The sequence below is a fragment of the Oncorhynchus masou genome, chromosome 31 (assembly GCF_036934945.1).
Source record: "Oncorhynchus masou masou isolate Uvic2021 chromosome 31, UVic_Omas_1.1, whole genome shotgun sequence".
In the NCBI taxonomy this organism is placed as follows: domain Eukaryota; kingdom Metazoa; phylum Chordata; class Actinopteri; order Salmoniformes; family Salmonidae; genus Oncorhynchus; species Oncorhynchus masou.
Window position 1 is genome coordinate 20,478,813 of NC_088242.1, and position 288,358 is coordinate 20,767,170.

At 42.5% G+C, this 288,358-nt stretch overlaps 11 protein-coding genes and 1 long non-coding RNA gene across 16 annotated transcripts; 6 read left to right on the plus strand and 6 right to left on the minus strand.

Annotated features, from left to right (window-relative positions):
- The first annotated feature begins 24,087 nt into the window (after positions 1-24,087).
- On the plus strand, positions 24,088-70,883 carry desi2 (desumoylating isopeptidase 2). Of its 2 annotated transcripts, none has more exons than XM_064950299.1 (5): positions 24,088-24,616; positions 52,936-53,008; positions 54,988-55,081; positions 66,713-66,854; positions 69,861-70,883. In XM_064950299.1, exons 1-5 carry the CDS (start codon positions 24,569-24,571, stop codon positions 70,128-70,130), a joined length of 627 nt encoding a protein of 208 aa, XP_064806371.1. In that variant the 5' UTR covers positions 24,088-24,568; the 3' UTR covers positions 70,131-70,883. The 2 variants fall into 2 exon arrangements, with proteins under 2 accessions (XP_064806371.1, XP_064806372.1); XM_064950300.1 differs by lacking the exon at positions 24,088-24,616 and adding an exon at positions 26,728-26,818.
- On the minus strand, positions 55,978-73,592 carry LOC135523547 (uncharacterized). The gene is made up of 3 exons (XR_010452837.1): positions 73,300-73,592; positions 71,458-72,941; positions 55,978-61,295 (listed from the first exon to the last, which is right to left on the minus strand). It is a non-coding gene; the product is annotated as an uncharacterized LOC135523547 (long non-coding RNA).
- A 401-nt stretch (positions 73,593-73,993) lies between these two features.
- Positions 73,994-79,414, plus strand: si:ch211-132e22.4 (G-protein coupled receptor 4). Its single transcript, XM_064950297.1, is given in 2 exon segments — positions 73,994-78,468; positions 78,470-79,414. Coding segments are annotated over 2 exon segments (900 nt in total). The 5' UTR covers positions 73,994-77,749; the 3' UTR covers positions 78,651-79,414.
- A 73-nt stretch (positions 79,415-79,487) lies between these two features.
- On the minus strand, positions 79,488-80,524 carry lhb (luteinizing hormone subunit beta). Of its 2 annotated transcripts, none has more exons than XM_064950302.1 (3): positions 80,432-80,524; positions 80,105-80,300; positions 79,488-79,910 (listed from the first exon to the last, which is right to left on the minus strand). In XM_064950302.1, exons 2-3 carry the CDS (start codon positions 80,285-80,287, stop codon positions 79,665-79,667), a joined length of 429 nt encoding a protein of 142 aa, XP_064806374.1. In that variant the 5' UTR covers positions 80,288-80,300; positions 80,432-80,524; the 3' UTR covers positions 79,488-79,664. The 2 variants fall into 2 exon arrangements, with proteins under 2 accessions (XP_064806374.1, XP_064806375.1); XM_064950303.1 differs by having other exon boundaries at positions 80,105-80,288; positions 80,432-80,476.
- A 636-nt stretch (positions 80,525-81,160) lies between these two features.
- On the plus strand, positions 81,161-84,828 carry LOC135523546 (cytochrome c oxidase assembly protein COX20, mitochondrial). Its single transcript, XM_064950304.1, has 4 exons — positions 81,161-81,283; positions 81,654-81,768; positions 83,715-83,778; positions 84,326-84,828. The coding sequence occupies exons 1-4, from the start codon at positions 81,254-81,256 to the stop codon at positions 84,471-84,473; spliced, it is 357 nt and encodes a 118-aa protein (XP_064806376.1). The 5' UTR covers positions 81,161-81,253; the 3' UTR covers positions 84,474-84,828.
- A 642-nt stretch (positions 84,829-85,470) lies between these two features.
- LOC135523543 (uncharacterized) lies at positions 85,471-87,237 on the minus strand. The gene is made up of 2 exons (XM_064950298.1): positions 87,060-87,237; positions 85,471-86,956 (listed from the first exon to the last, which is right to left on the minus strand). The coding sequence occupies exons 1-2, from the start codon at positions 87,174-87,176 to the stop codon at positions 86,249-86,251; spliced, it is 825 nt and encodes a 274-aa protein (XP_064806370.1). The 5' UTR covers positions 87,177-87,237; the 3' UTR covers positions 85,471-86,248.
- Positions 87,238-87,627: 390 nt separating this feature from the next.
- arfgef3 (ARFGEF family member 3) lies at positions 87,628-132,230 on the minus strand. The gene is given in 34 exon segments (XM_064950296.1): positions 87,628-92,171; positions 94,728-95,970; positions 97,688-97,818; positions 98,154-98,285; positions 101,514-101,616; positions 101,712-101,826; positions 102,151-102,327; positions 102,484-102,757; positions 102,953-103,056; positions 103,232-103,354; positions 103,630-103,771; positions 103,845-104,024; positions 104,408-104,553; positions 104,679-104,812; positions 106,358-106,438; positions 106,440-106,643; positions 106,855-107,005; positions 107,253-107,363; positions 107,797-108,012; positions 114,093-114,200; positions 114,364-114,529; positions 114,739-114,905; positions 115,137-116,086; positions 116,276-116,388; positions 116,576-116,906; positions 117,152-117,256; positions 117,572-117,656; positions 118,382-118,427; positions 118,787-118,900; positions 126,024-126,092; positions 127,169-127,300; positions 127,649-127,730; positions 130,593-130,644; positions 131,841-132,230. Coding segments are annotated over 34 exon segments (6,564 nt in total). The 5' UTR covers positions 131,926-132,230; the 3' UTR covers positions 87,628-91,979.
- A 2,867-nt stretch (positions 132,231-135,097) lies between these two features.
- perp (p53 apoptosis effector related to pmp22) lies at positions 135,098-141,754 on the plus strand. Its single transcript, XM_064950305.1, has 3 exons — positions 135,098-135,501; positions 138,826-138,966; positions 140,193-141,754. Exons 1-3 carry the CDS (start codon positions 135,297-135,299, stop codon positions 140,402-140,404), a joined length of 558 nt encoding a protein of 185 aa, XP_064806377.1. The 5' UTR covers positions 135,098-135,296; the 3' UTR covers positions 140,405-141,754.
- A 25,973-nt stretch (positions 141,755-167,727) lies between these two features.
- Positions 167,728-183,131, minus strand: tnfaip3 (tumor necrosis factor, alpha-induced protein 3). Of its 2 annotated transcripts, none has more exons than XM_064950307.1 (9): positions 182,711-183,131; positions 181,197-181,538; positions 173,721-173,911; positions 172,535-172,676; positions 172,095-172,265; positions 171,707-171,887; positions 170,577-171,466; positions 170,062-170,279; positions 167,728-169,896 (listed from the first exon to the last, which is right to left on the minus strand). In XM_064950307.1, the coding sequence occupies exons 2-9, from the start codon at positions 181,501-181,503 to the stop codon at positions 169,606-169,608; spliced, it is 2,391 nt and encodes a 796-aa protein (XP_064806379.1). In that variant the 5' UTR covers positions 181,504-181,538; positions 182,711-183,131; the 3' UTR covers positions 167,728-169,605. The 2 variants fall into 2 exon arrangements, with proteins under 2 accessions (XP_064806379.1, XP_064806378.1); XM_064950306.1 differs by lacking the exon at positions 182,711-183,131 and adding an exon at positions 182,226-182,385.
- A 20,772-nt stretch (positions 183,132-203,903) lies between these two features.
- Positions 203,904-205,457, plus strand: LOC135525122 (oligodendrocyte transcription factor 3-like). Its single transcript, XM_064952866.1, has one exon. It carries the CDS (start codon positions 203,964-203,966, stop codon positions 204,708-204,710), a length of 747 nt encoding a protein of 248 aa, XP_064808938.1. The 5' UTR covers positions 203,904-203,963; the 3' UTR covers positions 204,711-205,457.
- A 72,766-nt stretch (positions 205,458-278,223) lies between these two features.
- Positions 278,224-279,348, plus strand: si:ch73-52p7.1 (uncharacterized protein LOC100321084 homolog). Its single transcript, XM_064952756.1, is given in 3 exon segments — positions 278,224-278,233; positions 278,318-278,428; positions 278,469-279,348. Coding segments are annotated over 3 exon segments (537 nt in total). The 3' UTR covers positions 278,885-279,348.
- A 129-nt stretch (positions 279,349-279,477) lies between these two features.
- On the minus strand, positions 279,478-287,120 carry ifngr1l (interferon gamma receptor 1-like). Of its 2 annotated transcripts, none has more exons than XM_064950309.1 (7): positions 286,858-287,120; positions 283,901-284,021; positions 283,451-283,623; positions 281,775-281,935; positions 281,372-281,540; positions 281,034-281,155; positions 279,478-280,792 (listed from the first exon to the last, which is right to left on the minus strand). In XM_064950309.1, the coding sequence occupies exons 2-7, from the start codon at positions 283,918-283,920 to the stop codon at positions 280,406-280,408; spliced, it is 1,032 nt and encodes a 343-aa protein (XP_064806381.1). In that variant the 5' UTR covers positions 283,921-284,021; positions 286,858-287,120; the 3' UTR covers positions 279,478-280,405. The 2 variants fall into 2 exon arrangements, with proteins under 2 accessions (XP_064806381.1, XP_064806380.1); XM_064950308.1 differs by lacking the exon at positions 286,858-287,120 and adding an exon at positions 286,508-286,816.
- Positions 287,121-288,358: the final 1,238 nt, after the last annotated feature.

A 288,358-nucleotide genomic window follows, 5' to 3' on the forward strand; every position in this document is an offset into this window, starting at 1 on the left:
AGCTTCTGTAGATATAATAAGATTTGACTTCATTTTATCTGTGGCCAATGACCTTGAGCCTTCTTGGATGGGCACTTCTAATGTAAATTTATGGCAGCACCCAAGGGGCTTCAACTTTCTAGCTCTCCCTGTAGATTTTTGCAGTGACGTAGTGTCCCCATGAGTTACAGAACACTGAGCCTATCATGGCGCAACTAGAGAACATTACCAACCCCTTCGCTCTGTATTTCCCGCGAGCTGCCCCACCACCACAGAAAGCACTGAGCTAGGCTGACACACCTGCATTTTGGAGCTGCCTTACTCAAGAAAGCAAAACAGGGACCATGTTAGTATGCAGCTTTATTAACTCAATTATTTTTTAAACATTGTTTGCAAAATTATATTTGACAGGAATTACTGCCAAAATAACACACAAAACAGGTGTTCGATACCCCCACCTAGTGGTGTCTCTAGCTCCCTACTCTTACAATGTTGTGTTATTTATTCTGAGAACATTTTCACATGGTATATGTATAAGCAATAATTGATGATGTTTCTCTTGTCCGCTTTTGTATATTTTGCATATTTCATTTATAATCTAGATCATGCATTCTATTGTACTAGGTACTGATTTATAGACTTTCTAATGTATTTTCTTGTCGGATCATGTGACATATGCCATTATCATTGAAATAGAAACCAGGTGTGTGCTAACAATTTACACTAATGATGGCCTGAGGCCGATTTTTTGGGGGGGTTTCACCTTTTATTTATACACTTTCTTGCACTATGATCTATTATTTGGGCACCATGATGTTTTAATAAACATCTTTATTTTGCATTCAAGGTCTCTTTCTTCCATTATTCTTATTTTGACTCCTACGCACCTGGACAGACACTTTACAGTCGTAAGGACCTTATAAGAGCGCAGACGGCCTCTGATCGTTTACAAATATAGCACTGTACAGGAAAAAACATTATTTTTGCCGATGTTCCACTCACAAGTTCTTTCAGTAATTGCAGTGATTTAATTTCATCAGAATACAAAACGTTTTTTGTGCAATTCTCAGATTTAGTTTTTCTCAACAATTAATTTAACAACAATTAACAGTGATTTAACAACAGTGATTTAACAACAATTAATTTACTTTTGATACTTAGGTATATTTTAGCAAGTACATTTACTTTTGATACTTAAGTATATTAAAACCAAATACTTTTACATTTTTACATCAGCAGCACTTTACTGGGTTACATTCACTTTTACTTGAGTAATTTTCTACTAAGGTATCTTTACTTTTACTCAAGTATGACAATTGGGTACTTAGTTCTTAAACATTACACTTCTATATTGCATAATTGAACAATAGCACAAGTAAATAAGCAAGAATCATACAATCAAAATAATATTTTCATTTTTATTCTAGATTTTATACCAGTAGGTTATTATGTTCCTGACATTAATTTACTTAAACTCCAACCATTCCTGAATGTGCTCTACTTTATAATAATCTGCATTTTATATAAAGTAGTAATTCTTTATTGAACCCCCCCCCCCCCCCCCCACACACACACACACACACAGACACAGACACACTCCAATACATCGTTTTTTTACATTATGTTTTTATTACACACTATGCTAAACTGCAAAACATGTTGATTTCCTATCATACACATACAGTAGTGTTTTACCGCGGATTTTTATTTTGAAGGCAAAATCCGAAAACGATAGAACTACTACGCTATACGAGTCCAGGGTTGCTGCCGTGACGCTTATCTGAAAGACAGCGTATGACACATACATGCCCACGAGCACCACAACAACAGTCAGAGAGTGAGGGGATTCGATGAATGCCTGGGCGAACCGGGTTAGCGTTGCATTCGTTTTGGAACGGGTGTGGTGAAACTGATGGTTTGTTGACAACTGTAGCATTTTAGCCATGCCTAACCAAGCTACGGACAGAAGTGACTTTACGTAGCAGGTTAGAATAATTAACATAGCAGGTTAGTAGAATGAGGTAAAGCCGATTAGGAAAAATGTTGTCCCCGACGCGACAACAAGATGGAACTGTGCTCCATATATTCTACAAGGTACAAACAACCGAGGTAAAGACCGATTCAGGTTGGATATTCGCCAGTAGTTTTCCATACGTCCACCAACCTCAGTTAGGGACCATCAACATAGTGACAAATCGAAATCTTCAAATTATATCTTTAACCATTAATCCTAAACTTTCAAAATTGGTTCTAGCTAACCCCTTGGCATAAACACACATTGCACACACTTTTTTTTTGTTGATTTACATTTACAACAATTTAAAATAATTTTTTTACATTTTTGAATTTCAATAGCCCTTTGGTCATGTGATCTACTGACTTCAAACAAGGTTCAGAATGTACACTCAGTGGGCCTACACATTGCACACCCTTTAGTTTGTCCATTTTCATCTCATGCAATTTTACAAAAAAATTCTATATTTTTCAGTGTTTCTCATTTCAATGGCTCCTTGGTCATGTGACCACCTGACCTCAAACAAGGTTCAGAATGTCCACCGACTACCCTTCTATATTGCACACTCTTTAGTTTGTCCATTTTCATCTCGCATGTTTTTACATGAACTTTTCAAACTTTCTAATTTCAGCATGTCCACGGACTGGTGGAGACGGTCGCCGTGAGGCATCCTGTGAGGTAACGCGACAGATCCCGGGGGAAGCTGGGGGGAGGCCCGGGGAGAGTTCTCTTTTCTTGTAAAGGGAAGGGTGCTCTGGAACGAGTTGGCCCAAGGGAGGGGCCCAAGCCCTGAAAGCGTTGCGGTTTCGGCAGCGTCCGGTGAGCTCTCCCTGGCCTTTGAAAATCCGGGGGAGAGGGTGTAAATCTCATGCCGGGCCGTACCCGTATACGCATCAGGTCTCAAAGGGGAACAGCCTTGTTATAACAATGTAGGTAAGGAGAGTTGGCATTCTGAACCCTGTTTGAGGTCAGTAGGTCACATGACCAAGGAGCTATTGAAATTAGAAACATTGAAAATTCATGTAAAATCATTTGAGATGAAAAGGGACAAACTAAAGGATGTACAATGTAGAAGGGTAGTCACTGGACATTCTGAACCTTGTTTGAGTCCAGTAGGTCACATGACGAAGGAGCTATTGAAATTTGAACGTTTGAAAAATTAATGTAAAATCGTGTGAGATGAAAAGGGACAAACTAAAGGGTGTGCAATGTGTAGGCCCACTGTGTGTACATTCTGAACCTTGTTTGAGGTCAGTAGGTCACATGACCAAGGAGCTATTGAAATTCGATTGTAAAAAGAAATTGTACGTTTTTACGCTCCCTAACTAACTCAACTAGGAATACAAAATGCTCCTCACATTTCCACATGTTTATTGGCTTTGCATAGCGAATTAACGTCCAAATCATGAAAATAAGACCTGTGCAATAAGACCTGTGCAATTTTTCCAACATCATGACACTTATTTCAGGGCAGCAGCGTAGCCTAGTGGTTAGAGCGTTGGACTATTATCCGAAAGGTTGCAAGATCAAATCCCCGAGCTGACAAGGTACAAAATCTGTCGTTCTGCCCCTGTACAAGGCAGTTAACCCACTGTTCCTAGGCTGTCATTGAAAATAAGAATTTGTTCTTGACTGACTTGCCTAGTTAAATAAAGTCTGTGTCTCAAGTGGTTTGAAAGCTATTGAGGAAGCTTGAATATCCAACCTGAAACTGTCTTTACCTAGGTGTACAAACAATCAGTCCCACCAAATCATCAGTATCATAACACCGGACAACAGCCTTGAGCTTTTGGTTGGTCGTATGGGATGTGTGGGTGCTGTACTACAGATTGAGATACACTACATGACTAAAAGTATGTGGACACCTGCTGGACACCTGCTTGTTGAAAACAGCTCATTCCAAGATATGGAGTTGGGAAGGCTTTCCACTAGATGTTGGAACATTGATGCAGGAACTTTCAACCACAAGAGTATTAGTGAGGTCAGGCACTGATGTTTGGCGATTAGGCCTGGCTCTCAGTTGGTGTTCCAAAAAGTGTTTGTTGGGTCTGAGGTCAGGGCTCTGTGCAGGCCAGTAAGGTTCTTCCACACTGATCTCAACAAATAATTTATGTATGGATCTCGCTTTGTGCACTGGGCATCATCATGCTTAAACAGGAAAGGGCCTTCCCCAAACTGTTGCCACAAAGTGGGAATCACATAATTATCTAGAATGTCATTGTATGCTGTTGCGTTAAGATTTCCCTTCACTGGAACTAAGGGGCCTAGCCCAAACCATGAAAAACATCCCCAGACCATTATTCCGCCTTCACCAAACTTTACAATTGGCACTATGTAGTGTTCTCCTGGCATCTGCCAAACCCAAATTTGTCCGTCGAACTGCCAGATGGTGAAGCTTGAATCCTCACTCCAGAGAACGTGTTTCCACTGCTCCACAGAGTCCAATGGCAGTGAGCTTTTATTTTTAATTCATTCAGTTTTTATTTCACCTTTATTTAACCAGGTAGGCTAGTTGAGAACAAGTTCTCATTTGCAACTGCGACCTGGCCAAGATAAAGCAAAGAAATTCGACACATACAACAACACAGAGTTACACATGGATTAAACAAACATACAATCAATAATACAGTAGAAAAATCTAAACAGCTTGTGCAAATGAGGTAGGATAAGAGAGGTAAAGGCAATAAATAGGCCAAGGTGGTAAAGTAATTAAAATATAGCAATTAAACACTGGAACGGTAGGATGTGCAGAAGATGAATGTGCAAGTTGAGATACTGGTGTGCAAAGGAGCAAGATAAATAAATAAATACAGTATGGGGATGAGGTAGATGGGATGGGCTATTTACAGATGAGCTATGTGCAGTGACAGCTGGTGCTTAAAGCTAGTGAGGGAGATATGGTTCTCCAGCTTCAGTGATTTTTGCAGTTTGTTCCAGTCATTGGCAGCAGAGAACTGGAAGGATAGGCGGCCAAAGGAAGAATTGGCTTTGTGGGTGAACAGTGAGATATACCTGCTGGAGCATGCGCTACGGGTGGGTGCTGCTATGGTGACCAGGGAGCTGAGATAAGGCGGGGCTTTACCTAGCAGAGACTTGTAGATGACCTGGAGCCAGTGGGTTTGGCGACGAGTATGAAGCGAGGGCCAGCCAACGAGATCATACAGGTCGCAGTGGTGGGTAGTATATGGGGCTTTGGTGACGAAATGGATGGCACTGTGATAGACTGCATCCAATTTGTTGAGTAGAGTGTTGGAGGCTATTTTGTAAATTACATCACCGAAGTGGAGGATCGGTAGGATGGTCAGTATTACGAGGGTATGTTTGGCAGCATGAGTGAAGGATGCTGTGTTGTGAAATAGGAAGCAGAGTTTACAGTCTAACCAGACACCTAGGTATTTGTAGTTGTCCACATATTCTAAGTCAGAACCGTCCAGAGTAGTGCTGCTGGACGGGCGGGCTGGTGCGGGCAGCGATCGGTTGAAGAGCATGCATTTAGTTTTAATAATCATGGCCTCTAAACCTTCAAGTTGCATACTGGACCCTATTCCAACTAAACTACTCAAAGAGCCGCTTCCTGTGCTTGGCCCTCCTATGTTGAACATAATAAACGGCTCTCTATCCACCGGATGTGTACCAAACCCAATAAAAGTGGCAGTAATAAAGCCTCTCTTGAAAAAGCCAAACCTTGACCCATAAAATATAAAACACAATCGGCCTATATTGAATCTTCCATTCCTCTCAAAAATGTTAGAAAAGCTGTTGTACAGCAACTCACTGCCTCCCTGAAGACAAACAATGTATACGAAATGCTTCAGTCTGGTTTTAGACCCCATCATAGCACTGAGACTGCACTTGTGAAGGTGGTAAATGACCTTTTAATTGCGTCAGACCGAGGCTCTGCATCTGTCCTCGTGGACATTGGTGCTGCTTTTGATACCATCGATCACCACATTCTTTTGGAGAGATTGGAAACCCAAATTGGTCTACACGGACAAGTTCTGGCCTGGATTAGATCTTGTCTGTCGGAAAGATAACAGTTTGTCTCTGTGAATGGTTTGTCCTCTGACAAATCAACTGTACATTTCGGTGTTCCTCAAGGTTCTGTTTTTAGGACCACTGTTGTTTTTACAAAATATTTTACCTCTTGGGGATGTCATTTATAAACATAATGTTAACTTTCACTGCTATGCTGATGACACACAGCTGTACATTTACATGAAACATGGTGAAGTCCCAAAATTGCCCTCGCTCGAAGCCTGTGTTTCAGACATAAGAAAGTGGATGGCTGCAAACTTTCTACTTTTAAACTCGGACAAAACAGAGATGCTTGTTCTAGGTCCCAAGAAACAAAGAGATATTCTGTTGAATCTGACAATTAATCTTGATGGTTGTACAGTCGTCTCAAATAAAACTGTGAAGGACCTCGGCGTTACACTGGACCCTGATCTCTTTTTATATATATATATATATATCTTTTTTTACCCCCTTTACTCTCCAATTTCGTGGTATCCAATTGTTAGTAGTTACTATCTTAGTAGTTACAACTCCCGTACGAGCTCGGGAGAGACGAAGGTTGAAAGCCATGCGTCCTCTGAAACACAACCCAACCAAGCTGCACTGCTTCTTAACACAGCGCGCATCCAACCCGGAAGCCAGCCGCACCAATGTGTCGGAGGAAACACCATGCACCTTGCGACCTGGTTAGCGTGCACTGCGCCCGGCCCGCAACAGGAGTCGCTAGTGCGAGATGAGACACGGATATCCCTACCAGCCAAACCCTCCCTAACCCAGACGACACTAGGCCAATTGCGTGGCACCCCATGTACCTCACGGTCGCGGCCGGCTCGACAGAGCCTGGGCTGAACCCAGAGTCTCTGGTGGCACCACTGCACCACCCGGGAGGCCTGCCTGATCTCTCTTTTGACGAACATACCAAAAATGATGCTGAAAAATTAATCCATGCTTTTGTTACTTCTAGGTTGACTACGGCAATGCTCTACTTTCCGGCTACCCGGATAAAGCACTAAATAAACTTCAGTTAGTGCTAAATACGGCTGCTAGAATCCTGACTAGAACCAATTTTTTAAATAATATTACTCAAGTGCTACTCTCCCTACACTGGCAAGGGCTGATTTCAAGGTTTTACTGCTAAACTACTAAGCATTACATGGGCTTGCCCCTACCTATCTTTCTGATTTGGTCCTGCCGTACATACCTACATACATACATCCTTTAAGTCTTTACTGAAGACTCATCTCTTCAGTAGGTCATAGGATTGAGTGTAGTCTGGCCCAGGAGTGTGAAGGTGAACAGAAACGCTCTGGAGCAACGAACCGCCCTTGCTGTCTCTGCCTGGCCGGTTCCCCTCTCTCCACTGGGATTCTCTGCCTCTAACCCTATTACAGGGGCTGAGTCACTGGCTTACTGGTGGTCTTCCATGCCGTCCCTAGGAGGCGTGCGTCACTTGAGTGGGTTGAGTCACTGACGTGATCTTCCTGTCTGGGTTGGCGCCCTCCCTTGGGTTGTGCCGTGGCGGAGATCTTTGTGGGCTATACTCGGCCTTGTCTCAGGATGTTAAGTTGGTGGTTGAAGATATCCCTCTAGTGGTGTGGGGGCTGTGCTTTGGAAAATTGGGTGGGGTTATTTCCTTCCTGTTTGGCCCTGTCCGGAGGTATCATCGGACGGGGCCACAGTGTCTCCTGACCCCTCCAGTATTTATGCTGCAGTAGTTTATGTGTCAGGGGGGCTAGGGTCAGTCTGTTATATCTGGAGTACTTCTTCTGTCTTATCCAATTTGTAAGTCGCTCTGGATAAGAGCGTCTGCTAAATGACTTAAATGTAAATGTAAATGTTATCCGGTGTCCTGTGTGAATTTAAGTATGCTCTCTCTAATTCTCTCTTTCTTTCTCTCGGAGGACCTTAGCCCTAGGACCATGCCTCAGGACTACCTTGCATGATAACTCCTTGCTGTCCCCAGTCCACCTGGCCGTGCTGCTGTTCCAGTTTCAACTGTTCTGCCTGCGGCTATGGAACCCTGACCTGTTCACCGGACGTGCTACCTGTCCCAGACCTGCTGTTTTCAACTCTCTAGAGACAGCAGGAGTGGTAGAGATACTCTTAATGATCGGCTATGAAAAGCCAACTGACATTTACTCCTGAGGTGCTGACTTGTTGCACCCTTGCCAACTACTGTGGTTATTATTATTTGACCATGCTGGTCATTTATGAACATGTGAACATCTTGGCCATGTTCTGTTATAATCTCCACCCGGCACAGCTAGAAGAGGACTGGCCACCCCTCATAGCCTGGTTCCTCTCTAGGTTTCTTCCTAGGTTTTGGCCTTTCTAGGGAGTTTTTCCTAGCCACCGTGCTTCTACATCTGCATTGCTTGCTATTTGGGGTTTTAGGCTGGGTTTCTGTACAGCACTTTGAGATATCAGCTGATGTACGAAGGGCTATGTAAATAAATTTGATTTGATTTAGTTTTAGTTTTACTTGCATTTAAGAGCAGTTGGAGGCCATGGAAGGAGAGTTGTATGGCATTGAAGCTCATCTGGAGGTTAGTTAACACAGTGTCCAAAGAAGGGCCAGAGGTATACAGAATGGTGTCGTCTGGGTAGAGGTGGATCAAAGAATCACCTGCAGCGAGAGGGACATCATTGATGTACACAGAGAAGAGAGTCGGCCCGAGAATTGAACCCTGTGGCACCCCCATAGAGACTGCAAGAGGTCCGGACAACAGGCCCTCCGATTTGACATTATGAGCTCTATCTGAGAAGTAGTTGGTGAACCAAGCGAGGCAATCATTTGAGAAACCAAGGCTGTTGAGTCTGCCAATAAGAATGTTGTGATTGACAGAGTCGAAAGCCTTAGCCAGGTCGATGAATACGGCTGCACAGTAAAGTCTCTTATCGATGGCGGTTATGATATCGTTTAGGACCTTGAACGTGGCTGAGGTGCACCCATGACCAGCTCTGAAACCGGATTGAGTAGCGGAGAAGGTATGGTGAGATTCAAAATGGTCGGTAATCTGTTTGTTAACTTGGCGTTCGAAGACCTTAGAAAGGCATGGTAGAATAGATATAGGTCTGTATCAGTCTGGGTCTAGAGTGTATCCCCCTTTGAAGAAGGGGATGACCGCAGCAGCTTTCCAATCTATGGGAATCTCTGACGATACGAAAGAGAGGTTGAACAGGCTAGTAATAGGGGTTGCAACAATTTCGGCAGATAATTTTAGAAAGAGAGGGTCCAGATTGTCTAGCCTGGCTGATTTGGAGGGGTCCAGATTTTTCAGCTCTTTCAGAACATCAGCTATCTGGATTTGGGTGAAGGAGAAGTGGGGAGCGCAGGTCTGTTGACCGGGGTAGGGTTAGCCAGGTGGAAAGCATGGCCAGCTGTTTAAAAATGCTTATGAAATTCTCAATTATTGTAGATTTATCAGTAGTGACAGTGTTTCCTAGCCTCAGTGCAATGGGCAGCTGGAAGGAGGTGCTCTTATTCTCCATGGACTTTAGTGTCCCAGAACCTTTTTGAGTTTGTACTACAGGATGCACATTTCTGTTTGAAACGCTAGCCTTAGCTTTCCTAACTGCCTGTGTATATTTGTTCCTAACTTCCCTAAAAAGTTGCATATCACGGGGGCTTTACACCACCCTAGCCGATGCGTGGCATTGCATATGGTGAGTTTAGGCTTGTGTATGGCTGTTCGGCCATGGAAACCCATTTCATGAATCTCCCAACGAACAGTTATTGTACTGACGTTGCTTCCTGAGTTAGTTTGGAACTCGGTAGTGAGTGTTGCAACAGAGTATGCGCTTCAGCACTTGGCGGTCCAGTTCTGTGAGCTTGTGTAGCCTACCACTTTGCGGCTGAGCCATGGTTGCTCCTAGACTTTTCCACTTCACAATAACAGCACTTACAGTTAACCGGGACAGCTCTAGCAGGGCAGAAATTTGATCAACTGTCTTGTTGAAATGGTGGGATCCTATGAAGGTGCCACGTTGTAAGTCACTGAGCTCTTCAGTAAGGACGTTCTACTGTCAATGTTTATCTATGGAGATTGCATGGCTGTGTGCTCGGTTTTATACACCTGTCAGGAACTGGTGTGGCTGAAATAGTCAAATCCACAAATTTGAAGGGGTGTCCACATACTTTTGAATATATAGTGTATGTGGGCCGTGTCATATCCCAGTAATCTGAGGGTGTGGAAGCCAAATGAACTCGGAATGTACATCACTATATATTTTTTGTATATGGTAGGTATCCGATACACATGTGATTGGTCTCAGATCTGCACAAATATAGAATAGTTTCTGGAAATTTAAAAAGTTAACATTCCAGTAACTTTTAACCGTCTCTGTGAGCGAGCCACAGCAGAGCTAGTTATCAAGTGGCTAAATATCAAGCTAGACACGATTAGGGGGGTAAAAAAAAGACTCTTATAGTACTTCTGAAAACCTCATTAATTGTCCGGGTATGGAGGTAATTTAACTAACTAGCTACCCATTCCACCCAAAATAAATCCGATATCTAGTTAGCTAACATGGGCTAACATTCTTAGCAAGCTTACTTATCTACAGTAGGTAGCTAAGAGCGGAAGAGGCTAACGTTAGCTAGCTAAGCTTACAAAAAGGAGCAAGCTTTTAGGTAAGTAGCCAAACATTTTTTTATTTATATTTATTGAATTTGTTTTACAGATACAATAATATTTTTTAGGATGAAATTTATTTACACTAAAAATGTAGTATGTATGCCAACTTAGCTAGCTAACTATTAGCAAATACCCTAGCCAGGTAGCTAACAAAATATCTTTATAACTAACCCAAGATAGACCACAGCTGGTCGTTTCCAATGGGAACAAATTAGTCATAGTGGGCAGAACAAACAAGGAGTGGGGCAGAGCCAGGTACTAGCTAGCGAGATCCCATTGGCGTGTTCTAGTATGTACAGTATTTGCATATTTCCGTTGGGGAATGCCTACTCTGTTAAGTGCGCAGGTGCAATAGCTAAATCCACCCTTGCACTTCTAAACAACGCAATTTTTTTCTTTGACAAAGGGTAAAATCAACAAAACATTTTTAGTCCACTCTGTTCAAAACAAATTCAAGTTTTGGGAACAGAAAACTATTGAGAAAAATGTGCATAATGTCGGCCAAAATCCATCTCGCTCCATCTTCTTCCACTGCCGGCCACTGGGCTTCTTCTCATCATCATATTTGGTAGTGACTGGAAACGCCAAACGAGCTCTTCACACTTTACAGCCAGGGAAATATCTGGCTCATTGTCCTGTCTGTGAGCAAACATCAGCTATATTAGCCAAAAAGATGATACACTGAACAAAAATATAAAACACAACATGTAAAGTGATGGTCCCATGTGTCATGAGCTGAAATAAATAAAATATCCCAGAAATGTTCCATACGCACAAAAAGCTTATTTCTCTCAAATGTTGGAACAAATTTGTTTACATCCCTGTTAGTGAGCATTTCTCCTTTGCCATGATAATAGGTGATAGGTGTGGCATATCAAAAAGCTGATTGAACAGCATGGTCATTACACAGGTGCACCTTGTGCTATATATATATCCCATTTAGCAGACGCTTTTGTCCAAAGCGACTTACAAGTTGGCTGGGGCCACTGCTTTTACATATGGGTGGTCCCAGCGGGAATCGAACCCACGACGCTTGGCGTTGCAAGCGCCATGCTCTACCGACTGAGCCACACAGGACCCCTGGGGGCAATAAAAGGCCACTCTAAAATGTGCAGTTTTGTCACACAACACAATGCCACCCGTATCTCTCATTCTGAGGGAGTGTGCAATTGGCATGCTGACTGCAGGAATGTCCACCAGAGCTGTTGCCAAATAATTGAATGTTCATTATAAGCTGCCTCCAATGTCAATTTAGAGAATTTGGCAGTATGTCCAACCGGCCTCACAACCGCAGACCATGTGTAACCACGCCAGACCACAACCTCCTCATCCGGCTTCTTCACCTGCAGGATCGTCTGGTAGTTTGGGTCTGGAGGTACAGAGCTCCACTTTACTCTTTATTATAGTTATCTTGATCTGTTTACATTTCTAACTGCCAGAAGTATATCCTGTCATTGTTCTAGACATTTGTATTTTATTTGTATTTTCCAGTATAGCTAAGCTGTCTGAACAGTGACATGATTCGCCTGAAAGCCTGAGGGAATTTATTTGGAATTTGTGGAATTGTTGGGGATAACATTGAATTGGGAATTTTAATTATTGGAATTTACCTAACATTGGAATTGAGAGGTATTTAATTATCTCTGAATTCAAAGACTTACCTGGAATTTGAATTGAATTCATTGGAATTTACAGAGCGAGGGAATTTATTTAAAATTTAATTTGTGGAATTAATTTCAACCCTGCCACTGTCCTGTGGTTTTATCTGGATTCCCCCAGTGGTTGCAAAACAAATAACTTACTCCATCACATTTGAACCTGAAACACTATTGACCAGAGGGCAGTGGTGTAATGTAAAAATACTTTAAAGTACTACTTAAGTAGTTTTGGGGTATCTGTACTTTACTTTACTATTTATATTTTTGACAACTGTTACTTCACCACATTCCAAAATAATTTTTACTCCATACATTTGACCTTACACCCATTTTGAACACCCACCTTACACCCATTTTGAATGCTTAGCAGCTATACTTTTACTCAAGTATGACAATTCAGTACTTTTTCCACCACTGCCAGAGGGGTATACTACAAAGCAAAAGCAATGAGTTAGTTCGCTAACTTTGAAAAACAGCCAGAACTAACTATTGATTTTCTGATTCATTCAGAAAGATAAACGAAGAGATGTGTTTTTGGTTGTTGAGTCAATTAGATCAAGCTTATTTAAAAAAAAAAAACTATGTTATTTCAGATGTTATTTCAGAATATTTTGACAAGTCATTGAACCTGCTTTGTAGTATACACCTCAGAAATGTTATTTAGGTGACATTGTTGAATGGACTTGTTTGTGAGCCTTTCTTAGGTCCATGCCTAACTGCCTAAAGTACAGTCATTGGTCCATGCTCATCCTTTCTTGTAGTAACAGGTGGAGGCCACAAGTCGGCAGCTGTCAACCACATTTTGAACTCATCAGTCATGTCCATCAACCATGTCCAGAGACTGTAATTGCTTTTTAGCAGGTCTTGGGAAAATACATTTCTCTATACCAGGGTTTCTTTAACTGGGCCCTAGGCTTGTGAGAGGTGGGGCGCGAGTAATGAGAATACATCCATAATCACATTATTTCTTCTTAATTTGGCTGTTGGAGAACGATTTGGGTCCAGGGAGAACAAACCATTTCTCTTTTGGATCTCGAGGTGAAAAGTTATGATCCCCTGCTCTCTACCAAAGATTCAAATGTAATGGAATTCTGTCTCAACCAGCTTTATCTCTTTTCTCTTCTCCACTTCTGTGACCTTCATGTTGTGTGTGCAGTCCAGACCTACAGTTGAAGTCAGAAGTTTACATACACCTTAGCCAACTAAATTTAAACTCAGTTATTCACAATTCCTGACATTTAATCCTAGTGAAAAATTCCCTGTCTTAGGTCAGTTAGGATCACCACTTATTTTAAGAATGTGAAATGTCAGAATAATAGTAGAGTATGACTTATTTCAGCTTTTATTTATTTCATCAAATCAAATGTATTTATATAGCCCTTCGTACATCAGCTGATATCTCAAAGTGCTGTACAGAAACCCAGCCTAAAACCCCAAACAGCAAGTAATGCAGGTGTAGAAGCACGGTGGCTAGGAAAAACTCCCTAGAAAGGCCAAAACCTAGGAAGAAACCTAGAGAGGAACCAGGCTATGAGGGGTGGCCAGTCCTCTTCTGGCTGTGCCGGGTGGAGATTATAACAGAACATGGCCAAGATGTTCAAATGTTCATTAATGACCAGCATGGTCAAATAATAATAATCACAGGCAGAACAGTTGAAACTGGAGCAGCAGCACGGCCAGGTGTACTGGGGACAGCAAGGAGTCATCATGCCAGGTAGTCCTGAGGCATGGTCCTAGGGCTCAGGTCCTCCGAGAGAGAGAGAGAAAGAAAGAGAGAATTAGAGAGAGCATACTTAAATTCACACAGGACACTGGATAAGACAGGATAAGTACTCCAGATATAACATATATGCATATATATATGCGAGAGCTTCTGGTCAGCGGGGTGGTGGCACCGGGATCCTCATCTCTCCCAAGTGGTCATTCTCTCTTTCTCCCCTTACCCATCTGTCTATCGCCTCCTTTGAATTCCATGCTGTCACAGTTACCAGCCCTTTCAAGCTTAACATCCTTATCATTTATCGCCCTCCAGGTTCCCTCGGAGAGTTCATCAATGAGCTTGATGCCTTGATAAGCTCCTTTCCTGAGGACGGCTCACCTCTCACAGTCCTGGGCGACTTTAACCTCCCCACGTCTACCTTTGACTCATTCCTCTCTGCCTCCTTCTTTCCACTCCTCTCCTCTTTTGACCTCACCCTCTCACCTTCCCCCCCTACTCACAAGGCAGGCAATACGCTCGACCTCATCTTTACTAGATGCTGTTCTTCCACTAACCTCATTGCAACTCCCCTCCAAGTCTCCGACCACTACCTTGTATCCTTTTCCCTCTCGCTCTCATCCAACACTTCCCACACTGCCCCTACTCGGATGGTATCGCGCCGTCCCAACCTTCGCTCTCTCTCCCCCGCTACTCTCTCCTCTTCCATCCTATAATCTCTTCCCTCTGCTCAAACCTTCTCCAACCTATCTCCTGATTCTGCCTCCTCAACCCTCCTCTCTTCCCTTTCTGCATCCTTTGACTCTCTATGTCCCCTATCCTCCAGGCCGGCTCGGTCCTCCCCTCCCGCTCCGTGGCTCGATGACTCATTGCGAGCTCACAGAACAGGGCTCCGGGTAGCCGAGCGGAAATGGAGGAAAACTCGCCTCCCTGCGGACCTGGCATCCTTTCACTCCCTCCTCTCTACATTTTCCTCCTCTGTCTCTGCTGCTAAAGCCACTTTCTACCACTCTAAATACCAAGCATCTGCCTCTAACCCTAGGAAGCTCTTTGCCACCTTCTCCTCCCTCCTGAATCCTCCTCCCCCCCTCCTCCCTCTCTGCAGATGACTTCGTCAACCATTTTGAAAAGAAGGTCGACGACATCCGATCCTCGTTTGCTAAGTCAAACGACACCGCTGGTTCTGCTCACACTGCCCTACCCTGTGCTCTGACCTCTTTCTCCCCTCTCTCTCCAGATGAAATCTCGCTTCTTGTGACGGCCGGCCGCCCAACAACCTGCCCGCTTGACCCTATCCCCTCCTCTCTTCTCCAGACCATTTCCGGAGACCTTCTCCCTTACCTCACCTCGCTCATCAACTCATCCCTGACCGCTGGCTACGTCCCTTCCGTCTTCAAGAGAGCGAGAATTGCACCCCTTCTGAAAAAACCTACACTCGATCCCTCCGATGTCAACAACTACAGACCAGTATCCCTTCTTTCTTTTCTCTCCAAAACTCTTGAACGTGCCGTCCTTGGCCAGCTCTCCCGCTATCTCTCTCAGAATGACCTTCTTGATCCAAATCAGTCAGGTTTCAAGACTAGTCATTCAACTGAGACTGCTCTTCTCTGTATCACGGAGGCGCTCCGCACTGCTAAAGCTAACTCTCTCTCCTCTGCTCTCATCCTTCTAGACCTATCGGCTGCCTTCGATACTGTGAACCATCAGATCCTCCTCTCCACCCTCTCTGAGTTGGGCATCTCCGGCGCGGCCCACGCTTGGATTGCGTCCTACCTGACAGGTCGCTCCTACCAGGTGGCGTGGCGAGAATCTGTCTCCTCGCCACGCGCTCTCACCACTGGTGTCCCCAGGGCTCTGTTCTAGGCCCTCTCCTATTCTCGCTATACACCAAGTCACTTGGCTCTGTCATAACCTCACATGGTCTCTCCTATCATTGCTATGCAGACGACACACAATTAATCTTCTCCTTTCCCCCTTCTGATGACCAGGTGGCGAATCGCATCTCTGCATGTCTGGCAGACATATCAGTGTGGATGACGGATCACCACCTCAAGCTGAACCTCGGCAAGACGGAGCTGCTCTTCCTCCCGGGGAAGGACTGCCCGTTCCATGATCTCGCCATCACGGTTGACAACTCCATTGTGTCCTCATCCCAGAGCGCTGAGAACCTTGGCGTGATCCTGGACAACACCCTGTCGTTCTCAACTAACATCAAGGCGGTGGCCCGTTCCTGTAGGTTCATGCTCTACAACATCCGCTGAGTACGACCCTGCCTCACACAGGAAGCGGCGCAGGTCCTAATCCAGGCACTTGTCATCTCCCGTCTGGATTACTGCAACTCGCTGTTGGCTGGGCTCCCTGCCTGTGCCATTAAACCCCTACAACTGATCCAGAACGCCGCAGCCCGTCTGGTGTTCAACCTTCCCAAGTTCTCTCACGTCACCCCGCTCCTCCGCTCTCTCCACTGGCTTCCAGTTGAAGCTCGCATCCGCTACAAGACCATGGTGCTTGCCTACGGAGCTGTGAGGGGAACGGCACCGCAGTACCTCCAGGCTCTGATCAGGCCCTACACCCGAACAAGGGCACTGCGTTCATCCACCTCTGGCCTGCTCGCCTCCCTACCACTGAGGAAGTACAGTTCCCGCTCAGCCCAGTCAAAACTGTTCGCTGCTCTGGCCCCCAATGGTGGAACAAACTCCCTCACGACGCCAGGACAGCGGAGTCAATCACCACCTTCCGGAGACACCTGAAACCCCACCTCTTTAAGGAATACCTAGGATAGGATAAAGTAATCCTTCTCACCCCCCCCTAAATGATTTAGATGCACTATTGTAAAGTGGCTGTTCCACTGGATGTCATAAGGTGAATTCACCAATTTGTAAGTCGCTCTGGATAAGAGCATCTGCCAAATGACTTAAATGTAAATGTAAATATATAACATATATAGCCACCCGACACACAAACTACTGCAGCATAAATACTGGAGGCTGAGACAGGAGGTGTCAGGAGACACTGGCCCCGTCCGATGATACCCCCGGACAGGGCCAAACAGGAAGGATATAACCCCACCCACTTTGCCAAAGCACAGCCCCCACACCACTAGAGGGATATCTTCAACCACCAACTTACCATCCTGAGACAAGGCCGAGTATAGCCCACAAAGATCTCCGCCACGGCTCAACACAAGGGGGGTCGCCAACCCAGACAGGAAGATCACATCAGTGACTCAACCCACTCAAGTGACGCACCCCTCCTAGGGACGGCATGAAAGAGCACCAGTAATCCAGTGACTCAGCCCCTGTAATAGGGTTAGAGGCAGAGAATCCCAGTGGAAAGAGGGGAACCGGCCAGGCAGAGACAGCAAGGGCGGTTCGTTGCTCCAGAGCCTTTCCATTCGCCTTCACACTCCTGGGCCAGACTACACTCAATCATATAACTCACTGAAGAGATGAGTCTTCAGCTCTATAGGAGAAAGCCCTGCCTCCAGCTGTTTGCTTAGAAATTCTAGGGACAATTAGGAGGCCTGCGTCTTGTGACCGTAGCGTACATGTAGGTATGTACGGCAGGACCAAATCAGAGATATAGGTAGGAGCAAGCCCATGTAATGCTTTGTAGGTTAGCAGTAAAACCTTGAAATCAGCCCTTGCCTTGACAGGAAGCCAGTGTAGGGAGGCTAGCACTGGAGTAGTATGATCAAATGTTCAGGATTCTAGCAGCCGTATTTAGCACTAAATGAAGTTTATTTAGTGCTTTATCCGGGTAGCCGGAAAGTAGAGCATTGCAGTAGTCTAACCTAGAAGTACCAAAAGCATGGATTAATTTTTCTGCATCATTTTTGGACAGAAAGTTTCTGATTTTTGCAATGTTACGTAGATGGAAAAAAGCTGTCCTTGAAACAGTCTTGATATGTCCGTCAAAAGAGAGATCAGGGTCCAGAGTAACGCTGAGGTCCTTCACAGTTTTATTTGAGACGACTGTACATCCATTAAGATTAATTGTCAGATTCAACAGAAGATCTCTTTGTTTCTCAGGACCTAGAACAAGCATCTCTGTTTTGTCCGAGTTTAAAAGTAGAAAGTTTGCAGCCATCCACTTCCTTATGTCTGAAACACAAGCTTCTCGCGAGGGCAATTTTGGGGCTTCACCATGTTTCATTGAAATGTACAGCTGTGTGTCATCCGCATAGCAGTGAAAGTTAACATTATGTTTTCGAATGACATCCCCAAGAGGTAAAATATATAGTGAAAGCAATAGTGGTCCTAAAACGGAACCTTGAGGAACACCGAAATGTACAGTTGATTTGTCAGAGGACAAACCATTCACAGATTAAACTGATATCTTTCCGACAGATAAGCTCTTAACCAGGCCAGAACTAGTCCGTGTAGACCAATTTGGGTTTCCAATCTCTTCAAAAGAATGTGGTGATTGATGGTATCAAAATCAGCACTAAGGTCTAGGAGCACGAGGACAGATGCAAAGCCTCGGTCTGATGCCATTTAAAGGTAATTTCCCACCTTCACAAGTGCAGTCTCAGTGCTATGATGGGGTCTAAAACCAGACTGAAGCATTTCGTATACATTGTTTGTCTTCAGGAAGACAGTGAGTTGCTGCGCAACAGCCTATTCTAAAACTTTTGAGAGGAATGGAAGATTCGATATAGGCCGATTAGTTTTTTATATTTTATGGACCAAGGTTTGGCTTTTTCAAGAGAGGCTTTATTACTGCCCCTTTTAGTGAGTTTGGTACACATCCGGTGGATAGAGAGCCGTTTATTATGTTCAACATAGGAGGGCCAAGCACAGGAAGCAGCTCTTTCAGTAGTTTAGTTGGAATAGGGTCCAGAATGCAGCTTGAAGGTTTAGAGGCCATGATTATTAAAACTAAATGCATGCTCTTCATGCTTAATGTGAGTCTGGAAGGAGAGTTTACAGTCTAACCAGACACCTAGGTATTTGTAGTTGTCCATATATTCTGAGTCAGAAGCGTCCAGAGTAGTGCTGCTGGACGGGAGGGCAGGTGCGGGCAGCGATCGGTTGAAGAGCATGCATTTAGTTTTACTTGCATTTAAGAGCAGTTGGAGGCCACGGAAGGAGAGTTGTATGGCATTGAAGCTCATCTGGAAGTTAGTTAACACAGTGTCCAAAGAAGTGCCATAGATATACAGAATGGTGTCGTCTGGGTAGAGGTGGATCAAAGAATCACCAACAGCAAGAGCGACATCATTGATGTATACAGAGAAGAGAGTCGGCCCAAGAAATGAACCCTTTGGCACCCCCATAGAGACCATCAGAGGTCCGGACACCAGGCCCTCCGATTTGACACACTGAACTATATCAGAGAAGTAGTTGGTGAACCAGGTGAGGGAGTCATTTGAGAAACCAAGTGTGTGGAGTCTGCCAATAAGAATGTTGTGATTGACAGAGTCGAAAGCCTTTGCCAGGTTGATGAATACGGCTGCACAGTAATGTCTCTTATCGATGGCGGTTATGATATCGTTTAGGAACTTGAGCGTGGCTGAGGTGCACCCATGACCAGCTCTGAAACCAGATTGCATAGCGGAGAAGGTACAGTGAGATTCGAAATGGTCGGTAATCTGTTTGTTAACTTGGCTTTCATAGACCTTAGAAAGGTAGGGTAGAATAGATACAGGTCTGTAGAAGTTTGGGTCGAGAGGTCGATTAGAAAGGCCTGCTCGCTGAAGTTTTTTAGGGAGCATTTGACAGTGATGAGGGGTGGTCGTTTGACCGCAGACCCATTACGAATGCAGGCAATGAGGCAGTGATCACTGAGATCTTGGTAGAAAACAGCAGAGGTGTATTTGGAGGGCAAGTTGGTTAGGATGATATCTATGAGCGTGCCCAAGTTTATGGATTTGGGGTTGTACCTGGTGGGTTCATTGATAATTTGTATGAGATTGAGGGCATCAAGCTTAGATAGTAGGATGGCCGGGGTGTTAAGCATGTCACAGTTTAGGTCACCTAGCAGCACGAGCTCTGAAGATGGATGGGGGGGGGGGGCAGTCAATTCACATATGGTGTCCAGGGCACAGCTGGGGGCAGAGGGTGGTCAATAGCAAGCGGCAACAGTAAGAGACTTGTTTCTGGAGAGATGGATTTTTAAGAGTAGAAGTTCAAATTGTTTGGGTACAGACCTGGATGATAGACAGAACTCTGCAGGCTATCTCTGCAGTAGATTTCAACACTGCCCCTTTGGCAGTTGTATCTTGTCGGAAAATGTTATAGTTAGGGATGAAAATGTCAGGGTTTTTGGTGGACTTTCTAAGCCAGGATTCAGGCACGGCAAGGACATCTGGGTTGGCAGAGTGTGCTAAAGCAATGAATAAAACAAATTTAGGGAGGAGGCTTCTAATGTTAACATGCATGTAACCAAGGCTTTTACGGTTACAAAAGTTAACAAATGAGAGCACCTGGGGAGTAGGAGTGGAGCTCGGCACCGCAGGGCCTGGTTTAACTTCAACATCACCAGAGGAACAGAGGAGGAGTAGGATGAGGGTACGGCTGAAGGCTATCAGGACTGGTCGTTTAGTGCGTTCAGAGCAGAGAGTAAAAGGAGCAGGTTTCTCGGCTTGAGAGAATAGATCCAAGCCATAATGTACAGACAGAGGTATGGTAGGATGTTGGAGGTAAACCTAGGCATTGAGTAATGATTAGAAAGATATTGTCTCTAGAGACGTTTAAACCAGGTGATGTCACTGCATATGTGGGAGGTGGAACTAAATGGTAGGTTAAGGCATATTGAGCAGGGCTAGAGGCTCTACAGTGAAATAAGACAATAATCACTAACCAGGACAGTAATGGACAAGGCATATTGATATTAGGGAGAGGCATGCGTAGCCGGGTGATCAATAGGGGTGTAAAATTAATGTAGGAGAATATAACACATTAGATCTGGTCAAACATAATACAAACAAAAAACATGCTTTTTCAATTTTTGGATGTTGTTCCATCATGTTTGAAATGCAAGATAAAGGCTATAATATTATATTGGAGGTTAGGGGCCATTTAGATTTTGGCCCCTAGATGGCAGCAGTGTGTGTGCAAAGCTTCAGTTTGATCCAGTGATGCGTTGCAAATGTGCTGAATTGGTCAATTGATACCTTTTCAAGTACATAGCTATAGAGAACATACAAAAATTATATGGTAATACAAAATTTAAGTTTACACACTCCCAGGAATGTGTCACAATGTATCACTAGCTTATACACTATCTTATACACATAGGCCGTCATTGAAAATAAGAATTTGTTCTTTAACTGACTTGCCTCGTTAAATAAAGGTAAAATAAAAACTAAATAAATAGATGGTGGGGTGGGTGTGGAGCCATAGACAGAAGGGGCTCAAACTGTAGAACCAAATTCCTACATTTGAATATAAAAATAGATTTGATCAAACAAAACTATGCTACATTTTATCTCTGTGACCCCCAGGATGACAATTACTACATGTAAGTATATTATTTACCATCAGAGGTGAATGTGTCAAACCAGTTGCCACGATAAAAGTTTTTTGTTGTTTTGCACTCTTCAAACAATAGCATGGTATTTTTTTAATTGTAAAAGCTACTGTAAATTGGACAGTGCAGGTAGATAAACAAGATTTTAAGCTTTCTGCCCATATAAGACATGTCTATGTCCTGGGAAATGTTCTTGTTACTTTCAACGTCATACTAATCACATTAGCGCATGTTAGCACAACCGTCCCGGTATAGGGACACCGATTCCGTAGAGGTTAAACAGCATGATCATTACACATGAGCACCTTGTGCTGGGGACAATAAAAATACACTTTCAAATGTGCAGTTTTGTCACACAACACAATGCCACAGATGTCTCAAGTTTTGAGGAAGCGTGCAATTGCCATGCTGACTGCAGGAATGTCCACCAGAGCTTTTGTCAGATAATTGAATGTTAATTTCTCTACCATAAGCCGTCTCCAACGTTGTATTAGATAATTTGGCAGTATGTTCAACCGGCCTCACAGCCACAGACCATGTGTAACCACGCCAGCCCATAACCTACAGATCCGGCTTCTTCACCTACGGGATCGTCTGAGACCAACCACCCGGACAGCTGATGAAACTGAGGAATATTGGGCATCCCTAGTGGCGAAGCGGCCTAAGGCATTGCATCGCAGTGCTAGAGGCTTCACTGCAGACACCTGGGTTCGATCCCAGGCTGTATCACAACCGACTGTGGTGGCGAGTCCCATAGGGCGGCGCACAATTGGCCCAGCTTCGTCTGGGTTACTGGAGGGTTTGGCCGGGGGGGCTTGGCTTGGCTCATGGAGCTCTAGTGACTCCTTGTGGCGGGCCGGCGCCTGTAGGCTGACCTTGGTAGTCAGTTGAACAGTGTTTCCTCCGACACATTGGTGTGGTTGGCTTCTTGGTTAAGCAGGCATGTGTTAAAAAGTGAGGTTTGGTGGGTCTTGTTTCGGAGGACGCATTACTCGACCTTCGCCTCCTGACCCCGTTGGGCAGCGATGAGACAAGATCGTAATAGGGGATGGGAAAAAAGGGAACTGAGGAATATTTCTGTCTGTAATAAAGCCCTTTTGTGGTGAAAAACTTATTCTGATTGGCTGGGCCTGGCTCCCAAATGGGTGGGACTATGCCTTCCCAGGCCCAAACATGGCAGCGCCCCTGCCCAGTCATGTGAAATCCATAGATTAGGGCCTAAGGAATTTATTTAAATTGACTGATTTCCTTATATGAACTGTAACTCAGTGAAATCGTTAATTGTTGGATGTTGCATTTATATTTTTGTTCAATATACATGCATGTATGGCATTTACCTTATTCTCACTATGCTATTCTATAGTTACTGTCTATGTGACTATTTTCAGGAATCAGCTGGCAACTAGAATGCATTACTGTTTCTAATGATATAGTGCCTTTGGAAAGTATTCAAACCCCCTTTTCCACATTTTGTTACGTTACAGCCTTTTTCTAAAATGGATTAAATAAATAAAAATCCTCAGAAATCTTCACATTACCCCATAACAACAAAGAGAAAACAAGGTTTAGAAATTTTAGCACATTTATAAAAAAACAAATAACAGAAATACCTTATTGACATAAGTATTCAGACCCCATGCTATAAAGACTCGAAATTGAGCTCAGGTGCATCCTGTTTCCATTGATCATCCTGAGATGTTTCTACAACTTGATTGGAGTCCAGTAGTGGTAAATTAAATTTATTGGACATGATTTGGAAAGGCACACACTTATCTTACAAGGTCCCACAGTTGACAGTGCATGTCAGAGTAAAAACCAGGTGGTTGAAGGAATTGTCCGTAGAGCTCAGAGACAGGATTGTGTCGAGGCACAGATCTGGGGAAGGGTCCCAAAACATTTTGGCAGCAAGAAGACCTTTTGGTAGGCCGTCATTGTAAATAAGAATTTGTTCTTAACTGACTTGCAAAGTAAAATAAAGGTTAACAAAAATAAACTAACTCAGTGGCCTCCATCATTCTGAAATGAATGGAAGAAGTTTTGAAACACCAAGACTTTTCCTTGAGCTGGTCACCAGGCCAAATTGAGCAATCGGGGGAGAAGGGCCTTGGTCAGGAAGGTGACCAAGAACCTGATTGTTACTCTGACTGAGCTCTAGAGTTCCTCTGTAGAGATGGGAGAACCTTCCAGAAGGCTTAACCATCCCTACAGCACTCCACCAATCAGGCCTTTATGGTAGAGTGGCCAGAAGGAAGCCACTCCCCAGTAAAAGGCACATGACAGCTCGCTTGGAGTTTGCCTAAAGACTGATGTTTAAGAACCAATCCTAAAAGTAATGTTGAACCTTTTGTATCTTTATTTCTTGGTATATGAGTACTCTTTAAAATAATTGATAATAAACCAAGGAGAATATAAACCAAGGCTGGGTAGTTATGTCTAACCTTCAATTTTCATGACGATTTTGCTAGATTAGCTGGATCATTTAAAGCAATAGCAATTTGATAAAATGTATCTGAGGCTTCATAAAATGTTGTATTTATAAATGTTAGGTTGAGTAATGGATAGCCGATCCTGTCAATCTCATCAGCGATTTCCAGGTTGACTAAACGACTGTCGATGTATCGTTCAAAACAGCACAGCAGTGGCCACTCGTTACCTGAGAATACAGTCGATTTTCAGTTGGATATTTTTCTGGGGGGAAAAAAATTCAAATTGGAAAGTAGGTCACATGATTTGGGTTTATTAGAAGAAATGTCATTTTGGTGTCTGAATGGCAATTTCACGCAGAAAATATTCACTTTCGCTAACGACTCCCTTTTATCGCGAACTGTCTCCAGTAGCTAGCCTGCCAGCTAGTCGACTGCCGTGCACAGCTGTTTGCTTATGGAGAAAATTGGACAAAGCTTTCGGATGCGGGGCTCTTGTGGTGAACTGAATGTTTAATTTGCCTGTTAGTACGATTAACCAAGTCAAGTAGTTAGCAAGCTAACTACAGAAAAAAGATTACTAGTTAACTAGAAGAGGGTGTGTGGATCGAAGCAAACTGGCGAAAGTGCACCAGGATCCGAAGAAATTCCTGATGCCAGTGATGGCAAACGAGCCGATAATTTTGAACGTCTATGATATGGTAAGTTGTGTGTAGGTAAATGTATCATTTTCATTAATCGCATACGGTACATTTTAAGAAAACACTTACCAGAATACACTAACTCGCATCTATTACTAACTCGGTAACGTAATTTAATTAGCGAGCTAACGCGTTAGTTAGCTATAAAGTGAGCTAGCTCTCCAGCTAGCTAACAAGATTCGTGTCTGAAACCTATGATGTATACAGCATTGGAAGAGCACCGAACTATGACTGCTATATGGCTATGGAAATGTTAACCCCCAAACTAACGGTTTAGTGAGGCTGCCAGCCAGGATCAGGATGTTTGTCCCCGGGGCATCTGTTTTGTAAATTTGTCTAAATCAAAATCTGCCGTCTGTGGGAAACCAGATTTTGGACTCGCATCTTCCAAATGAGTTTACTAACGTTACTAAGAGTGACCAAAATGTTTAAAAAATACATTTGTGTACTTTACTACTTTATATAAGTAATTACCCGTCTGATTGAAAACACATGTATATAAATGACATACATTGAATAATGTATCATGAAGTTGGCTTGTTATCCTGTGAATGAACAATTTTAAATTGAATTTCCATATTAGGAGCTGTGCGAGATGAGTGTGTTTCTCTCCAAATCTGCTGCTGACCGACCCTGATTAGCCTAGGCCCTGTTAAGCAGCCTATGGGTAAAACATTACCCACAGTGTAGCAACAAAAAAGTATTTGACTTTTAGGTCTAATCCAATGTGGTCCGGTGTTTAAATGTATTAAGCCACAACATTCTAATTGCTGTAGTTGTCTGTTTGATTTAATGACAGGAATATGTTAATACAGTTCAACACTGTGTCTAAAGGATACCAAATTATTATTAGTAAAGTATTTGCCCAGTATTTCTCTTGAAAACGGTCTGTCAGATGGTTGATGTGAATGATCTTTACACCTCACAATGTTCATCCTAAAGCAATTGAATCGGGACTTGGTTATGATAGTATCTCTTGTTTTAAGGAGCAGACTACTATTGGAAGAGTGCAAAGGTCCTCAGAACAATAAAGTAATTTAAAAAAGCTCCTTGTCACAATCGGTCAATGACCATTGCTTTTGGAGTGTCACCTCCTCTTTCCTCCCAGTCTAACTCAATAGCTCCTGTGTTCTAGGTTCCATAGCTATGGTTTGCTGGAAAGGTTGTATTTCAGACTTCTCCCGTCCTGTTTAACCTTTCAGCTGACCCAAAGTACTGGACACTCAGTTTGTCTGTCAAGCTTATCCAAACATGGTGCTTGTTAGATTGGTAAATTGCATTCTGACTTGAGTATCATAGCTGTGGATGACAACCAAGTGGAAAAAATGTAGGCGTTGGGTGTTTTGGAACTTTAATAATTTATGGTTGCTGGTGTTTGTGTCTTGTTTCAATGGTGGATTTATGTTGCTGTGTGACACTTCCTGTTAACCTTGTCTCCCAGTCTTGATGTCTGCACATTGACTGGAGTGAATGGATTTACCATGCTTTTAAAATAGGCTGACTGAATGCGGTGTTTTAGATGGCTGCTGCTTGACACCACCTGTCCTGTTGTTGATGAGATGTAAACTGACATTGAATGAGTTTGGTACAGGACTGTCTAAGTGGCCAAGTTAGTCTTGTATGCATAGGCTGGTTCAGCTTATCCTACAGTTTTATAGTTGTACAGTATTTGCATTAAATGTCCTCTGATCTATTTAGAGGATCTTTTAGTGTCGATTCCCTTTTGTATGATAGTGCAAGTGAGTGATATAGGCTAACAGCTATGGGCTTCATGGCTATAGTTTAAAGATTAGGTTCACCACATTGAAACATAGCCGAAAGGGCTCTATTCAATTTTTATCACTGAATTTTAATGTAATTTCCGATTTAGGTGACATCTGCAGAATTTACTGTGAATAGTCTCCCCTAACGTGGGAACTTCTAAATTGCAATCCTGCTATAAAGCTGAATTTCTGTGTTATGGATTGAATAGAACCCCAAATATTTTCTCTTCAAATTGGACATGTAAAAAAAGACTGAGCCTTTTCATATTTGGCTTTGCTTGTGTTTGCCACAAGGTACAAGCTCCATAAGTTATTCGCTCTATTTTATTGGATCTTGCTCATAGAGGCTGCTGATGGAATGCCTGTCTTTGTGAGTACACATTGTCAGCACTGCCAGGGGTGAGGCCTACAATCTGTCATGCAAGCCACAGAAGACACGGTAAGAGGTCCTCTCGCTCCCGCATGGTTGGCCATTAGCCATCTCTGGACAGTGACAGCATCTCTTCTTTCACATGATTGGCCAATGTCCATGAATGGACACTGTCATACCTCCTCCGTGTGTGTGTATCCTGCTGTCCAGCCATGTATGACACACACACACACAAACTCAGTCGCCTATCCAACTGAGGGGATGATCATTATGTTGGACCACAATTCTACTGTCCATACTTCTGATTGGTTTTCAGTTTATTAATCCTCCTTTTTCATTAACTATTTGCCAATTAAATATCTGTAGCCTACTTGAGCATCTTGTATACCCATCCTGCTGTATCCACATTCCACACCCTTTATTAGCTCATTGACATTGGCCTGACTGAACCTTGGACACAGCAAATGTGGTAACCTTAGTGGGGGTAGGTAGCCTGCAGACATCTAATGGTATTGATTTCACTTGCTCAGTAAAAGCATGTGTCCAGCTGAGCCAGCCTTGTTAGTACTCAGTAGTAGCCTACCTCATTATGAGATTCTTGGAACTCACCGGATTCAAAATGCTCCACCATCGTGAGGCTCCTTTCGCTATGAGGCAGAATTACAATAGGATCAAGTCAAGAAAATCACAAAGGTAATTTGGATGGATTTTTGTTTTTTTGTTGGTGAGGTAAGTTGTGATTATCATGAGCTCATTTAGGCCTGATTTTATATAGGCTGTGACCTGGAAGGAGAAGAGAAAGGGCAATGTTATTTAGGAGCTGTGACAGAAATGTTTAAGCTAACGAGCCAAAATAAAGTTCAGGAGAATCCCTAACGTGATTCAGTGTTGAAACTAAGAGTTCTCTTAAAGTAGGCTGTAATAAAGCCATCTCCAGCAGATGATAGCCACCTTAATCTCAGAAGTAAAATCTTGCTTAATTTGTTCAGCTGCAGGATTTACTTCTGTGTCTATGCGTGTTACAAATTGAAGGTTCTGGCGTTTGGGAAGTCTCCACCGTCGCAAAAGGAAACTCTGCTTCTCCCAATCCTGATACGTCCATATAAACAGTGACCCATTCCAGCAGATTCTTCGGTCTACATGCAGAATCTTCCCAGGGGAGATTTATAGCCACCATAACCCAACATCCTATGGGAAAAAAGTGCACTCTCAAAGCAACAAACCCCTCTGTCCTTCAATCAAATAACAATGGGGGGTACATGTACATTTAGGAAACGAACAGGAGAAACCTCAACGTACATTCTCACATCAAGCCAGTGTCTGGATGCCTGATGCCTCTCCTCCCTTGTGATTCATCTCACCCCACTCTATCCATATTGCCTTTCCCTTTCACAGAGAAACCAAGCCAGGGAGGTATATCTCAATCAGATCTGGGGAAAGCCCAGGGCTTGTTTGACTAGGAGCAGCATCCCAGCATGTCAGCTGTTGCTATTTGCAGATTTGGGTTGTTGCGCTCTCCTTTCTCTGCTTTAGATCTATCTGACAGGAGTTTCATTGCTCCTGCAGGCTGCCATCAGGAGGAAAGCAGCAGCACAGGGGAAAAAAGGGCTTTTCATGTGTCCTGAGGGGGATGAGCTCCTACATCCTAGTCCTAATGGAATCAGACTCTGTTATTCCTTCAATGGCTGCTGCAGAAATGAGCCTTCATTGAGGGGAATCAGTCTTTCCTTTGTCTCATTGATGCTTTTTAATTTATGCATGCACTGTAAGCATACTTTACATTATCCGTAGACTATGGATGACACATTTTCATAATCAAGAGAAATTGCATTGCTACTGAGCATTAAGAAGCTCTCTCGCAGTTTTAGTCTGGTGTTTTTCTTCCTTCCCCTCCTACAGTTTTCACACGGATCATTTCATGAACACAATACTGAGAGTTTGTTGTGTGACTCAGACTGATGGTTAAGACACTGCTGTTTTAAGATAGGCTCGCTCGATGATTCATTCATTGACTCCCCCAATTAGTGTACAGTGGTTGATCAAATAAAGAGTGATGAAACTCCAGTGCATATCATATCTCCTGCATAACTGGATTTCCCTTGGAGAGCTGAGTGTTTTTGCAACATTGGTTAATTAGGAAATTATACTGTGCACCACCTGTTCGTGGTGATACCATTTGCCTTGTCAAGATGAGCTGGTATTAGGATTAGAACTAGCCGAGGAGAGAGAATTCACACTGCCCATTTTTTTTTGCATTGCAGTGTCTCAAAGATTTCTGGAAACGTGTTCATATCACATGTACTGCCAGATAATCACAGGGGTTGTCTGTCTGGTATCCTGAGGCGGATATGGGTTGACTTGGGTTTTTTTTTTTTTTCATTATCCAGCCATCATGTATTGAATACAAAAAGTCAAATAGGCTGGCGATTTGTTTTTGCTAGGAAATCTCCCTGCCTCCTTAATGATAGCGGCTTCAGCCAGACTAGTTTATTCAGCGTTGGGAGTCTGAGGACCTTTCCCCTGGATAGACAGAGCTCTCCAGCTCCACTTAGAATCACATTAGAACAGTGCCAGACAGGCCTGCTCATAATCACAGAGCTGGGAGGCCAACCTCTCTCTGCACTTTGAAGGATGCCTTTAATAAGCTTTAAAGTAATTGGGGTCAGAGGGATTCAAAGCTGAGGAGGAGAAGGTGTTAGTGTAGTGTGTACGCCCTCAGCTGTACACATAGCATAGCACTGTTTTGCGTTGTTCCCTTCTAGGTGTTGCTGCATATGAAAGCGTCTGTGCTATTTTAGTCTATTTGCAATGCTATGGTCTGAACTTGGAAGTGTGAGTGATACATTTATAGCCATCTGTTTTTCCCCCCAAAGTATTCCTGTAAAGAGATGACTGTGCCCTCGTACATTGACTCTGTACCGGTACCCCCTGTATATAGTACCGGTACCCCCTGTATATATTTTTTGCTCTTAACTGCATTGTTGGGAAAGGGCTTGACATACATTTTTTTTTAATTTCACCTTTATTTAACCATGTAGGCCAGTTGAGAACAAGTTCTCATTTACAACTGCGACCTAGCCACGATAAATCAAAGCAATGCGACAAAAACAACAGTTACACATGGGATAAACGTACAGTCAATAACACAATAGAACAATTTATATACAGTGTGTGCAAATGTAGAAAGGCAATAAATAGGCCATAGTGGCGAAATAATTACAATTTAGCATTACAACTGGGGTGATAGATGTGGAGATGATGATGATGTGCAAGTAGAGATACTAGGGTGCAAAACAGCAAAAAAATAACTATGGGGAGGAGGTAGTTGGGTGGGCTGTGTACAAGTGCAGTGATCGGTAAGCTGCTCTGACAGCTGATGCTTATAGTTAGTGAGGGAGATGTAAGTCTCCAGCTTCAGTGACTTTTGCAATTCGTTCCAGTCATTGGCAGCAGAGAACTGGAAGGAAAGGTGGCCAAAGCAGGTGTTGGCTTTGGGGATGTCCAGAGAAATATACCTGCTGGAGCACGTGCTACAGGTGGGTGTTGCTATGGTGACCAGTGAGCTGAGATAAGGCATATACCTAGCTATACCTATACCTAGCAAAGACTTATCGATGACCTGGAGTCAGTGGGTTTGGTGACAAATATGTAGCGAGGGCCAGCCAAAGAGAGCATACAGGTTGCAGTGGTGGTTAGTATATGGGGCTTTAGTGACAAAATGGATGGCACTGTGATAGACTACATCCAATTAGCTGAGTAGAGTGTTGGAGGCTATTTTATAAATGACATCGCCGAAGTCAAGGATCGGTAAGATACCCTCGTAAAACTGACGACTGAAGGAGGTTTAGCAGTGCGACTGAAGGAGGTTTAGTTGCGAAATCGGGACCTTTGCATTGGATCATCGCTGCTAGCTAGCTGCTACCTCGTGGCTATAGCGGCTAACACCCCTGTCACGAAGGTAGCACCAGTTAGCCATTCTCCAATACCTCGTTCTCCAACTGGCCTAGACCCTTTGTCAACACGGCGCCCCGCCGTACCATCACGACTGGTCTGCCGACGTAACTCCATCCGCTGTGCCCTCAACCGGCCTATGTCGGAGCAGACACTTTTACTTGCCCTGGCCTGATAACTTTAAATGCTCTGTCTCACGCTTGCTAGCGTAGTAACGACTTCCCTGTTTCATCTATTGCTGTTCACTGGACCCTATGATCACTTGGCTACATAGCTGATGCCTGCTGGACTGTTAATTAATCACGGTTCTCCATTTTGTTTTATTTTTTGTTTATCTGTCGGCCCCAGCCTCAAACTCAGGCCCTGTGTGTAGTTAACCGACCTTCTGCCCATCATCGCAATTTTACCTGTTGTTGTCTTTGCTGATTAGTTGTCTTACCCGTTGTTGACTTAGCTAGCTCTCCCAATCAACACCTGTGATTGCTTTGTCTCTCTCAAATGTCAATATGCCTTGTCTACGGTTGTTTAGGAAGTTATCATTGTTTTAGTTTACTTGCGGCGCCCCTAGTCCCACTCAACATGCCTCAGAAGATACCTCCTTTGTCCACCTCCCACACATGCGGTGACCTCACCTAGCATAACTAACGTGCCCTGAGATGCAACCTCTATCACTCAATGCCTGGGTTTACCTCCACTGTACCCGCACCCCACCATACCCCTGTCAGTACATTATGCCCTGAATCTATTCTACCACGCCTAGAAATCTTCTCCTTTTATTCTCTGTCCCCAACGCACTAGATGACCAGTTTTGATAGCCTTTAGCCGTACCCTCATCCTACTCCTCCTTTGTTCCTTGGGTGATGTGGAGGTTAATCCAGGCCCTGCGTGTCCCCAGGCACTCTCATTTGTTGACTTCTGTAACTAAAAAAGCCTTGGTTCCATGCATGTTAACATCAGAAGCCTCCTCCCTAAGTTTGTTTTACTTACTGCTTTAGCACAATCCGCCAACCCTGATGTCCTTGCCATGTCTGAATCCTGGCTTAGGAATCCCACCAAAAATTCAGAGATTTCCATCCCCAACCACAACATTTTCCGTCAAGATAGAACTGCCAAAGGGGGATGCATTTCTCTACGGCTGGCCATGCTTTCCTCCTGGCTACCTCAACCCCGGCCAACAACTCCGCACCACCAGCAGCTACTTGCCCAAGCCTCCCCAGCTTCTCCTTTACCCAAATCCAGATAGCAGATGTTCTGAAAGAGCTGCAGAACCTGGAACCGTACAAATCAGCTGGGCTAGACAACCTGAACCCTGTCTCTTTCTAAAATTATCCGCCGACATTGTTGCAACCCCCTATTACCAGTCTGTTCAACCTCTTTTGCATTGTCCGAGATCCCTAAAGATTGGAAAGCTGCCGTGGTCATCAGCCTTTCCCCCTGAAATACAGGGAAGGAGAGACTAGTGTTGCCCTTTGCATTTCTCAGAAATCTCATAGCAAAAATGAGATGACTGAAAGATCAATTTAGTTCTCCACCTCTACCCACAACCCAAATAGACTCTAACAGCTATTGGCCTTTCCTGAAAGAACACAAATTGAGTCAAAATCAGGTTACCCAGACCCAATTGAGTTACTGTACCTCTTTTTGTTTATTGATTTACTGTACCTCTTTGTTTATCTGTCAGCCACAGCCTCGAACTCAGGCCCTGTGTCTATCTAATTGACCCCCTCTGCCCATTTTATTGCCATTTACCCATTGTTGTTTTAGCTCTCCCGACCAATACCTGTGATTGCTTTATGCCTCTTTCTAATGTCAATATGCCTTGTCTACTGCTGTTTCGGTAAGTTATTGTTTTATTTCACTGTAGAGCCACCAGTCCCGCGCAACATGCCGTAGACATCTCTTCTTGGGTATGACGCTACAAGCTTGGCACACCTGTATTTGGGGAGTTTCTCCCATTTTTCTCTGCAGATCCTCTCAAGCCCTGTCAGGTTGGCTGGGGAGCGTCGCTGCACAGCTATTTTCAGGTCTCTCGAGAGATGTTCGATTGGGTTCAAGTCCGGACACTGGCTAGCCCACTCAAGGACATTCAGAGACTTCCGAAGACACTCCTGCATTGACTTGGCTGTGTGCTAGGGTCGTTGTCCTGTTGGAAGGTGAACCTTTGTCCCAGTATGAGGTCCTGAGCGCTTTGGAGCAGGTTTTCATCAAGGAGCTCTCTGTACTTTGCTCTGTTCATCTTTCTCTCGATCCTAAATAGTCTCCCAGTCTCTGCCGCTGAAAAATATCCCAACAGCATGATACTTCCGCCAAACATGCTTCACCATAAGGACGGTGCCAGGTTTCCTTCAGGCGTGACTCTTGGCATTCGGGACAAATATTTAAATCTTGGTTTCATCAGACTAGAGAATCTTGTTTCTCATAGACTGAGAGTCCCTTAGGTGCCTTTTGGCAAACTCCAAGCGGGCTGTCATGTGCTATTTACTGAGGAGTGTCTTCCGTCTGCCCCCTCTACCATAAAGGCCTGGTTCGTGGAGTGCTGCAGACATGGTTGTCCTTCTGGAAGATTCTCCCATCTCCACAGAGGAGCTCTGTTAATGACCATCGGGTTCTTGGGCACCTCCCTGACCAAGGCCCTTCTCCCCCGATTGCTCAGTTTGGCCAGGCGGCCAGCTCTAGGAAGAGTCTTGGTGGTTCCAAATTTCTTCCATTTAAGAATGATGGAGGCCACTTCTTGGGAACCTTCAATGCTACAGAAATGTTTTGGTACCCTTCCCTAGATCTGTGCCTCGGCACAATCCTGTCTAGGAGCTCTACGGACAATTCCTTCAACCTTACGGCTTGGTTTTTGCTCTGACATGCACTGTCAACTGTGAGACCTTATGTAGACAGGTGTGTGTGCCTTTCCAAGTCATGTCCAATCAATTGAATTTACTATAGGTCACAAAATAAAGCCAGCCGATGATTGTTAATTAACAACGGTTAATTACAGGTTATTTAATTGACAAACACATTTAGCATCTCCTAGCTTCCACACACAGCCTACAAACCACTGATGAAGACCTTTGGAAAAAGTCTAAATCCATGTAATATAGCCTACACCTTCAAAATAAAGGTGCCCCGTTCAAAAAAATGTAGAACTAAGAACAGATCAAGCCCTTGGTTCACTCCATACTTTACTGCCCTTGCTTTATTAGCACAAGATCATCCTGCGGCGTACTGCATTAGCATTGAAAAGTCCCCGCAATATGCAACTTTTCAGGGAAGTCGGGAACCAATATACGCAGTTAGTTCGGAAAGCAAAAACTAGCTTTTTCAAACAGATTTGTATCCTGCAGCACAAATTCCAAAAAGTTTTGGAACACTGTAAAATCCCTGAAGAATAAGAGCACCTTCTCCCAGCTGCCCACGGCACTGAGACTAGGAAACACTGTCACCACTGATAAATCTACGATAATCGAGAATCTCAATAAGCATTTCTCTACGGCTGGCCATGCTTTCCACCTGGCTACCCCAACCCCGGCCAACAGCTCTGCACCCTCCCTCAGCAACTTCCTCAAGCCCCCCCCACTCCCCTGCTTCTTTGTCACCCAAATCCAGATAGCTGATGGATCCCTACAAATCAGCTGGGCTAGACAATCTGGACCCTCTCTTCTTGCAACCCCTATTACTAGTCTGTTCAAACTCTCTTTCGTATCGTCTGAGATTCCTAAAGATTGGAACTCGGCCGTGGTCATCCCCCTCTTCAAAGAAGGAGACACTCTAGACCCAAACTGTTACAGACCTACGGTTGAAGTTTACATACACCTTAGCCATATACATTTAAACTCAGTTTTTCACAATTCCTGACATTTAATCCTTGTAAAAATTAGGAATGTGAAATTCAGAATAATAGTAGAGTGATTTTATTTCAGCTTTTATTTCTTTCATCACATTCCCAGTGGGTCAGACGTTTACATGCACTCAATTAGTATTTGGTAGCATTGCCTTCTAAATGGTTTAACTTGGGTCAAATGTTCTGGGTAGCCTTCTACAAGCTTCCCACAATAAATTGAAAGTATTTTGGCCCATTCCTCCTGACAGAGCTGGTGTAACTGAGTCAGGTTTGTAGGCCTCCTTGCTCACACACTCTCTTTCTGTTCTGCCCACACATTTTCTATGGGATTGAGGTCAGGGCTTTGATGGCCACTCTAATACCTTGACTTTGTTGTCCTTAAGCCATTTTGCCACAACCTTGGAAGTATGCTTGTGGTCATTGTCCATTTGGAAGATCCATTTGCAACCAAGCTTTAACTTCCTGACTGATGTCTTGAGATGTTGCTTCAATATATCCACATAATTTTCCTCCCTCATGATGCCATCTATTTTGTGAAGTGCACCAGTCCCTGCTGCAGCAAAGCACCCCCACAACATGATGCTGCCACTCTTGTGCTTCACAGTTCGGATGGTGTTCTTCGGCTTACAAGCATCCCCTTTTTCCTCCAAACATAACGATGGTCATTATGGCCAAACAGTTCTATCTTTGTCCCCATGTGCAGTTGCAAACCGTAGTCTGGCTTTTTTATGGCGGTTTTTGGAACAGTGGCTTCTTCCTTGCTGAGCGGCCTTTCATGTTATGTCGATATAGGACTCATTTTACTATGGATTTAGATATGTTTGCACCTGTTTCCTATAGCATCTTCACAAGGTTCTTTGCTGTTGTTCTTGGATACCACTTAAATACCACATCCTAGTTCTGAATGAATTAAATATTCTTATTGAATACTTTTTTCTTTACATAGTTGAATGTGCTGACAACAAAATCACACAAATTATCAATGCAAATCAAATTGATCAACCCATGGAGGTCTGGATTTGGAGTCACACTCAAAATTAAAGTGGAAAACCACACTACAGGCTGATCCAACTTTGATGTAATGTCCTTAAAACAAGTCAAAATGAGGCTCAGTAGTGTGTATTTGGCCTCCACGTGCCTGTATGACCTTCCTACAATGCCTGGGCATGCTCCTGATGAGGTGGCGGATGGTCTCCTGAGGGATCTCCTCCCAGACCTGGACTAAAGCACCCGCCAACTCCTGGACAGTCTGTGGTGCAATGTGGCATTGGTGGATGGCGTGAGACATGATGTCCCAGATGTGCTCAATTGGATTCAGGTCTGGGGAACGGGTGGGCCAGTCCATAGCATCAATGCCTTCCTCTTGCAGGAACTGCTGACACACTCCAGCCACATGAGGTCTAGCATTGTCTTGCATTAGGAGGAACCCAGGGCCAACCGCACCAGCATATGGTCTCACAAGGGGTCTGAGGATCTCATCTCGGTACCTAATTGCAGTCAGGCTACCTCTGGCGAGCACATGGAGGGCTGTGAGGCCCCCCCCCCCAAAGAAATGCTGACCCACCGCCAAACCGGTCATGCTGGAGGATGTTGCAGGCAGCAGAACGTTCCCCACGCCGTCTCCAGACTCTGTCACGTCTGTCACGTGCTCAGTGTGAACCTGCATTCATCTGTGAAGAACACAGGGTGCCAGTGGCGATTTTGTCAATCTTGGTGTTCTCTGGCAAATGCCAAATGTCCTGCACGGTGTTTGGCTGTAAGCACAACCCCCACCTATGGACATCGGGCCCTCATACCACCCTCATGGAGTCTGTTTCTGACCGTTTGAGCAGACACATGCACATTTGTGGCCTGCTGGAGGTAATTTTGCAGGGTTCTGGCAGTGCTCCTCCTGCTCCTCCTTGCACAAAGGCGGAGGTAGCGGTCCTGCTGCTGGGTTGTTGCCCTCCTACGGCCTCCTCCACGTCTCCTGATGTCCTGGCCTGTCTCCTGGTAGCGCCTCCACGCTCTGGACACTACGCTGACAGACACAGCAAACCTTCTTGCCACAGCTCGCATTTATGTGCCATCCTGGATGAGCTGCACTACCTGAGCCACTTGTGTGGGTTGTAGACTCTGTCTCATGCTACCACTAGAGTGAAAGCACCGCCAGCATTCAAAAGTGACCAAAACATCAGCCAGGAAGCATAGGAACTGAGAAGTGGTCTGTGGTCACCACCTGCAGAACCACTCCTTTATTGGGGGTGTCTTGCTAATTGCCTGTAATTTCCACCTGTTATCTATTCCATTTGCACAACAGCATGTGAAATGTATTGTCAATCAGTGTTGCTTCCTAAGTGGACAGTTTCATTCACAGAAGTGTGATTGACTTGGAGTTACATTGTGTTCCCTTTATTTTTTTGAGCAGTGTACATCCACAGGTACACCTCCAATTGACTCAAATGATGTAAATTCGCCTATCAGAAGCTTCTAAAGCCATGAAATCTGTTTCTGGAATTTTCCAAGTTATTTAAAGGCACAGTCAACTTAGTGTATTTAAACTTCTGATCTACTGGAATTGTGATACAATGAATTATAAGTTAATTAATCTGTCTGTAAACAATTGTTGGGAAAGTTACTTGTGTCATGCACAAAGTAGATTTCCTGACCCACTTGCCAAAACTAGGGTTTGTTAATGCAACCGCTGTGTCAGATTTCAAAAAGCTTTACGGAAAAAGCAAACCATGCAATAGTCTGAGTACGGCGCTCAGACAAACGCATACACATATCCGCCATGTTGGAGTCAACAGAAGTCAGAAATAACATTAGAAATATTCACTTTGATGATCTTCATCAGAATGCACTCCCAGGAATCCCAGTTCCACAATAAATATTTGATTTGCTTGATAATGTCCATAATTTATGTCCAAATAGCTACTTTTGTTAGCTTGTTTGGTAAACAAATGAAAACTCACAAAGTACGTTCACTAGTTGCAGACAATTTCAAATAGTTCCGTGACAGTCCGTAGAAACTTGTGAAACGATGTATGGAATCGTTCTTTAGGATGTTTTTAACATAAATCTTCAATAATATTCCAACCGGAGAATTTCTTTGTCTTTAGAAAAGCAAAGGAACGGGAGATACCTCTCATGTGAAATGCACGTGACCAGCTGCTGCCAGACCTCTGACTCATTCCCCTCTCATTCAGTCCCCCTTCATAGTAGAAGCCTCAAACAAGATTCTAAAGACTGTTGACATCTAGTGGAAGCCTTAGGAAGTGCAACATGACCAATATCCCACTGTAACTTTAATAAGGCCTGAGTTGAAAATCGACTAACCTCAGATTTCCCACTTCCTGGTTGGATTTTTTCTCACTTCCTGGTTGGATTTTTTTCTGAGTTTTTTTTGCCTGCCATATGAGTTCTGTTATACTCACAGACATCATTCAAACAGTTTTAGAAACTTCAGTGTGTTTTCTATCCAAATATACTAATAATATAATATGCATATATTAGCAACTAGGACTGAGGAGCAGGCAGTTTACTATAGGCACCTTATTCATCCAAGCTACTCAATACTGCCCCCAGCCATATTAACAAGAAATTTGTGGAGTGGTTGAAAAAAAAAGTTTTTATGACTCCACCCTAACTTCATGTCAACTTCCAACTTAAACTGTATATCCATTCTGCCATGCCTTTCTAAAGTCTTTGAAAGCCAAGTGATCAAACATATCACCGACCATTTCGAATCCAACCGTATATTCTCCGCTATTCAATCTGGTTTCTGAGCTGGTTACGGGTGCTCCTCAGCCACGCTCAAGCTGCTAAATGATATCATAACCGCCATTGATAAATGAAAGTACTGTGCAGCTGTCTTCATCGACCTGGCCAAGGCTTTCGACTCTGTCAATCACCGTATTCTTATCGGCAGACTCAACAGCCTTGGTTTCTCTAGTGACTGCCTCGCCTGGTTCACCAACTACTTCTCTGATAGAGTTCAGTGTGTCAAATCGGAGGGCCTGTTGTCCAGACCTCTGGTGGTCTCTATGGGGGTCCCACAGGGTTCAATTCTTGGGACGACTCTCTTCTCTGTATATATCAATGATGTCGCTCTTACTGCGGGTGTTTCTTTGCTCCACCTATACGCAGATGACTTCTGTATACATCTGACCCTTCTTTGGACACTGTGTTATCAAACCTCCAAACTAGCTTCAATGCCATATAACACTCCTTCCATGGCCTCCAACTGCTATTATATGCTAGTAAAACATGTTCTTCAACCGATCGCTGCCCTCACCCGCCTGCCCGACTTGCATCACTACTCTGGATGGTTCTGACTTAGAATACATGGACAACTACAAATACCTAGTTGTCTGATTAGACTGTAAACTCTCCTTCCAGACTCACATTAAGCATCTCCAATCCAAAGTTAAATCTAGAATCGGCTTCCTATTTCGCAACAAAGCCTCCTTCACTCATGCTGCCAGGTTTACCCTCGTAAAACTGACTATCCTACCGATCCTTGACTTTGACTTCCAACACTCTACTCCGAAAATTGGATGTAGTCTATCACAGTGCCATCTGTTTTGTCACCAAAGCCCCATATACTACCCACCACTGCGACCTGCATGCTCTTGTTGGCTGGTCCTCGCTACATATTCATAGCCAAACCCACTGGCTCCAGGTCATCTAAGTCTTTGCTAGGTATACCTCTGCCTTTTCTCAGCTCACTGGTCACCATTGCAACACCCACCCATAGCATGCGCTCCAGCAGGTATATTTCATTGGTCATCCCCAAAGCCAACTCCACCTTTGGCCGTCTTTCCTTCCAGTTCTCTGCTGCCAATGACTGGAACAAATTGCAAAAATCACTGAAGTTGGAGACTTACATCTCCCTCACTAACTTTAAGCGTCAGCTGTCAGAGCAGTTTACTGATCGCTGCAGCTGTACACAGCCCATCTGTAAATAGCCCATCCAACCAACAACCTACCTCATCCCCATATTTGTTTTTCTGATCTTTTGCACACCAGTATTCCTACTTACACATCCTCATCTGCACATGTATCATTCCAGTGTAAATTGCTAAATTATGATTACTTCGACACTATTGTTCTATTTATTGCCTTATCTCCTTACTTCATTTGCACACACTGTATACAGATTTTTCTATTGTGTTATTGACTATGTTTGTTTATCCCATGTGTAACCCTGTTGTTTGTCGCACTGCTTTGCTTTATCTTGGCCAGGTCGCAGTTGTCAATGAGAACTTGTTCTCAACTGGCCTACCTGGTTAAATAATGGTGAAAAGAAAAATAATACTGAACAGTAGTCTAGGTGTGACAAAACTAGGCCCTGTAGGACCTGCCTTGTTGATGGTGTTAAGAAGGCAGAGCACCTCTTTATTATGGACAGACTTCTCCCCATCTTTGCTACTGTTGTATCAATATGTTTTGACCGTAACAGTTTAGAATCCAGGCTTACTCCAAGCAGTTTAGTCACCTCAACTTGCTCAATTTCCACATTATTCATTACAAGATGTAGTTGAGGTTTAGGATTTAGTAAATGTTTTGACCCAAATACAATGCTATTAGTTATGGAAATATGTATGACTAACTTATTCCTTGCTTCCCATTCTGAAACTCACTGCAGCTCTTTGTTAAGTGTTGCAGTCATTTCAGTGTTCTTAGGTAGCAGTATGACTTTAGCTTCCCTCCAGGCCTGAGGGCACACACTTTCTAGTAGGCTTAAATTGAAGATGTGGCAATATCGTCGATTTTGCCTCATCGATCTCAACCATACAATTGTTCAATTCCTCATCAATCCAAGGGGATTTAACAGTTTTTACAGTCATTTTCTTAATGGGTGCGTGCTTATTAGTAACTGGAATAAGCAATTTCAGAAATGTGTCAAGTGCATCGTCTGGTTGCTCCTCATTACATATCACAGACCAGCAAATATTCTTAACATCATATGAATCAATACAAAACTTCTTGTATGTGACATCTTATACACTATATTAGGCCCAGCCTTTGGTACTTTGGTTTTCTTAATTATGGCTACTATATTGTGGTCACTACAGCCTATGGATTTGGAATCTGCTTTAAATCAAAATTTTGCAGCATTATTAAAGATGTGATCAATACATGTTGATGATTTCATTCCTGTGCTGTTTAACTACGCTGGTAGGTTGACCGATAACCTGAACCAGGTTGCAGGCACTGGTTAGTTAAAAAAAAATACATTGAGTGGGCAGCTTGATGAGAGCCAGTCAATATTTAAATCACCCAGAAAATATACTTCTCTGTTGATATCACATACATTATCAAGTATTTCACACGCATTATCCAGAAACTGACTGTTAGCACTTGGTCTATAGCAGCTTCCCACAAGAATGGGCTTAAGTTGGTGAGGCAGATGAACCTGTGGCCATATTACATCAACAGTATTTAACATGAGATCGTCTCTAAGATTTACAGGAAGGTGGTTCTGAATATAGACCGCAACACTGCCCCGTTGGCATTTGTCTTTTCGGTAGATGTTATAAACATGTATTGCGAACACTGTATCAAAGGTATTATCTAAGTGAGTTTTAGATGGTCAGAATATGAATGTCATCTGTTAGAAGCAAGTTATTGACTTCATGGACCTTGTTTCTCAGGCTGCAAATGTTAATATTGGCTATTTTTAGCACTTCTGGGTTGCTTGATTGTTTTTAATGCTTTACTTGGAAACTTATCAGAAGTGGACTTGCTCATGTTATTTATATTGGAGCTGATAGTGCAGGGTGAGCTGCACACAGTGGTCTTCCTACTAGGGCACACCACCTCAATGCTAACAGCATAACTCATAGTTCATAGGCACATGATTACTGCATACAATAGATGTAGGATCAACAAAGGTATTCGGGGCAGTTCGAGGGACAAATTAAGTTACTTACTTTGTCGGCCAACGCCCTTATGATAATGTACATTTAATGAAGCATTTTGATGACTCATTGTCACAATTGTAGGGATTAACTGAGCTGGTCTTGGGTCATTGATAAGTCATTGTTTCAACGCAGCCTTGAAATGAGTGTACAGAGTCCAGGAGCCTTGATGATTTGGATGGACTCCGTCATTCCTGTAGAGTATTTTCGAGAGTTGTCAAAGTTACCTATAAAAGTGATTCCAGCAAAGCTACAGTAATCTTTTAGGCAGATGTGTAATCCCAGTAGCCTGTTGAATCTTTCACACCCAACGATGGTACTGGACCTGAAATGATTGGCAGTTTTTTGGAATCTGTCTGTCCCCCTATGAGCAATCTGTCAGGATCCCGGGGCAGACGGCAGAGCTCTCAGCAACTAAGCCAAACAAAGCTGCAGGATCTAAAATAAAAGTATATAAAAACAATATGTATACAGGGCTCCCAAGTGGCGCAGTGGTCTAAGACACTGCATCTCATTGCAAGAGGCGTCACTGCAGTACCTTGTTCGAGTCCAGGTTGCATCACATTCGGCCATGATTGCGAGTCCCATAGGGGGGCACACAATTGTCCTAGCTTCGTCCTGGTTTGGCCGGGGTAGGCCGTCATTGTAACTAAGAATTTGTTCTTAACTGACTTGCCTAGTTAAATAAAGATTTTCAAGGGAACACTGTCAGCTTTACAAAAACAATAAACCTGAGGTCTCGCTTTCAGCTTTCAGCATTCAACAAACATACGTTGCTCTTGGGGCTACATTAGTTCATTTAGCATAGATTTGTTTCGAATTCTGTGGCAATATTTTATATTTTTTTTAGTATGAAGAATACAATTGAACAAAGCTGAATAAAATTAAGGATATTTCTTTCCAAACCATTTGAGTGCACATGCAGCTGTTCTGTGTTGGGCTGGTTAACAAAAAATATATTAATTAATGTAGAGTAATGTAACTTTTGTTCTACAAACAGGCTTTGTTTTGATTTTTAATACATTGCAAGGCTGCATGATTCGACTCTAATGATGTTCTGAAAAAAGTTGCATGAGCTCTTCTTTTTTTTTTGCGCATGCTGTACACACTAAATCAGTCTCTCATTCACAATTTGACAAGCACTTGATAATGCCTCGAATTTCCCGGTGGCATCCCCTTTGTGTGACCGTAATGCACCGTAAAAAAATCCATGCCTTATTCGGCCAGTGGCCGTTGTGCCTTTGGGCGGAATATAATAATTATCATTACCTTCTTCCTGAATGATGTGTGCTCCGAAGCGCCTCGCTCACATGGCTCTCCATCATGTGATTGGGTCTTTCTCACAGGCTATAAGTGAAGACAGACTCATACGGGACACAACAGCGTGCGTCCTTATCTAATTCCTCTGTGTATATTGAAGATATTGGAATAACTGTCCACATTTACTTTGTCTGCCTACAAGATGAGTAAGCCTAACGAACAGCAAAAGCACTAGCCTATGGTAATTTACTATCACTCATAATAAAAAAAAGTCAACCTATTCTATGCGAGAAATAAATATTCCAAACCTAGTCTGGGACAGTTGTGGGATGCGATGATAGATCCCAAATTAATACAACCACTAGTTTCAAAAAAAATGTTTTACGCAATGAGGCTGATGCAACATATTAGAATGATTAGCTTAATATGCTGATAAACTATTAGGCTATTTCTTAACATTATAAACCCAGCAAATCGCACACGGCAGTAGGCTATAAGCGTGAATGTTCCATTAGCGGATAAACACTTGTCAAAAGATACCGCAAATGCAATTATGTATGTAATGCTTTTATTATAGTGATGCATTTTTATGGTAAATTCTTTCCCAAACTTAAAACTCACCCACTGCTTATGTATTCCAGTTACGCTCTACTCTCCTTGTAAAGCGGAATAATGTGCTTAATTTTAAGACGTTATTTGGCCACTTTAGTTGTGATCCAAACCTTATCAAAACATATGGGCTAGGCTACATGAGGAGGCGACTATGATACATTTGTTTTTTTTGATAAAACATGCCATTTTTTCTTGCCTTACATCAGGCATCATTCACAAGTTCTTAAAATAAAAATTACCTTGCAGGAGCAGCACTATCTAGTGGTCAGAACCTGGTAATATCAGGATATAGGATAGAACATCAATGACACATTTTTCTATTGGGGCAGGACACAATTCACTGAGAATACATTCCATACATAGGATGAAGAAACAATGCTCCATACTACTTGGATTCCTCATGCCTTACTGATTGTTAGAAAAAAGTTAGGTCCAAATTGGATGTTGGGTACTATATTTATTGGATATTATATGAATCCTATAAATAAAAATAGCCAATTTGGGTGCAGTCAATAAGCTTAATTTCTCAGGTCAAATTATATTTCAAGATATGATGCAGGAATGCTAATCTAATCTGTTTCTAACTACAGAAATTGTTTCAGAACAATCTGAGCTGGTGGGTGTCATGGCTTGCAGGAATGACTACTCTAAATTGATCACTAACGTTTTGAAGCTGAGCAATTTGTTTGTGCTCTACGTAGTACAGTCATATCTGACTAAGATCATAACCGAGTCAGAAGTGCGTTAATCCTGTTAAATATAAAACGGGAGAGATGATTTCACAAAAAAAAAAATCTTCCTTGAGTTTTGTCGGAGATTACAGTGACGAAAAGAAGTGAACTTCTAACTTCCAAGCTGAGCCGTTGCTACGGATACTCGCAGACCCAGACCCATGAGCAGAGTGCATGCAAAGCCTGCCGTGCACAGGGAGCGAGTGACAGAGGAGCAGCAAATGGATTTACTGAGGAAATTATGTATGATTTTGGACAGGCCCAGACCTTAAATTTTGAAGTCTCAATCGACCTGGGTACTAGGGTAGGGTCTGAACACCGCAGTCATGGTTAGGGCTCGGGCTTAAAGTTCATGCCTGTCCAGGGCTCTTGTATGACTCACTGAGATGTCTCTAGTCATTCACTTCAAACCAAATGCCTATTGGCACATTTTCTGTAAGAGCATATTCAAGTTCTCCTTTTGATTCTCAAGAGAGCTTATCCCTAGCATTTCAAGCATACATTAGACGAGTGACTGAGTCAACCTGCATCTGCATCACTACTCATTTCTGTCTACTTTAGCAACTGTGGACATTGGGAGACGCCATAATAGTATGTTAACCTCAGTGCTAATGTCACAGGGAAAATACAGATATTTTTTTCAATGCAGATGGAAGTTCTGCAATAATACTAGCACTCCGAATGAGCCTGTACTCAATTTGCATGACTAAAGATGTCAAACGGGATGGAAAAGATTATCTAACTGTTCTCAATTTGAAACAAATCTTGATTGGATTTGCAATGCAAATGCACACTTATGCATGGAAAAACCGCTCTGCCAGTTAGTTTCAAGAGTGCTTCTGTTTATGCATCATTGCTTTTCATGTGCTTATGAGGGAATGGAGAGAATATGTGTAAGTAGGAAAGAACACCTTCTAAAATGGTAGCTTTTCTTTCAAGTAGCCTACTTTCCCCTCTTCAGAGCAGAAGCATCAGTCTGCAGTCGTCACTGTCGTGAAAATGGTATATTAACAACAGGAGACCGTGGGTAGTCAAATAGATTTTAATATCCTGTGCTACAAACAGGAATGTATCATTGGGAAACATAAATGTATGGGCCCTGGTGACAATATTGTCGGCCTGTTTTCCCAAATGGATGTTTTGGAGGATTGGGGATGTAAATTGAGGATTCCCCATCTTCAATGACACAGATCAGGCAGCTGCATCAATAATTCAAGAGACACTGGTCCAATCTCAGAGATGGGCTACTCCAGTCCTCAGGGGCCTGATTGGTGTCAAACTTTTTCCCGAGCACCAGTTAACACACCTGACTCCAATAATCAGCTAATCATGATCTTCAGTTTGAATGCAATTATACTGAACAGAAATATAAACGCAACATGGAAAGTGTCCCATTTTTCATGTGCTGAAATAGATCCCAGAAATGTTCCATATGCACAAAAAGCTTATTTCTCTAAAATGTTGTGCCCAAATGAGTTTACATTCCTGTTAGTGAGCATTTCTCCATCGCCAAGATAATCCATCCACGTGACCGGTGTGGAATATCAAGAAGCTGATTAACCATAACCAGCATGATCTTAAACAGGTGCACCTTGTGCTAGGGACAAAAGGCTTCTCTAAAATGTGCAGTTTTGTAAGTCAACACAATGCCATGGATGTCTCAAATTCTGAGGGAGTGTGCAATTGGCATATTGACTGCAAGAATGTCCACCAGAGCTGTTGCCAGATAATTGAATGTTCATTTCTCGACCATAATCTGCCTCCAACGTCGTTTTAGAGAATTTGGAAGTATATCCAATTTGGCCCTACAACCGCAAACCATGTGTAACCACTCCAGCCCAGGACCTCCACATCTTCTCTTCTTCACCTGCGGGATTGTTTGAAACCAGCCACCCGGACAGCTGATGAAACTGAGGATCAGCTTCCTTGATATGCCACATCTGTCCGGTGGATGGATGAACAAATTTGTGCAAAGAATTTGAGAGAAATAAGATTACTTTGGGTATCAAATTTTTGGGATCTTTTATTTCAGCTCATAAAAATTGCAACCAACACTTCACGTGTTGCATTTTATATTTTAAGTATACACCACCGTTCAAAGTTTGGGATCACGTAGAAATTTCCTTGAAATAAAATTACTTTTTTGTCCATTTAAAATAACATCAAATTGATCAGAAATACAGTGTAGACATTGTTAATGTTGTGAATGACTATTGTAGCTGGAAACGGCTGATTTTTTAATGGAATATCTACATAGGCTCATTATCAACAACCATCACTCCTGTGTTCCAATGGCACGTTGTGTTAGCTAATCCAAGTATATAATTTTAAAAGGCTATTTGATCATTAGAAAACCCTTTTGCATTTATGTTAGCACAACTGAAAACTTGTGCTGATTAAAGAAGCAATCAAACTGGCCTCCTTTAGACTAGTTGAGTATCTGGAGCATCAACATTTGTGGGTTCGATTACAGGCTCAAAATGGCCAGAAACAAATACCTTTCTTCTGAAACTCTGAAACTATTCTTGTTTTGACAAATTAAGGCTATTCCATGCAAGAAATTGCCAAGACACTGAAGGTCTCGTACAACTCTGTGTACTACTCCCTTCATAGAACAGTGCAACCTGGCTCAAACCAGAATAGAAAGATTGAGAGGCCCCAGTGCACAACTGAGCAGGAGGACAACTGCATTTCTTTAACTTCCTAAATATTTTTTCACACTGTTGGGGAGTGCCAAGATTGAGACACTGGCTATAACACAGCACCGCTTATCGGTCATTGTGTGTGTGTAAATCATTAGCCCCATCTGGTGCTTTTGGAAATTGTATTTTTTGGTACTATTTAGCTTCGTTAGGCCTGATAAGTTAACAGTGAGCTGGCTTCAGAAAAACAATTTTATGTAATTTTCCAGACATATCTCCTGTTTATTGGGATCTCTCTCTCTTTCTACACACCATGTGCTTGCTGCTCATAGCAGACAGAGGGAAATTAGGTCTATGGAGGCCTCCAGCCGATCCAGGGGCCTTTGGCGGGCTACACGAGCAGCAGAGCATGTGTCTGGATGTGGTGGGAGAAAAGTAGAATGCCAGAGGCCTTGAGTCACTCCGCACTGACACAGCAGAGGAGCCAGCCGCACAGAGACCAGGGTTGTGTTCCTTAGGGAGAGAACTTTTTGAAATGGGGAGCTACTATGTGTAGCTCAGTTGGTAGGGTTTGATTCCCATGGGGGACCAGTATGAAAATGTATGCACTCACTCCAGATGAGCGCGTCTGCTAAATGACATTAATGAACTACCTTGTCCAACAAAATGTTTGCTGTGGTGTGCCCTACTGAACACAACCCAAGGGTGGTTGGGAAGAGAGCTAACCTTTAATAGACCACTGTTCACTGCTAGCCTCTGCATGCACTGTTAAGTACTTGATGTTAAGTATGTTTTAACAGTCCCTTTTCACATGTATGTTACAATGTGTCCAGTCTTAAAGCTACATGCAAGAAATAGGCTTGCCACTACAGTCTGTTAGCTAGTCGATTTATAACTCTTATCTCTGGTTCCTTGCTATTTCACAATCAAATAGTGATGCATTTTCTCTTTTGCTTCACTACCAGATGTAGGCCTACAGTATGAGCTGTGTCTTTATCAGTAGCAGGGAATCTCTTGGGTGTCGTTGATCTGTGCTGGATCAGCTCACTCAGCCTAGCTGTGTTTAAGACATCTCCCTGAGTTAATCGGGCTCTTTGCTGCTGCCAAGGTTGTAATGGTGCTGATGGGTGATCGTTTTAATCACCTGGCTAGCCTAGCTTAACACTGCCTTTCGGACAGACCTGGTCGAGCAGATTTTTTTAGTGGTTATGGCTGAAATGATGTTTTTGCACCTACACTTGAAGTCAGAAGTTTACATACACTTAGGTTCGAGTCATTAAAACTAGATTTTCAACCACTTCACACATTTCTTGTTTACAAACAAAAGTTTTGGCAAGTCTGATAGGACATTACTGTGTGCATGACACAAGTAATTTTTCCAACAATTGTAAACAGACAGATTATTTCACTTATAATTAACTGTATCACAATTTCAATGGGTCCGAGGTTTACATAGTTGACTGTGCCTTTAAACAGAAAAGTATGTCATGGCTTTAGAAGCTTCTGATACGTTAATTGGCATCATTTGAGTGTACCTGTGGATGTATTTCAAAGCCTACCTTCAGACTCAGTGCCTCTTTGCTTGACATCATGGGAAAATCAAAAGAAATCAGCCAAGACCTCAGAAAAAATTTGGCGAACTCCAAGTCTGGTTCATCCTTCATCTGGTCTGATGAAACAAAAAAAAAACTATTTGGCCATAATGACCATCGTTATGTTTGGAGGAAAAAGGGGGAGGCTTGCAAGCCGAAGGACACCATCCCAACCGTGAAGCATGGGGGTGGCAGCATGATGTTGTGGGGGTGCTTTGCTGCAGGGGTTACTGGTGCACTTCACAAAATAGATGGCATCATGAGGGAGGAAAATTATGTGGATATATTGAAGCAACATCTCAAGACATCAGTCAGGAAGTTAGAACTTGGTTGCAAATGGGTCTTCCAAATGCACAATGACCCCAAGCATACTTCCAAAGTTGTGGCAAAATGGCTTAAGGACAACAAAGTCAAGGTATTGGAGTGGCCATCACAAAGCCCTGACCTCAATCCCATAGAACATTTGTGGGCAGAACTGAAAAAGTGTGTGTGAGCAAGGAGGCCTACAAACCTGACTCAGTTACACCAGCTCTGTCAGGAGGAATGGGCCAAAATACACCCAATTTATTGTGGGAAACTTGTGGAAGGCTACCTGAAATGTTTGACCCAAGTTAAACAATTTGAAAGCAATGCTACCAAATACTAATTGAGTGCATGTAAACTTCTGACCCTCTGGGAATGTGATGAAAGAAATAAAAGCTGAAATAAGTAATTCTCTATACTATTGTTCTGACATTTCACATTCTTAAAATAATGTGGTGGTCCGAACTGACCTAAGACGGAATTTTTACAAATGTCAAGAATTGTGAAACTGAGTTTAAATGTATTTGGCTAAGGTGTATGTAATCTTCCGACTTCAACTCTACCTGTACATTTTCAGATTTGTTGGTATTTTGGTCCATTTTTGAATTGAGTATTTTCAAAAAGTAAACCATGTCAAACTTGATGGAAATGTATGTTTTCTTTAGTTTATCATACTACTGTTATCAAAATTTTGTATGGATTTTAGCCACTATAAAATGGACATGCATCAATAATTTCAAAGCTCACTACATTGTACATCATTTCAAAGCCCATTTCATAGAGAATGTTACAAACTTGACCACTTAACTTAGACCCAATGACCATCTCTTCAAACTAATTAGACGTTTGGTAGTCTTAATTCCGTGTACTTGTCTTTAACCGCTATTTGCCGAAAGTCACACTTCCAAAGCGTAAACAATTTTTTTCTCAGATTCAGAATAATATTCTGAATAATTATATTCATATTCACCAAATTTTGTGTGGTTATCATTACATATATTTTCCAGACTTGCCCAGAGGAATTGTTGGTATGTTTTACATTTGTTTTATTCTAGATAACATTTTATTTGTAAAAATGAGGCAAAAAATGCATTTTACATACAGAAAGATTAAAAAAGTATTTATCCATAATCTGCTCTGGAAAATTCCGGTTCCGCAGTGTCTTAACAAGGTTTAGGCTGACTGCATCCAGTGTCCAGATTTTTTTTTACATTTGTGTGGTAAACCTTTATTTTCAGAATGTAAAAGGCTGCTACTACAATTTCAATAAAGGAAAATGTCTGTACATTTCAGCTGTTTCCAAAACTTTGCTTTGCTATAAAAATAAAAAAACATACTAAAAAAGTGTTGGCTCAAGGAGAAAATTTTGTTTACACTGCCCTGTTTAGTTTGGCAACTGTCGGGCGAGTGTTGTGTGCTTCCTCTGGAGGGAGTGGTCTAGCATGACAAGTTTGCAAGTTTACATTGCAATAATTTGTGTAGCCGAGCGTATTTTTACGAGAATTCTTAGTCGTCTGAAGACCCTCTTTGTTAGGAAAGAGGCTCCTGTTATTCTGTGTGATTATGCTATAAAAAACTTTTCCTATCGGTATGAATCTTTTTTTCTGGGAGACTGCAGTGGGAGGCAGGAGGCTGCCATTTAATTAGCAGCTGTCAAGCTCTCTCTTCTCTCTGAGTTGTGACGCATGCTGTTAAGGACATGACAATGTGTGTTAGCAGGGGTGTGTGCAAGAGTAAGAATGGGGAAAATACAGGCTTATTACAGTAGTCTACGGGTTTTCTGTCAAATAGACAAACGAACATCACCTTGAATAACTTGAAGGTGAGTAATGGCTTGGACCTGAAAGTGACAGACTGAATCCACTGCAATGACACAGACGGGCCTGCCAACAATATAATGATGTGGCAGTTCTAACGATCCGTCCGTATTTAATCTACAGAGGTGGGCATGACCAGATTGTACAAGTAGATCAAATTACTGTCCACATCGCTCACAGGAGGTTTTAATCAGGGATCTTTTGTCACTTAATTTATGTCCTTCCGCATATGCAGACATGAGCACTGAGGAGGCTTTTGGACTTCTGGGAAGGGGGTGTTATGCATTTATGCACGTCTGTGCGTGAGTCCAATTGGTTTCCATGGCTACCTGGGGATAAAGGCGTCTGCATGCTTCCGAGCCGAAACAGTTCATGCATACACTGAGTATACAGAACATTAGGAACACCTTCCTAATATTGAGTTGCATCCCTTTGCCCTCAGAACAGCCTCAATTCGTCTGGACATGTATTTTACAAGGTGTCAAGTGTTCCGCAGGGATGCTGGCCCATGTTGACTCCAATGCCTCCCACAGTTGTTTAAGTTGGCTGGGTGTCCTTTGGGTGGTGGACCATTCTTGAAACACACAGGAGACTGTTGACCTGGCACATACTACCATACCCTGTTCAAAGGCACTTAAATATTTTGTCTTGCCCATGGCACACAATCCATGTCTCAATTGTCTAAAGGCTTAGAAATCCTTCTTTAACCTGTATCCTCCCCTTCATCTTCACTGATTTGAAGTGGATGTAACAAGTGACATCAATAAGGGATCATAGCTTTCATCCGGTTCAGTCCTTCATTGAAAGAGCAGGTTCTTCATGTTTTGTATACTCAAAATATAATGTATATTATGATAACATTTTGTGACGTGTTGGTCTTCGGCAAGGTTTGCTTTCTCCTGTTCATGCGCACATTTTTCCCTGAGGCAAGCTGATGTTCGGTAGCTGAAGTCAACTCCCCTTCGTCGGTAATTGGTCAACAGTAGGGATTCTTCATTGAAGTGTTGTCATTCAACGAGAGACCTGGTTTCATACAAATGTTTTCACTTGAGAAATACTATACCAAACATCTTAGTTAGATGTAAAATTGTGCGACTAAGACCTCGGCATAGTCCTATAACTCAATTTTTTTATTATTTTATCTTGGATTAATTCAGACTTTTGATCCTGGTTACAACGTCTTAAGCGGGACAAATGGCACTATTGCAACTTTTTTCTCGTTTTTCAAGTGAAGGTCTTTTTAAGGGAGTACCCGTGGCACAGATGTTCACTTCGCCCAGTAGAGGTCTGCTAGGAGCAAATCAAACCTAGTATGCACATGCTTTGTTAGGTCACTGGCACTTTGGTTTTCCAATTTTGGCTCGGAGTCAGTCTATGAAGCGCTCCTGTCTGTATGTCAGATCTGACATACTGCTTTGTTCAGTGGAAGGACTGATGGTCCAGATGTAACCTTTCATATTTGTAATTTCCCAGGCACATCTCAGTTTGAGCTCTGAACAATGTCAGCAATGTAGACTGACTGCTTGGGACTCTGGGGCATCGACCAGAGATGGAGGATTTTAGTTCATAGAAAACTATGCTCTCCGATTTTGTGCTGTTGGGCAGTGATTTATTGTTGTCTTGTCTTTCATTTAGAATAAGTGGATTGAGAACATGAAGTTAGGGCTATAGCCTAACGCGTACTGGATAACCTTACATTACACAAAAATATCCCAGAAATGTCCTATTCAAAACAAATTATGAGGGAGGTAACATCTATCTTCTGCTTCTCCTCCAGTTGTCTCTCAGCACACTGAGGGCATGTGGAACTCCGTTAGAGTTAACGATCATTAACATGCTCCATCTTAGACTCCCCTGTTTGCTGGCACATCAGAGCCCCGTGAGGCCTAATAAAATGGTTTTTCTTTCAGTAGAACAGAGCCTTCAACCTCCTTAGATAATGACACAAGCTCTCTTACTGATGGCTCTCTCCATCAACTCGGAGCAGTAGTAGGACCGGGGACCTGGCTGATGAGAACACGGTGGCACCAGATGCCAATTAAAAAATCTAAATAAAATCTATTTATTGGTCACGTACACCATATGCAGACGTTATCGCAGGTGCGGTGAAATGCTTGTTTCTAGCTCCAACTGTGCAGTAATACCTAGCAATAAAATAAAGAACCACATAATCCAGAAAAATAAAGAAATTAAGAAGTATCTGAACAAGCAATGTTAGAATGTAATATAGAATTGGTATGATGAATATGTCATCATACACTGTCTATCAACCTATCATTATCAAATGCATACATGTATCATTACTGAATAGAGGGAGAATGCACATCATCTTGCAACATGATTAGTCTTTTGCTCACTGTTCAGACTGTCAAGCTTGTGTTTTCCAAACACTGTCCTTTCATAGAAAAGTGACTTTTACATGTTTTATTCACACCATCTGTTAACCTGTTGTAAACATTTTAAAGAGTCCCCTGTGTATTACGCATACTTTTCGTCTGTAGGCAGTCGTAATGATCACGGGTGTTTTCGGTTTTCTTTCAGTACTGGATCAACGAGTTCACCACCAATCTGGGAATTGGCGTCTTTCACTCAGGGATCGAGATCTACGGCAGAGGTAAGGAAACCTCCCCGCTGCTATTTAACAGCCCTGGGTGGGGCTGACTGACCAAAGCTCAATCACACAACCAGGCACTCCAGTGAACTGCTGGGCTGTCAGGTGCTGCTGGGTAGAACTCCTCTGTCTGCAAGGCCTCGTCAAGTAGAGAGGGCATTTAGTCCGATACTATGGTACTATTAGTACCTGACATCAGGACTGTAACAGATGGTGGTAGAAATAAAATAAGGATAGAAGTATGAACTTGTAAGAAGAGTTTCAAATTGTTGTAGGTGCTAACTCGTCTTTCCTCATTGCCTACACGTCTCAGATCCCCCCCTCCCAAATACAAGCCACATCAACCCAACCAGAGGAATCTTTGTTAGCTAATTACCAGCTTCACTACAAACCAGACACACACTTTTGCCATTTTATTGTTTCTGGCTGTTTGTTATTCAGGATCAAATGGGTTCTTCCTCTAATTAAAAAAATAGACCCAGCTAAATTACATTGCTATGAGCTGCACTGCAGATATTGCGATTAGCAAGATTCAAGACTGCTGTCACACACAGAATCTGCGCATTTGCCCACGTTCGTTTCACGGTGTTACAGCGTGGTAGCCAGGGCACCAAAATCGCATAGAAGTTGAGCCTCACCGTTCACGTTTCACTCTTAATTCTTGCGGAAATTGACCACCTGGTTTACTGTCTGCGTCTGTCATATCTCTGAGTCTATCTTTTTAAAACCGCTTTATTCTAGAATCAGCCTCCCAGTTGCTCTGTCTAGCCTGTGTGTCTTGGAGAATTGGCCTTCAGCCAGGATGTGTTCAGCAGCCACTGCTTTATTGATCAAGAAGGAGAACTGGAAGTGTTATTTTAGTTGAAAACACTGGTGGTTCAATCTGTTAAATCAGCGTCTCGCCTGTGGTTTCAACCTCACAGCTCAGCCTATTAAAAGCTGCTTTCATCTATACATTTTAAAAGAAAGCTCTGAGTTGAAATATATCCTCATGGCAACCCCTTCAGTTGCATGGTAGGATGGACCTGGGTATTTCTAATGCCTGGCTTGTTTACCCTTAATTGAGCTGATTCAGGGAGACTGACAATCCCAGCAACAGATGGTGTGGATTAGGCACATAATTATTGCCTTTTACATTACTTTATGAGCAGCGCAAGCTGGCAATTATTTACTGTGTGTCTGTCTTTATGAGAGTGTGAGTTTGCCAAAACTGACACTGTTTATACATTCTGTGAAATGGATGTGCTGTGTGTATCTATGTCATTCATGGAGAAAGTGCATGAGTTATTGTAATTTAGCACAAGCGTTCAGATCAGGAGTTGGTAGCAGGCTGGATGAGTACATCAGAGGGGTGGGAACAGGGTCTTTGGAGATCCCCATCCGCTACATTCATCATGGAGCTGGGAGCTAGACGGACTGATAGCGCTCGACACGGACTGATAGAGCTATAAATACCTACCGCGTCTGCGACTTGGCTTCCTCAGACTGCCTACAACAGACTACAATACTACCCCACCCGCCCTACACTCACCTCAAACACAGCAATTCCATTATTTTACTTTTAGATCTGTGTATGTTGTTGTGAATTGTTAGACATTACTGCACTGATGGAGCTAGGAACACAAGCATTTCGCTACACCGCAATGACATCTGCTAAATATTTGTATAGGCCCAATAGTTAGATTTGATTTGATCACTGGTCCACACTCACCTCAAACACAGCAACACCACCGCCACCCACCCCACAATCACCGCCACCCGCCCCAAAGTCACCTCAAACAGAGCAACTCCACCCGCTCCAACTCATCTCAAACAGAGCAACACAGCCCCACACTTACCTCAACACAGTAACACCACCCCACAGCCCTGTTAATTTCCCACCAACCTCTACTAGTACTACTGTTATGTGCTATGAATCTTTGTATAGTGTGTTTGACTTCCTCTGTGTGATCTGATCAATGGCCTGACCTTTGACCTTTCAGAGTTTGCCTATGGAGGACACCCATATCCATTTTCAGGGATATTCGAGATAACGCCAGGGGATGCCACAGAACTCGGGGAGACATTCAAATTCAAGTGAGTATCATGGCTTAAATCGAGGGCACTTAGGGTTTTCTCACTGTATTTCGAAAAACAAGGTATGGTTAGTTGCCAAATACTTGAGCTAAAACATGAGAACATTCTTAAACCTGTTTGAAGTGGAACTAGTACTGTTGCTGACGTATATGTTCGTTCTTCACTGCTTGTGATGGATTCTGAACTGGTCATTTCTATTCATATTGGTAAAGTTTATTTTTTCTGTTTAAAGCGGAACATAGGATCACGAGAATACTGTGAAGTCACATAGGATTTCTGCTTTAAGCGTCACTGAGAGTCACATCAATAGCTAATGGTTACTGACAGATTTTTTTTCTTCAATTGTTTTGGAGACAACCTGCAAGGCCAATTTCTTGTCTTTATCTTGCAATAATTTTGTGACAATAATGCTCCCTAAAATGGTCATCATTATATACTGCCTTCTTGTAAAAGACACTCTGCCGTGTTGAAGTGTCGAGCCTTTACAGCTATGTTCAATGAAGCACACTGTTACAATGACAGTGATGGAGGTGGAAGAAGAGGAAAATCCCAGCTGGACTGACATAGAATGTTATGAATACACTTGACCTGTATAAGAGTACAGAAGAACGTGTGTGTGTTGGGGTGTTTCTACAGCGTGTCATTGCAGATGTGCATGCATTCATGCAAGGCCCAAGTTGGTGTCTGGCTACTTTTGATTGTGTGTGCGTGCCTGGTTAAGTCTGTGTGTACTGTATGTGTGAGAGCCTGGTTAAGTCTGTGTGTGGGGCTATATAGCTTGTTTGCATAAGTTATGCTCTAGATCAAATCAAACTTTATTTGTCACATGAGCCGAAAACAAGTGTAGACCTTACCATGAAATGCTTACTTACAAGCCCTTAACCAACAGTGCAGTTCAAGAAGTGTTTAGTTTATTTGGTAAATATTTTCTTAAGTAAAAAATAATTAAAAAGTAACACAATAAAATAACAATAACGAGGCTATATACAGGGTGTACCAGTACTGAGCCAATGTGCGGGGGTACAGAACCTATGAACCTCAGCTATCATAGTTGTTGTATCAACTTCAAGTCTGAAATGCATTAATGAAGCCTATGGATAGAGTAGAATATAATAACTCTATTGTGCCAAGGATACATATACTGTAGTTATTACCACACATGAGACCCCCATATTGTAGCCTGAACATTGAATACTACACTGATCATGTACTTTTCCTTGGCAAATAAAGGTGCAGTTCAGTTATGAATCTCTGTGACATTCTTTTTCAGTCATATCCAATACCAGGTGTATCAAACTCCATTCTTTGAATGATGCTGTGTCTGCATGTATGTATTACAATTATACACTTCAACAGTGTTTACCGCTCCTGGGACATCAATGATTACACATTGTAACTATGCAATAGACTAGAAACATGATTTTAGTAAAGGCTGATTAATAATTCATATATACATTCTGGGAAAAAACTGCATCTAACTCCCTTCATCTGCATTAATCTGAGGACACAGGATAGTATTTTAATGAGATACATAATTTCAACCAGTGGAGAATGTGAAACGCTTGATTGAAAGTTCATTATCCAGGTGTTATACATACATAATACATGCATTATAATTGTAATATTATAAATACGAGTTCAATCTGTACATCAATGCACTTATTGTGTGCATTATAAAATGAGAAAGAAAGACTAGGTGGGGAGAGGTGTAGAAGACAGAAAGGGAAAGGGAAAGAGATAAGAACAGAGGCAGACCGCATATGATTAATGAATTACAGTGCTACCCTAATTCTCTCAGTTCATCACAATTAATTAAATGTTCACATACACATGGTTAGCAGATGTTAATGCGAGTGTAGCGAAATGCTTGTGCTTCTAGTTCCGACCATGCTGTAGTATCTAACAATTTCACAACAACTAACTGATACACACAAGTGTAAAGGAATGAATAAGAATCTGTACATATAAATATATGGATGAGCAATGGCCAAACGGCATAGGCAAGATGCAGTAGATGGTATAGAGTACAGTATATACAAATAAGATTAGTGTAGGGTATGTAAACATTATATAAAGTGGCATAGTTTAAAGTGACTGGTGATGCATTTATTGCATCCAATTTCTAATTATTAAAGTGGCTAGAGATTTGAGTCAGTATGTTGGCAGCAGCCACTCAATGTTAGTGATGGCTATTTAACAGTCTGATGGCCCTGAGAAGCTGTTTTTCAGTCTCTCGGTCCCAGCTTTGATGCACCTGTACTGACCTCGCCTCCTGGATGACAGCGGGGTGAACAGGCAGTGGTTGTTGTCCTTTATCTTTTTGGCCTTCCTGTGACATCAGGTGGTGTAAGTGTCTTGGAGGGCAGGTAGTTTGCCCCCGGTGATGCGTTGTGCAGACCTCACTACCCTCTGGAGAGCCTTGCAGTTGTGGGCGGAGCAGTTGCCGTACCAGGCGGTGATACAGCCCGACAGGATGCCCTCGATTTGTGCATCTGTAAAAGTTTGTGTTTTTGGTGCCAAGCCAAATTTCTTCAGCCTCCTATGGTTGGAGAGGCGCTGTTGCGCCTTCTTCACCACAATGTCTGTGTGGGTGGACCATTTCAGTTTGTCCGTGATTTGTACACTGAGGAACTTTTCCACACATTCTCCACTACTGTCCCATCGATGTGGATAGGGGGGTGCTCTTCTGACACCACACTCCAAAGGGCCCTCACCGTCCTCTCTGTAGGCCGTCTTGTCATTGTTGGTAATCAAGCCTACCACTGTAGTGTTGTCTGTGGACCTATTGGGGCGGTAAGCAAATTGGAGTGGGTCTAGGGTGTCAGGTAGAGTGGAGGTGATATGATCCTTGACTAGTCTCTCAAAGCACTTCTTGATGACGGAGTGAGTGCTACGGGGCGATAGACATTTAGCTCAGTTACCTTAGCTTTCTTGGGAACAGTAACAATGATGGCCTTCTTGAAGCATGTGCGAACAGCAGACTGGGATAGGGATTGATTGAATATGTCCGTAAACACACCAGCCAGCTGGTCTGCGAATGCTCTGAGGGCGCGGCTAGGGATGCCGCCTGGGCCGGCGGGCCTTGCGAGGGTTAACAGGTTTAAATGTTTTACCCACGTTGGCTGCGGTGAAGGAGAGCTCTCAGGTTTTGGTAGCGGGCTGTGCCGGTGGCACTGTATTGTCCTCGAAGCGAGCAAAGAAGTTGTTTAGTTTGTCTGGGAGCAAGACATCGGGGTCTGCGACGGGGCTGGATTTCTTTTTGTAATCCATGATTGACTGTAGACCCTACCACTTTCTCTTGTGTCTGAGCCGTTGAATTGCGACTCTACTTCGTCTATACTGATGCTTAGCTTGTTTGATTACCTTAGAGGGAATAACTACACTGTTTGTATTCGGTGATGTTTCCGGTCGCCTTGCCCTGATTTAAAAGCAGTGGTTCGCGCTTTCAGTTTTGCGCGACTGCTGACATCAATCCACGGTTTCTATCCACGATTTCGGTTGGGGAAGGTTTTAATAGTTGCTGTTGGTACAACATCACCGATGCACTTGCTAATAAACTCACTCACCAAATCAGCGTATACTTCAATGTTGTTGTTCGACTATCCGGAACATATCCCAGTCCACGTGATCGAAGCAATCTTGAAGCGTGGAATCAGATTGGTTGGACCAGCGTTGAACAGACCTGAGCAGGAGCGTTTCCTGTTTTAGTTTCTGTCTATAGGCTGGGAGCAACAAAATGGTGCCGTGGTCATATTTGCCTTTATGGAGGGCGAGGGTTGGCTTTGTATGCGTCGCCGAAGTTAGAGTAGCAATGATGCAGAATTTTCCCAACCCAGGTCGCGCATTCGAGGTGCTGATAAAAATTTAGGGAGCCTTGTTTTCAGATTAGTGTCTCTAGTGGTGTCTCCTAACCTTCGGGCCAACTGGGGGCCCAAGGCCGGTTATCTTAACTTCTTTTGGCTGCAGGGGCAGTATTGAGTAGCTTGGATGAAAAGGTCCTCCGTCTCAGTTGCTAATATATGCATATTATTATTAGTATTGGATAGAAAACACTCAAGTTTCAAAACTGTCAAAATATTGTCTGAGTATAACTGAACTGATATTGCAGGCGAAACCCTGAGAAAAATGAAAACAGGAAGTGGCTTCTATTTTGAAAACTCCATGTTCCATAGCCTCCCTTTGCTGGATTTAATTGGATATGAACCAGAATCTTTTTCCTATCGCTTCCTCAAGGTGTCAACAGTCTATAGACAGTTTCAGGCTCTTATTTTGAAAAATGAGCCAGAACGATAACATTGCGTCAAGTGGTCACATGAGTTTTTTGCTCGCGCAACAATTTGGATAGGTATTGCATTTCCCTCTCCTACTGTGAAAGACGTTTGCGGTTGATATATTATCGATTTATATATTTTTAAAACAACCCGAGGATTGATTATAAAAAACATTTGACATGTTTCTGTGGACATTATGGAAACTATTTGGAATTTCTGTCTGCATTGTTGTGACCGCTCTTTCCTGTGGATTTCTGAACATAGCGCGACAAACAAACTGAGGTATTTTGGATATAAAAATCATCTTTATGGAACAAACGGAACATTTGTTGTGTAACTGGGAGTCTCGTGAGTGAAAACATCCGAAGATCATCAAAGGTAAGCGATTATTTTTGATTGCTTTTCTGATTTTCGTGACCAAGCTTCCTGATGCTAAGTGTACATAATGTTATGTTATCGATAAAATTACACACGCTTGGATTGCTTTTGCTGAAAAGAGTAATTTCAATCTGGCACGACAGGTGGATTAACAAAAGGCTAAGCTGTGTTTTTCTATATTGCACTTGTGATTTCATGAATATAAATATTTATTGTATGTAGCGCTATGCTATTCAGCGGTTGTTGATGACACTTATCCCGATAGGGGGATTGCAGCCATAACAAGTTAAGAGTGGGTGAGGTGGCAATGACACGAATCGCTTCCTCTCTCATATTAAAACATACCTGCAGACGAGAGACAAATGGGTAGAGAGAGAGAGCATGATTAAGACTTGTTTTTTTTTTATTCTAACACGGTCAGTCATCATAATCATCAGGAGGTGAAATGCAAAACTGACCTTGGATCATTAACTCCGGGACTACTACATCTCTGTATTTCAATGTAAAGCATCTCTTTAATAATACTTCCTTGTTGACCCGACCAAGTGACCTCCCACCTATGATTGTGTTGTGCCCTCTGTGTCAGCCATTTCAGATGCAGGAGGGGTTTACCAACACAGCTGATATAACCTAGAGTATTTCGGGAGAAGGGGATGAAGTGAAGGGGAGAGAGAGACTGTTATTGTGTGTGGTCTAACCTGGTGTCCACACTAAGTGGTTACAGAGTACTTTATGCTGAAAAACAGACACATGAGGACAAACAGGAGATGTCATTATTAGACATAAATACCACTTAAAGTTTGATGATAACTTGATCATTTGAATCAGCTGTGTAGTGCTAAGGCAAAAACAAATGTGCACATGTGTTTGGAGCATTCCGAAATGCCACAGCTGTTGAGGTGTCAGGTTCACCTTAAAGGGTGATTATTCCAACTCTCTGAAAAGGTAGGAACACATATCCCACACAGAACAGGTGGATAGAATTCGACAGGTCAAGGTATCCTTCCTCCAAACTGCAGTAAGTTGTAGTACTGACATGTCACAGCACTCCAAACATCTCTCCATTAGTGTTCCACTCAAATCTCCGTGGCCCTGTGGTCTTCCTCCATGAATAATGAACGCTGAGGTGGGTCTGAGGTTATAGAAATGCAAGTTGTGTGTGGCTCTGAGGTGTCTGCATCACATGCATTCCAAAACCTCTATCGGAGTAAACCTGAAACGTTTAAATATAGAGGGCTATGTCTCACCACTTGGTTATTGCAAGGCTAACCCCCAGGGAAATCATGACTTGGCAGCAACAGATAGACATTTTTCATTGGACTGAGTGTTTGTGGTGTAAATCTGTAATTTAGCAGCTGACATCTTTAAAAAAAAATTATGAATGCATGTGAGACAGGTTCCATGTACAACAAGACAGGCAGAGAGGAAGAGAAAAATAACACAAAACAGTTTAACTACCTCTGGTTACGGACACTTTTGGCAGCAATAAAGCTTCCACGGCCTGTTCCTCGGACAGTGAACATCTGGCAATATCTACATATTCGACCCCTTGATCAGCTCGCTCTCTGAAAGTAAAGAAAATAGGTTATTTTTTTGTAGATATGAATACAATAACTGAGATATGACCGTTCAATCTGAAGCAGCAGATGTCATTTTCAGAATACATCAATACAGCACAGAAAGCTTAACACCAGACTGGTATTGTGGTTGTTTACTAGGTGATGGGAAATATGCAATATGTATAACAAAATTATATACTTCTTTGAAAATCCATCTATACCGCCAAAGATGACAATGTATCTTGAAAAAGATCATTGGAATTAAAAGTGATGTGTTTAACCTATTAACCTGCTTCATTATTTACAGTTGAAGTCGGAAGTTTACATACACTTAGGTTGGAGTCGTTAAAACTCGTTTTTCAAACACTCCACAAATTTCCAGTTAACCTCTTGGATATGTGGGACACTCGCGTCCCACCTGGCCAAAAGCCAGGGAAAATGCAGAGCGCCAACCACTAGCCTAACCACTAGGCTACCCTGCCGCCCCTTTGATGAGCTTCTTTTGTTGGCACTCCAATATGTCCCATAAACATCACAAATGGTCCTTTTTGTTTGATTAATTCCGTTGATAAATATACCAAATGTCCATTTATTTGGTGCGTTTGATCCAGAAAAACACCGGTTCCAACTTGCGCAACGTGACTACAAAATCTCAGTTACCTGTAAACTTTGCCAAAACATTTCAAACTACTTTTCGAACAGTACACTACAAGTGACCCTCTTTCTGAACAGTGCTACTTCTTCATTACACAAAGGAATAACCTCAGCCAATTTCAAGACTGGTGACATCCAGTGGAAGCGGTAGGAACTGCAAGAAGGTCCCTTAGAAATCTGGATTCCCAATGAAAACCCATCGCCTGCTAAATAAGTCTTGCTATACTCACAGACATGATTCACACAGTTTTAGAAACTTGAGTGTTTTCTATCCAAATCTACTAATAATATGCATATCCTATCTTCTGGGGATGAGTAGCAGGTAGTTGAATTTGGGCATGCATTTCATCCGGACTTGGAAGTACTGCCTGCACCCTGTCACCAAGAAGTTAACAAACTATAGTTTTGGCAAGTTGGTTAGGACATCTACTTTGTGCATGACACAAGTAATTTTTCCAACCATTCATTACAGATAATTTCACTTATAATTCACTGTGTCACAATTTCAGTGGGTCAGAAGTTTACATACACTAGGTTGACTATGCCTTTAAATTCCAGAAAATGAGGCAATGTCTTCAGAAGCTTCTGATAGGCTAATTGACATCATTTGAGTCAATTGGAGGTGTACCTTTGGACTTATTACAAGGCCTACCTTCAAACTCAGTGCCTCTTTGCATGACACCATGGGAAAATCAAAAGAAATCAGCCAAGTTGTAGACCTCCAAGTCTGGTTCATCCTTGGGTGCAATTTCCAAACGCCTGAAGGTACCATGTTCATCTGTACAACCAATAGTACGCAAATATAAACACCATGGGACCATGCAGCCGTCATACCACTCAGGAAGGAGATGTGTTCTGTCTCCTAGAGATGAACGTATTTTAGTGTGAATAGTGCAAATCAATCCCAGAACAACAGCAAAGGACCTTGTGAAGATGCTGGAGGAAACGGGTACAAAAGTATCTATATCCTATATCAACATAACCTGAAAGGCAGTCAGCAAGGCAGAAGCCACTGCTCCAAAACCACCATAAAAAGCCAGTCTACGGTTTTTAACTGCACATGGGGACAAATATTGTACTTTTTGGAGAAATGTTCTCTGATCTGATGAAACAAAAATATAACTTTTTGGCCATAATGACAATTGTTATGTTTGGAGGGAAAAGGGGGAAGCTTGCAAGCCGAAGAACACCATCCCAACCGTGAAACATGGGGGTGGCAGCATGATGTTGTGGGGGTGCTTTGCTGCAGCAGGTACTGGTGCACTTCACAAAATAGATGGCATCATGAGGGTGGAAAATTATGTGGATGTATTGAAGCAACATCTCAAGACATCAGTCAGGAAGTTAAAGCTTGGTCTCAAATGGGTCTTCCAAATGGACAATGACCCTAAGCATACTTCCAAATGTGTGGCAAAATGGCTTTAGGACAACAAAGTCAAGGTATTGGAGTGGCCATCACAAAGCCCTGACCTCAATCCCATAGCAAATTTGGGGGCAGAACTGAAAAAGCGTGTGTGAGCAACTTATTGTGGGAAGCTTGTGGAAGGCTATCTAAAACATTTGACCCAAATTAGACAATTTGAAGTAAATTCTACCAAATTCTAATTGAGTGAATGTAAACTTCTGACCCTCTGGGAATGTGATGAAAGAAATAAAAACTGAAAGAAATAATTATCTCTACTATTATTCTGACATTTCACATTCTTAAAATAAAGTGGTGATCTTAACTGACCTAAAACAGGGCATTTCTACTAGGATTAAATGTCAGGAATTGTGAAAAACTGAGTTTAAATGTATTTGGTTAAGGTGTATGTAAACTTCTGACTTCAACTGTATGTATTACCAACTCCAAGTTCATACATCATTGAAAATGTGTCTATGAATAAGTAAGAATAAAAAAGTAAAATTAACTTCTTAAATTTGGTGACATTATACATCTTAGTACCTTATCAATTTATGATTTGTATCAATGTGGATGAGAGACTGGGGAGCAGGAACAGAGTATTTTTGCAATGAAGTGGGATCATTCTGGCAATGATACCTGCACCATCTACACGCTGCAAAGACTCCCTAACTCTTCTCCATTGTACACGATGGCCCATTGCTCTGAGACTTCCTTTGACCATTCTAAAGCCCCCATGGAGCCTCCTCGCCTTCATAGCCCTGACTTTCTGGTCGAACTCTTCGTCTGACATGTCAGAATAGCATTCCCTGACAGACATATTTTGTTCTTTCATCCTTCTGTAAAAAAATCTACCCGTTACACTGTCATGAAATATGATTATATATCGACTATGAAACAAATAGGACATGGCCTGCTTATGAGTTGCCATGAAAGAAAGTTAGATTAATTTATCTGATAACGGCGAGAACAGGCGTTCATGGCTAAATGCTTTTGGTTAGCTTGAGAATAGTAATTGCATGATTTATCATTCTACGGTATGTACGTTACGTACCGACACTGAATCGTAGGAGATATGTAAAAGTTGGATAGAGGACTGCCCAGTGTTGGTTACCTGAGATGCCATCATCTCACAGTCCTTTGTAGAGGTCCGCTATGACTTCCTTTGAATTGGAAAAAAGTTGCTTTCAGAACAGTTATTGTCAAAGGTTTTGCTCTTGACAAAAAGACACAAATGTAGCTCCATAGTACATAACAATTTGCCTGTGAATAACCAGACCGTCATACAAACTTGCTCTGCAGATTCTTGACGCACAACCGAAGGTGCTGCCATATCCTGCCAGCACGCCCACAAGCGCCCACAGAATGACATGTGGAAGAGGGCAAGGAACGAGATGGGAGTAACAACAGTTTGTTGCAAGTTGGGGAGGGGAGCTAATAGCTGAACAATGGACTATTCAACCTTTTACTAAAGAATAGTCTAATAGCCGAGCTAGGTGTGAAACCCACCTATCACAGACCAGATTTGCCCTAACTACCAAGGGATAGCTTGCTACTCAATGTAATAAAGTAATGACTTTTCAAATAAGTTACCTTACACGTTATGTTGGCTGAAAATTTGTTAGCTACGCTGTCGTTACGAACCACATAGCATATCATTTAAAGCAGTATGTACCGGTATGTTAGGTAGCTAGCTAACGTTAGTAATTAACTTAACATCAAACTTGCCAGTAAATGGGAGCCTCCCGGGTGGCGCAATGGTCTCTGTGCCACCAGAGACTCTGGGTTCAAGCCCAGGCTCTGTCGCAGCCGGGTGCGACCGGGAGGTCCATGGGGCGACGCACAATTGGCCTAGCGTCGTCCGGGTTTGGCCGGTAGGTTATCCTTGTCTCATCGCAAACTAGCGACTCCTGTGGCGGGCCAGGTGCAGTGCACGCTGTCCAGGTCGTTAGGTGCACGGTGTTTCCTCCGACACATTGGTGCGGCTGGCTTCCGTGTTGGATGCTCGCTATGTTATGCTTGGTTGGGTTGTGTTTCGGAGGACGCATGGCTCTCAACCTTTGTCCTTCGTCTCTCCCGAGCACATACGGGAGTTGTAGCGCTACAACTCCCGTACGGGCTTGGGAGAGACGAAGGTCGAGAGCCAAGCCTACTCCCGACCGTCACATTGTACAGCGCCATATCTGGACACACCTACTCATTCCAGAATTTTTCTTAATTTTTTACTCTTTTCTACATTGTGGAATAATAGTGAAGACGTCAAACTATGAAATAACACATATGGAATCAGTTAACACACTCTTATTGACAAGGACAGCCTACTCCTTCCTCTCTGTCAGGGAATTGAAACCCGGGGAATTGAAATCCGGCGGGCTGGAGAGCTTTGTATGCATCACTGTGTGTGGAGTGAAGGTCTAGAGTTTTATTTATTATTATTTTTTAATTTTCTGGTTGCACATGTGACAGTTATGCAGCCCCATTGCACCCCATGGCACTCTGCTACTGATGCCAATGAGTAGAACATGTTCTAAGTAAACTTTGTGTGTTTGTGTATCTGCAATAGGAGGATACTACTGGGAGAGACTATAAACACCACAGTCATGTTGGTTGAATGACTCAATTGTTTTGGCGTTCTACTTTTAAAAAATTGCAGTATCTAATATAGAATCATTTCCAGGGGTTGCCTTACTATTGTCACGCCCTCTCACATAATGCCTCCAGCATGGATTTCAAGGTCTCTTTTCCTTAACTTACCTTTATCTATATAGCTCTATGTGCACTACTTATTTGTATATAATGTATGTGAACTCCTGTCTGTATTCTGTCTCTAAATGTTGTCCTTCAAGAGCAGCACCATATTACCAAGTACAATTCAGACTGTGTAAATGTCCTTGGTGAATGAAGTTGATTCTGATCTTCAGATGATGGTGGTTGTTGAGTGATGAGGCTGCTCCTGTCTTAGTACAGAATGCTCCAAAGATACTATAGTGGCTAACACTGTGGTCCACTTCTCCCCCACGGCTCATTTTGGTTAGGCTGAGTCACTCCTGTGACGATGAAGAGCTTCATCTATAATTGAAGTGAACTCTGCCTGTGTAGTCATTGTGCAGATGGTTGTGTAGATTCCATGCATACAGTAGCATTTTTAATCTAAAAGATGACAAAGGGTAGATTATGAAGTCTTAGGCAACATTTTACATCCGCAAAACTGCCCTTGAGCTCGGCAAAAAATCTTGAATACTCACAATAAGTAGGAAGTAGGAATTATAATTTCTCATGGTAAAATGTAAAACATTTTCTTCTATGATGAAAAAATGTTCTTAGAAGTGACCTTCTCTCTCTGTGTTGATCCTGTTCCTGGAATCAGAGAGGCCATTGTTCTGGGCAGCACAGACTTCACAGAGGAGGATGTGGAGCGCATCATGGAGGAGCTGGGGAAAGAGTACAAGGGAAACGCCTACCACCTCATGCACAAGAACTGTAACCACTTCTCCTCAGCCCTGTCGGAGGTAAGGGACGCTCTGAACATACCCACTCTCTCTCGCTCCCTCTCTCTCACCCACTCACGTACATCTATTATTTAAGCCCGAGCTCTCCTTAAGGAAAGACAAAGGCCTATATCCCTGCGTTGTCCAGGGTGCGTCACAGGGCTGGGCTAGAACATTCTAGGTCAGGGTGCCTGGATGTAGTGCCACATTGCCCTGATGTTGAACCTGCCAGGTCCCAGGTCCAGCCGAGCACAGTCTCACAAAGAGAAGAGAAGGAGAATCCCCCACCTCCAACAGGACAGACAACAAATATCTCAACCTGTGTTCAGTGCATTGAGTAGAAGCCAAACAATTTGAGTTTAAAAGTACAGTGTTAGAGCAGATTGGTGGAGCGGGTGAATAATGAGTATGATTACACCCAGCATCTGTGTTGCAGACAGGGATTAGAGAGCTCTGCTACAAGCCCAGACACACTGCCCCAGCTGCCAGGCCTGTCATACACCATTGACAGAAACTCCTCCTGACTCATACACCTACATATGCAAATACAACACACACCTACTAGCAAACACCTACAGACACACTCATTCTCACACACATGCATGCTCACACAATGCATAGGTTCAGGTTACCCCTGGAGACGAGGGCTCTTCCCTTCTCTGGGCTTTGGTCTCATGCTTACTAAATTAACATCCTCCTTGGAAGAGAAATTAAGATTACCATAACATTTGCTCTGCGGTATTTTACAATGTGACTGTTTTGAATAGAATTCCTTGCATAGTTAAATGTTGTTGTTTTTTTTCTCTACTGTATTGACTTATTGACTATGTTTTGTTTATTCCATGTGTAACTCTGTTGTTGTATATGTCGAATTGCTTTGCTTTATCTTGGCCAGGTCGCAGTTGCAAATGAGAACTTGTTCTCAACTAGCCTACCTGGTTAAATAAAGGTGGGGGGGAAAAAGAAAAAGATTTCCTCTGAGAACCCAGTGTAATCGACCCAAATTGTTCTGAGAGAGGAAGTTAGGCTAATTGTCCATTCTTACCGAGCATTCTGCCTTCTCCCATCATTTACACCCCTTGGTCTTGTTGATTCCCATCTTTATAATGAAACACTGCACTAATACAGTGGATATTCACTTCTGTGGTGGTTCCTGTCTATTAGGGGCCATCTTGAGTTGTGAAGTATGTGTGATTGTGTTTCCTGGGGACGTTGAAGAGGGAGGTGACTAATACTCCAGATAGTCTTTGATGTCTATGACACTGATAATGTCTCTGCATTTGAAAGGCAAATGAAGTGGGCCTGATGACACTCTGGATAAGAACATATTTACAGTGAAACCAGCTCCTCTCCCCCTCCTCCTGAAGTGTTGAAACACTCATTTACCTCATTGTCTTGTTAACACTTCTACAACCACACACGTCTAGTATGACAATGTATGGCTATATTGTGTAGACTGAGTCAGAGCGTTGTTTCTAGTCATTTACGACCCCCCCCCCCCCTCCCAAACAATTCTGTGTTTAATGGAAGCAAATCATTATTCAAGATGATATACATACTATGCATAGCCTAGCTATGTACTCTTGTTGTAGAGTCTTCTCCCTATTGGATGATATAATTGTTCAGGAATAGAATGGGAATGTCCTCCTCGGTCTGCCTCAGGCATACAGCGCTTATCTGTTTGACAGTTTCATTTTCTGCCAGCCTGATTTGCTACTGGGATTGTGCACGTTTGCTCCGTAGTGAAGGAATCTTTGAGAGAGAACTTGGAATGGGATTAGCTCTGCAAAGTCCACCACAGATCCCCATCTCTAGGTGTGACAGTTATTTATTTCAGACCTGAATGGTTTCTGTACTGAAATCCTACATCCAGAACGGCAGCCTGTAATTGTCTTTTTCTCTATGTGGTCTATTTTAGGTGATATTTTGCAAAAATTAAGATACTGTATGGGAGAACACAGCATTCCTACTGAAACGGATTACTCAACCGTGGAGAATCAGTCCACTGATTGGTGGCCTCGTTCTCATGGGAAGCATATATAGACATATGTATGTCTGTCATTGGTAGGCTACATCAAGCCTCATGAGCAATGTCTTGCCTTTTCATGTGAAATGTAGGCAAAGACTAACAACCTCTCAATCACATTGTGCAGTTGAGAACATGAATGTCACTGCTCGCAAGGATGTTAACCCATGCACAATTGAAGCCCATCATAGCAGGCTTGTTTGTGGCATTAAGGCTATTTTATAGCTCCATCCCATCAGGCCTCCAGAATGAGGCAGTGGAAATGATTCTCCTCCTTCTCTTCTCTGCCTCAGTGCTGCTGCTGTTATCACACGTGGCTAGTTTTTCACAGCCAGAGGCTTTTCCCATCCAAGACTGGGTTTTTCCAAAATTGAATAATTCAATTTGACGTCAGGAGGACTAAAGATAAAATCTACAGCTAATACCACTTTGAAAGAAAGGGCCATTTGTGTTTCTCTGCATTTACTGGGTCAGTTGTTTGGTGTTCGCTTTAGACCACATGGTTTGAAAATATTGGTTTTATGGTTGCACTATTTTCACAGGAAATATATTTTTATTCTGATGTGAGATTCTAAGTATGTCATAGGTGTTAGAGAAGTGATAGGGGACAGATAACAATTCAACACAGATGTCTTTGTCAGAGTCTCGAACAGAAGTAAACTCTTCCATTCACTCGGGTGATAAAAGGAATGGTCCTTGCTAGTGTCCATTAATGAAGGCATTACATTGTAATGATGTCCGTACTTAGCAAGACGATACAGACACACTATTTTCACATTGAAATGGCACCCAGTCCATCAGATGAATAAGGGTCCAATTGAATATAGTCTAGTGCAGTTCATTCTAATACCTCAAGGACCATTAGCTCTATCCTGCTTAGCAGGGCCAAATGCCTTACCGCTACAGTGTCATCAGATCCATTTCCAGTAAGGCCTAGCACTCTAGTATCAGTGCTGCATGTCTCACTGTTCCACTCTGCACTCTTCCTGTCTGTCCATCAGATCCTGTGTGGCAGGGAGATTCCGCGCTGGGTGAACCGGCTGGCCTACTTCAGCTCCTGTGTGCCCTTCCTGCAGAGCTGCCTTCCCAAGGAATGGCTGACCCCGGCCGCCCTGCAGTCCAGTGTCAGCCAGGAGCTCCAGGGGGAGCTGGAGGAAGCAGAGGACGCCTCCGCCTCTCTGGCCTCCATGAGCTCCATGCCTTCCCCCTCCCTCTCCTCTCCTTCTCCCTCCAGGCTGCCCAGAGTTCCCCGACATCAGCCACGCCGATAGGACTAGTCTCAGGGTTCACCATCGCCTTCAGTGACAGGATCCGGCAGGGCCCCCCCACATGGACAGGCTTACTGTACTGTGCACCACTCTGCCAATAGACACTACCCCAAACCCAACCCACCCCTACCCACCACCCCTGCCTACTGTGCTCCTGATGAGACTTGCCATCCACCAGCTGCATTGAAGCCCTGCCTACACTGCCTTGACTGGCAGACTTGAGGTAATGGCTACAGGCTCAGAGTACTGTTGTTTTACACATAGAAAAACAACATTCAGATCATGTTTTGTCATTTCTTCATTTTCTTGGCCTTTATTTTATATACTCAGGACTCTGAAAAATATTTTATATGTTTTGCTTCATTTGCTTTTCTGACACGTTCGTCATCACTCTATATAGCATTTTTAATCCTCTTTTGTTTACAACCTGTTTGTGTGTGTATGTTTTGAGTGTGTTTTACGATTACCGAGAAGCTACCACCTGGGCCAAACTCCTCCACACTTTTCTTACAACACACACAGCTGATGTCTACCCCCGTGGCAGCTGTGCCTGAAGATTTTTACTGTACCTGCTCGTTGAGCTCTGCACTGTTTCTCTATAGTTGACCTGTTTCTCTCTTTGTAAAGCAGCGGACTCCTTCTTAACCTAGAATATCTAACTTACTTTAGATGTTTTCCACTGTTTTTAGAGTCTTCTGTGTAACTGAAAAGATTTGTATCCCATTTTAAAGTTATTAAAGAAAAATATATGACGTAGATTGTTTTAATGAGTTATAAACTAAAGCTGTTCTCCCTACTGAGTGTGGTGCTGATGTCAGTATAGCTTAATTCCATTTCTAATAGCCAGGAGGGAGTCAGCCTATTTGTATGCTGTCTCCCTCCTCCTCCATCTGGGCTGCTGCTGTTGCACTTGACTGCAATAACATCTCTGTGACGGAAATGTGATTGGCCTCCATTGTTTGGGATTGTACTTGGCACGTACCTTTGGCTATTGAACAACACTTAACTTGTATTAACATGAGTTTTCCTGTTGAAGTAGCAGTTGTTTTCCCACAGTATATGAAGGCTCCAGACTGATTAATGTTAGCAAAGAGAATCTGTAGATTTCCCACCATTCATGACTAGAAAAAAACTAGATTCAAGCTTACTGTATTTTCTCTCAAGATGTTAAATGTTCTGTGAAATGGACCTACCTGCTCAGGATGTGCTACCTCAATGGGGATTTTCATGGAACTTTGTGAGATGTAGAAGTTCTTGAAAAGTGAGCTGTCCTTCATAACTCAAAAGCCATAGAGCTAACTACTGAATGTAATCCTTAATATTTACTCACTGTGCCTTTTTGTCGCTAGATACGCAATCCTGTTAGCCAGAATTTCCATTTGGAATGAGAACTTAGATTGTCAGACCACCAGGTCCTTGAGCGGTTGCTGGCAGTGTCAACTGTTCTCATCCAGATCTCTGTGTTGACATGTTTTCACCAGCCAAGGCACCAAAGGACCAAGTCCCCGAGATCTACTCTGTGGTGGTGACGTGAGTGTCACACTGCAGATATAGCTGTCGTGATGGCCTTTTCCTCTGGAAGTCCTGTTTCTGTTACACCTCTGAGGTGTGATGACCCCTAGTGGCGTAGTGAACACATTGCTCTGTGGAGTTTTAATGAAAAATATGTCCATGAACAGTGCTCTCTGTAGCATCAGTTTATTGAATGATGAGGATGAATTTATTGAAATTGATCTATCAAAGTCAAACAACCATTTTAAAATTATTCCTAAGCACCATTGTAACAGGAGAGGACGATTATTGACAGAATTGAGGAATTCTGAATTTGAATTGATTTATAGTCCGTGCTAAAGGCGTGTCTCAGTGACCGTCTCTGACAGAGTAACCACAGTCTGTGCCTCCTCTGGCTGCCGGCTCAGCTTTTTACAGCAAAGTAAGGACTCCACTACCTCTCTGGGGCCCTTAGTCATGAAGATGTAGAGGAACGGGTCCACTAGAGGATTCAGATACAGCAACAGATTGGCAATCAGCCCTAAGTAGCATACTTCCTCCTTCAACGACTCGAGCAGAATGTTCAGAATGAAGGGAAGAAACAGCACAGTATAATTGGTTAGGATTGCCGCCAATACACCCACAGACCTTTTCTTCTCCGCTGTAGAAGTTGACCTGAAACATAGCAACGCTCTCCATGAGTCGAGGAAGAAAAACAACAGAAAAGGGAAGGGAGTGAGAAGGGCCACTGCAAACCAGAACAAGTATTTAAACACTGCGAGGGCCAGAACAGCAGAGGGCGCTCCCCACATAGCCAGGGAGATGATGAAGGACTGTTTAAGCTTGCTGCAGCAGCTGTAGCACTGGGGGTACATCACCAGCAGGTGTCGCTCTTGTGCAATGCAAACCATAAAAGTAATGTTGGATATGATGCCAAAATAAAAGATCAGTGTAGCAGTGTCAGCCGATAGGATACTCCCAGTAGCAGCCTGTGGTCTTCCAATGAAACTGAAAATGTCTGAAACAAGAAGACTGATGACATGGACAGGAACAGGGTTGGGACCCTTGACCAGGTTCTTCATTGTGTAAAGGGCCAATCCAATGGCAGGTAGCCCAACGGCAAAGGTTATCCAGCCAATGACCTCAGCAACACGGTCAAAAGTATTGTCAGTGTTGTTTGTGTTGTTGTTAACATACCCTATATTCATATCTTTATCCATGGCGTTCTGGTCATTTGAGCTGGTTTATGATATATTTTTGTGGTGTTTAGTTGCATTTACTGGTATAGTCATTTTGTGACAGTGTCCTCTCATCTTTCACACACTAGAATGACAGCAACAGGAAGAATGTATTAAATACCTTTAGAAGGAGTATGTGTACAACATTTTAAATATCACATTTGTTTAGTCTGTCAGTGACAGCCTATAGTACATTCTAGGCTACAAACAGCACATAGGCATTCTCCCAAAATCACTTCTATGTCACTCTACTTGTCCTCTTTAATAAGACCATGCTCTAACTAGCTACTGTTACTTAAAGGCTACTCACATACTTCCGTCCCGTGTTCATGGAAATTTTACATTTAAAATGTTTCCTCAATTCCATTCATCCCCATAGCATTTAGATCATGTGGTACTGCCTCCCCTTGCCAAAAATAGACAGAGATAATCCATGGCCTTACCTGAAGTAGCTTTGGAGAGAACCGTATGGAAAGAGCGTTGTGAGTTCCTCCTCAGTGTGTGTTACCTTGCTGTTGATGGGTGAACGTCAATTACTGTACCTGGATGATCCCCACAGTAGATGATGCGTCTGGTACCAGGTCCGTGCTATGAATTGGATTGATTTGCTTTTGGCTTTTTTATATAAATGTTTTATTGGTGCTGAATAGCATGGTCACTTGTCTTCCTAGAACTGCTAGATAAGCGGTTTCACAGAAGCTATACAGTCTCACATTTCCCTAAGTTCCAGTTGAGCTATGCTGATGGTATTGAAATGAGTCAATTTGCATTTTGTACTTTCCTCAGTCAATAAGCCAGGGCCTAGTTCCTCCTAACAGACACTGATGTCATTTAAACACATTCCTGGAACATATCAATGAATCTTAAAGAAACTCAGTCATCCTAACCAACAACACTCAAGAGTGGTTGAACTCATGAACTTCCCTGTCAAAGAACTACAGTACCAGTCAGAAGTTTGGACACACCTACTCGTTCAAGGGGTTTTCTTTCTTTTTTTCTACATTGTAGAATAATAGTGATAACATCAGAACTATGAAATAGCACACATGGAATCATGTAGTAACCAAAACATCAAACTAAAAAAGTTTTAAACATCAAAATATATTTTAGATTGTAGATTCTTCAAAGTAGCCACCCGTTGCCTTGACAGCTTTGCACACTTGGCATTCTCTCAACCAGCTTCACCTGGAATGCTTTTCCAACAGTCTTGAAGGAGTTCCCACATATGCTGAGCACTTGTTGGCTGTTTATCCTTCACTCTGCGGTCCAAGTCATTCCAAACTAGGTTGAGGTCGGGTGATTGTGGAGGCCAGGTCATCTGATGCAGCACTCCATCACTCTCTTTGGTTAAATAGCCTTTACACAGCCTGGAGATGTGTTGGGTCATTGTCCTGTTGAAAAACAAATGATTGTCCCACTAAGCACAAACCAGATGGTATGGCGTATCTCTGTAGAATATGGTAGCCATGAATTTAAAATAAATCAGTGTGTAACCAGCAAAGCACCATCACACCACCTCCATGATTCGTGGTGGCAACCACACATGCAGAGATCATCCGTTCACCTACTGCGTCTCACAAAGACACGGTGTTTGGAACCAAATATCATTGCCCTGTTGAAAAATAAATTATAGTGGGACTAAGCACAAACCAGGTGGGATGGTGTATTGCTGCAGAATGCTGTGGTAGCCATGCTGGTTAAGTGTGCCTTGAATTCTAAATTAATTTCAGGCACTGTCACCAGTAAAGCACCCCCACATGCTTCATCATGGGATGTACACACGCAGAGATCATCCGTTCACCTACTCAGCGTCTCACAAAGACATGGGGGGGTTGGAACCAAAAATCTCATATTTGGACTCATCAGACCAAAGGACAGATTTCCACTGGTCTAATGTCCATTGCTCGTGTTTCTTGGCCCAAGCAGGACTCTTCTTATTATTGGTGTCATTCATTGGTGGTTTCTTTGCAGAAATTTGACCATGAAGGCCTGACACTAAAGCATTTATTTGGGCTGGTAACTAATGAACTTACCCTCTGCAGCACAGGTAACTCTGGGTCTTCCTTTCCTGTGGCGGTCCTCATGAGAGCCAGTTTCATCATAGCTTTAAAAGTTCTTGAAATTTTCCAGATTGACTGGCCTTCACGTCTTAAAGAAATGGTGACTGTTGTTTTTCTTTGTTTATTTGAGCTGTTCTGGACATCTTGGTATTTAACCAAATTGGGCTGTCTTCTGTATAACACCCCTACCTTGTGACACACAACTGATTGGTTCAAACGCATTAAGAAGGATAGAAATTCCACAAATTAACTTTTAACAAGGCACACTTGAATTGAAATGCATTCCAGGTAACTACCTCATGAAGCTGGTTGAGAGAATGCCAAGAGTGTGCAAAGCTGTCATCAAGGCAAAGGGTGGCTACTTTGAAGAATCTCAAATATAAAATATTTATTTCTGTTGTTGGTTACTACATGATTCTATATGTGTTCTTTCATAGTTTTGATGTCATCCATATAGTAAAAATGAAGAAAAACCCTTGAATGAGTAGGTGTGTCCAAACTTTTGACAGGTTCTGTATGTGACCTCACAATTTCAACATTAGTGACAAGGAAGTCATTTTTCTGAAGTACTTGCACAATATTTTGTTTGTTGCATTTGTGTGTGGTGGAGGATTGTTATCACGTTTCATCAGTGGCGTGCCTGGGGGCTGGGCCTTAATCCACCTCTTATTACCATCATTATGATGCCATGGCTCTAGACACTATACATTTAGACAGAAACGTAGTATAAAACCAGGTGTTGCGTCACCTTGAAATTGACATTTTTATTCATAGAATTGCAGGGGAAGAGTACAATACCTTTTCATTGTGCAGCTCCCATTGCCCTGCGCGCTTGTTCGTTGAGCTGTAGATCCACTCGGGTGTCCCCAAAAGTTTTCAAAAGCACCATTGCTTGTAAGTGCCCAGCCGTGTCTCATTGCTGCCTTGGTTAGACAACTCAAGTTTGCAAAGCCAGTGTGGCTCCAAACACCAAATCTATCACTTGCAAATAATAGGCATTCCCAGCAGTACAGTTTGCAGTGCTTCTCGGAGCCTGTGAGCCATTGATAGCGCTCGTAGTTGGAACCTTGAAAGTGGCGAACGAACCCCTTTCCCGCCTGTGACAGGCTTTGTAGCGTCAGCGTCAGGCGACCTCTCCTGACAATGTCTAACAGTTTCTCTTGAGAATGGTGTTATAATTATATCCTCGACCAAATATCTTCTTCTCCTTCTGCCATTGTGGGTTAAAAAAACAGCTTAGTAGTACGCAAATTAATTAGTTTATCAAATTCAGTTTCCTAGTTCTGAGGTTTGCATATACCTGCCCATATAGGACCTGCCTCTCAATATTGGTAATCCAATCAAAAGACGTGCACGCACTACGCCTGCTAGCTGGCTACTGTGTAACACTGGAGCCAGCCAGCAGGCGTACAATAGCCAACTCTAAAGCTGATTGGTTGACACTAAATTTTCATTTCCATTCACTTTAAGCAACAAGCGCCCGCACTGTTGATTCTGAAGGCCTGAGGGCAGATTTTAGACCCCTGGCAATACATGATGGCTGAATATGATTGGATAAAAGATCTAACATAAAGACCAGCCCTCCAAATCTCAACCTGGGGCTGGAAGCAGTGCAACCAAGAGGAAAGCTATGAAATGAAGAGTATAACTCTCTTACTCTGGGGAATAATTTAATAAATATTTGTGGGAAAATATATTTAAAAAATATATATATTCTGATGATGTTTAGGCTAGCAGAGAAGGCCTTGCTGGCCCTGACGGCCCACCACTGCGTTTCATCATTGTCTCAACATATTGGTTTTAAGTCTGATGGACCTCGACATTGTGACTGATCGATAGAAGTATGGTGGAATATCACTAGTAAGTTTGTTTTATTCTCCAGTAGCTGCCTGTACCACAGCACATCAAGTCTGTGAATATAAAACTAACAGCTTCTTCACCCAAAATGGTGTATGCATATTATAAGATGTGTGCATGAAGTGTATGATGTTACACGTCAGATGTAATATTCCTGTTGTCATTCTGAAATACATTGAAGTAGAAACTTAGTGTGGAATGGATTAGGTCTGGGATCTTTTAACCACTGTTAGTAATGTCATATGATCTCTCTAGCCAATCAGAAATCGAAGACTGACAAATGCTATAGTAACACAAATTGTGCAATGACTTTTGACATCCTGGAGTGGTGGACTTCCTGTCTCACAGTATTTAAGGCTCAGACGTACATGCTGTATTGTCACTGGGTGGCAAAAAAAAAAAAAATGACTAGACTATTTTTTTGCATGTTTCTAACTGTAGATTCCTCATGGTTGCTAAAGGGTTATTTGAACTTTTCTTGTGCTACACATGTTAAACACTGAAATGTGCAGTGATGACTTAGTTATTCTTATTTTTTTCTATTATATGATATTCATAAATGTAGTAATGGCTCAATTGATTAGTTAATTGCATAAAAAGAGACGTTTAAGGTATCCTAACATTTACACAATGTAAGAATGTTAATGTCTATAGACATTGCACTTTGATAGGTCTATTTGTATTACATGTTCAATTTTACTAAATATACGCAGAACGTAGAACTATATTGAGCATACTTCCTGTTTCTTTAGAAGGGAAATGCTTTTAGATTTAGAGTAAAGATGCATAATGCAGCTCAAAACTAGACCTATTTTAAAGAATCAGGACCGGGATCTTAAATGTTATAGAGTAAAACACCAGCTATTTCACTTTTTTTCTTAGTGTAGGCACAGCAGGAAAATATTAAGGACCTTGAACTTGGAATCTGAAGAACCCTGCCATTCACTAGTTCCTGCAACAACAAGCAGCATCAAGGATGGAAGCAAGCCTCTGCAATATTTCGGACAACATCACATCAAATAGGAGCCTCATTGAAACCGTTGTACAGTGGACAACATTCTCCATTGGTTTTCCTCTGATCTGTCTGTCAATTTATGCCATGTACTTCCTGATCAGAGCTGATCACATCGCTCCAGTCTATGTTATCAACCTTCTTATTGCAGATCTCATTCAGATTTGCATGAGGCCATTCATACTGTCTGGTACCTGGCAATTTATAGTCATGTTGATTGAATTCTTTGGTGTTAGTGCAAGCATTGGTTTCATGGTATGTGTTGCTCTCGAGAGATATCTTGTGATTGCATTTCCTCTCTGGTACCGATTTCGCCGTAACATCAAATACTCGCTCATAATGTCCTCCATTATCTGTCTTTTTCCTTTCATCCAAATCCCCATGTTTTACCTCACACCGACTATTGAGATTTCACTTATTTTGTTTGCAGTGAACCTCCTCATACCCTTTCCACTGCTTGTATTCTTCCTAGTGGGCACGTTGAAAGCTCTGTCCGTCTCAATCTCTGTGCCAGCTGTCGAACAGAGACGGATAATTGGTAACCTGGCCCTTGCGCTGGGCAATTACACAGTCCTGTTCCTACCCCTCATCATGCAATATCTGATATCAGGGGTAACATGCCAACACAATGTGGAGATTGTCCCAATCTTTGAGAGATTCAGCCCCCTTGGGGATCCTCTACTCTGTGTTCATGAGAAAGGGAGCTAAGGACACTCTGGCCTTCCCCTGCTTCGACAAGCTCATGGGTGACGAGGAACAGAGACCGGTCACAAACACTATGACCATGACTGATAGTGGAGTAGAAGGCTCCAGGTCGGACAGATCCAGGATAATGGACTGTATCTGTATGATCCACTATGTATAACTCCTATCAACTATTTGTTAAAATTATCGGATCGAAACGTTGTCAAAAAAGCGGTGAATTGGGAGCTTTAACAGTGTGCGGCCTTGTTCTTTTCTTTGTTAAAATTATACCATAAGGGCCTCCCGAGTGGCGCAGTGGTCTAAGGCACTACATTGCAGTGCTTTAGGTGTCACTACAGACCCGGGTTTGATTCCAGGCTGTGCCACAACCGGCCATGACCGGGGGTCACAAGGGGCGGCACACAATTGTCCCAGCATTGTCCGGGTTAGGAGACGGTTTGGCCAGGGGGGATTTACTTGGCTCATCACGCTCTAGTGACTCCTTGTGGTGGCCCGGGCGCCTGCACGCTGACTTCAGTTGCCAGTGGACGGTGTTTTCTCCGACACATTGGTGCAACTGGCTTCCGGGTTAAACGGGCGGGTGTTAAGGAGTGTGGTTTGTGGAGTGCGATTTCGGAGGATGCATGACTCGACCTTTGCTGCCGAGCCCCAACGGGCTCGGGAGAGGCAATGAGACACGATCGCATTTGGATATCACGAAATTGGGGAGGAAAAAGGGGGTTAAAATTTTTAAATAAACCTACATTACTTTTATTGTTGTTAAAATGTGAAGAGTACATGCCTTGCTTTTTAATATACAATGCGTAACATACTGTATTGTACACAGCCCTATTCTGCATTGCACTATCTTTGTTGGGTTTGTATTGCAGCTTTTCAGAAAAATATGGACTCCTTTCCTTCAATAAATTGATAATGTGGATATTTGAGATCGCTCTTTCTCCTCTATTGTTCCCATTCTCTCCCAGAGTCTCTCTTAAAAGAGGACACCTGAAAGTGGTCAGAGTTGGAGCCAGTTTATTCAGATCCCAATATGAGTACAAGAACATACAACCTACAAGCCCATGTCTGTAGTACCTATGAAATTTGAGTTCACCATACATTGGGCCTACATGTCATTACATGGGCGGGTGTAATATAACATGTCATTACATAGGCAGGCATGTTGGCTGACATGTCACCACATGTCACCATCCGTTAGTACTCTTTGGGTAATGCAGAAGTCTGGCTGCAGGCTCTCGATGGTACAGTCAGAAGTGTCCATGTTACAGAGGCTGCAGTCACAGCTCAGAGCCACAGGGTAGGTGACATGAGGGTCCACCCAAGGGGGACAGTCAGGTAGGCGGATCATTTCATAGCGGACGTCCCGATAGGTGCACACATGCTGGTACACGGTGGAAAATGGGCTCTTGAAAACCGGCTCCTGGTAAATAAATACACAGGAGGAAAAGGAAATGTAGATCAATGTTTTCTTTTGTTTTCACGCATTAGGGGTGTTTCTAGTATTTGATACGCAATTATGAAGAACACATTGACAATTTAAGGAAGTTATGGCCTTCTAACACTAACCACTGTATAGTACATTCAGATGATACTAAACCACTGTATACATTGTACCTTGGTGATGCAGTGGCCACTGCAGATAGGGGTTTGAATGACTAAGCACGTTGGGCAGCCTTCCTTCTCCAGAGACACAGTCTGGTTGATGGGCTGACAGGGCTGCATGAGAGACCCCTCAACGGGTTCCAGGAGAATGCACAGAAACAGGGAGATCAAGGTGCCTACATGAAGACCTAACATCCTGAAAGAGAGCCTAAATGAAAACAAATGATTTTCTCTGGCATTAGAAATAGTACAGTGTAAGTTGCTTATTATTTGCAAATTGTTGTAATAACTATATATAACAGTAAGAGAAGTCTGATCAATATAGATAGATAGGTTTACCTGAAGGACTCAAAGGGTTCAGCAGGCAGCAGAAAGTTGTGTCTTGATGGGAAGTGTGTTTGGGCATTTATACAGTGGAGGAGGCTAGTATTCAGGGTTGGATGCTCTGCTCATGATTTCTCCCCCTTCACAACAACCTTGAATAGAATCCCATGTTGGTAACAGAATGGATTACTTTGACACTGACTTCCTCCTGACCCCTACTTTGCACAGTTTAGACTTCTGCATGTGGATGAGAACATTGCATCAAAATATTAATTAATTCGACACCCTAATCCCTCAAGAGTTGATGGCTTTATAGGGTCAGATTGACATAATTGTCATAGATTTAGATCCCTGCTGTACACAGGAAGGACATGTTTTGATGTTAATGCTGCACATGTTATCAAGGTCCAAGCAAGTACATTTTGTTGAGATAGAATTTCATTGACAGGATTAACCCTATTAATCACACACTTGTTCATTGGGACAACGGGTAGTCATTTGAGTTATTCTGTGAATAGCCCACTGTTGGATACTGCTCAAGGTTTTGGTAAATCATGCTGTATCAGTTTGAAAGAATTATGAGATATAAAAAAGTCAATATATCAAATACATTTTTGAAAGCATACCTTATTTTTCAATAAATAATCTGTCAGCAATACTTAGAGAAAGACTTCCCGGAACACAAAAGCTTTTGACCACTGTTTCCTTTTATGAACTCGTGGGTTAATTTCTAACGAACCTGCTAGTGCGCATGCTCAGTGTACAGTGTGATTACGAAAGTAAATACAGGCGATGCTGAAGGTAAATTCCTCATAACAGGGTCAATCTAATGCCATAATGGCCGGTGAAGAGGAGAGTGACAAAAAGGTGAGTGTCCTAGACAATGTCACTCAGAAAACATTGTCTGTGACAATGCTAACTTAGCTAGCAGCAACTCATTTGTTGAAGGTCAATAATATTATTGGTGGTGATGTCGCTACAGTAGCTGTCTAGTTTGTTTAAGTAGGTAGCTAGCTAACGGTAGTGTGCTATAGCTGAGTATGAGTTTCTTCATTAAATTTTGAACTAACGTTAGCTACCCCTCTTTCGTGTCTGCTAGCTAACAGTATGAATGTAATATCATGTGATGCTTGATACAAGATATAAACCGTGATTAATTGCATCTCAGTAATTATCTGCTTATTCTCTGTGTAGTTTCATTTCCCTTAATGTGTTTCATATACCTTATGCCATTTAGGGTTTCAAGGTGCTGGGTATTCTGGACGTTCAAAACACACCTTGTGCCAGAGAGGCTCTTCTACATGGATCTGGGGGATCCCTGGCTGCTGGCCTTTTGCACTTTTTGGCCACAAGTAAGTTTGATTTCCCTGCAGATTCACTGGCATACATCAATGATTTGTTTGTTTGAGTGTAATCTCAGAACCCATAACCTAATCTCGTGCCAGATACATGTAACTCTGTCTTGAGCGATTTGTTTGGGTGAAATCTAATCTAATGCCCATTAATAAGAGCATAGTAAGAATATATTACTTCTGTCATAGGTTTCTCCATAGATTATATTGACAAGATAGCCAAGTGACTGCTCTAACAATCGAAGTTGCCTTGTGCATCCACATACAGTACCAGTCAAAAGTTTGGACACACCTACTCATTCAAGGTTTTTATTTTTTTATTACTATTTTCTACATTTTAGAATAATAGTAAAGCCATCAACTATGAAATAACAAATATGGAATCATGTAGTAACCAGAAAAGTGTTAAACAATTTAAACATGTCTTCAAAGTAGCCACCCTTTGCCTTGATGACAGCTTTGCACACTCTTGGCATTCTCTCAACCAGCTTCAGGAGGTAGTCACCTGGAATGCATTTCAATTAACAGGTGTGCCTTGTCAGAAGTTAATTGGTGGAATTTCTTTCCTTTTTAATGTGTTTGAGCCAATCAGTTGTGTTGTGACAAAGTAGGGTTGGTATACAGAAGATAGCCCTATTTGGTAAAATACCAAGTCCATATTATGGCAAGAACAACTCAAATAATCAAAGAGAAATTACAGTCCATCATTACTTTAAGACATGAATGTCAGTCAAGAACTGCACTCTTCAAGTGCAGTCGCAAAAACCATCAAGCTCTATGATGAAACTGGCTCTCATGAGGACCACCACAGGAATGGAAGACCCAGAGTTACTTCTGCTGCACAGGATAAGTTCATTAGAGTTAACTGCACCTCAGATTGCAGCCCAAATAAATGCTTCACAGAGTTCAAGTGGCAGACGCATCTAAACATCAACTGTTCAGAGGAGACTGTGTGAATCAGGCCTTCGTGGTCAAATTGCTGCAAAGAAACCACTACTAAAGGACACCAATAAGAAGACTTACTTGTGCCAAAGAAACACGAGCAATGAACCTTAGACTGGTGGAAATCTGTCCTTTGGTCTGATGAGTCCAAATATGAGATTTTTGGTTCCAACCCCCCATGTCTTTGTGAGACACTGAGTAGGTGAACGAATGATCTCTGCGTGTGTAGATCCCACGATGAAACATGTAGGTGTGGGGGTGCTTTGCTGGTGACAGTGTCTGAAATTTATTTAGAATTCAAGGCACACTTAACCAGCATGGCTACCACAGCATTCTACAGCAATACACCATCCCACATGGTTTGCGCTTAGTCCCACTATCATTTGCTTTTCAACAGGACAATGACCCAACACACCTCCAGGCTGTGTAAGGGCTATTTGACCAAGAAGGAGAGTGATCGAGTGCTGCATCGGATGACCTGGCCTCCACAATCACCCAACCTCAACCTAATTGAGATGGGATGAGTTGAACCGCAGATGAAGGAAAAGCAGCCAACCAAGTGCTCAGCATATGTGGAAACTCCTTCAAGACTGTTGGAAAAGCATTCCAGGTGAAGCTGGTTGAGTAAAATGCCAAGAGTGTGCAAAGCTGTTATCAAGCTATTTGAAGAATCTAAAATATATATTTTTTGGTTATTACGTGATTCTATATGTGTTATTTCATAGTTTTGATGTCTTCACTATTATGCTACAATGTAGAAAATAGTAAAATAAAGAAAAAACCTTGTGTAGGTGTGTCCAACCTTTTGACTGTTATTATGAAACTTATTTTCAATCAAATAAGCCTCATGTAATTCAACACTCTCTTAGACCTCCAAACAAAAAAGGGCTTATCTCACAAGGACAGATTTTGGGCAGAGTAAATCCTCTCCTTCAGCTCTTCCTCTATTGCTTCTCACAGTATTTCTCCATTTCTTACACATGCCTTTAATTTGTCATTCACAGGTCGAGTGAAGCGGTCCTTTGACATAGGTTTTGCAGGATTCATGCTTACCACACTGGGATCATGGTAGGTTTTGAAGTCAGTGTTGATTTATAAGCTTAGCCTACTTGTTGGCTAGTTGATGTCCATTAAAAGCGAGAATCCTTATTTGCTACATCCATTTTTGGACTTACAAATTAATGAAATAGACCCACTGATTCTTGAAATATAAGATTGTTTTAGTCCAATGTTTGTAAACAATGTATAGCCTCAACATGGTTAAAACTATACTTTTGCTGTCCTTTCATCCATTGCTCTGCCTGTGAATTTGAGTGGTTACTTTTCTCCAGGCCCATCTCTCAGCTTTTTACCAAAACACAGGTGGGGTGACCACTTTATTATTGTCTCATTTTAGAATATTTATTCAGCATATTCATGAGATGTTCTCATCTATTTGTGTAGTACTACAACCCCTATGCAGCCAATTTAGCCTATGAAGCCTATACCCCAAGGCAGCCAATACAGTCTACACCCCTATGAAGCATATACCCCTATACAGCCTAAACCCCTATGTAGGTCCCTATGTATTAACCAGCCCTTTACACTGACGGTCTATTTCTGCTGGCGCTCTCAGGTTCTACTGTAGAATTACCAATGCCAAGCTCCGTATGCAGCAAAGGTTGATCCAAGATGGCATCAAGAACAAGGTCATGTATGAAGGCACGAGTTTGGACACCGTCAGTAAACCAAAAGAGCAGGAGCCTTGCCCTTCATGTCCTTGAGATTATTACATGATCCTGTCGTCAAATCAGTTATTCTTTCACACACCTTTGACTGCAGTTCACAATGGCTACAGCCTTTAAATGTTCTTCTATTTATCTGTCTTATTGGATCATGTCAGGCATGGTTTGTCTGACAGATGTTATTTCTATGTCAAATATTCTGTAACAAGTGTTGTTTTTGTGCACAATGGTGGATCTATTCATAATTATTTAAGAGATTGGTTGTGCGCTGAATGAATATTGATTGACTTTCTGTACAGTGTTATGCCTTTTGGTAGGCCATCATTGTAAACTAGAATGTCTTCTTAACTGACTTACCTAGTTAAATAAAAATGAGTATGTTTGGACTAAATAAGAGTACTGCAATAGTCTTACCGGATCACCATGGCCACTAGATGGCACTCTGCATCATATCATACCACAGGACTGTAGTAAATCTTCCACACATCACTATCATCCAGCCCTACTCACACATTTGTACTGGAGTGAATGAGAATGTGTGCGTTCTGGGTCTTTTGGTCTGACACAAAGCTACAGCGGAGAACTAGTCCTCTGTCTCCTGTCACTCCTGTTGCCTCTTAAGAGGCATGCATTTCCTGACTGCAAACTGTGCATATCTTTGTCACACCGAGGCTAGGGGCTAAGGCCACAGTGGAGAAGCGGACCTCTCCAAACACCCAACACACAGGTGCTGCATCTGTGATGACATGGAGGGGCCAGTGAGCTATCCCATCTAGGTTCCAACTCATAGCAAAAGTAAAACAATGTAAGCTCATATTATCTGCCTCTACCATGCATTGGCCCTGTGCTGCCACAAAATGGGCCTCTCAGATGGCCAGATGGTTCTTCTCAGTGTGCAGCATTGTCGAGGGCCTACATCCAGCTTACTAAGCAACTTGTGAATAGTTTGTCCCAACGGTCGGTAAATGTCAGTCTGCAGCAGCCAGCCCGTGAACTGTTTACAGAAAAATAAATGAAGACAAAAACAATATTAGATGTCAAAAGACTTTAATGTGTTTACAATGAATTGATACATATTTGGACTATCAAATATCACTTCAGTTAATGAAAAATATTTCTTAATATCTAAAATAGACCACTCATTTACATTTGGTATTTCATCTTCCTTGATCATGATTATTATATTTTCTTTTATAGCTGTGCAGTCCAGGAAGGGTGTAATTACATTAGAAATAAGTCTTAATGCTATGAATAATATAACTATAAATAAAAATAGCAAGATATGTTCTTTCCTTTTTTAAACATGACCAGATGACAGAAGAAATAGCTTTATAGACATTTCTGCAACTATCAAAAGCTCCTCAGACAGGTGTTAAACAGTATGAAATGCACAGTAACAGTACCATCTTGATCGGCTTATTCTGAATAATTCTGACCATTGCCCTCCATGCATTGCTTAACACTATCGTGAAAAACTGCACAATATGCTGTACGACACAGCCTAGGAGAAACCCGAGTCTCATACTGTATGTGCTGTTGCCAACTCTTCGGTCATGCTATACATGTTTAGTATGACAATGAAGGAATACAGAGAGGAGTTAGCAAGAGCACAGACTGTTCCAGCAGGCTACAAAGGTACATTTTACAAACACAAAGAGAAGCTGCTCTATGGTTTCAGCTCCTGGCAGCAAGAAATTAAGGAATGACGATCCAGAGATGTTATTTTGATATTGGCCAGGATTCAATCCAGACCGCAGAAGATTTGCGTTGATTGCGTTAACATTTGCTTAAAATGGTGCATTGCCAGAAAGGAGCTATTCGATTGAATCCTGCCCTTCGTCCGTGGACTGTTTCTTCACTGAGTCTGCATCTGTCCGGGTTTCATCTGTTCTCCCTTGACCAGCAGGTGGATTGGCGCTATTGATGCTGGCAGCTCGATCCGCACCTCTGGAGCTTCTGACAGAGGCAGATCGGTCTATCTTAGGGGGATCCACATCTCTTGAGTTTCTAACAGTGGCAGCTCGATTCAAACCTCTGGAGGTTCTAGTGCCTTCAGATTGATCCACACCTCTGGAGCTTCGGACACTAGCAGATCGATCCACACCTCTGGAGCTTCGGACACTAGCAGATCGATCCACACCTCTGGAGCTTCGGATGCTAGCAGCCCGGGCTAACTTAGTAAGGGTCTCCTCATAGGGTGTTGGCAGGTAGACCATGAGGAAGACTCCGTCAGACATGTCTGTCTCAGAGCTGCAGCTGGGGATATGGTCTCTGTGCAAGGCCAGTGAGGACAGGAAGTCAGTGCTGCTCTCTGGGTCCTGGAGGTCCTGCAGATCTTGGAGCTCCTCCAGGTCCAGGGTGATGACGTTGGTCAGAGCCAATTTGCTGGTAGAGCATCTCCTGTAGACCAGGAAGCCAACGAGGCTGATGAAAAGGAGAGAGGTTGTTGCTACGACAACATAAAGGATGAACTCTTTGCTCATGATGTCCTCACTGGGGGTCAACTCATTCCAGTGGTCACCCTGGTGATAGAGTAAAAGGTGTGAATAACACTAGTTACTTCTATTTTACACTTTTAAAAATCTCATCCATTTTGTTTAATGTGCATCCTGTTGATCAACTCACCTGAGCATGTTTGTCAAGAGAGGGGAGCGGCGACGGCCCAGACCCAGGGACCCAGTCAAGGCTATCTCTGCCCGCTGGCCCAAACTTCACCCAACCGCTATCCAGTAACATCCGCATGATGCTGGGCTTGGAGCGCAGAGTGGAGCGACAATCAGAGCGATTATCACTCGTGTCAGGGTGTACAATACTTACAAATGAGGGCATGACAAGCATGGGTCCAGCTAAGAGATCACTGAGGACGTAACAGTGTCCAATCACAGCCAGGCTTCTCCAATCTCTTTGGATTTACTCACAGCAGCACCACATTTGGCCTACATTGCAAATAATGGTTACGTGGGTGATTGGTCAACTGATGTGGCGAGTGAGGCGTATTTAATTTGTAGTGGGAAAATGCACTCTTAGAGAACCCCCCAGTTATTCTGGCTTGTCCTGTCGGAGAACCAGGTAAAACCCTTTCACCCACAAACACTGTTTTGAGAAAAGTTCTTGATCCCCTCTTAGATGAAGAGAGAGTTACATAATTGAGACCAATATAAATTGTATAAAATAAAATCATCAGATCCGGTAATCGATTTGTTTGTTTATTCTACAACACAACATAAAAGCGCTTTGAAATATACTGAGTATGAATACAAACATGAATACATACAATCTGAAGACAAATTACATCAGCAAGGGAGTCCAGCCAGAGAAAGAACACAAACATTATAAGTTACTTTTTATCAAAGGCAGAAAAAAAGCTTTTAAAAATCACTGACAATATTGGCCCTCTTAGGGCTCTATTGAATCTGTGTCGTTGAAGAATTACAGATTGTGTGATAGATATTTAAAGGTACTGTAATTCCTGATTGAGCCGACATTTGCAGCGTTTACCATGAATGCAGTCTCCACGAACGCTGAAACGTTGCCTTTAAATTTCATGCTGTAACACAGAACTTCCACGATAGGGATTGAATAGAGCCCTAAGCAAGACATTCTTTCTGCCAGGCTTGTGCCATTCAGTTCATCCATAATACCGACCATAGTCATTCAGAGGAAAAACTTACAAACTGGCAGAAGTTTGACGGTATATGTACACTTAGTTGCCGAACATTAAAATAATCATAAAACATATTCATATAAATAACAATATATGAACCAAATGTTTGTAATAATCAGTTGAGTGTTTAGCCAAACAAAATTCAATTAAGATGGCAGAATTAATCTGTTAACAAAACAGTCGTCTTCGTGCATGAAAACGTTACAGAAACCGTCAGGCATGCTCCACACATTCCTTTCTACATTTTAGAACACTTTCTCACTCAAATTGCCTTAAATTAAGCATTACACAATACACCTCCAGCTACAGGGCCCAGCTGTAAAAGAGACCTTGGTCTCAGTCTGTGTTCCTTGTTGAAATAAAAGGTATAATACTACCATTGATGTCAAGTGATTTTAATTCAATCATGTGAATTTTGGTTATAAAACAAAAAACACATTGAACTGTGTTGAAAACAATTGCCATCTCATGGGACCATACTTATGGGTTCCAAAATATTCTAATTTTTCTCAAATATTGTTTAAATTGCTCCAAAAGGAATTGCCTTGAATCTTTTTTGAATCATGATCATACAGTATTCATTCGCCATAAAGTAATGTGCTCCCGCACTGCAGAACATATGGAATTGGACTATTGATGGTTTCAAATAAATGCATCAACACGGTTTGGGGCAGAGGAGTAAAAAGGTGTTATAGGAAGCAATGATATTGCCACAGTCTAGGATGGTTAGATACACAAACACTCCATTGTTTTTAAAATACACGTCCATCATCCCATAAACTGATCATTTTGAACAAACTGTGTCAAACAATTGGGTCACAATCTACCCACAAATTATCAACTCAGACAATAAGGAATAGTCGACGGTTTCTCTCTCAAAGCCGCTTATATGCCTACGCACTCTCTCCGGGTCCTGCTCCCTTTTCATCCTCAATCAGCAGATAGGAAGCTATGGCAGATGATACGTTTCTTGGAAAGGATCAACAGTTAGAAGATAGTGCCTCTATATAAACACATTCACAAGCTGCATGCTCAGCATAATTTCCAGAGAGATGATGCTTTAAAAGTATATGAACGAATGGAACTTAATAATCATCAGCAGTTTACATCAAGGGCTCCATTCAATCTTTATTGCTGAAGTTCAGCTTTACAGCATGATGAGCCTGGTCTCAGACTATAGTTAACATAAAAAATGTACATTTTGGGAAAACTCAAAATAGTTTATGTTTCGTTTGGTATGGTTACATGAAACAGAAGGTTACTGAAGGCAAAAACAAAAGGATGATGTTTGGTTGTAATATAACGCAAACGTATAGTAACCCAAAGGTTGCGTGTTCAAATCTTATCATGGACAACTTTTGCATTTAGCAACTATTTTTTCAGCTACTTAGCATGTTAGCTAACCCTACCTACCTTAACGTTAGCCAGCTAGCTAAATTTAACCGCAACAAATTGGAATTCGTAACATATCATACGTATTGCAAATTTGTAATATATATGGAATGGATGATGGTCATCCACAAATTAATACATACCACACAAATTTACATTTACTATGATACCCCTGAGTTCAGGTTGGCTTGACTTGACATTTTAACAGCAATATTCCTATGGAGACTGTATTCAAGGTAAACGCTGTATGCGTCAACTCAATCGGAATGACCCTTACATTTCTAAAATCGCCCCAATCTGTAATGCTTCAGCCATCCAGATTGAATAGAGCCCCTAGACACATACAGTGGGCAGGTCTTTGGTCATTGTAGTCATTTTCACCTCCCAAAGTTGATCATTTCATTAAGACAGTAAACAAAAAGGTACATTCTATAATAAACAGTATGTATGCAAAAGACTGTCCCAGGTTGTCAGAAGAAAATACACTATAAAGCACTGTAATAAATCAATTTGACACTGAAAATTCTACCCCCAGTACTGCAATGGAGACCAGATGAGAATAAGCTCAACAAATTATGCAATGAAAGCAATTACTAAACTTTTCAATAGTAGAATATTACATTAACTCATGACAGAATTCTAACATAATAACATGTTACTTTCTAGATATCTACATTTAAATGTACTTGTTTTTCAGTTTTCTTCTCTATGAAATCATCTTGATTCATTGTAAAAGTGTGTTACTATAATGAGCTTGAGAGTGCTTCCATATAAAAATGTACTATATTCACAAATGCATTTGGCCAACTTAAATTTTTTTCTGATGTTTTTTTTTCAATTCTTGCCTATTTTAGAGTACAGTAGAGCTGAAAACCTAATAAGATATATTTATTTTTAATACCTTTTAAGCGCAGACATTTACTACCAGAGATTCAACTAATCTTTGGAGGCCAGCATGAAAATGTCAACTGTATCAAAACATTAGGGAACAAATGTACATTCAAGGGAACATGTTTTGAGAGCAGGTGCATATTATATCTACTAATAAATAATGCACTAAAGTTACTAAAATCCTAGACAAAATTGTGTGGGTGAGGTACATAAAAGGCTGTTCTTTGACTGCTCAAATTTACAAACAGCAATGGCGAACATATATTATAGTGATACATGTAGAGTGTTCAATCATCTGTCCCTTTTCATTAATACCCAAGCAGATGTCAGCTATTAGAGCAGGGTCAGAGAGGTCAGAGAGGGACAACACGATAGCAATTCCGACATTTCCTATAGAGGGGCTAGCGAGGAGTCCGGGTATGGTCAGGGAAAGGCGTAGTGATTGGAGAATCATCATGTTTGGGTCTGACATTATCTAAGGATGACCGTTTCTAGACAGACCAGGTCTGAGCATGGCTCCAACCCAAACTGTTGTTGAGGTTTGAGGGTATATGAACGAAACATAATCCTGCCTTACAGTATTTGTTGGGTTGTTTATCAACAGCGCTCTCAATGAGGATCAACATGTAGGGATTTGCTCTCTGATTTCATTGGACATTGAGGAGTATGACTCATTGACCTATATGGTGAGATCTCAGGCGTGCTTAGATAATAGAAAGGCTGTATTTCTATCATGTTAAAGAATGGATGGATTTGGGCAGTGGTGTAGTGGAGGGTAAATGCGAGTAAAATCATTTTGGGCCCAACAGTTGACCTACCTTTTGCAGATGTTTTTTCTCCGAAAGTATAGGGAGCCGTACTCTTTTCACTGCACAGCCAATTAGAGTTTATCCACCTATTTTTTTTTACCACTGGATTAGGGTCATGTGGTCTATTTCCCTAGAGGGGACTGGGTCACTTTCACCAAGGCCTTGTGACTGTCTGGTGTCATCAAGGCATCTCATCTCCTCTCTTTAACAACATTTGTTAATGTTAATTCATACTAAAGAGAATATCATCCATTTCACTGAGAGGGGCCTGGGCTTGGTAAATTATTTTGCCTGATTTATAGATTGGAATCTTGTCAGAGTGCAGTACACCAATTTACTACTGAAATGTGTAAAGCTAACTGGAACTAATATCTTCATATAGCACAATATCTGATTTATATACAGTTATTCCAATGTCAAATCACAAATATAAATACAAAATATATATATTCTTAATGTAATAGCATATTTGCAGTTTTAAAGAATTTATATAAATAATATGTAGTAAACATAAATTGGGGTCTACAATAAATAGCTATGTCAGCTAATTTAAAGACACAACAATTCTATTTTTGGTAAAAAGCTCACTTCCATTTCATTCAGGAGTAACAGCGTTAAAGCAAAACCTAGCAAAGAAACTGCATGACTTCCTGTAAATTACAATCAAACTGAATGACTTCTTGTAAATTACAATCAAACTGAATGCGGCTAAAAGTGGCAATGCAGATTCTCATTGGCTGAGCCTTTGAGTCTCCCCTTTACAAACACTGTAAGGAACGCAGCTGCTCCTCACATAGTGATGTCATACATTCTTCCTACGCGACTCAGCCACTCTCGCACTGCCTGGCGCACACGGAGGTCAGTCACGTGACAGGTCAGCTGACTAATGCAGGGGAACACGGCGGGCTGCAGGGCCACAAAGGTAGGGTCTGGAAGGAGCTGGATCTGAGTCAGGATGGTCAGAACCATGTTAGTCCATGCCTAGAGAGAGAGTGAGACAGAGAGAGAACGAGGGAACAAGAACAAAATAAAGAGAACGAGAGAGGATTGAGTGTTTATCCAATCATGAAAAGAGAACTGGACCTGTATCTGGCAATGTTTCCCCTGCATGTGGTCCCACCTGTATCTGGCCATGTTTCCCCTGCATGCGATCCCACCTGTATCTGGTCATGTTTCCCCTGCATGCAGTCCCACCTGTATCTGGTCATGTTTCCCCTGCAGTCCCACCTGGATGTCTTGCTCCCAGGCAGACTAAATAACTTTTTTGCCCGCTTTGAGGACAATACAGTGCCACTGACACGGCCTGCAATGGAAACATGCGGTCTCTCCTTCACTGCAGCCGAGGTGAGTAAAACATTTAAACATGCTAACCCTCGCAAGGCTGCAGGCCCAGACGGCATCCCCAGCCGCGCCCTCAGAGCATGCGCAGACCAGCTGGCTGGTGTGTTTACGGACATATTCAATCAATCCCTATACCAGTCTGCTGTTCCCATATGCTTCAAGAGGGCCACCATCGTTCCTGTTCCCAAGAAAGCTAAGGTAACTGAGCTAAACGACTACCGCCCCGTAGCACTCACTTCCGTCATCATGAAGTGCTTTGAGAGACTAGTCAAGGACCATATCACCTCCACCCTACCTGACACCCTAGACCCACTCCAATTTGCTTACCGCCCAAATAGGTCCACAGACGACGCAATCTCAACCACACTGCACACTGCCCTAACCCATCTGGACAAGAGGAATACCTATGTGAGAATGCTGTTCGTCGACTACAGCTCGGCATTTAACACCATAGTACCCTCCAAGCTCGTCATCAAGCTCGAGACCCTGGGTCTCGACCCCGCCCTGTGCAACTGGGTACTGGACTTCCTGACGGGCCGCCCCCAGGTGGTGAGGGTAGGAAACAACATCTCCACCTCGCTGATCCTTAACACTGGGGCCCCACAAGGGTGCGTTCTGAGCCCTCTCCTGTACTCCCTGTTCACCCACAACTGCGCGGCAACGCACGCCTCCAACTCAATCATCAAGTTTGCGGACGACACAACAGTGGTAGGCTTGATTACCAACAACGACGAGACGGCCTACAGGGAGGAGGTGAGGGCCCTCGGAGTGTGGTGTCAGGACAATAACCTCACACTCAAGTCAACAAAACTAAGGAGATGATTGTGGACTTCAGGAAACAGCAGAGGGAACACCCCCCTATCCACATCGATGGAACAGTAGTGGAGAGGGTAGTAAGTTTTAAGTTCCTCAGCATACACATCACAGACAAACTGAATTGGTCCACTCACACAGACAGCATCGTGAAGAGGGCGCAGCAGCGCCTCTTCAACCTCAGGAGGCTGAAAAAATTTGGCTTGTCACCAAAAGCACTCACAAACTTCTACAGATGCACAATCGAGAGCATCCTGGCGGGCTGTATCACCGCCTGGTACGGCAACTGCTCCGCCCACAACCGTAAGGCTCTCCAGATGGTAGTGAGGTCTGCACAACGTATCACCGGGGGCAAACTACCTGCCCTCCAGGACACCTACACCACCCGATGTTACAGGAAGGCCACAAAGATCATCAAGGACAACACCCACCCGAGCCACTGCCTGTTCACCCCGCTATCATCCAGAAGGCGAGGTCAGTACAGGTGCATCAAAGCTGGGACCGAGAGACTGAAAAACAGCTTCTATCTCAAGGCCATCAGACTGTTAAACAGCAACCACTAACATTGAGTGGCTGCTGCCAACACACTGACTCAACTCCAGCCACTTCAATAATGGGAATTGATGGGAAAGGATGTAAAATATATCACTAGCCACTTTAAACAATGCTACCTAATATAATGTTTACATACCCTACATTATTCATCTCATATGTATACGTATATACTGTACTCTATCATCTACTGCATCCTTATGTAATACATGTATCACTAGCCACTTTAACTATGCCACTTAGTTTACATACTCATCTCATATGTATATACTGTACTCGATACCATCTACTGTATCTTGCCTATGCTGCTCTGCACCATCACTCATTCATATCTTTATGTACATATTCTTTATCCCCTTACACTGTGTATAAGAAATTAGTTTTGGAATTGTTAGTTAGATTACTTGTTGGTTATTACTGCATTGTCGGAACTGGAAGCACAAGCATTTCGCTACACTCGCATTAACATCTGCTAACCATGTGTATGTGACAAATAAAATTTGATTTGATTTGTATCTGGCCATGTTTCCCCTGCATGCAGTCCTACCTGTATCTGGCCATGTTTCCCCTGCATGCGGTACCACCTGTATCTGGCCATGTTTCCCCTGCATGCAGTCCCACCTGTATCTGGCCATGTTTCCCCTGCATGCAGTCCCACCTGTATCTGGCCATGTTTCCCCTGCATGCGGTCCCACCTGTATCTGGTCATGTTTCCCCTGCATGCAGTCCCTCCTGTATCTGGTCATGTTTCCCTTGCAGTCCTACCTGTATCTGGTCATGTTTCCCCTGCAGTCCTACCTGTATCTGGTCATGTTTCCCCTGCAGTCCTACCTGTATCTGAGCCTCTGAGTCTCTAATGGAGACGCTGTGGGAGCTTGTTGTAGAACCGGAGCGGGGTCTGATCTTCTCCTGCCTCAGCACCTCTGGCCCGGCACTGAACGAGTGTCTCATGGGCCCCGGGTCCACCAGCTGCTGGGGCCTCTGTGGGTTGGAGGACTCTGGGCCCCTCATCGTCCCTGCCTCGCCCCTGTTCTCTCCCCCCTTGGTCTCCTTCACGAAGGTGGAATGGTTGTGCTGCTGCTTTCTCTTCTTGTACTCCATCATCAGCTTGGTGATGGTCTTGTCGGTGGCGATGGTATATAGCTTGTTCCCAGCACTCTCCCACCACTCCTTCTTGCGACCCGCTGGGTCTCTCCTCTCCCCTCTTAGGTGTGGCAGGCTGTCCATGCAGTAGCCAGCAGTAGGGCTGTGTGTGTCCTCCGACGGCGTCTCTGCCAGGTGGGAGCGCACGCTGTCATCTGAGGGTGTTCCCCGGCCGGACAGGCCTCCCGTGGAGGGAGTGGGAGTCTCAGGAGTGGAGGGGAAGAAGGGCAGGAAGAAGAGGGGGTCCCCCCGGAAGACGGGCACTGCCTCGTCCACCAGGTTCTCCTGGTCCAGGTGCATCTGGATGTAGTTGTTGCAGAGGTCCATGCAGAGCTTGTGCAGCCGCTTGACCAGCCAGGCCCAGTCTGCGCTGCTGACCGGCTGGATGCTGAGTGAAGGGATGGTGGCCCTCCACTGGCGCTTCTCCTTCCCCCGCGGGGGACTCACCTGAGCCGTCTCCTCGAAGATGTCCTCGTCCTCGGAGGAGCACTGCTGGGAGGAGTCGGAGCTGCCTTCGCCCTCCTCGTAAAGGATCTTCTTCACCAGCTCAGCAGTGATACTCTCTTGGTTGGTGAGCGTGGCACACAGCAGGGCCTGGAAGTAGATGTTGAAGCTCATGGCAGACTGGCGGTACAGGTTGGCAGCGCCACACACCCCAGACACCTTCATCAGCAGGTACTTGAGGCCCGGGCGCGTGTCGAAGTCTCGGGCTGTGCGGTAGGAGTCCAGCAGCAGGTCGAAGATGATGGCCAGGTTCTGCATGGAGATGTAGCGCAGGAAACCAGATGGTCTAGGATCAGATACTGGGGTGGTCTTCTCCTGGGTCTCAGCATCACCAGGGTGCTTAAACTCCTCCAGCAGAATGTCATACAGGTTCTGGAGCAACACTTGATGAGAGAGTAAGCTAACCACTATAGTTCTGAAAGGAATCCTATAGATCAGATGGAGAAAAAGGTTAATGAAACCATTTATGTAAATAGATTCCTATTTTACTTATATTTGGTTTGTCTGATTGTCAGAAACATGCAACTGGGATTTAAGCTTTAAAGTTTTATGACACAGCTTTTAAAAGCCACAATCCTTAGTTGCTATATCCATTTTTGGACATATAAATTAATGATATGTACCCATTGATTCTTGAGGAGACTTAGACATACCTCATGAGCTTAGTTCAACTGTCGTACCCTATCATCAGAACCCAAAATGTAAGCTTGGTTGTTTGTAAACAATACAAATGTTTTGAGGCTACTGTTTGTTTACATGGTTAAAACTATAATTTTGATATCCTTGATGGTCAGTCCTTGCATCCATAGCTCTGTTTATGAATTTGAGAGTGGTTACATTTCTCCAGCCCCAACCCTCAGCTGTTTACCAAATCAAAGGCGGATTGACCGATTTGCTATTGTTTCAATTAAGGACTCTAGCTTTAAATCTCAGACATCAATTTCTCCATCCTTTTGGGCATCATATGAGGTTTCTGATAAACAGCATTAAAGAAAAGGTCCTTAACTGAAAGTCAAAAGCAGATTTACTAAAACCACATTGTAATCCCAAAGAGCTTGATCAAAATAATAATACTGTATCAGAGGTCAGAGGACTCTGGGAATATTCTTATTTTATAAAAAGGGAAAGAATTTCATATCTACGTATGGTGGATAAGACAAAGTCTTCATCATCTGCACAGTAGCTTATGTCATCTGATAACAGATGTTGACATGACATAATATGGTCCATGACATTGAATGGATGCTTAAAGGAAAAATGTAAATATTGAATATACAGGTGGGCATAAATGCTGCTCACAGTAAACCAGAATCATGGTATGGGTGTCATCGAAGTGCTCTTACCCAATTTTTCTGTTGTAAGTCCAGCACATGAGAGAGAAATCAGCACATAAGGAGATAGAATATACTGCACATCGAAAGCTACATTCTGAAAACGGGCTGTGAACCTAGAATATACTGCACATCGAAAGCTACATTCTGAAAACGGGCTGTGAACCTAGAATATACTGCACATCGAAAGCTACATTCTGAAAACGGGCTGTGAACCTAGAATATACTGCACATCGAAAGCTACATTCTGAAAACGGGCTGTGAACCTAGAATATACTGCACATCGAAAGCTACATTCTGAGAACGGGCTGTGAACCTAGAATATACTGCACATCGAAAGCTACATTCTGAGAACGGGCTGTGAACCTAGAATATACTGCACATCGAAAGCTACATTCTGAAAACGGGCTGTGAACCTAGAATATACTGCACATCGAAAGCTACATTCTGAAAACGGGCTGTGAACCTAGAATATACTGCACATCGAAAGCTACATTCTGAAAACGGGCTGTGAACCTAGAATATACTGCACATCGAAAGCTACATTCTGAAAACGGGCTGTGAACCTAGAATATACTGCACATCGAAAGCTACATTCTGAAAACGGGCTGTGAACCTAGAATATACTGCACATCGAAAGCTACATTCTGAAAACATTCTGTGAACCTAGACAAACTGTAACACACTATATATAGATAGTGAATAGATTAGAATAGAGCAATGATTCAAAGTTGATGGTGTACTGTACACGACAGGTTGAACACACAGTATACAAAAACCACCACACCAGCTAAGTGATTAAACGCTGCAAACCTTTTCTGAGTGTGACCATTGGATTGCTGGTCTGAAGGGAGCTCTATGATGAGCACACAGGACTGGGCATGTTCAAAGCCTTCTTTGTTATTGGGGGTTTTAGGGGAGCACTGGGTGTCCAGCATAAACACCTAAAGAGAGGAGGAAGATAGGAGACATGTTCAACAACTATAAAGTCATACTGAACAATATACATGAATAATGAAATGTACTGTCTACATAGAAGATTTGAGACTGAATACAGAAGTTTGAAATGTTGTTTAATAACAGCTAGATTGATGAATAGTATAATTTGACACAGGTCTGACTGTGGACAGCCACACATGTATACGTCATTTCACATCAACATGCATGTAAGCCTAGGCCTAGATTCAATCCGGACTGCAGAAGATCTGTGCAATAGGGCGACTGAAATGTAAAGGTGATTTCCGATTGAGTAAACTAGTGTGTGGTGGTGGAGGGTCACCTGCTGGGCCATGGCTCTGATTCTCCAGTACTCTGCCTCAGCAGAGGGGGAGTGGGACGGAGCGGCCACCTTAACCTCACAGGCGTCCCCAGAGAAGCTGTCTGAACCACTACGGAAACACGCCAGCAGGTTCTACACAAGAGGTAGAGACACAAACACACACAGGTTCTGTATGGCACTCTGGCATGCATGCTGAAGCTATACAGTCTGGAGCACAAGGTTACATACAATGTGATCCAATCAACAGGATCTAGAACACACTGATCAACTGCAACTCTCTCAATCAGACACACATGGAACGTCATACAAACAGTTGAGACAGTGAAAGTATACATACACCTAGGATAATTTTTTATGTCCAAAGAAATTAATGAATGACAGTAATCCCAACATTCATTACTGGAACTAAACATCTAAATTATTGTGGACATTTACTTTTACTAGGGAATGAATGACCTGTCCTGAATGTAGATGACCCTTTTACAACAACTACGACTATTTTATAAAGCCCTTTTTACAGTTGTCACAAAGTGCTTTAAAGCACCAAAGAGCAAGCAATGCAGAAGAGGAAGCACAAAAAAAGCACAGGCCTGAGAAAGTTGGTCTTGTCCATACAGTATGCCTGCGTGCATATAGAGTCTACCACTATATGTTTTAAGACAGTCTGAATAAACAATGCTGTTAGTGAAGACACAATGCATTCTTAAGTAGAGTAATCTCTTGCAAGGTCACTATATTTAAGGTCTGTTATTGGTAGTAATGCATCATGCATTTAAGCCCTCTTTCTACTACAATACAAGTAGAGACAAGCTTTTTATTTTCTCTCTAAAAAGGCTGCAGCTTTAAGCTTTAAAGAAGATTATATTTGGTCCTCTCATATTGTGCAGGGCTGAGACTGAGGAAAATACTTGTAGTGAGACGTATCCTTCTAAATGTAGCCTACCTAGTGTAGGAATGTTATGGGGCTAGATGGAAACATGCATTCACCTGCTGCCACACACCACAGCCATAATCAGAATGGGTTAAAGGCCCAATGCAGCCATGTTTTATCTCAATATCAAATCATTTCTGGGAAACAAGTACAGTCATTCAGAAAGTATTCAGACCCCTTGACTTCAACATTTTGTTATATTACAGCCGTATTCTAAAATGTAAAAAATATATATTTCCTCATCAATTTACATACAAAACCACATAATAACAAAGTAAAAACTGGTTTTTAGAAATTTTAGCTTTTTTTTATATCACATTTACACAAGTATTTAGACTCTTTACTCAGCACTTTGTTGAAGCACATTTGGCAGCGATTACAGCCTTGAGTCATTTTTGGTATGACGCTACAAGCTTGGCACAACCGGTTTTTGGGGAGCTTCTCCCATTCTTCTCTGCGGACACTCTCAAGCTTTGTCAGGTTGGATGGGGAGCGTTGCTGCACAGCCATTTTTGGGTCTCCAGAGACGTTCGATCTGGTACAAGTCCAGGCTCTGGCTGGGCAACTCAAGGACATTCAGAGACTTGTCCCAAAGCCAGTCCTGTGTTGTCTTGGCTGTGTGCTAGTGTCGTTGTGCTGTTGGAAGGTGAACCTTTTCCCCAGTATGAGGTCCTGAGTGCTATGGAGCAGGTTTTCATCATTAATCTCTCTGTACTTTGCTCAGTTCATCTTTCCCTCAATCCTGACTAGTGTCCCTGTCCCTGCAACTGAAAAACATCCACACAGCATGATGCTGCCACCACTATGCTTCACAGTAGGGTTGATGTCAGGTTTCCTCCAGACGTGACGCTTGGCATTCAGGCCAAAGAGTTCAATCTTGGTTTCATCAGACCAGAGAATCTTGTTTCTCATGCGGAGTCTCTTTAAGTGCCTTTTGGCAAACTCTAAAGTGGGCTGTCATGTGCCTTTTACTGAGGAGTGGGCCACTCTACCATAAAGGCCTAATTGGTGGAGTGCTGCAGAGATGGTTGTCCTTCTGGAATCTTCTCCCATCTTCACTGAGGAACTTAGGAGCTCTGTCAGAGTGACCATTAGGTTCTTGGTCACCTCCCTGACCAAGGCCAGTCTTGGTGGTTCTAAACTTCTATGTGAGAATTATGGAGGCCACTGTGTTCTTGGGAACCTTCAACACTGCAGAAATGTTTTGGTACCCTTCCCCAGACCTGTGCCTCGACACAATCCTGTCTCGGCGCTCTACGACAATTCCTTTGACCTCATGGCTTGGTTTTTGTTCTGACATCCACTGTCAATTGTGGGACGTTATATAAACAGGTGTGTGCTTTTCTAAATCATGTCCAATCAATTGAATTTACCACAGGTGGACTCCAATCAAGTTGTAGAAACATCAAGGATGATCAATGGAAACAGGATTCACCGGAGCTCAATTTCGAGTCTCATAGCAAACGGTCTGAACTTATGTAAATAACGTATTTTGTTTTTGTATTTTTATAAAATGTGCTAACATTTCTAAAAACCATAAGGACAAAGCAAAAACGGGTTAACAAATGTGTAGATTGATGTAGAACATTTTTTATTTATTCAATATTAGAATAATGCTGTAACAAAAATGTGGAAAGAGTCAAGGGGTCTGAATACTTTCTGAATGCACTGCAAATACCTTACTGTAATAGCTTTTAATTAATATATTAAAAATAGCTTTCTTGAAAAAAACTATTTCTCAAGCAAGAATTTTGCAAGGACTGTCTGGGAGTGGTCTGAGTGGGGAGGGGAAAACTGAAAACTAGCTGTTATTGGCAGAGGTTTGGAACTCTTATTGTTCTATTAAATAATTCACCATCTGGTGTTGTAATTTTGACTGCACTGGGCCTTTAAACAAGGTGATTTTGTGTCCTATTAGTGTAATTTGTTCATGGCATTAATATCACCTCATGAGATCATTACCAGGGAAAGCTTTTTACATAATTTCCTAAACGGGTGTTGATTATTCCACTGGCCTCAACCCTAAAGAAGGCACAGCGTTGACAAAACGTTGATTAGGTTTACCCATTCAATTATTGGGAGCATACAGAGTGTGTGGCTTGATCTTTATACAGTTTATTCCACTGGTCTAAAATAACAACAATGGAAAAATTTGAGAGGAAGTTTGCGCCTTTAATTATTTTTAGATTAAACACCATTGACACAGGGGATGGCAGGGGGTTCTGCCTACAGGGAGTACAGCTACGACTGGAAGTTACTTTTCGTAGCAGGTTAGTAGCATTTTAAGGTAGCCTTTTCAGTAACCCTAACCCTTTTCCTAACCTTAAATCTCCTAACCTCCCACGTGAATTATCCTAACCTGCTACGAAAAAGTCAATTCGTAGCTACACTACCTCTAGTCAGAACCATGGCACGGCTCAGGTATTTACCTTGACAGGCTCCAGCGTGGCAGAGAAGGCATCCTGCAGGGCACAGCATGCCAGACGCCACATCTCCTCAGTGAAGACTGGGCCTACCGTCACCAACACGTACCTGCCACAGGAAGAGACAAACACCTGTCATCTACAGCTCAGTCATACACATTCTGTGTGTGTGTGTGAGCGTGCACAGCGCAAGTGCATGGTCACCTGATGCAGGAGCAGCCCACTCTAGAGATCGTCTCAGCAGGTTCAGCCACACAGGCCACCAGCAGCTTGAAGAGGTCCTTTAGCATCAGGTTGATCAGATGCTCATAGCCAATATCTACAGGAGGACAGAGATATGAAGGATACGGACAGAGGGACAACCAGGATCTGGGGGCGTATGTATCAGGGATCGCAGAATAGGAGTCAGGGTCAAGTTTTTCTCGCCCAAGTAGAAATGTTCAATGTGATCTAAAAGGCAAAACTGATCCTAAATCAGCACTCCTACTCTGAGACCCTGGATACATACGGCCCCTGGACTACATAAGTTTCACAAAGACCTATTTTGTCTGTTTAACTGCCTAAGTGCACTTCCATCTCTGCTGACAGCTTTGTGGACACTATGTTTGACCACCACTCAGTAGTCATTCCATGGCCACTGTACCTGAGTGGATGAAGCTTTGAACGTGCTCCACTACCAGCTCACAGCACAACCCAATGGCGTGCTTGAAGTTGGCTGCGGCTATGTCCCAGTACGCATGGTCGCCATGGCTACGCTGGAGCCAGAGTGACATCACAGGAAGAAGAAGCTGGATCACAGAGAATATGGCAAAGCCCGGTCCTATGGAGGTGGAAAAAAATAACCGGTTTTCATGTAGGCTACATTCATAATGACTATGTTAATCTTGTAAAATGATCACCCAGACCATGTAAACCAAACTATAGTGGAGAGTGTTGAATCTGATCTGTCCTTTGGTGTTATGGTATCACTTCTAACCTGGCAAGTTGGTGAGCGCTCTGAGAAGCTCAAACAACAGTTCCAGGGTGGGGGGCTGGTGCTGCCGGGGGCAGTTCGATACCGCTGCAGTCAGCTGCTCCAGCAGCAGGATCCAAACCTGGATCAAGCCTGTGTCATCGTCAAACTCAGCCAGGACGCAGTCCATGCCATCCTCACTGCTGACAGACTTCTCCTGGGCCCTCATGGGCAGGCTGGCCAGCCGGGCTCCCAGGAACACGGGCTTGGAAGGCATCTTGTAGATTTTGGCAAGCAGCTGCAGAAGAAAAACTCATCATACAGTGTGGATACACTAAACGTAGATGGAAAGTTCTTCCTTTAGCAGGTTGTGTGACCATTTATTTATCTATTTTAATAGACTTTCTGGAAGCCTGTCTGATAAAAGAACTCATTTTCATGTGACGCCCCATTGAAAATAGCTAAGGTGGCCCATTGGCCAGTGTTTTCCTACCTGAGAGCACTTCCTCAGGTAGTCCAGAGCAGGGAGGCACAGGTCTGTAGAACTGTAGCCAGTGGCATTGACACAGTCCCCAATCTCCTTATAGTCCACTTCTCCTAGGAACAAGGCCAACACACTCACTGATGGCAATCAGAGTAATCAATTCCATTATTTCTTACCAAATAACATGAACATTCAATGTCTCTACCTAAAAATGTGACGATCATGACAATAGTATTACACATCCACAGAAAAATAAAATAGTGTAATCATCTCATTTACCTGACTTACCTAAGCCTTTGACAAACTTCATAAGGCACATGATGTAGTCAGTTGCTGCGTTGGCGAAGACCTGAATGTTGTCGGTGTTGATAAATGCTTCAAAGACATCAAACACAGGCGCCTGAGACTTCCCTGCATTCCAGACGGAGCAGAAAACAACCTCAACAACAAAAACTGCGATATACAGGAATCTCCTTCGAGAGAGGAGACGAGGCTCTGTGCCAACATACAGTTTCTCCTGCTGAGACTCCCTCTCATAAGACATCATTACAGACAACCCAAAGAAACAGAATGTATGTGAATACAATAGAAATACTGTAGCCGGGCAGTACCTGAGGGAATACAATAACACATAGAAACATTGAGATGTAACAAACTCAAAAGACTAGGCTGTCTGTCATACATACCCATGGAATATTCTCCTATCAGGTAGTCTTTCATGTCTGGCTTGTTCCCATGCACAGTCCTCAGGGCACTGAATAGAGGTCTCCAGCCAGACTGGATCTGAGGGGAACACATCTCTACCAGCTCCCCTATGGACGTGACCACCTGAGGGACAAACAATAGGACGTTTCAACTACCGGGTCAACTAATTATAAGAGGTGTGTGTGGGACAACTCACCTGGTCCTGCACGTCCTCGTCACACAGCTCCAGCTGCATGATGTGCTCGAAGGGTCTAAAGAGCGCCTCGTTAAAGTGGAAGTGGGGAAGCTCTGCCCAGCTGGTCAGCACCTCCATCAGAACATCATGGATGAAGGACACAGCCTTTTGGGATACATGGCGCTCTTTGTGGCAGGCAGCCTAGGAAGAGACAGAGAGAAACAGTAACGAGAACAATGCCCAATGGGCAAAAACTGGTAGAATCAACGCTGTTCCCATGTCATTTCAACAACAAATATGTAAATATGTAAATGACATTGAATCAACTTGGAAAACTAAGGGAATTTCGTATTTTCTCACCAAACTAAATCCAACGGCCGCATGAAATGTTTGTTGATTTCACGTTAGTTCACAAACGTAAATCAAAACTAGATGTTGAACTGATGTCTGTGCCCAGTGGGTATAGGCCTAATATAACCTGCAGAAAGGGTGAACCTATTAGGCTATACCATATTAGTGATCATAGAGGAGAGGACATCAGCAAAGGAGGCTACACAGTTGAGACGCATTCTCTGTGCTCCTACCTCCACCAGGTGCGGTGCTACTATGCTCCAGGCCCTCATCATGTGCAGCAGGGGTCTGGTCTTATTCCTCACGATCCGCAGCATGGCCTCCCCCAGCCGGAACAAATGCAGGGTGCTACGCCTGTCCATGGTGGACTTGGCCTCTCCTAAAAACACACAGGCAACATTGATGACCTTTGGGACTGTTCTGTTGGTTCTATTTTACTGGGCAAATTTGACCCAGGGTTTTTATCTAAGTCTGTTGGGGATAAGCATGTGCTGTGTTTGGTACCTGGCATGGCTAAGGAGTAGTCTCCTGTCTCAGTGACTGAGTCAAAGAGCTGGGACTGAGATGCTCTCCTCAGCTGGTGCAGGAAACCCACCAGGCTAACCATGTTCAGTTTACTGACAGAGTCCTCAAATAACCTGCAAAAAAGGTCATACAGTGGAATCCAAATTATTGCCACTATATTCTTCAAACAGCAGAAAGGAATCACCACAAGCCAATTAGAAAGCTGTGGGACTAGTAGGAGAGTGAAACATCTGCCAGATAAGTGTTTTGATTATTTTCTCTAAAAGCGGCCTGGTGCTTATGTAGTTATATAAGCACTGCAGGCAGGGCCGGATTAATGCAGGGACTCAAGCCCGTAGGGGGCCCAAGAGTCCCCCAAAAAAGAGATAAATAAAATGGTTTATTTATTTTTATCCAACCACAGAAGCCCACTCTGAAGGTTCAAAATACACCAGAGAGCATAATTTTGCCACAGAGGACCAATAGTTTTAAAAAAATAACCGGGGACAAAGTTTTATCACAGGCACCTACGGGTAACTTCCAAAACACTTAAAATGTCTTAAAAGGGTGATGGGCCACCACGAGCTGCCAGAACAGCTTCAAAGTGCCTTGGCATAGATTCTACAAGAGGACCTAAACCATGGCAGGAAATGCACCCCACACATAACATAACGTATACTTTGTATTCCTCATTTACTCAAGTGTTTCCTTTATTTTGGAAGTTACCAGTATGCCGACAGTGGGGAAGGTCGCAATGTGTGCTGCATGCAGCACCAAATATAGGACAGTCTGTTGCGTTGTGGCCATAGACATATAATCCATAGAAGATTTTTGGAACATCTAACCTTAGCAATTTGACTGTTAAACTCATGGATACACTAGCAATGGCTGCCAGACCTGACTTGAATGGGAACTGCCATCTATGGATTATATTTATATGGTTGGTTGCGGCTGTCAGTTTGCCTTTTGCAAATTTCAAAATACAATTGCGGGAAACACATACAGTTTGAAAAGTAAATGCCTACCGCTGAAAAGAGAAGACTAATCTTTCTGTAGAACCAATATAAAAAAAAAATCTTTCAACTCCCAATTTTCAGCAGCACTGTTTTTCAAAGTAGTTTATCATGAGATATGCTATGGCCTTGACGAGACCATCACCGGTGAGTAGCCTACAGCTTCATCTTCTTCATTAGGTGAGACAGTGTGACACTGGAAAGTGTATTTAGGTACCCTATAATACACAATTTATATTTCCTCAGAATATTGTACAAATCTGTGTGTCGCTTCATGATGATTTTTTAATCTGGCCCTGACTGCAGACTATAACTTATCCATGTGTAATTGGCCTATGTTCAGAAGAGAAAGTGCTGCATGACCATGTGACTCTTAATTTGTACAATCAAGAGTACCAAATCACATACTGGTCTGGGTCGAATACTTTCATGTACTTGAGCTGTGCTTGATCCACACTGCCACCAGGTGGCCATTTAACATGTGCTGTTGTTTCTTTCAATGACTTTAAATGACAACTTTTGTATTTCAGCCTAGTCAGTCAACAATAACTATATTGTTTGTTTCATATTGCTATTCAGGCATGAAAGTCAATGAAAAAGAAAGCGAGAGGAGAATATGAAACTTAGTATGCTATTCAGACAGTTCTGTAGCCTATACTGCAGTACCTGTCTGTCTGTGTAGATAGGGTGCAGACGGCCTTGGATGCGCTGGTCCCAGTCATCAGGCTACGGTCCAGGCCTTTCCCCCCTACCCTCCCTTAACAGCTCCTGGATGGACTGGGGCTGGATGACCGGCTGGCTGCTGAGGGCCAGATCTCTGTCCGGACTAGGCTCGCCACACAAATCCAGCCCCAGGTCTACAGCCTGCTGGGCCTGGGTGATGGTCATGGTGGCCTGGGAGTTGCCGTCGCTGAAGTGGCTGTGCTCCAGAGAGCTGACATATTCGCTCACCCTGGATAGACAGAGACCAGTACTCTACTGTATTGTTCAGTGTGTCATTACAGATGAGAGTTCACATTATAGATGAGTGTTAGGAACCTGTGGCTGCAACTGTACCGAGAATCCAATGTAATATGCTATCATGCATTTTTCTCAGTGGTTATGGAGAGGGTTGTGACTTTGATCTTTGCATCGCCTGCCCTGCCACAGCTTGGCTGTATTACCTGAAGACATGGGGCCAGCAGTCCTGGTTGTGGCTGCCCATCTCCAGGCCCACGTTGAGGATGGCCTCCATGCAGAGCACATGGGCCGTGTGCAGCCGCACCCCCTGAGGACGTCCCATCTGCTCAAGCTTCTGCTCCACACGCTGCTTGACTGGGAACACACACACCCAACAGACACAGGATCAGATCCCAGCACTCTAGCTAGCACCATATCAAAAACTAAAATGTGACCATGTAAATATGGGATCTTTTCCGAAAGGGATTCTTTATGTCTTGCACAGTAATGACAAATTAAATGTCATCTTTGGTGTATACACTAGTTTTATAGTACGGTATGTGTTTGAAAAAAGGCAATTGAATCCCTGTGTACAGTATGTTATGTGGGGTGCTGTAAGTACCTTGTGTGATGGCATCTCCAGACTCGCCCACCTCCCTCTCCTCCTTCTCCTCCTGCACACACGAGGCTGCCGCCATCTGGGCCAGAGCCGAGGCACAATTGGCAGCCACACCTAGAGAACGCAAGAATATTCATATTCATTAGAGCTGATGGTAATCAAAGACAAGCTGGGCTGAGAGGGCCTACGGCACCGGTCACAGGGCGCCAGGCCAATACTTTATCATCATATGGTCCTGATTCATATATGTTTTCAGGGAGATTTCAATAGCTAAACAAAAAGACCTATGAAGTATTCAGATATTGTTCAAAATCTAAGCAAAACCTTTGCTTGAGTTTGATTCTCTTTTGTACTTATGTCTTTGTGGACACACATCTAAACCAGACCTGGAATCAAATAGTTTTCTTTCAAATAGTTTGAGCCTTTGACCCAGCCAGCCTCTGATCTAAACACACTAGCTAGTGGGTTAACTAAACACTTCCTGTTGAAGATTATATTCAGTCAGGCAGGCCTTATCCACGGTCACCACGATGTTGGGTCCTGTTACCTAGAGCACAGCTGAGTCCGGCTGCCTTGCGTAGTCCATCCAGGCTGAGACAGATGGTGTCTCTCTCCTTCTGGCTCTGCTCCTTCAGCCCCTCAGAACCCAGCATGAAGGCCAGGCCCTTGGAGCTGCCCGCCATGCGCCCTGTCAGTGGGGTGGATAGGGTGTCCATCAGGTTCTTCCAGCAGCCCATCAGGATGTAGCGAGCAAACACTATGCCTGAAATAATATGAATGAATGTTGAGTGAGTGAGTGAGCCAGACATTTATCTGTGCATTGACCAAGACAATATGTATGAAACAGGGTCAAATGGGGGTTGGGTCAGACCCTTAAAGCTAGAATCTGCAGCTGAAAGGGTCATCCTGCATCTGTTTTGGTAAAAAAAAAGAGATGGGCTTGTAGAAATGTAACCATTCTCAAATTCATAGACAGAGCGAGGATCCAAGGACTGACCATCCACAATATAAAATAATTATAGTTTAAAACGTATTAGGGATAGGGGGCAGTATTTTCACGTCCGGATGAAAAGCGTGCGCAAAGTAAACTGCTTGTTACTCAGGCCCAGAAGATAGGATATGCATATAAATGGGTAGTTGTGGATAGTAAACTCTAAAAGTTTCTAAAATAATGTCTGTGAGTATAACATAACTGATTTGGAAGGCGAAACCCCGAGGACAAACCATCCAGGGTGGAAAAAATTGTCATAGTATTTCCCAATGGTTTTCTATGGGAAGCCTTATTTAATAGGAACCCGGTTGCAGTTCCTATGGCTTCCACTAGATGTCAACAGTCTTTAGAAATTGTTCGATGTTTTTCTTTTGAGAAATGAAGAAGTATGGCTGTTCATTGTAAGTGTCACTCCAGGTGGACTCTACTGTTTGGTGCGTGTGAACTGGAATGCGCTTCAAGTTGTTTTTATCCGGTATTGGAAACAGCTTATCCCACCTTAATTGATCAAGTTTATTTACATTTTAGGATACCTGAGGTTGGATTAGGAACGTTGTTTGAAATGTATGGACCAAGTTTACTGGTAACTTATTAGATACTTTGTAGTCATGTTGGGCGAGTTGGAAGCGGTGTATTTCTGAATCAAACGCGCCAAATAAATTGACATTTTGGGGATATAAAGGAATTTATCGACCAAAACGGCCATTCATTGTGTCACTGAGACATTTGGGATTGCAAAAAGAAGAAGATATTCAAAAGTTAAGGCATTTATTATATAGTTAGGTGGTGACTTTTGTGTCACCACCTGCCTGGTTGAAAATGATTTTCATGTGTTTGTCTGCGGGGCGCTGTCCTCAGATAATCGCATGGTCTGCTTTCACCGTAAAGCCTTTTTGAAATCTGACACTGCGGCTGGATTAACAAGAGGTTAAGCTTTATTTTGATGTATTACACATATATTTGTGAATCTTGATATTTCTGTAGTTTGAATTTGGCGCTCTGCAATTTCACTGAATGTTGTCAAATCTATCCCGCTAACGGAATTGGCGCGCGAAGGCATCACTAACAGGCATTCTTTGAGGCTATACAGTGTTTGTTTACATCAACTTTATTAACAAACATTGGAGTAAAAAAATATATATTTTGGGTTCTGATAAGGTGACAGTTGAAGTAAGCTCATTTATGAGTTACATTCTTCAAGAATCAAATGGGTGTACAGTACATTCTGAAAGTATTCAGATCCCTTCACTTCTTCCACATTTCATTACAGCCGTATACTAAAATTGATTAAATACATTTTTTTTAGATTTGCAAAAAATAAATAAAAAACAAACCGTTTTTGCTTCGTCATTATGGGGTATTGTGTGTAGATTGAAAAACAACAATTCAATCAATTTTAGATTAAGGCTGTAACGTAACAGTGTGGAAAAAGTCTAGGGGTCTGAATACTTTCCGAATGCAATGTACAGTACCAGTCAAAAGTACAAAAGTACACCTACTCATTCAAGGGTTTTTATTTATTTGTACTATTGTCTACATTGTAGAATAATAGTGAAGACAAACTATGAAATAACACATATGGAATCATGTAGTAACCCAGAAAAGTGTTAAACAAATCTAAATATATTTGAGATTCTTCAAAGTAGCAACCCTTTGCCTTGATGACAGCTTTGCACACTCTTTGTATTATCTCAACCAGCTTCATGAGGTAGTCACCTGGAATCAAATCAAATTGTATTTGTCACATACACATGGTTAGCAGATGTTAATGCGAGTGTAGCGAAATAAGTAATCTAACCTAACAATTTCACTACATTATACACACAAGTGTAAATGAATGAATAAGAATATGTACATAAAAATATATAAATGAGCGATGGCCGAACGGCATAGGCAAGATGCAGAATGCATTTCAATTAACAGGTGTGCCTTGTTAAAAGTTAATTTGTGGAATTTCTTTCCTCAATGCGTTTGAGCCAATCAGTTGTGTTGTGACAAGGTAGGGGTGGTATACAGAAGATATCCCTATTTGGTAAAAGACCAAGTCCATATTATGTCAAGAACATTTCAAATAAGCAAAGAGAAACGACAGTCCATCATTACTTTAAGACATGAAGGTCGGAACATTAAGAACTTTGAAAGTTTCTTCAAGCACAGTCGCAAAAACGATCAAGCTCTACGATAAAACTGGCTCATGAGGACCGCCACAAGAAAGGAAGCCCCAGAGTTACCTCTGCTGCAGAGTTCATTAGTTAACTGCACCTCAGATTGCAGCCCAAATAAATGCTTCAGAGTTCAAGTAACAGACATCAACTGTTCAAAGGAGACTGCATAAATATCAGGCCTTCATGGTCGAATTGCTGAAAAGAAACCACTACTAAAAGGACACTAATAAGAAGAAGAGACTTGCTTGGCCCAAGAAACACAAGCAATGGACATTAGACCGGTTGAAATCTGCCCTTTGGTCTGGTGTCCAAATTTGAAATTTTTGGTTCCAACTTCCGCAGAGTAGGTGAACGGATGATCTCTGCATGTGTGGTTCCCACCGTGAAGCATGGAGCAGATGGTGTGTTGGTGCTTTGCTGGTGACACTGTCAGTGATTTATTTAGAATTCAAGACACACTGAACCAGCATGGATCCACAGCATTCTGCAACGATACGCCAACCAATCTGGTTTGGGCTTAGTGGGAAGGTAATTTGTTTTTCAACAGGACAATGACCTAAAACACACCTCCAGGCTGTGTAAGGGCTATTTGACCAATTTACATTTTACATTTAAGTCATTTGGCAGACGCTCTTATCCAGAGCGACTTACAAATTGGTGAATTCACCTTATGACCAATGAGAGTGATGGAGTGCTGCATCATCTGACCTCAACCCAATTGAGATGGTTAGGGATGAGTTGGACCGCAGAGTGAAGGAAAAGCAGCCAGCAAGTTCTCAGCATGTGAGAACTCCTTCAAGACTGTTGGGAAAGCCTTCCTCATGAAGCTGGTTGAGAGAATGCCAAGAGTGTTCAAAGCTGTCATCAAGGCAATGGGTGGCTACTTTGAAGAATCTAAAATATATTTTGATTTGTTGAACACTTTTTTGGTTACAACATGAATCCATGTGTTATTTTATAGTTTTGATGTCGTCAGTATTATTCTGCAATGTAGAAAATAGTAAAAATAAAGAAAAACCCTTGAATGAGTAGGTGTGTCCAAACTATAGACTGGTACTGTACAGTTGTGGACAAAAGTTTTGAGAATGACACAAATATACATTTTCAAAGTCTGCTCCCTCAGATTGTATGATGGCAATTGGCATATACTCCAGAATGTTATGAAGAGTGATCAGATTAATTGATTGCAAAGTCCCTCTTTGCCATGCAAATTAACTGAATAACAAACAAAAAAACATTTCAGCCCTGCCACAAAAGGACCAGCTGACATCATGTCAGTGATTCTCTCGTTAACACAGGTGTGAGTGTTGATGAGGACAAGGCGGGAGATCACTCTGTCATGCTGATTGAGTTCGAATAACAGACTGGAAGCTTTAAAAGGAGGGTGGTGCTTGGAATCATTGTTCTTCCTCTGTCAATCATGGTTACCTGCAAGGAAACACATGCAGTCATCATTGCTTTGCACAAAAAGGGCTTCACAAGAAAGGATATTGCTGCCAGTAAGATTGCACCAAAATCAACCATTTATCGGATCATCAAGAACTTCAAGGAGAGCGGTTCAATTGTTGTGAAGAAGGCTTCAAGGTGCCCAAGAAAGTCCAACAAGCACCAGGACTGTCTCCTAAAGTTGATTCAGCTGCGGGATCGGGGCACCACCAGTACAGAGCTTGCTCAGGAATGGCAGCAGGCAGGTGTATGGCGAAGACTTTTGGAGGATGGCATGGTGTCAAGAAGGGCAGCAAAGAAGCCACTTTTCTCCAGGAAAAACATCAGGGACAGACTGATATTCTGCAAAAGGTACAGGAATTGGACTGCTGAGGACTGGGGTAAAGTCATTTTCTCTGATGAATCCCCTTTCCGATTGTTTGGGGCATCCGGACAAAAAAAAAAAGCTTGTCCGGAGGAGACAAGGTGAGGGCTACCATCAGTCCTGTGTCATGCCAACAGTAAAGCATCCTGAGACCATTCATGTGTGGGGTTGCTTCTCAGCCAAGGGAGTGGGCTCACTCACAATGTTGCCTAAGAACACAGCCATGAATAAAGAATGCTACCAACACATCCTCCCAGAGCAACTTCTCCCAACCACCCAGGAACAGTTTGGTGACGAACAATGCCTTTTCCAGCATGATGGAGCACCTTGCCATAAGGCAAAAGTGATAACTAAGGGGCTCGGGGAACAAAATATCAATATTTTGGGTCCATGGCCAGGAAACTCCCCAGACTTTAATCCTATTGAGAACTTGTGGTCAATCCTCAAGAGGCGGGTGGACAAACAAAAACCCACAAATTCTGGCAACTCCTAGCATTGATTATGCAAGAATGGGCTGGCATCAGTCAGGATGTGGCCCAGAAGTTAATTGACAGTATGCCAGGGCGGATTGCAGAGGTCTTGAAAAAAGAAGAGTCAACACTGCAAATATTGACTCTTTGCATCAACTTCGTGTAATTGTCAATAAAAGCCTTTGACACTTATGAAATGCTTGTAAATATACTTCAGTATTCCATAGTAACATTGACAAAAATATCTAAAAGACACTGAAGCAGAAAACTTTGAAAAGTAATATGTCATTCTCAACTTTTGGCCACGTCTGCATATCATTAATATAAAGTAAAAGAATGTGTGTAGCAACTAAGGATAGAGTGCATAAGTAGTACAGCTGTGTAGACTATTGATCAGGAACTAAGCATAATACAGTATGAAGGAAGATTGAGTAAGTCAGACCGTCATCTTTGTATTGACCAAGACTTATGCTACAGCACAATGGGGTTGAGTCAGACTCTTTAAACTGTATACAGTACATCCACATGTGTTTTGACAAAGACCCCATGCCTGTAAAAGCACCAATGGGAGTTAAGTCAGAACCTACACTACATCTATCGGTGTATTGATTCAGCAGCTCTGTAATGTGCTGTGGCCTTATTTGCTGAGAGGCAGTGAACAGACAGGCAGTAAACAACAGTCCCGTTAGACACCTTGAGAGATTTAAGCTCTATAAAAGGCACTCTGTGTGACAATAACATTTCATACAGGGAAATAAGTAGAACTGACAATGGTCCCTTTTCTCCGTTCCATGTTAATATATTCGTCCATGTTGATTATGTGTACATAGCTAGCTTATTACATGAAAGCTTTAAAAGCCTAATGGGCAACTCAGCCGCGGTTGCCATGGTAATGAGGTTGCTCAAGTGCTCGATGGTGCATCTTTTGTTCTCAGTGGTAATAAAAGAGGTAGGCAGATGCTGGCAGCTCTCCATTCCCTCTCCTGTGAGGGACACAAGGAGAACAATATATTTCTCTCTCCATGTAGAGTACAGCATCTAGGCCAGCGTTTCCCAAACTTGCTCCTCGTGACCCCAAGGGGTGCACATTTTGGTTTTTGCCCTAACACTCCACAGCTATTTTAAATTATCAAAGTTTGATGATTATTTGAATCAGCTGTGTAGTGCACCCCTTGGAATCTCGAGGACCCGAGTTTGGGTCCCTCGAGACCAGGGTTCAGTCCCTGTCGCCACCCTTCCCACTATGTCTCCTCCTAATCTATCTCCCCTGATGTTTGAATAAAGCAAAAAAATACACACTACAATATGCCTAAATATCAAAGCAAAATATAGTCAAAAACTGCCTTGCGACTCAGAAAGGACAGCTGGGGGTACCTGGTGGTGTCAGTACCTGGGGGGTGTCAGTACCTGCCATGAGGGTGTCACTGCCACTCTTGTCACAGCTGAAGGGGGACTGTGTGTTGGCCTTACGGATCAGCTGACCTCCGATGGCACTACTGCCCAGACCATCGATGTCTGACCAGAGACAGACAGAGAGAGGACACAACGTGATGAGAGTCGTCATAATAACATAGCAGAACATTTCAAAGACCCAAAGGAGCATTATATTAATACTTTTATGTTGACATAAAGAATCCTCATGAATAAAACTGTGTGGGAGAGCTGTGTCACATCCTACCAGTTAGCATGGTGATGAGGGGTAAGGAGTGTTCCTCTGGTGAGCCCCAGTAGCCAGCCTCCCCCAGCAAGTTCCGGTCCAAAACCTGGAGGTAAAGCTCCTCGATCCAGGCCTGAGACAGCACCACCAGCACCCCACTGCTCTGGATGAGACGAACAAACTCTTTCTGCAGCAGGAGAGAGAATTCAATGGGGGATACCATGAGGCCTGGTGGGATCGCTTTAAAATATATAAACCGCATAAACAAAATAATTGGCTACAGTACTATATCGTGTTCAGCTGATCACAACACTTGTCTTCAGGCTTCCTCTCTACCATACACAGGGGATGTCAGTTTTAGTGCGCCAACACATTGACTCCACAACCACCACTCACCAGGCTGACCAGTACAGGCATGGGCCTCCTGCGGTAGTAGTCCTGGCAGCAGAGTTTGAGGCTGAGGAGCAAGGCGTAGTAGGAGACCAGGTAAAGGCCGTCAGCGTTCATCAGGGCCTGACAGTTCAGGTTCTCACTGCCCTCATAGCCTGGTGAATGGATGCCACCTGGGAGAGAGAGTCGGATACAGGGTCAAATAGAAACCATTGACGAAACTAGGACAATTAAGACAATTATCTTACCTCGTATCCCCATCAGAAGACTTAAAATACTAAATTAGATACTGTAATTACAATGCGACTTTCAATGACTTCTCCACGGATATCTGATGTTCTCACATCCTCCCTCCATTGTCTCATGCCATCTCCCTTAATCTCCTCTCTCTTTGTATCACTTACCAGCCTGTAGGCCGGAGCAGAATGTGGAGGAGAAGTTCTGCAGGGACGTGTCCACGTCTGTCGTGCTGTGCATCCCCAGCAGGCGAGGCAACAGGCCGGCCAGAGACTGGACAAAGAGCCGGGCGCTCTGCTGGTCAGCCTCCTGGTTCTTCAGTAGCTTCAGGGAAAGGGCTGCCGTCCTCAGGGAGCGATGACCGGGACAATCCCTGGGTGTCTGCTCCTCATCGGCCAGGGAGCAGTTATCAGAGCCCATGTCGGACACATCCGAGCGGCCCGAGTCCTTCTCCGCCGCCATGGAGTACTGGTCACATGAATCAAACTCAGTGCGCGACATCTCCCCCTCATCCACACTGAAGTTGCTCTCGCTGTAGCGCGAGCCGTGAGGGTGCGCCCGGGCATCCACGGACAGGAAGTTAGTGATGTCGGGGTAGACAAGCGCGTGGCTGCGCTGCACCACGTCTGGGGGTCCTCCGGGCTCGGCGCCTGGCTCCCTCACACAGGTGCGTAGCTCAGGGTCAGCATCCGGCCCGCAGGAGGAAGGCGAAGGCAGCTGGGGTTCTTCACCACACTCCTGCCCCTCTGGAGTGGTCTGTCCCAGCTCCCCATCCAGAGTGGTCTTGCCCGTATCGGTGGTGACGCTGATGCTGATGTCAGGACTGCGCTCCGTGGCAGAGATGGCAGAGGGCTCAGAGGGAGCGTGCTCCGACGAGAGGACGTGGCGCTGCCAGCGGAAGTCCGCCTCATTGATCTCCATGGACTCCCGCGTGGATTCTGCCCCCTCTTTCAGCTCGTCCAATCGGCGCAGCAGCATGCGGGCCTGTTCTGACTGTAGGCCACGCCCATGACTCAACTCATCCAGAGCTCCCAGGAGGGCACAGGCACACGACACTGAGGAGTAGCAGGCCTCGATGCCCCCCTTCATACAGGCCTCTGTCATGCCATCCATCACCCTGTAGGCACACACAGACACATCATAAACACTATGTGCCAGTTTACAACAGTACTACTTCCTTTTCACTATAGTACATGATGTATGAGTTACAGGCTTATACAGCAGGTAGACGCATATCTTTTGGTTCACAAGGTTGTACCGGTAAAGGTTATACCGGTAAATAAAATAAGAGAATGTGGGTCCTCACAGTTTGAGCAGGTCCAAGTGAGACTTCCTCTTGGAGAAGGACCTTTTCCTAGACTCAGGCTCTATAACACAGGGACCAGCCAGGTCAAACAAGCGCTGAGGACTTCCCAGAATCTACAAAACGAATACAAAGACACTTTGGTTAATTTTTGTTCATCGCATCCCTTCTGCAACACTCAAACTGGTTCTGTCGATGAAGCAGCAACATTCCACTGTCTAATTCAACTGATTGCTCTATAAACATTATGTTAGGGGATTTGAGGTGACTGGTGAACAGGGAGGAGTCTGGGGCTCGGACCACCTCCTTCATGATCTTGATGGCCTCCACGCGGTGCTGTGGGGGGGGATAGAGCAGGATGCGGTGGTACAGCGACTGCAGAACAGGCTTCATGGACTCCACACAGCCCACCAGGCGCACAAGCTCAGCAGCCACGTAGCAGATGGTCCGCACCACCGGGCCGATCATGGCCGGGGTGGTGGAGGAACAGCCGGATCCCCGGCCCTGGTCAGACACACCACCTAGAGAGGGGTCTGGATCCTGACACCCCCCTCCGTGGCTGTGGGCCGAGGTGATGGTCTTGTCGTTCACAGGGTTTCCCATGATCACCACCAACGTAGGACAAAGTTGCTTCCTGAGAGCAGGGGACAAGACATGTCACGTGTTTTATGTAGACAGATAATATGGTAACACTTTACTTGAAGGAGCATACTTTATGAACAGCTCATGTTCTGCTTATGAATGTGGCATGTACGTATTATGAAGACCGTATATAGGGTCCCCTCGAGATAAGAAATCAGACTGAAAAGGAGGCAGGTATTCAGACAGGGAAGCGTGACTGTCAATATACTGTATGTGTTAGCCACAGCCAGGCCTTACCAGATCAGGTCTGTGAAGCCTCTGTTCAGGTGCATGGTGGGAGGACAGCTGCTGAGGATGGACAAGATGCACTCTAGGTAGAGCAGCTGGAGCAGCTGGTTCTCACTGTGAAAACAAACAGACCATTAGTCAGAGTGTCAGGCTTTTATCCCAAATGGCTCCCTATTCCCTATGGGTTCTGGTCAATAGTGCACTATGAATGGAATGGCATTTGGGATGCAGCCTCAGTGTCTCACCTAAATAAAAGCCAAGCAAGAAACATCTCTATAAAACATTGCTGTAAAACTGAATCATGCTTTGTAGAGGTGACCTTTAAAACAGCTAGCAGGGTAGACAAGGTGGGAGGAATGATGTGTTCTCCGGATGAGAGAGAAACATACAGTTCAGGGCTATAAACTCTGCATAAAGAATCATTCTTACTGGTCAACCCCCTCTAGCTTCTCGCAGAAGACGGTTATCACAGTCACAACGTCCTCACACAGGGACTGTGCAGTGGGAGACACATCTAAAAACATACAGGCCAACAACCATTAGAGACACCACACTCAGGAGAACAAACGCAACTGATAACATACCTTATATATAGCCTAACTATGTTAAATACATACATGCGATTCCAAGCTTGTCGTTTTAACTTTTGGGAACATTGGAGAGCTACCGTCCTCTAGATTTTCACTCCAACCCTCATCTAGCCCACCTGATTCTAATAATTATCTAGTTGATAAGCTGAATCAGGTTAGTTCCAACTTTGGTTGGAGCAAAAACCTACAGGGGGATAGCTCCCCAGGAACAGAGTTGGAGAGCCCTGCTGTACAGTATGGTGCAAGGAAGAGATGTGTTTTTGGCTTTTATTCAATTTGTTTAAGAATTCCCTTTTTAGTGATTCCAAGTTTGGAGTTTGAACTTTTGAGACTATGCCATTGGGTGCATTGTCCAGGGCAAACTAAATGAAACGCAGCTCTGTTTGACAAATGCATTTGACCCAGGTCTGACAGAACAGTTGAACCACAAGACACACTGCACCAACCCCTCGTAATGGTCTCATCTCTCACACTTTTAGACGTGGACTCAAGGTATGAATCACCCAGCCCTGCAGTAAAAGACGTGTGATGTCTAAACAACCTGTATTCACTGCTTCATAAAAAGGGACATAGTCCCTGTGGAGGTATATTCCACCTGGCATGCGAAGGGCAGTGAAGGCTTTTGCTATATAACAGGGCTATAAAGTACCTCTGCGCTGGTGTGCGGGCACTGGTGGGTCTTCGCCATCCACTCCCTGCAGAGACCCACAAGACAATAGTATAGAATTTCAGACAATGCATGGTGGCTTCACTTCATCTATGATTATGCATGCAATGCATTTCCATACATATTTAAAGAATTTGTGATGTTATTAGTGATTCTTATAATCACAGCAGTACAACAGTCTACCAAAATGTATAGAACACAGTGCTGTATTTTATGTAGCTATTTAATGAGGTGATTACAAGCTCTCGTATGAGCTCTCAAGTGTGAAATGAAGATGTGCCTCACTCTAGAACCTCTCCCCTCCCCACCCAACCTATAGTCATTCAAGTTGCTTCTAGTCTGAGTGGGTGATAATGTGAGAGGTCAAAGGTGGCTGGGGTGGCTGACCTGTCTGTGTCTGAGCTGCAGGGCGAGGTCCCCCAGGATCTGGCTGAGGGTGGCCCTCACGGCCGTGTTGATGCTGCGCTGGTGACAGCTGGACATGTACGTCTCGATACACACCTGGAAAACAGGACACACACACACACACACACACACACACACACACACACACACACATTACAACATAGCAGGGAGCTTACCGTTACACCCAACGATTATAAATGAAGATAAAACCTCTCAAGAAAAAGCTTGCTGGACTGAAGAAAGTCTGACATCAGGAGTGAATGAACATATAATCTTTAAAACAACACTGTGCGATAGCCGAGTTGAATTAAAGCAAGTGAGATGCCAATCCCTAAGGAGACAGTATAGGACACACAACTGCTTTCTGTCACTTCACACTTTTCATTTCTTCCCACTCTACATAAATCAGTATAGAAATCTACATGACATCCCAGTGGCTAATTGAATTATGACCGCCTCTGAAAGCTGGTCTCTGTGGCATACGGAGGATGACACAAGGGCTGGGAATTGGCAGGGACCTTAAGATACGATGTTATCACAATACTTTGGTGCCAATATGATATGTAATGTGATTCTCACGATTCTATACTGTATGTATAGAGATTTGATGTTCCAAACATGTTGCTCACCATATGTCTGCTGAAGAGGGACAAGAGAGAGCCAGGAGAAACAGTTTCTGTCATGGAAATAAAAGACCTGAAAGGAAATTGGCTCCCTATTTAAAAAGAAGATGGAGAAGAAGCTATGAAGGAAAACTACTGGAGTTTTGGTGCAGGTACAGCTAACAAGCGCAAAAATAATATTGCGATATTGTCAATACGATATATCGTCAAAAATAATATACAAATATGTAACTGTAGAAATGTTTCCCCCATCACTAGATGACACACAGCTAGAGGCCCAGCAAATAAAGTACGACTGGAACATTCTCTTAACCCTCTCCTCTAGTACAATAAAAGCAGGTGTCACCATTCAGAGTGGTTATCCGGCAGGTGAGATAGAACACTTTTCCACTCTGTTCTGTCTCATCGTTCACACCTTATCTGCTGGATCCAATCTAAAATAAAGACTCCCAGTCACTCTGGTAATTAACATGCATATTAAAATGTGAAAGGCAACTGCTATTACTCACGTTTCTGTTCTGTTAACCAAGAGTAATCCTTGTGCATTTATAATCCATCCTGAGATGTGATTCATGGTATGAATCAACTATACGACTAAAATAAGACTTTAATAGCTTGGTCAGTCGAATTATGAGATGACCGCCTAGACCAATGACTATATAAATAAAGTGACCAGACCAGTTCAGCGGGGCTCCAGGGACAAAGGTCAAAAGGTCAGAAGGCAACTTCAGTTCCTTAAATCTGATTCCAAATATCAACTCTGTTGTTCTCAAAAAAGAAACGTCTTTCTTGGGGGTACTGCATCATGAAGTATAGTCATAGTCAAGGTCACATCTGAAGGAGTGTGTTGACACTAAAGAAAGTGATGATCCCACAGATATGCATCTGTTAGTTCTGTGAATAACAAATACATTGAACATGCGTCACTCTTTGAATCCTGGTCAACCTGACCCCAGACCCCAAAGACAACATATTTTTACAAGGTGGTAAGGATGTTAGGTACAATATAGGATGAATCACAGTAATTGTTTTCTAAAAAATGTAATGCAATGGCAATCCTGGTGATATGTAACAAGCCTTTGCAAAAACTGTCGCCATTATTAAGCATATTAATTAATAATGATGGAATATTAAAAAAACGAATATACAGTCGTGGCTAAAAGTTGAGAATGACACAAATATTAATTTTCACAAAGTCTGCTGCTTCAGTGTCTTTAGATATTTTTGTCAGACGTTACTATGGAATACTGAAGTATAATTACAAGCATTTCATAAGTGTCAAAGGCTTTTATTGACAATTACATGATGTTGATGCAAAGAGTCAATATTTGCAGTGTTGACTCTTCTTTTTTCAAGACCTCTGCAATCCGCCCTGGCATACTGTCAATTAACTTCTGGGCCACATGGCAGCCCATTCTTGCATAATCAATGCTTGGAGTTTGTCAGAATTTGTGGGTTTTTGTTTGTCCACCTGCCTCTTGAGGATTGACCACAAGTTCTCAATGGGATTAAGGTCTGGGGGTTTCCTGGCCATGGCCCCAAAATATCAATGTTTTGTTCCCCGAGCAACTTAGTTATCACTTTTGCCTTATGGCAAGGTGCTCCATCATGCTGGAAAAGGCATTGTTCGTCACCAAACTGTTCCTGGATGGTTGGGAGAAGTTGCTCTGGGAGGATGTGTTGGTTCCATTATTCATGGCTGTGTTCTTAGGCAAAATTGTGAGTGAGCCCATTCCCTTGGTTGAGAAGCAACCCCACACATGAATGGTCTCAGGATGCTTTACTGTTGGCATGACACAGGACTGATGGTAGCCCTCACCTTGTCTCCTCCGGACAAGCTTTTTGTCCGGATGCCCCAAACAATCGGAAAGGGGATTCATCAGAGAAAATGACTTTACCCCAGTCCTCAGCAGTCCAATCCCTGTACCTTTTTGCAGAATATCAGTCTGTCCCTGATTTTTTCCTGGAGAGAAGTAGCTTCGTTGCTGCCCTTCTTGACACCAGGCCATCCTCCAAAAGTCTTCGCCTCACTGTGCGTACAGATGCACTCACACCTGCCTGCTGCCATTCCTGAGCAAGCTCTGTACTGGTGGTGCCCCGATCCCGCAGCTGAAACAACTTTAGGAGACAGTCCTGGTGCTTTCTGGACTTTCTTGAGCACCCTGAAGCCTTCTTCACAACAATTGAACCGCTCTCCTTGAAGTTCTTGATGATCCGATAAATGGTTGATTTAGGTGCAATCATACTGGCAGCAATATCCTTGCCTGTGAAGCCCTTTTTGTGAAAAGCAATGATGACGGCACGTGTTTCCTTGCAGGTAACCATGGCTGACAGAGGAAGAACAATGATTCCTAGGAGCTAGCCCTCCTTTTGAAGCTTCCAGTATGTTATTCAAACTCAATCAGCATGACAGAGTGATCTCCAGCCTTGTCCTCGTCAACACTCACACCTGTGTTAATGAGAGAATCACTGACATGTCAGCTGGTCCTTTTGTGGCAGGACTGAAATGCAGTAGAAATGTTTTTTGGGGGGATTCAGTTCATTTGCACGGCAAAGAGGGACTTTGCAATCAATTCATCTGATCACTCTTCATAACATTCTGGAGTATATGCAAATTGCCATCTGAGGCAGCATACTTTGTGAAAATTAATATTTGTGTAATTCACAAAACTTTTGGCCACGACTGTGTGTGTGTATATGTGTTATATATATATATATATATATATAGCTCAAAAAATAAAGGGAACACTAAAATAACACATCCTAGATCTGAATGAATGAAATATTCTTATTAAATACTTTTTTCTTTACATAGTTGAATGTGCTGACAACAAAATCACACAAAAATTATCAATGGAGATCAAATGTATCAACCCATGGAGGTCTGGATTTGGAGTCACACTCAAAATGAAAGTGGAAAACCACACTGCAGGCTGATCCAACTTTGATGTAATGTCCTTCAAACAAGTCACAATGATGCTCAGTAGTGTGTGTGGCCTCCACGTGCTTGTACGACCTCCCTACAACACATGGGCATGCTCCTGATGAGGTGGCGGATGGTCTCCTGAGGGATCTCCTCCCAGACCTGGACTAAAGCATCCGCCAACTCCTGGACAGTCTGTGGTGCAACGTGGCGTTGGTGGATGGTGCTCAATTGGATTCAGGTCTGGGGAACGGGTGGGCCAGTCCATAGCATCAATGCCTTCCTCTTGCAGGAACTACTGACACACTCCAGCCACATGAGGTCTAGCATTGTCTTGCATTAGGAGGAACCCAGGGCCAACCGCACCAGCATATGGTCCCACAAGGGGTCTGAGGATCTCATCTCGGTACCTAATGGCAGTCAGGCTACCTCTGGCGAGCACATGGAGGGCTGTGCGGCCCCCCCAAAGAAATGCCACCCCACACCATGACTGACCCACCGCCAAATCAGTCATGCTGGAGGATGTTGCAGGCAGCAGAACGTTCTCCACGGCGTCTCCAGACTCTGTCACGTCTGTCACATGTGCTCAGTATGAACCTGCTTTCATCTGTGAAGAGCACAGGGCGCCAGTGGCAAATTTGCCAATCTTGGTGTTCTCTGGCAAATGCCAAACGTCCTGCACGGTGCTGGGCTGTAAGCACAACCCCCACCTGTGGACATCGGGCCCTCATACCACCCTCATGGAGTCTGTTTCTGACCGTTTGAGCAGACACATGCACATTTGTGGCCTGCTGGAGGTCATTTTGCAGGGCTCTGGCAGTGCTCCTCCTGCTCCTCCTTGCACAAAGGCGGAGGTAGCGGTCCTGCTGCTGGGTTGTTGCCCTCCTACGGCCTCCTCCACGTCTCCTGAGATACTGGCCTGTCTCCTGGTAGCGCCTCCATGCTCTGGACACTACGCTGACAGACACAGCAAACCTTCTTTCCACAGCTCGCATTGATGTGCCATCCTGGATGAGCTGCACTACCTGAGCCACTTGTGTGGGTTGTAGACTCCGTCTCATGCTACCACTAGAGTGAAAGCACCGCCAGCATACAAAAGTGACCAAAACATCAGCCAGGAAGCATAGGAACTGAGAAGTGGTCTGTGGTCACCACCTGCAGAACCACTCCTTTATTGGGGGTGTCTTGCTAATTGCCTATAATTTCCACCTGTTGTCTATTCCATTTGCACAACAGCATGTGAAATGTATTGTCAATCAGTGTTGCTTCCTAAGTGGACAGTTTGATTTCACAGAAGTGTGATTGACTTGGAGTTACATTGTGTTCCCTTTCTTTTTTTGAGCAAAATATATATATATATCCTTGTTTTTGAAAGAAAAGCACATTTGTCGTTCATTAAAATAACATCAAGTTGATCAGAAATACAGTGTAGACATTATTAATGTTGTAAATGACTATTGTAGCTGGAAACGGCTGTTTTTTTTTATGGAATATCTACATTACATAGGCTCATTATCAGCGACCATCACTCCTGTGTTCCAATGGCACGTTGTGTTAGCTAATCCAAGTTTGTCATTTTAAAAGTCTAATGAATCATTAGAAAACCCTTTTGCAATTATGTTAGCACAGTTGAAAACTGTTGTCCTGATTAAAGAAGCAATAAAACTAGTCTTCTTTAGACTAGTTGAGTATCTGGAGCATCAGCACTCCTGGGTTTGATTACAGGCTCAAAATGGCCAAAAACAAAGATCTTTCTTCTGAAACCCATCGGTCTATTCTTGTTCTGAGAAATGAAGGCTATTCCATGCGAGAAATTGCCAAGACACTGAAGGTCTCGTACAACGCTGTGTACTACTCCCTTCACAGAACAGCGCAAACTGTCTCTAACCAGAATAGAAAGAGTGGGGGGCCCCGGTGCACAACTGATCAAGAGGACAAGTACATTAGAGTGTTTAGTTTGAGAAAGAGATGCCTCACAAGTCCTCAAATGGCAGCTTCATTAAATAGTACCCGCAAAACACCAGTCTCAGTGGCGACTCCGGGATGTGGGCCTTCTAGGCAGAGTTGAAAAAAAAAAGCCATATCTCAGACTGGCCAATAAAAAGAATGAGATTAAGATGGGCAAAAGAACAGACAGTGGCCTAGAAGGCCAGCATCCCGGAGTCGCCTCTTCACTGTTGACGTTGAGGCTGGTGTTTTGTGGGTTTGATGGAGCTATAATATTAAAGCTGATCTATCCCCTAAAAAATTAATTTAAAAAATGCATTAAAAAAAACACAACTCTCGCTATTTCTCCCCCTGCCTGGTGCTGACGTAGTGGAAAGACCACTTCAGACATCAGTGGCCTTTAATGTTGTGTTTCCATGCCAACGAGATTAGAGGAGGAAAGAGCACCTTGTTTGACTTGGTTTGTTAAGGTTACAGAGAGGAATTAGTTAGGGACAGTCAAGGTCCTCTGTGTCTCTGCCTGTCTGTACCAGGGATGAGGAAGAGCAGGGCATGGACCATCTCTGTGACACGTCAGCAAAGAGATGGATGAGAAATAGTATTCAACCACAGAACACGTCATTAAAATATATCCCAAAATAATAATGATAAATTAGTTTTTACCTGTAAAGCTGTAAACATTAATGTGTTAGGAAAGAATGGGATGTATAAGTTACATGCATCTTAACATGCAGGGATGAAGAGGGTAATCTCTATTCAAATTAAATCGCTCAGGGTAAACAGGATTTTACACCTTCTGTTCCCAGTGCCATATCGACAGAGCAGGAGCATATATTACATCCAGGACTGCATTGGGTCCAGTTATTTATGAGCTGCTGTTAACAGTACAAGAGCAGCGTTAACGCGTCCTCATACATAGATTTGGTTTACTGCTAGCAGAACTTGGCTAGGCGAAGCGACCGTCTGGGCTCTCATACTCCCTAAAAGACCCTCATTTGAAAAACTAGAGAAAAAGCTTACATTTCACTGGTGTTTGTCCCTCTCGAGCCAACATAGTCAGAAACACTTCCTCAAAATAGTCAGAATTAATAAGATAAATCAAGAAATGCGTAATGAATGTGTTTTTTTCCAAAGGAGGTCTTAGTCTTTATATCTAGCTAAGATGTTTTGTGCAGTATTTCTCAAGTGAAAATAATTGCTTGAAAACTAGTAGTCTCTCGTTGAATGACAACAAGCACTTCATGTTCCTACTCACTCGTAATGCATTAGATTACCATGACTGTGACGACCATAAACGTTGGACACATAGCAGCAACACAGAAATTCACCTTTGTGATGGATGGTCCTCGTTAGGCTGTTGCTAGCAGTAGCAGGGAGTTGATGCTACTGAGGTGGTGTTTTGTGACACATTATGTCAAGAGTCAGCATTAATCAGCAGCCTGGCGCAAGGCTGAACAGATACAGACCAGACCTGGGTCCAAACACTATTGGGTTTCTTTCAAATAACTGTAAGTATTTGACTGAGCTTGTCTGGAGTGTCAGGGGGGGGGGTTCACTTTTAGGACTATTCCATTGCTGTAGGTAAGCTCAATTAGGTGCAGCTAAAGTATTTGAAAGAGAAACAATACTATCCAGATCTAAAATAGACTGCAGCATCCAGCAGGTTGACACTGGCTCCCTGTCCTCCCTTTGCATATCAGTGATACCTCCGTCAGGCTAGGCTTACCTCAGCAATCCTCAGGATGGAGTCTCCATTGATCTCAAAGGTGGAGGAGTACGTGATGCAGAGAAGGACCTGTAGGGCAAGGAGACAAAGGCTTGTAAAACACCCATCCAACTGAACAGGGAAAGAAGATTGGGGGCAGCTGCATAAAGGCGAGGCTCTCAGAGATAATCCTCTCCATCAGGGAACATTAACTCTGTATAGAACAAACACAATGCCTTATGTGACTGTGGAGAAAAGTACTGTGGCACTGCTGTCAAAACAGACAGCATCACTTCAACTACTCAGCATGGCACAGAGATTCAAATACATTTAGCTAGAAGTATACATTTAGCTAGAAGTATATATTCACTGTCTCTTTTGACAAAAGTGCTGTTTTTGCATTGCCATATCTGGGATGAAGGAACAATAGGGTCTCAGGTAAGTGTGGAGCAGAAGACAAATAACATGGTTACTCAGAACACTCTTACAGACAGAATGAACACTACACTGATCATATAGTAATAACTCTGTGGACACTGGAGACATGAGGTGCAGCCCACATACAGCTAATAGTAAAGTAGGCAGTAAAATAATCTAGTTTTAAAAAAGTATAACAAGTGGCACGATCATGAGAGCCACAAAAGCAAACCACAAGTAATCAATACAGTACTGTGAATTGGTGTGCACATGGCAAAGACGACCTTTCAACTTTGGCCAGATTTACTACACCAGCAAGTGTTTGCATCAGTTCAAAAATGCCCCCCAATTGAACATGTTGATGGATGAACATGAACATTGAACATGATTTACTGGATGCCCCATTCTGAGGTGGTTATGTGCCCGGTACTGTATGATGCAGAGAAGCGTATGGTGGAGCATAATAACTGTAGAGTGATTTGTGGCAAACTTAGACCGCACGTACTGTATCCATGAGTACAACTGACTGGCAACAAGCCAGGGGATGGTCCCGGCTTCATTTTACTACCTGGGGACCCTTCGTGCAATACAGTACACCAGCAGTCTTCACACATCGGCATCAGAGGGGAAAAAGTCAAATTCTTCATTGGATTGTAAAGTATACTCCTTTAATCAATGTTTAGACCAGCTATAACAGAGACCAAGTCATCTGATCACTTTAATAATCCCAGTGTGCAGAGAGGACTGACCTTCATGACCTCGACCTGCAGGTCCTCGTGGAGCATGGGGGTCACCCTCACTGCATCCAGCATCTGACTCAACAGCTGGCTCTCCAGAGCCTCCATCTCCACAGCCACAAACCTGTCCTCACACAGGATCTTCTGCAGTCAAACGAGGAGGAGTAGGATGGAGAATGGCACAAAATGGAGGAGAGAGAAGAAAAAAAAAACACAGGGAGAGAGTTGGACAATACACAGTCAGAAAATGTATACTGTGTGTAGAATATCAAAATTCGCACCAAAACAATTATAATGCAAATTAGGCTTCACTGAAGGGTAATAGGTTGGGTCTGTAACAGTAATGCTTGTAATGAACCTACATTTCCTCTCAGAATGTACTGTAGTTTCACAAATGCATGGCTAGCAATGACCTTTTCCTGTACCTGGTTCAACCGCATCTGCGGTTTTGTACAGTACATTGTTGCTGCATGTATAGCTGCTGGACTGTACCTGCATTCCTGTGAGGGCAGTCTGGGCCAGTTTCATGTTCTTGGACTCCAGTGCCAGCTGAAGAGGGAGAAGGCATCTTTCTCTGCAAAGGCGAACATATGATTAAGCTACCGAGAGAAAATACAAAACACTGAGGGGCAAAGCTTTCATATTTAGGATGGAGAAGGTTGGATTGAGGGCTCTGACAATATTACCTGTGGAGCTTTCCAACAAGAGATTACAGCTAACATGTCCACATTAAACAAAACAAGAGCAAACAAAGCACAAACAAATCTGATGCAAAAATAAGAAAGATATTTTCACATCAACCATGTTAAATTCCCAGCCTGTCCCCTGAAACATTATAAAATCACAACAGCCTACAAAAAGAGACATTTAATCTCATATTAATCTGTCTGAAATCAAGGCCACAAATCCACAACACCTATTTATTAGTGGCATTTTAAATCAGATGTTTTGGGAGAATTCTTGTTGCTGCTTGCACTCTTTCCTTTTCGAGAACATTGCAGGAAGGAAGATACATTTCCTTTGAAGGAAAGCAAAACAAGCTTTGCCCTTTTTACCCAACTGGAATTACATTTCCAAGTGGCGACAGGGAGCAAGTGTTCTTAACTAGACAGGTTTGTTCTGTTTAATAAGGAGAAGTCTTCTTTCTACAGTATCAAAATCATGCATCATGCTGAGCTGAACATCAAATCAAAGTTTATTGGTCACATGCACAGGATACAGGGTGTAAACAGTACAGTGAAATGCTTACTTGCATGCCCTCCTCAACAGTCCAATACACATTAATACAAATAATCACAACAGGTATCCTGCCACGTGTAAAGGAAATTAGCCATATCTAAAATAACACAACCTTTTCCTTAAATCAACATACTGAACATCAAATGACAACTTCAGCATTAACTATATAACTAGAATTAGATAAAGAGTATGATAACTTCAGTATTACTGGATGCACTGAATCATAACCATATAAGAACACCATTAGGCTACCAGTCATCTACAGTGCAGACTTATTTCCGAGTATGGACCAAAAGCCTATCGGAGAAGGTTCAACTTCATGGATTACTGGTATCAAAGGGGATGGAAAGATATTTCCCTCTGAGGCTGCTCCTGGTCTGTCATGGATATACTGTGTCAATGTACTGTAAATATCTAATGTCGGTGCATTGAAAGAGTTATGCAACTACTGGTCAGAGTGCAGGTCACTGAGCTTGAAAACCCACTGTATATCACTATATTATTAATGGCCGAGGCTCAGGCTCATTATACCTACTGTTAACTACTCATGTTATTGATGCTAGGAAGTTACACCTATTGATTCAATTGCATGGCAGTAGAAGACGAGTCCTATGTGTTTCAAAGGGGGCAGTCAGATCATTGATGGAAGATAACTGAGCTGACAAATTAAATCAGGCTATTGAACTTTGCACTAAAAGACCTGAGGTGAAACCTCAAAGAAAATTGCTATGGGGTCCGGCAATGGGATTCTTGACAAGCTCCTGTAATAGGCTACCACTAGCACTGCCAGACTAACATCACAGGGCACACCAGGCAGGGCAACGACCAGACAGCATTCCAAATGACCAGACAGACATTCCAGATAACAGGGCAGCAAGCGTAATATGATTAGATGGAGACAGACACTGAGGTGATGGTATTACTGCCAGATCCAGATCTAACACCAGCCCAGATGAGACACATCACATCTCCAATTTATCCAGAAGGCATAACTTTGACACTGCAGAGACAAAGAGCTCCCTCAGTGTAGCGAGCCAAGCTGGATCACCTCGTGGTTTTAAATTAAAACCTCATCATGACCCAATGAATATGAGGGTTGTGGTGGCTCAGTCTCTATGCCTTTAACTGAGTGATTGTAATGAAGAGTTGCTCTTTGTGGAGAGAGTTGACTGTTGTCACTATAATCTCCTCCCTGAAAACAAACACTAGTACAGCATCAAACAAAAGAGTCCGGGTTGGGCCAAGTTTGCTAATATCAATGTGCCAGATCTGGATGATACTTCACTGGCATTTAAACATTGGATTCATTTTCAGTTCCAGCATGTTCTGCTGACAGAAATATCACTGAGGAAAGTGGAGGCAGGAGATTCAGAGGTGTGGGTCTCTGCGGTTGCTGAGCTGGCAGAAAGGGAGTGAGCCAGATAATGTTTTTGGAGGATTAAACTGTGGAATAAGTAATTTGGAATAAACTAATAATTGTAGAAATAAGAGTAAGAGTGAAAAAGAAAACCTTGCTAACATGAGTAGTTGCTGTTAGGGTCTTATGGGAACTGAACCAAAACAGTCCAAATCATTCATTCTAGAATTTTAGCAGCTTTGAAGGTGAATACTGCAAATGTTTAACAAATTAAGAGTGATAGCACTCTCACAGTTCTTCCTATGATACATCATGTTTTTCACACTGCCTTTTTGCCAACACAGCAGGTGTTGTTGTTGTGTGTGTGTGTGTGTGTGTGTGTGTGTGTGTGTGTGTGTGTGTGTGTGTGTGTGTGTGATGCTTGGGTGCCTGTGTGCATGACTGTGTTTGTGTAAGTGTTGCTTCTGTCCCTCTCCTCGCCCCAACCTGGACTTGAACCAGGGACCCACTGCACAACAGTCACTCTCGAAGCATCGTTACCTATTGATCCACAATAGCCGCAGACCTTGCAGAGCAAGGGAAACAACTACTTCAAGGTCTCAGAGGGAGTGAAGTCACTGATTGATACGCTACTAGCGCACACTGCTAACTAGCCATTTCACATCGGTTACATCTGCATGTGTGGGAGAGGGAGTGGTAGGACTGTGGAGAGGTTGACTTTTTAGATGTGAAACATCACAACAATCACACTGCTGCATAATTAAGTAGCTCCTCAACACACAAACATGACTGACGTCAAATACATTTTTGATGATGCCTTAAGTCAGTTTCGTAACTTACCTGAGCCGAGACGGTGGAATCGTGGCCGATCCAGTTTGTTTCTGAAGGGTTTCTGTAGTCATATACAAAACAAAAAATATTAAAGTTATAACATCAAATCACATAGGACTGGACCCATGGTTCTCAGTATTTGTTGTGGTACAGTATCAGAATAAGAAACACAGGTCAGTTTGTTCCAGGTGTTCTAGAAAAATAGGAAGTTCATAAAAATGTATTACCATATGATGATATTCACATTGAAATGGGAGCCTGAATAATGTAGTATATGTGTGGGAGTGGATAAGTTATCCTTGCCCTTATTCATGTGCCCGATGTGCAATATTGCATTCATCTGCAATACCTGCTGTCCATTGATATGCAGTGGCAGCAATGAGGCCAGCTGTCTGCCAGGCAGCCTGTGCTATCATGTCACTCTGTATTCCCTCAGAGAAAGGTGACAGGCGCCTTGTAAAAAGCAGGTTCCACCAAGAAGTGGACAATTACAGTACTCAGTGATGTCTGTCACAACAACCTTGCATTTTGGTATTGAATGAAAGCAAAATGTTATTGTTGACAGTAAGAGAGCTTGGCCTGAAATGTTAACATGCAAATGTGGTCTGTGTTGATGTGGAAACTGCTGTGCTGTTATTGAATCGGCCTACCTGTCATATTCTGTGAATGAAATTTCCTAAGGGAATCAATAATATGGCACACTATGTGTTTGGCTCGTGAAAAGTACATTATATTACAATACGTCATTCAACAACATTCATAAACATTATGATTCATGCCGCAACTATTGTCCACCTGTCAATTGCGTTAAGGACAATAGAAATTCCCACCAGTAATGTGGCCAAATAGGTGAATGAGTGCTGTATTAGCTACACGGACTTACAATTTAACGACAGCAACCCTTAGTTGCACTGACTCAACATGTAACAACAGCAACCCATATGGGTGCTGCCCATATGGGTGCTGCCAAGCTGGCCATGGCACATAATGCTACGATCGTTTTACGCTTTCCAGTAACATGATGAGAATATTTCCGGAAAGTCAACAACAGGCATAGCGGGTACAAATAGCCGATAGACAAAATAGTTGACCATCTGAATGGCGAACCTATTAAACGGGTTTGTGTTGGGGGCTTTTCAGGAAGCCCGTAACACACAATAGTTTTCATATTTAGCCTATCTTTGGTCTGTTTTCGATTACATTACAGGTCCAACATTGGCTAATGTCTGTAGCAACCTGATAATACAGGCTACTCACCACAGGCGAAGACGCACGAATCCCGAATTGCTTTGTGCTTATTTCCAGATGCGTCCTTCTGTAGCTTCCGCAGTATTTCTTCCATGATAAGACTAAGATGACAAAATTAGCTATTTTAAAATAAGTGCGATGGTCCAGTTCACGGGCGCAGCATCCCTATTATCTTATGATGATTCACTCCCAGACCAGTGACGTAAGACCGAACGTGAAATCCGCTGAGTTGAGAGGAAGCGTTAATTTACAGCGTCGCATATCAATTCCAGGGTTTTCGGACTGTTATATATTGATGCAACCGAGCGACCTGATCATTCTCATAATGAAACACCTGCATTTATTGCGAAAAGACATGCCATTCTACTGGGCTGTCTTGATTTGAGTATGTATGGTCCATATCATTCCCCCTTAATTCGTTCTGGGAATTCTGAAACTGTGTCCATGGATCGGCTTTGACGACAGACGCAGGTGGTCTGCGAGAGTGTCTTGCAATTGTGTTTTACAGTTTTAGGCCTAAGCATTGAAATATTGTTGGGATGAGGATAGTTTATTCTGAAATATTACTATCTATCCCCGAGCCTGAGTTAAATTTAGACATGCAAACACAGTCGTTCTCCATCCGATCGATTCCATGGAATCTTATTCCATGCATTATATTCCTTCTCACCCTCCATGCAACCGCACCGGCTTCACGGTCGTCACTAGTTACCACAGCCACAATGTCACAATTATGGCTAAACCCAATGATGTATACTTACACTCAATGACTAACAGGGGGCGCTGTGTTGGCGCTACCATGCCTCCATCTTGGTATCCCCACACCGTTGTAAAATCTGTATGTTGGAAGCTATAGAAATGCATGTATTATTGTCTACGTTCGAGGTTACTAATAATTCCTAAGGGGGAACTGCTCCACAATAATGTCAGTATCGCCGACCAGCGGCTTTAAAGCCTCTCAATGGCCAACACATAGTATCTGCAATCGAGGTGTGTATTCATTACGGAAACCATTTACCGTTTAACCAAACGGAAACAAACAGAGCAAACGGAATTAAACGGGAGGGACCTATCTGAATTTGTCCAATAGAAACTCTCATTTGTGTTTTCCATTTGGTGTATTGTTTCTTTGCAACATAATCAGCGAAATAATTACAGGGGTGATGTTGATACAATCATTGGCTAAACCCAACCTATTTCTAATTATATATTTTTTTAACGATTTTAAACACAACACTTACCTTAATCCCATTGCTAACCATTGTTTTCAGGCATTTTTACCGCATTTTTACCATAGACAATTTTTACTTTGGTAGGTAGTAATCACCGAGCTTCACTGTTGCTACTCCCAACACAACGCAAAACATGACATATGTAATTCTAAAACATTATATGGAGTAGCTGCCCGACCTGGCCCATTCGGGGACATTCTGTAACTCCGCAGAATGCAACATTGTACCGAAAAACACTATAAAGAGGTGTCTTATTTTGATTTTGGACACAATGTTGCGTTTTGCATTCATTAAATAACAGCCTGATCCACATGGTAAAGGTAACTCAAAATCTGTATAAGGTTTAGAATAGGCCTATAATACAGCCTAATATATAGTGAGCAAAAATATAAACGCAACATGTATAGCGTTGGTTTCATGAGCTGAAATAAGAGATCCCAGACATTTTCTATGTGCACAAAATGCTTATTTCTCTAAACTGTTGTGCACAAAGCATTTTTACATCCCTGTTAATAAGGATTTCTCCTCTGCCAAGATAATCCATCCACCTGACAGGTGTGGAATATGAAGAAGCTGATTAAAAAGCACGATCATTACACAGGTGTACCTTGTGCTGGGGATGATAAAAGACCACTCCAAAATGTGCACAACACAATGCCACAAATGTCTCAAGTTTTGAGGGAGTGTGCAATTGGTATGCTGACCAGAGCTGTTGCCAGAGAATTGAATGTTAATTTCTCTACCATAATCCACCTCCAACATTGTTTTAGAGAATTTGGCGGTACAGTACGTCCAACCGGCCTCACAACCTCCAGGATCTCTACATCTGGCTTCTTCATCTGTGGGATTGTCTGAGACCAGCCACCCGGACAGCTAATGAAACTGTGGGTTTGCACAACCAAATTTCTGCACAAACTGTCAGAAACCGTCTCAGAGAAGCTCATCTGTGTGCTCGTCGTCCTCACCTGTGACTTAACCGGCATCATAACCGACTTTAGTGGGCAAATGCTCACCTTCGATTGCCACTGGCACGCTGGAGAAGTGTGTTCTTCACGGATGTATCCCGGTTTCAACTGTACCGGGCAGATGGCAGACAGCGAGTATGGTGTTGTGTTAGCGGGTGGTTTGCTGATGTAAATGTTGTGAACAGAGTGCCCATGGTGGCGATGGGATTATGGTATGGGCAGGCATAAACTACGGACAATGAATGCAATTGAATTTTATCATTGGCAATTTGAATGCACAGAGATGCCTTGACGAGATCCTGATGTCCATTGTCGTGCCATTCCTCTGCCGCCATCACCTCATGTTGCAGCATGATAATGCACGGCCCCATGTCACAAGGATCTGTAAACAATTCCTGGAAGCTGAAAATATCCCAGTTCTTCCATGGCCTGCATACTCACCAGACATGTTACCCATTGAGCATGTTTGGGATGCTCTGGATCAACGTGTATGATAGCGTGTTCCAGTCAAAAAGGTGACTTTTCTGTGTTTCATATTTCCACACTACGAGGTTGGAATAATATTATGAAATTGTGGAAATACCATTTTAATTAAAGAAATATTCAGCCTGTTTTGGTGGGTTGGAGCTTTGGCCTGGTGACCTATTAATGTGTTAATATACCAATAACAAAGAAAGTTCCAAACCTCTGCCAATAACAGCTAGATTTCATCTTGCTTGAGGAAATGTCTCTTTGCTAAGAAGGTATTTTTGTTTTGTTTTTTTAACCATTAGAATTAAAACAATCACGGTATGTTATTTAATTGTTAACCAAAATGATTTGATATTGAGATAAAAACGGCTGCACTGAACCTTTAACAACATTTATAATTTATCATCTCCACACTGATTGTACTACTTCTTCAACCAGTGTGTTTCCTGAAAGAAAGTAGCCTACAGTAGACCTTCAGGTGTCATAAAGATTCCATACAGTGACGAGACCACGCGTTATTGCCTGTGTGGCACTGAAGGAGTTACAATGAGCTGGGTAATATGAAACAGACTGTCAATGGGTTGGGCTTGGAGTTGCTGGTTGGGTTGACTCTCGCCCTTCGTACATGACCAGTTTTACAGGTTTATTAAACAGGTTCACTGTGCACTGATTACATTGCAAACTCGGGTGTGGCTTTGATATTTGATCAGTAAAAAAGGTGTACACAGACACAGACCCAGACGCTATCTGGACGCTCGACCGCTTCTATCCGCACTGTCTTTTCTTGTTTGTCGAATATGTTTCGCTGTGGAATTGCGTATCCAAGATGCAGGTGGATCGTACCACTTCTTTTGCTTTTTGCGATTATATTTGATATTATTGCCATTGCTGCTAACTCGGGATGGGTTGAGGACGAGGGTGCAAAGTCCCACTACGCAAGTATGTGGAGCCATTGTCGAGGGCGGAATGACAACTGGGACTGCAAATCTCTCATGGAATTCTGTAAGTTTCATATTGCGGGGGAAAAACAATGATCCACTCAACAGCCCTAATCATATTGACAAGGAAAATAAACGTGTATACTATGTATTCAGACATGGATTTAGAGACTATAGTGCTGACAGTTACAGGGCTGAAGATCATAACTAATAACCTACCTATACAGAAATAAATGTATTTCATGGATGTATTGAATTAGTTTTTAATTGTTTGTAGGGCAAGTGCATAGGCCTAGCCTACTTAATTAAAAAACATATCCATATGAACAACCTAGTTCTTTATTTTTGTCCACATTTTATTTCCAAAAAGGCCACAATTTCTTTACAACAAGCAAATTAATGCTCTGCGGGGAGTTTTTCAATGGCAAAGTGGCAGCCAGCCAGAGTGAACTTTGAACAACACTTTATTTATCCTGGCTGTTTCCCATTCTCTTTAGCCTGTCATTTGCTTAGATAAACCCAAACTGGTAGCTGTTTATTTGTGTTGGTGTGTTCCTCCAAATTGTACAGGTACTATAATAGATCTCACAAACTACATCTCAACCTATCATGGTAATCAGAAAATATTTCTGATCAAGCACGTATCCACTCAGATCGTTTTCTCATACTAATTTAAAATCTTGGCTGTTTTAAATATATTGTAAGAATTTCAATCATAGCCAATGGCAAAATGTATCAAACTTTCAACGTGAAACCAATTTTCCCATTCTTAACAATAGAATAGACTAAAACCGAAAAGAATATCAAATTGCCTTTTGAATATTGGTGTTAACAGGCAGGATGAATTCATATCAAGATGGCTTTCTCAGTCATGCTGTCAGGGCTATTTTTAGAAGTGTGATGAGTGCCTTTACCAAGCTGGAGAGGTCCTGCTATAAACCACTGCCAGACAAGCTGTGGTGAGAAAAGAGAAGTGAGAAAATGTCTCTTTGTCTTCACTGGACAGTGAAAAAGATCCATGTCTGGTACATACTGAACACGTGCTCTTTCTTACTCAGGAAGTACTCCTGGTCAGTCAGCTAGAACAGCTGTGTTGTCTGTCAGGTACAGTAGTAGTCCAAATGGACTAGTAGTTTCAGCCCTCGGTAAACAATGGCAACATTGTTGATCTTCTCAGGAGGGATAAAGGCTTACTTACATAAAGACAACCATTCACTTACTTATATTGTGGGAAGTCATAGCCCAGTGGTGAACAAAGCAGACAGGTGGAATTGGACTCTGAGAAATGCAATTGGAACAAATACAAATCAAGAGGAATGATGTATTCCTTTTTATTCTGCAGTGTATGTCGAGTCGGTGCTGCTGGCCAAACATAATGAATGTTTGGTGTGAGTGCAGTTGGCTATAATGTCGCTTTCTGACTTGTGCCATCAAGGTGAACTAGTATTGGCATATTGCCATTGGAACACAACTTTGTTGTGATTAAACAACCTCAGCAGGATTTTGTCCAATCCAAGAGCCACTCCCTGTCCCTTCTTGGGTGTGAACATAGCATGGATGGAGTCTCTGGAATTAGTGGTGTCATGCTGGATTGGTGGTGTTATGGGATTTGTTTGTCTTCACAACCAAACCAGTGTGAACTTTTTGTTGTATATTGTGTAATAACACAGTAATTACTGTTGTATTAACATTGTATCAACATTGTATTAACATTGTATCAACATTGTATTAACATGGTCACACAATTTATTCATTTCTTTGAAATTGTATACCATAGTGATGGAGAGCATTTTTGTGTGATTATTAGTGTTACCCAAATCAGTAGCTGTCATTTAAATGCATGGTGCATGAATGAAATCAACACTCAAAAGTGCACGTATGAACAAAACAGTGCCAAAATGAATTATAATCTCTGTAGATGACAACTCAACTGATTCAAGCACTTCAAATTCAGACCCATACTTATTCTAACTAACAGAATTTGATAGCCATTAGTTATTTATTTTGAACTTGATTCGGAAAGACACAAGACAGATGTTCCCCATCTGGAGAGTATAAACACTGTCCGGTTTATTTGTGAGCTACCTTCGGCCCTGTAAGCTCACCACACGGGTTGGATTGGATTTGCTGACTGACACTAATATTTAAAGAGATCCTTTGCAACAGTCACACAACTGTAACAGTTAGCTACTAATACACCAAAGTTGTTCTCAAACATGGACTTGATATCCAGAAAAGCACTTTATTTTGAGTGTCTCAGTGTGAGAATACTTACATTTTCTGACCACAAGAGACATATTATCAATTCTCACACCATCTCTCTGTACTTCTATTTAATGTTTGAATGATACTCTCTACACAATGTTTTAGCACACAGGGAATAAAACTTGATAGACTAGGACCCCATTGTTAGTTAGAGGGATGTTAGTGCATGACTTCAGTGCCTGAGGCTCCGGCGTAGGCTGCCTGCCATTTGATCCTGACGTCAGAGAGAGAGAGTGAATCATTTCAGGTGTGAGCTCTGCATGTGCATGCAGCAGATGTGACCGTATGTCAATTAATAACCTACCACCTGTAATGGGTGTAATTACATTAGATATTTTAGTCATTCATCCAGAGCGACGTAATGTGTGTTGAAATACCATACAGTTGTGATACTGTAGGACAAATGTTTGTTCCCATTTCAATGAAACCTATCACTGCAACGAAACCCCTTTCTCTTCCTGTGGAGACTCCTTGTGCATAAGTGCTGCAGTTGTTATTGGGAGAATGTGGTGTTACGTAATAGAAAAAACTGTTGTTACAATATTTCTTCCAGACTGAGTTTATGTTTATTGAATGCACCTGTAACAGTTATCAAGATATTTCAAAATGTAGGGCTATGTGCAAAGAGTTATTTGTGACAAGTATATTCAAATCCCGTGTGTACAACTGGAAATACATTATGCAATTCTATGTCAAGTGCTTTGCTAAAAACAATCCACTTTCCCAAAAATCACTCCAATTTTTCCGAACCTCTTATCCTTCAAATTCCAAAATACATTTAATTCCAGCTCCGTAGTATACAGATGTAGGATCTTAATTTGAGCCATTTTGCTACAGCAGGAAAATAATTATTCAGCAGCAGGAAATGTGAATTATTATGTGGATTATAATTCATTCACATTTCTGGAGGGGTTGATACATTTTTAGTAAGGGAAAATCAAGTCTGAAAATGTAAAGTTGAAATTACAAACTTCAGAAGTCTTAAATCTCAAATAAGAATTAAGATCCAACATCTGTACTTCCCAGCTCAAAAGTATATAGGTATTTAACAATCTTTCTAGAATTATGTTTAGCCCAAGTCTTGTCTATAGATAGTAAACACTGTTTGTTGATGTGTTTTCAGCTTGGGCCCAGGCTGTGGCAGCTCTTATGATCATCGGCCTCATCATCCTCATCATCGCTTTCATCATCTCCTGTATCGCCCTCTGCTGCACCCTCAACATCAGCCTGCTGCCCGTCATTGGGGCCTTGCTCTTCATCACTGGTAAGATACATAAAATGTTTCTGTTGTTCTTGGGGCAGTTGTATGGATTAATCTTACTCCTGGACTGAAAAGCAATCTCCATTGAAAATGCTTTTTAGCCTAGTATTAGGCTTAATCTGTGTCAGGGAAACCACCCCCTTATGTTTTTGTACTTCACGTGTCTGGGCTAATGGAGGAGAGGTTAGTTATTGAAGAGAAGAGTAATGAAATATTAACAACTACCTTGCCTTTGTGAATTCAGTTTGCCTCAAAATGTCTGGCTTCAAGACTCAAACTACAAATACTCTCATACTTCAGTGCGTTCTATGCTCCTCCACTTTCAGAGGCTGCTCAGGTTGCATGGCATCCAAAGCTACTGTAGAGTTGGAGAGTCCTAAAGCTAGTCTTCCTCTGATTTGAACCATTGCCAAGGACAAGAGGGAGTGGGAGTTGTTTGTGTCCCTACTCTGCTCTGAGGTTCAGGGAAGAAGGGCTGTGGTATGGCGTTACCATGGAATCTGGGAGAATGTTCGATGTCTGGCTGAGTCACAGCACTGATCATAGGGCATTGAGAATTACCACTCCCCCTCCTCGCCACTCCCACTGCTCCCCTTCTGCAGCTGCCACCCTAGTGTGAAACCTGATAGCCCAGCCCTGCCTATGCCCAGAGGGAACGAGAGAGGCTCTACAGTCAGTCAGAATTACACTGAAGCTTTCTGTCAGACATAGCTGAATCATAGATCTGTCTGAGTATAAAGCTGATGCATAGTCCTATCATGGGAATGATTGCGTTTTGCCAGTGTTTTGAGTGTAGTAAATAAGTATTACTATTTAGAACTAGTTCTGGCTGCATCATCACTACCTGTGGATATAAAATAGTAACAGTAGTGTCATCATTATGTGAGATCCATTGTTTGATCCCACTTTGTGTGTGATTTGCCATCCATAGAGTGAAAGTGTAAAATATCAGTCTCAGTTTCTCAACTTTACCTCACAGTACACTTTCTTTCTGATTTCCTTGACTTAGTTACCCACCTTCTGATTTAAATGGCACATTGATGGTGGTTTCATCTAAGCCCATAAAGCTACAGTACTTGCATACAAAACTATTTCACACACACACCCACACGCTAGTTTTGGCAGGCTCTCACACTCATGTGTCACAGTTCCACAAAGTCAGCCTCCTCCCCTGTTTGGAATTATTCACCACTGACAAACCTCTCTGTTCTGTCTGTTCTTCACCACAGTGGTCATTCAGTTCATCGCCCTCATCATATACCCAGTCAAGTTCAATGACCTGATCTTCGAGGGCCACTATGACTACACCTGGGCCTATGGCTTCGGCTGGGGGGCCACCATCCTCACCATCGGCTGTGGGATCCTCTTCTGCTGCCTGCCTCGCTACGAGGACGAGCTCACAGGCCTCGCCAAGACCAAATACATCTATACATCAGCTTAGAGGAACCACAGACACCCCCAGGCTACATCTCAATAGTCTGAAAAGGCTTCCCTTCTCTGCATCTCCTTATCTTCATCTGCACTGATGAAAACACAGGATAAGTGTAAGCAAAATAGTGGACACCTGCCAGGTTCTTTCACATCATTGCAGATGAAGGAGAGGAGATGAGGAGAGGAAGCCCACTTTAGACTATTGAGATGCATCCCCAGGACAGAAGCACCTCTGCCACCACAGAGGCCAGAGGACACTGACACTTAGACATATCATTGGATGTCAATTTAGTCATTTCCAACAATGCTGAATGCCCTCTCCGTTGGAAGGATCCCATAGATGTGTATCTCTGTCTAACGCCCTATTTCCGACCCTATACTGACCCGCATATTGACTTGAGTGGCCCACATGTTACCAAGGGAGGCTGCCAGGTATGGCTATTCCAGAGGCTTTGTTTCTATCACATTGGAAGTTTTCCACGCTTGACGTTTGTGTAGAGTAGTTGAAGTGACCCAGATGCAATATTTCAGATTATACATAAAACATTCACATAATCCTCCATAATCTTATCCAGACCCTTGCTATAATTCTCCATTGTAAATTAGTTTAATGCAAAATCACAGAAGTGCACTTAATATCAATGTTAAGGAGTCCATCCTTTAGAGTTTGTGGATTATGTCAAGGGTTCTAATCAGCTGAGTAAGAGGGTGTATGTCCTACACACAATGCTAATGCATTAGACTGCAGCATTGTTATTTGGTCTCGTATTAATGGATGTTTTAAGATGTTGCTTTTCAAAGCTTTAATCACTTTAATTCTAATTTGAATTGTTGAGGCCATTGAATGGCTAAACTGAATTATCGTAAGTACAGTAGAGAAAATGGAAACATGAATGTATACTGTACTGCAGGGCTCTCCAACCCTGTTCCTGGAGAGCTACCATCCTGTAGGTTTTCAAGCCAACCCTAATATAGCCCACCTGATTCTAATAATTAGCTAGTCGATAAGCGGAATGAGGTTAGTTACAACTACGTTTGGAGCAAAAACCTACAGGGGGATAGCTCCCCAGGAACAGAGTTGGAGAGCCCTGCTGTACAGTATGGTGCAAGGAAGAGATGTGTGTTTTTGCTTTTATTAAATTAGTTTAAGAATTCCCTTTATAGTCATTGTATTATGCAACACAAAGCTGTATCTCAATGCAAGATATTTTGTCTTTTTGTATATTTTTGTTTTCTTACTCCAACAAGGACAATTTTCTTGATTTGAAAATGAATGGGTATGACAATGTGTATTGCTGTATTGTATTGTTAGTGACACCCTTTGAAACCCAAAACACAAATAAAGGGAAAATACAATGTTTTTCAAACGTAATGTCCACTACATTTGTTGATAAGGGTAACCAACTTGAAGCACCCAACCACAGACTTTTAGATGTACAGTTCATTCTGCATTTGACTTAATGCTTGTAGGAGACATCTCTTTTAACAGCATCAAGAGAGCCCCATGAGTCTGTTACACACCACCAAGGCTAATGTCATACTCAGACGTGCCTTCATTTTCCATAAAATGTGTTGTTGACATATCGAAAAGGACTTCCTATGGACTCATAACAAGTCATGTCAGTTGAAATGGAAAAGGTCATATCGATACTCAATAACATTCTGGTAACCATCGTTGTTTATTTAGTAGTTTAAATAGATCATTTTCAGTAGTGTCTTTTTTACACAATAAATAGTTTTTTTCACAAGTTAAATCTTCAGACTTCATGTGCGTGTGTGTGTGCATTATTACAAAATTATCCTAATTGCATGTTTTGCATGTACTCTATATACAGGTCACTAGGAATGAGTCCATCATGGTGCTATCAGATATTGCTAGAAGATTTGGAATATTATGAGGTACTTGAGGTAACAGCTAAGAGTAACAGAGTATTCCAACTTCAATGACAACGCAATTGCATCCTGCTTTATCCTCTTGCTGAATTGATACAGGCCAGAGGACAGAGACATGACTAGATAAGTAACTGAGCCATCTTATCTAATCGCATGTTTTTAATCAGTAAATCAACCATGTGTTTTGGATTAGTGGAAATGGCGATGCCTCTGCAGTTCGGTCTTGCAAAACCTTGGGAAAAATCAGTCAACCAGTAAAAAAAAAGCAGGACGTATTGGTCCTTTCATAGATTGACCATGTGGTCAAAGTAATTCCACTCAGACAGTGAAGACTGTCTTTAGGAAGAATGTAGCCCTTGCCTCTGCTGGGAGATTCCCATTGAGAACAAAGGAGAAAGCTTTTGATACACAAAAGAAAGCTAGCTAGAGCACATTCCATAAGGAAAATACATTTAGATAATACAAAGACAGTTAAAGCAACATTTCACTGTGGAGGGGGGAATTTACTCTCTAGAAAAACACAGTTGTACTATGTATAGTGGACGGTAGATAACCAACTATATGAATCAAAGGAGTCCATTGTCTGTTTTCAGCTTTTAGGATTCAGTCTGATCGTTGTGTAAACACACCCATGAATCAGTACCAGTACGCCACACCTTGGGAATTCTTGATACAGCGAGAACAGGAGCTTCATCAGCCAAAGAAAAGCATCTGGTGTGGGATCAGGTCAGACGTGTCCTCGTCTAAACTCTGAAGACTGTTTAGTGTTTAGTGTTAATGATCTCACGTTGCACATGCAAATCAAGGGAATTGGCACACCCTCTTGTGTACACTGTACATGCTCAGGATTTCAAAACTCTGAAATCCAGGAAGAGCACTGTTTCAGAATTTTGCCTTTGAAATAAATTACAATTTAAACTATACAGTCCAACATAATATTAAAAAAGCATGCAGAACAAGACCTGGGTCTGGTTGAACCTATGTGAACAGGATAGCATAACTGAAGTATAATTTCCCCCTTTTTAAACGTGACTCTGAACAGTAAGCACTAGATGTCAGTCTTTACTGGGAAATAATATTGTTTTGGCTTTTTTTATGATACTGAGGACATATGATACTTATGATCAGGTATGTTTGAATGAAGACGATAAAATGGGTTCTCAAATTGCTCCTCACAATACATATTTGGTGAAACCAGAAGTGTGTAGTAAATATTAATGTTAGGCTACTGGATGGGATTGACAGAACAAGCCACATGATGGCAGCATCACCTACTTGGTAAAAGTATGGTAGGTCTACACAAGGAAATTCTCTCAGGTGCATTTACAGTAGAGGTCGACCGATGAATCGGCATGGCCAATTAATTAGAACCAATTTCAAGTTTTCATAACAATCGGAAATCAGCATTTTTGGACGCAGATTACATTGTATTCCACGAGGAAACTGCATGGCAGGCTGACTACCTGTTACACGAATGCAGCAAGGAGCCAAGGTAAGTTGCTAGCTAGAATTAAACTTATCTTATAAAAAACAACCAATCTTCACATAATCACTAGTTAACTACACATGGTTCATGATATTACTAGGTTAACTAGCTTGTCCTGCGTTGCATATAATCAATGCAGTGCCTGTTAATTTATCATCGGATCACAGTCTACTTCGCCAAACAAGTGATGATTTAACAAAAGCTATTTCGTGAAAAAAGCACCATCATTGCACGAATGTACCTAACCATAAATATAAATGCCTTTCTTAAAATCAATACACAGAAGTATATGTTTTTAAACCTGCATATTTAGTTAAAAGAAATATCAGGCAATATTAACTCGGGAAATTGTGTCACTTCTCTTGCGTTCATTGCACGCAGAGTCAGGGTATATGCAACAGTTTGGGCTGGCTGGCTCGTTGTGAACTAATTTTCCCAAATTTTACATAATTATGACATAACATTGAAGGTTGTGCAATATCACAGCAATATTTAGACTTAGGGTTGCCACCCGTTCAATAAAATACGGAACTTAATGTTTGTAATCATTCATTCAAACTTTACTGCGTGTGCCAGCAGCTCTTAGCAATTCTTGAATCACAGCGATTTGATTAAACCAAATTGAACATGTTTCATTATTTATTTGAGACTAAATAGATTTTATTTATGTATTATACTAAGTTAAAATAAAAGTTTCCATTGTTCATTCAGTATTGTTGTAATTGTCATTATTACAAATATATTAGCCCGGTATCGGCTTTTTTTGGTCCTCCAATAATCGGTTTCGGCATTGAAAAATCATAATCGCTCGACCTCTAATTTACAGTGCCTTCAGAAAGTATTCATACCCCTTGACTCATTCCACATGTTGTTGTGTTAAACCCATCTACACACAATTACCCATAATGACAAAGTGAAAACATATTTTTAGAAATGTTAGGAAATGTAATGAAAATGAAATTCAGAAATATCTCATTTACATAACTATTCACAACCCTGAGTCAATACATGTTAGAATCATCTTTGGCAGCGATTACACCTGTAAATCCTTCTGGGAAAGTCTCTAAGAGCTTTGCACACCTGTATTGTATACTATTCAAGCTCTGGCAAGTTGGTTGTTGGTCATTGCTGGACAGCCATTTTCCAGTCTAGTAATAGATTTTAAAGCGTTTTTAAGTCAAAATTGTAACTAGACCACTCAGGAACATTCAATGTTGTCTTGGTTGGCAACTCTAGTGTATATTTTGCCTTGCGTTTTAGGTTATTGTCCTGCTGAAAGGTGTCTGTTGGAAAGCATACTGAACCAGATTTTCCTCTAGGATTTTGTCTGTGCTTAACTCTATTCCATTTATTTTTATAATTTATAAAATCCCTAGTCCTTGGCGATGACAAGCATACCCATGCCATGTTGCAGCCACCACCATGCTTGAAATTATGATGAGTGGTACTTAGTTTTGTGTTGTGCTGGATTTGCTCCAAACATAACACTTTGTATTCAGGACATGAAGTTCATTTCCTTGCCACATTTCTTGCAGTTTTACTTTAGTGCCTTAACATTGCAGGATGCATTTCTATATAGGCTTCCTTCTTTTCACTCTGTCAATTCGGTTTGTATTGTGGAGTAATTACAATGTTGTTGATCCATCCTCAGTTTTCACCTGTAATTGTTTTAAAGTCACCATTGGCCTCATGGTGAAATCCCTGAGCGCTTTCCTTCCTCTCCGGCAACTGAGTTAGGAAAAACACCTGCTTCTTTGTAGTGACTGGGTGTATTGATACACCTTCCAAAGTGTAATTAATAACTTCGCAATGCTCAAAAGGGATATTAAATGTCTGCTTTAAAAAGAAATACCCAACTACCAATAGGTGCCCTTCTTTGCGAAGCATTGGAAAACCTCCCATGTCTTTGTGGTTGAATCTGTGCTTGAAAAAATTCACTGCCAGGCTGAGGAACCTTGCAGATAATTGTATGTGTGGGGTACAGAGAAGAGGTAGTCATTAAAAATCATATTCAACACTATTATTGCACAGTCAATGCAACTTATTACGTGACTTGTTAAGCACATTTTTACTCCTGAACTTTAGGCTCGCCATAACAAAGGGTTTGAATACTTATTGACTCAAGAAATTTCAGCTTTTAATTTTAAATTAATTTGTAAACATTTCTAAAAACACGATTCCACTTTGACACTATGGGGATTGTGTGAAAGATCAGTGACACAAAAAGTATATATTTTAAACATTAATTAACTCTGGGACCACACAGAAAATGTTTGGAATAATGGATTATTTAAGTGATAATGCCTAATAAGCGGTTCTTGGAGGATATTGGCAAGGGTCTGTCTCAGGCCGGCAAACCGTGCCAACATATACTCTAAACACCGGCTTCGAGGGCATTATCACTTTTATACAACAGGTTAGCAAAACAATCAATTAATGATTGTCATATTTTAATTAAAAAGGTATTTTGATAAATGTATTCATACTATTTCATCCTTCCACAAGATATAGCCCCAACACAAATCTAGGGTTGCTACCCAAGCTGGCTGGTCGTTCGTTCTATTGGTTCGGTTGCCAGAGATGCGACTGTTTCTGTTCTGTGTCTATGGACCACGACCCAGTCGTTCAGTCTTTTAGTTCTGTGTCTATGGACGCGACCCAGTCGTTCAGTCTTTTAGTTCTGTGTCTATGAACCTGACCCAGTCGTTCAGTCTTTTAGTTCTGTGTCTATGGACGCGACCCAGTCGTTCAGTCTTTTAGTTCTGTGTCTATGGACGCGACCCAGTCGTTCAGTCTTTTAGTTCTGTGTCTATGGGCCTGACCCAGTCGTTCAGTCTTTTAGTTCTGTGTCTATGGACCTGACCCAGTCGTTCAGTCTTTTAGTTCTGTGTCTATGGACGCGACCCAGTCGTTCAGTCTTCTAGTTCTGTGTCTATGGACCTGACCCAGTCGTTCAGTCTTTTAGTTCTGTGTCTATGGACCACGACCCAGTCATTCAGTCTTTTAGTTCTGTGTCTATGGACGCGACCCAGTCGTTCAGTCTTTTAGTTCTGTGTCTATGGACACAACCCAGTCGTTCAGTCTTTTAGTTCTGTGTCTATGGACGCGACCCAGTCGTTCAGTCTTTTAGTTCTGTGTCTATGGACGCGACCCAGTCGTTCAGTCTTTTAGTTCTGTGTCTATGGACGCGACCCAGTCGTTCAGTCTTTTAGTTCTGTGTCTATGGACGCGACCCAGTCGTTCAGTCTTTTAGTTCTGTGTCTATGGACCACGACCCAGTCGTTCAGTCTTTTAGTTCTGTGTCTATGGGCCACGACCCAGACGTTCAGTCTTTTAGTTCTGTGTCTATGGACGCGACCCAGTCGTTCAGTCTTTTAGTTCTGTGTCTATGGACGCGACCCAGTCGTTCAGTCTTTTAGTTCTGTGTCTATGGACGCGACCCAGTCGTTCAGTCTTTTAGTTCTGTGTCTATGGACCACGACCCAGTCGTTCAGTCTTTTAGTTCTGTGTCTATGGGCACGACCCAGTCGTTCAGTCTTTTAGTTCTGTGTCTATGGACCACGACCCAGTCGTTCAGTCTTTTAGTTCTGTGTCTATGGACGCGACCCAGTCGTTCAGTCTTTTAGTTCTGTGTCTATGGACGCGACCCAGTCGTTCAGTCTTTTAGTTCTGTGTCTATGGACGTGACCCAGTCGTTCAGTCTTTTAGTTCTGTGTCTATGGGCACAACCCAGTCGTTCAGTCTTTTTGTTCTGTGTCTATGGACGCGACCCAGTCGTTCAGTCTTTTAGTTCTGTGTCTATGGGCACAACCCAGTCGTTCAGTCTTTTAGTTCTGTGTCTATGGACGCGACCCAGTTGTTCAGTCTTTTTGTTCTGTGTCTATGAACCTGACCCAGTCGTTCAGTCTTTTTGTTCTGTATCTATGGACGCGACCCAGTCGTTCGTTCTAAATGTTCAATTGCCATACTGGCTGGCAAAGTTCTTATCCCTTGATTGCTAGCTAGCCAACTACGGCTAACTTACAGTCACGTCAAACATAAAAATAATAACAACAGTAGCTGCATTTGCATTTGTTTAAGCTGTTTTCTAGTTATTTGGATACATTCATAACATTGAGCTAAAGAGGCGCGATTTCGCCTGGCATAGAAAATGTGCTCTCTCGTCAGGACACTGTTGTTCAGAGGAGCTAGCCGACAACTCAGCTAACACAATCACTTCAAACACTGAAGCTTTAAAGACTGCAAACTAACTGCACTTTGTTTCGTTTGACCTTTTTTCAATTGACCTTTTTTGGTATATATCCATAGAAATTATTACAACTGATTCATGATTTTGACTGGCTGGGAAACGCTGCTTGCCTGTCTGTCTCGTTACGACTCCCGACACGTTCATTACTATGGGATAGCTGGAGAGCGAATTTGAATATTGATTTTTTTTTTGCAAATGTTGGAGAGATGGTTGCAACCCAGTCTCTCACTAATTATGTACTATATGTACAAATTAGCACAATGTTTGTATGTACTAATAGCACACACTCTTGGTATTTGTACATATAGTACATACTTAATGAGAGACTGGGTTGGAGAAACAGACAGCAAGGTTTAAAAAAAATCTCAGCTGCTGAAAACTAACTGTTAGTCTAAAAGAAATGTGAGATAATGTCTAGATACTTTTTATAGTGGAGTTCAAGTTTATAATTTTCCCTGGATGGGATGATGAGACAGTGGATTGCTCAATCAAATGGAACCAAGTAAATCAACATTTTAAAGTCATAGTTGAATGCACTTTTAACCAATCAGGATTTAGGATTAGACCCACCCATTGTATAATTGATGATACATACTCCTATAAAATTTGAATCATGCTATGGAAATCACCTAATGATTTCATGTCATGTGTCTGTAAACTCCCCAGATGAGACACTTAAACTTGGAAATAAATACATTTATTCAATTTGATGGGAACAATGGTAGAACAATCAAAAATAATCCCAGGTGGGTAATTCCCAAATTTCACTCAGTATGACATGATTCATTTATATGAAAAGGCCATGTGGAATTTCAATGAGAGAGGAAATAGAAAAGGTCTCATGACCTTAACCCAGGTTTATACAAATCTCCACTGTTGAAAACTTTTTAGTCTAAAAGAAATGCGAGATGCTTTTTATAGTGGAGATCAACATTTCTTGAGCTATTTCTTGTGTTTCTCCTTAAGCAAAAACTTAAGAAGAAATTATATTCTTGAAAATAAAGTTATTGGAAATGCTCTAAATTCCAAGATAGCTAAACCCTTGTCTTAAACTCAGGGCAGTGAGAGAAAAAGTTCCCTCATAAACTTGTTTTAACCAGACAAGTCAGTTAAGAACAAGAATTCTTATTTACAATGAGGAACAGGAACAGTGGGTTAACTGCCTTGTTCAGGGGAAGAATAACATATTTTCTTTTTACCTAGTCAGCTCAGGGATTTGATCTAGCAACCTTCTGGTTACCGCCCCAACACCACTAGGCTACCTGCCACCCCAGGTACTTCATCTGAAGGTTTCAGCCTTTGGCCCTAAACCCTGAGCCCTTGCATGACGTTTTACATCGTAACATCTGAGTGTACCTTAAATGTCCCTTGACCAAGCGAGGGAGAGTTATGATCAGAAAGCAAAGTTCTTGGTGGAAATCTTGAAATTGAACTTTAAAACAACCAACCTAAAGCTATTAATGTAATTAGCAAGTGAACGTAGCTAGCTAGCTGCAAAATCAAATCAAATCAAATTGTATTAGTCACATGCGCCGACTACAACAGGTGTAGACCTTACAGTGAAATGCTTACTTACAAGCCCCTAATCAACAATGCAGTTGAAAAAATACTAATAAGAAATAAAAGTAACAAGTAGATAAAGAGCAGCAGTAAAATAACAATAGCGACACTGTATACAGGGGGTACCGGTACAGAGTCAATAAGCGGGGGCACCGGTTAGTCAAGGTAATTGAGTTAATATGTAAATGTAGATAGAGTTGTTAAAGTGCCTATGCATAGATAATAACAGAGAGTATGTGGGAGGGCGGAGAGGGGGGAGGGGCAATGCAAGTAGTCTGGGTAGACATTTGATTAGATGTTCAGGAGTCTTATGGCTTTGGGGTAGAAGCTGTTTAGAAGCCTCTTGGACCTAGACTTAGTGCTCCGGTACTGCTTGCCATGCAGTAGCAGAGAGAACAGCCTATGACTAGGGTGGCTGGAGTCTTTGACCATTTTTAGGGCCTTCATCTGACACTGCCTGGTATAGAGGTCCTGGATGGCAGGAAGCTTGGCCCCAGTGATGTACTGGCTGTACGCACTTGTGAGGTTCTGCGTTATGCACTATAGCCCGTTACCATATCATATGTGATTGAATATTATCTGCTGTTGGCTTGTGTGGCTGTATGTGTTATGCAACATGGCTGACTTGAGACATTGTTAAAAGTTTCAGGGCCATGGGCGGGAGACTGGGGTTCGTATCTCAGCCTTGACATCGATAGACTAAAATTAATTCTGATTGTAATTCAAATATTTATAGGTTTTGCCCGGACAGATACGGTTGTTAGTGTTTGTTCAAGATATGAACTGAACGTTTTAATCGTTTGTTTAGGTTGAATTGAGAGACTAATTCATTCAAAATAATGGTGAGGCAATTTCTCTGTAATACGTTGTGTTTCCCAAATGATCTGCTGGAATAACCTATTGGGAATGGAGTCGTATTTTAAAATGCTGAATCATAAGATGAGACAGTTGCCTAAATCTGATGAATTCTAAATAATAATGAAGAGACAATTACGATAGATTTGTGCCCATCGAAATGTTCTTATGAATTTAGCGAAGTACATGGTACGTTTACATTTTGGGGTAGAGGAAGTTGGAAGGTAAAACTGCGTCATTACGTTGAATATACAATAACGTTCCTCAAAATATGACAGAGAAAATTGGTTGTGTCATATAGAGGGAAAATGCGTGCATTATAGCTTTGAGTCACTTTACAGAAAAAGTTCCAAATACATTTTTTTATTTTTTTAAGTAGCTGAATATCGTTTTACAATAATTCCCGGTTAATGATTTTGGTTTGATTGTTCAGATAACACCATTTGAAATTAAACAGGCGGTTAAGGTATACTAACATTAAAATCTGTTTTCATTATGGGGAACAATGAAAGGCCCGCAAAGTGGATTGCAGGCTGAGTTTATTTTATGTTAAAGGGACAGTGTACGTTTATCACAGTTGTGTGTGTCTAATGGCAGGGTATTTAAGAAGCATTTTGGAGAGACTGTTTGAAGAGAGACTGAATGGGTTTTTAGATATAACCATTAAGGTAATTTAAAACTAATGATTTGATAGATACAATAGAATTATTATAACTATTAGGTTTTATTTGTAGTAAACGTTTTGGGTTTCGATGTTCCCAGTGTTATGTACTTGAGTGAAGACCCAAACGCGGTTTTAACAGAAAACAGAGTTCTTTAATGAAAAACAGGAATGGCATAAATCCTCTTCCAACGTAGTCAATGGAACAAAAGAACGTAGTATAATGCAGGATGCACCTGCCAGGCAGACTCCGACAGGATAGGACAAGGTGGAAGCAAACGGGACGACAGCTTGCTTCTGGCATCAAAAACACAAACAAGAATCAGACACTGAAAGTAGCAGGAACAGAGAGAGAAATAGAGACCTAATCAGAGGGGAAGAGAGAACAGGTGGGAAAGAGTGGATGAGCTAGTTAGGGGAGATGTAGAACAGCTGAAGAATGAGAGACAGAGAAGGTAACCTAAAAAGACCAGCAGAGAGAGACAGAGTGAAGAGAAAGGACAGGAACAGACATAACAAGACATGACAGTACCCCCCCCACTCACCGAGCGCCTCCTGGCGCACTCGAGGAGGAAACCTGGCGGCAACGGAGGAAATCATCGATCAGCGAACGGTCCAGCACGTCCCGAGAGGGAACCCAACTCCTCTCCTCAGGACCGTACCCCTCCCAATCCACTAGGTACTGATGACCACGGCCCCGAGGGCGCATGTCCAAAATCTTACGAACCCTGTAGATGGGTGCGCCCTCGACAAGGATGGGGGGAGGGACGGCGGGGGCGCGAAGAACGGGCTTAACACAGGAGACATGGAAGACCGGGTGAACGCGACGAAGATAGCGGGAGAAGAAGTCGCACTGCGACAGGATTAATGACCTGAGAAATACGGAACGGACCAATGAACCGCGGGGCCAACTTGCGAGAAGCTGACTTAAGGGGAAGGTTCTGAGTGGAGAGCCATACTCTCTGACCGCAACAATATCTAGGACTCTTGGTCCTACGCTTATTAGCGGCCCTCACAGTCTGCGCCCTGTTACGGCAAAGTGCCGACCTGACCCCCTTCCAGGTGCGCTCGCAACGCTGGACAAAAGCCTGAGCGGAGGGGACGCAGGACTCGGCGAGCTGAGATGAGAACAGCGGAGGCTGGTACCCGAGGCTACTCTGAAAAGGGGATAGACCGGTAGCAGACGAGGGAAGCGAGTTGTGGGCGTACTCTGCCCAGGGGAGCTGTTCTGACCAAGACGCAGGGTTACGAAAAGAAAGACTGCGTAAAATGCGACCAACAGTCTGATTGGCCCGTTCGGCTTGACCGTTAGACTGGGGATGAAAGCCGGACGAGAGACTGACGGAAGCCCCAATCAAACGGCAAAACTCCTCCAAAATTGAGACGTGAACTGCGGGCCTCTGTCGGAAACGACGTCAGACGGAAGGCCATGAATTCGGAAAACATTCTCGATAATGATCTGAGCCGTCTCCTTAGCAGAAGGGAGCTTATCGAGAGGAATGAAATGAGCCGCCTTAGAGAATCTATCGACAACCGTAAGAATAACTGTCTTCCCCGCTGATGAAGGCAGTCCGGTGATAAAATCTAAAGCGATGTGAGACCACGGTCGAGAGGGAATGGGAAGCGGTCTGAGACGGCCGGCAGGAGGAGAGTTCCCAGATTTAGTCTGCGCGCAGACCGAACAAGCGGCGACAAATCGACGCGCGTCACGTTCCCGAGTGGGCCACCAGAAACGCTGGCGAATGGAAGCGAGCGTACCCCGAACGCCAGGGTGGCCGGCTAACTTGGCAGAGTGGGCCCACTGAAGAACGGCCGGACGAGTAGGAACGGGAACGAACAGAAGGTTCCTAGGACAAGCTTGCGGCGACGGAGTGTGAGCGAGTGCTTGCTTTACCTGCCTCTCAATTCCCCAGACAGTCAACCCGACAACACGCCCCTCAGGGAGAATCCCCTCGGGGTCGGTGGAGACCTCAGAAGAACTGAAGAGACGAGATAAAGCATCAGGCTTGGTGTTTTTGAGCCCGGACGATAAGAAATAACAAACTCGAAACGAGCGAAAAACAGAGCCCAACGAGCCTGACGCGCATTAAGTCGTTTGGCTGAACGGATGTACTCAAGGTTCCTATGGTCAGTCCAAACGACAAAAGGAACGTCGCCCCCTCCAACCACTGTCGCCATTCGCCTAGGGCTAAGCGGATGGCGAGCAGTTCGCGATTACCAACATCATAGTTACGTTCTGACGGCGATAAGCGATGAGAGAAAAACGCGCAAGGATGGACCTTGCCGTCAGAGAGAGAGCGCTGAGAAAGAATGGCTCCCACGCCCACCTCTGACGCGTCAACCTCAACAACAAACTGACTAGAGATGTCAGGTGTAACAAGAATAGGTGCGGATGTAAAACGATTCTTAAGAAGATCAAAAGCTCCCTGGGCGGAAACGGACCACTTAAAGCACGTCTTAACAGAAGTAAGGGCTGTGAGGGGAGCTGCCACCTGACCGAAATTACGGATGAAACGACGATAGAAATTAGCGAAGCCCAGAAAGCGCTGCAGCTCGACGCGTGACTTAGGAACGGGCCAATCAATGACAGCCTGGACCTTAGCGGGATCCATCTTAATGCCCTCAGCGGAAATAACGGAACCGAGAAAAGGGACAGAGGCGGCATGAAAGGTGCACTTCTCAGCCTTCACATAAAGACAGTTCTCCAAAAGGCGCTGGAGGACGCGTCGCACGTGCTGAACATGAATCGAGAGAGACGGTGAAAAAATCAGGATATCGTCCATGTAAACGAAAACAAAAATGTTCAGCATGTCTCTCAGGACGTCGTTAACTAGTGCCTGAAAGACAGCTGGAGCGTTAACGAGGCCGAAAGGAAGAACCCGGTATTCAAAGTGCCCTAACGGAGTGTTAAACGCCGTCTTCCACTCGTCCCCCTCCCTGATGCGCACGAGATGGTAGGCGTTACGAAGGTCCAATTTGGTGAAAAACCTGGCTCCCTGCAGGATCTCGAAGGCTGAAGACATAAGAGGAAGCGGATAACGATTCTTAACTGTTATGTCATTCAGCCCTCGATAATCCACGCATGGGCGCAGGGACCCGTCCTTCTTCTGAACAAAAAAAAACCCCGCTCCGGCGGGAGAGGAGGAGGAGACTATGGTACCGGCGTCGAGCGAAACCGACAAATAATCCTCGAGAGCCTTACGTTCGGGAGCCGACAGAGAGTATAATCTACCCCGGGGGAGTAGTTCCCGGAAGGAGATCAATACTACAGTCATACGACCGGTGTGGAGGGAGAGAAGTGGCCTTGGAACGACTGAACACCGTGCGCAGATCGTGATACTCCTCCGGCACCCCTGTCAAATCGCCAGGCTCCTCCTGTGAAGAAGAGACAGAGGAAACAGGAGGGATAGCAGACATTAAACAGGTCACATGACAAGAAACATTCCAGGATAGGATAGTATTACTAGACCAATTAATAGAAGGGTTATGGCGCACTAGCCAGGGATGACCCAAAACAACAGGTGTAAAAGGTGAACGAAAAATTAGAAAAGAAATGGTTTCGCTATGATTACCAGAGACAGTGAGGGTTAAAGGCAGCGTCTCACGCTGAATCTTGGGGAGAGAACTACCATCTAAAGCGAACAAGGCCGTGGGCTCCCCTAACTGTCTGAGAGGAATGTCATGTTCCCGAGCCCAGGTCTCGTCCATAAAACAGCCCTCCGCCCCAGAGTCTATCAAGGCACTGCAGGAAGCAGATGAACCGGGCCAGCGGAGATGGACCGGAAAGGTAGTGCGTGATCCAGAAGGAGAGGCCTGAGTAGTTGCGCTCACCAGTAGCCCTCCTCTTACTGATGAGCTCTGGCTTTTACTGGACATGAGGTGACAAAATGACCAGCGGAGCCGCAGTAGAGACAGAGGCGATTGGTGATTCTCCGTTCCTTCTCCTTGGCCGAGATGCGGATACCCCCCAGCTGCATAGGCTCAGCATCCGAACCGGCGGAGGAGGGTGGCAGTGATGCGGCAGGTGGCAGTGATGTGGAGAGGGGAGCAACGGAGAACGCGAGCTCCTTTCCACGTGCTCGGCGACGAAGATCAAACCGTCGCTCTATGCGAATAGCGAGAGCTATTAAGGAGTCCAGACTGGAAGGAACCTCCCGGGAGAGGATCTCATCCTTAACCTCGACGAGGAGACCCTCCAGAAAACGAGCGAGCAAAGCCGGCTCGTTCCAGTCACTAGAGGCAGCGAGAGTGCGAAACTCAATAGAATAATCCGTTATGGATCGATTCCCCTGACATAGGGAAGACAGGGCCCTGGAAGCCTCCTCCCCAAAAACAGAACGGTCAAAAACCCGTATCATCTCCTCCTTAAAGTCCTGATACTGGTTAATACACTCAGCCCTCGCCTCCCAGATTGCCGTGCCCCACTCACGCGCCCGTCCGGTAAGGAGAGAAATGACGTAGGCGATGCGGGCTGCGCTCCTGGAGTAAGTGTTGGGCTGGAGAGAGAACACCACATCACACTGAGTGAGGAATGAGCGGCACTCAGTGGGCTCCCCAGAGTAACACGGCGGGTTGTTGATCCTGGGCTCCGGAGACTCGGAAACCCTGGAAGTGGGCGGTGGATCGAGGTGGAGTTGGTGAACCTGTCTTGTGAGGTCGGAGACTTGGACGGCCAGGGTCTCAACGGCATGTCGAGCAGCAGACAATTCCTCCTCGTGTCTGCCTAGCATCGCTCCCTGGATCTCGACGGCGGAGTGAAAAGGGTCCGGAGCCGCTGGGTCCATTCTTGGTCTGATTCTTCTGTTATGTACTTGAGTGAAGACCCAAACGCGGTTTTAACAGAAAACAGAGTTCTTTAATGAAAAACAGGAATGGCATAAATCCTCTTCCAACGTAGTCAATGGAACAAAGAACGTAGTATAATGCAGGATGCACCTGCCAGGCAGACTCCGACAGGATAGGACAAGGTGGAAGCAAACGGGACGACAGCTTGCTTCTGGCATCAAAAACACAAACAAGAATCAGACACTGAAAGTAGCAGGAACAGAGAGAGAAATAGAGACCTAATCAGAGGGGGAAGAGAGAACAGGTGGGAAAGAGTGGATGAGCTAGTTAGGGGAGATGTAGAACAGCTGAAGAATGAGAGACAGAGAAGGTAACCTAAAAAGACCAGCAGAGAGAGACAGAGTGAAGAGAAAGGACAGGAACAGACATAACAAGACATGACACCCAGAGACAAGATATCTTAAAGGGGTACACTCACATATGGAATATTAGGAGTTTTATTTTCTGAGTTTGAATTAAACAACTGATTTAAAAAAGAAAAAAAAGATAAAGGGTTCTTTAATATGTCTAATATGATATGGAACACGAATGTAAGGGGGTAGTGTAACCTTTGACCTGTTTTCATGGCTCTCCCAGGTGGTCTGATCAGCCACAGGGGGGTGCCATTTGAATAATGAATTTGTGGTCTTAGGTAAAACTGTTTTTTTTAAGGTAAATTAATTATAATGGAGTTTAATTAACCTATATAGGGACTTTAGAAATTGCCACCATAGACATGTTTTTCCCCAAAAAATCCATGAGTTTAGATAAAGCCAAACAGTGAGACATTTAGTTAAAATTTGGAAACATCACATATTTTTATGAGATTGTTATGAGAAAAAGAGCTACAGACAGATAGGGGGAAAAGGCAGACAGACGAACCCCTCCCCGCACTGCTGAGTCCTTGAAGGTTGGAGAGCAGAGAGGAGAAGTTTTAGAAGGGGCGCCAGGATGAGCAGAGATAACAGAATGGGTAGATAACAGTTACTGAGTGGAGACAAAAGGGAGAATTGGACATGTGGAGAATGAAAGGGGTGATCCTACATGATAATGTCAGAACAGAAGGATAATTTACTAATCTTACCTAAGTCATTATTTAGAGTAGTTAAGGTTGTTACCTGGGCAGAGCCAGGTATCAAAAGGGGGATGGGTAAATTGTGGTTTAAGATAGGATGGGGCCTATTGGATAATAAACTAATAATATATATATATATATATATATATATATATATATATATATATTCTAGCTAACAAATAGGCATATAGAGGTTAAAGATATAATCAGATAGAACAAATGAGAAACTGTTTGTTAACCAAACCTGTATGTCCAAGATACATGTGATTGGCAAGTATTACATGATAACCAACTTGGGACAGTTTTGGGATTGGAGAAGAGGGTATCCTTATAACATAGGGGATCCCACAAAGGTGGATAGGTTTTCCATGATATGGGGGAAACCTGGGAGCACTGTTGAACTCTGTAAAGGTGATGAAATCCTACTAACCATTGGTCCATTAAGCTTTCTGATGCAGGAACTATACCCTCGGTCTGGAAATGAATGGGGCTGACACGATGGGTGTGTTCTCTGTAAAAGTGCTGCCTGAGCCACAGCGGTCCCAGACGAACCAGAGCCAGACCCAGAAACACTCCTCCACCACTCCAGGCCCAACCCTGTCTCCACCAACCAAAATACCAAACCCTATCCAGGTAATTAATGTTAATTATATCACAGATAGCGACCAATTGGATACTGAAATTGGATATGATGGTAGGGAAAATATGTGGTTGGCATACATGCAATATACTGCCAAGACATTACAAAGGAAGGACTGTTATTTGTGGCCATACTAGGCCTGTATTGGCTACTCATCCATTTGCCTTGGGAAAGGGGGAAGGATGGAGGTGTGTACTGGAAAGTTTTTACCATGTTAAACCCAACTCCACCCTTTGTAAGACTCTGTCTCTAGTGTTCCCGGAAGTCCCTCCTCAAATGACTCCATGGGGTGTTAAGGCATACGGAGGTAACTACAGTTGCATCACGGGTACAGGTAGGGGTTTTGACTATGGGCGGTTCCTTGCAGCAGATTGTAATAGTAACATAACCATTAATGCCACCTGGCCAGTGAAAGGCTTGAATCCAACTAAGGGTGTTTAGCAGTGCTTTAGCCAGTCTGATAATACCACTAACCATTATTGAAGTTACAGCTAATCAGCTCCTGGTACTCCAGATATAAGCGTGATGCACCTTGGTCTGAGGTAACGGATAATATACATTTCAACCTACTAGGTGTGCCATAGGTGTTCCTCGGGAATTCCAGGCCCAATACAGGAATGATTGTTTATGCCATCTACTACCCATTATTGGCCAAGCTATTGTGGATGCCAAACAGACCTCATGGATAAATATAATTACACCCACACTGCCCTCACTGGTATGGCTGAGCAATTGGAGGCTACTACCAGGACTGCCAGGCAGAATAGATTGACTTTAGATATGATCCTGGCCAGTCAGGGAGGGGTTTGCAAAATGTTTGGTGAACAATGTACATTTATACCTAATAATACTATCCCAGATGGGAGCATTTCAAAAGCATTGGTTGGGTTGGACGAGCTTTCGGCAGAAATGAAGGGCGTGGCTGGGGTGGAGGAGTCTGGCTGGATGTCTTGGATGGGGGTGTAGCTTGGTGAGTATGCATCACTGGTGGTTACTGGATTTCTGACCCTAATTCTTGTATTTTTGTTATTGATGTGTCGTGCTGCTTGCATCATACCTTGTTTGAAGAAGTATGTTACAGATGTGGTACAGGTTTCAGGTATGATGCCCTTGCTTGATGCTCCTGAAGGAGATGCAGATACGGAATCTAACTTCCGGAGAAAGATGGGGCTGACTGAGGATGACCCCTTGTTTGTTGTGGGTGAGGTCGTGGAAAGATAACTTCTTAAATACATGACGTGTACGATATAACTTGTCCTCTCTTATGTGAAGGTTTAGAGTCCCTGGGTGGCATGGAGCCCACCTGGTGCAGGATAGGAGTAGCTGAGAGGACCAGATGGTTTATAATAATGCTTTGCTTTGCTTTACTCTGTTTTCCATGACCAAAGTTTTATCCTATATCTAACATGTCAATAAACAATAAAGTTGTATCCTATTTTTGATAAGTGACACCCAAAAGGGGGAGACAAAAGCATATTTTTATTTTTATTTGTTGATTTTTCTTTTATGTTGTTCTGTAAAAAAAAACACACAAAAAATAATAATAAACTTTTTATTATTTTCATGAAATGCTATTAACATATTCCTATGTTGGGACCGCTGAAATAAAGGATAATGAATGACGCCCTAGGGGGTGTCAAAAGGGGGGCTCAATTTTAACACCGTTTTTTAAATTCTGTTTTTTAAACGAGCTGTTGTTCTCTTTTGAAATGAGGGTTTTAAGTTCCTAGGTGGCTGGTAGTCAATCTAGTACATAGTGGGATCGAATGGAGGACATGAGGGTATTTTAAACTTTGTAGCTTTTATATGATTCATTGCTGAATTTTTATTCACACCCTTGTGGGTGTGAAAAGGGGGATTGTGAGGTTCTGTGTTATGCACTATAGCCCGTTACCATATCATATGTGATTGAATATTATCTGCTGTTGGCTTGTGTGGATGTATGTGTTATGCAACATGGCTGACTTGAGACATTGTTAACATTTTCAGGGCCATGGGCCTTTCTCATGATGGAAAAATAGAGAATGACATGAAGACAGAACCTGTGCAATGAGTTGGGGGGGGCCACATTCAGAACGTAGTGTTGCGAGAACAAACGGTCTTTTGTTAGATAACAGGAGCCAGGTGCCTGATAACTGTATATTCTACACAGCTACAACGACTGACCGCTGAAGCAGTTAGGGGACTGGGACCAGCCTCTGAGCTAACAATCAACAATAGGCTGGGTGAGTCTAAACCACGCCCAGTCCCTACTCTGACAGGCCGGCTCAGAAGCAGGAACTACCTCTGTCAGAGTATATTTATAATATCTTTGTCAGGAACAAGTCAGTTCTCTGTTTGCCCTGCGAGGTGGGACAGAGAGTCCGTATATGCGAAAATTGCATTTAGCACTTATTGCTTAGCTAATAAAAAATATATAGTATACAATCGGTGACTCAATGTCATATTTATCCTGATACCAGATTCGAATTGACGCAAACCTAACACACTACCCTCTGTAGTGCCTTGCGGTCGGAGGCTGAGCAGTTGCCATAGCAGGCAGTGATGCAACCAGTTGGCATGTTGCTATAGTTACCCATTACCGGCTAGCTAGTTTTATAGTTTGGTCATTTATTCCAATACGTTTCAGAATTCCCCAAAATATGTTTATGAAGCTCGCTATGTTTTATACTGTCCTCACTACTAGACTAAGCCAATTTGCCAACGCTAAAATCAAATATGTTTCTATAATGACGAAAGTGCAGATTAGAAAACGCTGTCGTGCTATCTTCTATCATCATTTGCGTGCTGACTCCATGCTAAATTATCATGCCACTTTGCCACTAGGCATCCTCATAGAAAGGTGTTGATTGAGCTCATTTCATACACAGAGCGGCTGTGAGTTGTCTACTTAGACATACCAAATTTTTTGAACTAAATGTTCAACATAGTAGGAATTCCAACTATACCAGTGAAAGAAAAACCAGGCATTGTGCAAAATCAATGTTTTATTATTATTATGAGAATCATCACTTCTTTATTAGACTTGGCAGCCGATAGTGGGCACTAGATCTGCACTATCGTCTCGGCTTGATATACATTGGCGTGAATGCTAATTGATTTTAGAACAAACAACTAAGTAAACTCATTCTCAAAATCTGGTGTACACCTACACCCTGATCTCATTTTTACATTTTAGTTGTTAAGATGACGTGCTTATCCAGAGCGACTTACAGGAACAATTAGGGTTAAGTGCCCTCCTCAAGGGCACATTGACAGATTTTTCACTTAGTCATATGGGGTTTCGAAACAACAACCTTTTGGTTACAGGCCCAATGCTCTTAACAGTACCTGCTCCTCCTCCCACCTATGTCTGTAACCTCTAATCAAGGACTTTGGCAGACTCAGAGGCATGGCGCACTTTGAGTGTCTTTAAAGGGACTGTCTCTGGTTCTACAGAGGTCTATTCAGAAACTTTTTTTTCACTGGGGACAACCCCCTGAGGTGAAGATTCACAGGGTTAATTGAGGGAGTGAGATCGGATTTACGGGATCCATCCAACAGTTCATGTGCAGAGAATTAGTCAGCTCACTGTTTTAATCTGTAGATGGACTCACATTTAAATCAACATGCAAATCACACCTGTTCCCCACTTCTTTTCTCGTGCCTCATTTACATATGAGCAGCTTTTGGTTTGGCTCTTTGAAAATGTCAGCGCAGATAACAATCAATGGGAGTGGCTGTACATTATTGTCCTGTTTTGAAACTATTGCCTTCTCAGTTTCAATGGGCATGATGCTCCTGTGACCCAATGACATGTGCCTTAATTTCTTAGTCACCATTTGAGGGACAGCATATTCATATGAATGTTTTCCTCTTGACAAAGCTCTTTTCTTATCATGGAAGACTTCAGTTACTGGTTTTCTCAACCGTGTACAAACATTTCTTGGAACAATGTCGATTTTCAAAACAGTTTACACAAGACACAGAACCTTGTGGCCTTTTGCAAAACAGTAAATACATTTTCAAAATGTATTTGCCATCTCAAAACATAAATATACTGAACAAAAAGAAAATTGGTAAAATATTGGTCCCATGATTCATAGGCTGAAATATAAGAGCAAAGACATTTTCCATACGCACAAAAAACTATTTTCTTCTCAAATTTTGTGCACAAATTTGTTTACATCCCTGATAGTGAGCATTTCTTCTTTGCCAAGATAATGCATCCACCTGACAGGTGTGGTATATCAAGAAGCTGATTAAACAGCATGACACAGGTGCACCTTGTGCTGGGGACAATTTATTTAAAGGGGGAGATCAAGCTGATCCTAACTGTTATAGACCTATTTCTATTTTGCCCTGTTATCAAAAGTGTTGGTAAAACTTGTCAATAATCAGCTGACTGGCTGTCTTGTTGTCTATAGCATTCTCTCTGGTATGCAATCTGGTTTCTGCTCAGGTTATGGATGTGTCACTGCAACCTTAAAGGTCATCAATGATGTCACCATCGCCCTTGATTCTAAGAAACGTTGTGCTGTTATTTTTATTGACTTGGCCAAAGCTTTTGATACGGTTGACCATTCCATTCTTGTGGGCCGGCTAAGGAGTATTGGTGTCTCTGAGGGGTCTTTGGCCTGGTTTGCTAACTTCCTCTCTCGAAGAGTGCAGTGTATAAACAACATAGCTCAGGCAGTAGGATGCTCTCTCCTCCATTTATATGCAGATGATACAGTCTTATACTCAGCTGGCCCCTCCCCGGATTTTGCGTTGAATGCTCTTCAACCAAGCTTTCTTAGTGTCCAACAAGCTTTCTCTGCCCTCAACTTTGTTCTGAACACCTCCAAAACAAAAGTCATGTGGTTTGGTAAGAAGAATGCCCCTCTCCCCACAGGTGTGATTAAATCAAATCAAATCAAATCAAATCAAATCAAATTTATTTATATAGCCCTTCGTACATCAGCTGATATCTCAAAGTGCTGTACAGAAACCCAGCCTAAAACCCCAAACAGCAAGCAATGCAGGTGTAGAAGCACGGTGGCTAGGAAAAACTCCCTAGAAAAGCCAAAACCTAGGAAGAAACCTAGAGAGGAACCAGGCTATGTGGGGTGGCCAGTCCTCTTCTGGCTGTGCCGGGTAGAGATTATAACAGAACATGGCCAAGATGTTCAAATGTTCATAAATGACCAGCATGGTCGAATAATAATAAGGCAGAACAGTTGAAACTGGAGCAGCAGCACGGCCAGGTGGACTGGGGACAGCAAGGAGTCATCATGTCAAGTAGTCCTGGGGCATGGTCCTAGGGCCGCGGTTCAGTTGAAACTGGAGCAGCAGCACGGCCAGGTGGACTGGGGACAGCAAGGAGTCATCATGTCAGGTAGTCCTGGGGCATGGTCCTAGGGCTCAGGTCCTCCGAGAGAGAGAAGGAGAGAATTAGAGAACGCACACTTAGATTCACACAGGACACCGAATTGGACAGGAGAAGTACTCCAGATATAACAAACTGACCCCAGCCCCCCGACACATAAACTACTGCAGCATAAATACTGAAGGCTGAGACAGGAGGGGTCAGGAGACACTGTGGCCCCACCCGAGGACACCCCGGACAGGGCCAAACAGGAAGGATATAACCCCACCCACTATGCCAAAGCACAGCCCCCACACCACTGGAGGGATATCTTCAACCACCAACTTACCATCCTGAGACAAAGCTGAGTATAGCCCGCAAAGATCTCCGCCACGGCACAACCCAAGGGGGGCGCCAACCCAGACAGGATGACCACATCAGTGAATCAACCCACTCAGGTGACGCACCCCCTCAGGGACGGCATGAGAGAGCCCCAGCAAGCCAGTGACTCAGCCCCTGTAATAGGGTTAGAGGCAGAGAATCCCAGTGGAAAGAGGGGAACCGGCCAGGCAGAGACAGCAAGGGTGGTTCGTTGCTCCAGAGCCTTTCCGTTCACCTTCCCACTCCTGGGCCAGACTACACTCAATCATATGACCCACTGAAGAGATGAGTCTTCAGTAAAGACTTAAAGGTTGAGACCGAGTTTGCGTCTCTGACATGGGTAGGCAGACCGTTCCATAAAAATGGAGCTCTATAGGAGAAAGCCCTTACTACCTCTGAGGGTTTAGAGCTTGAGGTAGTCACCTCATACAAGTACTTGGGAATATGGATAGATGGTGCACTGTCCTTCTCTCAGCATATAACAAAGCTGCAGGCTAAAGTTAAATCTAGACTTGGTTTCCTCTATCGTAATCGCTCCTCTTTCACCCCAGCTGCCAAACGAACTAACCCTGATTCAGATGACCATCCTACCCATGCTAGATTACGGAGACAAAATGTATAGATCGGCAGGTAAGGGTGCTCTCGAGCGGCCAGATGTTCTTTACCATTCGGCCTCAGATTTTCCACCAATGCTTCTTATAGAACACATCACTGCGCTCTATACTCCTCTGTAAACAGGTCATCTCTGTATACCCGTCGCAAGACCCACTGGTTGATGCTTATTTATAAAACCCTCTTAGGCATCACTCCCCCTATCTTAGATATCTACTGCAGCCCTCATCCTCCACATACAACACCCATTCTGCCAGTCACATTCTGTTAAAGGTCGCTCGTCTTTTCAGTCCGCTGCAGATCAGCTAGTGACTGGAACGAGCTGCAACAAACACTCAAACTGGACAGTTTTATTTCAATCTCTTCATTCAAAATCTCAATAAGGGACACTCTTACTGACAGTTGTGGCTGCTTTGCATGATGTATTGTTGTCTCAACCCTTCTTGCCCTTTGTGCTGTTGTCTGTGCCCAATAATGTTTGTACCATGTTTTGTGCTGCTACCATGTTGTGCTGCTGCCATGTTGTGCTGCTACCATGTTGTTGTCATGTTGTGTTGCTACCATGCTGTGTTGTCATGTGTTGCTGCCTTGCTATGTTGTTGTCTTAGGTCTCTCTTTATGTAGTGTTGTGTTGTCGCTCTTGTCATGGTATGTGTTTTGTCCTATATCTTTTATTTTTTTTAAACCCTGTTATTTAAAAAAAATCCTGTCCCCGCAGGAGGCCTTTTGCCTTTCGGTAGGCCATCATTATAAATAATAATTTGTTCTTAATTTAACTGACTTGCCTAGTTAAATAAAGGTTAAATAAATAAAATACTAATAAAAGGCCACACAGCACAATGCAACATATTTCTCACCTTTTGAGGGAGCGTACAATTGGCACACTGACTGCAGCAATGTCCATCAGAGCTGTTGCCAGAGAATTGAATGTTGATTTTTCTACCATAAGCTGCCTCCAATGTCGTTTTAGAGAATTTGGCTGTACGTCCAACTGGCCTCACAACCGCAGATCATGTGTAACCACGCCAGCCCAGGACCTCCACATCCGGTTTCTTCACCTGTGGGATCGTCTGACACTAGCCATCCGGACAGCTGATGAAACTGTGGGTTTGCACAAGAAAAACAATTCTCCACAAACTCTCAGCTCATCTGGCTGCTCGTCGTACTCATCAGGGTCTTGACCTGACTGCAGTTCTGCGTCGTAACACACTTCATTGTGCAAATGCTCACCTTCGATTGCCCCTGGCATGCTGGAGAAGTGTGGTCTTTACGGATGAATCCTGATTTCAACTGTACTGGGTAGATGACGTTGTGTGGGTGAGCGGTTTGCTGATGTCAATGTAGTAAACAGAGTGCCCCATGGTGTTGGTGGTGTTATCTTATGGGCAGGCATAAGCTACAGACAACGAACACAACTGAATTTTATCGATGGCAATTTGAATACATAGAAGTACAGTGACAAGATCCTGAGGCCCATTGTCGTGCCATTCATCTACGCCATCACCTAATGTTTCAACATGATAAGGCATGTCCCAAGGATCTGTACACAATTCATGGAAGCTGAAAATGTCCCACTTCTTCCATGGCCTACATACTCACCAGACATGTCACCCATTGAGCAATTTTGGGATGCACTGGATCAACGTGTACGACAGTGTGTTCCAGTTCCTGCCAATATCCAGCAACTTCGCACAGCCATTGAAGAGGAGTGGGACAACATTCCACAGGCCACAATCAACAGCCTGATCAACTCTATGCAAAGGAGATCTGTCGCGCTGCATGAGGCAAATTATGGTCACACCAGATACTGGTCACACCTGACCAATAGCTGCATATCTGTATTCCCAGTCATGTGAAATCTATAGATTAGGGCCTAATGAATTTATTTAAATTTCCTTACACAACTCAGTAAAATCTTTGAAAATGTTGTATTTTGCGTTTATATTTTTGTTCAGTAAAAACCATACTGTATATCAGCAAAATTGCAAATACATTCATCAAAAGAACATGTCTGTCTGCAAAGGATGACAAAATGATAAAGCATCATCCAAAACACAACCAAAACCAACTGCAACTGCATACAAAAAGTTTGTAGTCACACACATAGTCATTGTAGTCATTGTATGCAAGGAATATGGGACCAAATACTGAAGACATTCAGGCTGGTTAAGGTGTTGGTTTGACAGTTGCTGGACCTGGGTTCAAGTCCCAGTTGAGGCTAAAGCTACCCCTCAAATTCCATACAATATACTTTCATGGTCGGTTTCATTGAATTGCCCATATTTTTACCTACAACTTCTGAGTCCGTTGGAGAGGATCACCTCTGATCTACAAATAGTATTCCTTGCAAAATAATAGGTTTTGTGCGATTTAATATTCACAGAGCTACGCTTCCCATGGCTTAGGCAATCCTTCAACCACATGCCAGACATTGATTGATTGATTGATTGGAGACAGCTTGTGCCAATTACAGAAAATTTCCTAGGATTTCCTACCTTCAGCAACACTAGTGAATAAGGTTGGAAATGCCAGTGAAAGCAGTGCCTCAAAAAGTGCCCCAAAACTCCTGGTCCTAGTCATACCGTACTTCATACTCATACATGATGCAAAATGAAACTGTACGTCTCAGTACAGCAGGTACTTAAGGTTATTCACCCCATAGGCATAGTGTACATAGTTACCATGATCAACTTGTTTGTCTTGCTTTTGGATAACACGGTCAGAGTTGGTTACACCCACTGCCGATTGCAAAACAGAGCTCGCAGCTCAACTTCCTGAATTGAAACAGAATACAAGACAGTCCTGAGCTAGAAGAATTTCACATAGGCCTACCATAAACCTACGTTTTAACCCTTGATAATGTTCAACAATGGGGTAACTGCCAGGTGATAACACAGCCGCCCACTTTGAATGCAAAGTTATTTTCAGACCACCACATCTGCCCACCTGCCATGTCAACGGCTTTTGGCTGACTTAGGTAGACTCTCAATTGCATTCTCCTCACATCCTCTCTCCTTGCCTCCTTCTCAAAACCCATTGGAGAAGGTCAAAGGGGAGGGAAGCAAGTAGAGAGGACGCGAGGAGTATGCAATTGAGATTCTCCCCTAGTACCCACGCTAACGCTATTCCTCCCTCCCACGCACTCCTGAAATGTCACCTCTGCCCAACAACCTATATCCCCTCCCTCACCCTAACTCTCCCTCAGCAGCGGTAACTTCTGATGAAGACTTTCCTTTCAGCTGTGACTCAACTGTGAGGATTCTGAAGGGGGTTGCCTGCTTTTCAAGCACTATGGGCCAAGGCCGTGAGAGGTCAGACGTGTGGGTTTACTTTCAGAATTACATTGTTAGAAAGAGTGAAAAAATGTAATGAGAATTTTGTTAAAGTGAAACACGTATGTGTGTGTGAGAACCAAGATGCTTTAGAAACGTAATGTGGATGGTTTAGCTAAAAATATGAGCAGGTCAATGTGGTAGTGTCTAGCTTCACTTTGGCACAGGACCATATGTCTCCACTGGAAAAGACACCACACATCAGTAATAGAATCACTCTAAAAACAGAAAACACAGAATAATGTCATTTTTGAAAACCAATCATTGAGCAATATCCAGTTACTCACATACGAAATGTAGAAATATGTTCTGTAGAGTTTGTTCATACGCAAGCATACACACACACACACACACACACACACACACACTTTGATGATACGCAAGCACACGCACACACACAAATACACACAGTGTTGAAATAAGCAACAAGACAATGTCAGGTTTTCTAAATAAAAATAATTCATTTCAGGACAACATATAAATAAGTATTGAAACGCACAATACAGATAATATTTGATATGAATAAATACTTAACAAACAAAACAAAGCTTTTCATACAATACCCTATTATTGAAAGGTTACACAAAAATGTATCTCACAACTTTTGCATGTTTTGTTACAACTTTGCGTGTTTACGTCTAACATTGGAATGTCCCTATGCATGTCAAGGAAAGTACCATCCTAAATTCCGGAGCAGCTTATTAAGTATTGTGCAAGTAGTATGTGATGATCAGAGTTCCGACCCATAACCAAAGAGCATGTACTCCTTTGATGTCTCGTAATGAACTGACAACTAATTGCCCTTATACTATGTTTATCATCTGATTAAAGACCAGATCTCTATCTAGGCTACCATAAATCTCATTTTTAACAGACAGATATGCATATTGAACAGACGTTCTTTTGTTTCAACGTTGCGTTGGTTAAGAGGTCACGAGAATGCTTTGTAGATGATGGCACGTTTTTTGGCAGGAACAAAAATGTCAGTTCAAATATATAGATATAAAAGAAGAAAAGGAATGTCAGTTTGCTTGCGCATATCACACAGGTGTGAGTACTGGAGTGAGGCATCGTGTGAGCAGAGCAGATTTCAGCAGAGCCCCTATGATGAAGAGGTACTCTACTGCAAGCCAGGTTCTACGGGTGGAGAGGTATTTTACTGCAGGCTGGGGCCTACCAGCTCATGGTAGCTAAGAGCACTGGCTGCCATGCCACAGCTACATGGTGTGAACCAAGCCAAGGGGGTGTGTTGCTCTTTCATTTTTTCCCCCACAGGTGTATTTGTTTACCTTCTCTTGGCCTCCCTCCCTCCTCTGACTGAGGTATTGAGCTCTAAGGGGATTTCTCCTGCATTTCGGTTTTCTTTCCTTTCCTTTCAAACACACACTCCTTTCTTCACTGGCAATCCCCTTGGACGAGATCAACTGAACTCTGCTCTTATCTTTCTCTGTAAGTTAGTCATTAACTTGGAGTCTGTGTGAAGGTAATTGCCCAGCATTAACAGAGGCCACATATAGAACATACTGTAACGTGGTACAACTCTCAGGGCAAGCATTAACTTGTATTTCTACAGTACAGATACAAAAGTGGTCAACAGCAAACAAGAACACAACCACAAAAGGCAACAGCATCTGTACTGCCAGCAGACATCTATGTGGCGGTGGGAGAGGTTGAATATTATTGAGTTCTAACTACTGTTTTCTCTGTCATGTCACAGAACCTCCATGTTTGCTTCCTGTACAAGTAGCACCATACTTTTAAGGGTCCTGCCCACTCGCAAATGCTCAGAGACTGTACATTAGCTGTCTAGGTAGGTGCAGTTTTTGAGACTGTAACTACTGTTTAAAACCGAATTTTGACTAAACAAACTCCTTTTGGCAGTGCATGATGGCTTTGGCACAGCTTTGCACTTGTCAGAACTTTGGTCAATGAGGTTCTTAAACAAAAGCTGTGGTTGATCACATTATTGTGTAGGTAGCTAGCTGCTTGATAGATAATTCCTTGGCCGTATTATTAAGCAGTTTACACATTGCGCTTTTTTCAAGATACAATCAGTAGTCCAGCATGATACAGTATGTACTTAGATACATACTGTACATATGTTGTCAGTTTTATGACACGTATACCTCACCTCTCGTCCTGTACACGTGAGATAATAATAATTGCACTAAGAGGTATTCTGCCGGCCATTTCTACTGCCCCCGGCTCTTCATGAACACATTTTAAAATGGGCTTTTGGCCGTAAGGTCACTAGTTTCAGAGATGCATTGACTAGCATCGTGGCACGGCCATTTTAATCTTCCCCAAACCTTTGGGCTCACCCCCTGTAGATCTGCTTAAAGAGGTCACATTCATTACAGTAGCCTTGCTTCTCTTGGTTAGCATAGTGCTCACAGCCTAGGGTTTTACAGCGCTGCTTTGTCTTCTCTTTAGGTGCCCCTGCCCTCTCCCTGCGACTCTCTCTCTGCCCCCGCGTGTTTCGCGTGTGGCACTCTGGACACAGGTCTGTGCAGCCGGGTGAGATGTTACTGCAGCCACTTCGCCTACACGTTGCCTGGGTCTGGGTCTGCGTCTGTCTGGTTCTGTCTCTTTCTGGTTTAGCTGTTCGCTGCAGAGAGAGAAAAACAGAGGAACATTGTCACTTGTGGAAACAAATTATTTTATCTGATCTAAGACTTTTATTTGCTCTCTGAAACATTGTAAAAAATTATCTGCAATTCAAAATGTGGTGTACAGCCACTGGGCCCTGTGTGAGAGGGAGGGAGACACTCACCATGACCAGTGGAGGGGAGTGGGTGCCGGGAGCCCTGGTAGCAGCCTGGTTGAGCCTGGTGCTCTGCTCCTTTACGTAGCACTTGTTGCAGTAACCCTCCAGCATGACCTTGCCCATGGCCCCACAGTCCGGGCCCCGACAGCGCGAAGCATCCTGGAAACCTGCCTCTGACGCGTGACGACTCTGGATTGGAGCAGGGGGAGGATGAGGGGTCGCCACTGGGGGAGGTGAACACAGCAAAACCACACGTCAAACTCACATATGACCACACACAATATCAACTTATCTTGAGATTCCAGTAAATTTGCAGGTTTCCCAGTACTGTCTAGTGTAAACATTTTGTTTGTTTCATATTGTCTCTAAGTATACTGATATAAGTAGATTAATAGTAGACATGACAACTGTGGGTTTGATGTGGCCTGATTCCCTTTGATGAAATCAAGGTTTTGCTGGGAAATTATTAGAATAGCATTTCTTGTTAAAATGACTATGAGCAAGCGGCTGATTAGACTTACGGTGGTTGGTCTGATAGTCCAGGTAACAGATGGTGCAGAATCCAAGATTCTGTTGAGTCCCGAAGAACTGGCATCCCGACCTTTTACAGGGCCGGCCAGACGTGTGGCCGTTGAGAGCCGAGGTGCCTGAGCGCTCAGAGTCCCTTGGCTGGGGCTGGGTCCATAACGACCCAGAGGAGGCCTCTATCCTGGCTGTTGCCGGTGGCTGGGGATCCTCGCCCCTCTCCGTAGCAGTCCTCTGGAGGCACGGGGGGCACAGTCCGTTAAATATCCTGAAGGCCTTCTGGTGGCACACGTTGCACCGCTCTGTCTCCTGCTCCCGTCCCGCGCCCCACTGGGGCCAGCCGAGGTGGGCAGGCAGGGGGAGGCCCGAGGGGCCATCAGCAGTGGGTGCATTCTGCCGGGTGTTGAAGCAGCGTTCACACAGACCATCGTGCTCCACGCTGAGGGTGAAAAGGCAGCCGGGTGTCTTGCACTTCATGGCGTGGGTCTCGCTGTACAGGCTGAGGCTGGGCGCCGTGGGTGGGGGAGGGACGGAGCGTGGGCTGGATAACACTGCCCGGCAGCCACTACTACACTCTGGCTCACAAGCCTGACCACCGCCTTTTGTAGGAGCGGCCTCTATCCTCCCGTTAGGCTGGCCCTGGCGTTTCTCAAAGCACTCGTGGCAGTGTGGCTGGGTGTCCACGGAGACGTAGAAGGTGCATCGTGGTGTGGCACAGCGGATCTCGATAAGGGACAGCTGGGACACGGAGAAGGGGGGTGGTCTATGGGGCTGGGCGGCCCACAGTTGGTCCTTGTCTTCCTGCCAGCGCTTGTACTCGTGGTTGACCAACTGGAGGTAGTCCTCCATCAGATTCATGTCCTCAGGCAGGTTCCCTTCATCCAGCCTGGGAGAGGCAACATGGAACACACTCAGAACTATTGATAGGCTAATCACACACCTCTCGGCCAGGTCGTCATCTATTGACAATTGGTTCTAAACTGACCCACTCGATTAAATAAGGTAAATACAAATGAAGTACTATTATGCCACAAACATACTTTTAAAAACAGATTTGTAGTGCTTTTTAAACCGTGCTTTATATCCTGTTCTCTTTAGTTCCCCATGCCTCAAGTGTCCCACCCACCTGGCAGCGTTGATGATGCGTGTGGTGTCATAGCCCAGTCCAATGACAGGGATTTCAATCAGCATCAGGTAGTCCTTCAGCAGCCTCTCCTTCTGCGTCTGCTCCTTCTCCATCAGGAAGTGCACCTTGAGCTCCTCGAAGCCCCCACGACCCGGATTGATCAGCGGCACCGCTCGGATCTCTGGGGCACACAGTCATAATAATAATACATGAATAATACATAGGTGTTAGGTATATACCACTTTCCTGGGACCCAATGACGCTGTACAACAAAAACAGCAGAAGAAATTACTAAATTTAGTAGGATGCGGTATATAGGTCACATTCACCCTCATTCTACAAGCACTCCTCAACAGGGTAATCTATCAATGACGGTTACTGTACACACCCGGGCCACTGTCTTTGATGGTGATGAGGGGGGCAAAGTGCTGGGAGTCGTAGCCGAGCACTATGGGGTACTTGTAGCACTCCCCTGGAGGCCAGTGTAAAGGCAGGTAGATGCCCCCCACATTGAGGGGAGAGAAGGAGGAGCAGGATTTCAAGCTACGTAGCACCTGGTCTGTAAGGATACAGCCATGAGTTAGACACTGGACACCATACTTGACTGATTGCTTCTACTGCAATAGCAGACAGACCTACAGAAAGAGGTACAGAAACTGTACACACCAGACCAGGGTCAAAAGAATTTGTCAAAAACTTTCAAAAATGTGTGCTTGAGTTTGACCTGTACAATTGAACCAACAGAATAGAGACGGAGCATACTTGTACAATGTAAACAAAACCTCTGATGAACTGAATGATGAAAGGCTCCATTGAGAAAGGCTGTACCTGCGATGACGATGATGGGCCTGCGGAGGATGTTTGAGAGGACAAAGATGTGTATGTCTTCCAGGGAGTCAAACTGCAGCCCGTTGCTGCTGGATACAGGTGATGCCATCTTGATGATCTTCTCCCATTCCTCCTCCCAATTCTGAAAATACAAAACATTTTTTGATAGGCTGCTTTGAACATTATGATACTACTAACAGGTGATACTACTAACAGACCTGGGTGATACTACTAACAGGTGATACTACTAACAGACCTGGGTGATACTACTAACAGACTTGGATGATACTACTAACAGGCGATACTACTAACAGACCTGGGTGATACTACTAACAGGCGATACTACTAACAGACCTGGGTGATACTACTAACAGGCGATACTACTAACAGACCTGGGTGATACTACTAACAGGCAATACTACTAACAGACCTGGGTGATACTACTAACAGGCGATACTACTAACAGACCTGGGTGATACTACTAACAGGCGATACTACTAACAGACCTGGGTGATACTACTAACAGGCGATACTACTAACAGACCTGGGTGATACTACTAACAGACCTGGGCGATACTACTAACAGACCTGGGTGATACTACTAACAGACCTGGGTGATACTACTAACAGACCTGGGTGATACTACTAACAGACCTGGGTGATACTACTAACAGGCAATACTACTAACAGACCTGGGTGATACTACTAACAGGCGATACTACTAACAGACCTGGGTGATACTACTAACAGGCGATACTACTAACAGACCTGGGTGATACTACTAACAGGCGATACTACTAACAGACCTGGGTGATACTACTAACAGACCTGGGCGATACTACTAACAGACCTGGGTGATACTACTAACAGACCTGGGTGATACTACTAACAGACCTGGGTGATACTACTAACAGACCTGGGTGATACTACTAACAGGCGATGCTACTAACAGACCTTGGTCAAATATATACAATACGTCAAACACTTTCAAATACTTGGGCTGCACTGGACATCGCTTGCCTGGTACAATGACACCAATGGAATAGGCCCAAAAGTGCAAACTCCAAACTAAATTAAGCACGCCTTACTATACTTTCCAAGTATCTGACATTATGCAATTATCATTATGCACCCAGGTCTGTCATAGTAACACCATCCTCGCCGTAGCAGGGCCTCCGTTCCTCACCATGGTGCTGTAACGCAGGCCAGTCTGGGTGAACTCCTGAGACTGTAGCAGCTCAGTCTGGAAACGGGCTCTGAAGTTGCCCGTGTCTGTCTCCTTTAGCACGCTGAACAGGGCCTTCCTCAGGACCAGGTCTGTGTCCTGCACCCCCAGCATGTACTGAGATGCAGCATGGAGAAGACAGTTCCCATCTCCTGCAACACATGAGAAATGGGAGTAGATATTACATACGGCACAGGATCCCCACTAGAACACATGTAAACAATAATAGCATGACCTAGACTAGCGTAAGGGGGATATCACATCCTTTATTAATAACAAGCCTGTGTCAACAAATATGTCGACTGACTTTATTATGTTGACGCATTCAACTTTGTAGAACTCCGTCTGGTTTGAGCCAGACACGTACAGTAGATGTTAAGTTTATCTCCAGTCCTTTAATATGAATCTGTGTTTATGTGAAATACAAAGTGCCCATCCTCACATCACCACAGGTAATACTGCAAGTCATTAACAGCAAAACTATCCATGACAGACAAAGACCTGTATCGCTTGGAGAAAATAGTCTAAAAGGAGAGGGGATTTCCAGACAAGCTCTCACAGTGCTCTTTAGGCATCCATTATATCTGACCATCATTCATCACCTTACAGAGGAAATATAAAAAGGCCTGAGAAAGATTGATGTCAGACTATCAGCACTTCGTTTTTGTGGTGTACTTTTATTGCATTCCTTTTTATCTTCTTTGAGAGACTAGAGAAAAACTTTGTGCAGGTACTGTGGGCTTTGACACATTAGCCTGGTCCCACACTTTATGTACAGTTCAAGATGACGGTCAATCACCCTCGGTCTGGGGCTCCGTGCAAGATCTCACCTCGTGGGGCATTAATGATCATGAGGAAGGTGAGGGATCAGCCCAGAACTACACGGCAGGACCTGGTCAATGACCTGAAGAGAGCTGGGACCATAGTCTCAAAGAAAACCATTAGTAACACACTACACCGTCATGGATTAAGATCCTGCAGCGCATGCAAGGTCCCCCTGCTCAAGCCAGCGCATGTCCAGGCCCATCTGAAGTTTGAGAGAAGGTCATGTGGTCTGATGAGACAAAAATAGAGCTTTTTGGTCTAAAATCCACTCGCCATGTGTTTGGAGGAAGAAGAAGGATGAGTACAACCCCAAGAACACCATCCCAACCGTGAAGCATGGAGATGGAAACATCATTCTTTGGGGATGCTTTTCTGCAAAGGGGACAGGACGACTGCACCGTATTGAGGGGAGGATGGATGGGGCCATGTATCCCGAGATCTTGGCCAATAACCTCCTTCCTTCAGTAAGAGCATTGAAGATGGGTCGTGGCTGGGTCTTCCAGCATGACAACGACCCGAAACACACAGTCAGGGCAACTAAGGATTGGCTCCGTAAGAAGCATCTCAAGGTCCTGGAGTGGCCTAGCCAGTCTCCAGACCTGAAGCCAATAGAAAATATTTGGAGGGAGCTGAAAGTCCATATTTCCCAGCGACAGCCCCGAAACCTGAAGGATCTGGAGAAGGTCTGTATGGAGGAGTGGGCCAAAATCCCTGCTGCAGTGTGTGCAAACCTGGTCAAGAACTACAGGAAACGTATGATCTCTGTAATTGCAAACAAAGGTTTCTGTACCAAATATTAAGTTCTGCTTTTCTGATGTATCAAATACTTATGTCATGCAATAAAATGCAAATTAATTACTTAAAAATCATACAATGTGATTTTCTGGAGTTTTGTTTTAGATTCCGTCTCTCACAGTTGAAGTGCACCTATGATAAAAATCACAGACCTCTACATGCTTTGTAAGTAGGAAAACCTGCAAAATCAGCAGTGTATCAAATACTTGTTCTCCCCACTGTATCAGTCTTCTATTGTTGTCATCATGCCATACAACATGGCAAAAACAGACTGAACCACTAGGCCTAAGACACATACAGAATTGGTTTAAACTCTAACTGTATTTTAATTAGACAGTTGTATGGTCCATTAGCACATTAACACTGAAATAACCTAAATTAAACAAGAGAATGAAAGAACAGCCTTCAGTGATGACTGGAGAGGGTGACAGACAGGGGCTGAATGAGTAAATCAGGTAAATTACGAGTTGCGTATGCAGGTTTTAATCCAAGTTTAAGAAATCAATGGTAAACTCTATGGAGAAAATGTTGACTCTTATTGCAGGGCGGCGGGTCTTTTTGTCATTGTGAAACATCATTGAGTACGGGGAGCCTAGCTCGTCTGAAATACCCTGCTGCCTGCCACACTAAAGAGAGGAATTTCCCTGAGTGTGGTTCTCTGTGACTAAGTGCCGTGAGGCTGCCATTCGACTCTTTCTTCCCTTGTCTGCTGCTCCATAGACATCAGACTCTGGACTTTCCAGAGGGGCGGAGCTTGGCTCGGCTGGAACGCTTTCTCTTTACGAGCTTCACCGACGACCAGTAGAGGTCTCATTTTCGCGTGGGATGATATATTTTTATATTTACACACGCATATTTCTTTACATAAAAAAGGAAGTTCTGAGTACTGACATGGGACACCTTCTGCCTTCCTCTTTTTTGTCTTCCGCCAGGCTGAAGAACCAGTCTGGGCCTGTAGAGGTGGACACTGTGTTGCACCACTGTTGTAATATATGTACTACTATATGTGCACTGCTATATATGTATTACTATGTGCACCACTATGTAATGTGTACACCACTATTATATCTATGTAATATCTGCACCCCAGTCTGTAGATACCTGCTGCACATAGAGGCAGGACATGAGCCTAGTAGGGATAAAAGGGAAAGGGGCCTAAAATGTTTGTTTCTATTTCTATCCTTTAAATAATTTGATGTATGAGGAGAAAGCTTTCCGTCAGTAAAGGGAACATTCTACCCGAGCAACAACAAACCTCCGCACAAAACAGGACATCTTGATTATGTTCCATCTTAAGGTTGAATCGTACTGGACAAAAACCCACTATGGTTGTTGTGTTGTCAGAATCTTCATACGTAGACGTAAACCCTATACTTGGGGTGTATTCAGTGATTTGAAAAGATTTGACATGTTGCAGATAGAAATGGAATGAGATCTGACACAATTGCCTATTTTAAATGATAAATGGCAAATGTATATGTACTTCTACATAATACATTTCTATCTGAACTTTCTGTAATGTTGCACTCTGCCGAACAATGTGAACAGACCCCTACAGTTGTATATTAATCAGACAATAAAAAATAAAATAACCTGGGCAACCCAGGTAACCCTGCCTTTGAATGTCTGCCTTCAGACCATAAAACTTGTTGGTAAATGGGCAATTCCCTGGGAAAGTCAACCTGAGCATGCACAATAAAGTTAGTCATTTGCAAACAAAACCACTTTCATAATTATCCAAGGTCTAAATGAGCTTGTTTTCCCACTCACAGCTGTCCACTAGTGTTTGTTAAAAGGTTGAGATGTTAATGAAGTAATACAGACCTAATGGAATGTCTTCAGTTGTATTTGCTTATCTTACAGTCTTGTGAAGATGGGGGGTGGGGGGGGGGGGCAATGTAACATCTAAGCCACTTACATCGGATCGTCTTGAAACTTTCTCTGCAACATTAACTTTCATCAAGTTGTTTATATACGAGTATCCTTTTTCAGCGTTATGATGGTTGTAACATCCATAACGGTTGCGGATGTGATGGATATAGATTTATCATATCTTACCTTCAAAAGCATGTGCATTCACACATTTTGTGTGCATTCACACATTTTGTGTGCTTGTTCTGAGATCTATTCTTAGACTTTTACAGAAGTAATATTGATATATTGAACATTATGTGATGTCATTTCCCATACATGGTAGTAGTTTTTTAAAGATAGAAAGATGAAAAGAATGTTTATCCACAATCTGTAATTAGTCCTGGAGTGTTATTCAAATGAAACCCCCCAAAATATGCTGACTTCATTCAGGGTCCAGTAAAATGGATTGGTGTTATATGCACATCTACAGTATTTTACCTCATTTGCATAATGTTATATCATATTTCCAATAAGGTGTAATATAAGAAAATGGCATATTTGTGTCTACATTCAGTTGGTAAAGGTTCATTTTGAAATACACTACCGTTCAAAAGTTTGGAGTCACTTAGAAATGTTCTTGTTTTTGAAAGAAAAGCTAATTTTTTGTCCATTAAAATAACATAAATTAATCAGAAATACAGTGTAGACATTGTTAAGGTTGTAAATGACTATTGTAGCTGGAAACGGCTGATTTTTTATTGAATATCTACATAGGTGTACAGAGGCCCATTATCAGCAACCATCACTCCTGTGTTCCAATTGCATGTTGTGTTAGCTAATCCAAGATTATCATTTTAAAAGGCTAACTGTTCATTAGAAAACCCAGACTCAAAATGGCCATAAACAAATATCTTTCTTCTGAAACTCATCAGTCTATTCTTGTTCTGAGTAATGAAGGCTCTTGTACAATGCTGTGTACTACTCCCTTCACAGAACTGCGTAAACTGGCTCTAACCAGAATAGAAAGAGGAGTGGGAGGCCCCGGTGCACAACTGAGCAAGATGATAAGTACATTAGAGCGTCTAGTTTGAGAAACAGACGCCTCACAAGTCTTCAACTGGCAGCTTCATTAAATAGTACCCACAAAACACAAGTCTCAACGTCAACAGTGAAGAGGCAACTCCGGGATGTTGGCCTTCTAGGCAGAGTTGCAAAGAAAAAGCCATATCTCAAACAGGCCAATAAAAATAAAAGATTAAGATGGGCAAAAGAACACAGACACTGGACAAAGGAACTCTGCCTAGAAGGCCAGCATCCCGGAGTCGCCTCTTCACTGTTGACACTAATGTACTTGTCCTCTTGGTGAGTTGTGCATCGGGCCTCCCACTCCTCTTTCTATTCTTGTTAGAGACAGTTTGCGCTGTTCTGTGAACGGAGTAGTACACAGCGTTGTACGAGATCTTCTGTTTCTTGACAATTTCTCGCATGGAATAGCCTTCATTTCTCAGAACAAGAATAGACTGACGACTTTCAGAAGAAAGATCTTTGTTTCTGGCCATTTTGAGCCTGTAATCCCACAAAATCTGATGCTCCAGATACTCAACTAGTCTAAAGAAGGCCAGTTTAAAATGCTTCTTTAATCATAAAAAACGTTTTCAGCTATGCTAACATAATTGCAAAAGGGTTTTCTAATGATCAGTTAGCCTTTTAAAATGATAAATATGGATTAGCTAACAAAATGTGCCATTGGAACACAGGAGTGATGGTTGCTGATAGTGGTAGCTAACACAATGTGCCATTGGAACACAGGAGTGATGGTTGCTGATAATGGGCCTCTGTACGCCTATGTAGATATTCCATAAAAAATCTGCCGTTTCCAGTTACAATAGTCATTTACAACATTAACAATGTCTAGACTGTATTTCTGATCAATGTGATGTTATTTTAATTGACAAAAAAAATAGCTTTTCTTTCAAAAACAAGGACATTTCTAAGTGACCCCAAACTTTTGAACGGTAGTGTACATAAAGGAAAACAATGACCCTGATAGGATGTGGGGTATGGCCTTAGCCTATACAGTATATTATCAAGGCTACCTGTAATCCTAAGCTACTATGCTTTTTGCTGACATCTTAAAAACGTTCCAGATGACCAAACATTTTAATGTCTATTTCAGACTCCGTAACTTTCATAACGGAGGGTGTAACATCCATAACGGTAGCTATTTCCTTCTAAAGTAATATTGCAAATTAAAATATTTTCAAAAGTATTGTTTTTGTGTTCAACCAAGCCTTTCCTTCGAAATGGCTATCCATGTTTCAACCTAAGACTTACAAACTCACAGACTTTTGCTAATATGTTCAGTCTTCCCAAAATGCTTGTCCATTTCATGTAACATCCATAAATGCCTTTTACTTGCTTCATTTCTCCACCATGTCAATATTTAGATTTTCGCTTTTTGGGATGTACACTCACCCTAAGAGTTACTATAGATGCACACATCAACATTTTAATTTATATTTGCTTGGCAATTCTGTGACACATTAAAGTTGTGATTTTGCCAAAAATCAGTATGTGGTATTCTCAGTTTTCTCGTTTAGAATACTGTGAATTTTTTGTCAGCAACAGAATGACCATCCACTATTTGGCAACATTGGGAATCCACTGGCTCACAATGTCCTGCTTTGTCTCTCATGTCCTGCTCTGCTTCTCCTGTCCTGTTCTTATTCACCGGTCACCTGACACAATAGATTCATTCCAGTGAGTCAGCAGCCAGCAACAGACAGGGTGGTCCTCCTCAGTCTGAAAGTCCTCTGCTGAAAGTCATGGCTGCTGTGTCATTCAGAGGAGAGGCTACTGTATACGCTGATTTTCCAAATCAAGGCCTAGCTGGGCCCTCCAGAAACTTCTATGAGAAAATGCTATCCTTTCGTAAGGAAGGAAATATGTATCATGTTAAAGGGTGTTTCTGAATTGGATTTCCAGGAAGACAAACTTTTGTTATCACTATCATTTTACTGGAAATACTGTAGTTTCAACATGTAGGGAAAAGCCAATAGCCTATGATTCATGTTTCATGTACTGTTATTTTGTTATGACAGCATTAAATTACCAAAAGTTCAAGATGTCTATTCCACAGGTGATAAGATATTTACCCTCAATAAGACAACACAAAAGCAAGCCTAATAATCTGGTTATATCTCCTCCTGACAATAACATTCCATGATTCAATGAAATTACAGGATTGACATGGTAACTCACCCACGTGTGAGTCAAGACAGGTGGGTGTGTTTGCTGTATGATTTGTGAATAAAGGTCCAACTCACTTAGCTACTTATTGAGCGAAGGGGTATACCCAAACCTCCACTGCAAGGTATGAATCTAACCAGACGGAAACTGAGCACTACAGAGTTTGAATGCGTCAACAGAATAAATTCAGTCAACATGGTCTTTAGAAAAATGGAGGGGAAATTATCACTATGACACCATAGAATTTCTGCTTTGGGATCTCCCACATAATTACCCTAAACGTCAGGATTTAGATACGCTGAACAAATCATGTACTGTAAATCTTCAGAGTCATGTTAGGTACCAGTCAAATCAAGAGCTGCTAATGGTCATTCTAAAAGATAATAAATCTCACCATTGTCATTTACCATAATGTCTGAGTACCCGTGTTTCCCCTATATTGATTTAGCAGCATTGGCCCAGCGCTTTTAAATGGATATTTGTTGGCTCAATGACTGGAAGTCTCTGTTTACAGCTAGCATGTGATTGTGCTAACGCTAGTAGCAATGCACCCCACTCCCCCAAGTTACCCTGCCACTGCTGCTGAAAGACCTCATAGGGGAAACAGTATGAGTAACTCTTACTCTTCAGTGTCAAGGTATTTCAAACTCCTTTGACAAATACCATCTCCCCTACTACCAGCAAGAGGAACAGAAACCCAAACTAATACATTACCATTGGTTCTCAATGGCACCATCTTCTTGACCTCGCGGCACCAGTTGAGCTTCTTCTCCTGCTCTAGGGAGCTCTGCATGGCCCTGTCCAAGATGGCTGCCTGGATGACCTGTTGGAAGGCCTGGGGGAACTGGCTCATGTGGATCATCTCTAGGGTGTAGCGGTGCATGCCCCGCAGGTGGTGCATCAGGCCTCCGCTGGCCGCTGGCTTCACCACATCGTTAGGCACCCGCTCCCGGATCTTGACCGCTTTCAGCAGGTTACTCACAAAGAGGAACTTGGGCAGGAAATTCTGTCCCTGGGACATGGTGTTCACCAGATGTAATGTGTACAAACGCAGAACTGAAGAGGAGAAAAATAAAAAGTTGTTGGTTGGTTTCATTGGCAGCACGTGGTTCTGATCACTGGACTATATGGGCCACTTCTAATACTAGATAAATTGTGGGTAATGAATAAAGACAAACAAGAGGGCTTTTGTGTTCTTTTCCAAGTTAGAATTTCCCCACAGCCTCTGCCGCCCCAATGGGATTGAGGCACATGACAGACGCCTTCTACAAACTGATGGTGATTTCCAGACCCAAAGCCACTGCCCAGACCCACAGCGCTTTGCAGTGGCTAGTAGAAATCATAAGGCCCACTCACACCCACCATCACAGAAAAGTCGTTAATACTGACAATGATGCATAAGAACTGCACAGGATGGAACTATTAAAAACTCTTACAGTTCTTTTCAGTATTCAAGATGGAGGACCATTGAAACAGGAACTTGAAAGTAATGTGCTTTAACATCAAGAATAACACATTGCTCATCAATCATAAGTCATCTCTCATCTGTAGAACAGTCTGTCAGATATCTGTACCCATTTCATATTTGACAATAAGCTGTTAAAACCTTATGGAAAGGTACCTACCTACACTGTGAAATATACTGTAACTGTATATTATGGGCACCATATACATTATTTAGAACAAAACAATTCAAGCAACAAAGCAATTCAAGCATCCATCATCAATTACGGTATAGATTACCTTGAAGGCGCATAATGTCATTGTAGGAGAACCTCTAAATATCCATGTAATAATGAGACTGTCGCTCTTTCGATATTGGCAGACATTGAAGCGTTGGCACAATGGTGAGCGCTGCGGTTTACACAAAACACAATAACAGGAGTCTGCTGACGTCCGGATTACGTAATTCCTCTGACAGCAACGGTTGAAACATTGTAACATTGCATCGCGAGTATTGTCAAAAACATAGTTACAACGTTACATTAATTATTTATTCCACTGGGTAATGTTTTTTTAATTGCTTGAGGGTGACGTCTTCGTAAACAATGGCTGTCAGAACCATGGCGCCCATGCCAACGCGCATACCTCTGTCTGTGTCCCCAGAAACTCAATGCTACGACCAAGGCCTCTCAATGTTAGTCAATAGTAGATATATTTCAAATGCTTAAATGAAAGTGAGTTACAATCCTTGGTAAAGAAATATATAGAATATGAATGAATATTACCTGTGCAATATGTCGGTACAAAGACTACCAACAAAGCCTAAGGATGCTCCGGGTAGTCCTCTGCCACTTCAATCAGGTTAACCGCAGCAGTCCACACAACGCCATTCAGCTTTCTGCACAATCAATTCTATTTTGGTTGATTCACTGTATAGACCGTCAAAGCATAGATCACGTCCCCCAACTTAATTTAGTTAATGTAGACGGAGAAAAAAACTGACTAAAGGGGATTTCCAGTGTTAGGGACTTTCCACATATCTCTGTCACAACCTTCAGACGTAGTTACATCTCATACACAATAGGTGGTGTCTGAGCGAAACGCCATTAGGCTACGTTCTCCGGGTTGTGTTGGTGACGAATAGCGTACTGAAACGCCTGGTCCCACCTACCGTGCACAGACGAGCGTTCGTGAGCACAAAGAGGGAGCGTCATTTTCTGACCCTTGTGAGACAGACAGCCAGCCCTATAATAAATAATTACATTGAAATGAGAGAAGTCCTGAATCTGACCTAAACACTGAATTAGATTCACGCATAAAATGTAGGCTTACATACGCTAGTCGTATTATGGGAGAAATCTATTTCTCCAATCTATTTTACCTTTAGTTAACTAGGCAAGTCAGTTAAAAACAAATTCTTATTTTCAATGACGGCCTAGGAATAGTGGGTTAACTGTCTTGTACAGGGGAAGAAAGAGATGTTTACCTTGTCGGCTCAGGGATTCGATATTTCAGCCTTTCGGTTACTAATCCAACGCTCTAACCACTAGGTTACCTGCCGCCCCAAAATGCATTGCCATGAACAGAATATAATGCAATATAATATAATTGATACTTCATTGTCCAATTGGTTAGAATGGCTGCTGGTCTGCCTCTCTATCCGCTCAACAGTGTATGTAGGCTACACATACTGTACTCAAGGATTTGCAAACACATTTACATGGAGATATCTGATTAATCTCAAATAATTATTCTAGGGTGAGGGGTTTACACACAATTAATTTGAGTTTATTAACAAATGTAATGCATATAAAAGGATATGTGTAATTACACGTAACCTCTTGTCTACTCTATATAGACAATTATTTGCACCAGTCTTCACAACCAACATTCAGTTACACAGAGCCTCATACATTAACTGCATTGTAAATAAGAGTGTTTAGGTGCTCCCCCTCTGGTGTAATGCAGTCTGATGAAGGTATGTTGCAGCAAATGTAGAGGAAGCCAGGAAAGAATTTACCTGGTCCTCTACCAGATAGCAAATGTGCAGTGTAGAACAAAATCTATACGAATTGCAATGGCATTATTGCTAATGAAATCCATGGTCCAAAAGCATGACAGACAGCTCGATCAATTAAACTGCAACCATTTGATTTCATACGGTATACAGTACAATACTAAAGTTAAACTTGAGTCATTACTAGCGCTGCGTCACTGTAGTCAAAGAGGAAGTGGCGAAGAGAGAGGTTTTACTCCGCCCTAAATCGTCTACGAAAACAAGTCCACTAAGTGGAATTTTTTTTTGTGTGGTGTCGTATTTGGTCAACAAAAAATACAATTGCTAATTTGCTACGTGAGGCTTATTTGGTCGAATAGACGTTTCGTAATAGTTAGGTTGTTACAAATGCACTGATATAAGTGTGAATAAACGATTTATGGGAGTTGTGCCTGTTGTCATAGAGATAGATAGAGGACTCATCGTGAATATAACCCGCTTTAGCATGGACATTTCTATTTAGGGCTTCCACCATTTTAAAGTGGTCAACTGGGTGGGTATTCCTATGAGTTGGGCGCAATCAACCAATAAAGAAGAAGAAAATGGACTACTTTAAAATGGAGAAAGACCAAAAGGCGCTGCTCATGCTGTCACAGACGCTATAGTGGCACAGATACAAAGAGGAGTCCTCCCTCTCTATGGCCTGTTGTTCACACCCGTATCTGCCCTCTCATTGGCTAGAATGGTCCCACCTGATCTTGCCTCCTCCCGACTGCCTTCCGTCTTGGAAGACATGCATTTCCATTGTTAGAGCGGTCACTTAACTATCTTTTCAATATAATAGCCAATCTTTGCTATAGTCGAGCCAGCCTAAAGCTAATGCTTGGTGATATCAATCCTAAGCAGCAGTGACATCTATTGGATATAGTTGTAAAAAGTAATTTTTGGGAAATATGCAAAAAGTAACACAAGGGGGCAGACATGATACGTGGTGAGAATGTCACAGAATAAAAGGTGGCCTATCATCCAAATTGACATGCACAAAGCAGATGCTCCATATTCTGCAATGGTTTAAATACTCCATGAAAGTACAAAACACAGATGGTACCAAAATTTCTTACTCAAAAACAGTTCTCAACAGCATGAACTAGAATTGGGTGCATAGGCATGTCTTGAATTTCAATATTGATTGGTTCCCTCACCATCAAGTGGTTGCATTCACTCCACATGTAGCTGTTTAATAACTACAATCTTGTCGTTAAGGTTGGTTACTGCAGTGTATTAATCCATGGCTTATTCATACCAAGAAAAAGATGAGAGAATCTTGATTGATACACTGTATACAATGAGGGTTTGGTCCACATAGAATAAGAATTCTAATTGTATGGTTTGATCAATGGGCCTTCAATGTGGAGATAGGGTACACACAAACAATATACAAGTTTGTTCTTGCTTAGTATTTTACACTTATTGAATTCAGTATTTAGCCAACCGCAACATTTTATCTGCTGCCTTTCTAAAGGGAGGCTGATGGTCAATGGACTTTACCAATGAGAAATGTAACCACAGTCATACACAACAAATGCTTTACTGTATTCGACCACTGCCCTACAGTGCCTTCAGAAAGTATTCTCACCCCTTGACTTTTTACACATTTTGTTGTGTTGCAGCCTGGATTTAAAATTCAGTTTAGATGTTTTTGTCACTGGCCCTACACACATTACGCCATAATGTCAAAGTGGAATTATGTTTTTCAACATTTTTACAAATTAATAAAAAATGACAAGATGAAATGTCTTGAGTCTGTAAGTATTCAACCCATTTGTTGTGGGAAGCCTAAATATGTGCTTAACAATTCACATAATATGTTGCATGGACTCACTGTGTGCAATAATAGTGTTTAACATTATTTTTTAATGACTACCTCTTTTCTGCACCCCACAAGTACAATTATCTGTGAGATTCCTCAGTCCAGCAGTGAATTTCAAATACAGATTCAACCACAAAGACCAGGAAGGTTTTCCAATGTCCCGCAAAGAAGTTCACCTATTGGTTAAAAAAAGCAGACATTGATTATCCCTTTGAGCATGGTGCAGTTAATAATTACATTTTGGATGGTTTATCAATACACCCAGTCACTACAAAGATACAGGCATCCTTCCTAACTCAGTTGCCGGAAAGGAAGGGAAATGCTCAGGGATTTCACAATGAGGCCAATGGTGACTAAAACAGTTACAGAGTTTAATGGCAGTGATAGGAGAAAACTGAGTATGGCTATACAACGTTGTAGTTACTCCCCAATACTAACATAATTGACAGAGTGAAAAGAAGGAAGCCTGTACAGAAAAGTAATACTGAAGTATTACTGCAAAAAAATGTGACAAAGCAGTTAACTTATTGTCCTGAATACAAAGTGTTATGTTTGGGACAAATCCAATACAGCACTTATTGAGTACCACTCAATATTTTAAAGCATAGTGGTGGCTGCATCATGTTATGGGTATAATTGTAATCATTAAGGACTGAGGAGTTTTTAAGGATAAAAAAAAAACTTAATGGAGCCACAGGCAAAATCCTAAAGGAAAACCTGGGTCCGTCTGCTTTTCACCAGACACTGGGAGATGAATTCACCTTTCAGCAGGACAATAACCTAAAACACAAGGCCAAATCTACACTGGAGTTGCTTACCAAGAATACAGTGAACATTCCTGAGTGGCCAAGTTACAGTTTTGACACAAATCGGCTTGAAATCTATGGCAAGACTTGAAAATGGTTGTCGAGCAATGATTAACAACCAATTTTACAGAGCTTGAAGAATTTTAAAAAGAATATTGGGCAAATGTTGTACAATCCAGGTGTGTAAAGCCCTTAGAGACTTACCCAGAAGGATTTACAGCTGTATTCGCTGCCAAAGGTGATTCTAACATGTATTGACTCAGGGGTGTGAATACTTATGTAAATTAAATATTTCTGTATTTCATTTTCAATAAATATGCAAACATTTCTAAAAACATGTTTTCTCTTTGTCATTATGAAGTATTGTATGTAGATGGGTGAGAAAACAATATATTTAGTCCATTTTGAATTCAGGCTGTATATAAGTCAAGGGGTATGAATACTTTCTGAAGACACTCTATAGTGAACAGGACCAAAGTGACACTCATGGAACTATATTATGGTATACAGGGGTCCCAGTGTTTCAGAACCTCATGAAACAAATTGAAAGTACCTTTCATCAACTGTGAGCGATGGGAAGAAAAAAGTTTGTATCATAAACATAAACCGAATGGCTCGGTGTGCTGTTAAGATCACATAACTTGACATTTTGAGTTTTAAAGTGCAGTAAATGCATTTCGCACACACAAATAACATAATAATACAATTATATTTATGAACATTCTACAGCCTTTTGTATATTCTTGCCTGTCCTTTATCATGTGGTGTAGCACCTGCTAAACTGACAGTAGTATTTGCATGATAAAACATATACTGTAAGTTGTGTGATGTACTGATTGCCTGTTGAACCTGCACCTGAGGGGTTAGAACCAAACTGCCAAGCATGGGAAATTACAGGGCAAATCACTGCCATACCATTGGCCCCAGTGCCATCTTGAGTCCAAAAGGAGGTGGGCAGATTGGTCCCTCACTTTTCACAAAGACGCAAAGGCGTGCTCTTTATGAAAGCTGGGGAAGTCTATAAAAATCAGCCTCTGATCTCCTCACCGGCAGTTTACCACTAAAACATTTTTATAATCAGCCTTTATTGTTCATTCCCTCCTTGTGGGAGATGCGCCCATGTTCATTTTTTAAAAGGGCAAATCAACCATAATTCAGTTTATAAACTGCTGCGGCGGGTGAGAATGCCTGGATGAATATTCATTAGCCTCCCTCAAGCTGCCACGCACTGTGATTCATTAGGCATATGTAAATATCACTCACTTTAATTGCCCCTAAACTGACTCAACATAATGTTGTCATTAGCAAATTATTACTTATTTGTGATACTAATGGTACAGTATGCTGTGCATGTTAAAAAACCCACATATATGATTGCAATTATAATCCCCTTTTTCAGGGCAGTTTGTTGTCCCATTGTCAGGGTGTTGAGGAGTCTGGTGTATTATGGACAGAGTTGGGGTGATGGTAATGAGTGAGTTAGGGAGGGAGGAAGGTGGGAGCTCTCGTCTGCTCTGTTGATGTGCCAACAATTAAACAAACTGGCACTTTGATGGGTTTAGGACACCGTTGATTTTCCTCTCCCTCCCTGCCCTCCCCTGACTTCCTCTCCCTGCCCTCCCCTCACACACGGCAGCAGTGCTCCTTCACCATCTCATCTATCCCTCTCCTTTGCAGTGATTACCAGGATTAGTATGGCTGACTGGCATTAGTAGAGAGGTGCTGTAGAGGTGAGGCTGGGGCAGCACACTGCATGGCTTGTGACTGTGGTGTAGCCTGCCTCTCACAACCTTCTCCATTTGCTGCAAACACAATATTTTGCTACTTTTACATCTTTCACAAGCGCATCAAGACTGCAGGTCTTGTAAACCATCTTTCGTTTACTACACTTTTTCATCAATAATTATCTATTTTTTTGTTCTCTTCTTTAAAAGTGGAATTTTGAGAAAAATATAAACACAAACAAATCTTAACTGATAATAGATTATGTGCTCTATTTATTTTCTTAATTCCCCCTATTAGAATAACATATACATGTTTATTTCAAGTGTTGATAAATGCTTCTAATGTTTTCAAAACATTTGTGTTTCATATTTTACTTAAAAATATCAACAGTGCCTCTATACATTGCCACATTTTGCTACATTAGCATATAATTACATTTACATTTTTTATCAAAGAATGTCCACATATTTCATTTTATAAATGTGTCTTATTAGGCTTTGTTTGTTATTGGTAATGAGATCAGAATTTGTGAATTCAGTTAACTGATTTACAAATATAAACAACTTTAACTTCAATTTCAGTCTTTATCTTGTAGATTCTGTAGATTATGCCCATTCTAATTCATCATTCTCAAAATTCTATCGCTACAGAAAGAACAATTTCCTTCACCTAAATTTGGAACCAATTGGTGTTTCCTTTGTCAATATACTTACTGTTATAAACAAATTTATCCTCACCTATTTATTTGGTCAGTCATCAACAGACAAATTCTGCTTTAGTAACTAGGGATTTAATGATAATGAGAGTATTCATGATTAGTTGTTTTTGTTGTTGTTATAAAGACTGGTCTGAAAATGAGACTGTTTAGTAATCCAGGCATGTATCACAAGTTCATGGTGACAAAACCGTGTTTGACCCTAACAGATCCTTAACCTGAAACTGGTCCAGGTTCTTGTAATTCAGTTGGGAATATATTCAGGGGGAAATCATGGAAATGTATTTGATGAGGGTGGTGCCACATAAAACATTTTTAACTTCCACTACCAACACTAATACTCCCTCCTACCCCTGTAACCAACAACCTCAAATCCCTAACTCTGGGCATCACAAACGTGCACATTTTTTACAACCCAGCAATTAAGCTGTTTGGAGTTTTTTATGGGGCCAGTTGCACTCGGCACAACAACCATGACAAAACGGGGGAACAAAAAAAGAAGAGGGAAAGTAAGAAAGGGGAGAGGGAAAAGGGGAGAAAGGGGAGAACGAGGAGAAAGGGGAGATGGAAAAGGAGAAAGGGGAGAGGGAAATGGAGAAAAGGGGAGAAAAGGGAAAAGGGGAGAAAGGGGAGAACGAGGAGAAAGGGGAGATGGAAAAGGAGAAAGGGGAGAGGGACACGGAGAACAGGGAGAGAGAAAGGGAGAATGGGGAGAGGGAAAGGGAGAAAGGGGAGAAAAGGGAGAAAGGGGAGAGGGAAAGGGAGAAATGGGAGAGGGAAAGGGAGAAAGGGGAGAAAAGGGAGAAAGGGGAGAGGGAAAGGGAGAAATGGGAGAGGGAAAGGGAGAAAGGGGAGGAAAGGGATAAAGGGGCGAAAAGGGAGAAAGGGGAGAAAGGGGAGAGGGAAAGAGGAGAGGGTAAGGGGAGAGGGGGAAAGAGGAGAAAGGGGAGAGGGTAAGGGGAGAAAGGGAAGAAAGGGGAGAAAGGGGAGAAAGGGGAGAGGGTAAGGGAGAAATGGGAGAGGATAAGGGAGAAAGGGGAGAGAGAAAGGGAAAGGGAGAAAGTGGAGGAAAGGGATAAAGGGGCAAAAAGGGAGAAAGGGGAGAAAGGGGAGAGGGAAAGAGGAGAGGGTAAGGGGAGAGGGGGAAAGAGGAGAAAGGGGAGAGGGTAAGGGGAGAAAGGCAAGAAAGGGGAGAAAGGGAGAGAGAAAGGGGAGAAATGGGAGAGGGTAAGGGAGAAATGGGAGAGGATAAGGGAGAAAGGGGAGAGGGAAAGAGGAGAGGGTAAGGGGAGAGAGGGAAAGAGGAGAAAGGGGAGAGGGAAAGAGGAGAGGGTAAAGGGGAGAGAGTGAAAGAGGAGAAAGGGGAGAGGGTAAGGGGAGAAAGGGAAGAAAGGGGAGAAAAGGGAGAGAGAAAGGGGAGCAAGGGGAGAGGGTAATGGAGAAATGGGAGAGGATAAGGTAGAAAGGGGAGTGGGTAAGGGAGAAAAGCTAATAAAGTAATGTGATTGATGATCCTCTTTTCCCAAGGGTCCAACACCATGTAAATTGGCCCAGACAATGCATTATGGATAAGGCAGTTGAGCTTATAGCTTGTTAATGTGTCCCTCCCTCCTAACCCACACACAGCATCCTTCCCTCCCCACTAGCCTCTCTGCTTCTGTGCCGGCGATGACATGGTCACCTCATTGTCAGGGCATGCGGATCCTTAGGTGCAGATGGAGAGTGGTGTCTCTGCTGCAATCTGCCAGACGTTACTGCAGTGCGGGGGTGAGTGTGTCTGAGAGAGGGAGATGCTGAGGCAGAGTGGAGACTTGCCCAAAGACAAGCAGTCAGCAGAGGACAGGGCTGCGGCCATGTCCCATCATTCCTCTGGTGACCCAGTGTGGTCCACACAGCTAGGCGTCCTGTCCAGGGAGACAAACGTCAGGCCATCTGTTGAAAGTTGGAGAGGAAAGCGCTTGCTTTGTTAGCCTAATACTGGGATTAGATAGAGGATGATTGGCCGAACTAGGGGGTTCCATGACCATAAGTGGTGCCCTGATCATTATACTGTTTACTGTGTCATCCCATTCATTTGGCATTTCATGGTTATGGTGAGAGTTAGGGTAAGAATAGATGTCCCTGGATCAGTGCATCCATACTCGCTCAACAGGTCAAATCCAAAGTTTTACGAAATACATGCAGCATGTGCAGGGATGATATTCTGCATGCAGTCAATGGCGTAATAAAAAGTGAAACATATCTAAAAAATGTGTCACTGTTTAATTGATTTATGGTTGAAATATTAAAGTAATTTTGTATTTTACAAAGTACAGTAACCACACAGCATTTAAATAGTTTGCATCCAATTTACCATAAAACTATTATCAGTTCCATTAGTCAACACAAAGCCAACACAAACCCTTTCATGGTGCAACAGTACAATAACCAACTATAATCACCTACCTATCAAAGACAATTATTGTATGATATACTACATCTCTAAAATTGAAGTCAGTGTATCTAAGTAAATTGCTAATTAACTAAAGTTACACTGTGTTTACCACTAAATAGAGATGTATGGGATGAACCCCCATCTTTCTCCTTCACAGGAGCTGGCAAACAGGCCTATATTAAAAGGGACACATTTAGCCGTTTTCTTCAATGTCGTAAAGAGGCTGTTTACATGATTGTTTTAAAATCCATCTGCTTCTTTTGACACGTCCAGATAATGTTGGGATTGTGTTGATTTGAAGGAATTTGTGCACCATATGCTGCCAGGGCCAGGCACCTTCATTTAGGCTAGAGACACTGCTGCAGGTCTTAATGGCAACATCATTTTAGCTTGTTTATCTAATGCGACTGTTTCATGTAATTTATAGAGCTGTTGGCTGGGTTCATTCCTCCACTGCATGCTAAGGAGACAGACATAAGATATGCTAATGCGAATGTTGGCCCGAACTTTGCAGCAGTAAAACAAAGCATTTGCATTTGATATAGCACATAATAAACTGGTTATTAGCATTTTAAATATGTCAAACAAACTTGAAAAATGTGGGGTGCGCTGTTGGCTTTTATAGCTCACAGCCACACACACCACAGCCCCATATGGAAGTGTGTGATTTAATGTTTTTGTACAATGTCACATAAAGATGCTTAACTCTGTTGACAGGCCTAAACTGTCAATTATTCAACACACAATTTGTCAAAAGGACAGGAACAAGTATATTACTTTAAGTAAGTCCCATTAAGATTCTGTTCAAATGTGCCTAACAGAATATGTTACAGTATCCAACTTTGAGAACAGAATATGTTACAGTATCCAACTTTGAGAAAACTATTGATGTCCTTTGTCCTCTTGCTTAAGGAGTTGTAAACATCGCGTTAAGACTATTTGATTAAATACATTAACCTATATGATTGCTATGGAGCAAGACTATTCATCATCAGTTACTAAAGAGCACCTTTGTAATTCTACAGATTCAATACATCTGATACAGTACAGATGTAGGATCTTAATTTGATCACCCTCTTGCAGGAGATGCAGAAACGTCAAACTTCTAGTGTATTTGAGGTTTAGAAAGGCTTCTGAAGTTTGTCATTTTCACTTTGAAATTTCAGACTTGATTTTCCTTTACAATTCTTTTTATCAACCCCTACAAAAATGACCATTAATAATAATCCATATAATAATTCACATTTCCTGTTGCTGCAGGATTATACAGACAGACAGACAGACAGACAGACAGACAGACAGACAGACAGACAGACAGACAGACAGACAGACAGACAGACAGACAGACAGACAGACTGACTGACTGACTGACTGACTGACTGACTGACGGACTGACGGACTGACGGACTGACGGACGGACGGACATATCCAAAGGGACTGGAGGACAATTATAAGAGTACAGATGGCCCTGTAAAAACACACATTCAAACTCAGCCCTTTTGTTTTTATGTATTTTATTAGAGAAGCTGGTGTTGAATATATGTTTAGATTTACAATCTGATCAAACCAACAACAAAAATGACATATTTTGGGATCAGGCTGTTGTCCACTTCAATTAGGAAGAAAAGTGACAATATGAAAATGGTTGATTCTATTATTCAGCTTTTGAGATTTTACATTTCAATTGTACTTCTAGTAACTTAGATCAGTTTTAGGATATCTGATAGTGTGTATGTTTGTGTGTGTGTGTGCGTACATTTAACGCATGCATACATGTATATATCTTTAGGAGTAAGCTGGTGAATAGAACCCACATGATTCCCAGTCATCGGCAAGGCATTCTGTCCGTGCCACTCTCACCCCATTAGTATGGAAATGAGGCTGGTGTGACAGGTGGCCTCACAACCAACACAATTAACTTTCTCCATTAGCTGATGTGCTGACAAAACAGAGCGGGGCCAGGAGGAGCACAAAAACATAGGCCCTAAGAGAGAGCCACAGACAGACATGTCCCATACTCCCTTCCATTGCCTGGGCGGGCTAGAATGACTCTCATAATATCCCCAAATTATCCGTCTCTCACTGCTCCCCACCGTTACTGAAAGGAAAGATTTGCACCATTCATCCTTTTCTCCTCTAACCCGTATGTTCCATCATTTTGGGACATGGATAGCTTTCTCCAACAACTGCCGCTATGGTCTGTGTGACAAGTTGTCTCTCTTGCTTAGCCACCTCTCGCTCTACACCCTCCCCCCCCACTCCACCCCTATGTGCGCACACGCATGCACACACACATATACACAATCCCTTTAAAGCTACTCTCAGAGGGATAATTTATATATGCAAATGATTTGTTTCTTTGAAAATTTCTCCTTCCACAGAGAGGACGATTCTGCTTTGACAAGAAACGGCGACAAATGAGACTAATACCCCAAATTGCTGCATCTCCTATCACAGGCCTATTAGCTATTCATTTATGGGCGAAGATTCAAACAACCACAGCCATGAATGAATTGGTGTGGCTCAATTTGCTTTTGTCTTATTAATGTACCATTTTTATGTGGACCATCTGAAAAGGAATTTGGGTATCCAGAAGAATATTCAAACTCATTACACTTGCCAAAAATGTCTCACTCCACGGCAGACGATTTGAAGAATGTACAGAGTGTTCGGGTTCTATTGAAGCACTGAAAAAGTTTGGAAATGATAAGGAACTACTGTACTAAAAAAAATGCAATTCCATGCAAATAAAATAGATAAAGTAATTATGTTGGAAATACACCACAGAACATTTGGGATAGTGCAGCATTTATTTCCAGATCTCCCACACAAGATAATTGCTTATTTTCTATAGATAAATAATATACTGTAAATAATATACTGATGTTACACTTTTTTCCAATCCAACTACAACTTAGGGATTGGCAAGAGGATTCCCTATGATTTATCAAAAGCATCTCAACTAGCTCTCAATGCTACAGTTAAGCAGGTTGAGGCTGTGATTCCCTCCTGTCTGCCTTGCGCATTAATTACCTCAAAATTAGTTTAACCATGAAGTGAGCTGGAGGCCATACTGGTATCTGACGCAAAATAACGGCCCTTGACAAGTGAGTGCGAAGAAATAAAAATATATATATTTTTAAGTGAGTGCTAAGGAGCTATGTTGTCTCAGTGATGGGTCTGCTCTGGGCTCCCAGGGGACTGCTACAAGGTGAACAGGGAGGTGAAGAGGAGAGAGTGAGAGGTGTGCTCTGTTTCATGTAACTGTTCGTTAGTTCTAATGACTACATGACGGCCAGCTTATAGTCATCAGGGTAGTGTGATTGACAGGCCGGAGGCAAGGCTCACATGTTCTTTTTAGACACATCCTACAACCTTCCCAACATAATCTCTATCAGCTTTTGGAGGAGCAGCCTGACTAGATGATACTTTCATACTATTCCTACTCTTTATACTATGACTAGAGGAAAACTTTCAGTCATTCATTTCTGGTGCATTTGTTGTGACAGTTTTGAGACAAGTTTCCATGTACATGGAGATTTTACTTAATTTACTGCATTTACAGGAAGGCTTTGCATTTCTTTTCTTGCTCCTCTGCAGCCCTTTCTGTTGCTGCTGTTTGGTTGAGACATCCCCGCCTGCGAGGCTTGTGTTTGGGTGCGTTAAAAAGAAAGAAAGAAGGTGCGATAAAAAGAAAGAAAAAAAGACAGGAGAGCGCAGAAGGAGAGGAAAGGCCACCAACAATAAGAGTTTGTACAGGAATGACCCCCAGGACTAACATCCAGCCTAGAGTAAAGAAATAGACTGGGGGTGAGAGTTTGTACAGGAATGACCCCCAGGACTAACATCCAGCCTAGAGTAAAGAAATAGACTGGAGGTGAGAGTTTGACAGGCTTTACATCGCTATAAAATCATGGCTGCTCATAAATGCACATTTTCAATCAGTTTCTTTGGAGAGTAAGGTGCTGCAAGTAAGCTCCTTGAGATGAACGGGGTAGCTCGGTCATATTGTTTTCACACAATCTTCATGGCCACAAACTACTTACTCATTCTGTAAAATAATGGTAAATGTTTGCAAAAATCACAACTGCTCTTAAAGTTTAGTTAACTTCCTCAGAGAGATCACAATGTATTATCTACTTGATAACACTGCACTTTCCTATTTGGTCAAATCTGAATTGTTACATTCTTCTTCAAAATCAAGAATGACAAAAAGCTATTCAAAATAGCTATGAACAGATGTAGAGTGAGTCCCCTCCCAGACTGTCTACAAGGGGTGTGTTAGTGGCCTGGAGAGGGATGGTAATGGTGACTGGGAGGAAGAAGTTCCCTTCCAACTGGAAAGCACTACAAACCATCCCTGATGGAGATCTCTTAGCTGATAAAGACAACGTTTACCCAATGTGTTATTAGTAAACGATACTTCTCTGGGCTGTCTTGCCTATTGTGCCCTACGTGGCTAAGCAGCAGTGTAGGCAGTTCGTTCCACCAATTTGGTGTTTTTTAAGAAGCTCATTTTGTAGGATTCTTTTTTGTTAAAATGATGTCATAAAGAGCACATGTTCAACTTAATAAAAAATATGTTTTCCCAATTCAAGTGGTTAAATACAAATTTGACTATACCAAGTGTCCATTAAGTGCCAAATAAAGTAACAGGGTTGATGACTTCATCTTAACAAAACCAACATTTGCACAACTATGGGACAAAGCAGACAGGGTTGGCTTAGATTGTTGACAACATGTAAACTACAGTTAGTATCCAATGTTTATTGAAAACATAAATACATTTGCACAATGAGCACTTCTTCTCTCTCAAATACATTGTTACAGTTGTAGGATAGCTAGCTAGCGTATTTGAGCCATATTAGCATTGACATGAAATCATTCTAAACACCTCAAAACAAGATGTGGTATCAAGAACAAGATGACATTTGCTGAAACTAGTCAATTATGATTCCCCACGTGGCAGTTTCTTGTCATTCCTTTCAATCCTTTAGCCAGATTTTAGCAGAGATGCAGAGAAGCATATTTTGTTTGTTTAAAATAAGAACCACCAGTCAGGAGGATACAAACAGCTCAAGAAGTATGCTTAGATTCGCAGAAAAATACTTTATGATAATATCATGATATTTGTGTATTAATTATGATTCCATGATACATGCCTGTATTGATGTGTGTTATAATCCCACATAGTGTAATTTGGATGTGATATCCTAGGCATGTTAGTGCAGTATATTGAGATATGTTATTTATAAGTCAGAATAACACCCTCATTAAAATTACAATTGAACAAGTAAAGCACTATGCTTAGATAACCGCTGCAGAAAAAAAAAATATATATATATCATTTTTTTACATATAATTAGACATAATGATTATGACTCTAAATGGCATAAAAACAACAGTTTCAGGTGTTTGAAAAATGCAAAATTCCAGAAGAGTGCGGTCTCTAAAATAATGAGTGCATAACGCCCCTGCGCAAAAGGCACTCTTTTCGTGGAACGACCCAGGCAATATATGGTGGTAGTGCTTCAAGATACAAGGAGGACTCTGGAGGACTTGATCATTTTATTGCTTACGAGGGGCATTGATAAGGAACAAGCAGGGCCACCATGCTCTTCAGCAGTATGGGTGGGGAGGAGAACCCCTCCCTCTCCTCCATATTTTACTGAAGACTGCAAGGTCATTTTGGTTCAAAATGTCTTTGGACAGGATCAAGGCTTTTTTTTTTTGTCACAAACACACACATCTGCATTTTCAACTCCTTACCTCCCACTTTGTCGATATGTGCGAATGTGTAATTAATGAAACAACCCCTCTCAGATTGGTTCAGACAATGGACAGTGAGCTTTTCACCAGCCCCTGTTGGCGGCCAAAGCAAGGCCAGTCCCTATTCTCCTTACATGTAACCCCACTCTAGCACAATGCACCCCTCCTCTGTCCAGCTTATCTGCCAAGCTTACATATTAATCTGTTCTCTCCTACTCCCTTCTTGGGGAGCCCCCATGCAAACCTTCATTTTCTGGTCATGTGCACCCATAGGAAGGGGGCGAACCAGACACAAAGTGACATAAAAAGCAGAATAGGGGCTGCCAGGCTGAAACTGAGCCTGAAAAGAGGCATGGGAGATGAACAATTGTCCCCAGTGAAAGGGACGGTTAAAAGAAGGCGCTGAGGGGCTGGTACAGCAATGGAGTCCAAGTCTCTAGTCAGCAAGCTCTACCTACCAGACAGACAGAGCCATGCTAAAGCTAAACCAGGGCCCGTGGGCCATCTGGCTGCTTGAGAGAAGGCACAGAACCACAACCATGCAGGCATACCAGCACTCAACCAGGTTTTGAGGGTGTTTGTTCCTCCTGACACCTCTGACCTCACCAGTAATGCCACACTATCATCGTACAACTCCAAAATCAACAGGTCATCACTTACATGTTTCAACATTAATGCCCATCCTATCAATGGATGATAAAGATTGAGATGAGTGAGAACAGACTTGGACATACTATAGGCTTCCTCTTGTAAAAAATAATCTGCTACATGCATTTCCAAGATTATTTTTCAAAGCTCAAAATGTAATCATGAAGACATGACTTACTTGAGAGTTTTCAAAGTGTTTTCAACTAGATCAAGTGCTTGCTTCAACATTTCAACGCCTTTAAAAAGTAACAGTGCTAATGGCCTGGGTAGGGAGTTTCGATTGAGTGAGTATTACGTGAGTTACAGCTTTGTGAACTAAATACCCCTGAATGCCTCAAACAGCTTAAGAGAGTTTTGTTTCTGAACTTTTCAATTCAACAAAGAACATGAAAGAGCACATTTAGCACTGAAATGTAAATGTTCTTGTTTTGCCTAATTAATGTAAATGTCTTCTCAGAACAAAACAGCTCTCCAAATATTAATTAGAACCTAAATATTCATGGTGAAGCTCCTTGTGAGCCATTTAATTAGGGAGCTTTTATTGTTTGATCGTAATGTTAATTAGATATTTCTAATTTGAAGATTTGTTTACTTGTCATATAACAGAATACAGAATCAAGGAACATAAAGTTTTATTGATATATCGTATTTAACTCAGCAACACCATGGTACAGTATCTGGATTGGAAAAGTCTTAAAGCTAGAATCCTTAATCGAAACAATAACAAAATCGGCCGCCCCGCCTCTATTTCAGTGAAAAGCTGAGGGATTGGTCTGGTGAAATGTAAACACTCAAATTCATAGACAGAGCTATGGATGCAATCAAATAAAAATGAAAAGAATAACGATTTAATTACATTTGTCTTGTGCAACACTATCAAACCAACTCCTTCAACATTCAGCAAAACATTGACGGCCTCCAAGACACGGCTCTGACCTTGACCCCTCACTCAGACTTATAGTGGCAGGATGTTTCCCACCAAGACCAGGGCTTTTCAATCCAGGGATGTCGAACTCATTCTGTCTGGTTTCAATGATGATGGTGGAGTACATTCACTTTACATGCTGACTATTGCTGATTCCTTCACATTTTACTACTGTTGGGCCTTCGTGGGTTATTGGACCATTACTGGGCCGTGCAGGCCACCCTGGAGCAGCTGAAAACTGTGGTTTGTTGTGCTGCTAATTATATTGTGTCTCTGCTGAATAGATCCTCTTAAAGGACTCACGTGCTGAGACCAGGGAACCAAGGGTCTGTTCAGGAGTGTCCCAAAGTAACAGGCCGTTCAGATAGAAATATGTTGTGTAAAATAGACATGTAAACAAGAGTAAGGAATATTCAGTATGCGGCACACTCCTGAACGCGACCCTGAACTTGGTCATGTGTATATTCTGTGTTCAGCATATGCATTGCTGAATAAAATGACTGTTTCAATCTGAATACATTCATTTTCGAATGGCCACAAGTTAATACAAAAAACAGTTAAATGGACTTTCATTAAAAGCTGTTGATCAGGTACTGTATCTGTTCTTCGGTTGTCTGTTCTGATTGAAGAATCTTAAGAGTGAAACTTTATGAACAGAAGATAGTTGAAGCATTTTTTATAACGGTAAGGCCCAAAGAATCTAAAAAAAAAAGAATTGTCCATGGTGTAAATCACTTCACCCACAGGGTAAGCAGTAAAAACAGGGTGGCTCAGTGTTGGTCATTGTGCCAGAGGATTGTGCTGGTCCTCAGACACCAACCTATTATCACAGATTATTGTGAAATAGACACAAATTACTTATTCTAAATTCGGAGACAGGCACACGTAAAAGTCCACTTTTTGTGTACAGTACACTATTTTGTATACAGTACATTTCAATCCAACCCAGACACTGTGGAGAGCTGGAGGGCTGTTCAACTTCCTCGACCATGCAGGGCTGACAATGTGGTCCATCAAGAGGTTTCATTCTGTCCACAATAAAAGTAGTTCATTCCAATTCTGGCCATGGTGACAGAAGCCCTGTTTTTACCTGTCATTAACATGCATCCTTAATCCTGATCTTGTCCTGATTTTGATCTGATCATGTCTGTTTACACTTATAAGATCAGATCACAATGCGTCTTTTAATTGTCTAAAATTGTGGGCTCAATCAGAATGTGGACAAGATCAAGAAATGTTAGACCCAGGTATAAACGGGGCTTTAGAGAGCACAGCATCTAAACTCCTGTAACACAGGAAATTAAATGTGATGTGTGTTATATGTTGTTTTTGATGATGGCACAATACTGCACTTTTTATATTCACTATTATTGATCGTACAGAAGATTATTACGGATGATTTTGATCGGACAGAAGATATTTGAAAGTTGAAGAACAACTTTCAAGTATCTAGCATGAACTGTATATGAACAGGTAAAACATATGGCTACACACAATGAAGCTTTTTCAGACAGCACTTGTTATGCCCAAAAACCAGACTCTTTTGAAGGAGTTGTTTTCTCTGCCAGCATTCTAAGCTGACCAACAGGGTTGTATGACTAAATGGCATCAGGTCTGTTTTGGGAGAAGCCGCCGAGAGCGTGGGGAAGAGAGAAAGCGTGGGATGGGGTGAATAATGAAAAAGCAGAGGGGCTTAAGAAATGAATTGAGGCACATTAGAGGCAACCTGCTGGGACTGTACCGCTAAGTAAGAGGGATTTTTTTTTATCCTCAATTTAGGCCAATGTCCTGGTCCTTGGTGCAGGGTAAGCAGCGTGGGCCTAGTGCACTGGTGGGAGGGTGGGAGGGGCCTCACTCATTCTGCTGATTGGTGTTTCCCTCCCCTGGGGCAGTTGTGAGTAGGTGAGCCCCCCCCATTCCACAGCCACACAAACCACCATGACACCTTCCTTTCACCTCCCTGCGCCTCGGAGCAGTTCCCTCTCCCCCTGGCTCTCTCTCATTGAGACATTTCTCCACATTGCCTGGATTAGGAACACTTTCACTTAGATCTATGTGGTTGCCCCACAGACAAAGAAACACTTGGGGACAGGATTAGTAGGATTAAAAGGGATTCACATATGTCCAGTTCAAGCAATTGGTATTCAAAGCTTTAAACTTTCAAATGCCACCAAGAGAGAGCAAAGAAGTCCAGCGCTTTTCTTTGCATTGCAGCACCTTTATGAGGGATGGTTTCTTTTCTATTCCAACAATGACATGGTGGGGGATTTTATTGCTGTGGAACACCAAGTAGAATATGAGATTTAGTTTTTTTTTTTTTTGTGGCTGGCACTATTGGATGGATGATGCTTGTACCCCTCCAATTACTGTGCATTCAGTTATTCCTCTCCTCCATGACAAAAGAGTATACCCCTTTGAAGATAGGAACTATCTAGTCTCAATGTTTTCTTAAACTTCAGTAATATTGTTCCCAGTATCTCTCATGTGTTTTATGATACTTCACCACAGAGTTGGTTCAATTTCTATCGAATTCTATCGAGTTAGTTTAATTTCTATCTCGTTATCTTCTAGTTTTCAGTCATCCTTCAAATGGTTGTATATATTTGTGTCCAATATAATGCAGATGAGATGACTAATTAAGTGATAATGAGTGGTTTCTGTAAATGTGGTCATTTTCTGTCCATTGGGACACAAGTTTTCATCAACAAGTTTTATAGTTCTACATCAACATTTCTACAGCATAAGATTCACTGATATGCATGCACTGCCATACATTCTGTTTCTAGGTTAAATGTATTTATTTTAAGGATGAACATTACTAACACAATTAGAACATTATTCATGACTAGAGGATTGGTGGTGTTATTATTGTTATTGTTATTATTATCATTATTATTATTACTTTTATAATAATTAGCATTATTATGATGTTGTACATTTTCCTATATACTTTTTAAATGTCTTATTCGTTAATGTTTCATGTTTTATGTACTGACTTTATCACAATATTGCTGATACTCTCCACAAATTAAATGAGACTACTACAGTATAAGGATAAGGATACATTATATTCGTTGAAAGTTATCTTATTAAAGGGTTGGAATTCCTATGTGGGCTAATGTAAATTACACATTTAGAAAAAGTAAGTAAATAATCAGCCTATTAGCCTATAGCTAGGCCAATAAAAAGTTTAGAATTTTCTGTTTGAAATGAACAGATATTTAATTTAACCTATACGCAATTCAAGGTTCAGAATGGTGGTACAGTACGCCATGAAGGCCTACCTCATGTACCACATGAGCAATATATTTAGGCCTAATGTAATATCATTAGGCTATGCAGGCATAGAGTATAGGCCTACTAAAACCAACCACCTTAGGAAAACCGGGTTACGTTGCTACATTTGGGCAATTCGTCTTCAAGCCTAACTTTGGTTTCCATTCTGGAGGTGGTCGCATTTTACTCCCAAATTTAGTAAGGCACTTAATGAGATTTGTAGGGGTAAAAAGGTAGGACTATTAAGTCTATATTTTTACACACCTTATGTAGCAACAATAATTACAACAGGCTAATGGCATAACATTGTTATGAATATAGACATAATAATAATAATAGTTGTTGTTGTGGTTGTTGTCATAATCAATTCAAAAATATTTTCAACATATTACTAAATCCTCTATTTAATAAGCAATGACACAGTATATTTGTGTGAATCATTTGTATAACTAAATGAAAACCACATGTAGTTTTTGATTGGAAGTTGAGTAGCCTACCTACTCTGTTGCAGTTGTGCATCAAGCGTCCTGGCCCATTCCATTTCCAGCTTGGCCTCTGATGTAGATTACTATTTTTTGGCTGTCATACATGGCCTATAATTGTGATGATATAATACATTAATTTCAAATCTAAATGTCATGGTATGGCAGGTGTATACCTAGTGTGGACAGTCACTTCACTTATAACAAATACAACCACGAGAGTCAGATAACATATAAGCAATGTTACGCGGATTCCTGCATAGCTGAGAATAGTGAGAAATGGAAGATTTATCAAATCAAGTCAAACAGATGCATTTTCATACAGGATCTGAAAATGAATTAATGAACAAATAAAGTACATATTATAGCACGTTATAATGATAGCATCTCATGAATTAGTCTAATTTATGTACCGGGAACGTGTGAGATAGGCTACCTTATTTGCTTTTATCAATTTCTAAATCAATATCTTATCCGTTTTCGGGAAGTCCCCTTGTTAACTGCTAATTACTGAAACGCCATGAGGCGGAATAGACTTAGAATCGAGTTGCTTATCAGGCTATTCATGTGGTATTATGGAATATATCATATTATGTTGCTCGTGAGCAAAAAATAACCTCCGGTTGTGCGTTCGTCATTGACAGTCTATCCTAAACGGCAGCGAAACTCATCAATGTTATTCCTTCTCTCTCGACAGCACCACAAAGTTAGATTGTGCATACTGCAAATTAACATATTGTCCAGCGATTTGGAGAATATCGATCCCAAACACACAATCAATAAAAAACGATGCATGACCAGGCTCCACCACATGTCAAGTTTTCCAGAATTTGAGTGCTACCCAGTTTTAATAAAAGCATTTAAAAAATTCATTACAAACAAAGTAAAGCTGGTCAAACAATACTTTCAAACTAACCCGTTATTATTTCTAGAGAGCCACAGAGAGTTTTCAAGTTGTCTTGGTTTCAGATGATCCAGGACTGAAGTGTTCCCCCCACGGTGGCATTACAATGAATAGGAATAGATGTCCCTTTGGTCAATGGGACAGTCAAAGGACACCGCCCTGTATAATAATGGGGACGTCATCCTAACAACACCATTATGAAATGAATAGGAGGGCTCTTTTTGTTTCCCTTCTCTCAAGCAGCACTATAAATACTCCGAGCGCTCTTTTACCTCACCACAGAGCAAGAGGTGCACCCGTGAGATAAGATTACTCGCAGCTATCCGTCCAACAAGCCCACTGTGTCGACTCCATCGTTGTTACCTACACCTCCTTCCCAAAAAGAGGACGGAACTCAAACGACAGAGTCGGGTGATAGAGTGTGACTTAAAAACAGGGCAGAGATAGAGAGGGAAGCAGCGACCTCCTACCCAAACCGAGCTAATAAAATGCATTCTGACTCCAGCTCGAGCAGATCTTCCTCACCAGACATGGATGGGATGTATCTCAGAGACCACCTCAATTCAGTGTCCTCGACGCAGAACGAACTCCTCCAGAAGATGACGAGCGAGCACCTTTCCAGGCACGGGGAAAAGTCACCTGGCGGGAGCAAGTACAAACTCAAGAAGCAAGTGACCGAGCAAGAGATTCAGCATCTGAGGCTGAAAATCAACGGACGGGAGCGCAAGAGGATGCATGACTTGAACCTGGCGATGGACGGCCTCCGGGAAGTCATGCCGTATGCACACGGTCCGTCCGTGAGAAAGCTGTCTAAAATTGCCACTCTCCTGCTCGCCAGAAACTACATCCTGATGCTCAACAGCTCACTGGACGAGATGAAAAGGCTGGTTGGAGAAATCTACGGCGGACATCATTCTACGTTCCACTGCGGGACAGTGAGCGGGCACTCTGGCAACCCAGCGCATCAGGTGCATCCGCTGCTCGGGAGCGCGCTGTCCTCGTCCACATCCTCCACCCTCACCACCACTTTACCGGGACTAACCTCCATCCGAGCACCTCATTCCCTAATGAAGAGTGCCCCTGCACCCCCTCTTCAACTCGGCAGCGGTTTCCAGCACTGGTCAGGTTTACCTTGCCCGTGCCCCATATGTCAAGTACCTCCACCCCCTCATATTCCTATCAGTTCAGCGGGACTGACGAGACTTACAAGTGAAAACAAGGACGTGATGAAGTAATTTGGGACATCCGATACAGAATGGTGTCAACGTGTACAGTAAATTGTGAATTGGACATGAAGAACGAACCTCAATGCATGCATTGTTTATCTGTTTATTTGTTTTATGCGTATGAGATACCCTAAATATCCTCCCCGTAACAAAGATCCTGTGAAAATACTTTTTTCATGGTAAAACTTTTGCCGGTTATTTGGTGTCACCAGAGATGCATTCACACAGTGTACATATGTTTCTTTGTAAAAAAAAAACAACAACTTCTAAAACATTAAGCTGTAGATGTCTGAATGTAACCTTACGTTTCGAGCACTGAATGTGATCGTAGCACAACATACTTGCTGATCTGAAAGGGCGAAGAAAGTTGCATGCAGATTTAATATTTTTGTTTTTTACATCATTTGTGAAAGTGAAGAATGTCCTTTCCTTGTAACAAGGATGGTGAAATCGCATTCTACAGTGTATGAACATTGTATTATTATATATTTAGTTCGAAAAAGGTTGACATTATATGGATCTTGATTACTCCATAGAATTCTGAAAATGCTTTTAGCTTTGTGGCGTTATTCTGTGTCCATTTGTATGTAGAACTTCTTTAGCATGGCTTCAGAACAACTAAAGCATGATTGTTTTGCTGGAAATAATTTGTTATGCCCAGAGACCCTGCGTCTTTATTTTTGTACATTCTTGATGATTGATGAAATATTTATTATTGCCCAGTGTTCCTGGATGAAATTTCAATAAAACCGATATAATGAACCATATATGCTGCTTTGTCTGTCCATGCCATGTCATAATGTATCTAATATGGCCTCAATTAAGGACATTTATTCCGGTGGATTATTTATTCATAGATTAAAGCCATTTCTAAATATATGTTTGGTCTAGTAGCCTAATATGGATGCCTTGGGTGATTTGAATCATGCAGTCTGCCAATAATACCTGTATTTTAATGTCACTTTTTAATGAATTTGTAGACCGTGTCATAACATATCTATAGACTGTATACAACGTTTTAATACAGTCCACATAAGAGGCAGGCCTATTGATTCCTCAATGTAGGATACTTGCTAACTTGTATTTGTTTCTGTTCATTCATTGTGGTGTAGTGACAGCAAAATATTTGCTTTGCAGGCTGGCAATATAATTATCCAGTGCAGTTGGCAATGTTTACACGTGGGCCTAATACAAGCTGTTGTTTGAACGTCCACTAGATTACACAAGTGCAGAAATAGAAAACGAAGGAGTTCTGAATACAAATTACACCCATGGGGGTTAGACGAGTTTTGATGCAGCAACTAACACCAGTAGAAACGTTCCTTAAACATCTGGGAGCATCTGCAGAAAAGTGTGGACATTCTCCTCGATTGCCTTTAGATTCCCTTTAGCCAGAAGACATTTTCCATTTCCCACAAATGAACCAGAAATGAACATTCCCAGTATTTATCCTCATGCTGAAAATAAACTTCATTAAACTGATCTTTATCAATAGGCAGCATAATTATTAGACCCTCATTTTATTGATCACATCTGAATGCACATTTGAACTATCATGTACATTGCTAGATCTATACTGTATGTAGCTTACCTAGATAAACACGTTTTCTGTCCAGAATTATACAAAATCCTCATGTTTGCATCATAGTGATTTTCTTGTGTTGACGGAAGTGTTTAGAGAGAGTAGGCCTATCGATATAAACACCCGGTAATGAATGGTTTGGCTTAACTTTCTCAAAACATTATTACATACTTTTATTGTTAACTCCAATTTCATGATATTTTAATAACATAATGATATTTATCCTAATTGCACATCCCAACACCACCCTCACTTCTAACTGTTGATATTAGACCTACTTCTTATAACAATAACTCAACCATTTTAATAGGTCTACAGTAGCCTTACAAAGAATACATAAATAATCCATGTAAATATAATGACATGTCCGATATGCCTAGGCCTATATTTTAAACAAATAAACTACTAATACAACATATTTCTGATCATACAATGTGCTTCAATTATTTCATAATTAGATGCGCGTTATGGAACTGTTGAGCCCTTAAATGCTACATGAACCTCCATGGGATCAGAAAGCGCTTTGGCAGGTCTCCGGAGTCCTTTCACTGGCGCATCGCTGATCAGATAGGCAGAAACAGAATGTATGTTTGTGGAGATTACAAGTTAATTGTTCATGGGGGAATGTGGATCGAAACACATCAGAAGACTTCGTTGGGATTACAGGATCCTAAATGCAAGAGATTATGCATCCAGCAGCCATTATTCGAGCATGTAAATGAGCCAGTAAGCCTTTTGTAACTTTGTCGTTGGAAAGCTCAAGTTCTTTCCTCGTAGTAACTGCTGTAGGTTGGGAGAGTGAAAGGGGGAGTTCATTTTACACTTCGTCTGACGGATAATAACAGTTACGGTTAGACTGTTTATGCCAGATGGGGTTTATATAGACGGGTTGCGAAGCCCCATCAAAACGAAGCTTTTAAATACTTTGTTCTTAAAACGGTGCCAGGGAAGGATTCTGCCTGGCAGTAATCTTATAATCATGAGATATGTTTAAAAAATAAATAATACTTTTCAGTTTATCAGTTCAGATTTATCATGCCATAAAGAACATGTACAATCCAGTGGTGTGAGAAAAATGTGCCAGCAGTTATTTAATATCTTAACCTGTTACTCTGCGAAGTATTCTTAAAATTACGATATTCCTAATATGCAATGATGCTTGCTTGATGATGTAGTTCATAATATGAACTATATCATAAAGTATGCCTAGCAAGCAAGTATCAATAGATATTAGCGATGCATGTGAATATAACTATGTGCTGTTCTATCATCACTACTGTAACATTGATTGATCTTAATCCAAATTGGGAGTTCACATGCATGCAATGTTGCAAATGCTTCCAGAAAATATATTGGACTCATGTGGATAATCTGACCTTTGTAATTAATAAAGAATGAATATTGGGGCTGCAGGTAACCTAGTGGTTAAAGCGTTGGGCCAGTTACGGAAAGTTTGGGAGGTCGAATCCCCGAGCTGACAAGGTAAAAATCTGTCGTTTTGTTAACCCACTGTTCCTAGGCCGTCATTGTAAATAAGAATTTGATCTTAACTGACATGCCTAGTTCAACAAAAACATCATGAATATAGTTCAAGCATGTTGTGTGATTACCCTTGAGAGGCAACAATCTGGACAAAAATATGTTATGATGTTTGACCCTCACTCCTCCAACACATTTTACATCAACAATAATGAACTATTGAAAAAAGCAACAGTCAGCAAAATATGCATTTATTTCTTATCATAAAGGCCCAGTGCAGTTAAAAAAGTGATCTCCCTATGGTTTATTTATATTTTCACACTATGAGGTTGGAATAATACTGTGAAATTGCAACAATTATGGTAAAGCCATTTTAGTGTAAGAGCTGTTTGGTGGGATGGTTTTGGCCTGCCAGGTGACATCACCAGGTGGTAAATTAGTTAATAGACCAATAAGAAAGAGAGTTCAAAACGTATCTGCCAATAACAGCCAGTTTTCATTTTCTCCTTCCCCACTCTGACCACTCACAGACAGTCCTAGCAAATTTCTTGCTGTAAGAATATTTTGTTTATTTTTTACCATTTTAGTTGGAAACAATCACAGTAAGGTACTTAATTGTTACCCAGAAATGATTTGATATTGAGATAAAAACGGCTGTATTGGACCTTTAACATCATTGGACATGCTATCTGAAATAAAATATAACCAAAAACAGACAGTTATTTTAACAAAATTACAGTTAATTAGCACATTATGTAAAACAAAAATATACATTTTCCCTTTTGTAATGTCTCTTCTTTCTGAAGTACAATCCACAATAGTACTAAAAAACTGATTTACTATCAATTGATCATAGTATAATTTATTTTTCAGAATTTTGAAGGAAATATACATTTTGTCATATTTATTTGGTAAAAACAACTGCCATATAAAGGGACAGTAGATCAAAATGTACTTAATGATATGCCTTAAAAGTGAATAATCAGTTGATCCTGAGAGACAGTGACTTTATTTTATTTTATTTACTTACCCCACAGAATCTTTAGCATTGCTGTTAGCAAGCCAATGGGAGTGCTAATGAGCTATGGCAGCATGTTTCATAAAGCCTGCCCAAGTCCTCAATGTCATTTCAAACCAAATGTTATAGCAGCAAAAAAGTTATTACTAGCATATTATAGGAATTCTCGTATTTATATAAAATTTTCAGTAGATAAACAGTTTTTAGCAGAATATACACCAATGAGCTGTTTGGACAGCAACTAAGGTCATTTTGAGTTCCTATACAGTCACATTTGCTATATACGCGTATAACCATAGGTAAGTATGTAAAGGGCTCAGGCTCACCAGGTGATCTGTCTATCTGGTCAAATTCACAGGGAAAGGGAGATACCTAGTCTGTTGTACAACTGAAATGTGTCTTCTGCATTTAACCCAACCCCTCTGAATCAGAGAGGTGCAGGGGGTTGCCATAATCAACAACCACATCCTTGACGCCCGGGGAACAGTGGGTTAATTGCCTTGCCAGAAGACAGATTTATACCTTGTCAGCTCAGGGATTCGATTCAACTACCTTTCGGTTACAGGCCCAACGCCCTAACCACTAGGCTACCTGCCACCCATACTGATACAGGTCCATCCCCCTCCACCCACTGAGGGTATGGATAACTTGGTATTATGTCTCCAGAGAAACCTAGACTTAAATAAAGGTCTTATTAATCAAAATACTAAAAGCAGAAATAGGTGTTTTTGTCTGGGGTCAAAATGGCCCCAAAGCCCACATTGATACAGAAACACTAAACAATTATTTAAAATGAATAATAACAAGTGGATTAACAAAGTCATGGAACATTGGAAGGGTGAATAAAACACCTTTGAGATACAGTATGATCAAAAATATGCCTCTGGGGTCAAAATGACCAGTCATTTGCTTGAGGGTTAAGATATGAGTACTCTTCTAATTTTTTGAGCGTTTGTTTGAGAATCTGCTTGAATTACTTTGTTTTGCCCTTTATTCGAACATTATCTCTGTGAGATTGTGGAGGAAAACTCTAGGTAATTGTATCGGCCTAATAACCTATTTGGTTGCTATGAATTAGACGTTACTTGGTAGTTTTCTCTCCATGCAACTCCCTTTGTTTTCTTTAATTACAGTTTTGCAGCTAATAAAATTGCTCCCTGCTGGAGATTCATCAGACATGCTGATTGTCATGATGATAACACCTCTGTGAACAAAAGTAGTTTGTTTATAGTAAGTGCGGCTGTGGTAGAACAGTGATGAGTGGGAAGTTCTACATTAAATGCTCCCATACAAAAAATATTGAATGTACTTTGATTATTAGTTTTTGATTTAGGCTTTGCAGGTTGAATAACTTTTATTAACTGTAAAAATAAAAAATAAATAGAGCTGTATATGAATCCAGTAGATATTATTTTTTTTACTTCTTAATTGTTCAGGCTTACAATTCTCTGTCTGAAAGAGTGAGACAGATAGAGATTCGCTACACCACACCAGCTATTCTATTGGTGCTTATTCAGAACCAGGCAGATTGGGAGCCTAAATAGCCTTAAAACAACATAAGGGTCACTAAAGAACCAATGAGAAGGACTTTCATGCTCCCAAGTAATTTCTTGAAGGGTTTAAATGAAAAGACAACCCTGCTAAGTAGCCCCCTTCTTTTCAGCAGTGACAAATGGCCAGTCATCTTCAGTGGACACACCTGTTACTGGAAACACTCCACATTATACACGTTGAGAGTGGCCTTGTTAAGATCAGATTCCCCTCAAAGGTTCCACACAATAGATATGCATGCTAACAATGCTGCTGGCCCAGAGCTAAAAGCTCTGCGTCAAAGCAGGGCTTGTGCCGGGCAAGACTGGGGGCTGCAATTGAAAATACATTTCAGTTGAATAAGGGGCATTGGCTGCATCAGAGGAGCTGCTGCCCCCTCATAGAACAAAAGCAGTTGTGGGGATAAGTTATTGACTCCAGTGACAGGGTGAATGCAGTTCATTATGTTTGCCAGTTCTTGTGCACTCTGAGTCTGTCTGGGGTCTGAATTAGGTGGCAGGTGCAGCAGCCATTGCCTCTCTGCCCCAGGGGAATGCCTGTCATCAGCTGATTTCATAGACAAATAATTATCCCATATAGCCAAAACAGAAAGCATATTTCCATCATAAGCACATTTTGCCACAGCCATTAGTGTCTGAGCTCATTTGCATGTTAATTGTGCAGTTAGAGAGGTCTATGTTGACGTTTCCCTTCCTCACATTTTGATTGGAGGGGAAATGGAACTAGGAAATGTTTTCTATGCTTGTTCAATTGTTGGTTGGTCATAATATCTTGTTTACACAATTTGGAGGATTGGTGGATTTGTAAAAGGATCAGTCTATAATTCTCCCAGAGCCTGACAGCATCACAAAAAATCTAACTGTGTTGCATGGTCATATTTAGAAATGTCCATGCTTTCTGACAAAAATGTAATTCAAGTATAAACTACTGCCATAATTACATTTACATTGCACAAGCTAATGTAGCGAGAGTTTGGGACTATAAGGTTCTATCTGCAATTATACAATGGGTGGGTCTAATCCTGAATGCTTATTGGTTAAGAGCGCATTCCAGCCAGTGTCTATTCCACAAGTTACCACCGGCTAAATCTGACGTTAAAATGTCTATTTACTCACTTCCATTTGACTGCGCAATCCATTGTCTCATCAACACAGCTAGGCAAATTATAAACTTGATCTAATGTAGCGAGTGCTTGGGACTATAAGTTTCTATCTGCAAAAAAAGATGACTCTGAGATAATTGAGTTTAATGTTCCGAACCCTCATTGGTTTGAATGGTGTCAACAATTTTGATCTTCAATTATTTTGAACTTAACAACAGCAATTAGGATGTATAGGTAGAGAACATGGAACAGAACAAGGCTATGTAAATAACTCTATTTAGACAAATGCAGATATCACCTTATGGTCCAAAGCTCACGATAGGGCCTAGCAATTCTGGGTGACTCATTACTTGCATTTATCTGATTTATGGAGAATTATGTTTATGATAGATGTTATTGATATATTGATACCTTTTCAGACAAATAATGGATTATGCCAGACGTCTGAGGCATTTTCAACTGCAAAATGGGGGAGATCATCTCACTCAAGTCCATGGAACCAGTCAACCAGACACCTGCTAGAATAGCAGGCTGTTTACACACTTCCAACACAACATCCAAGTCGGCTTTGGTGTCAGTTTTGTGTAAATACAGAAGAGAGAGAAATCAAGCTACCGTTTCTGTGAGCAGTAATGTCCTCCCACAGTGTCTGACAGATGGCGTTCACTAGTTGGCCATAAATGGCTGTCACAGAGTGTTTGTCTGTCTGCCAGTAGCCTATGGTTAAGGGACTCCCTGGGAGAATGTTACTGTCCTGACACCGCTGAAAACGAACTGTCCTTGATTGTCAACCACAGACAACCATGGCCCTCGCGCCACCCCAACCTTCTGGCCAGAAAGGCTAGGTTGGGGGAACAGGTGCAGAGAGGAGAGATATATCTATTTAAATCATAGGCTACCACATGCTTCAAATCTGCCCTGAATAAAGCCACTCTCCATGATGATGTTGGGGACATGTTCAACATAAAACAAGATTTTTGTACTGTCTGTGTTCAATAAAGGGAATCAACAGGAGAGTCTTTGCTGAGTGATTACCTGTAATTTCCCAAGGTTTATTACCCGGAATAAAAATATAGATTTTCCTCTTGTCCTTTTCAGCAAAGGATCATCGTTGTAAGGATAGAGGGGCTCATTTCCAATGATCATAGGACACAACATGACTCATAATCACCTGAGTATCTGATGCCTGTATCAATAGAGACAATCAAAATAGTGTATTTATGCACATCAAACAGAACTTTGTTTGTTGAAAGCATTTCCTCATTATCATAGTCTTGGACATTAGTGAGACAGAGCGTTTAGTCGCAGTGATCCATCATGTGTGTGTGTAGGGTGAATCTTAGTAGACAGAAGGTGGAGGGACATTCCCCAGAGAGGGGAAAGGAGGGAGAAGGGTTAAAGGGGTAGAGGGGGTGCCCGTGGGCGGTGGTCTGTGTGCCAGCTCCTAGCCTGGCAGAGGGCACTGTGGCTTGGCCCCACTCAGCAGGAAGTTGCTGTGTGACAAAGTGAAACATGGACGTGTGATGAGCAAGCCATCACTGTGTCCCAGACCGCAGAAGTTAAACGGACACCGCAGATACAAAGAAGCCAATACATTTTCAATGTGGGGAAAATAAATTGAATAAATTAATTTGAATTTATGAGACTAAAATGAATCAGAACTTTTTAATCAATGATAATTTTAACCTTTTGAGGGTCTCCTACTAGATCTAGGGTCCACCATCTCCAAAATCTTAAATCTACAGTAAGCTTGCTTACAGCACTGGAAGACTGGAAGACAGCACTGGAAAACTGCTCAGTAATCCCTCAAATCTCCTGCACAAGTCGACTATCAGCTAAGACATCCTCATTGGGGCCGGGGACCACAGGTACCCTTAACACACACAGATTTTTTTAAATGGATTTGCTCCCTAGAAGGGATATGATATCAAAATACATCAGATTGAACAGAATTGATACAATGAATAGTTAATCACACACACACAAAGGCTAGTCTGGACCACTAATTAGGGGCCGAATGGCAGGGTCCTCTTGTAGCTCCTTCAGCTGACACATCTCATTGGCTTCTATAATGGGGAAGCTGTTTAGCAGGGAGACGGCTGATGCGCTGACAGCTTGGCAAAATGTGCTTGCCTTAGCGCCACATGATGCTTATGGAAATGAGGAGGATGCAGATGGGACCGCGAGGGCCCGTGATCAAACGACATAGACTTGATGGGAGTTTACCGTGCGTGGACAGTTAAGGTATGGTGAGATTCAGGTAAGGGAGAAGACGCTGTCGGCTCAGTCGTGGCTCTATCAAACAGACAGAGTTTATTTAATAGCAGCCATGCGCCAACACCACAGTCCCTCCTTACCCTCATCTCACTTAACTCCATCTCACAAGTCTCTTGGCAGAGCGGCAGTTGGCAAGCCTCACCAAAGTAATCATGTGCCAAAGTGAGTCCGTCACAGTTGGTGATTTTGATCAATTTCAACTTAAACAACGGACAGACAGCTTGCCGCAACAAACAAACATGTAAATATATGTCAACACATTTGTATGAGTTGGAAGGGCTGCTTTTAAAGGGGAAGACACTAGATTGATACCAACAGCCACTTTATCAGATGATAACTACGATCTAAATGACAGTGTATTGAATATAAAGTGGATCTGCCTTCATCCAGAGTGCACACTGTTGGGAGAGAGGAACCACACAGCCCATGTATCCCTATAAATCCTAAATGTTGAATGGAGAGCTAGGAGCAGTGAACAGATCTAATTATAGGCAGGAATTAACAGTGGTATGAAAACAGAAGCGACAGCACCAGTGGTCTGCCTGCAGCATGGCAACGAGAGCCCTGACGTCTGGATGGGCCAGTCATCATATGGACAAATCACAACTGATCTGGGAATGTAATGGTTGCCAGATGTTAGCGCTTTGTACCAAATGGCTCTCCTGGGAGCTCACCTAATCTGTGAGGAGACATCACATGGGGGGATGTAGCGTATGTTTGTGTGTGTGTGTTTGTGTGTGTGTGAGAGAGAGAGAGAGAGAGAGAGAGAGAGAAAATAAAACAGAGAGAAAGAAAGAGAAAAAGCGAAAGCTATGGAGTAAGTGGAGTTAAGACTGCTAGAAGCCTACTTAGCAAATGTGAATTTTACTTTTACAGAGGAAAACCTTTACTAGACATTCTCTAATCTAAATTCACAACCAAGAGTTGAACAATAAAGACAAGGGGATGTTTACCAGCCGTCAAGCCCCGCTAAGTTCCTAAGCTGTAGTTTGTTTTATTGAGCCCTGTGGACGGGTAGTACAGCAGTCAGTATGGTTACAGCATGGCACTCTCATTGTCTTCCATCTCACAGCAATGAGAGATGTTATAGTATGGGTGGAATTAGCTCGCTGCCTCAATCTAACCTGCTATGATAAAGGCAGCAGATGTTGGCTGATAGGTGTTGGATGCTGTGATGGAATCCAGCAGCTGGTCACCATGACAGTCCCAATCAGGGAGGATAGTGACACACTGCTATAAAAAGGCCCCGATCCAAGCATTTGGTATGTAAAGTGTCACTTTATTTGTAGGTGGACATGCATTATGCCCACATTACCATCTGACTCAACTATGAGTACTAGTCTAGGAGATTATTCAATCTAGAAGATTTGGATGTTTCATAAATATGTGTTCTTGAGTTGGTCTGACCTGCAAGAGTGACTACAAAACACATGCATGATGGCACAGCCTGGTTTGGATAGGAAGTCATCCGTATCTGGTGAGAGGGTATTCATCGACACACTTGCATTTCAACTTGGTTGTTTTGGTCCCCCTTTCAGGCCTGTTGAGAGGGCTCACCATGCAGCACCCTCTCTCCACAAGCAGAGGATATGCGACAAGGTGTCCACTGTCACTTTCTGACAGGGGGGACTCCAAGCTTCCAATGTCCTGCGATGCCTCATCACTCAAACCTCTCATCCGTTCTGAGCCATTGGTCTGTCAGAAAGGAACTCCCCCATCTGTCCCTATCCCTGACACTCAGGGGGCAGGACACAGCCTGATTATCCCATTAGAAAGTCATTAAGTAGCCTTAAATGTAAAACACCATCTCCACTGGATCCTAATGTTATTGGAAGCTGCATGTGAATACATGCTCCAGACCCCATGGTGATGCAGGCTCAGCCTGAGGAAGCTCTGTGCAGTTCTGTCACCACTCCAGACAATGAGCCAAAATGGCACACTTCTCTCTTGTGTTGTTGGTCTGCTGAGCTTTAATACCACTTCACACATCTGCCACACAGGACACTACAGCATGTCACTTCCTTTTTAACAGCCAGGCTCAGTGGATAGACTCAATGAGCAAATACAGATGTAGGATCTTAATTTGAGCCAGTTTGCTAGAGCAGGAAAATATTCCTGTCGCAACAGAAAATTATAATTATTATGTGGATTATAATGTGGATTATAATTAAAGGATCATTTTGTAGGGTTGATACATATTTTGTAAAGGGAAAATCAAGTCTGAAATGTCAAAGTGGAAATCACAAACTTCAGACGCCTATTTAAACCGCAAATACACAACAAGTTCTCCTGCAACATGGTGATCAAATTAAGATCCTACATCTATAGAGATGCTTGCAGTATGCCCAGGTAATCAAATGAGCTGGGCAGCTATGTGTTTAAATATTTTGCTTTAGCTAGTTTTCTTCTTTTCAGAAAAGTTTTACATTTATGAGCCGATTTCATTTACTTGTTTCCATGGCGGTGCATTTTAAACTGCCACTTTATAGTTATACATACTCAGACAATTCCATCTAAATCTCAAAATATACAGTACATCTATATAGTGCCTGTATGAATGTATTGTGTCAGTCTGTTCGGACAGAATACACGAAGAAGCAACACAAAGTGACTGACAATGACAGTTGACCAATAATAGACACCGATTAAACCACATGGGATGAGCCTGGCTGGGGCGTAAGGCAACAGCTTGGAACATCTCTCGAAAGACAGGAAGGCTAGGTGACACGAGGCACCACTGTCACTTTCTGACAGTGAAGACCAGCAGTCATCTAAAGGACTGTCATAATTCACCTCCTCACATCCAACCTGATCAATCAGTCAATCAGAGAGAGAGACCAATTCCACCCTCTCCATCTGTCTTTATCCAGGCAGAGAAAAGAACATGATTTCCCTATTAGCAGCTCATTTAAAGGTAGGGACACAGTTTCCACTCTCTCCAGATCACATTGTTAAGAGGGCCATTTGAATACCTGCGTGGGTCTTTGTTCCTGAGCCCTGGCCCAGGGAGCTCCTATGTTATGCACATGGCTGCTGTGGTCTTAGATGGGGATGATCCAGGCTCATCCATCTCCTACTGTCAATGTGGTCAACTCCTAGAGAGATCAGTGCCCCTCCCAGAGACTGCACACACACACAATTGTCAGTAGCTTGAATCTGATGGAGAGGGGCTATGAGGACAGGACTGCTGCCACACCCTCCCGCCCCCCACTGCTGTCTTGAAACATTCATGGATGAATTGTTCACACTTTAAACACTATTATAATTGTGTGGTGATGTGAACTCTGCTGCACCATCACCATCGAAGTCACTACTCAAAATGCCTTCTCCATCGCGCCAAACCCAACTTAAACTCTCAACAAACCGTGTTATGTTAGTAGCGCTTGCGTATGAGTGCACACATACATTTCTGCTGCTACTGTAGATGTACATTGCTAGGACAACTTATTAACAAATATCATTGTTATTCCAACCTGTGTTTGTTGTTCGCCATCTCGTGTTGTGTTGTGTTGTGCTGTTCATTATGTTGTGTTTTGACTTTTGTGTCTCATACACTTTTTATATCTAGATAAAAACCTGGAACCTTTACCATACCCCCTTCTCTTTATACCCCCTTCTCTTTATACCTCCTTCTCTTTATACTGCCTTCTCTTTATACAGCCTTCTCTTTATACATCCTTCTCTTTATACAGCCTTCTCTTTATACCCCCTTCTCTTTATACCTCCTTCTCTTTATACTGCCTTCTCTTTATACAGCCTTCTCTTTGTACCTCCTTCTCTTTATACAGCCTTCTCTTTATACCCCCTTCTCTTTATACAGCCTTCTTTTTATACCCCCTTCTCTTTATACCTCCTTCTCTTTATGCAGCCTTCTCTTTATACCTCCTTCTCTTTATACAGCCTTCTCTTTATACCCCCTTCTCTTTATACCTCCTTCTCTTTATACTGCCTTCTCTTTATACAGCCTTCTCTTTATACCTCCTTCTCTTTATACAGCCTTCTCTTTATACCCCCTTCTCTTTATACAGCCTTCTTTTTATACCCCCTTCTCTTTATACCTCCTTCTCTTTATGCAGCCTTCTCTTTATACCTCCTTCTCTTTATACAGCCTTCTCTTTATACTGCCTTCTTTATACAGTCTACTTTATACAGCCTTGTTTTTATACCGCCTTCTCTTCAGACCGCCTTCTCTTCAGACCGCCTTCTCTTCAGACCGACTTCTCTTTATACCTCCTTCTCTTCAGACCGCCTTCTCTTCAGACCGACTTCTCTTTATACGTCCTTCTCTTCAGACCGACTTCTCTTTATACCTCCTTCTCTTCAGACCGCCTTCTCTTCAGACCGACTTCTCTTTATACGTCCTTCTCTTCAGACCGACTTCTCTTTATACGTCCTTCTCTTCAGACCGACTTCTCTTTATACCTCCTTCTCTTCAGACCGCCTTCTCTTCAGACCTCCTTCTCTTCAGACCACCTTCTCTTCAGACCGCCTTCTCTTTATACCTCCTCTTCAGACCTCATTCTCTTCAGAACGCCTTCTCTTCAGACCGCCTTCTTTTTAGACCGCCTTCTCTTTATACCTCCTTCTCTTTAGACCGCCTTCTTTTCAGACCGCCTTCTCTTTAGACCCCCTTCTCTTCAGACCGCCTTCTCTTTAGACCGCCTTCTCTGTATACCTCCTTCTCTTTATACCGCCTTCTCTTTATACAGCCTTCTCTTTATACAGCCTTCTCTTTATACTGCCTTCTCTTTATACAGCCTTCTCTTTATACCTCCTTCTCTTTATACTGCCTTCTCTTTATACAGCCTTCTCTGTATACCTCCTTCTCTTTATACCGCCTTCTCTTTATACAGCCTTCTCTTTATACCTCCTTCTCTTTATACCCCCTTCTCTTTTTACCTCCTTCTCTTTATACTGCCTTCTCTTTATACTGCCTTCTCTTTATACAGCCTTCTCTTTATACCCCCTTATCTTTATACCCCCTTCTCTTTATACTGCCTTCTCTTTATACAGCCTTCTCTTTATACCCCCTTCTCTTTATACGGCCTTCTCTTTATATAGCCTTCTCTTTATACAGCCTTCTCTTTATACCTCCTTCTCTTTATTCAGCCTTCTCTTTATACCCCCTTCTCTTTATACAGCCTTCTTTTTATACCCCCTTCTCTTTATACCTCCTTCTCTTTATACAGCCTTCTCTTTATACCTCCTTCTCTTTATACAGCCTTCTCTTTATACTGCCTTCTTTATACAGTCTACTTTATACAGCCTTGTTTTTATACCGCCTTCTCTTCAGACCGCCTTCTCTTCAGACCCCCTTCTCTTCAGACCGCCTTCTCTTTAGACCGCCTTCTCTGTATACCTCCTTCTCTTTATACCGCCTTCTCTTTATACAGCCTTCTCTTTATACAGCCTTCTCTTTATACTGCCTTCTCTTTATACAGCCTTCTCTTTATACCTCCTTCTCTTTATACTGCCTTCTCTTTATACAGCCTTCTCTGTATACCTCCTTCTCTTTATACCGCCTTCTCTTTATACTGCCTTCTCTTTATACCGCCTTCTCTTTATACTGCCTTCTCTTTAGACCGACTAGTTCATACAGTCTACTTCATACTGCCTTCTCTTTATACCATCTTCTTTATACCTGAAAGGCGTAGGGGGTAGAAATCGCAATGTATTTAACTTAAAGTGGGCAGCATAACCCTTTTGCCACAATTTAAATAGCATGACATTTTCTTAGGAATGATTTCTGAAACAACATTACAGTAAAGGCCTTTAAAGGGTTTCTAAAGGCTCATTCAGCTTTTAGAGTTGCAGTTGGTTTAAGACCAAGTATTTTGAGAAAAGTGATACTTTTCCTTTACTTTCACTGGCATGTTCTTGACCAGTGTCCAGGCCATCTGTTGTGTTGTCTGAGCTGAGATGTGTGTTAGCAGTGCTTGGATTGTAACATTACTGGACTGACCACGAAGTCATGTTTGCAGATGGTAAAGAAATACTGATTATGACTCTATTGTCACAGTAACAGTGGGAAAAGATCCCACAATCTGGCAGATCAAAATAAACACATTCATATATGGGAGCGAAGTCATCTGGAGAACATAGAGACCCTGAGTAGGAATGGTTTATCATTGACATCTGTATAAAAGAATGTGTGTGATAAATACAAGTCTTCTGAGGCTTTGTGTGTGTGTTTGTGTGTGTGTGTGTGTATTTTATTCAGTATTGTATTCAGTAAAGCACTTTTGAGCAATGCTGGAATATTGGAGAATATTGTTTGTTGTATCAATATTGACAATTGCTTGTCAGGGTTAATTTCAAGTTGTCAAAAACACACGGAAGACATTCTGACACCAGATAAAGAAAAGCACTGATTAAACACACTTTTTTTCCAATGTCACACATCTAACAAATAACATACTGCACACAAAAGGGAATGTTTTAAAAAGTACTATAAAATATTTCTGTGATTTACGAATAAAGAACAACTATTGCGTAGCAATGATAACAAGCCTGGGGGTCAGAATAAAGCGGAGGACACCTTCTTCCTTTTTCCTCTGGACCCATGTTGTGCTGCGGCTGCACAGCCATTGTGTGCCACTCAGCAGTGTCATGAGACAATCATCAAAGCCCTGCAGCGGCCCATCGCCCTGCCTGCTCCTCTCTCTCAGCCTGGCCTCCAGGCTGCAGGCGCCAGGCCCGGCTCACCACTGAAAGCTCCCACCCCAAATTCTGAAGGGTGTGAAATCAGCATGATTAATAATTACAATTATTTGCAAATGTGCCAGCTGCTCTTGAGCAGTGGGTACCTTTGATTTATGGTGGCGTAAACGCTTCTACCCATTGTGTTCCGGAGGATGGAAGGGGAAAGAGGAGAGGGAGGGGAGAGACTTTGGACGTCCGCCCTGAAAATAGGATTTTATCTTCCGTACCCCCTTCCTGTCCCCCTCCACCCCACCCGTCCATACCCCTTACCTATTCCAAAGTCCAGAGTGGCTTTTCTTCAGATCTCAGAGGACAAAACCTCTTCCACACGGGGCCTCATAGGCGACTGGGGCCAGGAGCGCTGTTATCATTGTCTGCAGGGTTCTTTGATCCAGATCTGCCTGCCGCCCAACAATGACAGATTCTTTATGCTTCAGAACCGATTTCAATATGAAGCAGACCATTTTTCTAAAATAATATTGCTTAAAGAACCTGTATGACGCAGATGTCCAGAGTAAGGGGATTAAAAATACATTTTAGGTGACATTTTAACTACTGTAGATCCACATTGTTGATAAACATTAGGGATGGGAATATCCAGGGACCTCATATGTATTGTGATTCGATACTATGATTTTATTGAGGGTCGAGGTTCCAAACATATTGCTCACCATTTGTCTGCTGCAGAGGAACAAGAGAGACACATGAGAAAATGAGTTTTGATCAGTCATGAAAATTAAAGTACTGAAAACAAATTAAAAAGCTATGAAGGAAAAATACTGGAGTTTTGGTGCAGGTACAGCCAACTAGAGCCAAAATAATATTGCGATATTGTCAAAAGAATACGATATATCGTCAAAAATAATATCGCATATGTAACCGTATCAGTTTCTTCCCCCATCACTAATAAACATGTCTGTGTTTGAGAGCAGGTTCCCATCACAATGCGTCATAGCCATAGTGGCCACTGAACCGATGCCAGTTTTCCCATGCAGCGTTATCTCAGTATGCCTGTTTGGCTCCAGACCCAGAGGAAATCAGGCTGCACTCTGGCAGGCCGAGAGGGCCCGGTGATGTGTCCATCAGTGGTGGGACGATGCACTGAATTAACACACTCATTAATCACCATCAACACAGCATTAGTCCTGATCATCTCCAAGAAGAGAGAACCTGACAGCGAGTGGCCACGAACCTGTCCGAAACCTAATTCGATTACTGTCCCACCAGCATCTGGGTCTTTTCGAGGGGGTTTGGTTGTGATGAAATGAAAAAGACAAGCCGTTCATGCGTATAATAGACATCTAAATAATCTTCATGCAGAGACCTGTGCCGAGTCGACAGGAGCTGCATGGTCACAAAGTTTTCGGATCAGGTGATGAGAATCATCATAGGATTAAACAATCTTGACTCTGTAAATCATTTTGATATATGTAGGGTTTGTGGGAGTGTGTTGTGGGGATTGCTTTATCAGTGACTAGAGTAACAGACAGAATCAGCACAGCCCCTACGAGCATTCTACAGTCTGTACAACGCCTATAGGCAGCCAGGCAGTGACAGGTCATAGCCAGCAGAAGCCGCTGCCCAGAAGGCACTTAAGACCTTGCTGTAGCCGCACTGTAGCAGCCTGAGGCGAGGGGAGGCTGCCAGTCAAACAGCTCCGACTTGCAAGCGGCCCTATTCTACCTGACATCCCTCTGCAGATGGACCAGTCCCCCAGGTAGAGGCCCGCTAAACATGCCATTAATCATTGCATAAACCCAGCCCAGAGGGAGGACCTCAGGTTAGCCATCATTTGGAAATAAATTGGGTGAAAAATAGCTCTGGCAGTCTGAGGACTGTGTAAGGCTGTCCCTGGAGGGACCCTGCTAAGTGTGGAAACAGCCTTATCCAAGTCACTAAGTAATCTGTCAGTTAGTTAAAGACATCATCATTCATTTGGCCTAATAGGGCTGCAAATGATGACAATATCGTATGTTTGCTTTCAGCTTTTGTTATTCATCTTCTTTATTTGCCTGTTTACATGCCTCTGATGAAATGCTTTAGGATGCTATGTGCCTCTGATGAAATGCTTTAGGATGCTACGTTCCTCTGATGAAATGCTTTAGGATGCTACGTGCCTCTGATGAAATGTTTTAGGATGCTATGTGCCTCTGATGAAATGTTTTAGGATGCTATGTGCCTCTGATGAAATGCTTTAGGATGCTATGTGCCTCTGATGAAATGCTTTAGGATGCTATGTGCCTCTGATGAAATGCTTTAGGATGCTATGTGCCTCTGATGAAATGCTTTAGGATGCTATGTGCCTCTGATGAAATGTTTTAGGATGCTATGTGCCTCTGATGAAATGCTTTAGGATGCTATGTGCCTCTGATGAAATGTTTTAGGATGCTATGTGCCTCTGATGAAATGCTTTAGGATGCTATGTGCCTCTGATGAAATGCTTTAGGATGCTATGTGCCTCTGATGAAATGCTTTAGGATGCTATGTGCCTCTGATGAAATGTTTTAGGATGCTATGTGCCTCTGATGAAATGCTTTAGGATGCTATGTGCCTCTGATGAAATGCTTTAGGATGCTATGTGCCTCTGATGAAATGCTTTAGGATGCTACGTTCCTCTAATGAAATACTTTAGGATGCTACGTTCCTCTGATGAAATGCTATCAGATGCTACATATTTTTTTATTTAACTAGGCAAGGCAGTTAAGAACAAATTCTCATTTACAATGACAGCCTATGAACAGTGGGTTAATTGACTTGTTCGGGGGCAGAACAACAGATTTTTACTTTGTCAGCTCGGGGTTTTGATCTCGCAACCATTTTGGTTACTGGCCCAACGCTCTAACCACTAGGCTACCAGCTTTGAGGGTCATTTGGAAACGAGGACAGTAGGAGAGGGAATTTTCAAATCCATGTGCTGTCAGAAAAAGGTTAGGCAAAGGTAAACATGCAACTAAACAATTCTACTAGAGCTACACTGGTAAATATATGAAATAATTTTGAGTCAAACCATAGCCTCAGATGATTAAAAAACAAAGATGGACTATGTTTTTAGTGAGGGGAGGAAATCTTATAAACACATGAACACATTGACTGACAAGGTGACAGAGACCGTTGATGCTGAAATTAACTGGTAATTAATTTATAATTCCAAAGACTGTCAAAAGATACACTGAACATAATGTCATAATAATATCAGTGTAACTAAAGAATTTCTGAAATGGTCTTTAATGGTCTGAAATCTATCCTTAAGGCCAGTCCAGTCATGATTGTACGCATTGTCACCTTCATGGTCACCTCTGGGATGACGGCAGCGAGCGTTCCCGTCTGTTCTCCATGCAATGGATTAGAGGAGCATGTAGCAGAGCTGTCTACTACAAGATGATTTATGACTGCTGGGACACTGCCTTCCACTGACTGCTTCAGCTGTATTGACATCATAGTTATTGTCAGCAGTGACAGTCCACAAAGCCTCAGGGCAGGGCAGGAGTACACGGTCATATCAGAGCCTCTGACGATGCAGTACATTTAATATTAGTCCACTTGAAACCAAGCCGGTTCATGCATGGAACTGCTTGGGTAAAATATGTAATTAGTCTAGCCTGTTTCTTGGCTTAATTAGGCGACAACAATATTGGGAAAAGTTTGTGATTGGCATGTGACTAGAGGGATTCCAAGTCTTTGTAAAACATTTGCCTTTGATATTATACTATGGACTATGGCCCCAATTCATGAGATCAACAGCTTGTGGGGGTGTGCATTTAACAATTCTGATACAGTATTAACATTCTTAGTGAGCCCCTCTGCAATTGATTGAATTGTGGCCTACTGTAGGTTTCTACTGAGGCAAACCAAACTTTCTATAGCTACTCTTGCGCTTAATTAAGGGTGGCAGATAGCTAGTGGGCTGAGCATTGGGCCAATATCTGCAAGATTGCTGTTTCAAATTCTAACAAAAATCTGTTAATGTCCCCTTGATCACATCAACAGAGGGTGCTGTACTACTATGTCTGACCCTGTAAAACAACACATTTCACTGCACCTATCCGGCTGGTGTATGTGATAAACCATTTTGTTTTAATACACTAATCACAATCCAGACTCCCAACCAGTACTGTTCCCACAGAGTAGCTGCATGGCCTAAATATTTAGAACCCTCTTCCCGAAAGTTAAACAACTGAACCTTCTGCGAATGTGGGGGATTCCCTTCTTTATGTACAATTTGGCTGCAAATTCAGAAATTTTGGCTGCCCAGAGGTGGAACAAGCTACTCTGGTGAATTTCAGTCATGTGCTGTTTGTCAAATTATGCTGTGTTGTATGATCATTTAGATGCAAAATAACAGTTGTAGCCTATGTTACTTGTGGTTAAAATGCAGATTGTCTGCCCCATTGCAAGTGTAGACTGCATCTTGCTTGCTTGTGTTGCAATATCCTTAGTTATAACAGATAGATAAGGTGATTGGTTATTCAACTGGTGGTCCAGATCCGGCCCCTTTATTAAACTGAACAAAAATATAAACACAACATGTAAAGTGTTGGTCCCATGTTTCATGAGCTGAAATAAAAGATCCCAGAAATGTTCCATACCCACAAAAAGCGTATTTCTCTAATATTTTTGGCACAAATTTGTTTACATCCATGTTAGTGAGCATTTCTCCTTTGCCAAGATAATTCATCCACCTGACAGGTATGGCATATCAAGAACCTGATTAAACAGCATGATTATTACACAGGTGCACCTTGTGCTGGGGACAAAAAAATGTGCCGTTTTGTCACACAACAAATTGCCACAGATGTCTAATGTTTTGAGGGACTGTGTAATTGCCATGCTAACTGGAGTAATGTCCACCAGAATTGTTGCCAGAAAATGTAATGTTAATTTTTCTACCATAAGCCGCCTCCAACATCGTTTCAGAGAATTTGGCAGTACGTCCAACCGGCCTCAACCACAGATCATATGTAACCACGCCAGCCCAGGACCTCCACATTTTACATTTACATTTAAGTCATTTAGCAGACGCTCTTATCCAGAGCGACTTACAAATTGGTGAATTCACCTTCTGACATCCAGTGGAACAGCCACTTACAGTAGTGCATCTAAATCATTTAAGGGGGGGGGTGAGAAGGATTACTTATCCTATCCTAGGTATTCCTTGAAGAGGTGGGGTTTCAGGTGTCTCCGGAAGGTGGTGATTGACTCTGCTGTCCTGGCGTCGTGAGGGAGTTTGTTCCACCATTGGGGGGCCAGAGCAGCGAACAGTTTTGACTGGGCTGAGCGGGAACTGTACTTCCTCAGTGGTAGGGAGGCGAGCAGGCCAGAGGTGGATGAACGCAGTGCCCTTGTTTGGGTGTAGGGCCTGATCAGAGCCTGGAGGTACTGCGGTGCCGTTCCCCTCACAGCTCCGTAGGCAAGCACCATGGTCTTGTAGCGGATGCGAGCTTCAACTGGAAGCCAGTGGAGAGAGCGGAGGAGCGGGGTGACGTGAGAGAACTTGGGAAGGTTGAACACCAGACGGGCTGCGGCGTTCTGGATGAGTTGTAGGGGTTTAATGGCACAGGCAGGGAGCCCAGCCAACAGCGAGTTGCAGTAATCCAGACGGGAGATGACAAGTGCCTGGATTAGGACCTGCGCCGCTTCCTGTGTGAGGCAGGGTCGTACTCTGCGGATGTTGTAGAGCATGAACCTACAGGAACGGGCCACCGCCATGATGTTGGTTGAGAACGACAGGGTGTTGTCCAGGATCACGCCAAGGTTCTTAGCGCTCTGGGAGGAGGACACAATGGAGTTGTCAACCGTGATGGCGAGATCATGGAACGGGCAGTCCTTCCCCGGGAGGAAGAGCAGCTCCGTCTTGCCGAGGTTCAGCTTGAGGTGGTGATCCGTCATCCACACTGATATGTCTGCCAGACATGCAGAGATGCGATTCGCCACCTGGTCATCAGAAGGGGGAAAGGAGAAGATTAATTGTGTGTCGTCTGCATAGAAATGATAGGAGAGACCATGTGAGGTTATGACAGAGCCAAGTGACTTGGTGTATAGCGAGAATAGGAGAGGGCCTAGAACAGAGCCCTGGGGGACACCAGTGGTGAGAGCGCGTGGCGAGGAGACAGATTCTCGCCACGCCACCTGGTAGGAGCGACCTGTCAGGTAGGACGCAATCCAAGCGTGGGCCGCGCCGGAGATGCCCAACTCGGAGAGGGTGGAGAGGAGGATCTGATGGTTCACAGTATCGAAGGCAGCCGATAGGTCTAGAAGGATGAGAGCAGAGGAGAGAGAGTTAGCTTTAGCAGTGCGGAGCGCCTCTGTGATACAGAGAAGAGCAGTCTCAGTTGAATGACTAGTCTTGAAACCTGACTGATTTGGATCAAGAAGGTCATTCTGAGAGAGATAGCGGGAGAGCTGGCCAAGGACGGCACGTTCAAGAGTTTTGGAGAGAAAAGAAAGAAGGGATACTGGTCTGTAGTTGTTGACATCGGAGGGATCGAGTGTAGGTTTTTTCAGAAGGGGTGCAACTCTCGCTCTCTTGAAGACGGAAGGGACGTAGCCAGCGGTCAGGGATGAGTTGATGAGCGAGGTGAGGTAAGGGAGAAGGTCTCCGGAAATGGTCTGGAGAAGAGAGGAGGGGATAGGGTCAAGCGGGCAAGTTGTTGGGCGACCGGCCGTCACAAGAAGCGAGATTTCATCTGGAGAGAGAGGGGAGAAAGAGGTCAGAGCACAGGGTAGGGCAGTGTGAGCAGAACCAGCGGTGTCGTTTGACTTAGCAAACAAGGATCGGATGTCGTCGACCTTCTTTTCAAAATGGTTGACGAAGTCATCTGCAGAGAGGGAGGAGGGGGGAGGGGGAGGAGGATTCAGGAGGGAGGAGAAGGTGGCAAAGAGCTTCCTAGGGTTAGAGGCAGATGCTTGGAATTTAGAGTGGTAGAAAGTGGCTTTAGCAGCAGAGACAGAGGAGGAAAATGTAGAGAGGAGGGAGTGAAAGGATGCCAGGTCCGCAGGGAGGCGAGTTTTCCTCCATTTCCGCTCGGCTGCCCGGAGCTCTGTTCTGTGAGCTCGCAATGAGTCGTCGAGCCACGGAGCGGGAGGGGAGGACCGAGCCGGCCTGGAGGATAGGGGACATAGAGAGTCAAAGGATGCAGAAAGGGAAGAGAGGAGGGTTGAGGAGGCAGAATCAGGAGATAGGTTGGAGAAGGTATGAGCAGAGGGAAGAGATGATAGGATGGAAGAGGAGAGAGTAGCGGGGGAGAGAGAGCGAAGGTTGGGACGGCGCGATACCATCCGAGTAGGGGCAGTGTGGGAAGTGTTGGATGAGAGCGAGAGGGAAAAGGATACAAGGTAGTGGTCGGAGACTTGGAGGGGAGTTGCAATGAGGTTAGTGGAAGAACAGCATCTAGTAAAGATGAGGTCGAGCGTATTGCCTGCCTTGTGAGTAGGGGGGAAGGTGAGAGGGTGAGGTCAAAAGAGGAGAGTGGAAAGAAGGAGGCAGAGAGGAATGAGTCAAAGGTAGACGTGGGGAGGTTAAAGTCGCCCAGGACTGTGAGAGGTGAGCCGTCCTCAGGAAAGGAGCTTATCAAGGCATCAAGCTCATTGATGAACTCTCCGAGGGAACCTGGAGGGCGATAAATGATAAGGATGTTAAGCTTGAAAGGGCTGGTAACTGTGACAGCATGGAATTCAAAGGAGGCGATAGACAGATGGGTACGGGGAGAAAGAGAGAATGACCACTTGGGAGAGATGAGGATCCCGGTGCCACCACCCCGCTGACCAGAAGCTCTCGGGGTGTGCGAGAACACGTGGGTGGACGAAGAGAGAGCAGTAGGAGTAGCAGTGTTATCTGTGGTGATCCATGTTTCCGTCAGTGCCAGGAAGTCGAGGGACTGGAGGGAGGCATAGGCTGAGATGAACTCTGCCTTGTTGGCCGCAGATCGGCAGTTCCAGAGGCTACCGGAGACCTGGAACTCCACGTGGGTCGTGCGCGCTGGGACCACCAGATTAGGGTGGCCGTGGCCACGCGGTGTGGAGCGTTTGTATGGTCTGTGCAGAGAGGAGAGAACAGGGATAGATAGACACATAGTTGACAGGCTACAGAAGAGGCTACGCTAATGCAAAGGAGATTGGAATGACAAGTGGACTACACGTCTCGAATGTTCAGAAAGTTAAGCTTACGTAGCAAGAATCTTATTGACTAAAATGATTAAAATGATACAGTACTGCTGGAGTAGGCTAGCTGGCAGTGGCTGCGATGTTGACACTACACTAATCAAGTCGTTCCGTCGAGTGTAATAGTTTCTACAGTGCTGCTATTTGGGGCTAGCTAGCTAGCTAGCAGTGTTGATTGCGTTACGTTAAAAGAACGACAATAGCTGGCTAGCTAACCTAGAAAATCGTTCTAGACTACACAATTGTCTTAGATACAAAGACGGCTATGTAGCTAGCTAGCTACGATCAAACAAATCAAACCGTTGTACTGTAATAGTTTCTACAGTGCTGCTATTCGGGGGCTAGCTGGCTAGCTAGCAGTGATGATTGCGTTACGTTACGTTAAAAGAACGACAATAGCTGGCTAGCTAACCTAGAAAATCGCTCTAGACTACACAATTGTCTTAGATACAAAGACGGCTATGTAGCTAGCTAGCTACGATCAAACAAATCAAACCGTTGTACTGTAATAGTTTCTACAGTGCTGCTAGTCGGGGGCTAGCTGGCTAGCTAGCAGTGTTGATTGCGTTACGTTACGTTAAAAGAACGACAATAGCTGGCTAGCTAACCTAGAAAATCGCTCTAGACTACACAATTGTCTTAGATACAAAGACGGCTATGTAGCTAGCTAGCTACGATCAAACAAATCAAACCGTTGTACTGTAATAGTTTCTACAGTGCTGCTATTCGGGGGCTAGCTGGCTAGCTAGCAGTGTTGATTGCGTTACGTTACGTTAAAAGAACGACAATAGCTGGCTAGCTAACCTAGAAAATCGCTCTAGACTACACAATTGTCTTAGACGTTAGCTAGTTGCTTAGCTAGCTGCTGGGCAGATAGCAGTGTAGACTACGTTAGGACGACGAAATACGATAATTACGCAATTATCTTTGATACAAAGACGGCTATGTAGCTAGCTAAGAAGAAATTGCTAAGATTAGACAAATCAAACCGTTGTACTATAATGAAATGTAATGAAAGGTTATACTACCTGCGGACCGAAGTGTAGATGCGACCGCTCGCTCCAACTCCACATCTGGCATCTTCACCTGCGGGATTGTCTGAGACCAGTCACCCGGACAGCTGATGAAACAGAAGTATTTCTGTCTGTAATAAAGCCCTTTTGTGTGGAAAAACTCTTTGGCTGGGCCTGGCTCCCAGGTGCGTGGGCCTATGGCTGCGCCCCTGCCCAGTCATGTGAAATCCATAGATTAGGGCCTATTGAATTAATTTCAATTGACTAATTTCCTTATATGAAATATAAGTCAATGAAATCGTTTAAATTGCTTCATGTTGAGTTTATATTTTTGTTCAGTATAATTTAGACTGGTCCTTTGATCAATTCTAAACATGAATAAAATATCTGCTAAAAACTCAGTCTGGCTTTCAACTTACTCTTGAAAGTTGTAATAGTAGAATGCACAAGGTGCAATTTCAAAATTGGGTAGTGCATCATCAGTTCCTCTTGTCATGTCAGTCATTGCATACCTTAGAGAACTATCTATAACGTGTAAAAAATGCCCAGATCAACTAGCCCATGTCAGCTATTGTTTTTTTAGCCAGGTTTTTTAGCCCATAGATTTTGTTGTAATGTTTGAGTCACTCAGATATCACATGCATAAACATTAGACATGGCAAAATGTATAGAATCACAAGAAATTTTGCTTTAAAACTGCTACATTTTCTTTGCACCCCATGACAAAATGTGTAGAACTGCAGGAAATAATTTTATTTGATGTATTTATTAGGATCCCCATTAGATTACGCTAATGGCAACAGCTAGTCTTACTGGGGTCTGACACATAACGAAAAAGACATAACAGACAAAAGACTACAATTTGCATACATTTAAAACATTAGCGTGTAGTGTGTGTGCATCAGTTACACATACATGTCAGTACATACACACAACAATTAGGTCACATGGGGGAGAGGCGTTGTGCTGTGAGATGTTGCCAGGTTTGCTGTTCAGCTGCGCTATATAAGATGGAAGGGAGTTCCATGCATTCATAACCCTGTATAATACTGTATGTTTCCTTGAATTTTCCTTGACTTAGGGACTGTGAAAAGAGCCCTGGTGGCATTTCTGGTGGGGTAAGTGTGTGTGTCAGTGCTGTGTGTAAGTTGACATGGCAAACAATTTGGAATTTCTTATAAAAACAAGAAGTGACGCAGTCAGTCTTTCCTCAACTGCATAGCATTAATATTAATATTAGCCTTTTGATTACAATGAAGAGCAAGATGTGCCGCTTTGGTCTGAGCCAGCTGCAGCTTTACTAGATCATTCTTTGCAGGACTTGACCATATGATTGGACAATAATCAAGATTAGATAAAACTAGAGCCTACAGGACTTGCTTTGTGGTGTCAAAAAAGCAGAGCATCTCTTAATTACGGACAGATCTCTCCCCATCTCTACAACCATTGAATCTATATGTTTTGACCATGACAAATTACAATCTAAGCTAACACCAAGTAATTTAGTCTCCTCAACTTGTTCAACAGCCACACCATTCATTACCAGATTCAGCTGAGGTCTAGAACGTAGGTAATGATTTGTACCAAATACAATGCTCTTAGTTTTAGAGATGTTCAGGACCAGTTTATTACTGGCCACCCATTCCAAAACAGACTGCAATTCTTTGTTAGAGCTGCCCTGCAGTACACCACACTACATGTTTGACATTAGAGAAGCTTCCATTAAAGTAAACCCTCTGAGTTCTATTAGATAGCTCTGAATCAACAACATGGCAGAGGTTGAAAAGCCACAATACATGCGTTTTCTCAATAACATGTTATGATCAATAATATCAAAGGCTGCACTGAAATCTAACAGTACAGCTCCCACAATCATCTTGTTATCAATTTATTTCAACCAATCATCAGTCATTTGTTTCAGTGCACTACATGAGTTGAGTGCCCTTCTCTGTAAGCATGCTGAAAGTCAGTTGTTTATTTGTTTACAAAGAAATACCATTGTATTTGGTCAAACACCATTTTTTCCAACAGTTTGCTAAGCGCTATCAGCAAGCTCCTGAGTGGCACAGCGGTCTAAGGTACTGCATCACAGTGCTTGAAGTGTCACTACAGACACCCTGGTTCGAATCCAGGCTGTATCACAACCGGCCATGATTGGGAGTCCCATTGGCTTCCTTCCAGGCCTGAGGACAAAGACTTTCCTTTAGGCTCAGATTAAAGATAGGAGAGGCTATAGAGTCAGTTACCATCCTCAGTAGCTTTCCATCTAAGTTGTCAATGCCAGGATGTTTGTCATTATTGATCGATAATGTTAACTTACAATGATTTTCTTTCATTATTAGTTTTTTTAATGCATGACTATGATGGCTTACTGTTTGTTGTTGGCATTTCCTACCTAAGTTTGCCACTTTGACAATGAAGTAATCATTAAAATAATTGGCAACATCAAATGGTTTTGTGATGAATAAGCCATCTGATTCGATGAAAGAGTTGAATTTGTCTTTCTGCCCATAATTTCATTTTTTTCCCATCATTCTTTATATCATTGATATTGGCTTCATAATACAGTTTCTTCTTTTTGTTGAGTTTAGTCACATAATTTCTCAATTTGCAGTAAGTCAGCCAGTCAGGTGCATGTTTATCAATAATTGGAAGAAGAAATTTCATAAATTCATAAAGTCCAGCATCTGGATGCTCCTTATTAATCACAACAGACCCAAAAATATTTTTAACATCATCCACATAAGAGTCACAGCAAAATATTTAGTTTGATCTCAAAATATTTTTTTTGATACACTATTTTAGGCCCAGCTGTTGGAACTTTGGCTTTCCTGGATATAGCCACTATACTATGATCACTGCATCCAATGGGGACAGATAAAGCTTTAGAACAAAGTTCTACGGTATTAGTAAAAATGTGATCAACACATGTGGATGATCTTGTTCCTGTATAGTGATTGTAAACACCCCGGTAAGTTGATTAACAACGTGAACCAGATTACAGGCACTTGTAACAGTGAGAAGCTTCCTCTTGAGATGACAGCTTGATGAAAACCAGTCAATATTCAGGTCCCAGAAGAAAGTATACCTCTCTGTTTACATCACACACACTATCAAGTATTTCACTCATATTATTTAGATACTGCCTATAGCAACACCCCAAAAGAAAATGCTTTAGATGTGCCAGGTGAACCTGCAACCACAACACTTCAATAACACTTGACATAAGATCTTCTCTATGCATTATAGGGATATGGCTCTGAGTACATACAGCCACACATCCCCCATAAGCATTCCTGTCTCTTCTATAGATAATATATCATTGTATTGCTACTGCCGTATCATCTAATTAATCATCTAAGTGAGTCTCAGAAATGACTAATATATTAATGTTATCTGATGTTAGCAAGTTATTGATTTCATTAACCTTATTTCTAAGGCTACATATATTAATATGGACTATTTTCAGCCCTTTCCTGGGTAGTGTATCAGAGATAGACATAATATGGAAGAGCAAACAAAGCAAGATAAAAAAAGACTTTCAGCAGTACATTAATCAGTTGATGTGTGTAAGTGTGTGTGTAAGTGTGTGTGTGCTGTGGGGTTGAAGTTAGGAACCCATAGGTTTGTCTCTCTCATCCCTTCCAGGCTTCTGGGAGGGTGTACAATGAGCCTGTCATAGCGGACGTAAGCAATGTCCCCACGTGCTCTGGGAGCTTTCATGACTGGGATCAGTTCTTTTCTCTCCTGGCACACAGCTTCAGTATAGTCCTCTTTGAAGAAGATACAATGCATTTGGAAAGTATTCAGACCCCTTGACTTTTTCCACATTTTGTTACGTTACAGCCTTATTCTAAAATTTATAAAATAAAAATAAATTCCTCGCAATCTACACACAATAACCCATAATGACAAAGTGAAAACAGGTTAAGAGAAATTTTAGCAATTATATTAAAAGTAAAAAACAGAAATACCTTATTTATTTGGAGGTGCGGCATGTAGCCTAGTGGTTAGTGCGTTGGACTTGTAACCAATTTTTGACAATGTAAAAATCAGTCGTTCTTCCCCTGAACAAGGCAGTTAACCCACTGTTCCTAAGCCGTCATTGAAAATAACAGCTTAAGGGGAATAACTTGGAATAAGATGCCTAGTTAAATAAAGGTAAAATAAAAAAATAAATGTACATAGGTATTCAGACCCTTTGCTATGAGACTCACAATTGAGACTCAAAATTGATCATCCTTGAGATGTTTCTACAACATGATTGGAGTCCACCTGTGGTAAATTCAATTGATTGGACATGATTTGGAAAGGAACACAAGGTCTTGTGCATGTCAGAGATAAAACCCCAGGATTTGTCAGTAGAGCTCCAAGACAGGATTGTGTCGAGGCACATATCTGGGGAAGGGTAACAAGAACACAGTGGCCTGCAGAGATATCATTCTAAAATGGAAGAACTTTGGAACCACTAAGATACTAAGCGCCTGGCCAAACAGAGCAATTGGGGTCGGGGAGGTGACCAAGAACCCAATGGTCACTCTGACAGAGCTCCAGAGTTCCTCTGTGGAGATGGGAGAACTTTCCAGAAAGACAACCATCTCTGCAGCACTCCTCCAATCAGGCTTTTATGCTAGAGTGGCCAGACGGAAGCCACTCCTCAGTAAGACACATAACAGCACGCTTGCCAAAAGGCACCTAAAGGACTCTCAGACCATCAGAAACAAGATTCTCTGGTCTCAAGAGGCTTGAATGCCAAGTGTCACGTCTGAAGGAAACCTGCCACCATCTCAACGGAAGCATGGTAGTGTCAGCATCTTGCTGTGGGGATGTTTTTGAGTGGTAGGGACTGGGAGACTAGTCAGGATCGAGGGAAAGATGAACGGAGTAATGTACAGAGAGATCCTTGATGAAAACCTGCTCCAGAGCGCACAGGACCTCAGACTAGGGTGAAGGTTCACCTTCCAACAGGACAATGACCCTAAGCACACAACCAAGACAACGCAAGCGTGGCTTCGGGACATGTTTTTGAATGTCCTTGAGTGGCCTAGCCAGAGCCCGGACTTGCTGTGCAGCTATGCTCCCCATCCAACCTGACAGAGCTTGATAGGATCTGCGTAGAAGAATGTGAAAAACTCCCCAAATACAGTATTGCCAAGTTTGTAGCGTCATACCCCAGAAGACTTGAGACTGTAACTGCTTGTTGAGCTCGTTTTGTTTGTTTAAAAGATCCTTCAGCTGTGATTGAGAGACACCACTGACCTCAACGGTACTCCTGCCGGCTTTGGTTTTTGTCACGGTAGCAACGTAGGCTACAGTGTTACTCCTCACAGTTCCAGACAGGGCAGGGCACAGGGAAGATTGAAAACAAAAACAACAAACAGCAGGGATCTAGACAGCTACAAGCCTTAGACAATCCGCTGTCACAGCCACAATGGTTAATGGCGTCGCGGGCTGTGTTCAAGCCCTCAAGAAACCCCCCCTAGCTTAATAAACAGCTCCTCTGACCTGGCCGGTCGGCAGGATCACTGGACATGCTGGATTTTCCCCAATGCTGGAAGAGGGGCCTGAGTGAAAAGGTTTGGGAACCACTGGTCTTTAGTGTGGTTTCTAGTGCTTTTGACCCTATTCCTGAAAGCTAAGATTCTCAGGAACACGTGCATACCGTACTTCTTAGAAGGGACTGTGACAAAAAAACGCACCTAATGACTGAGGAAAATTAATTCAAAGCATACTAGCATTAATTTGGCATTACCTGATTTGACATATATTTGGTGTTACTTATTGAGATGCTTAGTTTTCAGATTATTTTAAAATGATCTAAATACTTTTAAGAAGCTTTTAATAGTAACAATTGAAATAAATGGTGAGAGAGCATTGCGCCTTTTCCTTTTCAATGGTAACCACAAATTTTTGGATGCAACTTGACTCACGTTGGTTGTCTCTTATTATGTTTAGCAACATATAATACAGTGCCTTGCGAAAGTATTCGGCCCCCTTGAACTTTGCGACCTTTTGCCACATTTCAGGCTTCAAACATAAAGATATAAAACTGTATTTTTTTGTGAAGAATCAACAACAAGTGGGACACAATCATGAAGTGGAACGACATTTATTGGATATTTCAAACTTTTTTAACAAAATCAAAAACTGAAGAATTGGGCGTGCAAAATTATTCAGCCCCTTTACTTTCAGTGCAGCAAACTCTCTCCAGAAGTTCAGTGAGGATCTCTGAATGATCCAATGTTGACCTAAATGACTAATGATGATAAATACAATCCACCTGTGTGTAATCAAGTCTCCGTAATAAATGCACCTGCACTGTGATAGTCTCAGAGGTCCGTTAAAAGCGCAGAGAGCATCATGAAGAACAAGGAACACACCAGGCAGGTCCGAGATACTGTTGTGAAGAAGTTTAAAGCCGGATTTGGATACAAAAAGATTTCCCAAGCTTTAAACATCCCAAGGAGCACTGTGCAAGCGATAATATTGAAATGGAAGGAGTATCAGACCACTGCAAATCTACCAAGACCTGGCCGTCCCTCTAAACTTTCAGCTCATACAAGGAGAAGACTGATCAGAGATGCAGCCAAGAGGCCCATGATCACTCTGGATGAACTGCAGAGATCTACAGCTGAGGTGGGAGACTCTGTCCATAGGACAACAATCAGTTGTATATTGCACAAATCTGGCCTTTATGGAAGAGTGGCAAGAAGAAAGCCATTTCTTAAAGATATCCATAAAAAGTGTTGTTTAAAGTTTGCCACAAGCCACCTGGGAGACACACCAAACATGTGGAAGAAGGTGCTCTGGTCAGATGAAACCAAAATTGAACTTTTTGGCAACAATGCAAAACGTTATGTTTGGCGTAAAAGCAACACAGCTCATAACCCTGAACACACCATCCCCACTGTCAAACATGGTGGTGGCAGCATCATGGTTTGGGCCTGCTTTTCTTCAGCAGGGACAGGGAAGATGGTTAAAATTGATGGGAAGATAGATGGATGGAGCCAAATACAGGACCATTCTGGAAGAAAACCTGATGGAGTCTGCAAAAGACCTGAGACTGGGACGGAGATTTGTCAACAAGACAATGATCCAAAACATAAAGCAAAATCTACAATGGAATGGTTCAAAAATAAACATATCCAGGTGTTAGAATGGCCAAGTCAAAGTCCAGACCTGAATCCAATCAAGAATCTGTGGAAAGAACTGAAAACTGCTGTTCACAAATGCTCTCCATCCAACCTCACTGAGCTCGAGCTGTTTTGCAAGGAGGAATGGGAAAAAATTCAGTCTCTCGATGTGCAAAACTGATAGACATACCCCAAGCGACTTACAGCTGTAATCGCAGCAAAAGGTGACGCTACAAAGTATTAACTTAAGGGGGCTGAATAATTTTGCACGCCCAATTTTTCAGTTTTTGATTTGTTAAAAAAGTTTGAAATATCCAATAAATGTCGTTCCACTTCATGATTGTGTCCCACTTGTTGTTGATTCTTCACAAAAAATACAGTTTTATATCTTTATGTTTGAAGCCTGAAATGTGGCAAAAGGTCGCAAAGTTCAAGGGGGCCGAATACTTTCACAAGGCACTGTAAGTATCTAAATTGGTGTGTGTGCTTTGCTTTTTTTATACAATTCTTCTGAAGAATAATCGCATGTGGAAAATGTCCAGCCCCCCTGCAATTAACCTTTTATTATTATTATATATATATATATTTTATTTTTTTTTATTTATTTTTTTACATCTGGCCCCCGTAAAGGTATAGCCCTGTTCTATATCCTAAATCAGCCTCCAAAATATAGCCAACATCTTTTTGGAATGTTCATTCAAATCGCTTCTGGGTTTTTAGTTCAGCTGTTCAGAAATATGAGGCAGAGATGTAGGCTTCATCATAGGTATAGTAATACATGCCCAGAGCGTGATTTGGTTGTTTAGTTCTGGTAAACAGGCATCCGGGGGGTGGCGGGACTCGGTCGTGCAGCCTCAGCCAAGATATTATATAGTTGACAGGTCTAGTAGTATTTCAACCACTTGCGACGGTGCTTAAAATGCACAAAAGAGTAAATATGAATGTCCAGGTTACGATCCTTAAGACAAGTAGCCATCAGTATGCTTCCACGGCACACTATGTAACAATAGGACTTAAAGGGAGAAGGCTTACACATTCCCTCTGATCTGCAGATATCCATTGTGGACTGGACTTTTTAATTAATAGGCTGCGGAGGAAGAGCATGGCCTTTGTTTTGTCCCCTATCTGTTTGTTCCCATTCCCACACAGTCAAGGGCACAACATGGGAGCTCATCAGTCACAGGGGTATCACTCTACCTGCCTGGCTTTGATGGCAACCTAAAAGAGGATTGGCCTGAGTCAATCTATCAACGTTGGCATGTGCTGACCTAACCTGGCTGTGTTTTAGTGAAGCCACAGTCCTTTCCCCATGAGGCTCAAATAATTATTAATCCACTGTGATTGTCCTGCAACTTTTTAGTCATTTAGGGTCATCAGGGAAAGGTCATCTGAGGGCGACACAGTGGGGATGAAACAATGTGGTGGTTTTTGGGGGAGAAAGTGTGGGTTTGGATGCCTCCCATAAACAGCTTTAGGCTGTCAACAAATGCTGGGTCAACAAATGGCAGTTTTCAGTCTGCTAACACTTGGGGACTGGTGAGTGTATATCATTGGCTCTCTATAAAATATTGTTCACCTCATGTACACTTTTGATTGAATTTATTTGCCCCCACCCTAAAAGAAAAGCTATACCCTGCTACACTTTTTAGTTTTAGTAAAACGATTACCAACTGCTTTATTGTGTCAACTTTCTTGACAGAACTCCATCCATATCATCATGAATATCTTCTTTACAAAATGTTATGCTTCAGAAAATGCTTACAATATTTTTATCAGAACAATAATATTTAAATACATAAAAATTGTGGTAAAATATTTTAGTCACTAGTTCTATGGTGACAAAAAGTTGAAACATTTCAAAATTCATTCCAAACACTAACCAGGTTTCCATTAAACCTTTTTATCTGAGTAGTACATTCATGACAGGCCTGATGTCCACAAATCAAAATACGCTAGACAAGGTGGGATTTTCTTTGTCAGTAAAATGTATTATGCAAGAAATGTCACTGGACATGCTTTTATGCACAAATATTTATATATATATATTTATATATATATTTCTATGTGTGCGCTCTTGTCAACAGTGTGCAGATATGTCAATTTGATGGAAACACATCTCTGGTGGGAAAATGCGCGTATTGTTTCTATGCAGATTTTTGAATATTCGCATGAAAATCTGTCGCCAATTGTATGGAAATCTAGCTCATGACATCAAAGTCCCTTTAAAGCCAACATTTACACAAGTTTCCCAAGGCCCTCAGAGGGACTTAACCTGGGAACCACAGGGATTTAGTATGTGGGAGCTTCCATATAAAACCCTCTTCCTCAAATACAAGGCAATTTATGATGCACTCTCATTGTGGCCTAAGGAGGCTTTGTCTGGAACCATACAACACATATTCTAAAGATGTTTGGGTTCTGTAGTTCATAAATCTCCACCTCGCCTTTGCAGTGCCGTCTGAGAGCCTTCTCTATATCATATTCAGTTAGGTCTCAGTGCCACTTATGAATGGTCAGTCTGAGACTCAGACACTGGCGGGTGGTCTGCCACATGAGGGTTAAGTATGGTTCCGTCCAAAGAGCTCTCAGTACCCGCGGTTGTTAAAAAAATAACTTATGTGGGCTTTATATCTTTAGGCAGTCAGAAAATTGACAATACTGGCGAAGTAACACATTGCTGCCCTAAGGCTGAACTTCATGCTTGAACAACATTGCTTCCAAGAAATGTATCGGACTGGTCATCAAAGCAAGGTAAGAATCTTCAAAAATGTAATTCATTGCATTCCTTTTAATCTAAGAATAGGGAAAAACAAAAAAAGTTATCTAAACTTCACTGAAAAGGACAAGAGAGGTGCTTAAGTGTTGAGATTCATAATTTAACTGGTCGGTATAACTAACATTCAATTTAAGGGCTTTAAATAACCCTCAAACATCCAAGCAATACACATTTTTCAAATGACTACCAATGAAATAGCATTTTAATTGAGACTGCCTGAATCTTGGCTTAGCCCCTGATTAAGAATGAGGCAATATTAACATAATACAGTATTATATGATAGTGGAACCTGTGGATTTGTGAAGTAGGTGTCTCTACTGAGCTGATCGTATGCCGTCCTCGAAATCAATGCTTCTGGACTTCCTGACGGGCTTCCCCGAGGTGGTGAGGGTAAGCAACAACAAATCCACTATGCTGACCCTCAACACAGTGGCCCTTCAGGGGTGCAAGTTAGTCCCCTCTGATTCTCTTGCACCAGCTCTATGCACACTCACTGGACTCTACCTACACACTCAAACATACTACACTGACACTACAACACACACACATGAATATCGACGCCACACACACAAATACATACTACATTGACACTACCACACACACACACACACACACACACACACACACACACACACACACACACACACACACACACACACACACACACACACACACACACACACACACACACACACACACACACACACACACACACACACACACACACACACACAGCTGCTACTCTGTTAAATATATCCTGATTGCCTAGTCACTTTTACCTACATACATGTACATATTACCTCAATTACCTCAACTACCTTGTACCCCTACACATTGATTCGGTACTGGTATTGATATTATATTGTGTCACCATTTCCATTTTTGCTAATTTTTCTTACTTTTAACTCTGCATTGTTGGAAAAGGGCTCGTAAGTAAGCATTTCACATTAAAGTCTACACCTGTTGTATTACGCACATTTGACAAATACAATTTGATTTGATTTCATTCTCTACCGTTGAAAATATCAAAGAAAATACAAATCATTGATGAGTGAGAGCTGAGACTGGAGACATGAAGACACGTCACTCAGAGCCTGACTGGAAGTTCCCCTCCTCTGCACATGGGTCCATTGTTTAGCTGCCACAGAGAGCACCATCCCCATTCATCACTATGACAAAGTGTCCTTTGGGCCATTCCCACACAAACAAGATACACTTAAAGCCACAGCGGCCAGGTACATCACCACGGAGACCAAGGGATAGTTGAGAATGGGCCCGGCTAAACCGAGGGGTGGTGTCAGTTCCACGGCTACACTATAGGCTGGCGCTCACCTTTGACATGGCCCACTGAATGGGAGTTTGTTTTCTGATTTCCACGGTTAATCTTCACATGGAGGAAAACAAACACCAGTAAACAGGGCGGCTGGAGGTTCAAAGCGGGCTGGAAGGCCAGGGTCCTCGCTTCAGCTGTGTTCACATGAAAATCAATCTGTTTCCATTTTTTTTAAGTGAAAGAGGAATAAAAAAAATGATGGGGGTCAAATTTGAAAAGGAATGAGGTTCAAAGAACTTGCAGTGGACAACACTGTACCTCTCGATCAGGGCCTCCCCAACAAGTCTCTAGATGTCTAACTCACACCAGGGACTCGGATTATCATGGAAAACATTTAAACATCTAGGGCAAAATCTTATCTTGATTGCAGAAGTAATCAGACCTCAGTGAAATGTATAGTACATTACATGCACAAAAATAACTTGCTTATGTAACTACTGTTCTGGCCTCTAATGCTCATTGTCATATTAACTGCATGGATAGACTAGCTAAGCAATTTAATTTATTGTGATAAAACTATTTGCGAATTTCTATTTGTCATGCTATTTCATCATACAGTGTAAATTATTTTTTAAACACCAACAATTTCTCATTAGATAAAGGATTGTTTGAATTCCTAATGAGAGAGTGGTGAATAAACCAGAGGACTTCCTATATCACTCCACATTCTGTTGTCAGGCAGTTCATTATGACAGGAAGGAATGTTGTTTTATTTGTATTCCCTTTCGCAGAAATCAAGATTTCTGTCAAGGGACAGCACAGGGACAATGCGAGGGGGAGAGGGATGCTTTTGGCTCTTTCTTTTTTATTTCAGCACAAATGCTTAGACATCGCTCGGCTTTCAGCTAATTAAGCTGTTTTAAAGAGAGCTGGTCTAACACTGACATCTTGGTAGGGAATCATGGAGTCAATGGGGCGATAGTGAAGGAGAGACATTTATGGGGTGGCTTTTGCCATTGTTTCCCCCACAAGGATCTTTTCTACTTGGCCGCCTCTGCCGCAGTGACCTGTACAAGGAAAAGAATGGAAAACCTAACCTTGTCGTTCCCCACAAAAGGGACAATCGCAGAATAAGAATTTCACGGTGCTGTGCTATAGCTCTCCCCTGCCAAGATTCCAGGGATATTTAGTCAGTTCTTCAGGGATTGTAATTCACTCTCTTTAGAGCGACACAGTATGGCAAAGATCTGGGGCATTCTGTAACACAGATGGGCCATACTGGACATCATGGGTTAGGCCTGCTATTTCCTTTGGGCCACATGTGTATTGTTGTAAGAGTATTATCATAAACCTTTGGGCATTTCAAGCCATTGAAAAGGTGATTGTTGCAAAAAATACTTCCTATTCACAATGCAGGGTTAATCAAGACACTGGAGAGACCATAGAAAAATTAAGCATTATGGCCCGAGGAGGTGTGTTATGTGGCCAATGTACCACGGCTAAGGGCTGTTCTTAGTACGAGGTAACGCGGAGTGTCTGGACACAGTCTTTAGCTGTGGTATATTGGCAATATATCATAAACCCCTGAGGTGCCCTATTGCTATTATAAATTGGTTACCAACGTAATTAGAGCAGTAAAAATAAATGTTTTGTCATACCCATGGTATATGGTCTGATATACCATGGCTGTTAGCCAATCAGCATTCAGGGATCGAACCACCCAGTTTACAAATAAATACAGTTTATCCAGCCTGATGGCCACATGAATATTGTTAGCTACCACCACTAAAATTAGGAAATTGGGGAGGGGACTGTGAATCTGTTTCCGTTCGTCCGTACAGTACGTTAGTCACACGTGATATCTCAGACAGCACTGAGCACATTTTGATTAAACTTGGGTGAATGATGCGTCTTGCCATAGGGATCCGGCATTTACAAAATTACACCTATTGGCCAAAGGTGGGAGCTATAGTAATGAATTGAAATGTGTTAGTCACACGCGATATCTCAATTGACCCGAGGGGGCACTACATCATTTGTGGGGGACGACATGTTTACTGTTGCCTTGTTTTCTCTATAAATCCATGTAAGTGTTTATGGAAGCCACTACCCATTAAAAAATATGAAATATAAAACAAAATTGTCACAAAAAGCAGAGGAATGGATAATTCAACTGACTTGGTAGCCAAATGTTTCAGTAAATTATTTAGCAAAGTTTTCAAGAAGGGAAAACAGTTGTTTCTGCCACCTGTTCCTCCTTTAATGAGTGTTCTCAACCTCTTAGATTAAAAAGGTATGATGAATGCAAATGAATGGACAGCTTTGAGAATATCCACTGGTTAATCTACAGAGGCTACAAAGCCCCCTTCTGTGTCAGCTAGCTATATTTGATACCTTTCCAACTTGTTTTGTCTGTACAAACCCAGGCTTATTGCTAATAGCAATGCGGACCCTTCCCTCGGTCAGATGGCAACACTGACGTTGGGCTCAAGACTTCTATTATCTGTAGTCACCATAACTTTTTCAAACAAAATTGTCAACACCACCTGCTACTTTTCATCACTTTGCCAATTTTGGTCTCTTTTGCTAGAGCCATGTGTTGTCATAATGTAGCGCCATTACACAAAGTGTTTAGCGTAGCTTCAGCAGAGCCAGCACATGATAAACAAAGCGCACCAATTATAGAGTCATTTATGTGTTTGTTGAGGCTTCAGATTGGTCCAGCTTTCTCTGGGTGACCATATTGCCGAGGTCACAATGAACATTTGAAATGCTGTTTTATTAGCGAACATGTGATCCCTCTTTTTTTTATGCTCAAGAAAAAAAAACTTTGTTCCTTGTAACAATTTGGCTCCAAGTCTCCACACATTGCTCCTGCGTCTGTACCAGCATGTGTTTCTGGGATTGTTCTGGAAGGGAAAATGCCGAAACAGCAGGGAGCAGAAGATAAACAGGCAATTCGTGACTCATTAAAAAAGGCAATGGTGGCCAACATTGTAGAGGGTGTAAGGACCCTCGTTCCAACTGGGCTATAAAGTTTTTCTCCACCAGCTGGACCAAGCATCTGTCAGCCCGCGCAAGGAGAGATAATCTGTTACAAATGATATTGAAGCGCCGCGTTTAAAAAATCTGACGACTTACATAACCGTGCTGATTGAGAACCCAGGGAACGGTTTGAGCAATGACACAGCTTAAAGTCATCAAGTTATGGCCGCCGCGGCTGCTGTGCAGGGTGTCTGGGTGTGGCACCCTTCTCCGGACCCTAACTGTGGTCAAGCCAGGTCTTACAGACTCACCCTGGATCTGGTTTCACAAAGCAAACACCCTATTACAGTCTGGCTGGCTGACTGGAAGGACAGGGTTTAGTCTTACTTGCCTACTTGGATTGGTCTCACCTATTCCGAGAGAGAGAGAGAGAGAGAGAGAGAGAGAGAGAGAGAGTTACATTATGAAGGCTTTGCCCCATGGGCCATGGTACATTGTATACAGTAGGGTATGATATGGATTCTTTATCAATACAATGCCTTCCCCAAAGCAGGACAATTCAATTCTGCTCCTGGTGGGCCAAAACACTTCTGGTTTTCATTCTTGCCACCTAATCAGGGATTCAGGTCTGGGAAACCAGGTGAGTTGAATAGCTCTAACCCTGTTGAAAATAAACTGTGAGGAGAAGATGAGATAGTAGACAGAGACTAATGTTGCACTAACTTACGGCACCTTGAATGCAAGGTCATCAAAACTACTCAACATCTAAAAAGTGTATATCAGCATAACTTTAGCATGAGGAAAGTTCTCTCCTTCCCTGGGATGTATAACTATGTTTACTACCTAATTAAAGTACAAGTGCAGATAAAGGCATGAAAAATAGATAAGCTGGGACAATGCCACATCTAGTTCCCTTCCAAAGGAGAAATGTCTTCCACTTAAAAGTCTTTGCAGCGCGACAGAAGGCTCCGTTCATCCCGCTGCATCAGGGTATAATTCAGAGTTTAAGAAACTTTACGAGTCCCTCAACTCATTTTTCTGGAATATAAAAACATCAGCATATGGCTGAGAACAGCACAGGGCTACGAAGTCAATTTCCCCGATGTCACATTGGGACAGGGGTGACATTCATATTAATACTATCCCCTTGGCCCTGTGCTCTATTTTACTTGGGACGAGACATGAGAGAGACATGGATTTTTTTGGTACCGCCAGGTTTCCTGAAGAATCGAAGGCAAATGTTTAGCATCGCCACCAGAGCGACAGAAGCGGCATGGTTCTCAGCTGCCAAAGGTTGAGGCTCTCTCCATTCTCAAAGCAGTATTAAAAACCTGCTGTTTCATGCCTATGAATTACAATATTTATGGCGTTTATTGAAATGGCCCTGTTCTTGTGCAGGGTTGTGCCCACACTGAGTCCACTCGGCAGATGGGATGCAATATGGCCCGTTTCTGCCTGGACAGATGTGGCGCCCAGCATCACACGGCCCTGAGGAAAATCTGCACCAAACCAACATCTGGAGCTGTGGGCACCTTCACCCTCTGCCAACAAGCTAACTTCTCCTTGGTTGTGAGCTGGGTTGCCAGATCAGCAGTGAGACTCACACATCTCCTAGCAGTACCTCCAGGACCAGTGGTGTAAAGTACTTAAGTAAAAATACTTTAAAGTACTTTGCTGTATCGGTACTTTACTGTTTATATTTTTGCTAAATGCTACTTTTACTCCACTACATTCCTAAAGAAAATAATGTATTTTTTACTCCTAACATTTTCCTTGACACCCAAAAGTACTAGTTATATTTTGAATGCTTAGCAGGACAGGAAAAATGTCTATTTCACGCACTTATCAAGAGAATATCCCCGGTTATCCCTACTGCCTCTGATCTGGCAGATTCACTAAGCACATATGCTGCATTTGTAAATGATGTCGGAGTGTTGAAGTGTGCCCCTGGCTATCCATAAATTTAAAAACCAAGAAAATCGTGCCGTCTGGTTTGCTTAATATAAGGAATTTGAAATTATTTATACTTTTACTTTTGATACATAAGTACATTTTAAACCAGATACTTTTAGACTTTTACTCAAGTAGTATTTTACCGGGTGACTTTCACTTTTACTTGAGTCATTATCTTTGAAGGAATCTTTACTTTTAGTCAAGAATGACAATTGGGTACTTTTTCCACCACTGGTCAGGACATATCAACATTCCTCCACGTAAGGGTTGGCTTAGGACAGTAGCTGAGTGAAGAGGAAGCCCTACAGTTCAGAGGGGCCATGCTCCTCCCTGTATGAACGCATCCTGCTCAACACTTATCAAGGTACAGTTAAGGGTCTCTACCCATTGAGTAAGGCATGCAGTGAAAGGGTGTCACCCATCCTGGCTGCTGAGGGGTCCAGTGTTGGGGAGTAGTGAACTAAATTCAAATCTAGGTAGTGATTTCAGGAGATAATATCTTTTTTTTTGCCATGCAGAGGTGTAGCTAACTGCTGGAAATACACCATATTTTTTTGTTTGTTGCAAAAATAAAATAGAACATGAGTGAAGTAGGCAATAACTGTCTTTCTTATTCGGCGTCAGACATGCCTGTTGTGTTAAATATCCTATTTAACTATTACTGTACATATACTTTTCTTCAGATATACTACATATTCTATCCACATACTGTCAAATCAAATCAAATCAAATCAAATTTATTTATATAGCCCTTCGTACATCAGCTGATATCTCAAAGTGCTGTACAGAAACCCAGCCTAAAACCCCAAACAGCAAGCAATGCAGGTGTAGAAGCACGGTGGCTAGGAAAAACTCCCTAGAAAAGCCAAAACCTAGGAAGAAACCTAGAGAGGAACCAGGCTATGTGGGGTGGCCAGTCCTCTTCTGGCTGTGCCGGGTAGAGATTATAACAGAACATGGCCAAGATGTTCAAATGTTCATAAATGACCAGCATGGTCGAATAATAATAAGGCAGAACAGTTGAAACTGGAGCAGCAGCACGGCCAGGTGGACTGGGGACAGCAAGGAGTCATCATGTCAAGTAGTCCTGGGGCATGGTCCTAGGGCCGCGGTTCAGTTGAAACTGGAGCAGCAGCACGGCCAGGTGGACTGGGGACAGCAAGGAGTCATCATGTCAGGTAGTCCTGGGGCATGGTCCTAGGGCTCAGGTCCTCCGAGAGAGAGAAGGAGAGAATTAGAGAACGCACACTTAGATTCACACAGGACACCGAATTGGACAGGAGAAGTACTCCAGATATAACAAACTGACCCCAGCCCCCCGACACATAAACTACTGCAGCATAAATACTGAAGGCTGAGACAGGAGGGGTCAGGAGACACTGTGGCCCCACCCGAGGACACCCCCGGACAGGGCCAAACAGGAAGGATATAACCCCACCCACTATGCCAAAGCACAGCCCCCACACCACTGGAGGGATATCTTGAAACCACCAACTTACCATCCTGAGACAAAGCTGAGTATAGCCCGCAAAGATCTCCGCCACGGCACAACCCAAGGGGGGGCGCCAACCCAGACAGGATGACCACATCAGTGAATCAACCCACTCAGGTGACGCACCCCCTCAGGGACGGCATGAGAGAGCCCCAGCAAGCCAGTGACTCAGCCCCTGTAATAGGGTTAGAGGCAGAGAATCCCAGTGGAAAGAGGGGAACCGGCCAGGCAGAGACAGCAAGGGTGGTTCGTTGCTCCAGAGCCTTTCCGTTCACCTTCCCACTCCTGGGCCAGACTACACTCAATCATATGACCCACTGAAGAGATGAGTCTTCAGTAAAGACTTAAAGGTTGAGACCGAGTTTGCGTCTCTGACATGGGTAGGCAGACCGTTCCATAAAAATGGAGCTCTATAGGAGAAAGCCCTGCCTCCAGCTGTTTGCTTAGAAATTCTAGGGACAATTAGGAGGCCTGCGTCTTGTGACCGTAGCGTACGTGTAGGTATGTACGGCAGGACCAAATCAGAGAGATAGGTAGGAGCAAGCCCATGCAATGCTTTGTAGGTTAGCAGTAAAACCTTGAAATCAGCCCTTGCTTTGACAGGAAGCCAGTGTAGGGAGGCTAGCACTGGAGTAATATGATCAAATTTTTTGGTTCTAGTCAGGATTCTAGCAGCCGTATTTAGCACTAACTGAAGTTTATTTAGTGCTTTATCCGGGTAGCCGGAAAGTAGAGCATTGCAGTAGTCTAACCTAGAAGTGACAAAAGCATGGATTAATTTTTCTGCATCATTTTTGGACAGAAAGTTTCTGATTTTTGCAATGTTACGTAGATGGAAAAAAGCTGTCCTTGAAATGGTCTTGATATGTTCTTCAAAAGAGAGATCAGGGTCCAGAGTAACGCCGAGGTCCTTCACAGTTTTATTTGAGATGACTGTACAACCATTAAGATTAATTGTCAGATTCAACAGAAGATCTCTTTGTTTCTTGGGACCTAGAACAAGCATCTCTGTTTTGTCCGAGTTTAAAAGTAGAAAGTTTGCTGCCATCCACTTCCTTATGTCTGAAACACATGCTTCTAGCGAGGGCAATTTTGGGGCTTCACCATGTTTCATTGAAATGTACAGCTGTGTATCATCCGCATAGCAGTGAAAGTTAACATTATGTTTTCGAATAACATCCCCAAGAGGTAAAATATATAGTGAAAACAACAGCGGTCCTAAAACGGAACCTTGAGGAACACCGAAATTTACAGTTGATTTGTCAGAGGACAAACCATCCACAGAGACAAACTGATATCTTTCCGACAGATAAGATCTAAACCAGGCCAGAACTTGACCGTGTAGACCAATTTGGGTTTCCAATCTCTCCAAAAGAATGTGGTGATCGATGGTATCAAAAGCAGCACTAAGGTCTAGGAGCACGAGGACAGATGCAGAGCCTCGGTCCGATGCCATTAAAATGTCATTTACCACCTTCACAAGTGCCGTCTCAGTGCTATGATGGGGTCTAAAACCAGACTGAAGCATTTCATATACATTGTTTGTCTTCAGGAAGGCAGTGAGTTGCTGAGCAACAACCTTTTCTAAGATTTTTGAGAGGAATGGAAGATTCGATATAGGCCGATAGTTTTTTATATTTTCTGGGTCAAGGTTTGGCTTTTTCAAGAGAGGCTTTATTACTGCCACTTTTAGTGAGTTTGGTACACATCCGGTGGATAGAGAGCCGTTTATTATGTTCAACATAGGAGGGCCAAGCACAGGAAGCAGCTCTTTCAGTAGTTTAGTTGGAATAGGGTCCAGTAAGCAGCTTGAAGGTTTAGAGGCCATGATTATTTTCATCATTGTGTCAAGAGATATAGTACTAAAACACTTGAGCGTCTCTCTTGATCCTAGGTCCACGCAGAGTTGTGCAGACTCAGGACAACTGAGCTTTGAAGGAATACGCAGATTTAAGGAGGAGTCTGTAATTTGCTTTCTAATAATCATAATTTTTTCCTCAAAGAAGTTCATGAATTTATCACTGCTAAAGTGAAAGTCATCCTCTCTTGGGGAATGCTGCTTTTTAGTTAGCTTTGCGACCGTATCAAAAAGGAATTTTGGATTGTTCTTATTGTCCTCAATTAAGTTAGAAAAATAGGATGATCGAGCAGCAGTAAGGGCTCTTCGGTACTGCACGGTACTGTCTTTCCAAGCTAGACGGAAGACTTCCAGTTTGGTGTGGCGCCATTTCCGTTCCAATTTTCTGGAAGCTTGCTTCAGAGCTCGGGTATTTTCTGTGTACCAGGGAGCTAGTTTCTTATGAGAAATGTTTTTAGTTTTTAGGGGTGCAACTGCATCTAGGGTATTGCGCAAGGTTAAATTGAGTTCCTCAGTTAGGTGGTTAACTGATTTTTGTCCTCTGGTGTCATTGGGTAGACAGAGGGAATCTGGAAGGACATCAAGGAATCTTTGTGTTGTCTGTGAATTTATAGCACGACTTTTGATGTTCCTTGGTTGTCTATACATCCCATCACATACATACAGTGCCTTGCGAAAGTATTCGGCCCCCTTGAACTTTGCAACCGTTTGCCACATTTCAGGGTTCAAACATAAAGATATAAAACTGTATTATTTTGTGAAGAATCAACAACAAGTGGGACACAATCATGAAGTGGAACGACATTTATTGGATATTTCAAACTTTTTTAACAAATCAAAAACTGAAAAATTGGGCGTGCAAAATTATTCAGCCCCCTTAAGTTAATACTTTGTAGCGCCACCTTTTGCTGCGATTACAGCTGTAAGTCGCTTGGGGTATGTCTCTATCAGTTTTGCACATCGAGAGACTGAATTTTTTTCCCATTCCTCCTTGCAAAACAGCTCGAGCTCAGTGAGGTTAGATGGAGAGCATTTGTGAACAGCAGTTTTCAGTTCTTTCCACAGATTCTCGATTGGATTCAGGTCTGGACTTTGACTTGGCCATGGCTTTATGTTTTGGATCATTGTCTTGTTGGAAGACAAATCTCTGTCCCAGTCTCAGGTCTTTTGCAGACTCCATCAGGTTTTCTTCCAGAATGGTCCTGTATTTGGCTCCATCCATCTTCCCATCAATTTTAACCATCTTCCCTGTCCCTGCTGAAGAAAAGCAGGCCCAAACCATGATGCTGCCACCACCATGTTTGACAGTGGGGATGGTGTGGTCAGGGTGATGAGCTGTGTTGCTTTTACGCCAAACATAACGTTTTGCATTGTTGCCAAAAAGTTCAATTTTGTTTTCATCTGACCAGAGCACCTTCTTCCACATGTTTGGTGTGTCTCCCAGGTGGCTTGTGGCAAACTTTAAACGACACTTTTTATGGATATCTTTAAGAAATGGCTTTCTTCTTGCCACTCTTCCATAAAGGCCAGATTTGTGCAATATATGACTGATTGTTGTCCTATGGAAAGAGTCTCCCACCTCAGCTTTAGATATCTGCAGTTCATCCAGAGTGATCATGGGCCTCTTGGCTGCATCTCTGATCAGTCAGTCTTCTCCTTGTATGAGCTGAAAGTTTAGAGGGACGGCCAGGTCTTGGTAGATTTGCAGTGGTCTGGTACTCCTTCCATTTCAATATTATCGCTTGCACAGTGCTCCTTGGGATGTTTAAAGCTTGGGAAATCTTTTTGTATCCAAATCCGACTTTAAACTTCTTCACAACAGTATCTCGGACCTGCCTGGTGTGTTCTTTGTTCTTCATGATGCTCTCTGCGCTTTTAACAGACCTCTGAGACTATCACAGTGCAGGTGCATTTATACGGAGACTTGATTACACACAGGTGGATTGTACTTTTCATCATTAGTCATTTAGGTCAACATTGGATCATTCAGAGATCCTCACTGAACTTCTGGTGAGAGTTTGCTGCACTGAAAGTAAAGGGGCTGAATAATTTTGCACGCCCAATTTTTCAGTTTTTGATTTGTTAAAAAAGTTTGAAATATCCAATAAATGTCGTTCCACTTCATGATTGTGTCCCACTTGTTGTTGATTCTTCACAAAAAAATACAGTTTTATATCTTTATGTTTGAAGCCTGAAATGTGGCAAAAGGTTGCAAAGTTCAAGGGGGCCGAATACTTTCGCAAGGCACTGTATACAGTACCAGTCAAAAGTTTGGACACATCTACTCATTCCAGGGTTTTTCAAGATTCTTCAAAGTAGCCACCCTTTGCCTTGATTGACCTGGCCAAGGCTTTCGACTCTGTCAATCACCACATCCTCATCGGCACTCAATAGCCGTGTTTTCTCAAATGATTGCCTCGCTGGTTCACCAACTACTTCTCTGATAGAGTTCAGTGTGTCAAATCGGAGGGCCTGTTGTCCGGTCCTCTGGCAGTCTCTATGGGGATGCCACAGGTTTCAATTCTTGGACCAACTCTCTTCTCTGTATACATCAATGATGTCGCTCTTGATGCTGGTGAGTCTCTGATCCACCTCTACGCAGACGACACCATTTTGTATACTTCTGGCCCTTCTTTGGACACTGTGTTAACAACCCTCCCGACGAGCTTCATTGCCATACAACTCTCCTTCCGTGGCCTCCAATTGCTCTTAAATACAAGTAAAACTAAATGCATGCTCTTCAACCGATCACTGCCCGCACCTGCCCGCCCGTCCAGCATCACTACTCTGGACGTTTCGGACTTAGAATATGTGGACAACTACAAATAACTAGGTGTCTGGTTAGACTGTAAACTCTCCTTCTAGACTCATATCAAACATCTCCAATCCAAAGTTAAATCTAGAATTGGCTTCCTATTTCGCAACAAAGCATCCTTCACTCATGCTGCCAAACATACCCTTGTAAAACTGACCATCCTACCGATCCTCGATTTCGGCGATGTAATTTACAAAATAGCCTCCAATACCCTACTCAATAAATTGGATGCAGTCTATCACAGTGCCATCCGTTTTGTCACCAAAGCCTCATATACCACCCATCACTGCAACCTGTACGCTCTCATTGGCTGGCCCTCACTTCATACTCGTCGCCAAACCCACTGGCTCCAGGTCATCTACAAGACCCTGCTAGGTAAAGTCCCCTCTTATCTCAGCTCGCTGGTCACCATAGCAGCACCCACCTGTAGCACGCGCTCCAGCAGGTATATCTCTCTGGTTACCCCCAAAACCAATTCTTCCTTTGGCCACCTCTCCTTCCAGTTCTCTGATGCCAATGACTGGAACGAACTACAAAAATCTCTGAAACTGGAAACACTTATCTCCCTCACTAGCTTTAAGCACCAGCTGTCAGAGCAGCTCACAGATTACTGCACCTGTACATAGCCCATCTATAATTTAGCCCAAACAACTACCTCCCCCTACTGTATTTATTTATTTTGCTCTTTTGCACCCCATTATATCTATCTCAACTTTTCTTTCACTGCAAATTTACCATGCCAGTGTTTTACTTGCTATATTGTAATTACTTCGCCACCATGGCCTTTTTTTTGCCTTTGCCTCCCTTATCTCACCTCATTTGCTCACATTGTATATAGACTTATTTTTCTACTGTATTATTGACTGTATCTTTGTTTTACTCCATGTGTAACTCTGTGTTGCTGTATGTGTCGAACTACTTTGCTTTATCTTGGCCAGGTTGCAATTGTAAATGAGAACTTGTTCTCAACTTGCCTACCTGGTTAAATAAAGGTGAAATAAAAAAATTAAATAAAAAATTTTAATTAACAGGTGTGCCTTGTTAAAAGTTCATTTGTGGAAATTCTTTCCTTCTTAATGTGTTTGAGCCAATCAGTTGTGTTGTAACAAGGTAGGGTGGTATACAGAAGATGGTCTTTTACCAAATAGGGCTAAGTCCATATTATGGCATGAACAGCTCAAATAAGCAAAGAGAAATGACAGTCCATCATTACTTCAAGACATGAAGGTCAGACAATCCGGAAAATTTCAAGAACTTTGACAATTTCTTTAAGTGCAGTCTCAAAAACCAGCTATTATGAAACTGGCCTTCATGAGGACCGCCACAAGAAAGGAAGAACCAGAGTTACCTCTGCGGCAGAGGATAAGTTCATTAGAGTTACAAGCCTCAGAAATTGCAGCTCAAATAAATGCTTCAATGAGTTCAAGTACCAGACACATCTCAACCTCAACTGTTCAGAGGAAACTGTGTGAATTGGGTCTTCATAGTTAAATTGATGCAAAGAAATCATTACTGAAGGGAGGGCTCTCGAGTGGCGCAGTGGTCTAAGGCACTGGCCGTGATTGGGAGTCGCATAGGGCGGTGCACAATTGACCTAATGTTGTATGGGTTTGGCCGGTGTTGGCTGTCATTGTAAATACGAATTTGTTCTTAACTGACTTGCCAGGTTAAATAAAAATGACATGAAGAAGAGACTTGCTTGGGCCAAGAAACAAAGCAATGGGCATTCGACCTATGTAAATCTGTCCTTTGGTCTGATGAGTCCAGATTTGAGATCTTTGGTTCCAACCTCCTTGTTTTTGTTTCAGTTGAAAAGATGATCTCCGCATGTGTGGTTCCCACATGAAGCATGGAGGAGGAGGTGTGATGGTGTTTTGCTGGTGACACTGTCTGTGAGTTATTTAGAATTCAAGGCACACTTTACCAGCATGGCTACCACAGCATTCTGCAGCGATATGCCATCCCACCTGGTTTGTGCTTAGTGGAACTATCATTTGTTTTTCAACAGGACAATGACCCAACAGACCTCCAGGCGGTGTAAGGGCTATTTGACCAAGAAGGAGAGTGATGGAGTGCTGCATCAGATGACCTGGCCTCCACAATCCCCCGACCTCAACCCAATTGAGATGGTTTGGGATGAGTTGGACCACAGAGTGAAGGAAAAGCAGCCAACAAGTACTCAGCATATGTGGGAACTCCTTCAAGACTGTTGGAAAAGCATTCCAGGTGAAGCTGGTTGAGAGAATGCCAAGAGTGTGCAAAGCTGTCATCAAGGCAAAGGGTGGCTAGTTATAAACCATATTTTGATTTGTTTACACTTTTTTGGTTACCATATGATTCCATGTGTTATTTCATATTTTTGATGTCTCACTATTATTCTACAATGTAGAAAATAGTACAAATAAAGAAAAGACCCTTGAATGGAGTGTCTAAACTTTTGACTGGTACTGTATATTTCCAGGCTGCATCACATCCTGCCGTGATCGGGAGTCCCATAGGGCGGCGCACAATTGGCCCAGCGTCGTCCGGGTTTGGCCGAGGTAGGCCATCATTGTAAATAAGATTTTGTTCTTAACTGAAAGTAAAGGTTAAAGAAATAAACACATAAAAATATATACATATATATACACACATATATACATATATATACACACACAGTTTATAGATATACTGTACCAGTCAAATATTTGGACACACTTACTCATTCAAGGGTTTTTCTATATTTTTTACCATTTTCTCCATTGGAGTGGTCTGATGCAGTCTGGCTCCACATGGGTCTGTCATGGGCTGATGGACCAGTGGATTTTCCGACCTCATAGGGGGTCAGGCAGGGGCTGCCGGGACAAAGCCTTACAGAGATAGCAGATATACACAGTTCACTTTCAAGCAAGAGCAAATGTGAACTTATTCTCTGTGAATTGTTCAGATGTTGTGAGAAAAACTTCAACAACAACAAAAAAGGTCTGAAATACACAGATAATAAAGAAAAGTTCCCACAAAGAATGTAATGACAAATCTATTTCAGTTGTCTTGGAGACGTTTTGCAGTAGGTACAAATAATAATAGACAAGGTTTGGAGCCCAATTACACAATCTCAGAACAATTTCACACTACAACAGGCAGCAAGCAATTATCCAACTTACTGATGCAATAAAGGCCTTTAATTTAGCTATTCTTATTTTACACGGTGGCATACTCAGCTGTGATATATCGGTAATGCAAGCTGCTCACAAAGTTAAAACACACAGTGCCCTCATAAGGGTAAAATCAACTGGGCAGTAATTAAAATCCATGCAAATACAAAGAGTATCATATTAATTAGATATTAAACACACGCCAAGAGTTAAAATCAGACAAGTGACATCTTAATAACCGCATCTACCAAATGTTCTATTGTGGGGAGTGGACTGTTCACCATCATCACTAATAACTAAATAACAATTACTCCCAATTTACACTCAGTTTGTTAGGTACACCAACCCGCTCACGAAAATGGTTAGCTCCTACAGACAGTGGGTCATGTGTTCATGGCTTTTTATATAAAGCAGGCAGACAGGCATCAAGGCATTCAGTTATTATTAAATTGAACGTTAGAATTGGCAAAACAAGTGACCTAAGCAACAGCCGGTCTCCTGGGCTTTTCACGCATGACAGTGTCTAGGGTTTACCGAGAATGGTGCAACAAACAAAAAACATCCAACAGCTTGTTGAGGAGAGGTCGAAGGAGAATGGCAAGAATCGTGTAAGCTAACATGCAAAACAGGCAAATAACAGTGCAGTACAATAGTGGTGTGCAGAACGGCATCTTGGAATGCACAACTTGTCGGTCCTTGTTACGGATCGGCTATTGCCGCAGACAACCACACCAGGTTCCAATCCTATTAGCAAAAAACAAGAAGCTCCAGTTGGCACGTAATCAACAACTCTGGACAATTGAGGAGTGGAAAAACATTGCCTGGTTCGATGAATCTCAAATCCTGTCGCGTCATGTTAATGGCAGAGTCAGGATCTGGCGTTAGCAGCATGAACAACAGATTTTTAGCTCAGGGATCTTGCGGTTACAAGTCCAATGCTCTAACCACTAGGTTACCTACCGCCCCAACATGGACCGAATTAATCTGCTGATGACTTACCTCATATTTAAACGTATGTGAAAAACATAGCAAATAGAACATATACAGAGCCTTCGGAAAGTATTCGCACCCCTTGACTTTTTCCACATTGTCTTAATCCCTGTAATTTTTTGGTCAACGATCTACACAAAATACTAATGTAAGTTATTGTCAAAGTGTAAGGAAAATTCTAACATAAAAAAAAATTATGACAATAAAACCCTCTTCAACACCTGAGTCAATACATATTAGAATCACCTTTGCCAGCGATTTATCATGACACAAGGCGAGAACCAGGAGGCAGATGGTTGGAGTCTTTCAATATTTATTAATCCAATAGTGTAAGGCAAGAGAATGGTCGTGGACAGGGTCAAAACCAGTTCAGTCTAAAAGGTACCGAAAGGCAGGCAGAAGACGGGAAGACTATCAAAAGAGAATAGCAAAAGGAGTACGGGAAAAACACGCTGGTTGACTTGACTAACATACGACGAACTGGCACAGAGAGACAGGAAACACAGGGATAAATACACTGGGGAAATAAGTGACACCTGGAGGGGTGGAGACAATAACAGGAGAAACAGATTAGGGTGTGACAGTATCCCTCGGTCAGCGAGGCGCATACCTGGCTGACCAAGGTGTCGGCGGTGGAAATCGCCGATGAGGGCCGGGTCCAAGATGTCTTTAGCAGGAACCCAGCACCTCTCCTCCGTGCCATAACCCTCCCAGTCAACCAGGTACTGGAAATGTGGTAGAGGGGAGCTGGGGTACGGTGACAGTCTGCTTGTTGACGATCCTTGGAGTTGGTCTTGAGAATAGCCGCCCCGACTCTTCTCCAGGTACGTCGACAGCGGCGGACAAACATCTGGGCCAAGGGTACGCTGACCTCCTGCTCTTGTTTAGGGAAGAGTGGAGGCTGATACCACATGGAGCACTCAAAAGGGGAGAGTCCCGTGGCAGAACAGGGAAGAGTGTTCCGGGCATACTCCACCCAAACCAGTTGACGGCTCCAGGTAGTGGGGTTGGTTGAGACCAGGCACCATAAGGTGGTCTCCGGGTCTTGGTTGGCTCGCTCCGACTGACCGTTAGTTTGGGGATGGAATCCGGATGACAGGCTGGCGGACAACCCAATAAGGGTGCAGAATGCCTTCCAGAACTTAGACGAGAACCCCGACCAGGAGTCCATGGATCCGGAAGACATGCTGCACCGTCGCCTTGGCAGAAGGTAGTTTGTGGAGAGGGATGAAATGGGCGGCCTTGGAGAACTGGTCGACTACCCTCAGAATAACAGTATTGCCATCAGACGGAGGGAGCCCAGTGACAAAGTCCAGAGATACAGTATATGAGACCAGGGACGATGAGGAACCGGTAGTGGCTGTAGGAGGCCAGAAGGAGCTTGCCGTTAAGTCTTATTTTGAGCATACACAGTGCATGCGGTGACGAACGCAGAGACGTCAGGGACCATTGTGGGCCACCAGAAACGTTGTCAAAGGCAGGCTAGAGTGCGACGTGACCCTGGATTACAGGTCAGCCTGGAGGAGTGAGCCAATTCCAGGATCCGGGACCGGACTGGGTTAGGGACAAACAGCCGGTTAGCCAAGCCCCCTTCAGGTCCAGGTTGGGAGCGTTGCGCCTCGCAAACCAGGTTCTCAATACCGCAATCCACCGTGGCAGCAAGGCATGAGGTAAGGAGAATGGTTTCGGAAGATGAGGGTGTGGCAGAGGAACTGTATAGGCGGGAGAGAGCATCAGGCTTCACATTTTTAGACCCAGGATGGTAGGACATGGTAAAGTTGAATCTGGTAAACAGGAGGGCCCACCGGGCCTGCCTTGAGTTGAGGTATTTGGCTGAACGGAGATATTCCAAGTTTTTATGGTCACCACGACCAGGAATGGCTGTTCTGCTCCTTCCAGCCAGTGCCTCCACTCCTCCAACTCCATCTTCACCGCCAGGAGTTCTCGGTTGCCAACATTGTAGTTCCTCTCAGCAGGATTGAGATGATAGGACAGGATGGCCTCCACTCCAACATCTGAAGCATCCACTTCCACCACAAATTGACGCGAGGGGTCCGGATGGATGCTGTTGTGAACTGATGCTTCAGGTCCACAAAGGCTTTGTCAACAGCTGGAGACCATTTGAACGGTACCTTGGGGGAGGTGAGTGCCGAGAGGTGGGCCGCCAGGGTGCTGCAATCTCGAATGAAACGGCGGTAGAACTTTGCAAAACCAAGAAACCTTTGCAACTGCACCCTGGACGTTGGTTGAGTCCAATCCACCACTGCTTTCACCTTTCCAGGATCCCATCTGAACATTGCCCTCAGCAATGACATATCCCAGAAAGGTGATAGAAGAACGGTGGAACTCACACTTCTCGGCTTTCATGAACAATTGATTCTCCAGGAGGTGCTGAATTACCTGTCTGACATGGAGTACATGTTCTTGGGCAGATCAGGGAAAAAAACAGGATGTCGTCCAGGTAGACAAACACAAATCGGTTTAGCATGTCCCGAAGCACATCATTGACCAAAGCCTGGAAGACAGTGGTGAATTCAAATGGCATGACCTCGTACTCATAATGTCCACTGGCTGTGTGGAAGGCTGTCTTCCACTCATCCCCCTCGCGTATCTGAACCAGGTGTTAGGCATTCCGAAGGTCCAACTTGGAAAACTTGGAAGCCTCCTGGAGAGGTTCAAATGCCGAGGAGAGGTAGGGGGTAATGATTTTTGACAGTGATATTGTTAAGTCGGCGGTAGTCAATGCACGGGCGCAGGGTCTTGTCCTTCTTCTCCACAAAGAAAAACCCTGCGCGGGCAGAAGATGCAGAAGGACGGACGACCCCAGTGGCCAGAGACTATGTACTTCTCCATAGCAATGGTCTCTGGTCCGGACAGAGAGTACAACCGACCCAGAGGTGGTGTAGTGCCTGGGAGAAGATCAATGGCACAATCATAAGGATGGTGCGGGGGAAGGGAATTAGCACGTGCCTTGCTGAACACTTCCAGGAGGTCATATTATTCCGTGGGGATAACAGAGATATCCACCGTTTTGCTAACCTCCCGAGGAAGACGACTAGGGGAAGGCTGTGCTGCTTGAAGGCAGTGAGAATGGCAAAATGGGCTCAAACCCAGGATGGAGCTTGTGGTCCAGTCAATCACAGGATTGTGCTTTTGGAGCCAGGAAAATCCCAAAACAACCGGAACATGGGGAGACCCAATGAGAAGGAACTGTATTGTCTCACTGTGGTTACCAGAAACACATAATTGAACGTGCACAGTACTATGGGTGACTTCCCCTATAGAGCGGCCGTCCAGTGCCCTAGCATCCATGGGCACAGAGAGAGGCTGAGTGGGAATACCAAACTCCGAAGCTATTGTGGCATCCATAAGACATTCATCAGCCCCAGAGTCAATGAGCACTCGGAGAGACTTAGAATAATCTCCCCACAGCACAAGTGCAAAAAGGGGTGTGCGGGTGATGGGAATTAGGGAACTCCCAGTCTGACTCACAATAGTACTGGTAAGCAAACTGATAGCCTAGTTCTTCCCAACTGCATAGGCTCAGGAGTATCCAACTCACCCGTCATAGATTCACGAGCGAGCTCGGGTGACTTCAACACCTCTCAGAGGAGCTGCCTTTGGATACTTCTGAATTCCATAGGAGGTGAATGCGCCATATCGGGTGCACGAGTGTGCCCGAGACCAGACCTCCTTTCACTCTTGCATTCCCTTAGGCGTCCATCAATTTTAATGGTTAAGGTGATAAGAGAGTTGAGGTCCACCGGCAGTTCCCGAGCAGCTAGCTCATCCTTTACCTCGTCAGGTAATCTGTGCAGAAAATCATTGAAAAGATACTCCAGATTCCAGGCACTCTTGGAGGCAAACGTGCGAAAGTCCACCGCGTCATCTGCCACACTACCGGAGTTTTGACGTAAGTCAAGCAGTTTGCTGGCCGCCTTTCTCCCGGACACTCAAAAACTTTTAGCGTAATAATATACGCCATCTTCGATCGGTCTGAATAAAACAAAGATGGCTGTAGCTCAAACATAAGCGAGCACTGAGAAAGAAAACCCAGGCAGGCACCAGGATTCCCCGAATATCGCTCTGGAGGAGGTAATTGGGGTTCGGGGGAGTCGGGATAGGCTGTTCAAACTCACCACAGATAGCGGAAAAAAATACCGGGTGATTGGGGTTTTTCAGAGGTGGCAGACAGTCTGAGCTAACTCTCTGATTTGCTCCATAATAGCCTTTAACCCATGGTCATGACATTCCATCAAGGAACTGAGCCCTTCCAAAAGGCCCTGTAGCAACTCCTGATGTCTCCCAACGGTGGCTCCCTGCAGGGAGACAGCTTGTCGGGGCTGGTCCAAGTCTGCTGGGTCTGTCATGGCCAGTTCGTACCATTACACAAGGTGAGACCCAGATGCAGACACAGGAGGCAGATGGTTGGAGTCTTACAATATTTACTAATCCAATAGGGTAAGGCAAGAGAATGGTCGTGGACAGGCAAAAGGGTCAAAACCAGTTCAGAGTCCAAAAGGTACCGAGGGGCGGGCAGAATCAAAATCAGGGCAGGCAGGATGATCAGGCAGGCGGGAAAGTAGTCCAGAGTCCATCAGGAGTCAAAACCGGGAAGACTATCAAAAGAGAATATCAAAAGGAGTACGGGAAAAACACGCTAGTTGACTTGACTAAACATACAAGATGAACAGGCACAGAGAGACAGGAAACACAGGGATAACTACACTGGGGAAAATAAGCGACACCTGGAAGGGGTGGAGACAATCACGGTGACAGATGAAACAGATCAGGGCATGATACAGTGTCTGTTGGAAAGCAGACTGAACCAGGTTTTCCTCTAGGATTTTGCCTGTATTTAACTCTTTTCCATTTCTTTTTATCATAAAAAAACTCCCTAGTCCTTGCCGATGACAAGCATACCCATAACATGATGCAGCCAACGCCATGCTTGAAATTATGATGAGTGGTACTTAGTGATGTGTTGTGCTGGATTTTCCCCAAAAATAACACTTTGTATTTAGGACAATTAGGTAATTTCTTTGCCACATTTCTTGCAGTTTTACTTTAGCACCTTATTGCAAACAGGATGCATGTTTTTTACTATTTTTATTCTAGAAGCTTCCTTTTTTTCACTCTACAAATTAGGTTTATATTGTGGAGTAACTACAATGTTATTGATCCATCCTCAGTTTTCTCTTAACTGTTTTAAAGTCACCATTGACCTTACGGTGAAATCCCTAAGCAGTTTCCTTCCTCTCTGGCAACTGAGTTAGGAAGCACGCCTGCATCTTTGTAGTGACTGGGTGTATTGATACACCATCCAAAGTGTAATTAATAATTTCACCATGCTCAAAGGTATATTCAATGTCTGCTTTTTTTTTTACCTGTCTACCAATAGGTCAACTTCTTTGCGAGGCATTGGAAAACCTCCCTGGTCTTTGAGGTTCAATCTGTGTTTGAAATTATATATATATATCCCATTTAGCAGACGCTTTTGTCCAAAGCGACTTACAAGTCGGCTGGGGCCACTACTTTTACATATGGGTGGCCCCAGCGGGAATCGAACCCACGACGCTTGGCGTTGCAAGCGCCATGCTCTACCGACTGAGCCACACAGGACATTAACTGCTCGACTGAGGGACCTTACAGATAATTGTATGTGTGGGGTACAGAGATGAGGTAGTCATTCAAAAAAGCATGTTAAACACTATTATTGCACACACAGTGAGTCCATGCAACTAATTATGTGACTTGTTACGCACATTTGTACTCCTGAACTTATTTAGGTTTGCCATAAAAGGGCTGAATACTCAAGACATTTCAGATAAACATTTTTCATTAATTTGTAAAAAATAAAATAAAAACATAATTCCACTTTGACATTATGGGGTATTGTGTGTTGGCCAGTGACCAAAATTATTTTTTTAAATTCAGGCTGTAACACAACATGTGGAAAAAGTCAAGTGGTTGAATAGTTTCTGAAGGCACTGTGAATCGGAATGGTCTTTTTAATATGTCCCAAATAGAATCTCAGACTCAGAGGTACAAAGCTGTGACAGAATAGGGACCTGGGATGCCACCTCTGTTCAGTTCCCTTTCTATGAATAATTAGTGATGTGTGTCAATATTGCGCCCCATAGTAACCATATGGTTAGTCCGGGCAGACAGGCGATTGTTTGGTGCTGTGAAATATTGTGTTGCCCTGTGAGTGCTGGAGCCAGTGGACGCAGGAACTGACAGTTACATTGTGTTAGTGAATGGGAAAACTTCTGAGGCAGAGATGTGAGTGGACCCAGACAGAATGTCCTGACCCTGGATAGAAAGGCCGATTTGACATGGTATAGGCTCTTCCTTCATCTCCTCAGACTAGCCATTAGGCAGACCAAAAGGAAGCCCACTTAACTTATGGATGCCTTTCAAATAGGACATTTTCAAAAAAGAATATATTTATGTCAGACATGTTGTGGGAAAAGCCTTTCTCCTCCACTTTGATTTAGTTAAAATGGTTACTTAACATTAGTAGCGTACTGGTTAGCTTTCTTCTTTTAAAAAATACAGTTAATACTATGATACCAGAATACAAGTATTTTGCAAGATATACCAGAAACAATATCTCTATAAATGGTCATATTCAGTGACTGTCTTGGTAATTGGATGCCAGCCATCAACAGTGGATTCATTATTTTATTTGTCAGGGACCATATGCAACTTTATTGCAGTCAAATGCAGCCTTTTGATGCATTGCACCAGATTTTGCTTTCCAATTTGAATTCCATACGCAGTTACTCTATGTGAATCAGAAATGTATTATGGCAGCTAGGTACCACGTAATTGACTTTTTTGTTTGCTTATTTATTATATTTATAAAGTAACAAATTCAAATGAATTGTGGCTACTTTCTCACCCATAACTATTTTTGGGGATTACTTTGTTATCTCTTTTGGGAGTTTATTTTCAATACTTAATATAGAAATAGTACTCAGAGCCAACCAAAACTATACTATTTATATGTACAGTAGGCTATTGCTTCCAAAAATGTGTAGTAAGAAAGTTTAGGCATCTCAGAATTAAAGTCATTCCAGTAAGGCAGCTTTATACCACCATCATATGCTTCTCATTGTCATTTAAAGGTCCAACAGCTGTTTTATAGCCTAGTGGTTAGAGCGTTGGGCCAGTAACCGAAAGGTTTCTAGATCGAATCGCCGAGCTGACAAGGTAAAAATCTGTCGTTCTGCTCCTGAACAAGGCAGTTAACCCACTGTTCAATGGCCCTCATTGTAAATAAGAATTTGTTCTTAACTTACTTGCCTAGTTAAATAGAGGTTAAATAAAAAATACAAATAATAATAATAATATCTCAGTATCAAATAATTTCTGGGTAACAAGGAAGTACCTTACTGTGATTCTTTTCAAATAAAATGGTTAAAAAAAAGAACAAACATAACTACTTAGCAAAGAGCAATTTCTCAAGCAAGAATTCTGCTATGACTGTCTGGCAGTGGTCTGAGTGGGCAGGCCAAAACTCCATCCCACCAAATCAAGCTGAAATTTCAGGCGGTCTTTTCAAACTACTCCTACATTAAAATGGCATTTTCACAATATTATTCCAACCTCATAGTGTGGAAAAATATACAAAACACAGGACAATCAGGTTTTTAACTGCACTGGGCCTTTAACAACTGTACAGGCCATTTGATATAGACCATATGCATAGCAACTTTGTTAAATCAATTAATAAAAACAAACAATATTAAGTTGTTCTTCCAACAAACATGTGATATGACCGTGTATTTGTGATACAGTATATTGCAGAATAGCTGTATCTGAGAAAATGAGAGCAAGTGCTTATATTGTATGTGCAACCTGATCAAAAACCCATATCTCCTCTGATGTAGTAATCCACATCACTTTCATCATCCCTCTGCCAATTAGCATTCTGTTAGCCCATTCGGCTTTGTTCTCTAATAAAGACAGGCTAAATTGATGCCCCGTCCGCCTTTATCTTAAAAATAAAGTTGAACAATTAAGGCTCATGTCTCTTTGCACAGCTTTTGATCCTTCACAAAGCTTTCCCACTTGCTGCTTTGGGGATGTAATGTGAAGCGCCCTGGTGGACCTCAAGCGAGGCAGTAACAAGCATGGGACGGCTCCCTTGTTTTTGCTCAATCAGGGGCTTTGAGCGGCAGCGTTTAAACTATCAGTATGATTTATTTGTCTACATTGACCTGCAGACACTGCTTAATTACCCTGGGATAATATCAGGCAGCGCCTCCTGACACCAACAGAAAGGCCAGCCCCTCGTGCTCTGTGGACCAACTGTTGACCTGATGGTCGGCATGACAGGCAGGGGTTATAGGTCAGGCCCGCACTGACCACTCCACACTGTTTCTATGTGGAGACCGGAGCCGAAGACCATGCCCATGTAGTCAGGCCCACGAGGCTGCTGGGTAAATTATTATCATTCCCCCTAACGAGGTGTTAAAATAGGACGATGGACAGGACAGTCCCCAGTAACGTCGTAATGGCACTTAACCAGTCAGTCTGGCCCAGAGTGATAAATCCTTGACCAAATGCACTCCTCTTTTGCAAATGCTAAGCTCATAATTGTCATGTCCAACACCTTCATCATTAAATATTCAGTGTTGTTCTGCTTTAGGTTGATTACCTAAGAAAACAGTGATGTTGGGGAATTGAACTTTTCACTTTCTTTAGAAGTTCATAATACATGACGGAAAGGAAAAGTAATTTTGCACTTTAAAAATGTGAAATAAAATTAAATCTTTGCAACAGTCAAGGTAATGAAAAAGGATATAGAATTGCTTGAAGTGAATTAAGGCAAAGTTAATTACAAGGCGAATGATGTCTGGAAAACAAACATTTAAAAAACACAGCTTGATACGAAAGAAACATTTAACATGTTCCTTCTTTGTTTATTCAATTGTGTTTTCTATATGCTTTGACACCGGGGGGTAAGCTTTTTTATATCAATTTGAACAGTCAATGAAAGTAAATGAGAAGGTATGAAAAAATCATGAGACAGAAAGTCATTAAAATCCATACTGAATCACAAAGTATTTTACCAAACAAAGTGCTGCCTTGTCATTGCAGAAAACTGAAAAGGAAGTTGTACCCTGTCATTAGATGGTTTCTCTCTGTCGCCTTGATAGAATATGATAACTTGTTGCAAGTCAACACATTATCAAAACAACACGAAATGTCTCTGATTTGGAAAGAATAGCAAACACGATCAATACAGTAAGTCTTCAAGGGTTTGGCTATGCAGCTACAGTATTACTTTGATCTCTCCTTGACAGTTCTCAGCTACAATAAACCATTTTCTTTCTCATTATTTATTATCAAATTGACTTTTCATTTCATGACTAATGAAAGTTTTTCTTTAGGTGGGTACATTTGCAGATGGAATTTCACAAATTAAAAGTGTTAAACCCTTCCATCAAGGCATCAGTAAGGCACTATAATGGACGCAAATACCTTATGTGCAAAGACAAACAAAGTTCCATTAAAGTTGTTGCCTCCTATGTTTGACTGATGTTGGGGGTGCCAGATAAAAGTAAGGTAGCCTGATTCTTCTAGTGTGAACAAAAGTCCGTCTCTGCGGGCCACAGCCGCGCTCCCCACAGACTCCAGTTACCTGGGAGCCTGCAGCCTGGAGTCTGAGTAATGCTCCCCACACAAAGAGCATGACAGCAGAAGTGTGGAGAGAGTGATGAGGCGCCCCACTGGCCCTGCCTCTGCGCCTCTTCTCTGATTCTCTTTCAGCCCTGTCCATGCCCTAGTGCCAGAGGAGAGTAAACACTGTGTGTTCACACCAATAGCCTCTTTTCTCGTGCCGCCATTGGGGCCTGCCAGCAATGTGGCCTGAGGAGCTAGTGAAAGCCAAGATCTACTACAAACAACATCATTTGTGATTCAAATTGAAAGGGAGTTATTTGATATACATGTCAAATTAATCTTCCCCTCAAAACTTCCCACTTAAGTTAAGCAAAATCATTACAATAATCACAATTATATTTGGTGTAATACTAAAAAATATATATAAAAAGAACGCAATCCGACAAAACAGACTGTTAAACAAATCCCAAATATTGATATTGCTGATATTGCTGTACTAATGCATGTTGAATTAGAGATTGATTTGTAACCAGTAATCAATAATAACATATTGAAACTAAATTGACTCAATGCTTAAAGCCTGATGCAAAATTGCTGCTAAACAACTGGACCCTCTCTCATATCTTATCACCCACCCCATGCCATAAACACCCTCCACCCCCTCCTCCCACAGCCACAAGTGTCCCACAGGGCAGAAGCGCCAATCTCTCTCCAGGGTGAGGCAGCCCTCCCTCTACTCAGGGCCCCATTGTCAAGGAACCCACATCCCCTGGCCTTGGGAACTGACTCGCAACAGTTTGCAAGTCTATGTGCTTTGCTCAGAGCCTGCAGATACCTTTGTCTACACCAGGCAGGGGAGCTGATAGCGAAGTTGGAACGTGTCATCATAGGGCACCCCAAGTCTGCAGAGCAGCCACATGGCTCCTGGGCCTCCCAGCCACCATATCCAAGGACATTCAAAGCACTGGCCATTCGTTAAACAGAAACTGGGACCCGGTCCCCATGCTCTTCCTGGTCTCATCGCTGTGGCAACAAACAGTAGAGTATGGATTTGTAAAGGCTAGACGCAGCCCTGAAGTACCATTTCTAAAGGGTCGTTCTTAAGCCCTCCTTAAGCTCTGGCTGAACAAGCCTAAGAGGCTTTTGGTTGGTTGGGGGGTATTGTCCCATTGCATCAATGCAATAATATCTACAGTGCCTTCAGAAAGTATTCATACCCCTTGACATATTCAACACATTTTGTTGTATTACAGCCTGAATTCAGAATGTATTAAATATATTTTTGACCCATCTACACACAATAACCCATAATGATAAAGTGTAATCATGTTTGTAGACATTTTTGCAAATGTATTGAAATATCTCATTAACATAACTATTCACACCCCTGAGGAAATACCTTGTAGAAGCACCTTTGGCAGCGATTACAGCTGTGAGTCTTTCTGGGTAAGTCTCTAAGAACTTTCCACACCTAGACTGTGCAACATTCGGCCATTATTATTATCTCTTTCAAATTGGTTGCTGATCATTGCTAGACAACCATTTGCAGGTCTTTCCATAGATGTTCAAGTAGATTTAAGTTATAAATGTAACTCAGCCACTCAGGAACATTCACTATCTCTTGGTAAGCAACTCCAGTGTATATTTGGCATTGTGTTTTAGGCTATTGTCCTGCTGAAAGGTGAATTAATCTCCCAGTGTCTGGTGGAAAGCAGACTGAACCAGGTTTTACTCAAGGATTTTACCTGCGCTTAGCTCTTTTTTTATCCTAAATAACTCCCCAGTCCTTAACAATTTGTAAGCATACCCATAACATGATGCAGCCATCCATCCTGACTGGTTGAATCAGTGCCTGTTATGGCAACTGCTCGGCCTCCGACCGCAAGGCACTACAGAGGGTATTGTGTACGGCCCAGTACATCACTGGGGCAAAGCTTCCTGCCATCCAGGCCCTAAAAATTGTCAAAGACTCCAGCCACCCTAGTCATAGACTGTTCTCTCTGTTACCGCAAGGCAAGCAGTACCGGAGCGCCAAGTCTAGGTCCAAGAGACTTCTAAACAGCTTCTACGCCCAAGCCATAAGACTTCTGAACATCTAATTAAATGACTATTTGCATTGGCTGGGGGCATTTGATTAGATGTTTGATTAGATGTTCACCTACATATTACCTCGACTAACCAGTGCCACGGCACAAAGACTCTCTACGGGTACCCCCCTGTATATATATATATATTTTTTTACCTTTATTTTACTAGGCAAGTGAGTTAAGAGCAAATTCTTATTTTCAATGACAGCCTAGGAACAGTGGGTTAACCACCTGTTCAGGGGCTGAACAACAGATGTGTACCTTGTCAGCTCGGGGATTCAAACTCGCAACCTTTCGGTTACGAGTCCAATGCTCTAACCACTAGGCTACCCTGCCGCCCCAAGACCAATATAGTCTCACTATTGTTATTTTACTGCTGCTTTTTAATAACTTGTTACTTTTATTTCTTATTCTTATTCTTTTTTCTTTTTTTTTTAAACTGCATTGTTGGTTAGGGGCTCGTAAGTAAGTATTTCACTGTAAGGTGAATCTACACCTGTTGTATTCGGCGCATGTGACTAATGCATTTGGATTTGACTATACTGAGTGGGCCTCAGTAATGTGTTGTATTAGATTTTCCCCAATTATAACACTTTATGTACACTTTGTTTGCCTTGTTGCAAACAGGATGCATGTTTTGGAATAGTTTTATTCTGTATAGGCGTCCTTCTTTTCAGTGTGAATTAGGTAAGTATTGTGGAGTAACTACAATGTTGTTGTTCCATCCTCAGTTTTCTCCTATCACAGCCATTAATCTCTGTAACTGTTAATGTCACCATTGTCCTCATGGTGAAATCCCTAAACAATTTATTTTCTCTCCAGCAAGTGAGTTAGGAAGGACGCCTGTATCTTTGTAGTGAGTGGGTGTATTGCTACACCATCCAAAGTGTAATTAATAACTTCACCACACTCAAAGGGATATTTAATGTCTGCTTTTTTTTTGCCTTTTATCTAACAATAGGTGCCCATCTTTCCGAGGAATTGGAAAACCTCCCTGGTCTTTGTGGTTTCATTTACATATGTTTGAAATGTACTGCTCAACTGAGGGATCTTACGGATAATTGTATGTGGGGTACAGAGATTAGTAGTCATAAATAAAATCATGTTAAACACTATTATTGCACACAGAGTAAGTCCATGCAACTTATTATGTGACTTGTTAAGCAAATGTTTACTCCTGAACTTATTTAGGCTTGCCATAACAAAGGGGTTTGTATTTGTATGTATTATGGATCCACATTAGCTGTTGCCAAGGCAGCAGCTACTCTTCATGTGGTCCAGCGAATTTAAGGCAGTTACACAATTTTAAAAACATTACAATACATGTATTACAGAATTCACAACACACTAAGTGTGTATACTCAGGCCCATACTCCACTACCACATATCTACAACACAAAATCCATGTGTACGTATGTGTATAGTGCTTATTTTATCATGTGTCTGTGCCTGTTTGTGTTGCTTCACAGTCCCCGCTGTTCCATAAGATGTATTTTATCTATTTTTTAAAAATCTGATACTACCGCTTGCATCAGTTACCTGATGTGGAATAGTGTTCCATGCTGTCATGGCTCTATGAATACTTATTGACTCTTGACATATCACCAAATTATGTTCTTTCAGCTTTTCATTTTTTATTAATTTGTTCTATATATAAAAACATATTAATTAAAAATGAAAAGCTGAAATGTGTGTGTGTATATATATTTAATCCATTTTAAATTCAGGCTGTAACACAACAATATGTGGAAAATGTCAGGGGTTGTGAATAATTTCTGGAGGCACTGTAGAGGCACAACATACAATTGCTTCAGAGCAGGTGAAGATGTGACATCTTGACATAAACAATGTATTATTTGAATATCAATTGACAAAACAGTTGGGGCAGGATGGCAGGATCAAGGAAAATGTTTAATTTTGGATTAGTAATTTAATACTTGAAAAGAGGTGTGTACTGCAAGTAAATAGGGAAACGCCATTATCAACAATTATTGATATATAGTGGCAATGACATTAGATATTTGGTCCTATTTGCCACTAAAATACTGATATTGTTCACATATAATTTGATGATATGTCAATAACATAATGGAAATCCATATGAAAAGAAACTTAAGGTCACCATACAGCTCGACCTTTAAAAGAGGGTTGTCTCAGGAATACCTTCCCAGAGAGTGAGCCAACAGTCAAGGCAGGAGACGTAGTCAAGCAGTTAAAGAGTGACATGGGATGAATTGTTTCTGCCTCTGCCTATTTCCCAGCCCCCGGTTGCCACAGTAAATGTCACAATGACCATGGGATCAGTTCAAAGCCCAGCAGGGAAGGTCAATGTAATGTTATGTGTGACATGATATTCAACAATTCCCGTCCTTAGCAACAACACAAGAATGCTGCTGAGCCAAGCGCTCAACAAAAATCTATGAAATTGCATTAATATCAACAATATTTCCATGTCTTTGTGGAGGAATGGATGGAGAGGTATCAGGATCAAAGGACTGTTGGAGACATTGATGGGTTGAATATGCTGCATGAAAGGGAAGGGTAGCCTAAATAATTGTAGATATTACTGAGAAGTCTTTATATAGCTACAGGTGTAAAAGTTAATACACTATTTTCTACCCCAAAAATGTTCATCCAATTTAACCAAGTGCAACTAACCCTAATATTAAGTGTGACATGAAATTCAAACTTGGAAAAAAAACTTTCCCTATTTGAATGGTAATTCTCCAGGCAAATAACCTAACTTACAGAGGACCACAAGGAAAAATATCAAGTGGTCAATAAACCCAGTTGAGTCGACCAAAATGCAAGAGACTAGAGGGGTATGCACAGGAGTACTGGGACGTGTGCTCTCCCTGGTGGAACAGAATGCCTCTGTTCCTGAATCTACTTACTAGGACAAGTGTCTGCCAACACACTGGCCTCGTAGTTCAGATAAGTCTACACTGCCACCAAGTGGTTATTTTTTTGCAACCCCTTACGGTCTTTCAAACACTGATGGAACACAATCCCATTGAAAGTTGAGGAAGATTATCTTTTTTTATTTTATTTGACCGTTATTTAAGCAGAGTCAGATTGAGACCAAGGTCTCTTTTGCAAGGGAGCTTTGCATGTGCCATTATTCATACAAAACAATCAGATTGTGTTCCCTGTCGTAAAGCACTAAAGCTAGGGCTCCCGGGTGGCGCAGCGGTCTGCAGCACTGCATTGCACTGCTAAAGGTGTCACTAGATCCTGGTTCAATCACAGGCTGTACCACAACCATCTGTGATTGGGCAGTGGTCCAATGCCTGATCACAGTTGGTCCAGTGTTGTCCAGGTTCGGCTGAGGTAGGCGGTCATTGTAAATAAGAGTCTTAACTGACTTGCCTAGTTAAATAAAAAAAAGTTAATAGAAGCAGAAAACATTCATGTCCACATCCAGTGTAGAAAACTAAAATATGTTCTGCTTCATCATCATCATCAACTACACACACAAGCATGTAGTTTACACAAATCACATATAGTTTCTATGGCGATTGATTGAAGATAATTCTTTTTTTTTGGTTTATCAATGGGCCCTGATTTCTATTTCTTAGTTTAGGGGTTTGGTCAAAATTGGTAAACATTGTCATCAACCATGTTTATTGTTCATATTACTTTCATATGTGCTTGCACTGTGCACCCAGCAGGCACATGTTTTTGACTACAAAACAACTTGCCGAACAGAGATGGTGGCAATTTGCAGAGCATTTAATTATGAAGTGTCATGCAGAAAGAGACAGGAGCCGGTTGCATGCATGTCTCCCTCCCATGAGGGGAACAAGACTTTTGGCACCAGTGGAAAGCAGGAGCCATTTATTGCAGTGAGCCAGTGTTGGACAACTCAGTCCTCCCATCTGTACCCTTAAAGTCTGTTGTTGTTTAGAGAAAGAATGACATAACATGTACTTTCTTTTCAAGAAACGGCACTCTCTGTGCAGAGCCGTGTTGTAGTGGAAACATTCCCCGGAACAAGTCGCATGTAAGAATCCCCGCTGGGGACCAGGGTTCAATCCCCGTGTCCACTGTTCCTCCCACCTGCCGGTCTCCCCCTCTGATTTCCTTACTGTCTAAATGAAGTGAAAATATCTAAAACATATATCTAAAAAAGTAATGGCACAATTTGAGACATGCTATTATGTAAATCTAACCCACCCCTAAAAGTGAAGTGCAAAAATATACCATCTGCAATGATTGAATCCTGACCTTATTATATTGAAATGACCACAAGGATAAACATTCTGTTTGGTCAACAGTGATTATGAAGATTGTAGTCACAGACATAGGTAGTGGTACATTGGCAATGATAGCATAGAAAAAAAGAATCTGCATTAGTACAGTATATAAAAAATTACAAATATTCAGGAAGTCTCTGGTAGCTTGACTTCAGACAGGAGATATGAAAAAGGGAGGATTCCGTTGCTGTCTATATTGGTTTGAAATTTATAGGCCATCAACATTGGATTCTCCCATCAGCACTGAGCTGTGAATGATTCCTAGCCTGGTCTCTTCATAGTAAGGAGAACCCATTTCTCTCCCCAGTATGATGTCATGTGTCTGGCCAGACCAACACAAGGGGTAAGACACAGTCAGCCTCTGCAGATGTTGTACTGTGAAAGAGTCCAAAAAGGCTGGCTTGCTTCCTACAGAGTTGCACTTGATCAGCGTGAGATGCTACACCTCCGAGTTGTTCAGCAGGAGGTGGGCTAGTTTGTTGGCTAGTTCGAACTCTGGCCTGAGGAGGCCGGAAAATGCCATCCATATCAAGCAGTACAACAGAGCCTGACCAGGGTGCCTGAGGGCCAACATCTCCAACAAGGCCCTCACACAGCACAGCAAGAGTGATTAAGACATCTCTGTGTGGGAGAGAAAACAGACCACACAGTCCATTTAGACAGAGAAGCGCATCTCAATGAAGTCAGGCCAAGATGGTGCCTCTGATCCCTTTATGAAATGGATCCTGTTCCCCAGACAGAGACTGAGGAAATCTTCGGACCAAACTAAACAGCTTTTGGCCGATGAAGAGAGAACGCCCAATCACGGACTGTCTTTATTATCTGTTTGTAGCTCTGTCCAGGCTGAGCTGCTCCATGGGCTGTTTAAGGCTGTCCTGACCAGCTGGAATGAAGGATATTGGCTCAGGAGCCTTGTTAGCACAGGGTCACATCTGTAAACAACAGAATTAACAGTAAATAGAAACAGTTCATCCTGGTCCTCACTCAAAGATGACTCCCACAGTACATCAAGCAAGTCAGAGGTCTAACATGATTTTAATCTATATACTTGGAGCATTCCTGTGTCTTTCCACATTGGTTTGTATTTTCAGGCCAATGTGTGTGATTAAGTGACATATTGGCAGATATTAGCCTCATACTTGCTGTAATTGCCTGATTGTTTGGAGGTGTTATGCAAAAACACAAGGGCCTTGGATGGAAAAACAGATAGGTTAAGTGTTTTTAGAGAAAAGCTATTGCTTAGCAGTTAATTTCTAGTATATTTCAGGGATTCTGAGAACATCTGTTAAAGATGTGAGATGTGTGCCAGTAACTAGTTTGAGTGTTTGTTGGTTGTGATCACTGATCAGGAACGCAGGACACATCCAGCTGTGGTCCATTAACTCTCTCCCTGAGAGAGGAGTGTGTCCCTTTGTTTCAACTCGGAAGGGTCATTGGATACTATGTGCAGTTCGTTATTGAATCACATTCACGTGCCCGCGTGGAGACACACACGCACTTGCTGTTTAATAGTGCAGAACAAAACATGTAATTATGGACAGGATTGCACAAAGGCTTTTGTTTATAAATTCAGCAAAAAAACGACAACCCTGTCTACCAAAGATAATTTGTCAAAATCCAAATAACTTCACAGATCTTCATTGTAAAGGGTTTAAACACTCCTGGTTTCTCCTGGTCTGAGAGTCCTTTAGGTGCCTTTTGACAAACTGAAAGCAGGCTGTCGTGCCTTTTACTGAGTGGTTTCCGTCTGGCCACTCTACCATAAAGGCCTGATTGGTGGAATGCTGCAGAGATGGTTGTCCTTCTGGAAGGTGACCATTAGGTTATTTTTCCCCTCCCTCCTCCCCCGATTGCTTAGTTTGGCCAGGCAGCTCTAGGAAGAGTCAAGGTGGTTCCAAACTTCTTCCATTTAAGAATGATGGAGGCCACTGTGTTCTTGGTGTCCTTCAACGCGGCAGAATTTTTTTGTACTCTTCTCCAGATCTGTGCTTCTACACAATCCTGTCTGGGAGCTCTACGGACAATCGCGTCGACCTCATGGCTTGGTTTTTGCTCTGACATGCACCGTCAAATCTGGGACCTTATATAGACTTTCCAAATCATGTTCAATCAATTGAATTTACCACAGATGGACTCCAATCAGCTCAAGGATGATCAATGGAAACAGGGTGCACCTGAGCTCAATTATCGAGTCTCATAGCAAAGGGTTGGAATACTTATGTAAACAAGGTATTTCCGTTTTTTAAACAATTGTTATATAATTTCTAAACTTGTTTTTACTTTGTCATTGTGGTAGTGTGTGTATGTTGATGGGGAAAAAAATATGTATTTAATTTTGCCAACCAAAGTGCCTAACAGCAGTAGCTGCTTATGAAAATGAGCTAGGTAACCAACGACTGTAGTTACGTGTACAACGCAAGTTACCTTCCTTTCAAGTAGAAAGAAAACCAGCATTGGCTAGTATAATGACTTGTGACCTTTTATTGCTGAGAGTACATTGAGTTAGTTAACGTTAGCACGTGTTTTGTGTAACATAAACTCGTACATCGCCTTAGTCCGTACAAGTGTCCTTATTTTAGCGCACCAAAAACGTAATACTTCCAGATCAACACCATTGTAAAGCACAATTTCTCTCAATTACAAATTCGACACTCTCACTGACCTCCCATACAACGAAAAAACGTCACCTGCTGGAGGGAAAATATTTTCCGCCGAGTTGGGTCTCTATTTTCTTCTCCGTCTACACCCATTGCATTTGCTAGGTCCGCTTGAGCTACACATTGAGCAAACGGTGCAAATCCGCTGTCAGACCGAACAAACCAAAGTACCATAAATATATCAACTTTACAAATGCCGCGTTCAGAACAACTCGGAACTGGGTACTCGGAAATCTCCGAATTCTGTGCGTTCAAAACAACTGGGACCAAGGGGGAAATCGAGCTTCGATTGGGGAAAAAAAGTCGTTTTGAACGGTCATCCAACTTGGAATTCCCACTCGGAACTCGGGCATCTTTCTAAAGCTCAGACTTTCTGTCCTGAATATTACTGACGTCATGATTTGATTTCGTATTTTTCGGAGTTCCCAGTTGTTGTGAACGCAGCATCAGTCAAAGCGTGGCCTTTTGGGATAAGTAGTTCCCAAGTCCCGACGTCAGGAAAATCATTATTTCCCCAAACCCCTTTTCATTCCTGTAAGCGGTGTTCAGCGGTGGTTGCTACCGGGGAGTGACGTCAGTGATAAGTTATTTTTCACCAAAACATTTCCAGTTCCAATTCCCAGTCTATGATTTGTAGCCCTATCAGCAGCACTGATTTGTTCTAGGCCTAATGTGTTTTTGACAGACCAGACGAAATTATGATTTTTACCATCTTTTACAAAAAGGAAGATCGCACTACTGACTCCAGGGTAATTGGTCAAAGCGTGAAATACTCGTTCTTAAAACTATTCTTGTTTGCATATGATTTTATAAACCTTCAACATCAATTTAAAGCTGCAATATATAACTTTTTGGGCGATCCAATCAAATGTACATAGAAATGTGAGTTATAGACCAGTCATTGAAAGCAAGTCTAAGAAGCGGTAGATCCGTTCTATGTGCGCTATTTATATGCTTCCCATTCTTAAGTAGATTTTTATCACCTTTTACTTTTGTACACCAGCTTCAAACAGCTGAAAATACAATATTTTTGGCTAATGGAAATATATTTTACAGTGGTTTAGATGGTTCAATGATTTTCTACACTATAAATTGCTTGTTTTGTCACATCAACTGAAATTAGGCGAACTTAGAATTTTTGCATCTATGAAATGGTGGAGTGATTAGAACGGCACACAGTAAGTTGTATCTTTTGTAGTTGTAAAATCATTTTTGGATGATATGAAGGTAGACTTCCTAAGCTTTTCAAAACCGTATTGCAAGCTAGGATTATTAACAGTTAACAGAGTATTGGAACTGTTGTACACATTGGCCACACTGAGGTCTGGATATGGCCCCTTAGGAGGAATGGAAGAGTCTGGGTCTGGTCTGCATGGTCTTGGCAGTCTGGGAGGATTTCTATTTCTCTATTGGGGCTCAACTGCTTGCAAAACAAAGCGCTGGTTCTATAGGGAGACCAAAACAAAGCTCTGGCACTATTGGGAGACCAAAACAAAGCTCTGGTTCTATAGGGAGACCAAAACAAAGCTCTGGTTCTATAGGGAGACCAAAACAAATCTCTGGCTCTATGGGGAGACCTGTGACAGATAGGAAGACCCTCTTGATTTGTTTTGTAACTGAACCAGTCATGAGGGAGTCTTCATCAAAAACAGAAAAACTATTAAGTTGATTGGCTGTTAAATTGAAATTTGACCTCCAGACATTTTGAACAAAGGCTAATTTGGACAAACTATGACTTGTATCACCCTTTTTATCAAGCCAATGCATATAAATAACAGCCTTTGTGCAATCCTGTCCATAATGACATTTTTGTTCTGCACTATTAAACAGCAAGTGTGTTTGTGTCCTTGGGCACGTGAATGTGATTCCAGAAGGAACTGCACATAGTATCCAATGCCCCTCCCGAGTTGAAGCAAAGGGACACACTCATCTCTCAGGGAGGGAGTTAGTAGACCACAGCTGGATGTGTCCTGCGTTCCTGATCAGTGATCACAACCAACAAACACTCAAACTAGTTACTGGCACACATCTCACATCTTTAATAGATGTTCTCAGAATCCCTGCAACATACTAGAAAAATACTTCTAAGCAATAGCTTGTCTATAAACACACTGCAGAGTAATCAGTTTTTCCATCCAAGGCCCTCTTGTGGTTTTGCATAACACCTCAGGCAATTACAGCAGGTATGAGGCTAAATATCTGCCAATATGTCACTTAAAAGGATCCAACCCTGTTTTTCAATTTTCGCCTAAAATGACATACCCAAATCTAACTGCCTGTAGCTCAGGACCTGAAGCAAGGATATGCATATTCGTGATACTATTTGAAAGGAAACATTTTGAAGTTTGTGAACATTTTAAATGAATGTAGTAGAATACAGCCCATTAGATCTGGTAAAACATAATACAAAGAAAAAAACATGCATATTTTTATTTGTACCGTCTTCGAAATGCAAGAGAGGCTATAACATATTATTCCAGCCAAGGCGCAATTTAGATTTTGGCCACTAGATGGCAAGTGTATGTGCAACGTTTTGGACTGATCCAATGAACCAGTGCATATATGTTGAAAATGTTGTATCAAGACTTCCCAAATGTACCTAATTGGTTTATTAGGTACATTTGTAGGACTGTTACTCACGCCTACAAAAATTGCAAACATACAGTTTGTAAAAACAAAAACCATATCGCATCCCCAGTTACTAAACTCGTGAAAGAGCGTCGGCAACCACATTTGCCGAGCCCTTCACATAGGCTATCTGTACATTATATCCTTGTACAATCAGATTCCACCGCATAAGGCGGCGGTTCTGATTGTACATTTGTTTCAAGAACACCAATGGATTATGGTCCGTGAAGACCATTACAGGCAAGGCACTGGAGCCCACATATACCTCAAAGAACTGTTATGCAGGCAATAAAGCCAGTGTCTCTTGTTCAATTGTAGAATACCTTGACTGACCTGAGTTGAACTTACGGGAGAAGAAACAGACGGGCCGATACACTCAGTCTTCATCTTCCTGTAAGAGAACCGCACCCACCCCCACTATACTAGCATCTACCTCTAACTTAAAAGGTTTGTCAAAGTTGGGGGCGGCAAGCACTGGGGCACTACAAAGTAGCGCTATTTAGCGGACTCAAAAGCATGGTTACAGTCCTACACGTTGGCCTAAAAAAAAAATGTGGAAAGACACAGGAATGCGCCAAGTATATAGATTAAAATCATGTTAGACCTCTAATGACTTGCTAGAAGTACTGTGGGAGTCATCTTTGAGTGAGGACCAGGATGAACTGTTTATATTTACTGTTCATTCTCATGTTTACAGATGTGACCCTTTGCTAACAAGGCTCCTGAGCCAATATCCTCCATTCCAGCTGGTCAGGACAGCCTTAAACAGCCCATGGAGCAGCTCAGCCTGGACAGAGCGACAAACATAAAAAAGACTGTGATTGGACGTTCTCTCTTCATAATCCAAAAGCTGCTTACTTAGGTCCGAAGATTTCCTCAGTCTCTGGCTGGGGAACAGGATCCATTTCATAAAGGGATCAGAGGCACCATCTTGGCCTGACTTCATTGAGATCTGCTTTTCTGTTTAAATGGACTGTGGTCTGTTTCTCTCTCCACACACAGTTGAGTGCTAATCACGCTTGCTGTGCGGTGTGAGGGCCTTGTGGTGATGTTGGCCCTCAGGCACCTTGGTCAAGCTGTTGTACTGCTTGATATGGATGGAAGTTTCCAGCCTCCTCAGGTCAGAGATCAAACTTGCCCACGTGACTGACCACAGCCTGTTATACTGTGCAGGTGTCCATGATCTGGTGGCCTGTGGCGTCATCAGCCCAAGAGTATACCTGTAAGGACCACTCATTCTCTTTGCTGCACCAGGCAGACAGCTCCAGCTTGGTGCAAATAAGATGCCTGACCATCTGGTACATGTCCCCACTCAACATGGCCCTCCTGCTGAACAACTCGGAGGTGTGGCACATCATGCTGTTTAAGTGCAACTCTGTAGGAAGCAGGCCAGCATTCTTGGAATATTTTGCAATGCAGAATCTGCAGAGGCTGACTGTGTTGTACCCCTTGTGGCAGTCTGACCAGACACATGACATCATACTGGGGAGGGACATGGGTGCACCTTAGTATGAAGAGACCAGGCTAAGAATCATCCACAGCTCAGTGCTGCTGGGAGAATCCAATGTGAAGGCCTAAACCGTTCAAACAAATATAGACAGCAACGGAATCCTCTCTTGTCTAGAGTGAAACTACCAGATACTTTTCTATACTAATGCAGATTCCTTTTCTATGTTAACATTGCCAATGTACCACTACCTATGCCTGTGACTGCAATCTTCATGTTCACAATCTTCATGGTCATTTCAATATAGTAAGGTCACGATTCGATCATGTATTTTCACACTTCACTTTTAGAAGTGGGTTTGATTTGCACAGCAGCATGTCTCAAATGGTGCCATTACTTTTTGTTTCAAATACATGTGAGGTATTTTAACTTAATTTAGACAGTAAGGAAATCAGAGGGGGAGACAAGCAGGTGGGAGGAACAGTGAAGGGTGGACACTGGGACTGAACCCTGGTCTCCGATGGGGAGTGTTATATGCGACTTGTGCAAACAGACATCCGACAGTTTGTACTTATTTAGTAATACCTTTCGAGGAAGCATTTCAATAACAGCAGTTAGGCTCTTTCCTTTTAATTAAAGGTCTGCTTCAATATTCATCAACACAATACCTGTTTGGCTTTGCTGAAATATCTACTTTCTTTACGGTAGAATTTAATTGACATGAAATAGAATTTCATTGACAAATGTCCTTTAGTCTACCCTGCAAGGATAACAATTTGTTTGCTCTTTCAAATCTGCATTTATTAACATAGTAATTACAATAATCCATTGAATTAGCTTTGATTGTATATTATGCAAAGAAAATATAAAAAAATGAAGACGGGAAATTGGGGAAAGATGATTTAAAACAAATACAACAGAATTAGTTTGCACAGAAAATAGCAAAATCCTTAACATTAATTCTTTTTTGATATATAATTTTAGCTGTATGAAAAGTATAGCGTCAAAATTGTACACAATTAAAAACTAAATGATTAGGTATAGGGCAAACAGCAAGGCACTGATAACAACATTCATTATTATCACCACAGCAATCCAATTGCATTGGTATAACTTGGTCATCTGAATTTAATAGGACCTAATAATACATTTTGAAACATTGTACATGTATGACAGTCATGTAAAAAGTGCAAATAGAACTAATATACACAGCACAAGACAATAACCTAATGAATATCATTCATTCTGCTCTTGCAACCCTTATTCTCTTGCTACCTTAGAAAACAGCCATGTCACTCAAGTAGGGACAGTAAAAGAATGGACAAGAGGAACACTTTTTATTTATTTTTTACAAATATGCTGTCGGAAATGTATTAATTCAGTCTAATGAAATTCAACATTACAATGGGGCAGTTCCCAGCATTCAAGACCACTTGGTTTTCACTATCCCTGGTTCACCTGAGTAAGCAACAGTCCCAGGTTACCCCTCTGATTATCCTCTCCATCTCCACCATCGGCTGCGCATTTAAATAGTTAAAGGAACAGGAAAAGTATTGGTAGGACTCCAGGCTGTAGGCCTAGAACAACCAATCAAAGACTAAACTGAATACGATGCTCTACCCCAAACAGATTCAGGTGCGGTTAAGTAGATGCACGAGCTGAGCATATGTAAATAAATCACCATACTTTCTCTTGAGAGAAACTCAGATCTTGTATCCTGTAACATTGTCCCCAGGACTCATCTCCTCTATCACAGGAATAATCACAGGTCTATGGGGGCAGTCATAGTCCGACAGCTCAGATAAGTCACTCTTCACCTCCAGTCCCAACTCTCTCGTTACCTGCAGTGAAGAGCCTGACCCCTCGTTAGGCAACATGACCTCCCCACCGCTCCACTCCTGGTCCTTCAGTCCAATGGGGAGGCGGAGGACCTCTTCCTGGGGGGTACTGATGACTGTGAGGGTCTCATCTGGCAAAGATTCCATGGGGGTCTGCAGCAGGGGGGAGCCACCTGTTTTTAACTCACTCAGAATGTCTCTTTCAGGGTGCATAAGGGACTCACCTGAACTCATATGTGACAGCACGGAAGCCTACCAGAGAAGGAGAATATGCAACATTCAGTCAAACATTCTGTGGGTGAAATATGTTTTAAAATTTGCATATCAATAGTTTGATAACTCCAATAGGAACATGACACTCCTCATTTCTACAATGTACCACCAAGTGCTCTCCTGAAACTATCTTTGCATGACTATAATCTAGTCTATATATAGTAGCTTTATGACTAAATCCACTGCAGTGCAGGCCAAACAGTTGAAAGGCTGAACACACCAAAATCTTTGGTTGAGGGAATGAGCCGCTTGTCAGTTTACTGCATATCAGCCACACGATGAACGCAATCACCACTATGGCAACGATAGGGATCACAATGTAGAGGGCAGTGTAGCTAGGACCTACAGGGAACAAGTCCAGCAGATAGACTGACAGTCAAACTGATTTCACATTCAAAACTGTACAGTGTTCTAATTGAGCATTTGCTGATAAAATCAGCCATAATATGAAAATACAGACAAATATAACTATCAAAGGATGTATCAGATATTAGCAGATGTGGTTTAGAGCTAATATGACTTTGACGCCTCCATCATGTGAGAAATTAAGAGTCTTACCAGAATCCCCATGCTTCCCCTCAATGCATATGTTCTGGTGAGCTGAGACATGAACATTGTTCATTTTTCCTTTCATCTTGACGCAGTGCCTATCCATCTTTCCATTGACTGGTATTTCAGCCTCACACACATGGTGTTGCTTGTAAGAGCAGGTAAAACGATGCTCTTTCTGGGGAAATAAAAAAATGAATATATTTAGCCTATGTTCCAAAAAAAACAAAATAACAGTTTTATATAATGTACATAAAAATATAGGAAATGTGTTCCCTTTTTAAAAATAAAGCAAGTGAAAACTATTTGCATGAGAAATATACACATGAGAAAAATCAAAATTTCTACAAAGGTGGTTCCCAGAAACCAACATATAGTAATTCCTAAGTCATGATTTTCCAGCAGTTCTCACCAACGGATCTTCTGCGACAACCGTGTAATGAAATTCCTTATGATCCGGTCTTTCATTTTTGATGATGGCATATTTGTAGATGTGAAACGGGTGAATGAATTGAACTTTGATAATTTGATCAGATACAGCAGAGATGTTGACAGGTGGGAAATCCAATGAGCCTAAAAAACACAAAAGACCATTACTTTGTGAAAACATCTGAGGTCAGAAAATATGTTCAAAATCTCCCGGCTCAGAGCAATGTATGGTCAGATCAACAAAGAAATGCTACATGTGCTGCAGTGCATACAGTGTACTTACAAACCCTTTCAAGATACTACCCCAATTCAATCACTACATACTGTATATTCACCTTTTGGTTAGCTCAGTGTTTATTTTATTTATTATTTATTTCACCTTTATTTAACCAGGTAGGCTAGTTGAGAACAAGTTCTCATTTACAACTGCGACCTGGCCAAGATAAAGCATAGCAGTGTGAAATGACAACAACACAGAGTTACACATGGAGTAAACAGTAAACAAGTCAATAACACAGTACAAAAAAAGAATAAAGAAAAAAAAAGATTTTATATACATTGTGTGCAAAAGGCATGAGGAGGTAGGCAAATAATTACAATTTAGCAGATTAACACTGGAGTGACATGATCAGATGGTCATGTGCAGGTAGAGATACTAGTGTGCAAAAGAGCAGAAAAGTAAATAAATAAAAACAGTATGGGGATGAGGTAGGTAAATTGGGTGGGCTATTTACCGATGGACTATGTACAGCTGCAGCGATCGGCTAGCTGCTCAGATAGCAGATGTTTAAAGTTGGTGAGCGAGATAAAAGTCTCCAACTTCAACGATTTTTGCAATTCGGTCCAGTCACAGGCAGCAAAAGCGGAGCTTTACCTAGCATGGACTTGTAGATGACCTGGAGCCAGTGGGTCTGGCGACGAATATGTAGCGAGGGCCAGCCGACTAGAGCATACAGGTTGCAGTGGTGGGTGGTATAAGGTGCTTTAGTAACAAAACGGATGGCACTGTGATAATCTGCATCCTGTTTGCTGAGTAGAGTATTGGAAGCTATTTTGTAGATAACATCGCCGAAGTCGAGGATTGGTAGGATAGTCCGTTTTATTAGGGTAAGTTTGGCGGTGTGAGTGAAGGAGGCTTTGTTGCGAAATAGAAAGCCGATTCTAGATTTGATTTTGGATTGGAGATGTTTGATATGAGTCTGGAAGGAGAGTTTACAGTCTAGACAGACACCTAGGTACTTATAGATGTCCACATATTCTAGGTCGGAACCATCCAGGGTGGTGATGCTAGTCGGGCGTGTGGTGGCAGGCAGCGAACGGTTGAAAAGCATGCATTTGATTTTACAAGCGTTTAAGAGCAGTTGGAGGCCACGGAAGGAGTGTTGTATGGCATTGAAGCTCGTTTGGAGGTTAGATAGCACAGTGTCATAGGAAGGGCCAGAAGTATACAGAATCGCCCACAGCAAGAGCAACATCATTGATATATACAGAGAAAAGAGTCGGCCTGAGAATTGAACCCTGTGGCACCCCCATAGAGACTGCCAGAGGACCGGACAACATGCCCTCCGATTTGACACACTGAACTCTGTCTGCAAAGTAGTTGGTGAACCAGGCAAGGCAGTCATTAGAAAAACCGAGGCTACTTGTGTGAGAACTTACACTGTACCACCACGTCTGAATACACTGTATCATCGTAGGTGAATGAAATTTCAGAGGAATTGGTATTCTGTCCAACAGCAGTCAATATGAAACGGTAGCCCTCTTCTATTACTTTGGTAAATGAGGAGACGTCGCAGTGGTAGAGGGAAGTGTTTGAACAAACCAAGGCAGCACTGAAAGATAGAGGAAAACAATTGTTGTGGGTTAGTGGCAACCTCTGATTTGGACTAAAATGTTAGTTCACAATTACAATGGAGAAGCTGACAGAACTGTTGACAGGACTTTACATTTGTATGGGTCTGACAGTGCATGTCAATTTTCCAATTTCTACTTGAAATTGTGGCAAGAAAGACTTTAATAATATTCACTGGCTATTTAACCTCCATTGGATAACATAGGCCCTATTTGGTGAGAGATTAAACAACCTCTTAGGTGCTGCAGCACACCTACCCAGAGTATTTTCTTGTCATTTCCACATTGAACTGTGGCTGCAGAGATGGTTCACTGTAGTTCCAATAGATCACATTGTGAAAATTGTGGCAGATGAGGCTCACGTTGACGGGAGGAGGAACTGTAGGATAAAATAGTAGAAAGTCAGTCAGAACCAGTTTCTAAAACTGTGCTATAATTAAGCATTAAGGCACAAGGGGGTGTGGTATATGGCCATTATACCACTGCTAAGGGCTGTTCTTAGGCACGATGCATCACGGAGTGCCTGGATCCAGCCATTAGCCTTGCTATATTGGCCATATACTGGTAAGTTGGTGGTTGAAGATATCCCTCTAGTGGTGTGGGGGCTGTGCTTTGGCAAAGTGGTTGGGGTTATATCCTGCCTGTTAGGCCCTGTCCGGGGGTATCGTCGGATGGGGCCACAGTGTTTCCCAACCCCTCCTGTCTTAGCGTCCAGTATTTATGCGTCGGGGGGCTATGGTCAGTCTGTTATATCTGGAGTATTTCTCCTGTCTTATCCGGTGTCCTGTGTGAATTTAAGTATTCTCTGTCTCTGTCCCTCTCTCTCTCTGGACCTGAGCCCTAGAACCATGCCTCAGGACTACCTGGCCTGATGACTCCTTGCTCTCAACTCTCAAGAGACAGCAGGAGCAGATGAGATACTCTGAATGTGATCGGCTACGAAAAGCCAACTGACATTTACTGCTAAGGCTCCCTAACAGCTTCTACCCCCAAGCCATAAGGCTGTTGAACAATTAATCAAATGGCCACCGGACTATTACATTGACCCCCCCTCCCTTCCATTTGTTTTGTACACTGCTGCTACATGTACAAAGTACCTCTAACCTGTACCTCCGCACACTGACTCGGTACCGGTATCCCCTGTATATAGCCTCGTTGTTGTTATGCTATTGTGTTACTTTTTATAATTCTTTGCTTTAGTTTATTTGGTAAATATTTTCTTAACTCTTCTATTGGTTAAGGGCTTTTAAGTAAGCATTTCACGGTAAGGTCTACACTTGAATTCGGCGTATGTGATAAATAAAGTTTGATTTGAATGTCTGGTTATGTGAATAAACAAGCAATGAATAGTCTAGAGAATATTGTACCATCTAAATTTCTGTGAAATATATTTTCAATAACCAAAAATATTGTATTTTCAGCTGTTTGAAACTGTGTACAAAACCAGAAGTAAAAGATAAAAGTAAAAAATAAAGGTAAGAACGGGAAACAAAGAAATAGAGCACATCTACCACTTTTTAGATATGTATTTTACCTTTATTTAACTAGGAAAGTCCATTAAGAACAAATTCTTATTTACAATGACAGCCTAGGAACAGTGGGTTAATTAACTGCCTTGTTCAGGGGCAGAACGACAGATTTTTACCTTGTCAGCTCGAGGATTCAAACTAGAAACCTTTCAGTTTACTGGCCCAATGCTCTAACCACTAGGCTACCTGCCGCCCCCATATGCTTTCAATGAGAATGACAGATCTATAACTCACATTTCTACGTGCAGCTTTAAGTTCACTGGGATATATTCAAGATATGGGCTGCATTGTGTGCAAGTTAAACAACCTGATAAATCTCCAGCACAACATATGGTATAGTAAGTGATTGCAGGGAAGATAACATCTCACTTGCAGTAGAAGCCTGGCACTATTAGCTGAGGAAGGTGAAAATATCAGCCTGTATGAAGTCAGAAAGGAAATGGTCTCATTGTCAGGGGATAATTGGATGTTGGATATAACAAAATGTTTTTAATAAATTAATTACAGAAGAATTACTCATGTTTCAGTGGGCCATTATGTATGGTATGTAGTGCACGTACAAACGATTGAACATTTCATCACACAGCATCTGTGCTGTTTTGGGGAAATACACTTCCGGATTTAGTTTCACAACATAAATGTTACTTTAGAGTGGAGAAAGGCAATATCCTCTGTTCTGTGGAGCACAACACACTAGACCACTCCATAAAAAACACTGAGGGTACAGTAATAACCCACACATGAAGTTAGACATGTGTCAGATCACAGAGGTGTCAGACCACAAAGAGGTCTACTGTAACTGTATGTTTTTCTCTGTGGTGTAAGTGTGAAATCTACAGTGAATTTCCCACTGAGGTTGAAGGAACAAAAAACTTGACTTAGGCTACTGGCATACAAACATAATGCAAAACCAACTGACAATAAACAGTGCTCACCACTTATTGCGAACTAGCACCTTATTTATTGACAACAACGGACTATTTTTAGGATAACTGTTTGTGTATAAGTCCACCGCCTGAATAAAAGAAAACACACGGAGTGACAATATTGTAGCAAATTCGGGGGGTAGGTTCGACCGGGACTCGAACACAGGTCCAGCGACTTAGCAGTTACGCCAAGAGATCCTCGAAAATATTTTCATACTAAGTATACTTTTGGAATAGCAATATAAATTCCAAGAACATTAGCATATTGTACAGTGGCCTATAGCCTGCATTATGTTGTCGAAAAAACTAAGCAGCAAAACTGTACTAAATACTTACAGTAACATCAGCTCCAAGTGATTAATCACAAAGCAACATTTATAGCCAACTATTTTAGGGCAAGAATTACTTACCGTAAGAGTCGACATGACGTTGACATAAAACGAATATCAGGAAAATGTGGGCTAATCCTATCCCGACCATGTTTTATTTTGTCGAGTCTATAGGCCTATGTAAAACTATATGAAATGTATTTGAATGTCTATATGAATAAGCTATTGTTATTTTAGATGACTTGAGAGCCTTTTGTCTGTCTAAATAAATTGAGGCATTTCCGGTACAGCCAAACCTCAGGACGTTGCTCCAATCGGCAGGCTACACCGTACACAAGTTCCAATGAAATGTTCCTGTAACAGCCATTAGACCCGCCTGCTACAAACGTTTACTGGCAGTAGGAAAACTCCCGTGCAGTGATACTATATACCTTGCGCCGTAGTGAAGTTTCCACATCTCGGATCAGCTTCCTCTCCCCGAAACCTAACCTTAACTCAGGGAACCAGCGCAGAACGACTGCACCCTCTCATTGCAGACGAAGTTACAGACCGACACGCGGTACTACAGGCATTGTTTGCAGTTAACAGGATCCCCCATTTTGGTGAAGGGGGAAATGGCGAACTTCGTGGTCAATCTTCGTGTATTTACTTACACATTTCGAATACAATCATGGTACCAATAATTACTTATATGACACCAGATGTATGTTATTGAATCATTTTTTTGGGGCCCTCGGCGTGAATTGGTTGCACTACTCTCTTGGGAGAGAAAATGTTCAAAGTATATTTCCTGCAGTTCTACACATTTTGCCATGTGGCGTAGAGGAAATGTTGCCGTTTTAAAGCACGTTTTCTACTATTATACCATTTTGTCATTGGGCAGAGAGAACATTTTGCAAGTTTATAACACTTCCTGCAATTATAAACATTTTGCCATGGGGCGGAGAGAAATGTTTGCTGTTTTGAACCACATTTCCTGCAATTGTTAGTTGACATGGCTAATTGAGTGACTCATCAAAAGGAATAATTGCCAATTTTCGAAATTGCGCCTTGTGTATTCTACTAGTCCAGTGCATTATCTATGCACTTGAGTGGATAGGAATCCTTCATGGTCACATAGTTCAGCTGCCTGTAGTCTGCACAGAAGTGCCTCTTATTTTATTTTTTATTTTTATTCACAACAAATCAATACATAAAGCATATGAGGGAACACAAGCATTCATAGATTACAAACAATAGACAATCGAGCTAGGGGGTACAATATCACATTACAATTACACAAGGACCTTAAGGGACATGCATATACTTACAATTCTAACAGCTTTTTTGTTAGTAGAGCATTTAACCATCTTAAAATACAGTTCACTTTATTTTTGTAGGGTACGAAAATGTGGTTTTCTGTTTGTAAATTTACATTTGTGTATATGAAATTATGCCAAAAGAATAACGAAATTAATTACATAAAAATATTTCTGCTTATTTCTATTGTATGTAAAGAATCCAAACAGTACATCTCTCCACAATAGTGTAAAATCTTCATAAATGTGTTCAATTATAAACTGTGGCAAGACATCAGTAGGTTTTCTAACATGCATACAATGCCAAAAAAGATGCAAAACTGTTTCTGGGTGGTCACAGAAGTGCCTTGAGCCGTCCTTCTTGACTAGGACTACAGAGGCCGCAAAGGGTTGTTGGATGGCTAGATGAACCCCATCTCCCGGATCTTCTGCTCCGCTACCTCTCTTCGTCAGTGGCAAGCTACACTATGTAACCAGACACTCTTACAGAGACTTTGATATTAGGGTGATTCTGCAACTACGGGCACTTCCATGTCCTCGGGTCAATTTGGGGGATTTTATAAAAAATAAAACAAATACAAATATTTGTATGTTAAGTTCCCTTTACATTGTTTTTTACACACAATATACATGT

Excerpts from the sequence above, each read along its gene's own strand:
- lhb (XM_064950302.1), bottom strand. The coding sequence starts at position 80,287 with ATGTTAGGTCTTCATGTAGGCACCTTGATCTCCCTGTTTCTGTGCATT. Across the intron at positions 79,911-80,104 it reads GTGGCCACTGCATCACCAAG|GAGCCGGTTTTCAAGAGCCC; the intron begins GTACAATGTATA and ends TTTATTTACCAG.
- LOC135523546 (XM_064950304.1), top strand. The coding sequence starts at position 81,254 with ATGGCCGGTGAAGAGGAGAGTGACAAAAAG. Across the intron at positions 81,284-81,653 it reads AAGAGGAGAGTGACAAAAAG|GGTTTCAAGGTGCTGGGTAT; the intron begins GTGAGTGTCCTA and ends TATGCCATTTAG. Across the intron at positions 83,779-84,325 it reads CTTACCACACTGGGATCATG|GTTCTACTGTAGAATTACCA; the intron begins GTAGGTTTTGAA and ends TGGCGCTCTCAG.
- desi2 (XM_064950299.1), top strand. The coding sequence starts at position 24,569 with ATGCCAGTGATGGCAAACGAGCCGATAATTTTGAACGTCTATGATATG. Across the intron at positions 24,617-52,935 it reads TTTTGAACGTCTATGATATG|TACTGGATCAACGAGTTCAC; the intron begins GTAAGTTGTGTG and ends GTTTTCTTTCAG. Across the intron at positions 55,082-66,712 it reads GGGGAGACATTCAAATTCAA|AGAGGCCATTGTTCTGGGCA; the intron begins GTGAGTATCATG and ends TCCTGGAATCAG.
- tnfaip3 (XM_064950306.1), bottom strand. Across the intron at positions 171,467-171,706 it reads CGCATCATCAACGCTGCCAG|GCTGGATGAAGGGAACCTGC; the intron begins GTGGGTGGGACA and ends TGCCTCTCCCAG. Across the intron at positions 169,897-170,061 it reads ACTCCCCTCCACTGGTCATG|CGAACAGCTAAACCAGAAAG; the intron begins GTGAGTGTCTCC and ends CTCTCTCTGCAG.
- LOC135523543 (XM_064950298.1), bottom strand. The coding sequence starts at position 87,176 with ATGCGGATGTTACTGGATAGCGGTTGGGTGAAGTTTGGGCCAGCGGGC. Across the intron at positions 86,957-87,059 it reads CTCTTGACAAACATGCTCAG|GGTGACCACTGGAATGAGTT; the intron begins GTGAGTTGATCA and ends CTCTATCACCAG.
- perp (XM_064950305.1), top strand. The coding sequence starts at position 135,297 with ATGTTTCGCTGTGGAATTGCGTATCCAAGATGCAGGTGGATCGTACCA. Across the intron at positions 135,502-138,825 it reads CAAATCTCTCATGGAATTCT|CTTGGGCCCAGGCTGTGGCA; the intron begins GTAAGTTTCATA and ends ATGTGTTTTCAG. Across the intron at positions 138,967-140,192 it reads GGCCTTGCTCTTCATCACTG|TGGTCATTCAGTTCATCGCC; the intron begins GTAAGATACATA and ends TCTTCACCACAG.
- LOC135525122 (XM_064952866.1), top strand. The coding sequence starts at position 203,964 with ATGCATTCTGACTCCAGCTCGAGCAGATCTTCCTCACCAGACATGGAT.
- ifngr1l (XM_064950308.1), bottom strand. The coding sequence starts at position 286,577 with ATGGTCGGGATAGGATTAGCCCACATTTTCCTGATATTCGTTTTATGT. Across the intron at positions 281,541-281,774 it reads TTGTCGCAGAAGATCCGTTG|AAAGAGCATCGTTTTACCTG; the intron begins GTGAGAACTGCT and ends TTATTTCCCCAG. Across the intron at positions 281,156-281,371 it reads GGGGAAGCATGGGGATTCTG|GTCCTAGCTACACTGCCCTC; the intron begins GTAAGACTCTTA and ends TGTTCCCTGTAG.